The 288358-nt window shown below is 39.4% G+C and overlaps 1 protein-coding gene across 7 annotated transcripts; it reads right to left on the bottom strand.

Moving 5' to 3' along the window:
• Positions 1–144045: 144045 nt before the first annotated feature.
• On the bottom strand, positions 144046–287940 carry CHL1 (cell adhesion molecule L1 like). 7 transcript variants are annotated; one of them, XM_062630357.1, is made up of 27 exons: positions 287778–287940; positions 208291–208480; positions 202269–202374; positions 200456–200646; positions 192200–192322; positions 190922–191092; positions 189092–189139; positions 187074–187194; positions 183904–184088; positions 177579–177710; positions 176825–176962; positions 176043–176154; positions 175173–175339; positions 173444–173609; positions 169909–170033; positions 167048–167149; positions 166695–166892; positions 165776–165846; positions 163046–163268; positions 161718–161833; positions 161348–161552; positions 160997–161119; positions 159591–159770; positions 152760–152921; positions 151946–152077; positions 151040–151112; positions 144046–149170 (listed from the first exon to the last, which is right to left on the bottom strand). In XM_062630357.1, the coding sequence occupies exons 2-27, from the start codon at positions 208379–208381 to the stop codon at positions 148954–148956; spliced, it is 3678 nt and encodes a 1225-aa protein (XP_062486341.1). In that variant the 5' UTR covers positions 208382–208480; positions 287778–287940; the 3' UTR covers positions 144046–148953. The 7 variants fall into 7 exon arrangements, with proteins under 7 accessions (XP_062486341.1, XP_062486340.1, XP_062486343.1 ...); XM_062630356.1 differs by lacking the exon at positions 287778–287940 and adding an exon at positions 287429–287542; XM_062630359.1 differs by lacking the exon at positions 287778–287940 and adding an exon at positions 212914–213060 and having other exon boundaries at positions 144046–148903.
• Positions 287941–288358: the final 418 nt, after the last annotated feature.

Genomic DNA, 288358 nt, shown 5'->3' with positions numbered 1-288358 from the left:
CAAAAACTAACAAACCTAAACAAAAACACTCAACTGAAGCAAAACCTGCAAACTCCATGAAAACCCCAAACTTAACACTATGAAAATACTTGTCTTTTAGAACCTTTCTTAAGCCAAAAGAACAAATTAATTCTAGACGTTTTGAAGCAATGTAGATTATGAAATGTAAGAAGTCCTGTAATTTCTTTATCCATGCGAACTGTCATTGCTTTGATGATTGCTCTTCTAACTGATTTTGGGGTGTTATTAAAGAAGCAGATACTCTTTTGCACATTTCCTGTACCCGTGTAGTTCTCTACTGGTATGTTAACTAAACTAATAATGACACATGCTGTATGATGCAAATATCTACTAAATTGACAGATGGAAGGAAATAATTTGAAGTTCTTAAATTAACTATCCTCTTTTCGACATCAATGCCACAAAGAAAACATTATTCTACAAGAGAATATATTTTCTGTAATTTATAATAACAGAGTAATGATGTGGTAAGGATGCAATTAGATCTAATTTGCTTGTTTAAGTGAGCTGGATGAAAAAAGATCAATATTCAGTCTACACCTAGTGTGAAAAACAATTCGTTTAATTGATAAAAAACCTTCTGCTTCAGCTAATTACATAAAAATGACCTAATACTCATGTAAATTAGGAATATTTATGGTACATGAGTATTTTAATTACATAAATCATCTTTACCTGTTAACTGGTATTCCCTTTGCAAAGTCAGGGATTTCATTTTCAGGAAAATTTAATTTATACTTGTTTTTTAAAAGTTCTGTATTGCTTTTAAATTACAAAGTAAGCCATTTCTCTCAGGGTGTCTATCTAGACTGAGATACTGTGGAAACAAACATCAAAACTTACTGTACTGACTGTTTAACTAACCATTATCCAACAAAGAGGACAAGCAAATCTGATATCAGTGTGATGCTTGGTGGGTACAGACACAAAGGCCAGATGCTACACAGGTAATTTCTCCCTGTTGCCAGAGCAGACAGTGATGGGAAGGGGGGCAGTGCTCCCTTAAAGGCAATTTGGAGCTCAGAAATCAAGTTTCTGTTCTGAATAATCTTTGAAGGAAACTCTTGCTCCATCTTCAGTCAGTGGAAGGGTGACATACTCATTTATGATTTTTATCTATAATTAGGCTGTGCTGTGCTCGCCATAGCACGGTTGAACATAGGGACTGTAGCTTTAAATTATTTTCCAATTTAAAGATAACTGCCACACATTACCTGGCTGCATTGTGTCCTGATGATATGTAGGTACAATCTTGCACCTCCTCAGTGACAGGAGGACAAGTATTCAGGTACTGACATCAAACAAACCTTCCAGTGCAGCTCTTGTTTCATACTAGCTACTTAAAGAGTACTATCCAGGCTGCACACTGGGCTACTGAAACTCATCTACACTCTAAGAGTAGTGCTGTCAAGGGACTGCCCAAGCTGTTGTGGCAGAGGTTACCTAAGCAAGTCTTCCTTCTAGCTCTGCACCGTGCCAGTTTTCTAGTGCAGAGAAAGTCCTCATGCCTTCTGGCAATATAGAGTTCCCTGGAGTCTCCAGTGGTTATCCCGTGGAGGCAGCTGGGTACTGGGGCCCCTGTGTCAAGTAAAGAAACTAATGCATTGATCATAGCAACTTCCAGTGTTGTGAGTGAAGGTTAGGGAAACCTTCAACACAGCGTGTGACTGACTTGTTCCATCCATTTCCTTCCTCAGTCTCCACTTCATGGGGATGAGAAGTAACCAGAGACTGTTGTGCTAAAGGCAGAATAAAGTAATGGCAGCTGGGCTTTGGGGAGCACTGCCTTTGCTATTAGGTAAAAGCTGTTGTTACTCACGCTGTTTTCCCTTGTGTTTTAGTGCTTATGGCACAGTTTAGATTAGGAAGCACTGCAATTCTGTGGGGCAGGATAAGTGATGATTTAACCTTTTATAGGAACCATTCATCAATCCAGTGAGAATTGGAAAAATTAGTGCTGCTCTAAGCCCTTCACAATCCCTACTAAATGTCACTGTTGTGAGCAATGGATGCTGTAAAAACTGTGAAGTTGGGGAGGCAGAAGGAGGAGGAGGAACAGGACTGATTAAATTTCTGTATAGAAATAGTGCTCTCTGTGACCCTTGAAGTTGAGATTTTCCTTGGGATATAAAGGGGTTTGGATTAAACCCCAGCCTGATTCTCACCTTACCTTCCAGTTTCATGGGCACATTCTATACATTTAAGTAATGATGCAAACAGGACAATGCAATCTTTTGGTCTTTATACAGACATACATATGTTTAGTTTCCAGGAAGTGCTCAGATATTGACCCTTACAGATACAGAAGCACAGGGATGTATCTTAAATTTTACAATTCCTAAGCACATGCACTCTATCCTTTGAATGGGGGACTTTATAAAACGTGTTTAACCCTTCCCAAACTACCATTATTCATTGATCCATGCTACTCCACATAGAGTTCAGGACTCAAAACTCTCCCAATCTCGAAATCCAAGATCATACTCTTTTCTTTTTTTTTCAGGTCTGAACGCAATTTAATAACAGAGACCAAAATCCTCTGCAGAACAGTTGGTATTTTCTGGCTTTCAGCACTGTATGGTAATGTAAATGTCAGGACAGCATAAGGTAATAATTATGAAATCATATTTTGCTGCTTAAAAGAACCAAAAGGTTTCTAAAAAGTAAACAAAACTTGTAAGCTCTCTCAGCCAGTGGCTCTATTTTTGTATGTTTATGGACAGTATTTAGTGCTGTCTGAGTGAAAATTATTATAATAATAACAAAAGCTCTTTTCTAATTCTCTTCTTCTAAAATCTTATAGTGTTCACAACATACAGCATTTTAGCTACCTGCAGGATGAGAGAAGAAGCTTTGGGTGTCATGTCATGTCTGGCTCTTCTCTGTAAGAATATGCCAGATTAGTTAAGTCACTCTTGATTACAGCAGAGAGACCAAGCCAGAGAGTTATGCATGCTTCCGTCTTGTAGTGGAGTGAGTGCTGGTTACAACCCTTTAGCCTTTTATTAAGGGCTGGCAGTAGTACTTATGGCTTAGTAGTTCAGAAAGAAAGAGTGGAAAAAAAAATGGTAATTCTCTTCCAATGCAGTATTAGACCATGAAATACAGGTAGAAATGTTAGGTGAAATGTAAGAGGGCACAGAAACCAGGCAAACTTGGTCTTTGAGTCCTGGTTCTTGTATTTTATCTGTTAGAGTACGTTGCCTGCCCATCATTTTCCTTGCCATAACAACGAGCTAACCTTTGAAATTAGAGCTATCCCTGCAGACTTATATAGAGCTTACACTAGAGCAAAAACTAGCATCACCATTCACTTATATTTTTGTGATCATTGATAGGTGAAAGGATCTTTAATTATATTTCTGCTCCGCATTCTTCCTCTTTATCGTGTAAAAATGTTTTACTTAATGCAGTCCTGCTCTTCTGCATAATACATCATTCGTATGCAGTGGAGATTTGAAGCATATTCTCACAAATTATAAGAAGGCTTAAAGCATGAATCTTCACAATGCCCAAATGCATTTTACAACAGCTCCAGTGCCACTGTGAGCTATGTTAAGTTTTTGTTCTGAAGGGGTGCTCCTCAGAGAGGAGGTAGAAAGTTATGGGCTGTCAAAAAGCCTTGATGTGTTTCTAGCCGTAAGTTTCACACTTGGAAAAACAGAGCAAGGTGTTTGTAGAGAATGCTGTCACCTTGGGCTGGGATAGGGCTGTGCATGCATACCAAGAAGGACAGGCACGATGGTAAGACCCTCGGGTTCTTTGGATTACTTGCCATAAGGAGATGAACAAAATAATGCTGAGGAGGTCTCTTATGATTTTTTTACCTGCTGCACTAAATGCTTAGTATATTAATTCCTGCCCAGCAAGCTGTGGTACCATTTCAGACACGCTGTTTAATTTCTTCTCCTATTAATGGTAAATAATTTTCCTACACCTGCCAGTCTCACAAATATTTACATACTTTGGAATAAATCTGAGTGATTCCCTTGTCAGTCGCATGTGGAGTTGTGACCTAGTGTACTACTATGCAGGGCTGTCTCTGGGGAGACTGCATTTGTCTAATGAGTCTAAACAGAGTTGCTCAGCTGCTTTTCAGGCTTCAAACTCTTGAAAACTCACAGCTCTTTTTCCACTGGGACTGTAAAGGTCTTTGTTTCCACTGGATTTGGAGCCATGCAGCATTTTGTGGGTTAAAACTAATGCCCTGTGGATTATGCAAAGCTAAACCCATGCCAGATTGATGGGGTAGAGGCACGTGTCATACCTTTTGAAAGATATCTAATAGGAATTGGAACATTCGTGCCAATATGTGCTCTAAAACCATTACTAACTGCAGGGTTTTCTTATTCTTCAGTGTATGCTTCTCTGAAACATCTTTAATGCCTCACCAAGGGACTCTTGTGTCACTGGATGCTAACCACATTGTACCAGTGGGAAATCAAGGGAAACTCTAAAGTATGTTTTCAAGTTTTGCCTCACTCGTGCTGTGTCTGTACAGTTGTGTTGAATCAGGTGAGGAGTGGGCAGCAGTGGATTGCTAGCTGTTACTTGGATGTGACTAGAGGAGTTGTGTCTTGATCAAGAAGGACCACTGATCACTGGTGATTAAAAATGCCATAAATATTCTCACTAGGACTACCTCCAACAGGTTATCCAAATTCTGAGCCAGGAATATCCTGATTATCTCCCAAGCACTAAATATATTCTCTCAGCAGTTTAAAAAATGCAAAAGTATTCATGTGCCTCATACCCAGAGATGGTTTCTGAAGCGTGGCATTTAGATTCAAGGCTAGGGATGAACCTCTGCAAATGCACTGGATAACGAAGTCTGGTCATTTGAAGCTAATGTAGCTGAAAGTACCTAGTATCCTTTGTAACAGCAGCTGTATGTCACATAGGACTTCGCTAGCTGTGAAGTAAGCTGGGCATTACAGAAAGTAAAGCCTGATGTTAATGGTAACTGTGGAGAATCAGTGTTGTGTACTTCACTGTACTGTGTTTAAAAAACAGTATCGAGTTGCCTACAATTTGTGCCATTTTTCTGGTGACTGATTGAAATACAATCTTTGACTCCCTCAACTTCTGCTTGTTTTTTAATTCCGAGTATAGCTCTTGAGCCTTATTCTTCTATATGCACTTTCAAGTTGTGTAAAGCTGTAATGTAATTGGAAGAACGATTACCCATGTGGTTTGAAACCCCTGAATTAATGATGTACATAAAACCATTTTAAAATATAAAGCACCTGAATTCAAAGGCATAAACAATATCTGCAGTCATTCAGTTGAAAATGTTAACAAAATTTTGGCCAAGAGCAGAAAAAGTATCTCTCCAAACAGATATGAAGGTATTCTTCAAGAAAGTGTGTGTGTGGAGAGAGTTTGTGTGTGTAGGGAGGGGGTGGCCTTTAAATCATTTTTACAGTCTGCAAAGGGTAAATCAAGCATAATGCCACTTCTTCTTGATTGGGAGCTGTTGCTTGCATCTTCTTATGTCTGTAAATAAGAACAGATGTGTTGTTACTCATAACAGTTTTGATCAGGGATCTCCCAAACATAATCTATGTCTGTGGGTATGTTGGTCTTGAGAAAACACAGTATTTTCTGTCAAATCAAGAACTGTCAGATCTGTGTACTTCCTTCCGCATCAGTGAAATGGAAAATACAGATTTCATGTTCACTAACAAAAAAAGACCAAACTAAATTGTTCATAAAACAGTCAAAAAAAAAAAAGCGTGGAGAAATCAGAGTAACTCTTAATTGTTGTTCATCTAAATTTAGCCCAGTATGCTAAAAGAGGGGCTGTATAAGTGAGGGTTCATCATAGCATGAGTGTCTTGACTTGAACAAGTTTCAGTGGCCTCTAAATCAGAAGCCAGCTCTGATTTATTCTTATGACTAGCTGAAATTTCACGGTCCTGCTGGTGAGGTGTTTAAGAACCATGTCTGCAAAGTACTAGTCCAGCAATTTTTATTTCGGGATTTGGGAACTAATAATCTATTTTTATGTCAAGAATTATCTATAAGGAAGAGCAATTATGTACAAGCTATTGTGCCATGAATGTAGGTCCCTGTAATGGTCAAAAAGCCAAAATTTGGCCAGAGTGGGACTGAGATTCTCACACTGAACAGGCAGCCTGAAGTTTTAATAAATATGGTTTAGATGATGACTGAAACAGATAATATTAACTGACATTAAGAAAAAAATATTAACCCAGTTTTCCTGACTCAGCCTTTGGGTCCGATTTAGCCTTTTGGGACTTTGTATAATCTTTTGAGAATAGCTGATACGGTATTATTTAGGTATTAATATGTTAAGTATTAGAAAAAATTAGTAAGAAAAAATATTTCAAAACTTCCTTTTTAATTTTTAAGCTTTTGCTTGGAAAAAGACAAAGTTTAAGATGGAAAATAGTGGAAACTGAAGGATATTATTTCCATGGGTGGACCATCTAAAAAGTACATCTTGCTTTGTAAAGATTGGTTCAAGTATTTTATTCGGTTACCTCCTTAATGCTTTTTAAAATGCTCTTTCCTCCTTCTTTCATTCCCTCCTTTTTCTATGAACATTTGCACTGAAATTAAATTTTGCAGCCTGCACTGAGCTTTCCTTATGTGTGTAAGCATGGAGGTCACAGAGGCCTTTCCACACATTGCATGTAGGGAAGGCAGTCATTAATGAGAATTGCCAAAGTGAGAAAAGAGAATGCAGTTGTAAGCAAATTCCAGAAGCACACTGGTTATAAAAGACTTGGCTCCATTCTATGTATTTGCAGCCTGGTAAATGGTGAATGCAAGCTTGTAAACTTGCTGCACAGATTATTGTTTTACAGTTAGCCTTTTTACTGTACGTAACTTGGACAGCTTTCCATATCATGGCCATATTTATATGGTTCTGCCACTACAGCTGCCTTTGTGCATGCTCAGACTGGTAGCAGGCCTTTGATCAGAGGAGATGATGTTAGCCTTTTACGCTTGGGTTAATTCAGGAGCACCTTGAGAGCGCTTGGACTAACCTCTGAGGACAGTTTACATACACACTGCTCATGTGACTGTATCTCGGGTGCATGCACATCACAGAAAATGTTGAAAGCCTTCCAATAAATGCTATGATGAAAATAAATGGAAAAATCATGGAAAATTGATGCCAGCAGTTCAGTTGGAAACAACAGCAACAACAAAAAAAGCTCAGATTTTTCACTGCCTGTATGTTGTGTTTGTCTTTGATCTAGTGTAAGTTTTGAAAGAGGGTGCAAAGACTGTAAATCTAGTGCTCTTATGAAGAGACATGGGCATTCATTAACTTCCACTTGTAGCTATATTCTAACATGATCCATTAGGCTGATTAAAGTTATGAATATCGGTATTGTATGTTGATGGTATTTTGATATACTTTCTGCTGGCAAGTATGTCTGAAACATTTCATATTAAATGACTAATCTTGGGAAGCAGGTCCTAGATCCACCGTTTTACTATAATTTTACAATGGTAGTCAGTGTTTTCAAAATAGTTTTCAGTCAGTGCTATGTACACGTGTGCAGAGGTAAGTACTTATGTTTTTTTTTCAGAAAAAAAATTTACCCACATTGTTAGCTTAAAGACAACTTCTGTTGGAACTCTTTCCATTCCCTTTCATAATAGTCACCCATAAAAACATCACAGAAACCTTTCTTGAGACCTTTAAATAATAAAAAATATGGTTAATTTTAGGGATGTGTGTTTAGTAAAAATTTCAGAAGAATACATAGATTTACATTTCAGATTTTAATCAGAATGTTTCTTCATGGTAGTGTGTTGGGGTTTTTTTGTAGGTTTGTGGCTTTTTGGTTTTTAAACAAATCCAAATATCCCAATTGTTTTCTTTTCAATCAGTTTTATGTGCAAATTGCTCAAATTCAGTGAGAATTTGAGAAAAAGCTTTTGGAAGCAGTCACCAAATGAAAGGTTTAAATTTGTTTTAAATTGATACTTTTTAATGTGTAGTTACCAGGACATCACACTTTTACCAAAATAGACCAGTTCTTTTGAAATCTACTGGTTGATGTTGCATGGGAACATGACTACAACTCCATCTATCTAGAGAGAATTCTGCTTATACATTGCAGTGTATTTTCAGAGGATTTATATTTTTCCTTAATTTTTATTACTGAACCAATTTGCATGAAAACAGGATCTTTGTTCCATAGGGATTCATTAGATCCAGATGTTTGTTTTCTATGTAAAGTCATAATCTCATTTGTGGCTCTGCATTTGGTTTTGGCAAAATGGTGATGACAAAGAAAGGATTATGACTTTTGCATGGGATAAGCGCCTGTGATTGATAGATTCCAATAAAGCAAATACTTTGTTTCCATACAAATTTATTCTGTAGTATGAAATTTTGTAAAGGATTCGGGATTCTTACCTTGCTATCTATCTCAAGGAGCTTACAAGCAAGACCTTGTTACTCTTCCAGCCACCTGCACTGGGGCAAAGAATTGGAAAAGAGGTGTCAGAGTGGGCTTCTTTAAGAAGGGTTAGTAATCCAGCTTTCACTGGTCATCTTTGTATTTGTAGCTGAAAATCATTTTGGAAACTAAAACTGTACCAAACACACTGAAGCTGTTCATCCTGTAATCTCCATCATCTTGTCCTGGCCACCATCTCTCTTCAGAGAAGGTGATAAAGTTTTAGTGTTTTATCCAAGTCTTTTACAGCCTTATTTTAAAGTAATTTTTCATCTTTATTACTTTTTACTTTTTCTCCCTCAGTATTGTGTTTTGTTTTGTGTTTTTAAATTAGTATCCATTGTCTGGCATGAAACAATACTTTATTTCCTGCTACCCTTTGCAGGAAATTCCTAGTTTAGTTAAGTCCTTTGACCTCTTCATTTTCTGTATGTTCCTTTATAAGAGAAATATCTTTGTTCATGGATTCCTTTCAGGGTTTTTTGTGAGACCCAGTATCCTAGTAAAAAAAAAGATTGTGGATTCTTGAATGATTGCAACCTATTATTTTTTTTTTAATGCTACAAGTTTCCAGAATTAGAACAAAACATGTTTATGCACCTTGAATTAATTTTTAGCCCTAAAATATGTTAGAAATAGCTGCTAGTCCAGACAAGCCCGTGTTCTGAGACTATGTTAAAAGTTTATAAAGGTGGTCTGCTTTAGTGTCATTACGCAGAAGACTTTTCCTGCATGGTATAATTTGTAATACTAGCTATTTCATCTTTATTAGGTTTAAGTTTAATGATATCAAGTATTCTGATTGTTCTAACAAGTTTGGTCAAATGTCAAATCTAGTTAGCATCATTTCTCAATAAAACTTAAATTTGTTGCCTCTGGCTTTGGACCAGCAATTTTGTGTGTGCATGTTTGTGTGTAATAAATACACAAAGATTCATTGGTAGCTGTAAAAGAACAGAGATTAAGGTTTTAAAATGTAAAATAAGAAATCACACTCTACAGAAGGCTTGAGGGAATGTTAGAAACAAGGAGTATTTGTCACTTCCAAGTTAAAACAAAGTGGTTATAAATACATTGTTCACATTAACATCACTCTTTTGGGTAAACTGTGCATAAAGGCTTTAAAATAATTGAAGTGAAGAAAGCAAGTTACCACAAACACTAGAATTACTGATCATAGGTAGAAGGGTAGTGTTTAAGGATTAACTGAAATCTGCTGATTGTCTCTGTAGAAATTTGAAGAAGATCTTACCCAAAGAGTGATCTGATGAGTAATTCAACTGTATGTAGTTTCTATAAGGATGGTGAATAATGAAGTGAATGAAAATGTCATTTTAATTGCATATTTTTCTAAGCATAACAGCCCAGGAGGAGATTTTTTAATTTTTTTTTTTTTTTTTTTTGCCACTTTCTGCTCCATAAAATTTTGGAATAATTATGGGGGAAAAAAAAAAAAGCTGTATAAATGGAATTTAATGTTTGAACAGGAAGACTGGTATAGTAGCAATGCTGGAAAAGTGGGTAACTCCAGAGTGGCTGTTCGCTGGTGGTGACATACATATTTGTGTACTTTGTATTGTTTTTCACCCAAAAAAACCTTGCAGGTATAGTGAGAATAGCCTTTACCTTTTTGCACTGGGAGAAGGTGAGATTACAACAGGTGTTGAGCTTGACAGCTCTGAAAGACTTCAAAGCATATAACACATGTCCTAAAATACACTGTTAGAGGGAGCAAAATGCAAATCAGAGAGTAAAGACTGGCTTCCACAGGCAGTCCTAGTAAATATGTTCTGTACTGCCAACTGCTAGGCTTGGACATGAACAGTGCAGGCAATGCCTAAAAGATCATTTTGCATAATGTTGTGTCCTGTGCTGGGAAATGTGAGTTATGATGTGATTGCATGGACATTCGGCTACTGTCTCTTGCTCCCTGAGTGTTTCAGTATGTCTTTCCTTAAGAGATCAAGAGAGCTGTTCTCTGAGAGAAGGGACTGAAGTGGAAACCACAAATGGGAATGGGGAGGTGGATGGAGAAAGATCTTGCCCCTCTGTGTTCAAATCACCACCACATCCATATTGTCCCTGAAATAATGTGCCTTACAGATAGCTTTACAGTGCTGAATTAACTAAAAAATATATCTGTAAAGGGAGCTAAAGTATCACCCATGATGCAGAAATGTGAAAAAACTGAGGAGTGTGATTAAGGAAGGATCTAGGTATCATTGGAAACTCAGTTTCTGTAGTGGTGTAACAGCATCCATTTAGCTCTTGCACAGAGCCAATCAATTTCAGGGCATCAGCCTTTCACAACTTGCAACACAAAAGTAAGTCTGACTCTCTTAATCCTGAATCAGGTTCAGAATGATTAACATTTATAACGTACCCACTTAATAGCTAGTGGCTGTCCAGTCAAAGGAGATTTATATCTCCTTAAAATAGCTTAATGCTCCCCCAGGGTCCCTTGTCCAGTTGAATGGCCAAAATGGACAGGTTCAGTACTCTCTTACAGCAAACTGTAGACCCAGTGGCTACTTGCACATTTTTATCTGATACATCTTGTCAAGGATAATGCCAAAACTAAGCTGTAACAGCAAATCTTGTAAAGGGTCTTGTCTGCAAGAAACTGTTTTCAGAGAGTGTCCCGAGCTGTCAGAACTGGTGGGTTTGCTGTGCAGGGAATTGTGTGACACTGTGTTAGCACTTGGATGCAAAATGACGCACATCACTGTCAGAAAAAATTTGGCTTAGAGGGATTACTGAACAGCACATTAGCCGTTCTCATTTAGAGTTAGGAAACATTTAGCATTGTGCATATGACTTTCAGGTGTCCTTGTGTGAAGCCCGGATTCAGAGGCACTGAGCATTTGACCTGAAGAATAATACTGGCATTGAGTAAAATGGTTTGTGCAACGGTTTTTATTTTATGCTAAGTATGATTTTACAATATTCTTAAGTACAGACAACCCTACTGAGGTAATAGTTATGCATCACAGCCACATAACATGGCAAATAATGCAGTTAAAATGAGTGTACTTAAAGAAATCAGCTGGAGCCAACATTTTCTTAAAAGTCTACTCTGAAAGGCCACGGTATTTGCTTATTTTTACATTCTTTATGATGAGAGAATAATCCTCATTTATAACAGAAAGGTTCTCCAGTCAAAACGTCTAAATGGGTATGTAGTCCATTCTTCATGGGTATGTAGCTGTTCTGTCATGGAGAAAGATCCAGGAAAAATCCAGAAAAAAATCTAGTAGTAAATTAAAAGTTTGACAAAATGTTGACCCCTGTTTTGTCTATTGTTCAGAAGACAGGAAAGTAATTTGCTATTTACATGTAAAGCAACTACATGAACACTTCATTTTACCTGTTCTCTTTGGCTTGTGCTTTGAGAGTAGGAAAGGTAAATCTAATCCTAGTACAGTCTATGTAAAGGAGCTGTGTAGCATGGGGAATGATTTTTAACTTGTTCTCTTGCCCTAATTCACCTGTCTCAGCAGATAAGGTGATTGCTCTTGCATTCAGATTGTTGTCCAGAAATGCTTATCTGGTCTTTCCATGCACTCCTTCATGAAGTTGCCTAGTAATATGTCTTGCAGGGCTTGCAGAAGTAATCTGGTAAATCGGATCTTGTCTGTAGTCAAGTTTCATCTTGTAGGATCATTCGAATTCCAGGCCTCTTTAATTAGTGCAGTCTAATCAGCAGTACTCCAAGGGCTCCCTGGCTCCCTTTGTGGGACAACAGAGAATTGAATCAAAGACAAATGCTTTGAATTTTGCAGCAGTCAGGGAGAACTGTGGCAGTTTTAGCTGGAACTTTGTTCTGGGAAGTAAACAGGTTCCCAAAAGCATCTACTCCTGTGGTGCCTGTAGCAGAGCTATTTTGATGTGAAACTTAAATGACATAAAATTGTATTAAGAAAAGACAGTAGCTGTACTGATTCCAAATGTAAGTAAACGTGTTGAGCCTCGGTGCTCACGAAGAAAATAGAGTGTACTCTGTGCCCATAATTAGCACGTTTCCAGGAGACTAGCAAATGTTTTATGATGATATTCGCAACCGTAGCACCATCAGGAGCGGTCCTGCATTTCAACTTAATTGAGCCACTGTTATGACATAGCCAAGCTTTTCAAGTGGCAAAATTGTAATTATAGAGAGTGCTTCTCTGGCACTTTCTATTGGATAGCTGCTTTCAAAATACTAAGCCTTCCTAATACATCTGTGAGGAGGATTTTCCTGGGGTAACTTCAGATGCATGGTTCCTTTGCTAAGCTCCTGGCTCCTTAAGAGAGAGAACAGCATGTATCATGTCTTGAAATGGTGCAATCTAATCCCATTTCCTTACATATCTACTGTAGGGACACCTCTTCCCTTTGCAGTAGGGACGGCTGTGCAGCAGGAGCTCAGAGATAATGTGGTACCCGCACTATTTCAAGCACAGGCCCTGTGATTGCTCTAGCTTACCAGGGCAAAGTGGAAAACTTGTGTTCACTTTTCCATCCAATAAATAGGGCCTTGAGCAGGCAGTTATAGAATGTGGTATTTTGCTGAACCTTAATGGTAATAATGCACATATAAGTCTAAAAACTGAGAAGGAACAGCATGGAGCTGGCAGCAATGCTGGAGTTGCAGTTAATTATAGATTTGTGGCAACTCGTAGGAAAGGTGTGTTCAACCAAAGGTCACACTTTAAAGCAGTCAAGAGTTGATTTTGGAGGATCTATACCTCAGATGGAGCTTTCAGAGTGGCTCAATTGTCTGATTGCAGAAATTGATGAAAGGTCTACCATTGCCTTTTGCTGCACTGAGCCAAAAGAGCAGCCTTTAGGTAGCATGCAGGTTGGAAGAGTGTAGAGGTAAAATAATGGAAATAGAGAAAAGGAGCAGCACGTGTAACAAGGGATCTCCTTTTGCTTAATGTGTTCGTGTTGGAGATCAAAACCATTGTGCAAGTTTTGATTTCTGGGGTGCTGTGGAAACCGTGTGAAACGAAACTCATTTTACCCGAGTGCCTCAGAGCATAGACACCATGAAGGCATATATTCAAGCCTACTTCATTCCTCCAACATGACAGAAGCTACTCTCTTGGTTTAAAAAAATACTCCTACTTTTGTTGTTTTGGGCTGGATTTTTATGGTATTTTTTTCCTGTTTACCTTCAGCAGTTGCATGCTATGATGTTCCATTGCTACAAAAAGCTCTGGGACATCACTTTATATGCACTACTCATGGTGCTGTATCAATGCAAATCATTGTTGGCTTTCCTTGCTTTTCATGCTAGACAGTCTGGCATTATAATTGCTTGGTTCTAATATTTCCTGTCCCAGGGCTATCAATTTGTTTTCAATTTCTCCACCTGTTGGGTTGGCTCAGGTATCCCACAGGGTTTTGTCCTAGGCATCCACTGCTTAAGTTAATTTATTATGCTTCCAGCTCTGGAACATAGGCACCCTGAAGCATTTTTACAAACAGGATTGTATTACAGGGTTGGTTTTGTTTTCCAGAGATTTTGGCAGGGATGTAGTCGAGTTTTTTCTTCTTTATTTTCTGCATTCAAGCCTTGTTGTGAATCTAGTTATTATTGCACTGCATAAAGGTAAATTCTCTGACCAATTTTCTGGTCAATAGTGTGTTGTGTCTGTCTGCTGCCACAGTGCATGCTGAGCAAATGGACAGGATGGGGAAGAGCACCTGAATAAAGGTCTTTACAAATGATTGTTTCCACATGATTCATTTGCCTTTCCTGTGGTTAACCTTGAAAATTACTTGTAATATGGTGGAAAGAGGCCAAATTTTGCTTTCTGCAGCACAGATTTCAAAAGGCAGAACTTGGCCCAGGGGGAGGCATTGGAAAATAAGCTGGAATAACATGGCTAAAAAGAAGAGGAGAAGAAACAGTCTGTCCTCTTAACCAAAGCTCATGACCTGTTGCTGCGCTGACTCGGAGACCAGAATAAGAACAGTAGCAAAAGTAGCATTGAATCAGTTCTGCGCTGGGCATTTGAAGCTCTTAGGAATGTATCTGTAAGGCAGTGTCCTGAAGTCTGGTACAACAGGTTGTTGGCTGGAAAAGACCTAGCAACTAGGAATGTATAACATACTAAGGCATGAAAGCCACATGTCTTTCTTACTACTGAGTCCTGTGTGCTGGCTGCGCCATGTTTACCTTTCTATGGGATGTAAGATGTGCTTTGCACAATGTTTACGGGGAGAGGGGTGGAAGCAGTTGCTGTTATTTCTTAACCAGCAGCCAGAACAATTTAAAACAGCTCAAAACTTTCTTCTAAGCCTTCTTTAAGTACTTATTGCTCATATTAGCCATCTAAGGAGAAAGGTTGCTCCTTATGTGTTTAATAACTAGACATAGGTGTGAACTGAAGAGAGGTTGTAGGGCAGCATGGATTAAGCCTTTGACTACCTTGTGGCGAGTGTAAATAAGCACAGGAGAGAGATATCCTTCATGGGCAGGATGGATGAACATACACAGTATCCTTCTTGGTCTCTTCAAGTAAGATTTATGTATAACAAGGAAAATCTGTGTTTACATGAAGAGCAGCGATGAATAAAAAAAAATAAACCCACTCTTTTTCAGGATCTGCTCTGAGATCTCTTGATAAAAATGTTAAGAAAATAATTTTTATATAAGACAAATCTCAGCCACCTTGGTGACAGAGTTGCCACTACAAAATTGTGCTCTGCATAACCTACAATTTTTTACTCTTCCTACTTTGATAGAGTAATACTGAAATATTGAATACTTTGTCTTATCCATCTTCCCTTTCTTCCTAGCAGATACAGAAAGTAAAAACAGCCTGAGCAGTGGGCTTTGTATTTTTGCTGTGGTTTAGTCAATTTATTTTTTGATTTGTGAACCAAAACTGTTGGGGGCAGGAGGTCTAAGTAAGAAGGGGAGTGAAAGCAAACCTTAAATCTCTTAGTAAAATGCTTGTTCTGCTCTTTCTGCTGGAGGATGGGGTGTAGGGGGGTGAAGATAAACAGCAGAGCCATTACAACTTGGCCTGAGTCCAATCCCTTAGTTACATCTAGGCCTTTAACTCTGTCTGAGAAAGTCATTTTAAAGAAATACGGTTATTACATGCATTAGTCCTTGCATCCTGGGAGGTACATCTGTACTCTTCAATCTTTCTGGATTACCTCAAATGTTTCCGGAAGGCTTTTAAATCCAGTGAAGACCAATCTGAGAGAATTCTCCCTGCAATCCTTTTCTTTTTCTGGCCTCACAATCAGAAAAGAAAAGAATTTGCAAGCACCTTGCAAGCTGTGTTTTAAAAAACAGGAAACTAGCGAGAAAATGTAAAATGGTCTGTAAAAACACTGCAGACAGGGAATGTGTCAGAAGCAGAGCTTCCACCTGGAATGAAGGGTGATTAACTTCTCAGATTCTGTTCTCAAATCAGTGTTTTCTGAGAATACAGCCCATTGGCTCAGCTGGTCAAAATTATTGTAGCTTCCCTGATTTCAGTGGATATGTACCAGTTTACTGCTGCTGAAAATGTGACCCAGCAGGATAAGTGTACATAGCCTTCAAAAGGCACTCTAAATCATACACTTGATTCCAATGATACTTTTGATAGCCTTTCACTGATGAAACTGAATGGTTCTGTTCCCAGTTTACATCAATGTGAACTGAAATGGAATCGAGGCCAACATCACTAATCATTTGAATTCTGTCGTTGGGCATAGTTCTGAAATATGATCAGAGATAATTGCCCTCTGTTTAGTGTTCTGAGGTTAAAAATAAGCCAAAACTGAAATCTTAATCAGTAAATGCCTCTATTTGCTTGGAGTCATAACAAGTTCACAATTGCATTCTGTAAAATGATTAATCCAAAAGCCAGTTGTGAGCTAATGCTGCTGGTTCTACTGCTGCCATTTGTAATGCCCATGAAACTGTTCCATGTTTCATCCCCTGCAATGTACCACTGCACATTTGACTTCTGGATGTGGGCCACAACGAATTTGCCATCTGCATAGCCTCTGTGTCTTGGCTTCTCTCTTTGATGTTCTTCTCCAGGAAGAAGCAAATAATGAGCAGGCCTGGTGATGGTCAATTGAGCCTATGGAGAAAGCGGTTAGAACACTGGTTTTCTCACCATGGTATACAGATCTCTGTCCTAATGGTGCCAAGAGCCATCTCCAAATGGCTCATCTGTTGCTGAAAGCAGATGGTTTGCCTCAACTAGCAGAGAAACATGAATTAAAACAGTCCTTGGTGCATTATAAATGGAAAGAATTAGAAGATCCATAAAAATTACTTATTGTGTTAAATATTATGTTTGCTTTTTCTGTGAAATTTTCCCCATGCCAAAACTAGCTGTAAGGGACTTGAACTTATCTTCAGCACAACCACTTTCCAAGAGTTCCTTCTTGACTCCCCTTTCTTTCACTTAACAGTAAATATTCATAGCAGTAAACTGAATCCATATGTTACAGATAATATTTCCTTTGGATGATTACCTTCAAGCCAGTCTTGACCATACCATGAGAAAGATCCTGTGGCAGGATTTTCAGACATTGACATGTATGTAACTCACTGGAACCTCAGTAGAGAGTTTGTAAGTGTTTACATATGGAAACTGTCACAGCACCAGAATCACAGTAGCTGCAGGTTGACTCATCTGTCTGGAATACATAGAGAGGAAAAATTGAGAGCAACAGAAGAGTGATTTGTTTTTAAATTTGTATCAGGGAATTCATGCACAATATTAACTTTTAGTAAGCTTTACAGGCAACTCTTTTTACAGTGTCAGCATGAGGCATTTCCCCTTTTGGTTTAGCTTACATGCAAGCCAAAAAAAACCTGGTTTTTGCTTTCTTATAAATTGTACAATTCAAAGGTCAATAATGGTGTCATGTACCAGAAGTCACTTGCCATGCTACAAAGAACTTAAGGGTACATGTTTTAATGTGATCTGTCAGCACCTTCTTAACAGATTTAGTACGTATTTGTAATATATTAGTAGTTTCATTTTTAGATTTAGCTTTCAACCCAAATAACAGTGGGAAATTGATTGCCAGCTCAGTGGTTTCCGAATGGAACCAGATTGCTGGGCATGAGTTACAGCCACAAAAAATGCAGCAAGATCCTCAATGGGACATGATGAATGGGAGATATTTTGTACATGGACATATCTGCTTTCATTAGAATAGTCTAAAGGATAGTCTGAATTTTTAGACTAAAGAAAAGCTCAGCCGGGTGATTAGATTTCCACTCATTTGCAGTGAAGCACCATGAGCTGAGAGACAGTCACTGTTTGCTTCCCTTTTGTGCTGAGGAAAAAAAGCTCAGGGTACCTTAGAGCTCGAAGCAGTTATTCATTGTGCTAGGAAGTCAGTATCGAAATTCCATTAACTTTATGGAGGCCAGAATGCTGCTTCTCATGCTCACTTTAGTATTTTCTCAAATTACAGAGAAAAGGAGAGATATTTGCCAGTGACCTTGATGTCTCTGCCCACTTTCTGTTGGAAAAGGATGGGTTATTTACTAGTTTCTATCATAGAATCTTAGTTAAAAGGAAAACCTTACTCATATGAGCTAAACAGTGTTGGAACTTACTGGAAAATAATCCCTTAGTGGTAAATAATAAGTGCTATATTCACCTACAACTCATGCTGGTATATGAGTTCTCTGTTATAAATACTGAAGGAATAATGATTACACATCCATGTAACTAACATTAGTCAGTCATATCCCCCCCCAATGATACTGACTTACTGAAACAAAATTATCAAACTGTTAAGTATTTCATTTATTAATTTCCTTTTCTATATCCAGTTTCTCTTAGGGATAACTATTATTTCAGTTCTGACAAATCCCATTTGCTCTCTAAATCAAAACTCAGGTATTCAGTAATAGCACAGAAAATGAAATGTTCCAGGCTATAAAAGACATGCTGTTATATCTGCAGTAATTATTTGACACAACCAAAACAAAGTCATTGTAAAATAACATTGTCAGATCTTTCTCCTAAAATTGTCTCAAAATTGCAATAATTTTACAGACTATAAATAGCTTCAGAATATCTCACCCTTTCCAGTGGGAGCTGATGTCACCCTCATAGAGTTGTTTTTTGTACAGAAGATGTCTGTTTTAACTTACTATTTTTAAATGTTCCCTAGCTATTAAAGCTGTCTTTATATCCTTTTCCAATCTTTGATATTTGCTATTCATATAATTTTCTACCACTTCATTTTCTGAATTTTGCTACACAAAGGAACTGTTAAAAATAAGCATGATAAATTAATTCTTTGTGTGGAACTCGTAACATTATCTAAAATGTGTCTGCAACAATCTTTTTACATTCTTGTCTTGATAGAACCCATTTTTTTTTAAGTTTTGGGGGTTTAATTTCAAAAGTAAAGCCTTGGAGTGGGTTATCTGAGGAACTTTCTAGCGTTTTCAGTGGTGACGTATACAAGTGCTATTAACTGGCTTCTTCACTCAAATGTAGAGTCCTTGAGCTGTTGCTTGGTTTAGCTGTTAACATACTGTTACGAGAAAACAGGGACTTTTGGGGGAACCTTTCTTGTTTACCTGTTATGTAAGACACCATTATCATTCTAACTCGCCTACAGCTCTTCCACAGGGAATGCAGATCTAAGAAAACCCACAAGAATGATGTATTTAAAATTTCTTATTTATCTCAGGTTATCAACTGGGCTAATAGCAGCCCAGCCCTTTGTGGTTACTTCTACTAGCTTTTGCTTGGAATGTTTGCTGTGTTCAGGCAGAGCAGGGTAGAAAGCCTGTGAAAGTGTATAGAAACGTCAGTAAGTTCTCCTTGTAAGTAGAAGGAAAAGTTGCACTCCTATGACACTTAAACATTAAAAATGCTTATATTCATCTCTTGTTTATTAAACAATATTTGTTCACTTCTAGTAAGGCAGATGCATTTCTTGGTAAAAAGGTCTGCTTTCAAATAATTGTTACTGTTTCCACTGGCCAAAAACACCAAACCAACAAACAAACCAACATTATTTTTGCTTCACAGCATTAAAAAAGCTTGCATTTTTATAAATCAACATATAAAATATAAACCCATCTAAAGTAAAACTGGCTGAGATTAATGTTATTTATACTTATTTATGCATTTATGCATTTAGCTTTTCTAACGATTCTAGTGCTTCACAGAGCTGGGTGTGAAGTGCTTCTGGAGTTATAAAATGATTACACAGAAGTTGCAGGAACTGAAATATCTGCTTACAAATTGGCTTTGCATACATTTGCTTCATGCATTGTATGTTAGTTCAAGTTAATTTCTGAGTCTTGTGCCATCAAGAAGGAGGGAGGGGAGGCATCCTGGAAAGCCTTTGGTACAGGATTCTGTAACATGGCAATGATAAAGCCATCTTCTCTACAGCGGCAATACTTTTACCCCAGTGGACAGGCAAATCCATTCCAAAAGCTCAACTGTTTTATTCTTTGACCAGGCACAATTAGAGAAAAATGTGAGGTCACAGTAGTCTGAAACCCCTGTTATATATGTGTGTAGTTGAAGTCAATGAGATTTCCTCCACTGAAAATACCTGGCCTTGGATCTCGTCTTTGGGGCTCACTTGCTCCTATGAAGCAGTATGCAAAACCCCAATATGTGTGTCTCTTAACTCAGGATTGCTTACTGTTTTGTAAGTTGGCAAATCCACCAGTTTTCAAAATAAAATTGGTTTTGTGGAAGCTAGTTATACTGTGAGATTTCTTCCTTTTTTGAGAGAGGCAAAATGATCGTATTACAGAGAAGGAAATAAAGATGTGTTCCCTTTTGCTGAAATTAAAAAGCTTCTGGCTAAGTTTACAAAGAGGAACATATCCTCATGAAAGAGATGCTTGTGCCAAAACCATCCACTGCTGTTTGGCTTCAAGCTCTATTTTATCATTTGTGCTCTCTTTGCTGCTGCTGCAATTCCCTTGTACTGTCAGCTCATCCTCTTTCATGAGCTGACTAAAAGACTCAGAAATCTTGTTAGTAACATAAAATCCTGTATAAATTGTCAGTAGTAAAATGTTATTTGTTTATTTAACCATCAAAGTCCTATAATATAACTAGACCAACAGTAACACACTCGGGCAATTCTTAAACACCAAAGCTCTCTATTGGTTTTAATGGCTGGATCTTTCTTGCTTTTCTTTGACTATATCTTTGACAAGTTAGGAATGAAAGATAAGCAAACACATGTTGACTGCAGATGTTCAGAATTAGTTTCCTAATATTGTGGGGTTTTGCTGCTCTGACTTTGTTTTAAAGAAACCTATCCACTTAGGACTTTGCTATTGAAACAAGCTGCAGATCTGAATCCTGTGGCAAAAATTATTTTAAAACCCAAAAGGTTTTGGTGTGCAGTGACCTTTATTGAAGCATGCCTTGTATTAAGTTCAGGGTGTACAAACTAAGCTACATTCTCAGAGGCCTTGACTTCAGTAGGGGTGAATTGCTCTTTCCCCTCCTATGGCTGAGATGCCCTTATGAAGAACAGCAGCAGTGACAGAACTGGCCCCCAGAACCCTGAACTGTGTGGCTGGTGGCCTCTCCTTGGCTGTCCTGTGGCTGGAACAAGGTGCCAGAACAATCTGTACCAGACCTGCTCTCCTGGGGAAGTCATGGAGGCTCAAGGGCACAGGAAGGGTGCTAGACAGTTCAGCTGGAGCTAGCCTGTGTCTTTATGAAGGCTAATACTGCACTAAGTTAGTGGCCACAGCTTAGAAGTGAGAAATGCTTTGCTGAGTGGACTTGCTATCCAAGTCCCTTCAGTGAGTGACTCAGACTATATGCGTTTTAAAATCTGTCACTAATATCTGATTTGTTTGTTTTGCTTCTGAGACCTTCCAAATCCCAGCACTCTGCAAGGAAATTGGAGAAAACTGGTTTATCTAGAGTGCCATAGGTCATTTATTCTCCCCTGATTAGGTCTATTCAGCAACTTGCAATCCTCAACTATCAATTATTTAAGAGCAGATGTACCAAAACTATTCTCTTGTGTCCTTAGCATAAGAACCATAAGGCACAATACAATAAAAGTCATAAGACAATATAGAGAATCACAAAATATAGGAGTACAGGTAGTTCATAAAAGTACAATGGAATTCATAAATCATATTTAGACAAGTTCCCCCAGTTTGTCACACAGCCAAACTCTGCTAAATGAGATTTTTATATTGGCTGTGGAGACTGAAGTTCATAGCTTCAAAGAAGGTTGCATGTTCTTCTGTCACTGCTGACCTGAATGATTATTAGTAATGAAGTCATTGATGGTTGTGAAGTTACTTTTGCTTTCCTTAGTAGTAAACATTGATTACAACCATATTTCGTGTTTTCCCATGATCGGTAGACGGGGTACAATCTGAATTTGGAAAGGCTATGCTTGTTTGTATTGGAGGTAACTCAGGGTTATACCTGAGAGAAGTAGGAATAGAATATGTGTGTTCAAGCAATGAACGTGTCCAGAAATATTGAAATCTCTCTCTAGAGTAGTAGCCAAGCATTTTGGTGTTTGCGAGAGAAGGTTAGTCCAAAGTTCCAGCAATTTCTTCCTAGTGTAGGCATGCAATGGAGAAAGTACTTGCAAAACAAGTGTGAAGGCATGCCTGAACACCTAAGGTCCACGCAGCAATGGCTCAGCTGCAGCCTCCCCAGTTTGCAGCTGAAAGGTAGAAGGGGTAGAAATATCCAGGGAAAGGGCTTTGCTCAGAGGTGGCTTCAGGTCCCAGTGAAGTGGCTGTTCCAGAACAATGAGTATGCCAGAAACAGCAAAGCCAGGCCGCCCAGCTCTGTGGTTGAGAGGCTGTGCCCTGGCCCCTACCCAGGGAGCTTGTACAAAGAGCGAAGAGCCAGCAGCCAGGCATGGGGATTACCTGCAGCACTGAAGGTAATATGACCTTTCTGTGCAACTGTGGAAGGAAACAGGGCCACTGAAAAGGGAACCAAACAAAAAAAAAACAACAACAACTCTACAACAAACCACCAACCCAAAACCCCCCCAAACAACCAAATAAATTGTGCCTCAAAATAGGAGTGAGCCTGAATCGCAACTTAGATTTTGTTATCCCCTGACAGCAATAGCCCAATGCAAAGTGGAATGAACTGAAAATATGTAGCAGTGTCCTTACCATCCTTTTGGCCAAAGAACTGGAACTGCTACCTGTTGAGGCAGAAAAGGAAGAGTCTGTGTACAGGATGTGGAGAAAATGCAGCTTTGCAGAGCTCTGTAATCGAAGGAAGTAAAAGAAAGGCAGGTATCGTCTTTAGCCAGACTTGCCTCCTTGCACACCTATTCCTTCAGTTAACTTGGAAATCAGTCTCATTGGATGCATTTTGAGATGCTTTTAGAACAGGGAAGGAAGTTGTTGAAGAGCTTTATGCTTAGGTGTTTCACTGGAAAGTTGGCAGTTTCCCTCTGACAGATAGCCCAGGAGAGACTGGACGTGGCTACAAGGAGTGTGCTTTGTTGCAAAGTTTCTTCTCTTTTAGCAGCATTTATCTCTCTTATTCATTACTGTTTCCAGATGTAGTGAGCTTTGATTCAGTGAGTTTTATTGGCACTTGGCTGTGGAATTGTTTTGTTTTCTTCTTTTATTGTAGTTAGACCATTAATGTCTTTAATTATGTCTCCCACAGGAAACAAAGGTCTCATTAATTATGTCTCACATAGGCAACAAGGGGATGCAAGGGCTCTTGGTAATTTCTGACTTGGGAGGCTTTGCAGAACTCACCTGGATTTCCATCAGATGCCCTATGGGTGTTTGCAGTGTAACAGGAGAATGCCACAAACACTAGATTTGGGGGGAGTGTTACAGAAGTAAGGAGTGGATGATCTGGCCTCAAGGGGTCCTCCCGTTACACTAACTAAACGTGTGACTTATAATGTACAACGTATGTAGGGTTGTGATATGTTATCTGTAAGTACTGCTGCTGCAAAAAAAAAAAAGCCTGAAAGGATTTTGGAAACAAATGTAGCAGCATGGCCAAGAGCCTTCTTAAAATGTATGTTTATAGTATTTCTCTCACTGTTTTATTCATCCTGAGCCAAACCTCTAAGCTAAAAGCCAAGTCCTAAACTGGTGTAAATGGACAAGGAGACAAAGCTTAGTTTTTCTAGAGGTTGCTCCTGAATTTCTGAACTAGGTAGACCTATCTTCCCATCATACCATGATTGTACATATACCACAAGCCTTGTCACAGCAGACCTGCTGCTTACGCTTGCCTGTCCATGTGTTTCTGGGTAAAGCTGTGTTTGCCTTGCACAGGTAGAAATGTGCAGACAGGTTCTTCAAAGTTGAAACTGCGGAGCAGGTTCTTGTCTTGTTTCTGTATGGTTTTGTTTTCTGTATTCTTGTTGTACCTGGTCTCTCTCTCTCATCTCCATTACGTGGGTAAAGGGCAATGATTCTGCTGACTCGAGGAGGGTAATCCACCCTGTGGTCTCATCTCCATTATATAATAATGTGGTTTGTAATGATGAGGCGGTTTGTGCAAGGCAATTTGAAAGAGGGAGTCAAATGAAAATCCTGGCTTTAAGTTATGATTCCTTAAAAAGCAATGGGCACCAAAAGTGCAGTTGAGCTGAAGACAAGATACAGATATAATATTGCTTCCCCCCTCATTCCCTCCATAAACCAAAAATTAACTACCAAGTGCCATCATTTTAAGACTATAAGCCAGTGTAACCTGTAAAATGCTTACTGGAAAGCTAACTCTTCTTTTGGATATCTTAGTGAAAGGAATAAATATAAATCTGAAACCAGATGCTTTAGGATTTATGAAGTTGATACATGTTTGTGTTGTTTTTTTTTCCCACTGACTGTTTTAACAGCCTATTAACATCTTCCCCACAGCAAATATGTAACAAAATTGATATTACAGAATTGAGTTGGGATGGGTCCCATGAGTGTACTTAAATACACTGTAAACATCTAGCGCTATTCATCTGTATTATGGACTGTGCATATAAAGTACCTCACTATAAATTCTGCTAAAGGAAACTCTTTCAAGTTCCTCTTGCAGAGTAAAAATTAAAGGTCTGATTCTGTGAAGGGTTGAGTGCTTCTGCTAAATTCCCAGCTCTGGTGTAAAAGGATGGTTCTTGCTCAGTGCTTTCAGGGCTGCTCACAAAAGACTAATTTTCTTCCTTGCAAGTGAAGACAGCTGAAATCAGTTGTCAATGTAGAAAAAGTCTTTACAGATGATTTGTGTCTTGTTAATTTCTTAAGTGTCAAACATGAGTGCGTCTAACTAATTGCAAAAGTGTAAATGCCATTCAGTGTTACTAATAAAAGGAACTTGAGGGCTGTTTTGCCCAACATTGCTTTAGCATTTATCTGTATCCTGCAAGCTCTGTTATATAATATTAGTGTAGGCGTACCGTGGTAGATAAGGTTTTAACTTTGCATGTTTGTTTCATATCTCATCCCTCAAAAAGGAAGAAGTAAACATTTTAGTTAGATAACCCTAAACAGTCTCCTTTTAGTTCTTGCTTGAATTTTTAAGAGTATTGAGCTTGGTGGTAGGGATGGTGTGTTTAAAAATAATGCAAAGATTTTGTTTGCATCAATGGGTGATTCAGCATCCATCTCAGCTGGTCCTCTTTAACTTCTCTGTTTATTCTGTTACATTTTACTCATCTAAAGAGAAAACAATCTGAGAACAGTAAGCTGTTTGGACTAGAAATAGCTGTATTGCGTCCAAAGTGGCATATTTGAGTGTTTATAGAAGAGGATTTGTAGAAAGGATTTAGCTTTGGCTTAGCTAATTTTGTAATTTTAAAAGAGTATATTAATTTCTGTATAATTAAGACAGGAATAATTTTGGACATATATATTATGATGTCTCAGTTCCATTTTATAATTAAAAATAAATTACATGACTGAAGATTATGAGTATGGGACATTGTGAAGTAAAGCAGAAAAACTCCAGGCTCTTCTCTGAAAGTAAATTCTAAATGGGAATCGTTCTCTGTAGGCAAAATAATTTTATTAATTTCTTCAACTCTTTTTCTGTAATATACTGTTTAATCTGGACCTGACCTTCCATTGAACTACTTTCACTTCGTCTCTGATCCACTGAGCATAACAGTGAATTTTGAGACAAGACTAATTTGATTTGACAGAGTAAATTAAAGATCCAGTTGGCACCAAAGTCTATAAAGTACCCAATGAGGTGATTTTTTTTCTGTGTAGATTAAGTGTAACTATTCTTGCAGATTCAAACAGCAAGAGAAAGACACTACTACTTAAACAGCAATTGATTTATTCACTTAGGACCAAGATTGTAGGCTAAAAGCTCTATATTAAAGAACAGAATGAAATTTATTCTGGGTTTTGAAGTGAAAATGCATGATATTTAAAATTTGGTGAGTTTAGGGAAGTGCTTATAACAAATAAGCACAAAAGCAGAATAAGGTATATTGAGAAAGAAAAAAAGCATCTAGTGGGGAAACGAAGGAGTACCACTTTTTCACGTGGTGTCTTTCATCAGTTGTATACTTTTTTGCCTGATACAGTGTGGTGTTTTCTCTTAATGTTCAGTCTATGAAACTATGAAAAGGTCAAGCAAACCAGAGAAACAAACACTTCACTTGCTTTTCATCTCTTTCTTTTTGATTTTTAAGTAATGCCAGCAGTGGTAGGGAAACTTGGCTTTCTTGGTGACAGTCAGACTTGAATGGTATCTCTTCACATCCTTATGAATCTCCTTAAATGAAGACACCTAGAGTGATCAATAAGTAACCAATGTTGGTAAATCAAGGGTACCTTTGAAGTAAGGGCATTCAAGAACACTTTCACAAAATTATCAGCAATCTTCATGGGAGATTTTGTGACTTTAATTAATGCAAAAGGATTATTTGAGTAGGGTTTGGATTAAGTATGGCACTTCGGAAAATTATTACTGTGAAGGATGTTTATGAAAGTACTCAATATGAGATGTCTAGCAAAATAGTCAAAGTATTTCTTAAGGTATTAATGCCACAAGTTTTTGTACCTGCAGTTAATGCTTCAGCTGCACCTGTCCTTTTTTTCTTTTTTTTGCATATGCAAGTATTCATGCCACTGATGAAGTTATGTTGTGTTTCAGTCTATAAAACGTTGTGATGTCTAAGTCTTTGCAGCAGCACAAAATGTCCCAAATTTAAGATGTCAGGAAAATGGAGATATTCAGATTTGACTATTCTTAGTGCTTGAGAATGCCAGTGTAAATGAAAATTCTAAGTGACAGACATTACAAGTGATTAGACTGAATCTCCTCTATTCACAATATTCAGATGTTTTATTTTGGCAATGGTCACATTCATACACCATTGCACTCTGGTTATGATGAGATGCTTAAGTTTCAGGCTACCTGGGGCTCATCCTGGGAAGCAATGGCAGCTGACCTTTGGCAGGAAGGGTGTGTAAACCCAGGTGAGGTCGTTCTGAGTTTTTGACCAATTTGGTAGATGCAGAAGCTCTGGAGAGATCTGGTGAAATTTTTATCCACCGCTCGTGTGCTACAGCAAACATGGAGTCAGCTTCCAAAGCACCTGAGTTTGTCCTTCACTACTTCTTATGGATCATTTCACAAAAGCTTGAGAGATAATTAATTTTGTAATATCAACTTGGACCAAAGTGGCATTAATATCACACTTCAACAGCTTACATTGGTCATTTCACATTTCCCTTTAATAATATTTTTGTAATTTCAGATTACAAGTTGGTAACCAAAAATAGATTGCTCTCAGACAAGCTAATCTATTTGCAACATGTATTGCAATCAATCTACCAGAGAAAGACAAGATGAATTGTAGCAGATGGCTTTGAGTGTGGTCCTCATTTCACCCTGTTTCTGGCTCAGTGCGATTGTGAAACAAGGTTGTGTAACTGCTTCAAGGTCACCAAATGAGTTATTCAGAAAAGGTAATGAAGGATTTGCTCCCTCCATCCTACAACATTTATTTACAGAAACTGATGCTGAACCAGTCCTCAGTGATTTGAGGTTGGAGGGGGAGGCATAGGGGGATTTAAGCTTCAGGAAGGCAAACGTCCAGAGGGATTATTCCTTCATAACCATCATTTCTGTTATCCCTAATCTCTCAGGGCAAGACCTACTGCAGATCTTTGGGGATTTAAGGTAATGCACTGGCTTGTCCTTTTTCCAAAGACCTTGACATCTTCAGTTTCTGCTCTTGGGGCTAATGGGACTTCTGAGAGAAAGTGTTTACTGGCTCACTTTGAAAATACACAGGGGCAAAACTGCTACATAGCTATAGTTGTATTATCAGACATGTAGTGGAAGAAGGACTCAACTGGGAAAAAGAGCAGTTATTTTACTTAAATTTGGAGCAGAAGTAGCCTGACTGATTTCCATCTTACTGGGGGAAAAAAGAACAGCCACACAATTCTTTTTAAATAGATGTCAATGTTCTACCTTGAAATATGCCAATTTTGGTTGAAAACCAGAACTACTCTCTTCCTATTCCAGTTATTCCCAATTTTGTGAACTCTGAGATATCCATTCTTAATTTCATAAAAATACAATAAACCACAATACAGTTATGTTTTCATTCACAGTGTCTTGTTTCTGACCTTTTCAGGTGCCAATACACCTTTTACAGGAGTGTCTTGACCACAGCACAGTCCTTCAATATATTAAATCTTTGCAATAGACAGGTATTATCTTTAGCTTGCAGATAGGCGTCTGTGTTTTCATGGACCTAAGAGATAAACTTTAAAAATAGTCATACATAGCCATACTGCTAAAGATCTGTCAAATTGAAGTTTCAAAGGAGCTTAGGTGCATAACACCTGTCTAAAGCACTGTTATAACATGTTTATTTGCATATGTGGTTGCCTGTGGATCTTTAAGTATTTAGGTTTTATTACCAAATAAAAGCACTGGTGCTAAAGTGAGTTAATTAGGGAGCTGCTTTTGAAAGTAACGTTCTGCATTTTTAGTGCCACGATATCTTGGGAGATTAGGCCCTAGATGATTTCTTGCTTTGAATAAAGGTGACAGAATTAAGCTTGGTGTAGTACGTGGAAGAAATTTGACTTCAGCTTACATGCAGATATGCATCAGAATGCTTGATGTGCTTTATGTTAAAATTACAATGCAGATTTTTTTATTCCAGAGTTCTAAATGGTTTCAGATTAAAAGAATAGCTATACTGAATGGTAAATGGAAAGGTGTATTACTGTGAGAAGATTAAGGGGTTAGTTATTGTTTATCTTGTACAAACATGATTGCTTTAGAAGCACATTCATTGATAAAGCGCATTTCAAAGATATTTTCTTAAATTCCAGTTAAATTCATAGTTGTTAAATTTTATGCTTCTGCAAAAAAATACTTTCCATTATTTCTCTTAAGGTTTACCATTGATTTCATGCAAAAAAAAACCAAAAACAAGCAACCCAAAACCCCAAACACAAACTATCTTCTGCTCTTAATAAGCTCCAATACATTCTTTGAAATTATATCAAGATGAAATGTGCTTAATTTCTTCAAAGTGAATTATAATTCTTTCCATAAGGAATTATAAATCCTTCAAGCATATTACTGATTTTCAGAACAGCTGTATTGAGTCCAAGACAACATGTTAAATCTTTAATCACTGTTTTATATTACTAATAGCTACCTCATTTTATTGCGACTGCTTTGTGAGACTGTTGTTTTGAAGTGTCATAATGCGCTTCATCCTTATCTTGCTTAATAAATTCTGGGAGTTCTGTTCTACATAGATATTTATTACAATGCAACCTGAACTGAGACTCAGAGCAGCACAAAACTTTAGCTTATTTCTCTTTGAAGCACATGCACAAGCTTTATTATCATAATATTATTTCTGAAGTAAAAGGCACTCATCTTATGCATAACTTACAAGTTTTTAGCCAATGTTAAACTGAGTGGCCTGAACAGTAGGAACCGATATCGTTTGTTGATGCTTTTTGATGAAAATAAACTTAGCTGTAAATGTGTCTTTATTTTTATACATCACGATGTAAATGGAGATGGGCCATAACGCTGTGCCCCAAGCTTTCCTAACAAAGATTGCCTGTAGCTTCTACCATCTGTTTGGGTTGCTTCCCCTGCCTATTTGATGAATGTTACCCTTTCCACTGCGGTTTGCTATAGGAGTGTAAGTTAGCGGGTCCTTTGTGACAGGGAGCAGCTGGGACTGGGCAGGCAGTGCTGGGCACTGAGCAGGGTGAATTGTTCCTGCCTTTGCATGTCTTGGAATTCTCTGCTCAGGTGCATGAAGTGCATGCTTTTGTTGTAGTGTTGGTGAGATGGATGTAGAAAAAACATTTGTTGGTCCTAGGGCATCGTTTTGAGGACAGAGACTTAAGGGTAATGGTTGTATGATCAGAAATGGAAACTATATTTGGCCTTACAAATTCAATTAAAGACTGAGGGGGAAGCTTGTGGATGATTTGTACGTATATTTGAGTAGCCAGATAAAACCTGTAATCATTTCAAAGGGTGTTTTCACTTGCAAAAGTAAAAGCTGTAAATGTAGCATGTGATAAGAATTGTGATTTGTCTGCTAAAGTCACAATGATATTCTGCTTGTGTGCTGGGATGGGCTTACTTCATTAACCTCCCATAATCCTTTTGTGTCATTAACCATATTGTCCATCATTTTGTCAGGCACCAGATTTTTCCAAGGAGATAACTGTCCATCATCTTCTTGAGCTATCAGACAGCTTACTCTTTTGAATGACAAAAATTGCTTTGCGCCTGTTTTTTTTCTGTTTTTATAAAACTCCAATTCCATAAAGAGACTTCAGGCAAAATCCATGCCCAGTCTAGACCTCAGATCAACTCTTTCATATTTTGCCATCTCTCAATTGTCTCCTGGTGCTGATATACAAGTATGTTTTTACTATGTCCTTCCTACACACCATGCCTAGGGCTAGGAAGGATATACAGCTCGTCGTAGCAGCCATCAATGCCGTGATCTACCCCTTCAGCTACCCCTTGGCCCAGTTGTAACATCACTGGCTACACTCATGCACCTTGTTTGCTGGTAGAGAGGGCTCTTACTGGAAAGAATCAGTACAAAAGCAAATGCATTGTTATAAATATGCATGGACAGCAACAAGGAGTTTGGTGTTGCTCTCCAGTGTAGACCAATCGGCCAAAGCTCCAGGTAGCAAAAATTAATACAGTTCTGCTTGCAAAATCAGAGCTATTCCAGTTTATGCAAGCTGAGGATGTGGCACATAAAGAATGAAAATTGGTGGATTAAAGTAAATTCTAAAATATCTTTCCACCTTCAATCCTCCAAGAAAAAGTCCTCTGGAAAATTACATGAAAATGCACTAGGCCATTATGTGTTAAAGATTCCCCACCTTTATTCGGAAGGCCTGCAACATTTATATGTAAAACCTGTAATAGCCACTATATTCCCAGTTAATTTATAAAGAACTGCAAGACTGAACACACCTTCTAACATATAAGCCATTTATTTTATTTTATTTTTTTTTTATGAATTAGGCTGTTGATCTAAAAACCAAACCCTGTTGAAACCACATTTTATGTGACTGAAACAAAGAATAGTCATCACTGTTTGCAACATGTAAATAAAGAACAGAATTGATGACAGTGCCTCATGTTGCTGTGGTAGTAATCAGCAAGAATACATACAGTTTTATTACCAATCAGTTGGGTAAATAAAGGCATGAATTCTTCTGACATTTTGCTTTTTAATGTGCATTCAGTTAGGCAGAAAGCAACATGTAAACCCACAGTTAAACGTGAAAGGTGGTAAGTTAACTTTCCATTTCTACTCTGTCATGTACCTGCAGAATGTGTAGGAGTTTGGGATCTTGCCTTGATAACTGTAATCAGAAGCAGATCTGAGGGGAGCTTTAGTAAACAAGTTTTTTTTTCTTTCTTCTGTAGATATTAATTCCTAAGAAGCCATGACTTTCTGCACTTGTTTGTTCCAGATTTACCCAAATCATTCTGAAAGTCATTGTAATGTTGAAGCAATGCATAGCTGCTGAAAGTTCATTTTCTCTGAATTAATAAAATTGATAGCAAATGCCATCAGGGCATGCAGGGTACCCATCCATATTCAGTTGCTGTATGTGGGCCCTCTTTGTACCCAGGGACACCCCCACCTCCCCATTCGGAATGCTGAAACCAGACAAAATCAGCTGCACTTGGAAGGGAGCAACACTGAAGGCAATAGCAAAAAGTACATGGCAGATCAGTTGTGTCATCCCAACAGCAGCTGCTTGTTGTTATCTTTGCTGCAGGACTTCAGTATGATACATCCTTGGAAATAGCTTCTACTATTCTCTCTGATATGTAGGAGTAGTTACCAGGTCATGGGTCTCATTCCGACTCAAAAGAAGAATTTAGTCCGATTTTCTCCCTGATTAGACCCATCTTCTAAATATAGAAATCAGTACTTTAAGTTTGGTGGAAACCTTATCTCTTACCCCAACATTTCAAACAAAACAGCTTAGCAAATGGCATAGCAGCAACATGAATTTACCTTTTTCACCACAGTTTTTATATCTGACTTCTAAAGCCCACGGAATCACAGGGATTCATGGCAGAGTTCCTAGCCAATTATTACTTCCATTTATTTATTCACCAAAACTCAAACCCCACACTTTTGGGTTTTTTTCCTAGCTAAGCCAGAAGGAGTTTAACAAGTAAAATTAAAAAGTTATCTCATGTGTGGTTTGAGTATAGGTAGCTGAATCTCTCCTTGCTGAACAGAACTAATTTAATTTATCTTTTATGTGGTTAAAAAAGTACTCTAGTTCTTTAGGCTGAAATACTTCTTTAGGAAGTGAGTCCCTTTCTACAAACACAAGGATAACAGATCAGTAATCTGCAAAATGCATATGCTGTGGTTCTTATCTCTGCTGTGGGGAATTGGCCAAATAATCACGTGGAAAAAACAATTTCCTCAAATATATCTGGAGAAGTGGGAGCAGCTCTCTCTGAGTATCCATAAAGAAAGGAGACAAGCATTGCTCCTGGAGTGGGTCCAAAGTTCTTCAATTGTTTTATTTAAACCCGATATTAAGGTACTTTCCAGTGAAGAGCTCTCAGCTCCACTGAAAACTCTGTAATTAATTGCTTGCACCTTAGCATATGAGTGTGAAGTTGAGGCACTGGCAAGAAAAGACATTTAGTGGTGTCCTGATTTTGTGGAAAAGGCATATTTCTCAAACAGGCTGCTGCGAACTCCATGTGTTCCTATTTGTGGGACAGAGGGTAGTCAAAGACTCGGATTATCCATTTATCAAATGACAGGACATAGCAGCACATGACTGAACTGGAAGCTCCTTCTGTTAAGGCAGCTAAACTCCCTGTCCAGTGAAACTTCCCAAATTTCAAAACACCCTGGTTTCAGGCTTTTATTCTGTTACAACACATTATTAAATATTATGTTTTTCTCTCCATATTATTATATCTCTGGAAATTTTATCTCAATATAATAGATCTAAATATACTCTGCATTTCATAAGCCTCATATTTAAATGCACTTAAACATCTGTGGGATTTGTCTTTGTCCCCGCTGCCAAACAGTCAAAAAGTTAAGTAACAGACAATGTGTTTACTGGAACAGGAGCTGAAACTGAGATTCTAGTAGGAGATGTAGGTACGTAAGAACCTGTCTGTGATGGCAGGGGAGGGTTCTGTAAAGACACTGAGTTGTTTCAGGCAGAGGTTGCTTGGCCACCAAAATGAGCACAGTGTACACAGTTCTCTGTCCACTCTTTTCTGCTGGGGAATTGTAATCCAATATTAAATATTAATAACAACAATATTTCTGACATGGAACTCAAGCATTCACACAAAAGCATAATTCTGTGCTACATCCACTCCATTTGACGAAGTTACTCAATGTGTGTGTTAGGAGCTTTATACTCCCTGAGAACTTGGAAAAGGAGTCTCCCGAGACAGTGATGGTGGTGTTCTTTGGGTGGCTGTGACCCACACAGTTGCATCCCTGTGAACTGTGGCAGCTGTTTGTGACTTTCTTGATTTCCATTTACTCTGCTGGTAAGCTGGAAACCTGTGGTATGTTCCTCATTGGCTGTGAGTCACCACATATCCAGTATGGCAGTAGGTCCCATTGGGAAGTCTCTGTATTTAGATATCCATGGTGTCTTGTCAGTGAAAAAAAAACAAACAAATAAGCTGAATAAGGTTAATCCTGATCCTTCTTTTGGGCCTAGGCCACAATAACTAGTAGTTGCTATGTTAAAATAATGCTTTCAGGCTCAGAAATATAGTTTGTAAAACCTTTTGTGAAGCTTACAAACTGCTGTATGGTAACTACATGATCAGCATCGTATAAGTGTTAGTCATTAAGAATAATAATCATAATAATGTTTGTCAGTATAATAACAATTAGCCTGTTTTCTGGCTTTCTGAATACTATGCTACCTACAGACAACTCATCTCCAATAAGCTAGAGATGGTACAATGACTGAAGCTTTGTATAAGCACAGAATGATCGATAATGTGAGCAGAAGCAGTCACTTTCATTGACTTGAGCAGGTAATTTGTGTTCATCTTGCAGTGCAGCTGCATATGAACATGGCAAGCACTGAGCAGATAAAAGTGGCAGCACATCAATTGTTGATGGTGTTTGGGGGCAATTACGGGAATTAAAATAACCTTTCTCAGACTGCAGCAAGATAAGCTGTTGACCCTGTTGGCTTAGTACAGTTACTATTACACTTAATATCATCAGTCCCTTTTCATACCTTCACTGGTTATTCCCTGTAATTGAAGACACACACTCTTGTGCATACTTTTTCTGCTGCAGCCAGATTCTGTGGATATGAATTATGCCAAGAGCTTTCTGTTAACAGAGATGGAGGATGCTGGTGCACAAAGCAAAGGGGATTCAGCTCAAGATTTAAAGGATAAAGGAGGAAGGCCCCCATAAGACCACACTCATTGGATAGCTACAGTGAATCTAGGAAGTATAAAAACTTGAATAATCTCTCTATCATATGAGGCCTGATGCATCTCTCTTATTGTATATTATTTTTCTCTGCTAGATATACTTTTTTTTCTCATAGAACCAGTCATTCCATGTTCCATTTGAAGATTCTGTAAGGGGAAAATTGATGCTAATAAGATCACTCTACGACTTCCTGGGGAAGCAGGGTTTCGTTAGCCTGTGTTCAGAATTCTGCTTTGCACCTATTAACTTAAACTGATGTTCTAGAATGAATTAAGCCTCCTAATGACGCCTATATTTTGGAAGTTTTTCCTATATTATCCATTCATTGTTATTCTTAATTTGCAGGAATCTATATATAGTCTAATTGTAGGAAGTATATAGGGCATAGAGTATATATGACTGTATACACAGGGCATATATAACTAATATAGGGCATAGGGTCATAGTATGATTGTCATCAGAGTCACAGGCATAGCCAGAACAATGCTAATCGTTACAAATATCTGAATTGCCATAGTTGACTGACTCAGTGTTATGTTAGTCCATCCTCAGTGAAACTATATGACAATCTCAAATGCCTTTATGTGGAAAACGCATATGTATTTTTATGCCTGACCAGAAAAACTTTATAGTTGAACTAGAGGTGACTAACTTTCCAAATCAGATTTCTGTAACTATTACACAGGAATTATAGGACTATTTGCCTTGTAGATCTTGTTGCATGGAAACTGGGTTAATCCCAAGAGACTGCACTTTAAAGAGTAAAGAGCAGATGTGACCGCTATGAGCATTCTGAAATCCTCTGTGCGCCTTTCTTCACTGAAGTGCAGGTTGCCTTATTTAAATGGCTTTGCATAGTCTGTAACTAGAAGGCAATTTTCAGGCCTCAGGTAGATTTCATAATAATTTATTCTCCTCTGTGCAAAGATGTGGGTAAAAAGCCCCATGGAGCAAACAAGATCAAAAGGGTGCTCAGCTTTTCTAGCAATATTTTTCATAAGTTCATCTCACAACATTTCAGAAAGGAGGTTTTGCTTTTATATAGGTGGAAGATACCGACTGGCTCTATAAATATGTCTTTCCTTAAAAGAAGCTATCTGATATACAAGGCATTGAAATTATTGTTGGGGGGGACACAGTCATAGTTAGACCAAACATCATCTGGATGATCAGTTTCCCCTCAAGAGGGAATGATGCCAAATGGGAGTAGAGCATATGTAGTGGAAATAAGAAACCATGAGCCATGCCTTTGCAGTGACTGTGAAATGACCCACCACTGGGAAATCTGTGACAAGCACCAAATATGCTGGGAGCATGAGCGGGGGCTGAAAACACTTCCCCAAAGGGAGATCCTGTTGAAACAGCATGACATAATATTGCAAGGGGAATGAATTCACTATGCAAACCACCCAGCTTTAGGGAACAACCAGCTACTGTGTCATTAGGCTTGAATGAAATGTCTGGCTTGGGGAATTGGAAGTGGAATGTCACTGACAGGAAATATGAAACGTGGTATTTTTTTTTCCTGCAAGAATACATTTCAGCAAAGAGATATTTTCACAGCAGGAGTGTAAAAGCTTTTTAGGAAAAAAAACAACATTGTTGCAATCGATAACTATTGTTTTTTTTCTAACCTGCGTAGAACTCTCACTGTTTCCTACCCGTTTAAAAAAAATAGTATCTAGTTGAAAATGGAAGTTGTAATTACTTTTAACACAGAGTTGCCATTGTGATGTTTGCAAGAGGGTCATGCACTTGTGAAAATTTATCCTAGAGTGTTATTTCATTAGTTGATTTCTCTGAGAAGAAGAAATTGAGCTGTTGGGGCTATATTAATGTATATCCACTCTCTGAGTCAGGGGCTGCCATTGCAGACCAAGATGTTATGCTATTGTGGACTGTTTGACAGAACAGTTATGAAGGAAAATAAAGAAGATGGACTATTCAGACCAAGTAGATGAGATTAAGAATACAAGGTCAAATTTAATGAAATAAGTCAGGCATAATAAAAATAAAAGGGAACACAGAGCATAAAATGATTTGAAGGGGCAGGATGTTTGAGAGGACTGGATGTGTTCTAAGCAGAAGCCAAATAAACCCAATTACTCTGGTTATTGCTTCCTTCCCTACCTCTACAAAGGTAGTTCAGTTATTCATTAGTCATTCCTTGTGGAATTATAATCTATCATAGCCTCATTTTCTCCTTACTCCCTTGGGAATATAGAAAGGAAAACAAATCTATAAGCTATCCCCTCCCCATGTCCCCCACAGACCATTAGAAAAGCATCTTCATCCTTCAGAAGAACAATCAATATTAAACATCTTTTACTTTGCCAGTGATTGATTCTTCTTCATTTCTCATTACTCATAGAAAAAAAAAAAAAAGGACATTTGGGCTTGATGATTTTTTTTTTATTTTTTATTTGTAAAAGCTGATGGAGGTATGGCTACCTGAAAAATTTATGAAAATGTCGCAGTTGTTCTTTATACAGCTTTGACAGTAACCTTGAGGAACAGGAATGAAAGCTTTTCTTTTAGCTCATCCTCTAAAGGCATGAACACCCAGTGGTAGATAAAGATGTCAGGACCTTAAACCTGTTGAGTAAATGCTTCATTTCTCATATACTGCATAATTTTGAGGTTATTTTACTTGTAGAATTTGGAAATTGGAATCTTAGTTTTAAAGCTCTTGGTAAAAAAAAAAAACCCAAACCTTTCACTTAAAAATGATTAAAGAAACTGGTCTTTTTAATCAGAACATTTTTTAACCCATACTGAAGTATCACTTGATGTAGATTTAAACTGGCAGTCTGGCTGCTGAAATTAGTGGGATTTTCAGATGTTTATGTTGTGAATACCAGTTGCACAAACATACACAATAAGTCCCTCAATTTTGTTAATCTGCTTTTGAAATTCCTATCTACAGGATGGGAGAGGAACATAGACCTGAAAAGACCACCTGTGTTACTGAATGCAGCGCCTGTGTAATTTTAGGAGTTTTGCAACAGCTGTTTATTTCTGAATAAATTCAGAGTCAGCAGACTGCTCCTCAACATTATAGAGCCATTTCAAAACCTTTAGTAAATGCTGAAAAATGCAACCTTAATGTGTCACAGGAAGGGATGATCACTGTAATATCAAAATTTCCTGTACTGGCAAGAGTACAAGTCCTAAGGAATTCTGAGAAGCAAACTATACCTTGCTGGTTAAAGGAAAACAAAGATTTTTGAAATAAAATCCGCTTTTCTGTGGAAATTCTCTTTCCAGCTTAGAATAACAATGCTAAAGGCAATGAAATAGGATAAGCAGTCTTAGCAACACATTTTCTTCTATACTGTTATTTTTTCTGACTAAAATAAAGTTAAATCACAAAGCCTAGAGTATTGTGCTAAGGATGTTCAATTAGTTCCACAGAGAGTCCATGTGGGTTAATACAATTTAAGGAAAGCAGTACTTGAGTGCTCGTGTAAGATTTGTGTTCAGTTTTGTTAATTCAGATAGATCCTAGCAGATGTCTGATTAGTCTGATTTAAAATGAAATGACAAGGAAAAAAGTTTGCATTCATTTAAAATGATTGAAGGAAAAATGAAAACTCCGTATCTCTTTGTTTGCTCAGTGTAAAATGTTTCTGTAATAGACTAGCTTGGCTTCCTTGTGTCCCCTCTTCTTGATTCACAATAAAATGTGCAGACACCAAGAAGTACATTGCCATTGCAAAGACTGCTTTTAAATAAGCAACCATTCAAAGTTAAACATTTGGTGAGCACAGTGCTATTAAATAACCAGAGGAACTGGAAATAAGAAGTCAGAAGTTATTGTGCTTGTTCTCTACAGGCTTGAATTTTAGCTGCCATCCTGGGCTCTGGTTATTCAGCAAAATCAGAAGTCCTAGTCCAAAATTCCTTTCATGTGCATTGAAGGAAATAAAGAACTGTGTTTCCTGTGCTGGATCAAATGATTCTTTCATCTAATTATTTTCTGGAAGACACTTTTATGAATATGGATTGTTTGTGTGTTATTTGCAGTTTGATTCACCTGTAGTGTTGATCAGGCGTGGGTTTACACAAGTTACAGAGGGTATCAAAGTGGGATGTGAAATATGCTTTGAGTGCATCTTCCTGCATTTGCCTGCTTAAACAAGAAAGAAAAGCATAGACAGTAATATTCAAATCAGGGTAGAAATTCTATGTAATTTTAAAAATAACCGAGAGTCAGGGCTTTTTGTTGTTGTTTTAATAGGAATTCACATCAGAAGAAAAATGGTAGGATCCATTTGGTATTTGCAAAAGTTCCTAAGCAATTTATAAAATTAATTGTCTAATTAAGTGCTAATTTCAGAAAACTGGGTTGTAGGAGGCTAAGTATCACAGAAAGTCAAATATTCCTGGTACTGGGTAATGTGGTGAGATTGGAAAGGAAAAGTCATTTGTGGCAAGGTGTGGATCACTCGTGTGGTACTTCAGCAGCAATTGGCATGAGAAGCATTTGGGCTGGAGAAATGTCACCAACCTCATGTGCAGAAATCCTGTGTGTGTGTTAGTGGGAGGGTGAGGTGGTTTAGGTCTCCTAACAGTGTTCTGGACCGTTCACCTTTAGCATTTCAGCTGTCTGACCTGTTTTGTCTCCTGTGAGCAGTATTAGGTGGTGTACAAAGGTGACCACCTGCTTAAGTGAGACCTCAGCCTACTGGCCTTAAAAAAGGCATTTACAAAGGAGTCCCAAGAGCACTGCAGTCCCCAAATTAGAATTGAGAAACATGCCATGATTTCTGAATCATGGGAAAGATAATTCTGTCTTTACACAGCCCCTTAGACACTAGTGAATGTAGGTATCTTGAACCTGTTTAACTTTGGGTACTTTGATATTTGTAGAATGGCAGGCACCAAGGAAACTAAGGGGAATTATTACACCCACCCCCCCACCCCCCCCCAAATTTCCAATTTTTCTGAGAAGGGACTGGAAATCTGTGGAAATTCCTAGCCTGTGCTAGGACCCTTTTGACTTTGCAGATCCTCTTAACTTTGGCTGCTTAACATACCAAAGGGCAGAGGTTCTCTACAGCTGCAACTCGTACTACAGACCTCCTCCACCATATGAGATAAAGGGGAGGTGCTGCCTCATTTAAATGTTTAGGTCCATTGTATATTTTACACCTTTCAAGGAAAATATCTGATATTGTTCTAAACACCCATATTGCAGCTTGGAAGGACTTCTATTTTTAATGTGGTATTTGACTGTCAAGTTTGGACTTAATAAAGCATTAATGACAGCCCATATGTTTTCAGTGTACTACAACTAAAACTTTGAAAGTTCCCTGTAAATGGGCCCAAATCCATTACTGTTAGAGGAAAGGTTGTGAGGGTTTTGCAGAACCTGAATCGTGCCTTGTTAAAATAGCGTGTGTACATCTTTCACTCAACAGTCAAAACTTCTGAACTTTCTACATTTCTTTCTCATAGTTATCTCTGGAACATTCTTTGAGCAGAAGTAAATGATTGCACCATGATCTCAATATATTGCAGGAAATATTAAAGGACTACCTGCAATACCTAAGGCTACAACCATAATGTATGCAATTAAACCTTAGATGATAAGTTTTTAAACTTGCCTTTAATATCAAATGAGTTTAAAATTAAAATGACATTTTATCCAATATAGCGTCATTTAATATATAAAAAAAGTTCTGCATTATTTCTTTACTGTAACAGATGCACATCTCTGCTCTTATTCTATACCAAATGTGCCAGCATGCAATTCTGTGAGAAAGTGGGGAAAAAGTAGGAAAAGTAGACATTTTCTGTGGTTGCTTCCTGCGATGCTGAAGGGATTAGGGATGAACCAGACTCAGTTTGCCATGTTAGTGGCTTCCTGTGCTCCTGTGGAGAAGGGATAATCACATGAAGTGCTGACTCCTTTGAAATGTTATTTGCATTGTCTCTGGTTTGCTACTTGTCTTATCCAGAAAAGGGGAAATAACTGATTACAGTGTCCTAATTCTCCAGCTGTGAAGCTCTGATGGTGACCAGGGTCATTCTTCACAAAGGATCTGAAGAAAATTACCAATGCTGTAGGAAGCACAAATCAATACGGAAGTTGTACTATTCGATATCCATGGCTACCTCTGAGGCTTAAGAGAAATGAAGCTCTATTTGCAAATAACTTCCAAGGGATATGAAAGGTCAGAATTTGTATTTTAAATAAGTTTGTTTCCTTTTGGTTAATTCTGAGCCATGATTCTTCGGGCTGGCCTTGGTAACCTGATTCAGCATGTAAAAGCAAGCTCCTCGTTTCCCATTGTGCAGTCAACAGTGCAGCTCTAATGCCATGGGTTTAGTAGGGCGAGCCTACTTTCTGTAAAATAGAATAATGGAACACTTTAAATCTACTAATACATTTGTTACATTATCAAGCAGAGCATATCATCCTCTGTATGTGGCAACCCATTAGCCTTGGTTAATTTTAGCATGTAATACAGATGGCATTTTCTTGGAAAGATAGAGTTTGCGTATCAACTCTGCAAACTTCTCACGTTGTCCATCAGGTTTATGGAGCCTGGAGGAAAGGAGCTCATGGACAAGGAACAGCTGGCACAGGCTGAATTCAGGAATGATAAACATAGTGTCGTTCAGAAAGGCAAAGTATTTTAAATAATCAGGCAAAACACTAGTGCCCAATCTCTATTCCTCAAGGGCTGTGGAGGCTTCTGATTGCATCAGGTTAGCTAAATGAACTTCTCATCTGCTGCTCTGGGATGAGCTTTACCTCTTCTTTCAGGTGGGGTCTTTTCCACAACGATCCACATATTTGTCATGTTCAGCCTGCATCATTGGCACTTGTGGATTACCAATTTTAATTGTTCTTGTTTTACTGCAGTACCTGGCTCTGTACACAGGGCACAGGCACATGTCTGAGGAGAAATTTAGCTATTCAATCAGCCTTTTCATAATGCTTTGAAGTAATTCTGTATCGCTAGTGTTGAGGGATGTAACACTGATTGGAAATCCCTCCTTGAGCGCGTTGTATGTGAAACGGAATAATAAAACTGATAGGGGAACATAAACAGTGAAATACAGTTAGGTTGCATGGTGTTTTAGAAGGAAACAAGAACACTGCTATGCTCAGTCCTGGGAGACTCTGCAGCTACCTGGTTTAGGGCTCCATGAGCAGACTCCTGCAAGGCCAGCAGTAGGATTTTAAGCTTGAATGGCTAAATGGAAATAGGGGGTAAATATTTCTCTATCCTGCTTTCCCCCTTCTCCCTTCTCTGAAGAAATAAGACATAGAAGCTGAAATGATCCCTCAGGTCCCCAGTAGATATCAGTTGTTAAGCTGTAGGACAAGTCATGACTATAGAATATAGATATATGACAGCAATAATAATTATTTTTAATTTGAATTTCTGTACTCGAGTTATTACATATATAAAACTTCAATTAAAATTTAAAAAAGCTCTTTGGATGTGTTCCTGTGTGCATTGTGAGAGATGAAATATCCATTGCCCAAAACCTGTTACTGGTGCGGAGTGGCTGGTTCTTGCAGCACTGTTTTCTCTCAAGAACGGGCCGTTGACAGGTTTTGGCAACATTAATATTGTGGTGTCAGCTGTTGGTATCATGTATGTTTGCAGAAGAATGAAATGTCACTACCAAAAGGAGGAGGAGGAGGAAGAGATTTCTCTGAAGCAGAGTGTTTACTAGCAAGTTCAGTGTAGGAGATGAATTTGTGATGTGGCTTCAGGAGTGATAAAGTAGTTTCTCTTTTATTTATTCACCAATGTCAATTGTAACCATGTGGACTATTTTTGATATTATAAATACCTTTATCTACTCTTTACCTTAGCTGGGTTTGGATTGTAATTTGAGATAAGTGGGTAACAGTAAGACCGTCTTAAGGCTTAGTGAATCTATACGCAGGTATCACAGCTTTCCAGCACATCCTCCAATATATCTGATGGATATTTGCCAAAAAGAAATAGGGTGCATGGAGGTAAGAATGTGTTCCAGTGATTGTTGTGGCATTAAAGACTGATATTCAGTAAAATAATGGGGTTTGTAATTGAAATGTGTCTGTTACAGGGGGTAATGTCATAAAATCAGAAAACAGTTAGGGTTGGAAAGGACCTTAAGATCATCCAGTTCCAACCCCCCTGTCATGGGCAGGGACACCTCACACTAAACCGTGTCACGCAAGGCTCTGTCCAACCTGGCCTTGAACACTGCCAGGGATGAAGAATTCACAGCTTCCTTGGGCAACCCATTCCAGTGCCTCAGCACCCTAACAGGAAAGAATTTCCTCCTTATATCCAATCTAAACTTCCCCTGTTGAAGTTTTAACCCATTGCCCCTTGTCCTGTCACTACAGTCCCTAATGAAGAGTCCCTCTCCAGCATCCTTGTAGGCCCCCTTCAGATACTGGAAGGCTGCTATGAGGTCTCCACGCAGCCTTCTCTTCTCCAGGCTGAACTGCCCCAACTTTCTCAGCCTGTCTTCATACAGGAGGTGCTCCAGTCCCCTCATCATCCTCGTGGCCCTCCTCTGGACTTGTCAGAAGGTTTATATCTGTTTATACCCTAAAATCTGAAACAGTTTTTTTTTTTTTGTTCTTGTTCTGTATATTCTGCAGTACCTCAGTATACGTAGTGCCATGTGTCATTGATTTCATAAAATTCATGCGGCAGTTTAATCAAAAGAAAACTACCTTGTGAGTGTTTCGATGTTGGTGCAAACTCAACCCAGAATAAGTATCTCATGGAATAAACATAAGGTAATTTAATACAATTAAGATTTTATTAATCATAATTAAGATTTTTTTCATGAGATTTTTTTGTGTAAAGCAAGAATTGAGCTTGATGTTAAAGAAGGTCAAGATATTTCAGATGAGATTGTGAGGAAAAATAACTGAATTTGTAACATTTTGCCTTAAACCAAAGACTGGGAAAAGCCATGAGCAATAGACTGCCAATTTTTCACCTCCAGCATAAAGATGTACAAATTTTGTGCATGAAGTATCAAAAGAAGGAGGAGATGGAAAATAGACTGTCAAAACTGTTTTTCTGTTTTGATTTTAATAAGGTGCATAGAAATTGTTGTAGACAAAGGGCATAATATACTGGAATCTGCACTGTTGTATGCTCAGTGAACCCAGTTCTCCACATTACCAATTTGGTGGCCTTCTATGATGGGGCTACAGAACTGATGGACAGGGGTAGAGCAGTTGATGTCATCTACCTGGGTTTGTGCAAAGCGTTCGACACTGTCCCACACAACATCCTTGTCTCTAAATTGGAGAGACATCAATTTGATGGATGGACCACTCGGTGGATAAAGAACTGCCTGGATGGCCGCACACAAAGAGTTGTGGTCAATGGCTCAATGTCCAACTGGAGACCAGTAACGAGTGGTGTCCCTCAGGAATCGGTGTTGGGACCGGTCTTGTTCAACATCTTTGTCGCTGACATGGACAGTGGGATTGAGTGCGCCCTCAGCAAGCTCACTGATGACACCAAGCTGTGTGGTTTGGTTGATACCCTGGAGAGAAGGAATGCCATCCAGAGGGACCTTGACACACTTGTGAGGTGGGCTGATGCCAACCTCATGAGGTTTAACCATGCCAAGTGCAAGGTCCTACACCTGGGTGGGAGCAATCCCAGGCACAGCTACAGGTTGGGCAGAGAAGAGATTCAGAGCAGCCCTGTGGAGAAGGACTTGGGGGTGTTGGTTGATGAGAAAATGAACATGAGCCGGCTTCAGTGTGAACTTGATGATCTTAAGGTCCTTTCCAACCGTAACTCTTCTATGATTCTGTGATTCTATTAGCAATACAAGAGCACAATCTTGTCCTTTAAAGCCATCACTGCATCAGGATCAGCATCTCTCATCTCTGACTCCAGCCTGACTACATTGCTGTGGGAGAATGGAGTTCGGCTCACTGACGGCGGTGCAAGCCTGTTCATACTGTCAGTCTTTCAGTAGTTTTTTGCAAAGGAAAACTCCACTAATGATATCATTCTTTAATAATTTCTTTGTTGTCTTGAAGCACACATTCCTTTCACTTGCCTCCCATCTCTGCTTTGCAATTAGCATCTCTGCAGGGGAGATGCTGCCAGCAGGTATATGTTCACCTTCCATCTCTGACAGCTTTTGCCATAGCATCCTTTTGGCCACAGAAGCTCCTCAGAGGACTGCATCTCCCTTCCCGCCTTAATTCTGATGATTTTGGAGCTTCAAGAGCTGTTTCAGCTCTTCAGAAGCATGAAGGGAAGAAACAAAATGTGTTTCTGTAACCTTCCCCACACTTGGTTTCCCTTCCAGTAACTTGCAGTCTGGGTAGAAACAGAAAATCTAGTTTGTGTAGATTTTTCTTTGGTCTTGTGCTATATGGCATGGAATATCCAACTGCTTCTCATAATATGTAATAACATTTCTGAATTAGTTTTATATGAAATAGAACTGAAGAACTGTCAAACTACCAAAGCTTAATAAAAGAAACATAAAATTTAAGAATATTGAAAAGAAGAAATATCAAAATGCATTTTTATCTTTGTGTTTAATTACAGTGAAGTTGCAAAAAGATTATACCTCTGACATGAAACTTCATTTTGTTAGTTGACCATTAGAAGTTCCTTTAGTTGTTTAGGTCCTTATCGTCACTGAACTATGGCTGTTCATAACTTAAGCCAGGATTATTATGATTTTTGAGCTGGCCAAGTGATAATGTTCATCTGCAAAAACACAAGCTAACTTAACCAGACACGCAATTGCAAGTTTTCCGTTTAAAAGCATAAATCCCTATTAGTACTAGCAGTGCAAGTTTTTAAATGAGTACCCGCCTTGTAGGTTCAGTTTCTAGGCACAAACATTGCTCAGTGTTCAAATAGTACGGGTTTAGGAGATTCTCTTAGCATACATGATGCCTTCTGAGGATATGACTTGCCCTCCACTGACAGTGGAAATGTAAATTAGCTTATCTTTTTGTTGAAAGTAATTATTGGCAGTATTATGAGATAATTATGCTCTATGCAGGTTGTATTATGCTGTTTGCACTACAAAGCTGGGTGAAGATGGGATCAGTAAGGATAAGCTTAAACTACTGTGTATCTGTCAATGAGATGACCAGCTAACTATTCCAGAGTTTTCCATTTCATAAGTGGAAGCAAAAGAGAGCATATTTCTTAAAGATTTTTTTCAGTTTTATACTAAGCTAGTTCTTGGAGAAGTATATTAATTTAAAATCACTATAAAGACAGGGATAGGCTGAGAAAAAACAAGTGCTTTATACCAGTGAGATACGTAGTAGCTATTCTTATAATGTTATTTTATGAAATTACTTTCTGTTTAATAACGGCATTTCCCTATCAGAAAATGTTTGTATACTTGGAAGTCTGTGGCACATAAGTCCGTGACATAATGAAAACTAACTTGTCTGTGTGTACAAATTTAGGCTTTCTCAGGCATCTGTAAACAATCCCCATATGCCTGGATGGATGTAAACTGTAAATGTGAACAGAACTGCTTAAACCTTTAGCACCCAAATCACAAGCTTGAAAACTGCTTTTTAGTATTTATTGGAATTGTAGCAGATGGAAAACTTTTTCTGGTTGTACTGTTCAAGACATCCCTCTGAAATGTACTTGTTCTTCTGTATCGTGGTGTTTTTTTCCCTACAAATAAACAGCAAAATTGGCTTCTGAGAAACCCAAATCACCAACAGTTTTGTTTATAAATATAAAAGCAAGCCTTAAAGTGAATGCAATCAGGGCTTTCACAGATGTTTTTTCCTGAAGGGCAATAATAATAGTAGACTTTGAGCAACTTTCATATCTGAGAGCTTAAAATATACTTGCAGAAAATCTCAGCTGTGCCACGTATTCTGTAGCACCTCTGCCTCAAGATAAGCATAAAAAGAAAAGATATGAGCACAAAGAAGAAAGAGTCTTTCTCAATGCATGGTGAAATGCGGAATAATATTCCATGTTCTTTCAGGGCCAGATTCAATCCTTGCAGTTTATTCCATCCACCACCAAACTGCTGTATGGGCTGCGCTGATGCAAAGCACAGGGATGGATCCCCTGTTGTATGTTTTCCACAAAATCTTCTTCTCCAGTACTCTAAAAGTTATCCAGATCACCCCCCTCTGCTTAGTTTAATTAAAACCAGTTGAGATTTTTTTAAGGCGAGTGAGATAAGAAGGACTTATTTTATATCTCCTCTGCAGACTTTCTCTCTAAAGGATGCTCCTTCTTCAAATGACCGCAAGGAAAAATAAATGACATAGAGTGCTTTGAATATGCAAGTTAGGGCTGATGCATTTGGCATGTATAATAATCACCTCCTTTCCATTTGCTATAAAAGAGCAAGCCAATAATATCCAGGTTTTTTTCTGGGGGGTAGATTATCCACTGTTGTAGTAATTTCAGAGGCAATCCAATTACTTATAAATATCTCCAACACAAAGCATAGCAATTTTGTGCTGGAGTGACTGCTCTCACCTACCCCCAGGCTGAGCCATGGTGCTCTTCACTCTTCCAAAAGTCAGGTCACTGGCAAGAAAGTTGTTTTTGCTGGAATTAGACAAATGCAGGTGCTAATGGGAGTTAATTATATAGCAGTGTGAATGCTAGATATCCTGAAGGATGTCAAGCATTTTCCACTGATCCTAATCTGTTTGGGAGCAAGTAACACCTCTGAAGAAATATTTCACATGAAAATGGAAGTTTGGAGGAGCTCAGCACATGGTCTCCTCCCAGGATTCCTTTTATGCTGAGTTCGAGCATAAAACGGGGGAGATAACAGCTGGAAAAGGACTACAAAAAATGATACTATAGAGAAAAACAAGCCTATACGTCTGCAGGAAAATAATCTAAAGCACATGAGATCTTGCTTATGGAGAAGATTGCTGTAAATTTCTGCCCATAGGTGAATCTTGCTGTAAAGGGAAACTAAACCCTCCCTGTATGCATGAGGTCCCACTGGAACCATGTGTGCAGTTCTGGGCACTGTATAGTCATACTGGGGAAGTGGCCACACCCTAATAATAAAAGCCACTGGGGGATTAATGACTTCTAGTCATCATTAAAATTGAAATAATTCAATAAAATTTAATTGAATTAATTGAACTGGAGGATTTCCCTCATCACCCCCTTTCCCCCTCCCTGTTTGAATTCATCTTCTGCCTTTTGTTTTCTGCTTAGCTTTCTGTGTTTCTTGTAGCTGGTAAGGTGTAAACCCTGAACGCTATCAGTGCTTCAAGGTAAGGATGTATTTGTAAATGTGTAACTTTGGTAGGCAAGAGCTAAGGTGAACAGAAACCAGGAGTTGGTTTTGGTGCAGATAACTGTAGAGTGTGTGTACCTCTGAAAAATGGAAAGCACTCTGAAGTTTCTAACACTTTGTTAGGAAAATAAAATATTTTCCCAGTCTTGACTATAAAATCCTGTGGTGCTCCTTCCTAAAAGTCAAGTTTACGGTTCTCACCTTTGGCATTCACCTCCTCTGTTTTCTGTTGCGCAGCACCTAGTGTTTTATATTTACCAGGTCTGCCTTGGAAATGACTGTATTTTAAGTATATATAGTGTTCTGGAAAGTCTATTTATTTTAGCAACTGAATCTGCTTGGGTGTCAGCAGAACCCTTTGTAGGCTCGGGTAACACTGGCTGGAGATAGTAGCTGAATCAACCTCCATGTCAACAGCTTTGGGACATTTTGTTTCAGTCCTAGTTCTTCCATCTGCTTACAGGTTTCAAAACTTGCTGCTTATGACAAAAGTGCTTGGAGCTCAATGAGAATTTAAAAATCAAATGAAAGGAATGCAGTGGGATGCTGGATGCTCGGTTCATGCGTAGGACAGAAAGAGCCCGTAGTTTATTGGCTGTAGTGAACGCTGAGTACAGTTGGTAGCTCGTTTCTGTCACCTGGCAACGTAAGGCTGCCTTGTTTTGTGGGGAGGGTTCTGATGTATCTTTCACCAGATAATTGGCTGGTGTCTGCCCTGCCAATACTTAATAATGAGGGAAAAGTTAAATTTGGTTGTTTTGGTTTTTTTTTTCCATGTAAAGGATTGCTTTAATTTCATCGGTCTGCAAGCAAGCAGTCAAGCATGTAAATTAGCTTTTGATTTTAAGAAAAGCAACATTGTGAGGTGCAGACATGTGAGGTGCAGACATGAAAATTCACGAGACCTTTTTAACCCTTTTATTATAGAAATGTGGTTTTTATTTTAATGCACCATTATGCTTAATGACAGTGCAATTAGAGGCTGAAATAATAGCACTGACATCTGGTTTATGGTTCGCATAGTCACAAACAGTAAGATTGGTACTATTATAACAACTACTGCCCTAAACTTTGCTATGCCAACAGCACAATAGTTTATACCTGTTGGTTAAATTGGGATTCATCCTATCATTTAAATTTCAAAGGGTGGGTGCTAATATAACCAAAAGATGAAAGTCAGTGTCATGCAAGAGATCCGAGAAAGGTGGTCATCTTTTCCTGGTTTAGAGCTCGTGATTTTGGAAGATGCCCAAGTTCAGGGGGCTGTTCAGAGGGTGCTTCCATGCAGGCACTAGGCCAGTGCAGAGCAGTTCTTCAGGTGAAGAGAAATTCAAGGGCTAAATGGCATAAATCTTCAGCCTGCAGTGGGTAAAGTGCGCATGTGTCAGTGAAAGTGTAGTATATGTTTCTGCCCAGTGTCAGAAGGAATTAGGAGGTGAAGGTGCTTTATAGTACTGGCTGTCACCTAGAATCTTATTGTAATTGTCAGTGCATTTTGTTTAGTTTTATAAATAGGAAGGCATGCAAAGAGGCTATTGAACCACAAACCAAAGTGGTTATTGAACCACAGGTCTTTGCTAGAGACACAGTCAAGCTTGGGGGTGACTGCTTTTTAAAACATATCCTTGTATTAGCACCTGTTTCTCATGCTGGAAGGAAGATGGGTTACCACCTGAAGGGGAGTGAGAAGGTATATGAGACAATTCTGTCTCCTGTTGGAGACAGATCCTGCTGGATCTGAAGTGTTCAGTGCACAAAAGCTCCCATTGTTTTCTAAAGCATTCTTTTGAATAGCTGTTGAAATCAACTGCTTTTTTTCCTTTTGACATGCTTGGGGTTTGTGTCATCCATCCAGGAGATGGAGCAGGTCCTTAATGCTGTTAAGTTTATTACCATAACTCTGACTGCATTAGAGATTCAGAGCACACAGTAACTCCAGCATGACTACTGCCAGCAAATTAGCTTTTACTTCTTCTACAGTGTCATTTTTTTTTGAAGGGTAGGAAGTAAGGAAAGAGGTGACTGGCACTTAAAAATCACTACCTATTATCAGTCTTATCATACAGGTACATTGCGCTGTATTAAGTTACATTAATGTGAAATGACTCATATATGTATGTGTGTATTTATACAGATACACACAGCAGACTGAACTCATTAAGCCAGGACAAGTAAAACATTCATGAAGAATACAGGACATCACCACCTACTCAAATCACTCAGCATGCAGAAGAGCCACAGAAAATGTCAGTACTTATCAAGAATGAGCACATTTACATTTTCCTGAAAAGTAGAGTTTACTTTTTTATCACAATATGAAATTTGCTTTCTCCTGGAAGCTACTGGAATACTCTTCGTAGCCTGATTAATGCAGTCCCCTGGGAAGCAAACCACTGTGCAGCTTGTTGCAGAGCTCATTTCAGCATGACTCTGGCCTTGCAGGATCATGGCATTTCTCCCAAGTTGATAAGACTTCCATTTCCACCATCAAAGAAATTCCCTAAACTGGTTTTCCCAAAGCTGTTTTATTGTATTACAATGAGGAAAGCTTAATTTATGTGCTGGTGCTTCTAAAAGCCTGAGACTGGGAAATATCCGAATGTATGAATTTAAAATTAGTTTTGCTTCCTAGGGTAAAATAAGTATTGCTCCCCCACTATTTGGGGGTGGTACATTCTGACCCTAAAAGATCACAGATCAAGAAGCGGGGGGATACCCTCCTTATATCTGCACAGCTGAATGGAGTAATAAATATTAAATGATGTTTTTAGCTAGAAGATGATCTGTATTCCACAACTGTATTTCATGTGTTAAAGAAAGAGAAGTGAATTAGCATCCCATGGAGATGTTTTATTTATGCTTTTTTGTTTCCAAACTTGAAAAACACAGAAATAAAACTCAGACAGCAAGAAGTCCTCTTAGTTAATACAGCTTTTTAATCTAATTTTGCTAGAATTTAATAATTTAAAATGAAAATAGAAAAAAAAAACCCTCTCCTTGAAATTATCATAATTTGGGGCTGAAAATATATTTGGTTTTCTCTTTTTTTTTTTTAGCATCCACTAAATACCAGAAAAAAAAAACACGCCAGTAGAATTTTTAAAATTTCATATTGGAGAGAAATAAAGAAAACCTCCATTAGATGTGTATCTTCTCATGTACCTTGGTTTCACTGCAGCCCATCTAATGACCTCAGTGGGCTCAACCCTGCTTTACAGTGTTGCAACTGAGAACAAAATAAAACCCTTTGTGTTGTACAGTTGCATATATGAAGATAACTGGTTTTAGCATTCATTGCTGTATATGGTCATATTTTAAAGGACACCTGTGTACATTATGTTCACATGGATATTACAATATACCTCCCTGGATTTCAGGGAAATCCTGGGGAATGTTGTTCACAATACAGCTGAATCGCAACATCTGGCCTGATCTTCATAGTGATTTGGTGCTTGTGTTCCTGCAAGTAGTTTTAGAATTTTGCTCACCTCTGTGTTGTGGGAGGTGATTTTAGTTTGCTTGTTAGTGATTTGTGAGATGTGGGTGTTGAAGACATCTGCGAGCAAAGGACCACAACAGGACAGAGCTATCACTGGCAGTGGCCACAGTTTAACCTATTCCACTAATTCTATACATTGAGAGATATGAGGAGCACTTAAGGGATTTTTTTTGCTGTCGCTGAAAACTATTCCTTTGTCTAGGAGTGGATTATATCACATGGAAGTTGCTGGAAGAAGGACTAGGAACCCACGAGAGGAATGTTAACATGCGCTGGAGCAGGAAAGGATGGAAAAATAAAACCCTTGAATGGCAGCAGGTACGAGGGAAGGAGTTTCCTGGAGGAATGAAAAGAGCTTTATGCTTTAACATCTTTTCCTCACCAGTTGCGCGCAGATGCTTTTCCTACTTCTTAGGATGCCTGATTCAGAGGTCTGGTACCATCACCTGCAGGGAATTCACAGAACTGTGCAATTCTCTTGCAACAGCAGATGGCCTCTGCATCTTTATGTTGCATGGGGTAGTTTGGAGGATTTCTTTGGCTTCAGAGCAAAGGCATGCCTGTAGCTCAGCTGGCCTCTTAGTATTTGCAGGTTTTCCAGTATATCATATGAATTGGAGACTACACACATCTGCCTGCCTTTTCAGGATAGTGATGTCCTTTAGATTTGTAGCCCAAGGTGAGGATGTGTGCAAGTTGCTGGGAGACCGGCCCAGGACTGATGGCATTGAATTGAGAGTACTTGGAAAATGCTGAACCACTCATCATCTGGAATCCATTTCATTCCTGCCAAGGAAAGGCAGAACAGAGTGCTCCTATTAGCTTGTTCTTGTTTTCAACCATGTCAGTTAATTAGCTGAAGATGGGGAAGGATTTATGACACTTCTTCAGAGGTCCAGGCACTGCATGTTGCCCAGTTTCAGGCGCTTGGTAATAGGAATTTTCCCCCCCCTGTTTTCAGGACACTGATTAAAGGGGAGGAAGGTGGACCCCCAGTTAGGTGCTTATTAGGCTTCAGTTTGCAGCATGCTGGTTGTAACCCCAGTGACTTTGTCTCCTAAGGCTGTCTCTCATAAAAGATCCAGCTATGCTTTGTATCATAAAGGATATGAACTAGGAATGAATTCAGTCCTTCAGGTATCAAGGCATATTTGCCAGAGAATTTGTCTTCCAGGCAGGCATCTGCCCACTGCCTTCTAGATCTCAGAGCCAGAAGGGTAGAAGCCTGACTTGCTGGCTTGCAACCATGAACAGCAGGGCACTGGCGACTGATATGTGTATTGCAGATTGAGACTTGGGTAAGGAGCTGGAATTCTAAGTCTCACATTTCCTATTCCAACACAGTTCCAACCATCTTGGGGAAGAAGTTATCTTGGATTGTGGATACACACAGGTGAGTTCATGTCCTGGACAATGCGTTCATCTCTAGAGCCCCCACCATAAGAAGGACATGACTTATTGGAGCAAGTCCAGAGGAGGCCATGAAGATGCTCAGAGGGCTGCTGAGTAGAGAGGTCAGCTATGGAGACAGGCTGAGAGAGCTGGGGTTGGTCAGCCTGGAGAAGAAAAGGCTCCACGGAGACCTTGGAGCAGCTTTCAGTGACTAAAGGGGGCAACAAGAAAGCTGAAGGGAGGTGTTTTAGGCATGCAGGTATAAGACAAGGGGGAATGGCTTTAGGCGGAAAGAGGGGAGATTTAGATTAGGGAAAAAATCCTCACTATGAGGGTGCTGAGGTGCTGACACAGCTTGCCCAGAGAAGCTGTGACTGCCCCATCCCTGGCAGTGTTCAAGGCCAGGTTGGATGGAGCTTGGAGCAACTTCGCCTAGTGGAAGCTGTCCCTGCCCATGGCAGGGGATTGGAACTGGATAGTCTTTAAGGTCCCTTCCAGCCCAAACCATTTTATGGTCTTGCCTTCTCTCCATAGCAGAGAAACTCATCTGCACATTCTTTCTGCCACCTTTTAAGTTTTTAGAGATCTCTATTTGCTATAAACAGAACTTCTGCCCTGCTTCCCAGATGCTTGTCTTTGCATCCCTTAGCTCAGGCAGTTCCACAGATGCTCACTTCCTTTGACATTTCTTTTATTGCTCTCTTGTGCACTAGCTCATCCTAACACATGTTAGAACAGCGATGTCTTTTTGTAGCACTAGTTTTAATTAGTCTTCGCCTTCCCCTGGGATGACTGTTTGCTCTAAAGCTTTCTGCAGGTACATATTTTGCACTCTGTAACTCATCGCACTACCTGTACGATAGCGCAATTGTCTTTCTTGCCAGGAGCTTGTGGTGATTGTTTGTTGTTTAGGTGACTGACTGTGTTTCCTCCCCAGTGTGCCGAATTCTCTGATCTTGGCTGATGAAAATTACTGGTGGTGTGGAAAGAATATTTTTAATGACAAGAGAAGGGAAAGATGAAGGCGGACACTTTCAAAGCTACTTCTGTTATTTTGCTATTCAGAGCCCACTTTTTTGAAGGGAAATCAGCATCTGATTGCTGATGGCTTTCAAGAAGTCTTTCAAAATGTGTTAATAGCAGAAATGAAGAATGTAGTTTATAAGACAAATAAGCAAGAAAGTTATTTTATCCATGTTTTCGTGTATTTACAATCACAAGGCTAACTAGCAATGAGGTTACATTAGTTGTGCTGTGAAGGCCTGCGGATCTGCTCTCTGAATCTGCCATATTATTATAGTCCTGTGCAGTGTCTTTGATAATTTCACAGTTCCCTGTGTTTAGCTGGTAGGCTTCATAAACCTTGACTAATTATTTTTATATTCTACATCTTCTCATTACAGCATGTTTGCTTGAACCTCTGTGCCATGCTGTTCACAGCAAGTTTTGTGAAACATATCAGATCATCAGCAGTTTTGCTTCTTGAAGCTGAGGAAAATATAAACCCTGGCAATTCTTTCTTAGTTTGCTTTCTAACACCTGGGATCTTGACTTTACTTATGTGAGCTGCATCTTGGCCCATTTAATTAGTCTTCTGTCTGTATGCTGTATCTGATGAATTAGCTGTAATCAAAATGTTTATTATAACTGGCCATTTGCGCTAGTTGTGCATGTGCCCTGCTACAGGGTTTCTGTGTACACAGAAGCTCCCAGTAACCCCTGATTAATGAAGCAGGTTTTGTTTCAGTGGGGAAAAAAAATAAACAAGGCAGTTTTTCAGAGAGACTTCTGCCTGGAACAGAGAGAAAGAAGACACCATCGTTTTTCCTGGTCTTGACAAATCCCATCATGTTCTACACTAATACATACTGAATATTTCAGTAATTAATCTTTGGTTCTCTCATCTAAGTACTTCATCCCCATTAGCTCCTCTTTGTGTTGGAGCAAACAGAAGCTCCTTGTTCTTATTTTCATGACCTCTTCTTACCCAGATATCTCCCTTTCATTACTAGGATGTTGGCTTCATGACTCAGTACCACCAATAGGCATTGCTTATTTCTGAGGCTTATAGTAAAGCTGCTGGGTGCAGGATTCAGCCCTCCCCTCCACTGTGGGAAAAGCTCCCCTCTCTGTGCAGCCCTTCATTACTCCCCTTCAAACGCAAGCTTTTCCTTTGCCTGGCAGTGGGTGAGCAGCATGGACTCCTCTGCTCACCTGGGTATTAGTCTCACTGTCCTTCATCTGAATTAAGGCATAAAGCATCAGCTCTATGAAGACCTAATGCCTGAAAGGGTGAGACACATACAGTGCTGGGGACAAGTACTGGAAAAAAAATATCTGTTCTTCTGTTCATGTACATGTCTTATATACCACATGCAAAAAAAAAGCCTCAGTTTTGACCTCCCATTGTCTGGGCTTTGGCTGTCCCCTTATACTGTCAGGGAAATCCCTACCTCTGCTGCACAGGTCTTTCTTTACTAACTGCCTTCTGTCACATGTGGCTTGATTACTTTTATTCTTTCATTTGCTAACTCAAAGAGCTGGGAAATCGTTCCTGTGGTCTTCATGCAACTAGACAACAAACTGATTCTTTTGTAATTAGTTAATGCATCTATTCATGTGTTAACATGTTACCGTTAATCAATTATCACTGTAGGTATATATTGATATAGTTTAAATTGCTGTTTCTTTCCACTCGGCCATTTATTGTCATGTTAGTCTGACATGCTATACCATGATGATTATGATGTGATAAATTGCAATACTTTCTTATGCCAAATTCACATTATTTCTGCAGGAAATTAGGTGAGGCTATAACTTCTGTTTAAGAATGTCAGCACTGGACCAGTGGGCCGGTAAGTATATGGGGAGATTATAGCTTGAATTGTTCCTAACTGAGCTTGAGTTGTTCCTAAAAGAGAGCAACAATGGGCAATATTGTATGCTCCACTGAATTATTTTCTTCATGAAGATCAATAGTGGTTTAAGGATCTAGGCAATAGTGCAGTTTTGGTTTATTTTAGTTTTAATCCATATTTTACTCTTCCATTCTTTCCTAGTGGTGTTGAACATTCTGCTCTGTTCTCTTGTTATTTCCATGAAGAGCAGATGTGAAACCAAAAACCTGAGATTGTAATTTGACAGTCATCACTGCTATTTCTCTCAGCATTATTCATCACTTATTTTCCTTTCAAGAATGAAGCCTGAAAAGGCGCAGCAGCAGTGATAACAACAGCCAAAAGGCAAAAACACTTGCCTCTAATGCCGGGCAAGGAACAGTGTACAAGATCCTCCCTGCAGGAGGAGAAAACTCAACCACTCACCCAAATGCACAATAAACATATGATGGTCGCACATGGAGCAAACCAGAAAAGCGCTTTGATTTTGCATGCCTTCTTATTTCCTTAGTATTTGTTCTCCTGCATTGCTGTTTATGCCATACATGACCTGTGAACGTGGCTTGAGCTGCTGCCTATGCAAGAGCTGCTTTTCTCTGAGAGACTCAGAGTCAGGAAAATCTGTGCACATACATTTGCTTTTTAAGACACTGTGATTTTTGAACTTCTATTTTTCTGTCAGATTAATAGCTTTGAATATATTAATTACCTTTTCAACTATTGATAAGTTATCAGAAGAAAGAAAATTATTTGAGCTATATTGGGGTCCAGGGAGGTCATAAAATCTGTTATAAAATGAAAGATGCAATTTTTACATCCTAATGTCTGAAACTACATTATGCCAGAAATCCTCTCACTGACTTCAGTGGTTGACTTGCCTGGCTTGCATCAGGGTGGCTTTATTTTAAGCTGCATTGTTTGTGCATTTCAGAAGAGTTTAAAAGAGAAAAGTCTTAAAGAAGACAGACTTAAATGGTTCTGTCATTAAGCCTTCAGCATTTACAAGTAGGGTTTTGGCACAGCTTGACTTCTCAGTGGTAAGTACGTTGTTTGGTTTTGGTCATTTAGTTGCTTATTAAACCTTTCCTAAAGCTTTTTCAATATTCTTCTTTTTGTTAACTGCTGTCACAGAAACTGTATTTAATGTTTTCTTTCTTTTCCCATACTACAGCCCTGCAACATTCAAATTAAGTAAGTGAAAACTGCAGTGATTTAATTATGAATACAGAAAAAAAGTTTGCAGAACTACCTAACATGCACACAGTAATTTTCATGGTGCAAGGTGAGCATGTACTGAATCTACCATTATATTTAGAGGTAACTGAATCTTTTTGTCTTGGGGAACCTTTTCAGCTTAGATCCACTGCCATTTTCTTTAGAGATACTCTATCATTTGAAAACCTTACAAGTGGAAATTAGTACACAATAACCCGCCCACAGTCCAAAACAGCTCTGTGGCTTTTTTAAATATACCAAAGAGGCTCCTGTGTGGAAATAAGCAGGGGTTTTAACTGTTTCTGTGATGAGAATTGATGGGATTATCTTTGTTACAGTGCCACCCACCTTTCTTTTCATTCAAACAATTAAATACCAATTTGCTGGCAAAAAAAGTGTAGCTAAAAGAATTAGCTTGTTTTTCACTTTTTCTTCATTAATAAATGCAGCCCAAATTGGTCTGCAGCAAGACCTGACAGGCACTTCATATAGCAGTAACTATTGCTTTTGCCTTTCCAAGTTAGTTTGAACCGTCATAGGGGGTCTCCAGTTGATGGTGTAACTCTTAGAGTGAGATTTCCAACAAAAAAGCATTACTACATCAGCTTTGCTGTACTGAAGGCCTACAGGTAAGGCAAGATGATCCAGTGGAGCATGTTGTGCCACTGGACTTGGGTCAAGCTGGTGTATTCCTGCTCAGGACTTGGTACTGCACTCAGTCCAGCAGCTTTTGCCTGGCCTGTGGCCCACAGGAGCAGACACGTGGGGGCCATCCATGCCGCAGGCTCAAGCCTTAACACGATGGACCTCACTGGACTCTTGGGTAGGTTTCCCAGACAGTCTCTCCAGGGACATGGGCATGGGGAGGTCATAAGGTGCAGCCATATAGTGAAGTCAGGTACACAGAGCAAAACAAGTTTGCACGTTTTTGTCATTGCTGTACTTTGGCCCTCCTTCACAGCAGGCAATCTGCTTTGAAGCATCCAGTGCTAATGTTGTACCCCTTATGCATTGCTCCCAGGTACCCTCATTCACACACTGCACAGTAAATCAGCTGCAGCAGAGCTTTCAGAACGGTATCAGCTGATGCCCATTAGAAGCTAGCCAGCCACTCAGGTACCATAATGCCCCAGCAGGAGCTACAGGAGCATTATCTCTGGATGTACAACTGACATGATAGCTGCTTTGAAAAAGTCATGACCTAACTGTCTGTGTTAGATCTGAAAGTAATAAGCCCAAAAAATGGTATTGTCTGGTGTTTCTTTTCATAAATGAGATGTGCCTCTAACACGGTCATTAAATCAGCTGTGTGTGAGACAAGCTAATTTTATTTAGGGATGACATATAATTTTATAGTGAGTTTTACTTTGCTGTGTTGCTGCAGCCTATGTCTGTGTTACCTACTTCCAGAGAAGGGATCATGCCCATCAGCAGTAGTACCTTCTGAAGCTCACAGCAGCTGAGCTGATGAACTTCCCTTCCTACAGGAAAGGCAAGGTAATAGCTTTGGAGCATAACCCTGCTAGTTTAACAAAGACATTTTACAGTTTTTATTCTATGATCTGCAGCAAATAGAAAAAACCCATGCACCTAATAAGTATAGAAATATTATATACTAGCTATTTTAATTAAAAGTTTTATTTATGATATTTTAGTCCATTTGAAATGTTGAGAATAGCTCCAGGTTTAATGCAAGAAGGATTTTTTTTATCTACATATTAAAAGGAAAAGGAATATGGCTGTTTTAACATTTTTAACTGCCTTTATGTCAAGTATAAACTGAAATCCTAGTTTTACTTTTTAATGAAACTTAATTCAACCTAGTTAGGAAACCAATAACCATATTTCATAATTCAGTTTATTAAAGTAATAAACACAGCTATTCCAGGAAATGAAAACATTTCTGGATATGAAATACACAGTTCTCTGAAGAAGATACTCAAGTATGGGTACCTGACGTTTAGCAAGTAAGCCTGTATATTTTTGTATACATCAGGGTTCTTTATTTCTAAAGATGCTCAGTATCATCTGGTTTCCTGATGTCTGTGAACATTGCAGATTCTTAGCAACATTCTTCTGGATGTTTTGTTATGTTTAAGGGATATTTAGATGCCTAATTTTAAGCAATGAGATATTTGAGTGGTTGTCTTAGGACCTGATTTTCAAATATGAAGAGAGCATTACCAACTGCATTAAGCCTGAAATGGCAGAACTGGAACTGATGCTTCATAATGCACTAAACTCTTCAGGGGCTACAGTGCCCTAATACTGTAGTACAACATGGTTATTAAGAACAGTCATTAGTCAATGCAGCAGAGTGTTTGTTATTCATTATGATCACTGAATTCCTAGAGTTTTAAAAATGAATGAATTAGAAAATACAAAAATTGGTCTACTGCCATCAAACTGGAGTGGGAATGTTCTTTCTTGGCAGGTGAGGGCTCATGCAGTTTGTGTTGAAGGTTTTGCTTCTTTTTTCTCTTGAGTGACAATCAAGTTTTACCCATGCTGGGATTCTGGGACTTCAAAGGAAAGGGTTAAGAAGTCTGGGGCTGGGCCAGGGGAGCTTTGCAGTCCCAGTTGATGCAGGCTTGCGGAAAAACCTGAAGAAAGTGACCTTTCCCAAATCTCAGGAGTGGTGTCTGAAGGGAGATTCACCTTGTATTGGTTTCTGAAACAGATTCACTCTACAATTCTTTTGTTAAACTAAATAGTATTTAAAGAGGATGTTTGGCTGGAGGTTATCCCAGAGGAAAGAGAAGTACAGCCCTAGACTGTTGGCTTCAGGTAGCACAGCAGGGACTAAAAGGAAGGATGGTCTCAGAGTCACTGCAGACACCTTGCACTAAGTGAGCACTCGAGACCTGAGCCCAGGAGACAGATATGCTCCCTGACACAAATTGAAATTCTCCATTTTCTCTAAAAACTTAGATCCTTAAATTGTAAGAGGGAAGGTTATAACCTTCAACCAGCAAGATGTTTTCCAGCTATCAAAATGTTTGTTTAGAAACATAAGTAGCTTTAACAACCTTTCTTATAAATCAACACACTGATAACAGAGATACATCATACAGCTATAGAGATACAAAGACAGCATTTATGGGTAAGTATAGATTTTTGAGCATTGATCCCAAATTAGGCAATTCTTGATATCTCCACCTTTCTTTAGCCTTTCTGTCTTTCCAGTAATTCAGTCATCCTAGTCAATGAAGTTGCCCTTTCTTCGCTTCATATTATTTTAAAAACGTTAAATTGCAATTAGAAGTGAGCTATATGGAGGTAGATTCCTTCGTTACTGAAAGAGTTTGCATAAGTCTGGGCATTCAGCAGGGGTCACTTTCATTTACTATTCAATATTTTGAGAGAATTACAAATGAGAGAGACATGGCTTTTGCGGGAAACTTCGCATCTGCTGCTCTGGAGCCTTCCCTGGTGGATCCGTTCCAGGCCGCTGATCTTTCACTTCTTGTCTCAAGAACTGGACTGGCCTTGACAACCTCCCATTCCCCAGGACTGGAGGAGCTGCAGCTAATTAATCTTTTCTTTTTTTCAAAGGTAATTCCTCTGATTTGCAATTAAGGGGTTTTCAATTTATATTTTTTCCAAGAAGGGGACATTTCACCCCATGGCTGTGTCACCCATGATTTCACACTAGTGCTTGGCAGAGTCCTGGAGTGTTCACTCACCTCTTGTGATGGAGGTCAGAACTCCCAGGCCCTGGGCACACTCAGGACCCATCACACCCTTCAGTTACTAAGGAAGTTCTGAGCTCCCTGTTTCTTGTCTCAGATAGTCCTATCGCTTTCTCTTATGACTAAGAACATTGGTTGGTTTCCCTTAAAAAAGAGAAGAGGAAAAGGGAGTGAACAGCTCTTGGCAGCCAAATCCGCTCTGCCACTCTGGGTAGCATGAGAAGCCTTTTCCATTTGCACCGAGTAAAAGGTATTCAGCAAAGCTACGGAGAATATGATAAAAGGAGACTATCAGTTATTTCCAGAGTCCTGTTACAAACCAGTATGTCTTCAGTGGCAGTATTTAGAAAATCAGCAACTTTGTCGCCCTCCAGGCAGAGCAGATCAGTTGAGCGTGCTTCAGAGGAGCACTCAGAGTGGAATGAGAGCAGAGGCGCTCATGAGAACCAGGCTCTTGGAGAAATGCTTCTGAGATAGCTCCCGTGAAAAATTATCACTGATCAGCAGCTGCTGAATGGCACAGCGCTGTTGCCAAAGCACCAGCCTGCAGCACCTGCTCTCTGCATATTGCTTTTTTTGGCAGTGGGTTGGGAAGCATTGCACCAGTCCCTGCAGCTCCTCAAAGCAGCAACTCCCTGTATCGAGTCCTTGACACAGGGCAGGGATACGCTGCTCACAGGAGTGGCGTTTTCTCTTTGATTGCATTAGTCACAGAATATCACCTGGATCCATTTTTACGTTGTGTGTGCCAAACTTTGGCTTTTAACCCAGAAACTTTTCAAAACCATGCAGTAAGGTCACCCTGTTGTTTGTATTCCAGCACAGTGCTTACTGCAGTTTATGTTCTAAGAAGCGGCATTAACATGCTGTAATACATTTGAATAAAAGTGTTTTATTTCCTGCTGGAATCTCATGCTGCTTGTGAATTTATGAATTGGATTTCTAAGGAGTAGTACGAAGCTCAAAGCAATTTTCAAAGGGGCAGGCAGAAAGTCATTAGCAACACTTTGAAAATAAATTCTTCCTGTTCTGCGTCAGTGAGATTTGTGATCCCCTTTACATATATTTTATTATGGTCATTCATTGGTTATCTTTTTGGCACTATTAAAGTAATCTGGAAAAATATATTGCATATTATAAGAACCACTTTGATTATACCAGCCTCCTAAGTAGGAACACAGGAACACTGAAAGAGAAATAGAAGTGGGAAAAGATCTCCTGGGTTGGCATATCCTGTATCCCACTGGCACATCTCATCATAATTCCTTTCATAACTATAACTAATATAAAACTCTATGTTTTCTTGAATTTGAAAGGAAAATATCATTCTTGTGTGTCTAAAGATGATTAAAATAAGCCAATAATAAATGTAATTACTTTGAATTGGTACCAATGAAGATTTTTATCCCTAGAGTTGCCTTATTTTGAGATTTTAGGAAGAAGAGTTGGTTTTGTACTCTGTAGCTAACATTTGTTTCTCTGAGTAGGTGTTGTTGAAGAAACTGAAATGACTTGGATGTTTTTCTCTTCCACAGCCTTACACAAAAGCAAGGCTGTAACAACAGGGTGTTGGGTGTCATGCATATATGGAGGAGCAGTTAGATGCTCAAATGCTACTGTAAATCATCCGATGTTATTCTGCACCTCTTAATCAGGACGAGTGCATCTGCACTAGAGGTTTCGTTCAGCACAAGCAGGAGTGTGCTTGTAAAGCACACCTTCTGGGGTTGCCCCCCCCCCCCACTGCACTTTGGTTGCCATCTCAGAGTACCTGCAATGGGTCAATTCTGGAAGATGTGCTTCAGGACAAGCCTATATGGTCCAGCAGTAGGGAGGTGAAGCGTTCAGTGCATGGCCATGGAACGTGTCTAGTGTGATCAGCAGGGACAGGACCAGTTTTCCCTGACGTTCCCTCTTCCTCAGCATGCTTGCCAGCACAGGCACCAGTGTGTCAGACAGTAAGAAGTCACCGTTGCTCCAGTAACATCATCTTCAGTTTACAACTTGCCATACAAATGGAATCCCATTTTCTCATGGTGCTTGAGAAATGGACTTCTTGCTACTGCACAGAGTAAATGCGATTTACTGTTATGTATCTCAAGTATGAGGTATTTTTTAGGCTACAACAAGGATTTAATCTAAAAATATTTTCCAGAAAGCAGAGAGGCGCAGCTGAAAAAAACCCCAAGTTAATTCCTCAGTGCCTCGCCTGCAGCGCTCTCTTTCTTCCAGCAGAACCCAGTGGAATTTAACAGCACAGTGGCTGAAGAGCTCTTTCACATTATGGAGAGAGCAAAATAGCTCCTGTAGTGTTTTTCCTAGCTTGTTTTAGCTGTTTCTCTCTTTCCAGTTGAAACTGCCTGAAGTGAGACTAATCAGCTATTCCTCCAGAGGAGAAAAATAGGCAACAGGAAATAAGAATAATAAATCATGGTATTTTACTATACAGAAACAATATACATCAAAGGAGTGACTTTTACAACCTTATATTGCTATCTTTAGCAATTGCAAGCTAATAGAATAGGCTAATTTGAGTAGGTTGTTTCTAGCAAATTATCACACAAATACTGCATGTCTACATACACATTATGTACTTCAAATTGAAGTTAGAAGTTAGATTTTGAGCAATGAGCTTTATCTTTACTATTTCTTTCCCATTTTCTGAGCCTTCCTGAAATGGGGTTATTTTTCTTATTCAGAAGCACACTACAAGCGATGCAATTTATTAACAAATGGTCATTTTTTGCTATTGCACTTTAAAGATAGTGATTACATTAACTGCAATTTTATTTTGGTGTATACCAAAACCTAGCTTTCTTTCAAGGACATAATTTTCTTTCCTCTCTAAACACAACTCAAGTGATATGATACACAATTCTTGGAATAATTTTCCTTTTTGTTCAGCTACATATGATTTAACTAAGTGGTTTTCATATGATTTACTCCCATGACCTGAATGAGAAGGCCACTGTCTCAAACACCATTGTTTTTCTGGTCACTTGTCTGGAGGTCCTCTCATTTCTTACATGTTCATGGATTTTTGTATCACAGGATGTCATACTGATGTCTAAGAGCAACATGGAGCTAACTAAAGGTTTGAGAAATTTGCAGTGCAAAACAGTGATGTTTGGTACAGAGCACCCACTCATAAAACTGAAAGACTGCTGTGGTGCACAAGTCTGAAAGGCAACCGGAAGGCTAAATTCATTGTATCATCATACAATGTACAACACTATCTTTCAGCTTTTCACAAAGCAGAGAAGTCCTTCACAAACTGTTCTGAAATAGAAACAGCAATTGGATTCAGTGAAGTTTGAATGTCAGCAAGATTTCTTGAATGAATTTCAACATGTTTCTCCTCCAGGAAAATGTTTCTGTAGAAAATGTTTCTACAGCAAATTTTAACTTTCTGCTGCCTATTAAAAATAACTTGCAAACATACATATATATATATTTACGTACAGGTGTAGAAGAATCAATGGGATTTTGTCACATTTTCCCAGAAGAGCTTGCACTTAGAGAAGCTATGTCTGGATGATTCAGATCCAACTGCAGGAATTCAGAAGGTTAAGAGTTACTGAAAATGTGAGTTAGATTAAATTTTTTGGTATATCATTAACTCCAGCTGTTGCCTGCCTTTTTTAAAATAGGTTTCTAAACAGGAAAATGCTCAAACACATATAGAAATACATGAATAATTCTGTTAGTTTCAATAAGGAAACTAATGAATCCAGAATTCAACAAAATGAAACAGTAATGATCATTACTGAATCACCTGAGTTATGAGTAACTGACCAGCCACCCTCCACAAAACATGGAGAGAGACAGGTGTCTTGCCAGGTGGAGATTAGCCCAAAATGAGGGATCCTTTCCTAGACTGCCTCCAGAAACAAGATTTGGTAAGTCATAGTTATTAGGTGTACTTGAGGCCATGAGTGCCTGAAAAAAGCAAACCCAAAGCCTGAAGTTGCAGCTCCGCAGAAGTCAATGGGAAGTCAAATTTCTCTCTTCTCACTTTCCCATGATGTTGGGGTACTCCATCCTGGCACATGAAACGGCCCCCCACACAGAGGATTTCATGGTGGCTCCAATGCAGGAGTTAACATTGCCTCAAAGCAGTCCTTCACAAGGGTTATTCTGCTAGCACTCTTCCTGTATGCTGGCAAGCTTGTAAGTAAAAAATTAATCCTGTGTACTGTATGATTTGTTCAGAGACTTTGTACTACCTGGCTTCAGAATTTGTTAGCACAAAAGCAGCTGTTAATCTTGCAATGCAAATGCATCATTGTTCTTGATTGGGCATTTCTGCTGTTAGAAGCACATTCAGACTCCTAATCTAAAGAAACTCAGGTAAATCAAAGTGGTGGAAGATTGTTAATATATTTAAATAAAATGCAAGATAAATCTCCTTGCTGGAAAAAAAAGAATCAAAAACCTGCCTTTTGATAGCAGTATGAACAATATTTTTAGTTCATTTTCCAGTAGCTACCTTTTAATTGCACACAATTCAACAGGTTTTACACATCAAAACCCTCCTAGAATCTTTGTATGAGATTCTTGAATCGCATACAGTGAGTAAGTGTTGCATTTTTTAATGCTGCAGTTCTAACTTTAACTCTTTTAATCATTTGATTAGTAACCTTAACATGAAAAGTGACAGAGGCCTTGAATGGTTTAATAACTCAGAGATGTCCTGGCTTTTGAATGAAGTTCATAAATGTGGCTTAGAATTGATGTATGTTATCTTCAGGTGAATATGTGCCATATCCTTGAAGGATAAGTAAAAGCAGCTTAAACAGAAAGATTCCCTGCAGAAGTGAGATTTTTCTTAGGATTGTTTATGTTATCATATCCCCAGATGTGTTGCTTATTCCAGTGTGATACTGAATTATTTTGGCATTCCACACTATCAGAGGACACAGGACAAACTTCTGCCATTAGAAAAAAAATGCTTATATCTATGTGTGTGCCTGTGTGTGCACTCAAAACTATAAATAAGGATGAAAGGGCATTTTTCTGAGTATGCATTTATACGGAGCTAAGTTATGCAGATTCTGTATTTCTTTGTTGAGGATGTTACTACAGTTGTTCCCATGGTGCAGGGAGCATGTTCATCGTAGAGTCACTTCATTTTATGTGTCTCTCCCTGCTCTTATGGCACAACTGATTTTGTGCTGCTAACCAAATGCACATACTCTATGCATCTTCTTCTCTTTGTTGTTTTCTCAGTACAATGCTGCTGTTGCATGCCTTTCACTCCAGCTGGTGCCTACACTAAAGTCATGACATTTAGCCCAGTTTGTGTCTTCTCTATAGACCACATAAGTTTTTCAGGGTATAGCTTTATGGGTTGTGTTGTACTGCCATTACACTGATCACATTGTTCTCTCCAGCCTTGTGTTTAAGTTCTTTTTATATCCCATCTTTCAAGGCTCCTGGTGTTAAGCCAGTTGACAGTTGCAGTGTTTGAATAATAAATGGAATTTGTCAGTTCAAATAAAAACCTCCATCTCTATTTTTTCACATTACTGTTCCTTTTCTTGTAAATCTTGACCACTTACTTGGTCTAATGATCTTGATCTCTATAACTTTGTCAACAAATGGAATGGTCAAACAGCCTCTCACCATGCTGCATTTCTGCTCTGAGGAGAGCTGTGCTTTGTGCATATTTGCTTCCCCTTGGTTCAATTTGCTGCAGTGCACTCTGTCTTTTAGAGTTTCAGTGTGATCTCCAGCACCACAACAAGTTGTCCTGCTTCCCTCCCTCTTTTTTAATACATGATGTATCAGAAAACAAATGGTAATGTACATACTGATGTTTCATTTGCTTTTTAACATACTAGAAGGGACCTATTTGTTTTTTCACTCACAACCTAATGTCTTTATCCTTCATTTGCTAAAAGCTTCTGTTCCCTTTTAAAATGTACTGTGTTTGATTCAATCATATTTTCAGTCTTAACCTGTATTTATATATATACACACACACTTACATATACATCTGTTCATATATAAATATATGTTTATGCACAGGGAATTTCACAGCATTATGTTGGTGAGGTAGAAGAACAGAGCAGCAAAGCTGAATAAGGTCAAAGAAGCGAATCTTTCAAGCTGACTCTGCAAAGATACAGATGAAATTGGACCAGTGGACAAAGGAGTTGGTTTGCAGGCTGTCTTTTCAGAAGACCCAGGAAGAGGTAAACTGCTGCAGTGCTGACTAGCTGGGGCTCACTCTCTGACTTCATGGCTTCCTCTCCTGACTTGAAACTGAGTTCCTCCCCAGATCCCAAACTGTTCTGTTTTCAGCTCTTTCTGTGTCTTATACATATCGTCTCTTGCATTGTACACATTTTACACATCCTGTTCCTTAGGGGGTTTACTGCCATAGTCAGCATCAGCAGTCCACACACAAGACAATTTTCCGTCCCTTCAGGCAGGACCATGCAAGGCTTTGCAGCATGACATGTACACAGACTGGGACACCATAATGTCTCACCTCATGATTATCCATGTTGCTTTGTTTATATATTTGCATCAGGTTAGTAAAAAAGAATAAGTTGGTAGTTAAATTATTCTATTTTGCTGTCATTTCACTCTGTTTTATCCCAGCTAAGGGAGCAAAATTGTTATCTCTGATGCTGCTTAATAGAGTGTCGACAGAAAAAGCTGAGGTAGCTAATAGGGGTTTTAGAAAAATGGGAACCTGAGGACAGTAGTGTTTAGTTTCCAGCCCTAAGAAAAGACAAATATATTAATGTATGGGTTGTAAAGGTTGATTAATGCTGGTACTTCACTTTTCCTCTCTGAAGCATGCAGAAAAAGAGCCTGTGGAAGTCAATGGATGTTTTGCCACTGCCTTCCATGATTGGGCTCTAGATAAAAGGTGATTCATGGAGCTACTTACATGGTAAATGTGAAAAACGAAAATGACCTATCCATTAACTTAATCATCATTCCATCCCTTCTCTAAGGCCAATAAAGTGCTAGATGGAGGCAGATGTTGTTGTAATTGAGGTCTTTTTTATTATTTGAAGGGACCAGTTTCTAAAGGTCATTGATGGAACTTGATGGAAATAAGCCTTTAAAAGTGTGAATATTGATGGCTGAGTAAAATGAGTCTTCAGAAGGAAAACTGTGCAAAAAACACAGCTATTTAAAAAAAAAATATGGGTCAAATTCTTCTCTCACTCAGGGCACTATAAATCTGAAGTCATATGAAGAAATCATTGACTTCAGTGTAAATGAGGGCACAGCCTTCCCTCAACTGGAGCGAGCTTAAGTATTTTATCCTCCTAGAGGAGAACAGAACAAATGAAAATTTACTGTGATTTTGCCTCAGCCCTGATAGAAGCAGGGATCATAACTGTCAGACATCCATAGGAAAGTTCCCTTATTTTCTCCTCTTTGGACCTGCCTTGCTCTCACAACCCACCTGTGCTGTACCAGGCAAGATCTTGCTCCCCAGTGTGCCAGCATGGCAGAGCCACCCCTGACTCCTAGCAATTCGCCCTGTGCTCAGGTAAACAGAGGCTGCTGTCCTGCAGTGCCTCCTATAAACAGCCTTACTACATGGAGAGAAAAGGGAGCTCTACAACTCTTCATTCCATTGTATATTAGAAATACCCATACGTAGCCCTTATACTCCTAGAAAATAAGGTAAACAAAGGTGCGAAGCATTTCTATTCTCACAAATGTACTGACTGGAAGGGAGAAACAGGATCTATCACTTTGTTTCAATCACTTTCTAATTCCTGTATCATTCTCTGACTGGGTTTGCTTTAATTCTTTTATTCTCAATCTTATGATATGGTATCAGCAATCTTGCATTTGTTTTCAGGAATGCCTGTAGAGGCGTTCTTCTCTGTGCTTAGTACTTCCTAGAAAGTAGGTATTGCTGTATGGATTGTTTTAAGGTGTTTTCAGAAGTTCAGAAACATACACAGACACAATGCAGAGGTGAGGTTTTGTTTTAGTTTTGAGGATCAATTATATCTACATGTCATTTTTATGCTTTATTAAAAAATGTATGTCCCGAAATAGGCACGCTGTTTGTTATTCAAATAATGTTTTTACATTAGAGTAATCCCCCCATCAAAATAGTAGTAATCTGTAGTTTTAGACATATTGATGATGTGCTTCTATTGTTTCTATTGGGCAGTTAGAATACATCAATGTATTTTCTTTGCGCATTATTCATAATTATTTGTATAAATCACATCTACATTTGTAAACATAAAAAGAATATCCTTAGCAAGAAACTACACAGATTTTTAGAGCAAATGTGTGTGGCTACTAGAAACTTTTGAAGGATGTCCTTTGTACTACTTGTCTGACACAACCTTAGCTGTCATAGCACAAACAGCCCTACTAAAATTCATCTCTCCTTTGGACAGCTGTTAGGGTGTGATACATAGCAGATAAAATAAATCATGGACAAGAACCAGGATAGCCTAGAATACAGGAGTAAGATAAAAAAAAAACATCACAAGTAACAGTCTCTCTCTTAGCCAATAAAAAAAAGAAAGAAAAAAGAGGAGGTCAAATAAGTTCATCCTCCTGAGAATAACATAGAGCTCAAATACGCAGCTCCTCTCCAAGCAGAAGGAAGATAAATTTACCAACATCCTAAGAAAAAGTATGGATCAATGATGAGAATTATGCTGCCTTACAACAAAGTGCAGAATCATCAGAGTAGAGAGAAGAGCCATAGAGCTGTTTTGAGTAGGAAAATCAAGGAGAGGCTGGCGGGAGAAGGGATGGTCACCGTAACAACACGTAGTCACCGTAGTGACAGCTGGGAGGATGCTAGCTGCTGTTTGGCATGCCTGAGAAATGCAGAAACAAAATTAACTAGGGAGGGTGACATATTTAAAAGAACAACATTGCTGAGGAAAAGAAGTTTCGCAGGGATTGAAGAGATTATCCAGGAGGCAAGATAAATGCAGATGAAATTAAAAATAGGTAAAAACTAAAAGGTACCTCTACCCCACAAACTGATGGCTCCGCAGATCAGAACTGGAATAGCTCCTGCGGCTTTGTAAGGCAGAAAAGCTAGAATTAGCTTTAGCCAGTTTATGGGGAACTCCTCAAAGACAAGCATAGGTAGTTGCTGTTTTCAGTAATATTTACTACAGGACTCTGGTTTGTTTCTTGGAGAAACTGCATTCTGCTAGCTTTTGAAACAGTTGTTATAAACAATGCCAAGCCTTTATATAATGCAGCAGTAGCTAGTAAAGATGAGATTTTTATTAGCATTCCACTGTTCCCCCCACCACCATAGCATCTACACTACCCACAGCTACTAATTCTATTTATATTTCTATTACACAAGAAGCTGCTCAATGCAAAATTATTAATTATGTTGGGGTTTTTGCAAGGCAAAATTTGCAAAGTAAACTTTAGTAAACCTAGGAAAAGGTGCCCATGTAACAACTGCTTTGCAGAAATTCACTTTTCATAAACATAAATGCCATTTTGATGTAAATAGCCTTGTGTTGTAATAGGAAAGAGTAAATATTGATTATATAGTTTGCAAAACTAAGTTGTTTTGGGAGACTTTTACATCTTTGTGTGTACCTGCAGGAGGGTGGTGGCATTTTAGTGGTCTGTACTGAATAGACTTTTATCTTTTTCCTCTCGGCCCTGGAAAAGAAAGATTTTGAAAAAACATGTAGTGCCTTGCAGTAGGTTTAATCACTTCTGAATACTTGGCCATCAGTAAATATCAAGGCACATCAACACAATCTGCTAGGCTGAATTGCCATGCTGATTATTTTCAATTCAGGTGAGGTGGGCAGTGCACAGCTTCCACAGGGATTTGAGATCTCTATCTTGCATTTATTTTTTTCTCTGGAGTAATCCCTGAAATCTTTCCCCATAGCTTTGAAAAATCTGTTCAGTCAAGTTTTCCCGAAGCTACATAAGGATCATTCTGTGATGCCCATAAGTTTATATTTTCTCAGTTGGACACTAACCATTTCTATAAAATGGGGACGTTTATTTAGCTATGTCTAAGGTTTTCTTGGTTTCAGTTACCATTTTCAGAATGAATACCTGCTGACAAAACTAACTGGCTTCTGCAAAAAGGTTCATAAAAATCTCCTTTTACTACATTGATCGAATTTTCACACAGAATCTGATCAAAGAGCACTCTTAAAATCCCTGCACTTTCCCAGATTTTAGGAAATTTGTTTTTGATTGCTAAAAGAGGTTTTTTTGCCCATTTGTGTGCAGAAATTATTCTATTTTGTAGTTGGCGATGTGTTTATCAAGCTTGTATGGCAAACGAGAGAGTCAAAACGTAACAGAAAATTAGACTCACAGATAGATTTAGCGGCATCATAATTTTAATCTGGTCATTAAGACTTGCCATTGCTTAGGGGGAGGCAAAAAAAGTAATATTTGAAATACTCTCCCAAATGAGACTCTTTCTTTGGTCATGAATTTGGTATAAAATCACCTAAATTTGTACCGAGTTCACTTAGCATACTGCTAACTCAACAACAAGGAGCAACAGCTGGCAAACACTAGTTCATTTAGTACATTACTAAAACTATTTTCCAGGCACCTGCAAATATTTGCAATACGGTTTTGCTACATTTCTGAATATTTCTATTTAAATTAAGACAACTCATCCCACACACATGGCTTGGGATAAAAGCGCCTGTGCTCCCTCTCAAGTGATATCTGCAGTTTGAACAGACTTTTTATCCCTGAACCCTATGTAGCATGACTTGTCTTGATTGTTATTATCAAGCTTTATTGCCGGACATTTTCCACTGACACATTTCTATAAATGCAAATAGAAAAATGCAAAATGTTTAACCTTCTATTCAAGCCTCGTGGTACAACACTTGGTGTGTGCAAAAATCCAGAGAGCTGTCCATTACATCCTCAACTCTTCCAAATTTCCCTGCCTGTCCTTCACACCTAAACCATCTGTTTGTCATTTCTTGGCACTCCCCATACCTCTTTCACAAACGAACCATCTGCTCAGAGCCTTTAAACTTCTATTTACAATACATACTCTTTTATCTATTTTACAACTCTTTGCATATGTCAAAATTTTAATTACATAGTCACATATTAGGATGTCATCAGCTCAGGGGGCTTTTTCTAACAGCGTCTGCAACAGGCTAGAAGGCTTTTAAAATGTGTTTTATGGCTTGGTGATATATGGTATTTATGAAGAGCGCAACAAATTTTGCAGGGAAGAAGCAGATGATGCATGAAGTCAATAATTGTTCCAAGGCACCTCCAAGTAATTGATGTCTACATAATTCCATAAATGCTACTGCTTTATTAAATATTTATTGAAATACAATAACAATATTAATTTATATGAAAATTCACTTTGGCTAACAGATACTGCACTTAAATGTCATATATTCTAATGCAGTCTTATCTCCTGTTAGGCTGGGGGGGGGGGGGGGAAGAGGTTTCTTTCCAGAAATTTACTAGATACCTCAGATCTCATAAAATATAAGAAGGTATGAATGATTTTATAGATGCTATAAACATGAATAAGATATCCAGCTCGCAAAGAAGGAGGGCAAAACTGAACTTGCTAAACAAAACACAGCTAAGACAATGAAAAAGTATCAGTTATATTGCAAGTACTGTACTGTACTGCACTGCATGTATAATGCACACGTATAAACCAAGCATTTCTTCACTCCCTTCAGAGGGAGTTTCATCCACACAGGTGAGACACTTTTCATACAAATTGCGAACGAATGTTCTCTGTTCTTTCAGGATGTGTTTGCTTAGTTGATACTATTTTAGTACACCACCTATTTTGCATGGTAGTCAAGAGTGGAGGGGAGTTTTAATAAGACAAAGTGTTAAAGAAGGAAGAAACAGCAGGGCTTTCACCACACAGCTCACTGAGCACTAGCACAGTGAGATTTCCTTTTGCTGGAGTTCATGGGCTTTGCCTGAATCTTTCAGCTGTGAGGGTTGTTCATCTTGTCTGTTAAAGGGAGAATATATCAGCAATGAAATCTCACACTATATAGAAAGCACATCAGTAGGGAAGTGTTTGTATCTTTAGCCCTGAGGAAAAAAAAAACACAACGGTCTTGAGAAAGATGCAAACAAGTTCAGTGCTATCAGAGGGAGGACTCCCACTGAAGCACAGAGGAAATGAGTTTGGTTACATCAGAGCTGATCCTGAATCGAAGGCATGACTTGAAAATCACCCTGACTCGGATGCCCTGCCTGCAGTCAGCTTTCTACTGAAGTAGGACATGTTATATAGAAACCTCTGCTTCCCATCTGCTTACAGGGAGGACTAAGTGCTACACAGAAGTCCTATAGAGTAGATCCCAATCAAAACAACATTAAATACAGAAACACTTGCCAGTGTTTAAATGAGAAACCTTTGAAATGGCTTAATTTACTGTAAGTAGAATTCTAGGAAACAATCACTGAAATTCAGCTGCTTAAGGCAACTCCGTCTCAAACTGAGCATAGCATGACTCCAAACCACTTGACAGTAAATTCATCTGTGAATGTATTGCAGGTGGCTGCTCCATGGAAGACATACAGACAGTAATGTCTGAAGACCAACAGAAGACCAGCTGGTGGGAGGCAGGATCGGAAAAATTACTTTTCCACAGATTCCACAGCCACAATGCCAGAAGTAAGCCATTTCCCAAATAAACCTGATTCAGAGCTTGAATAACCCCATCCCTAGGACTCCATGGCTGATGGCTAGACTGGCACGTATAGCTGAAGTGTAGCACCATAGACCGTTTTGTATGTTATTTGCTTCAGGACTGCTAGGAGATGGGGTCCTGGAGAGGGTCAACAGCGCAATTAAATCCCATCAGGGACAGTGCATTTCTTCTCCTTCATTTCCATTTTTTCCCTTGGCACTTTGTTATACTCAAAGACTTTTCATGGTACCATACACTCCAGTATTTCTGAGAGCAGGGGTAGCATTGCTGCAAGGGAGTGAGATAAACCAAGCATTTTGGTACTTCTTCATCTAGTTCTGCTCACAGAGTGATGTGTGTTTTGTGAAATTTTGTTAGCCTGACTAGAGTGAGCAGCTGTCCTAAATGTAAAATTACATAGAGTGTTGGAGCAATTACAAAAGAGTTATTGTAGGCATGAAAATGGATGCGATGATCCCACCTTTTTTTGTAAGTGATTAAGGTAAATAGCTAAAGTCTAGAACAACTTGAAAGGAGCTTCTTCTCTTTTAATTACACCTCTTTTATTAATAATGTAGCTTTTGAAATTGCTGTTAAAACACTGATGGAAATTTTAATATCAATCAATTTTAATATCAGCTATTGTGTACATACCTGCAATGACAGCTTCTTTACTGAAATTAAGGAATCCAAGTTCCTCATAATAGTTAAAAGATTGACTAGCATGATCCCTCAGTTTACCAACTGATCTTGTTACCTAACTAGGGCTGCACAAATTAATAACAGATTTAAGTAATCTCCAGGCATTGTGATTCCTCTTCTCCACCTGTTCAAACACGGGGGATTATACTCATAATGCAGATCAATACTAGCTGATTTAATACCTTATTGTCAGTCGCTTTCGAATCCTCAGATTTAATCATGCAGCCTGTATGAGCAGCTACATTGTTATGCTAAAGATTAATTTCTTTAAAAAGGCATACATTTTGGAAGCGAGTTTAAGAAACAAGGCATCACATTCTTTACATAAAAGCTCTTGTGAATTTTCAGCTGAAATGCTTTAATGTCTCTATAGTTTAAATGATTGACTTGGAACACCTTTTCTGTTCTTCATAAGTTAATAAAGAATAGTACACAACAGAATGAATTTCTTTCAATATGGAATTGTGCAAGCTACAGATGCAAAGACAGGAAAGTCATTAGACAATAACTCTTCCTGTGGTGTCAGCATCACTTACCTCAGTGCTTTTTGTACTGTTTCTGTACTGGCAAAACAATAGTTTAGAATCGATTGATCTATATTTTCTCACCAAAGATGACACAAAAATATGATCTTCTGTGATATATCTGTTTTTTTTTACTGTGTATATACAATGAATTCATACATATTTTATGAAAACCTTTCACCAAAAGCTCTTGCAATCCTATAAAAACACCTGCTTGTTGTGTTTTTTGAGACACAGGAAGATTGATATTTGGAAGAATGATGGACTTCAAAAATTACTTTGGATTCTCTGGACTGCTTCACTAATGCATGCTGCTTTCAAATCAGAGTGGATGGAAAGTGCAATTCACAGAGGACAGAACTTGGGGGCATATCCTGAAGCTTCATTGCACTGATCATGACCTCATAGCCAGACACTCCTGTTGCTAGAGCTGTCTCCTCCTCTACGAACCTGCTAAGCCTGGTAAGGGAATTTATTAGCCCTGTCTGCCTAAGAACAAAGAATAACTCTGTACTTTAAAAGTGTCTGTCTCTTCCTTTCTGACTATTTCTATCATAATTTAATCATTTTCCCACTTTCCAGCACTCTGTAATGAGAGGGAGGCATTTGCACCTTTTGTTATTAATGTTCTTTCTATCCATGCTAGTTGCCACAATAACTTCATCATCAACAGGCTTGAAGTATGAACAATTAGATCATGATTTTCTTTAAACATGTACCAGACATCACGAAAATCCAGCTGTGTGAACAAAGTAGAATCATCTTTGAGAGCAAATGCTGTTTGCAATCTTACAATTTGCAGACTAAAAATTAAATGACTATTTTTATCCTCCCTTTTCTGCCAGACACTAACTGAATTTGTCAAAGTAAGCATGCTTAGGATTAAAGTTTTATTGATTTGTTTTTTTTTAAGGCAAACTTAAAATATGGCACTAGACTGCAGAAGACTTTCTGACCCAGATTCCAACTCCTGCCACCTCCAGTTTGCCTGCTAAGAGCTCCTGAAGCCAGTCACAGTGACAATACTCACTCTATTGTGGCTACCTGGCTCACAGCTTGGTCATGGCAACCAAACATAGGTGCAGAGGCGTTCTTAAGGAAAGGAAAAGCGCACTAGATGGAACCTAACAGAAACATCTGTGGGAAAGAATACCACCCAGTAATGGGCATCACCTACAGGTTAATAGGAATCACTGTCAGCGCAGGAGGTCGCAGTCATGAATGAAAGTTGGTTTATTCAGTGTTCACTGTAAGAGGCTTCTGTTGATTCATTCTCTGCTGCAGTATTGTTTGTATACCAGGTTTGAGAGGCAACTGAAGGCCTTTTTCAGTCTTGAATTTCCATTAGCTTTGTCTTTCATTTCCGTAAGCTGTCTTCCCATCCGTTCTCTAGCATTTACCACATGCAAATCCACAGTTTTGAGATGAGAGGAAAAGCAGAAATAGAATCGTAGAATATTTTGTGAATATTTTAGGAACCATTGGTTTCAGTATTTCCCTTGACAAGCTGCTTTCCAAGGTCATTATCCCCCAGCTTTCCATGACCTTCTAATCCCCTTCTCTTGAATTCAGTAGAGTCCCATGGTCTTCAATTAACTAAACTGAATTTGGCACAAATTTTCATGTTTTTTCAAATAGCTCATTGGTGTTCACTACCTGAAATGTTCATTGAGTTACCAGTAGAGACTAAGATACGTAGGTTTTTAGTGTAAAATTCAAAGTTAATGTAAAATTCAGTATTGCTTTGTAATATTTTCATTTGCTTATATTTACATAGTGAAGGGATAGAATATAAATGGGAACTTTTTACTTGTGTTGCAGGAGAGGTCCTGGAGTCTTGTATTACGTACTTCATTGAGCACAGCTAAGTTCTTGAAAACTTCTCTAAGGTCAGTGAAACTAATTGTGTGGGATCTGTGGCCATAACTGCTGAGAGGTCCAAGAGCAGTTACAGTGAAGGGAAAAATAATCAATTTATGATGTTATTTGATAAAGGCAATTTATTTGATTTTAATGCAATCCTGAGAAATGCACCAATTTGCAACGTCTGCTGAGACATCAGCTCCACCTACAGAAAAGACTGTTGTATAGCTCCTACATAAGCATATTGAGCAGACATCCAAAACATCAGCACTTGCATTGGTTGCTCTAGTTCAGAAAGATTACATACCTAGAAAGAGGTACAAACAAGCAGATTAAAGAGGACTGGAGGGGATTACTGAGTCCTAGACAACTTCCTGTGGATGGATTTGTGACAACAGGAGAAAATAACTACTAGAAGTTACGTTATTATGTAAAGTATAATTTACATAAAACAGAGTTTACATGTCTTTTTCCTGAAGCAATCAGGATTTTTCACATTTCCATTGCTAATTGAAAACAGGATAAAACAATACACATAGCCTGCCCAGCAACATTTCGAGCCTCAAGTAACTTAGTCTCACAAGTGCTGAATATAATCTGTGGTGCTAGCTGTTCTGGGCAGGGTAAGGGGTTTCCCATAAAACGATCCCATATCTCAATTACAAATTCAGCATTTACCCCTTAGTTTATCTAAAACGGAAGAAGGCTGCTCTCTCTTGCAGTCAAAACATGTCATATGCATATTCTCACACAGATAGCAGTAGAGGTTCTATAGCCTATCTGAGAGGGTGTTTGATTTCCTGGCTGCCCTATTTGTTTACAACAATGCTCTTAAAATTGTCTCTACCATCTGTGTGGTTTCAAGTTGTTTGAATGAGAATGAGATATTAAAATGCCATCCAGATGTCTAGATGCATATCAGCATTAACATATTATGCAAATTGTCGCAAGGATAGGGGTTTTTTCTTCTTAAACAAAACAATATTTTTAAATGGAATGGAAAGAAGTAAATTTGTGAGCGATGACAAGCAAAAAGAAATGCTCTGAGCATATTCAGCTGAACTTTTCAATCACTTTTTATGACAGGGTTAGGTACAAAGTGTCCTTAGTTGTTTTTACTGTAAATCTAGAGAAGGACGATTGGATGAAAACATAATCTTAAAACAAAAATATCCACAAAAAGTAACAAAGCACCACTAAGCCTGGAGATCTCCTAGAAGGAATTCAGCAAAGTGAAATATAAAAGTTGTCTCTGTGTATTTATCTCATGAGAACAGGACTTCATGGATAGTAATAACAAATATCTACTGGCTACTGAGCATCTAATTTAAAGAAACTTTTGGCTCTGACTCTATAGATGTTTATACTTGAAGATAAGTATACTTGGAATCAACAATGTAAGGTCATACTTGAGCCTTCCTTGCTCTCAAAAAAATATGAACTGAGATCAGAAAGTTAAGATAAATGTCTTTAACTGAGGTTGATTTTTTTCCTGGGACCTTGATTCTTACAAATATAAACAAACATGGTGTCTCTTGAACATCTCCCTAGTTTGGTGTATTTAAAAAAATCATTAATAATGGAACATTGCACCAAAACCTCTGAAAATTATTTCTGCATCACTTGGTATCAAGAACTAAGGGTAGAAGATAGCCCCAGCTGGTAGGTTCTGCAGGGAAGCTGGGCAGCAATGCAGGGAATGAGCTACAGATTAGAAGAGATTCCTATTCCCTCTCTGATGTCAAGGAGTGCACTTTACAGCCTTCTTCCCACAAAGGGCAGAACTAGAGCTTATGCCATGTAGGTTAGAACCACATTTCACTTATGTGAAGGCATTTCACCTCCCGTACCACCTTTCTCCAGACTACCCAATATCATTTATGTCAGGCTTTTCTCATGCTTCATGTTTTCTATAGTTCTATTTGGCATGCTCTCCTCAGAATTTCCTTTAGTTAATCCATATCTTTTCAGAAATATTGGGACCAAGACAGGTCAGAGTACTCCAGTTGTAGTCTTACTGATGAGTAGCCTTGAATAAGTACTTCACATTTAAAACAAGCTATTCCTGTTCATTTATCCTTATTTGCTGTCTGTTTTTCTTTATTAATGACACTCCTACTGTTTCCCACCACCACAGCTCCTCTCCTGCAGACATCTTTTCTATCCTTCCCTGTCCACCTTATCACCAAAAGGCATTAGGTTGGCTTGATATGATTTTTTTCTCAAAACATCAGTGTTGGCTGTTTTCTTACCATCTTTTATCTTCTGAGTGCTTAAATAGATTGCCCGAGTATTTGGTATCTTTCTGGGCACAGAACAGAATGATTGGTCTGTAATTCTTCAACATTTTTAACTGTATTACCTTATTATTGTTCTTTTTTTCTGCCTGACACCAGTGGCATATAGTCTTCACAAAGAGAGTGTTTATTATGTGTATGCCAAGGGCTTAATCCACAGAAAAACACGGAAGAAAGGGTTGTATTTCAGCTGCTACTGCAGCTACTGCTGAGTGAGGATGACAGTTCCAGTGTTCTGTGGATCAATGAAATCACAAAAATTGATCTGTAATAAATAGGTGGAGAGTTTGAGTAACCTTTAGGAGACATTAAAAGCATATGCACTATGTTATATACATTATAGCAGAATATATGCAAAATCCCATCCTGAGGAGAGGCGAATATATATTTCATAGCTTTCAGTTGGTTGCATTTTCTGTTTTTCTGCTGTAAAAACCCCAGACACTTCTAATGATAATTCTCAATGACAGTCTAGTCACAAGAGAGAAAGAAGAAGGAAATCTAATTCTATAATTTAGTTCCTTCAGTCATTAAAATGGGAAATTCTAGTCTGGTTGAAAAAAATGTTGCTGTTTTGAGGTTTGCTAACTATTAGAGGATAAATCTGTTTGTGGATTATTAATTGCAAAGTAAAAGTTTATTTGCAATGAATGAGCAATAGCTGTGTTTTGTATTGGTGCATTTAGAGTGTTCTGCAGCCAGAGATGTAAACATTTGTAAACAGACCACCCATAGGGCTTCATTTAGAGTTCCTGAGAGTTACAAACTTAACACCAAGAAGATAATAAATGGACTTGACAAAGTTTTTTTAGATCTGATTTTTGCTTGGCATGAGGGAAGTTTTATTAACACTTCTTAAAGCAACAGGGTTTTGTTTTCAGGTCATTAACTACAAAATTGAGAATTCCTATTGGTGAGACCCTCCAGATGCTAAAAGCAGAACCTCATTTACAATGTACATATGCAGGGGTCCAGACTTGCTATGTCCCAGACTTCTGCACCCCAAAGAATTCAGAAGAAAAAGCTCTTGTGTTGTTGGTTTAGAAAGGAAACCATATCAAAAACGTGTTTGGCTTGAACTCTTACAGACTATGCAATCCTCCTTGGTGGCAGCTAATATTTACAGTGCAATTTTAGCCATTTTTACAGTGAAATATTATCCTAAAACAAAAAAATTAAATGTAAGATAGTTCAGGTTCTGTTGCTCAGATGCTATAGAGGATTAATGTGCATTTCGTATGCATGGTTAGAAGCAGAACGAATCTCTCCTGCTGCTGCTCACCCTGAAAAACATTCGTGATCCCAAAGGCCTGACCAACTGGTTTTCAATCATTTGCAAGAATGTTTTAGTTTATGCTCTCACAAGTCTAAAGCACGAATAACTGATAGAATATATTATAGATTTTAGTTGTTGTCATTCTTCTGGCTTTTATACTTGCTCTCACACGTGGTGGTCAGCCTGGATTTCATGTGAGTGTAAGCAGTGGCTGTATTCTTACAAGTTTTCACAAGAGTGTTTTACTGTGAACTATTTTGACATATTACAGGAATGGCTAATTATGCACATTCAGAAGTCTCTTTCAAGGCCTTATCCAAAACATATTGATCCTCCATTGACTCTTGTTGCCTTTAATAGACTGGTGGGCAGTCAGGCTTGCTCTGACTTATGTGATCTCTGCTACTTACCAGAAAAGCAATTTCTTTTCCAGCAGAGATCTGGACACACTTTTCATTTTGTATCTTCCTGCATTACCTCAGTACGTGTTTTTCCTGCTGTTTGAACCTTCTGCACAGAGACCTTCAAAAGAAATAACAGAATAGCATCAAGGGAAATAAAAGATTTGATGTAATCCTGAGACATATTTTAGTTAAACATAGGCAATTTATCTTAGAGCAGTTCAATATCTGGATATAAGTATATGGCCTTTATGTACCTGAGATGATATTGTCGATCCCAGAAAGCTATGACTCTGTTAATTTAAACAGATCAGATGATAGCAAACATTTTACTGGCATATTAAGAAATAATTATTTCTTATTTGAGCTTGAGTCCTTCACAATGTCTTTTGTCAAGCACTTGATCAGTGAGCTTCAGTTGCACAAAGCATTTCTAACACATTAATTCTGGCTATAAATATTTTCTTTGAAGTTATTCCTTAAATGCTTCTCAAACAGTATATGGAGAGGCAATATTAGACTTTCTCAATTTACAGTATTACCCGTTTGTATGTAACTGTCATGTGCAGAGAATATATCTGGTAATTTCCTTTCAAGCACCAATACTTTTTCAGGAGATATACTTCTAAACCTACTCAGGAACATTTCACAGAGTAAAAGTGATGAAATTAGGTTAATACATTATTTATGATGAGTGATTTGCTCAGTCCCATGCAAAACAGAGGAAGATTTTTAACCAGTTAAATCAAAGCTCTGTGAAAAGAGGTGAAAGCATATTATGTTCCTCATTTATCTCAGTTTTGTGGCAGACTGCCTTAATTACTTATTAGGCCTTAGCTTTGCAAATTGTCATGTGGCAGCTGACAGTTAGGAGCTGTGCCTGAAAATATGAGAAACATCTGGGCAGGACAACTGGGAATAGTGGTAGTGCTGTCTGATGATCTTGTCTCCTTTTTTAGCCATAAAGTCTGTGTCCTTCGCTTGAGGTTTTATACAGAAATGTCTTCTTCCTCCTTTAGTTCCATTTATACATAGTTCTAACAAAGCTATTGCAACTAGAGAAGCAATAGAGTGCAGAATGCAAAATGAATTCATATTAATCATGCATGTACACCTCACTGGAAAGTTAACAGCACACTTCCCTGCTTGCGTGTAGGACTTCAGAACTGATTAAGTGGCAGCTTTCACTGCTGTCCCACCATGTAAGAAAGGATGGCAATAAAAGAGGATTCAGCTTCACAGCATCATGTAAGCTTAAATTTCATTGATAGTAACAATGTGAACAAGAAAATGTTCATGTTGGGGAAAATATCTCAGGGAAAAAAAGGATAAGAAAGCAATTCTTCAAACATAAAAATAAAAAAAGGAGAGGAAAAGTGTACCAACAAATGTAACAAATTTCTAAACCTAGGTTGCACTTCAGTCCCACAAGAAGCAATTAGAAGATCCTGTGGAAGTAGTGCATGAAAAGGATGAGTCTCCAAAGGAATGAACTGCTTTTTCCTCATATCTTTTTTTTATTATTGTTCACATGGAATTCATCTAACTGCATATTCTCTCCACAGTGTTTGAATGTTGCCTTTCCCTTTCAGACTGATTATCTGTCCTCTATTGTAAGGAGGTATGAATAAGCAGAAGCTTTCAAGGCTGCTGCAGAGGATGAAGTACTTTTTTATTTCTCTTTGTAGAACAGAAAGCCTGTAGGAGGGAAATTGCAAAATATTGTTCTTCCCTAACATGCATTAGAGAAGTACTTGTTTTATTTACTCATATCCCACCTGAAACAGCCCACAGATTCATTTAAATAAATAAGCTTGCACTACATGGTAGGTTTTTATGTGTGGAGTGGGAGGTAAGGCAAAGAGAGTAAGGGAAATTCTCTCTTGTGTGGAGTGGATTAGTCCATGCTTAGGTTTTTGGTTTTTTGTTTTTTTTTTCTTTTAAGTTTCACTACTTCCTTTTTAAAAAAGTTTGAGCTGAATTTGGGAATCTCATACTCTAGGGCACTTATTTGTTAGCTTTAGGCATTAATCACTTTCTAGATCAGCTCACATGTGGTTTAAAATAAATCTTTCATTGTAATTCTTCAGTCACAGGCACCTGGAATCTGAAAAGACTTTTATACCACTGAATATGTTACCTGACACTGTGCCCATAGTGATTCCTGCTCTTCCCTGGAGGTAACTAGATACCTATTAGAGATCTAAGTTAATAGGTTTTATGATCAAGTAACTCAAAGGCACATACCTGTCCTATTAATAATGCAAATGTGATAGGAGTATTGAGTTATGAGTAGTTTATTGTCGTGGTTTAAACCCAGTCAGGTAACTCGTTCACTCACTCCCCTCCCCTTCTTTCTCTCCCCCTGCTCCCGGAGGGAGGAAGAGGAGAATCAAAAAGAATGCAACTCCCCCGGGTTGAGATAAGAACAGTTTAGTAACTAAGGTATAACACAAATCACTGCTGCTACCACCAATGATAATAATGATAAAGGAAATAACAAGGGAAGAGAGTACATCTTACCACCAGCAAACTGATAACTCCCCCCCCCCCCCCCCCCCCCAGCCTGGCCAAGCACTGACCCATACCTCCTCCAACCCCGCAGTCTCCCAGCCCTTCCGGCTAACTCCCAGTTACATCCTGGCCATGACTTGCTGTGCTATGGAATACCTCTTTGGTCAGTTTGGGTCAGGTGTCCTGTCTCTGCTTCCTCCCAGCTTCTCCTCCTCCCTAGCAGAGCATGAGGCTCACAAAGTCCTTGGCCAAACCAAAACATCATTGTTATCAGCTCTGTTCCCAAGCCGAAAGTCAAAACACTGCACTGCACCAGCTACCAAGGGGAAAAATGACTGCTACTGCTGAACCCAGGACACTTATACACAAATATTAACTACTAGTACATTCATTGAAGCTGAGTAAAGTATTAATTAGCTTTGATCCTGCTGGATTGCAGAGTAACAGTTAGTTTTACCAAGGCCTGCTCGAATTGATTAGTATGATCCCATGCTGTGCACTGTTTCCACAACAGAATTGATCTTTTTCCTAGATGGAGACAAACAGCATTCTAATCCACATTTGGAGATGTTTCTAACTAAGCTCTGTTAGGTAAGTAATAGAAATATCCTGTTGGAAATTTTATCCTATATGGGATCTTATTGTGAAAGTAACCACTTTAAATTGGGTGTAACTATTTTTGGATCCAAAAGCAAAGTAGAGTAAAAGATTCTCCACTTCCGTTGTACACTATAAGGCTATAGGCAGTCTATAGTGGGATTTTTCTCCAGTATTCCTGAAATGCTAATGTGATAATCCTGTTCTGTCAATCTCATTTATCAAGAAACTGTCAGGTTTGACTTTCCTGAACTACAGGTAAAAAAAAAAAAGTAACATAATAATATCTACATAGGCAAATACCTGTAGCTCATGCTTATTACTGAGCTTTAAAAATGCGGCCCTCAGCCTCTATCATCATCCAACTTAACACTGGCAAAAAATGCTTCTCCATAATCAGAAGAAAGACCCAAAGTGCTGAACAGTGCAGTTTGAACACAAATTAAATATAAGTAAATTCAGAAAGCAAAAAGATCACAGCTGGCATGCATATTAGTCAGGCAACCATGCGCTCCTCAAATATGTTCGGATATGAATCATGTATTTTAAAGCCAGTTAAATTACTGTTGCTGAAATAAGGTCATAAAATATTACTGCCAATCACTTGAAAGAGATAGATGTTCATTAATTATGCAACAATTGAAAAATTTTTTTATTACATTGACTTTTTTTGCTCATTTCATCTTGGAGGAACAAAGGCAACAATCATCCATGGCAAATCATTGTTAGACACTGGATTTCTGTGCTGGTGAAAGTAGAATTTAACTGGCCTTCTCAGCATGCTGACTACAACATCAATGAAGGCACTCATTAATGAGGGTGTAAATATTTCTACTTTAAAATTACACAGATATAATAACAGAGCCTTTTTTTTATGTATCTTTTAAAGAGTCTGAGACAAGCCTATGGAAGACCATGAGATGACTTCTAACAATATCATTGTCCTAAATTGACATGGGGTCATTCCACTGCATTTACTGAGGGACTGAAAATTTCTTCAAGGTTTGATCTGAGTGAGCCTTGCACAGTGAAGACTGTTCTGAAGGTTTTGAAAGGGTCTTTCTCAAGAAAAAATTCAGTTTCTTCCCAGTTTTTTCCCTAACTCTAGATGGCTCATTGTCCCTTTAATATTATCTCATTTCTTTGACTTCTGAAAGTGCCTTTTCATTTGTAGCACTTCACTGACAGTGAGTGGCAGTTGTTCATTAGCCATTATCTCTTCTGATTTTCTGTGAACTAATTGTAAGAAGCATAAGAAAAGCTGTTAGAATAGTAGAGCACTGAGGGGTAAGAGAAAAAAAAAGAGCAGGTCAAGATTACATTGGGTCATCACAATTTACAACAATATTTCTTTCAAGAAATGTAGAAGTCTAAAAGTCAATTGTTAAAAAGAAGGCACAAACAGGCCCACTAATATAAATTCAAAAATCAATAGAAATGTCCAGTTCGGTATGAATTTCTACAGCAATTTCTAGGGAAAATACTTACCTTATGACATGACAATCATCTTTATTGCATACGTTAAATGAGCCAGCAAAAGGAAAAATATTGGAACATAACAATGGATCTGAAGAACAGACATAGCCTGAGAAAAAGCTAAGAGAGCCAAGAACAAAAAAAAGCACCATAAAAACCCCTTACTTGAGCTGCTGCTTACAGTCCAATGCTGATATTTGATGAAGGTAACATGCTCACTAATCAAAAGGCATTGTTTATCTGGCTAATGTTTCCCAGAATTTTGAAAGATATAGAAATATCAATATTAAAACTATTGCAAGTTATAAGTAAAGTAAATTTGCTCATGTCCGCATTACCTTGACTAACCAGAGCAAGCAGTTTCTTATAACTTTAGCTGATTAAGTATACAAATCATCAAGTTTGTATACCTATCACTCATGGTTAAAATTCATTTTTGATAGCAACAAGTGAAGGCAATGAAAAATTGTAAATTAAAACATATACTTGAACAATGTCCTGTTGTGTAAATGTGATTTCAATAACTCACAGTAAAAAGGTAGAAAAATGTGAATGACAGTTGTGGGAATAAGATTTTTCATATTTTCCTGTCTTTCAGACTAATAGGTGGCTGTAGCATGAAAAGACAAACAATGATGGAAAAAATAGCTACATTGGTCACATATAACAATCAAGTAAGATATAGGCATCTTTATAAATCAAATCTACAGCTAGAGCACAGACTGATTAACAGGTGGTGAAACAACAGATGACATATACAACACTGATGGTGAAGAAATATGGCCAGGTTGAATAGTTTGGACAAGACTTAATTCAACACAGCACACTTTTGAAAATTGATGGCTTTTAAAATAACTTAGGAGGGTTTTTGCCCTGCTCACAATGTCTGCTGGCCCCTGGGACTAGGAACTAATCCAGCACCATTGTGAGGATAGCAAACAGTAATGCTAAGCAGTTGCTGCTGATCACTTGCACCAATTGGAAATGATTCTTGTGACCAATTACTCAGACTGTGGCTGGCCCCAGTTAGAGTTGTTTTCACGACACCATGCAGTATTTCCACAGCTCTTGATACACCATCAAACCAGATCCGAAAATGCTGGACTAATGTAAGACAAAGGATTCATTGTCCCCCTGTACCTGCGTGGGGACAGGAAGGGTATTTTATGAATTCCTTATGGATAAGGCCAAAAATAAATGTTAGCCTTGGAGCAGATTAAAGACAAGTAAACAGAGCAGCAGATACATCAGTCATAATAACGAAGGTGGAAGTAGATGGCTTTTCCAGATTGGTAACCTTCATCAAACAAATGCAGGATGAGATCATCTGAACACAGACTGGAAGAGTTATGGAATGAAAAGTAAGTTGAGTAAATCAACAATCATGTCAGGTGTTACTCTGCAGCAAAGATGGATGTCTCTTTTCTAATTTACTGAAGGAGCACATTCTGTTTGGTCGTACTGGAAGATCTTAAAGGTCTTTTCTAACCTAAACAATCCTATGATTTTGTGATTCTCACAGGGGTGAAGCTATAAGGACTCATTGCCAAGAAATGCTACTGGATACACACCTCCACCCTCTCAACCAGAAGGCTGTTGCTGTGTTTGCAGGACCAAGATTTCTGAAACAAATTCCTGTGCAAGATACGCAGTGTATGTGTACGTGCACAGTTCAATTACGGGCATAAAAAAGGTACCTTATAAGCAGCATTGATAAAATCAGAAATGCAAGCAATGGAGTAAATGAGACCGAGTGTTCAATCTGTATCCTTTTTATCTTTTAGCTGGTCAGAGTTTTCCTCTGCAACTTTCTTTAGGAAGCTGCTTGCCTGCTCCCTAGGCTGTTAAAAGGAAGGATTGATTCTAGGCTTTAACCTGTGCAGTTTCAGCTGGGACATTCTGGCCAGGCAGGCAGTACATGAATGTTTTTTGAAGATAATAATATTCCATCACTGACAATACCAAGTAATAGTAAGAAAAAGAAAGGTTGTGAATTATATCATATGATGATACCATTGGAAAAGGGGGACATCCAATCAAGCTTTTTCATGTTTCTCCTGGGAACAGCACTGTGTTCCACTCACCTCAAGATTGTGCCCCAAGGTATATTTTGACCAAGAGAAAATAAAACAGTCATGCAGACCGGTGGGTACCTATAATCCTAGTAATGACAGTAGCATGGGCATTCCAGACATGCTTTCAGTCTTTCTAGACTTGTGTATCTATATCTATCTGTCTACCTCACATGCCCCAATTTTGCACCTTGGGCAAGTTTTGGAGCCCATTCTGACTTCCACGCAATTTAAATATTCTATTTAGATATTACTAATGTATTTAAAATTATTGTTTACCTGCTGCCTAAACTCTTAGAGATCTAAGTAAGTCTTCCAAAATACATGTATTGTCTGTCACAATGTAAGAATTCTCATTCTAGTTATCACCCATAAAGGGATGGAGTCACTCACTTGATACGAAATTTGTGCATGGCACCAGTCACTTTTTCACCCAGGATACCACTGAATTTGCCACTGGGGAATGTTGTATAACTAGTGAGTTAAAGGCTGGGTTATACACATAGAGGGCTAAGAAGGGTATAATGGAATCATGTGGCTAGTTTGAAAGGGTGGGTATGAATGAGCTTATGTGAGATAGAGCAAGTATGGGCTTTTAATTGCTGATGGTAAAATGAGGTTGTTTTGGAGCAGAGTGTGGGCATGAGGGAGATGAACATTTATTCCAAAGGATGGATTATACTAAAACTAGATTTACTTGGTCTTTACTTTTGTGCATAAGCTGAGGCACAAAGCAAGATTTAGTGCTCTGTGGTGAGTGTCCCCCTGGTGCCTGTTTTGAGGACATTCATTTAAATGTTTGCATCAAAAAATCACAGTTACAGAGATTGAAATACCCTATTGGGTCTAGCCCATGGCATTTCAATAATATAAAAAGTTACCTTTTTGGTGATGCAAGTAATATATGATAAGAAACAATCCAACAGAAACCGCTGGTAGGGAAATCTGGATAGGTTAATACAGTTATTATCTAAGTCATGCCGCAAGCTAAAAACAAATATTTTCCACAATCCATTCATTGTTAATGAACATCCAAGCTAACAAATTAAAATAAACCCATTTTATCACTCAGAATTAATGATTTCCTGCGGGGCCTTTTTAATGTTCAGAATTTGCCTTTGAAATACTTAGCTCCTCAGAAAATTTGCTGTCAGTCTTTCATTTCTTCCTCACTGAAGGTTATTCTGAAATCTTCACCTTTTCCTTTCAGATCTTTATATTTAAAGAAAGAAAGATGACCACTGCCAGCATGAACAACTTCTACCTCCCCTTGAGCTTGGAGTTCATAATGCTGTTTGAATAGGGTAAACCCTTAAGTATTGAAACAAGGTGAACATTCAGCTCAACTAATTTCAAATCCAGGTGATGTGAACTCGCTGATTAACTGAATGAAATGGGTATTTTAGTAGAGTGCTAGGATGACAGCAAATGTAAATCTGTCCTAAAATATAGTAAAACCTCAGGAAATACAAGATACCTGCTGACAAACCAGCTTTCTTTTTAGCAATAATGTTTAATCTTTTTGACTCTTGCCTAGTTCTTCTGGGTAGAGGGAACACGGGTACAGATTTCACAGTGCTGTCATCACTGTGCTCATATTAATCTAGATTTGCATGGTATGTGACTGTTGGCAGTAAGGACAGTTAACATTCCAATATCACTTTCCCTTCAAGGATAGTGAAGAGCATTGGAAACATTAAGGTTTGAAGTTGGTAATTTACTAATGAGAAAACTGACTAAAAAAAAAAATTAGGACGTTAATCTCTCATCCATTGAAGCCAACAGAAATAATTTTGTGGTTTCCTTGGGCAGACTGCACATGGCTTGTAAAAGGTCGCACGAGAAATCACAGCAAAATTAGACCCGAAGTCCAGTAACTTTTTGCTTGTTCAGTACAAGAATAACTGTCCCTTATTCTATGCCTGAATCCTCTGCATCTGAATCCCTTTTCCTTAATCACTGAATAAGTTAGTTAATCTTAGAATCATAGAATAGTTTGGGTTGGAAAGGACCTTAAGATGATCTAGTTCCAACCCCCCTGCCATGGGCAGGGACACCTCACACTAAACCATCTCACCCAAAGCTCTGTCCAACCTGGCCTTGAACAATGAATGAAATTTAGACATATTCCAGTAAATTTATATTCGCTAGGATTACATTTTCTTATCACAGCTTTGTGCTGCAGCAGAGGAGACTTGTAACAACTAATGGCTTTGAAGCATTACTATTTTTTTTATTCAGGCCCAACATCACGGGAGTCCTATGTGGAACCTGAGGTGGAGCCTTTGCTGGCAGTGGAAGCTGAAGCTCCAAGGAGATTCTGGAAGCAAAGTTCTCTTGGGTGAGTTTCCCTCAGAAGAAACAAAAGCCAGTCCCCATGAGCTAAGAACTAAAGCCTTTGTATCCTATTTGCATGCTCAAAATTGTTTTAAGCACTATAATACGACTGAAAGCCATACCTTATGTTATAGAAATGAAATTTTCGAATTCTCTGAAGTGGTTAAATTTTAACAAAAAGCTGCTCTGTTTGCTGAAACTTTTCATTGAACTAAAGCATCCAGTTTTCAGAGTGACGTGATGACACTGAAGAAATCACAATTAAATTCTTCAAACTTGTTATTTTAGAGGTGTTATTCTCCAAGGACCTGATCCAAACCACTCTGTACTCAGAAGAAACCTTTCCACCTTGGGGCTCCCTTTATGTTTTGCAAGATCCTCTATCTCTGCTAATATTTCAAGCGGTTTATTACAAAATTCCGTAATGTAGTATGCATTGCTTGTGTGGCTAGGAGCCTTTATATCAACAGTCTAGATAAATGCTGGTGCTGCTATCATAATACACTTCAACAGAGGCAAGAAATATAGTGCTGTATTTACAAATTTGATCCATTCAGGGCCTAGGGCTGTAGTAACTTAGATATAGGAGTGTTTATGTACAAAATCACCGGAGCATACATGCAGTTATTTATCAAGATGGTCTGTGTATAGTGTTTGTATTATGCATTAGCACCTACTTGATATAACAGGAATAAACATTTCATGAAAGAACATGAAGGACACTGGAAAAGTATATTATAAGCACAGTATTATAACGAACCCATGGAATATTTATGTCGTACATTCCACATAACATATGTGAGAGCTGGCCAAGTAAAGCCCTCCCAAAACTAGGTGAGCAGGACACTTTTATAACAGTGGTATAACCGAAAGAGCATTCCTAGACTTCAATGAACCTTATGTGTCACTTAAAAGTCATTCCACAGTACAACTGGCTGAATAGATGTATTTTCACAATATACAGAACAGACAAGTTTTTGCATTAGTCTCGTCTTAGTAAAGCCTAGTGTGCAGTGAGTAGCAAATGTATTATTCTACTGTGTCATATAAAGGATTATTTCAGATGGTTGAAATAATGCATATAGTTAAAGGTTATGGTAGAATAATGTTAAAGAAATTCATTGTTTCTGGGCCTGATGGTAATATGAATGATAAAAAGGTGATGACGATTATAGCCTTGAAGCATTACAGTCATTTTGCTATGATAATAGTCCTCAGATTTGGTTATAGCCTTAATATGTTACGTGAAAGTTAAAATCAGATTCTCAGAGCTGTTGGCACATAATGATTACTTTTTTGTGTAGAATGTAAATTCTTAAAGAAAATGAGAGTTAATAGGAGAAATCCTGGTTTCTGTTATCTTCTCCTTCTTTTTTTGCAAAAAGAAAAAGAAAGCTAAATGTGGAGTTTGTATTTCAAAGAGGGAATCAATTTAGAATCATCATTATTAGCTTAAAGTACACAAAGATAAATATTTGTCCTGCTCTATGCTTTCATCACTCTTTGTACCAAACTATTATGAACCATAGGTGGACAATGTTTCTGGTGTTAGAAACAATATACCGAAGCTGTCAAGTGACTGAGAGCTTCAAATCGGACTGAACAGATTGCTTTGGTTTTACTTTTGAGGCACTTTAAACAGGCACATGCAAAGGAACAGTTTGCAGAAAGCTGTCCTGGCTGTTGGGCTTGGCCAGGAGTTACAGAATCTGAAGGACACAAGCTCCAAGATGACTTTTATCAAACCGAGTCCCAGCCTTCCCTACAGATGTATATGGCAAGAGAAAGGAGTCAGGTCATGGTTTTTACTTCTTCCCCAGTGCTCCAGGCAGTCGTGGCAGCTCTGTTACAAACGGTGCCTGTTATCATCATATTAGCTCTTCACAATCCGTAATGCTTGTTTAATCCATCATCTTTAGGACTCTCAAATGAAGGACTCACTGTCCATGATCACTGCCATTCCAAAGTGTAAGATTGTAATCTTAGCTATAACAAGGTCACATAGTAAAGCGCATATCAGAAGAAAGATTAATAACAATTTTCATTGTTTAATAAATATATAATAAAGTTTAGTAGTAGACATTAGAAGAGTTGTGAAAGTCAAAACATTTCTATTTCTCATTCTTCCTCTGCATAGAAACAGACACACAAAGACAAGGAAAATGATGGAAAAGGAAGAGAATAATGTTCCAGCTAAAGCTGAACTGGTTCCAGACAAGCTGAAAAAGAAATGAAATGGTGTCACAATTATGACAACACAGAACAGAAATTCAATATTTGTTCTGTAGTTTGTGCTCCATTTTACTTTAGAAAACTAAGAAATGCTGATTAAAAAGGCTGCAGTTTTCATTCTGCATTCCAGATTTCATTTCTGTTACTTAGGTTAGTCACATACATTTCTTACTCAAGAAGCTGTCTGATGTCTCTGTATTGCTGGAGCTTCACACAGGTGACTGGAAATCAAACATTCAGGGGAGATACTGCAGTTAAGTATTAAACCTGTCTGCTTTTATATGTCTAGCACAATAATTGATTTAATGTTATGGTAACCTTCTCTGCAGGTTAAAGCGGCAAGGATAGTTCCATTTCATAAAGTAGTCACCAGATTATTATGTTTAAGGTTTTAAAAGCATTGAGGCAATTTGCGTTTCTGTTTTTCCCTTTTAAACATACATATAGATGAAGAATACAGCGAACACTTGCACAGGCAAGAGGACAACTTCAACCCTGACATTTCGTCCAAGAAAAAGAAAAAAAAACAAGTAAGATAAAAAGTAAAAATAAGTTAAATTCTTGAAGGGAGTAGTTTTATGTTTATTTTCTTTCTCTTTGTTCTTGTACATTTTATTACCTGTTTGTGGCTTCTTTGTTGGAGTAGAGAGCTGGGGAGTGCTCAATAGTGGCAACAGTCTGAGCAGTTTTTGGCATTTCAGAGTTCAAAGGCAAAGAAGCTAACACTCTTTTAAACAACATGGTGCCAAAAGTACATTGCCATAATGTCTCTGGTGACAAATTCTGGATTCACCAGAAACCTCTCTCTTGATGAGAGAGGTTTCAGAGGAGAACCGTTACTTCTCCAGTGTCCTTGGTAGAAGAGGTTTTTCCTAGGTAATCCTGACTGGAGTAAACAACTTGCTATAATGATCCAAAATGCAAACTAATCTGTTTTCCAAAACACTGCTCTTTTTTTAAGCACATAAGGAGATAAAGGTGGAATTCACAGATTATTGGTGGACATAGGGAAAGTTGCCCAACTTTCCCTTCCAGGTTACATAGCTCTTGCCCTCTGCTTCAGTTTCATCTCAACAAGTCAACTAAGCAATTTAAATGTGAGTTCGTTACTTTGCAGGAAACTCCCTAAACTGAAAATAAGGTGGTCTGTGTTGAACTGCATGCAATCTTCCCAGATACTACTGTTTTGTTTAAATACCTATTACACCTGGAAAAAGGGTGCTGCTTCTGAGGGCAGCTGCTCCAGGCACTTGGTTCACATCCCAATCTCACTCAACAGTCATCTATGTTATGCCAAGTGGCAAACCACTAACTTTAGGATTAATTCACAAGATGATAATGTCTTTTTACCTACTGCTACAAGTAATTGCTGTGACCCAGTGTCTGTGGAAGTAACAGAATTTCTGCTGTGGTAAGGACCAAATCAAGCTGTATATAGTCAGAGACCAGCTCTTTTTCCAAGTAGCTTTCACTGTGTATTTATGGTGAGAAATGAATGTTGCTTTCTCTTTGCACATTAGGACTGCTGAGCTGAAGAAAATGGGTATAACTTTTCTTTTAATTCTATAATCTTATTATCCTAGCTCCAGTAAAAACTGATAATGAAATCTGAGGATATTGAGAAGTTGGATTTTTTCCATTAAGTTTAACTTGATATTTTTTTCAAGCAGTGTGGTACTTACTATAGTCCAACTCTTTTTAAGACTACCCAGGGAAACATAAACCCTTGCAGCGAGGCATTTTCTGTCAAAATTACATCTGACCTGCATATTTTTGCAATTCTCCAATGCATTATACAGTCAGATCAGGTTGTTCCTTGACCAGTTGCTCACCCCCATCAATTGCATTAGCATTTAACCTGTCAGTTTAAATTACAAAGGTAACAAAGGTTTAGGAAGGTTACAATAGATCCAATCTCACATAGAAGTGTGGAAGAATAATCTTAAATCATCCTTCAATATGAGTGTTATTTTTTCTCCTGACATACATATACTCACTTCTAGAAGCATCACAGTTACTGTGGGAGAACTTTTATGGTGAAGACAACATGAGATCAGCAAAGCATGTGACATAAGTACTAGCACTAAGATAAGCATGTATATTTTATTTGAACTTGGATTGCATCTCCTGTATTTTCATTTTCTCTTCTATTCTCTATCTGTTTTCAGGTCTAAATTTCTTCTTTTTCTTTCTCTAGAGATTCAGTTCTTCACTGTGTCTGAATCATAAATTAGGCCATTCTATAGTCATATTAGCACATCGTCGGGGTTGAAGTTGTTTAAATCTTCAATCCTTCAGACTGAAAGATACTGTGTCTGCAAGATGGGCAGCTCAGCCTCTCCTCAAACCATCTGTCATCCTGTGCTGTACACTTACAACCGTACTACAACATGTTGGGGTTTTGGGTGATATATGGATAAAATACTAACCTATGATACCAGCATGCTAACAGAAAAATCTATTCCCTTTTAAACAAATGCATATGCTGGGAAAAATCTAGAAATCCAGTGCATCAGGAAAGTGCCCAGGAAACCACATTTCAGCTGATGTGTCATGATGGTTTCATCATAGTGTGTCTCTGAACAATCTTAGAATCATAGAATGGTTTGGGTCTGAAGGAACCTTAAAGACTGAGTACCACCCCCCTTGCCGTAAGCAGGGACACCTTTCACTAGATCATGTTGCTCCATTCAGCCTGGCCTTGGACACTGCCAGGGATGGGGCACCTTCTTTGGGCAACCTGTTCCAATGTCTCACCACCACTATAATAAAGAGTTTCTTCCTTATGTCTAATCAAAATCTGCCCCCTTTCAGTTTAAAGCCCTTCTCCCTTGTCCTTTCACTACATGCCCTTGTAAAAAGCCCCTCTCCAGATTTCCTGTCAGCCCCTTTAGGGACTAAGCTGCTCTAAGTTGTCCCTGGAGCCTTTTCCAGGCTGAACAACCCCAGCTCTCTCAGCCTGTCTTCATAGGAGAGATGAATAATGGTGAGAGAACATACAAGAGATTGAACAATGCCAGAATTCCAGCTACTCACACCAACCTCTCCGTGCCCCACCCACCACCGGCACAGGCTGCTGAGTAACATGAAAATGCTCCATAGCTTTTTGCCAAGCTAAATCAGCACATGCAGAGCCAAAATTGCCACTGACCAAATGATCAGGAAGAAAAAGGTAATTAAACAAAAACACACACAAAAACAAAACCCTGATTCTATTAACCTGTAAATCCCAATGTATTTCCTACATATTTTCCTCCCTTTTTACTGAAGGTGAAACAAAGGGCTTGTGCCAATAATATTTATACGCACAAAGCTCACATCAAGATTTGCCTGCATGGAAACTGCATCATTAAGAGAGTAAAGAAGTAATATTAAAGGTAAAGCCATATTGTGGCTCTGAGTTCAGGAAGCACAGTTGCATATGTCTTTTAATATATGTAGATATATTTTAAATAGTGTTTTCAATGTGTCCAGAATGCATGTTAAAAAGGCTCTAAAAATAACAATGCCTGCTTGTATATTAAGTTTGAGCAATGGCTAAATGCTAAAAATAATAATATTGGAAAAATAGTTTAGGCATATATCTTTGCATGCTTACACAAATGCCAACTTTACCCCATGCAGCTGTGCCACATTAACTGTGCTGTGATGAATGTTGTTTAATAAGCAGAAGAGTGGAGGCTGGCCTACATTTGGCTCAAGCACTTGCACTGCTGAAATTAGGATGTGCTGGATTCATCTCCCCAGATGTGGAGCAGCTGCTCCACCCTTCATGCAGAAGAGTGCTGCGACAGGGTTTGCTTCCTAGAGTCTGGGCAGGACACTTGATTGCTATAATTATCTAGATACTTGGAGATATTTAAATGCACAACCAATAGAAGATTGTCATGAGAATCCATTGAGTATCCAAATAGGAAATATAAGTCCATACAAATAAGTCAATATGAATTTCCAATGAGTCTTTGGAGCCATACAGATGTCAAAAAAAGAGTCTTTACAGTGACAAGACTAAGTCAGACCTTATTGATGTAACCTACAATGTTACTGCTCTTGAGCAAAGACAGGTAGATTCCTACAGTTGCATGCCAGGTTTTATTAAAGAGTGCATTGGGAATTGTCAAACTTGTGAGACTGCTATACCAGCTGTACACTCAGAAGGCTCTTATGGCCTTTCCCCAGCAACCCATCTTCTGTTTTCAGTACATATAGAATAATGTTAAGGAAAGAAACAAAAGGTGAAGTAATTTTCAGCTTCACTGCAGCATTCAGTATTCTACTCCACCGCTGTGGATTTTGTTATTCTGTACACAGAGACAGAGCTTGGATTCAGATTTTTGGCCCAGTTTGTAATAAGACCTATCATAAACCTATCATCGTAACTGCCCAGCTGAAGCTATTTCTCCAGAAGAGATTCCTCCACCAGACTTACCTTTCACTGATGGGGCAGGGGACGGAAGTCCTACAGCTGAGGTGGAACAAGGTGATAGAACCGGTGAGCTGGTTCCCTCAAGGAGCATGGGGCTATTGGGACAGATTTTCCAGTGAAAAATGCTCCAAGAAAAAAGCAGATTTCGTTTGAGGATTCTGCTTTATGATTCTACCTCCCTTGCAATGATACTGCGGATATATCCACAGTTCAGTGGATACATTTGAGAAGTATCCTAAGTTTTATGGCTCTCTTTTTTTTAACTGAAGAGTAAAACATTAAAACCATATGAAGTAAACTGGCTGCAGACTTATTTAACTTTAGTCCTAAACTTTATATTCCAGAAAAAAAAACAAACAAACAAATAAATAACTGGTGAAAAAACAAATACAAAAGTATTTCAAAGCTGTGTAATCGTATTTTGACTGTGCAGATATTACTTCTTTGAACCAACAGGACCTGCTGTCCTCTGATCAGGGAACTCTTAAAGGACAAAGTACTTCTCTTATCTCAGATAATATCCTGGGTTATTCCAAAGGAAAATAAGCATTTAAATATAGCATAGGCCGTAAAAAAGCATCCCATCAAAACCTGCTTAGTGATGCTACTGGTGCACTGTAATATACTTCAGAACTCCTTGAGTGAGCCAAGCACTAGTGAACAGCAGTCCCTTTCCAGCCTCTGTAAATATCTCCAGCACACACATGTAGAAACACTGTCATAGCTACATTTGTAACTCCAATTTAAACTTCTGTTTGTAATATTATATCTTCTTAAATAAAATCCTAAGTTGTTTAGTTTCTTGTGGCATACACCCAAATGCAGCCCCCAGTCCTACAAAAAAATAAACCTAAACACCATTTGGTATGTTTTTCCCAATGAATATTTATAGCAGTGCAGATGTCAGAGACACTTTTCAGTGAAAAAAAACCTTATTCAGGTTTTATTGATGTAACTCATGATATTACTGCTCTTGTACAATATAAGGTCACGCCAAAGTTATATGTCAGACTTCATTAAAGTGTGTGTTGAGAATCATCAGCTCGTGATGCTTGCTGACCTGAGCACCTTGCGGTTCTTGAACAATAGCAAGGCATTCCCATGCCACACATTTGCAATATGTTTGCACAGTCAGCTAATCAATATTGGTAAGAATCTGAAATTTGAAAACAGATCTTTCTTGACTTATCCAGGAAAATAATCCCATTTGGAGGATGCTAACTGTTAAGCAGAAACCATCCTGGATCAGAGAGCTGGTCTTTAAAACTTCCAGCAAAACTGAGAAATTTCACAGAAAGTTTCTCTTTCAACTCTATCCCCTCCCTTCCATAGAAAGCTTCAGAAAGAAACAAAAGAAAAAAAAACAGAAAGAAATGCTCAGTTTCCTCTATTTCCTATTCTAGAACAATTCTCGATATAAGTGAAATTAGGTCATGTATTCAATATGGCACACATTCACTATTTTTGGCCCGTAATCAAACTGCAACCTGTGAAGTTCAGTGCCACTGTTTATCGTGAAGTCAAACTCTGAGGCTAAATAATATCCTTAAATTTTGTATCCACCATACATTCATGCTTTGGAGAGCTGAAGGCTCCAGTGTAATTTCTTTGGAGTGCTGACCTTCCTTTGAAGTATTACTAGTATTTGTCACTGTTATAGTCATGATAGTAGATGAGATTTACCAGTCCTTGTTGCCTGCGTTATCAAATAGGTTAAGTCAAATATTTAAATGGAAAATGGCTTTTGCATTTTACTGACATACAGAATAATTTGGAGACAGGGACTTTGCAGTACAACAGAGGGAAATACTTATGAAGCTGATGACTCACTGAGATCTCTTGTACAGTCTTGGTGTGTTAATGTGCACCAGGAGAATTGAACCCAGATAGGTACTGCACTGAATCTCTGATTAACAACAAGGAGAGAAAGAGATCATTTTCACTTGCCACCTGCAGAGCTGTAGGGTTGAGGAGCTCCACAGGCCCAAAAGTCCATCTTGCTTTTCTCTAGGTATCTCACATCACATTTTGTTACACACAGGGCATTAACATTTTGCTGTTGTGTTCAGTTTGCCTTTTTTTTTCCTGAGGTGTACGTTCTGCCAGAACTGTAAAGATAAGGAATATAATGAAAATTACATTTAATCACAGTAAGTCTATCAGAATCCAGTAAATAAATGTTCCCCATACTTGCTGCTTAATCCTAAAATTAATGTAATCTGATAATTTTCCTAGTACTACTGGAAATCTGATGTTCCTGTAGTCTTTCGAAAGCCTCCTCATTCTGAAGTTCAGTGGGAGCTAGTAAGCTGATTTCTGTAGATGCCTCTGAAAAGTCCAACTATAAATTAGACAAAAAATATTATTTTAAAAGTGATTTGGGATGTCTCCTTTGACAGGTCACCCAAAAGCTGTTCTTCCCCCCAAAACCTGTGTGCAAAGATTTTGTGTAAAAACATGGACACAATCAAATGTGCTCACTATTAAAAAAATAATCATGTTTCACAGCATTCAGAAAACCACAATTCACATAAGAGATACATTGCTTGTGTATACATAACAAACGATTTTCAAACTGACATACATTTGTATGGCATTAACTAAGTAGGTGAATTTTATACTTATTAAATTAACCAATAAAAAACACCCCTTAATTCAATTCCAAACTGTTTTTATTTGCTATGGGAAATGTACAAGTGGAAACTCAATCAAAAAAAAAAAATACCCCTGCTACTCCAATATATGTCTCCAGCTGATAGCTTTTTACAAACATAAGTAATTGGGGAGGAGGATTCAAATAAATAAAACAAAGGCACTGTCTTTTATATTAACATCTGCCAGAGAAATAAGTATAACACTGGGGACAGAGATCTGATCAATATCCCCCTCAAAGTAAACTACTTACATACACTAATTAAACTTAGAAGTCTGAAGAACAGAGTCTCAATAGTAAAGCAGATGATTGGTACTCACCAGCCTGCTAAGGTGGGATATTTCCATGCACTTTAGTGGGCCTCCATTACAGACTGAAATCTTGGGGTCATGACCAGCACAAATTAGAGGGCTCATCAACTTATCATCTGTCCAGGTATTTGCAAAGCACGAAATTCACGTTCAAGCATCCTTTCCCTTCACCCTCAGGAGCTATAGCTACAATTGACAGCCTCTGGCATGTGTTCCTAATGGTCAAGGACAGGGTAATCCTTATTTCAGTAATGATCTTGCAGTCCTGAAGATCTGCTCTGCTTTGTGTTAAATATAAGGAAGATATAAGCAGCAATCACAGAAATTTATGTGTGTGTGTGCAAGTTTCTGCTTTCCCTTCTTGTTTATCGTTCAGCAGATTCCTATTCATTGCAAGCAATTGCCTGAAGTAAGGACAGCTGCATTCATGTTTATTAGAGGTAACCACAACACTGGCTTGTCACATTCGGTCAAATACTTCTTTTCTCATGTCAAGTTCTGTTTGTGTATTGCCAGTCTAAGAACTGCTCCAGAAATATGGAGACTGGCCTTTGCAGAAACCTCCCTCCAAGAATGGCATTTGGATGAGTGTGCAAGATGTGCTTGGCATGAAGCCTGCTAGCTGGATTTTGGAAACGAATGAGGCAGCTAAGCAGCTACCACACTGAATTCAACTAAATACCAGGCAGCACAGCTTCCAGGTATGAGGCAGGGTTTTAAAATGGGCTGTGGCCACAACACAGAGAATCTCTGTGGGTTGCAGAAGCATGGACATCCCAGAAAGCATCGTGTGTCCAGTCCCAGAAAGCCAAGAGGACATGATGCTGAATAAGACCTGGTGAGTCCCAAAAGCCTGCTGACGGTATATTTTCTTTTTCAGAAAATGCATTTACAATTATTTAAGCATCAGAAATATCATGCCTCATGATCTGCACTAAAAATACCCCTGTTATTTGCATCAGAAGAAAGATGCTTACATTACCAACGACAAAGGTTACAGGAAACCCTTGGATTTCTTGTCAGTGTACAAAGCTTAGAAATACTATTTTGCTGAGCTAAATGTCTTTTATATTTGCTTTTTAAAATAGTAGCTATTTTTTATCTTAACTATGACCTTTCCACCTGTTGGGTCAAGGGTATTGGCTGACCATGGAGTTCAAAGTAAAATAATTCCAAACAGATCCTGCATCTTATTTTTTCTAAAAGACAGCTTTATCTTTTTGCTCCTAGTCAATATTTTGAAGAATTATTATGTTTTATTTTTTGCTAAAGAAAAATTAATAATCATATCTTTTCCCTAAACTGTAAGTCTCTATCCATCCCTTTCTTACAGCAAATACTCAGTCTCACTTATACAAGTGTTCCACACAGTCTAACCTAAATGCAATCACTGTGTTAACACACTTTAGAATAATTACAGTCACAAAGTCTTAAGATGACTTTCCTGTGGAGTATAACACTAATGTAAAAGGGAAACACAGTACCTTAGATTACTCAGTCTATTATTAACACTACTGAGAAATTTAATAGCACTATCAAAATGAGATGCTGATATTTATGTCACAATAATACTGTCATACCTAATGCATGTACCAAATGCAGCTTCTGGAAATGTTTGAGTTAACCTCTACCCCACAAAGTGAGAAAAATCCTGTTGCAACAACTTCAGTGTTTCCTAAATTTTGATGTGCATCTCATTTGTCAGACAGAGCAGACATGATAACAGGTGTCAAGTACTTGGACACTGAGAATTAGGCAACAAATACTGCCAGGGCAGTTTAAGCTATCCTAACTACAAGGCCTGTTTAGACCATGGCATCTTCACTACCATCACTGGCATTACACGAAAGGTGGACAAAAAGCCATCAAAAACGTTCCAGGGCTGATCCTACCCTGGGGCAGAGCACAGCTGAGGTGTCTGAAGTTTCTAGGTACAGCTAGAAAAATGTCTTACACTTCTGAACCACATTTTTGTCCCCAGGTGCATCTGTCCAACAGCCCCTGGCAGACAAGTGAGAGCGAGTATGGCCAGGACCTGGTGTCAACCCCAGCTCAACCATGCAGAAGCAGACGAGGATAGAGAATCCCTGGGTCAAAACCCTCTATGACAAGACCTATTCATGTCATTTACCAATAAGCATATGCAGACTTTTAAAAGGTGTTTAAAGACCTCTAGGCTCTATATGGGTTTTAGAAGTACATGAACACCCGATTGCGTTTACAGAATATTACCCTTACAAATATTCCCCTTAGTCTGGCAGACTTACGGTTCTTCAGTACTTTATGTTTTGTATAACCTTGAGCGCAGATGCTTTGCTCTCTTCTGAAAGATATAATACAAAGAAATTAAGGAAACAATAGGTAAACTTTTGAGAAGAGGCGTAGAAGGTATGGCAGTAACTTCTGTGAAGGTGAAACTGCTCTGCTGAATATAGTTCGCTCAGGCAGAACTGAAACAGATGAAATGCATGTTTGCATCTTGATGCTTAGTTTTTCTTTTCTCCCCTTTTCTTTATCACAAAATGAAGTATTTCCTCTCCCATCTTCAATCTATGCACCAGACCACAGATCAGTAAAGCTGTGTCAAAAAAAGAATAATGTTTCCGAAGCAACAGAAATTCTTGAAGTATCTATGTTAGGTTGATAAATTCTTTCTTCATTTCTATATTCATACAAAGCACACGTATTTTCATGCACCATTGAACAGAGAAATACTCTGCATTTCCATAGAAAGCTGCTATTAGGTTATTTTTCTTTTACTGAAGAAGTTATTTGCTATGGCTTTTCAAACCACAGTATAAAGCCTTGCTACTTTTCTTGCACCCTGTTGAGTGTAAGTGCAAATTAATTTCTTTAAAATGTTATTAATGGAAGATAGTTTCAGATTCTACTTAATATTCATTTTCTCCAAACCAGACTCTTTTCAAACTAACTTGACAGGATCCCGATGTTACAATAATGCATATCTTGAGCAAAGTCATTACTGAATATGGATCAGTATCAGTTTATCACAATAATGTGAGGTTCAGTAGGATTGAGCTAAAAAGGAGATGCTCAGGAAGACCCCAGCAAAGCTAAGCAGAACCAGGGATAGGCTGGCACATGCTAAGGAGGAGCTGAAAGACAATCAGGACCCCGAGCTTGACTCTGGCACAGGGTGATGGATGGAAACCAGCTGCTCTCAAGACAGCAGAAGGCACAAAGCAGAAGACACCTAGAAGGAAGAAAACAGACTGTTTATGCTTCAGTCACCAACATGCTGATTTTTCAATCCCATTTTCCCAAGTTTCCTGTAAGTAGGGTTTAGAGGGTATCAGCACTGCAGCAGCATGGCAAGGAAGTTCCCTCCGAGTGTGGATTGTTTCATTGTCCCACAAGTGTTCAACAGTTTGCAGAGAAATTGTGTATGAGACGGGGTGTAAATCTGTGATCTCACATTTCCACCCACCAACGCCTCCCCTTCTTTTTTTGTCAGGTCAATCAAATTAATTGGTTTCAACTTTTTTAAGTAGAAGTTCATTAAAATTTTGAAGAATTGCCATCACGAGAAAAAGCACAATCTTCTGTTAACAGTGTCAACCCGCTACTGCACTGGCTTCTTTTTCTTCTTAATTGGGTATGTCGAATCAAATTCTGCTTAGCAAACAGTTTTGATTTTGGTAAATCAGCATTTTTTCCAGTGGGAAAAAAATTGTTAAGGAATTCCCAACCATCTCAAGTAATTTCTCAAATGTGGTGGGAGTTTAATAAAGTCGTCGCCTACTTAAAACTGCATTCTTGAATCTTTTAGGTCTTCCTGAAGTATCAAGGGACAATCAGTCACCAGTTATATTCAATAAACTAGGAGATGATACTACAGGAATTGATGCAGCTCTGCAGAGGTTTGAAAGATGGGCATATATTGGAGAAAGTAGTAAATAAAAATAAAGTCTCACTGGAATGTAGGTATCTAATGGGTGAGTTTATACTTGTGTGCGTATATAAATAACTCAGCCAAAGGGAAGAGAAAATTGTAAACTTAGCAAGTATTGACTAATATACAAAAATAAGGCCAATGTCATCAAGTTACACTCTTCTATTTTAATTCTGCATTAATTTACCTAAAGGTCCTTGCTTATTGATGCAGATAATTTCTGATTCTTCAGTCCATGAAGAAAAATCAATTTGGTGATATTATAGACTCAACCAACGTTTTCCCACTATATTAACAGTATTTGTTGCACCTGCCTGCTGCCATTGCTCAAAGAGGTGATTTTGCATTTCCAAAGGTAACAGGAACTGGCAGTATGAAGCTGCAGAAAGCATAAGGAATAATACTGTCTCAATATTGAGTTAATGCTGTTAATGGTAACAACTTTAAAGACTTCTTGGACAACTCACAAGACAATTTAGTCTTCTTGAACAATCAAGCATTCTGAAAATAAACGAGATTATTGTTTTAGCAGCAATAAAGTCAAAGGAATTGCTGGATACAGCAAGATTATTCCACATATAGTTAACACCATGGCTGTTTGTTCAGTAAAGCTCTCATTTAACTACAGGAACTATTACACTAAGTGATGTGTTAAGTGTGATTTGTGTATCAGCTGTAAATATTCAGAAAGAGGCCTCCGTAGTGAAAGCAGGTCTCCTCCAGTCCCCTGGCAGGTCCCTTCAGTATGCCAGTACAAGAGGAGGGCACATTGACAGGACACACAACATTCAGACAGTCTGAATGTGCCTGGTGAGTTACAGGCAGAAAAGAAGGTGGCTTAAGCATTGTGGTCCGACACAGCTCAGCACCTGCCCTGAGTAGCCCCAGGGCTCACAAGTGGGAGCAGTATTTCATATCAGCACCTTACAAGCCAGCAGTTGTCACTGAAGAGACACTCAGTGTTACCTATCAATCAGAAGGATGACTGATGCTTCCTTGCTCTTCAGGAGCATGGCCCTCAGCCACTGGTTGCAGACACAAGCCAAGTGTGTGCTGTGACATGACCTAGGTTAAGTCATCTCACCAAAAAACACTGAGAACTTTGAAATGGTAGAAATCTGTCAGTAAGCCAGCCCTCTTTCTGCATCCAGCAAGACCGCATCCGAAATGATTAATTATGAATCTGTACTGATTTGCACAAGGTTAGGAAAATACCCCCCCCCCAGTCTGAAAAAAAATAAATACTCCTCAGACTTGCAAATAAGTTGGTTTTTACTGGCACAATATTATACACTTGCACATGAAGTGTGCTTACGGATGCCTGCCTGAACTCATTGCACTTGGTCCTCCTCCCTTGGGTTGTCCAAAGGCTGATGGAGACTCCTCACCCCAGAGCTTTTAAAGGGAGAAATATTTAGAGCTGTAATAAGTCATTGCCTCTGTACGAACTGTACCTGTGCTGCGTTAATACCAAAAGAATAGAAAATCACTCTGATTACTTAAATCTTTTCCTCCACGGATCTCAGAGCTTTCAGAAAAAACAGCAGAATGAAGCAGTTTATATTTGAACATCACATATTTTTCAACATCCATTTCTCAGAAAATACTTACTTTATCACAAATTTAAAAAACAGCAAAAACCTCAAACACAGTCAAATGCAAACGTGTCAAGCCTGACAGGAGTTGATGACACTCTTAAAAGGCACAGCTTTCTAAAGAGACATCTTTCTTGTGGAACGCGTTAGCCAATTGATAATACAGGTGGTATTCAGCACTCTACATCTATGCTGAGATATAAAACTGCTGTCAAAGCCGCTGTCTTTATTGACATCACCATGAATACTTTGCTCCTGAGGTAAAGACATTATTGTCAGAAGTAGCTGAAAACATTATAGAAGATATTTCTCAGTTTAACTAGGTAAAAGTCTGTTGTTAGAAACATTTCCAGATTCCTTAACATCAGAAAAAGACTGAAAGAACACCATTCACACTATCACTTCTCACTTAAAGTCTTCAAAGAGCATTTTAACTGGAAAAAAACACTGGTTTGGTGTGGGTGGTCAGTCCAACCATGGGCAAGCCAGCTATGACGGCCCACATCCTGGCACAGAGGTAAGCATGTCCCTGGCATAAGGACATAGAGCCTTGGAGAAATCCAACTGATAAGGAAGCTGCTCAGCAACTGATGTTTGAAAGGCTGAAATAAGAAAGAATTCAGCTACATACGGTCCCTTGCAAAGCTCCAGTTGTATTATCACTGTTGCAGCACACCCAGTTTCTGTGACAATGCTAAGGAGAGACAGACATCCATGAAGGAACAAAGCATAAATCCCACCATGCCCATTAATGCATTCTTCTTCACCACACACTGAAAATAGTACTGTAAATAAAGGAATAAACCATTGCCTCCCTCAGTGCTGGCCTTATTTAAACTTGCTATAATTTGTCAGACAAAACAAGTCACTGAAGACCAAATCTGCAAAAAGATTTCAACAATTTGCTACATGCTGGAATTAAAACCCAGAGACACTTGCTCATGGGCAAGCTCATGCCTTGGTCCTGCTGCAGTCTCAGCCCTTACTAACAACCTCCCTGCCCTATTCAGAGAATCAGAGGTGAGCACATGCCTGCACCGTTTCACCCCATTGCCATCTCCGTGACATTTTATCCCACTCAGCTCTTGCCTCTAATCTAATTTGACTGAGATGGAGAAACCTTGCACTCTCCAGAGATCGATTCCCCTCAAGTGCAGCACATAAATGAATATTTTACAAGTCATATAAATGCAGCCCTTTCCATTTTTCTTTCCCAGTTCTGCTGTACGAAGGCAGGCACTGGTACCAATTTACAGCATTAAACTCACATCTCAGGAGCGGGCAGAGATTCCTGGCCTTCCATCCAAGCCCCTCACCAGCCTCCTCCTTTGGAGGGCTCCAGATATAGCACAGCTTTTTAGCATGTAACTTTAACACTCTTAACTCCTGCTCGGTTGTAACAGTTGATAATTAAAATGTGTGATTGCTCATTTGTGTGAAACCTTCAATAAGAAAACCTGTTCTGCAGAGGGTTACATGCTTCAGCACCTAACAGTCAACAGCTAATGTACCTTGAACGTGGCTATAGGGCATTAACACTTGACATTTTAGGGTCCCACTGGAATAGCCTTATGCTTTGGACTTAAAAGGCAACAAAAGTGTAATGTTGAGATCAAAGCCTTACAGCACAATTACAGTTTCTGAAGTTTTCAAGCCATAGAAATTGGAGGCATTTTAGTTCATTTGCTTTTGTACTTTTATGAACTCCTTAATACTTTAAGTCACTCTTCAGACTTTGGATGCAAACTAGTGTTTTGATGCACAAGGATCTGAAGGTGCCAGGGAATTCCAGATTAATCCATGCTGACAGCAAGGGCTTTCTTTAGCTTTCCATTGATTGTGCATCCAGCACAATCAACAATCAGCAAATTTGGGGTTTTATTTTTGGTTTGGGGTTTTTTGTTTGTTTTTTTTTTTAAAAGAGAAGCTCTGCTACATGGTGCAAACACTGTCTTTTCAGATATGTATATGCAGCAGTCCCTATTTTTTGGATGAGGCATTAAGCATGTAGAAATTTGTTTCTACATTTCACTGCCAGCAGAATACTTTACCTTTTCCTGCTCCTTCCTTCTACACCCTCCAACAGATCAATTAAAATTCTGGGCTCTTTGCACACTGCTGCTCTCTTATTTTAGGTCTCTTTTCTTGCACTTTCACTGTGTAACTAAGTTATGATTGTATGTAACCATCCCCTTTAGTGCCGTCATTGGCTGAGCAACACCTTTCGTTCCACAGTTGCACAGGATACAAGCATAGGTCTAATCTCACTCTTAAAATATTAACCACTGAATACTTCCAGTCCAACTTTCTTTTATAATCAATAGCACAGACACAAAACACTAAGTCAGACACTCAGAAACACACAATTTCCTCATGCACTGTGACAGATGTACAGTTGCCCATTTCCTGGTATGTACATTTCTTAAACTTCCTTGTCCTTTTCTATATTTAAACAATCTTTCCTTCTTGCTCATCTGTTTCCTTTTATCAATATGGGTTATCTTGCTTCCTCTCATGAAAGTTATCCAGATTGCTACCTAACAGATTATTTCACGCAGACAAATTGTGCTTATGAAATTCAGTATTTTTGTGGAAAAGTATTTTTAACTTCTTGCTGGACAGTCATTCGTAACCAAAGTCTCCAAAGCACAATGAATGCACTTTCGCTTTCCCCAGTTCTTGAATAGAACAACAGACTGCTTTAAAGCTTACAAGCACAGGCTAGATTTTACATCCAGTATCTGCATGATTACCATGACAACATATCTATGCTTAATATTCCAAACTAACTATAAAACTTCAGTACTAAACATTTTAATCAGGCCTTGCAATCCACACTATTCAGTGACCCAAGTCACATCTGACACTGCTTTGAGTAAAACTTGGCCAAGTCAAATTGCACTTCAAAAGCAAAACATGGGCAACCGCCACAGGTAGCCAGAGAGCCAGCCCCTCAGAGCCAGTGCACAGGGTAGAGACTCAGTTGGTTTGGAGTTTCTGGAGACTGTGAAACAGAGAAACTGTCAGCGTTCTTTGTGCATGGGTATTCCCAAAAGTTACATTGCATTACATGCTTAAGTGTTCAGCTTGGAAGCTAAATTGTTTATCCTTTATGAGAGATAATCTTTGAATGCAGCAGTGCACCGTGTTAACCCCATTTATCCACAATACTGTCCTGGGCAGGTAAAGTGATTATAAATCTTGGCAATACTCCATACCTGGGGGGCTAAAGTAGTATCCTTTTCTGCACTACAGAGTCCTTGTAAAACAGACTATATACAGCAATAAATCTGTTTATTTTTGTTATATGGTTCTTCCGTCACTCTCTGACTGCTTCTGTTTTCTCTTTGAAAGCACTTGATTGTGCCATTCTCTTGTCTGTTTTCAGCATCGTAAAATGAAATTCACTTCATTGATCAGAAGATGACCTCTATCCAGTGCCTCTTAGATTAGAGATAACAGCAGGCTGCTGTCTCAGTGAGAAACAATTTCTTAAGCTCCTTCAGCTCCCTCTTTATTATGATTGCTTCCTAACGTATCACTTAAAATCTGGAGCAGAAAACAAATGAGAATATCTTATCCCAGTGTTTGTATTTTGACTTACCAACAGGCGAGAGCACATACACACACTCTGCAGCACTCATTGCTTTAGAATAAATCATTTTTCTGTGAAAGAAGAAGAAAATATTTAGCTGTAGATAGATGAGCTGAAGAAAGGGGTAAAAATGGATTGACATAAAGCCTACATTTTGCCTAAAAGACTATACACTTTAAAACAAGAGAAATGGTAGATGTACATTCATATGAAATTTAGACAGCGCATATTCAGAAATGGGTTTTTAAATATCAGCATTAAAGATCACATTAGAATATATTATCACATTCTACACTGTAGCATGTGTTACATATTTATAACAAGGAAAGCATGAAAGACTAATCACATACTATGAATAATGCCATGTTTTTACAGTGAGGGTTGCAAAACGTTATCCCAGACATTCACTTCTGTTGGGGGCAGAAGGAGGCAGTCTTCACCACTTATTACTCAGCCTCTCAGCATCTGCTGCAGAAGGGTCCCACTTCAAAGGTATATGCACAAAGTAGCATTTGTCTGAAAATAAACATAAATACATGTATTATATCAGATATTTCAGGCTTGATTGATTTTGCACATATAATCCTTTAGACATAAACTGTTGACCCAGTCTGGAATGAAGTCTGGATCCAGCCACACCTATCTCCCCTCTGAGAAGGGGGAATGATCTGCAAGAGGATCATTTCCGAGCTTCATGATTCAATGGGAGAATCTCCCTGACAGCTATGTCTAACCCTGTCATCTATGCAATAAATAATCAAGTGCACCTAGGAATTGAATCTTGTTAAACAACTGCCACATTTACTATAAAACTTTGTTAAATCATTATTTTATATCAATAAACATACTATTACTTCTCTCTTTATGAATGAAGTGCATCACTTCATCCATGACAGACTGTATTTTGTTCCCAGGGCCTTGGGTCCTACCACCTTTGGCTAAGCAATGGAGGGCTTGTCAGCGCCTATAAAGCCTCTCAGCTTCAGTCTTATCATCCTTCACTATATTGAAGAATGCACTCTTTAGGAATAAAATGAACTTTCCCCAAACAAAACTTTGAATGCCTCAGATTGGGGTTTTGACAGCTGACCTTCTCTTATCAAGTCATATCTCATCAAAGCAACACAAATCTGATAGTGTATTATACTAGTAAAGATGAAATACTGCAGGGATATGTCATCCAATTAATGCCAGGTTTATGATCTGTTTGCAACACATTGCAGTGCAGAGCCCGCCACTGTTTCAGACAATTTTGTCTTTCCCGTGATTTTCAAATCTACTGAAAGCACACAGGTAGGTTGACAGATACATTCGTATGTAATATTGGCTCTGCAATGCTAATATTGGCTGTTGCCTGACATTTCATATAACAGCATTTATATGGTCAAAATTTACGCAGTTTCTAAGTTACCTGGTGCACCACAAAATTCAAACCCAGCAATTCCATTTTCTTATCAATTTAAAGCTCATGATGAATCAAGTAATATCAGAGAAGATAAATTATGTCACTGTTTATTTACAGTTTACATCCCTGCAGTCGATGTACTTCATGTGGGAATTGACCTGTGGAAGAACTATAGCAGCACATTATTCTTGCAGCAGTAAAATTGATGGAAATTGATGGTGCCTGAAAAACACACAATTACAGCGTCTTGATTAAAAATGGAGCACATTTCAATGAACTTTTTCCCTTCTTCGCATGATTATGATACACAAGTACTAACATTAATGGTATTTTTTTATATAATGAACCATAAAATTACAGTTGGCAGTCAAGAGCACTCTAGCAGATAAGTAAGGCAATTTTCCTCATCATTTTTCCCTTTGTTGTCAATCTTGTTGCATAGCCCATTGCCTTTTCAATGAGCTGTAATGTGAATATTCAAGGTCTTGCTTTTCCCTGGTGTATATATTCCAGTTGAAATAATTCAGTTTCACACCACCCCTTTTAATAAGTTTTATTTAAAAAAAACTTTAATATTTTTAGGTTTTTCACTAGTACTAGAATTTGCCTGCACATTGACAAAAATAATAATGACATTTAAATTGCACAAGTTTCATGCAGATCAGGAAAAGTGCTTATTGAGTTTGCAGTGCAAACATGCTTGAAAGTTTGGTTTTGATTTTGCTCTAATACTGTCTTTCTCTGTACAGGAGGTTTTATGATGTTTAGACACGTTTGAATACTTACCCGTGTAAGTATGACAATCCAATTAACTATCAGTTTTGACTGAACTGAGTTACAAGGAACACACTAGAGCTATTAGCTCTCCTATTAAAGTATTTTAGGAAGAATTTACTTTGTGCTAATTCTAATTGTCTGGTAATTTACAACTCCTGATGTTAGTTACAGTTACTGTAGTATGAGAGATGAGTAAAATGTCACATGGCTTCATCTGTGTCTTACATGGAATACAACTGCAATAAGTATTAAAACATTATGCGGTTTGGAGTTTGAAAAAAAGATGTGAAATGCTCTTGAGGGGAATTATCATTCTCACTTCCCACTACATGTAAACAAACGTCTATCAAATAATCACAGCTTTCTCCTGCTCTAGCAGTAGGATGAGGTCTGGGCTACACTGAAGACAAAAAGCTGGTGAGTGTGACTTCCTCCATGACTTTCCCTGTTGGGTGAGAAGGATTCTTCTCAAGTTTGAAAACATTACTTTTCTGTCCCCTTAGCTGTGGGATTTGTTCAGAGAGCATAGCAGTCAGGGAAGGAGATTATGGAGATAGCTCAGACTTGCTAAAGATCAACACTTTATCATTACAGTAAGCACAGAGGCATGAGAAACTCCTCTTCTGGACATGCCCAAACCTCATGCTACCTGAAAGTCAGTCTGATTTTATACTGTTGTAAACTGCCAATTATTTCCCGATTCTCACTTAAATCTCATTTATCATCTTATCTTCTTGTATTATTTGAGATTTGCCAAGGACAGATGTTCTTTCTTCTTTATTTGAACAAGATGTCAAGAAGTTGGTGAGTTTCTACATAGCATCTAGCAGTCCCTGAGAATAGCAACAGCACAGAAAAAAGCATGTTAACTCTGTCTTCATAAATAAGAACCACAATTACAAAAGGCTACTCTAAAAGTAGCAAGCAGCAACTCCTTTTGTTACAGTTCATTGCTCAACCCCTCTGACAAGCACAAAATTCTGGCTGTGAAAGTTATTCCGGGCTTCAAAATTGTTCACACTAATCCCAACAAAATTTTATGATCTTATAATTTTACTTTTTTTCCCCACAGACTATGAAGAAATAATACTAGTCACTGCCACTCAAGAAAAGCAAAAGCAGCAACTGTAACTTGGGTATTGGGTAATGCTACTGAAATCCCCACATTTGTGGAGTAGTTGTAGCTCGTTTCATGGCATTTGCTTGCAGAAACCTAGGAATTTGCAAGTCTTTGCAGGCAGGAGTGTTGTTAAAAGAATTAAATTAATTTCAAGTGTTTCATCAAAGGCAGCTTGGTTTATTTTTGTAACTTTTAATCAGCAAAAATACTCATTTAAGTCTTGCTACATTTTGTCAGATTAGCATACGCTAAGAGATGAACTCGAAATAGTTTACAAAACAGTAATGCAAGTTAAAGGAGGTGACCCTTGTTTTCATTTTGGATGTCTGCCACGGTATGAAACACAATGCTTATTCCAGGTGAGGGAAAAAAGCCTCCTAAGACCTCCTACGTGGCTGATTTAAATTTCTCGCAATACTCGATTTTAGGGCTACATTCTGTGGTATTTAAACATATTAAATTCTCATTGACTTCAATGGGATTATTATTCTGTTAAAGACTGCATTACTTCAAATACTTTATTGATCTTTACTTAAACAACCATGCATAAGCCCACTAGGTCACAAAGATCTCTACAAACACAGGACAAAAATAAAGCAAGCACTAACTAAGCCAAAAAATTCTATAGAACTGAAAAATAATCTGTAAACTGAAAAATAATCTGTAAACTGAAAATGAGACATCAGGATTTAACAGCATAGATTTAAGTCTTATGCACTATGTTTTCAGTGGCACAGCTGTGATTTACCCATTAAAACTAGAGCACCTGGCAGCTGAGCAGCTGCATGTGGGTTCAGTGAAGAGTAAAGGGTGACAGAACTCCCTTTCCTCCAAGAGCTCCTCTTCATCCAGGAGCTGAGCAGACAGCGCTAACAAACCTCCCTGATGGGATGAGGTTTGCCTCATTTCTCCCACCACTTACAATCAGCACTTTTGTTTTCATGTTCCCTCGTCATCTGATTCCCAAATGCTTTGGGTTTGCATAATCTACCCTCAAAATTCTTTCAAGCGGTAGCATTTTTAAATATTTGTTTCTGCAATAATGCTTTTTTCCCCATGGGCTTCCCACCCGTAATGAAACTGAAAAGGCAACTTTCAGTGGGTCACTCCTTTAAAAGGGACAAGTGCTGTGAGAATTTCCCAGTGGTATTAATTCCCATTAGGGCCAAAGATGAGGCCCAAGAATTGAATGTGCAAAATTTGTTAGAAATTGCTATGAAGAACCAAGGCCAGCTTCCTGGTGACAAGAAGCTGATGAGACCATGCTGGCTACCTCCCTAGGTGGCTTTGAAACAGTGGTTAGTTTTATCCAACTTAAAGTGAACATGGGATCAACTTCCAGCACTCATGGAAGTACTTATACACTTGTATTAGCTGTAAACTTGTAAGACTGGCTCCTCAGATTTCAGCTCCAACAACTACAATTCTTTCCTAAAATGAAGCTTAAATATAGAGTTGACAAAAGCCAGTTTTTAGAAGAAACCACCAGTATACCGAGCACAGACTATTTCTGATCACTAAAGAAGAACTCACTGCTAATTTCAATGGCCTATATTTTAAGCATAGGCCTGTCTGTTGTGTAAAAGCTGCTACTAAGACAGACCAAGTCTATAAAATAAGAGATAAGATGAATAACAAATTTTGTCATGAGCTGTGAATGATGAGCTGTGTGTTTCTGATATGGAATACAAGTTGGTGAATAGGGATCCAATGTGAAAAAAAAATTCACTCTATGATGGCTTTTGATACACATCCATGTAGCTTTCACATAAACAGTGGTAGCTAATCTTAGCTCAGAGGGCTCAGAAAAAAATCTATGGCTGAGAAATGAAGAATGTCAGGTTTGCAATGAGCTAATGTGGCAGAAGGTCAAGGTTGACAAATCAGTGCCAGCCTAATGTCTTGAATATGTCCACTGCAGCCTTAGTCTACAAAAGATAAATGAAGAAACTGTCAGCCAGATCTGAACAATGGAACAATTTAAAGCGGAGGGACTCATAATCTGAAGCAATTTGTCTAAGACTGTGCAATCATGATAAGGAAAATCTCAATTTCTATCAAATTGGGGTGTAAATAGAAGTTTCAACCAAAACTCTTTTCATCAGAATAAAAGTCACATTTCAAGGCATCCTTAAGGATAAGAGCCAAGTTTTAACCTCAGTGGTACAGCACATAGATAAGTAAAAACAATTTTGGCTTGGTTGTGTAGCAGTAAATAAAATGTTGCCAGTTGTGCTGTCCAGTTGGATGTAGACAAAAACAGATAGTTGAAATATGCATTTGTGAGACATGCTTAGCAGCAAGTCAGAAAAGCATTCTGAAAAACAAAACTAATGTGTATCTCCTGACAAGGTAAAGTGCATTTGTAATTTATTTCTAGAAGCATGAGATGCCCATTTAATTCATAAGGGATTCCTCCAAAGCAGAGTACTCTTCTCATTTGCCCTCCAAGTAACATATCAAAAGGAGTACATAAGAACTACTGTTTCTCAAAGATTTACTAATGTTGGATCTTCTATCAAAGACATCATAGGGGTATTCGTCATGAGTTATGCTAATAGAATGGCAGAGGGAAGATCATGCAAAAAGAAACCTGAATAAATAGGTTGTAATGTGTATGTTCACTACATAAAAATGGTGAACAGTATGTGATAAACCCACAAAATGAAAGAAATTGGAACTTAAAATTCTCACTGATCCACTCTGTAACTTCAGTTATAGATTTTTATTTCCACTCTTTCATGAGTCTCTGATCTTATGATTTTCTCTCCCATTTTCCATATTTTAATGAGCCCATCAAGACATTTGTACAGCACTGAAAAGAAGGTTATGCAAAGTCTGAAGTAAATTCAAATTGATTTTGAGTACAAGGCACTTGAGCTTAATATGCATCTCCCTCTACTCAAAATGGCTTGTTACTACCACCTCACACTTCCAACCTCACACTGGTTGTATTTAAATAAAACAGGTTCTTATTATCCTGTGTGGTTGATAACTCAAGGTCAAATCCTGCCAATGCCAATGGGAGCTATTTGCTATTGACTCCAAAGGGAAGGGGTGTGAATGTGGTATGGGCATCATGAAATTCCAATGCCTGTAAGTTTCTGAAAAACCAAATATTTCAGAGAGCTGCTAATTTGCAGAGAACTTGCTATTTGGAGAGTCCAAGAATACACTATACAATTATAATTTGTGTATATAGTTTTCTGAAACAGAATTATTCCTCGTATGATACTGGTGATGCTGAAAACACAATCTGTTGGATACATTGGAGACTTGAATAGCTCATCTGTGGTGATGCTCACATTCAGTGTTCCTGTTGCTTCTTTTGGTCATCCATTTTGGGTCTTTTCCTTCTGCTACTCTAATACTGGTCTGGAATTTACTGTTTACTTTTGGATGGATTCCCTAGTATAGCAGCTAAGCCCCTACAAGTACAGATGGTATAGCTGGTACAGCTGTGGAAGTCATCCCAGTCTTTCATGTCCAGCATAGTTTCACCAGAATGGCTTTCCTTGGAAAAAGGGTTGTTCTGGAGTTCTCTCTGCTGAGTCCTTCCCATCACTGTTCTGGCCAAAATAGCAAACTCAAATGGCAGAGGCAGAGACTGAAGCACCTTCATTCTCCACTGATTTTTCATACTTCCATAAGCTATTACAACCCATTGTCTTAACAGGCACCTTGCAGCTAGATTTTAATCCCTCAGCTCACACTGAGTAGCTCTGTTGACTCTTTACATACAGAAAAGGTTTACTACTTATATTTAAAAATAATAATCCAAACTTTACATAATGGCCTCCTAGGTGCTATTATTTAAAATATAGTTCAAATCTATTATTTAAAATAGAGCCCAAATACTTTAAATAACAGTCTTCATAAAACATATTTTAATACATGATGGGTTTTTTTACTTTTTGGGTACTAAAAAGTTCTGGAGAGGATCAACAATGTTAGCAAGAGCATAAGATTTGAACAACAACAAAATCTGAAGCAACAAATTTACTATTTTTTAGTATTAATTTTGTTTCAACTGCAGGTTGCAGAGTGGCAAAAAATAGACCCTGAACAACCTGTAGGTGATAATCAATGTTTATGGTAAAGTAATATTTGGTAGTACTAATGAAATCTAAGAGATTGCTTGCATGTTTAATGAGACGCATATAATTATACACTTTCTTGGATCAGTGGAGCTCAGTGTGAGGGAGAGAAGCACCACAGGCAATTTTAAAACACTTGTGATCCTAAGACTAAAGGAACTTCCTATCCCCAGCTCACTCATCGTTAGGATCTGACCCTTATAGCCTGACATGATTTCAGGCGCAAAGTCATGCAGATTTTATAATTAATTATGTTTTCCTATAATTCTTCAAGGAAGTTGCATAAAGGGAGAAAAACCTCTAACAAAACCGCAAGACCTGAAGCAACAGAAAAAAGAAAGTAAGATAAAAAGAGGAAGCCAAAGGAGACTGCTCTAAAATTAGTCTGTGTTTTTAAGATGTGTCTCACAAATGATTTTCAGCCTGTAGTGGTGTAAACCAACCAATGTTATTGAGAGAACGATGACAGACAATTGACTCAGGTGGGGAAGGATACAGCCCACGTACATCACATCTCTCTTGCTGGAATTTGAGCCCTCTAAGGTTAGTGAGAATGGATTCTATAAAGCAAAACCTAAAAACTGTATTATTTCTCAGAGGACACAATTGCAACAAGCTTTTCCTGATGGCAAAAATCCAATTATTGTAGTAAAGGTTGTGCTCAGTTATTTCTCACTTCATGTCAAAGCAAATTGTAAAACAAGGTGCATGGGAACTCTGTTACTCTACTTTTACTGATACAAAAGTCTTGTTGTTAGTAAGACAACAGAGGGAGAAACTGAAGGCTAATATCATCAAGTACTGGGCAAGAGTGTGATATATAGATTTGCTTGTATTTCTCAAGAACTGCAAAGAAAAGTTTAGCATAGATTGGATCAAATATATATTTTTCTTTGGTGACAAAGATAAAGTTATCTCTATTGAATTTTCTTCTTCTCAGTAGTGTATGTTAAACTAGTACAAGTGCTTTTCCTATTTGCTTGGCAGATGAAAAGAAAAACTCCTCTCAAAACTGAAAGCTAAAAAAAATTATTCCCAGCTGTATCTTTGTTTTCTGTGAAATGGCAGTACAGCCATGAGGAAAGCTTACTTGCTTTTTTAAGGAAACCAAGCACAGTAAGAAAGAAGACCTTGGTGAATTTTGTGCATTGGCCACTGCAGGTGATTGATGCTGTACTCCTCCTTTTCAGTTCACAACAGCATAACATCAGAGCACACCTCTTTGAACATCTCCTCCATACTTCATCATTAGTATAATACCTATAAAAATGCCTTTTGTAATTATTTTTTATTATTTTCTTTTTAGCTTTCATTTCAGATGTTATGGGTGTATGGAAGAAAGGCACTTCAAACAATGCTCACTTTTTTGAAGGGGGGGCTTGCGCTCCCGCCAGTCTGGTCCTTCCACTGGGATGACCTCCCACACCTGAAATACCCAGTTCTTCTCTCCTCTTTGAATCATGGGCTCATGGCACACGCTTCATTTGCTGCAGCTACTGGACTGAGACATACAGAGCTGGTTCTCTTTCCATAGTAGCTGATTTATCTGTTAAATATCTGCCACACATCTGCAGGATAATGCATGCAGCTGTAGCTACATTCGTTTTTCTGCTCAAGTGTTAAAAAGGTGGACTTATGGCTTCTCTCACATTAATATAATAGGCAAATACAAGTTAAGAAATGATTTGCATACTGCTTTGCACAGATTAGGTCCTGAAGTAGGACCTAAATAGGGAACAGAAGAAAATCTGGGCTGCATCCTTTTGCCATGAATAAGCTAAAACACATCTTAAAATCAGGGATTTTCCCAGGCAGCCCACTTTGACTGACATCACTTGAGATGACTTAATTCAGTTTATGAAATTCTTTTTAGGCATTTGCTAAACAAGACTAAATCAAGCAAACAAACAAAAGAAAGCAGCTACAGATTAAATCTGACCTGGTGAATCCCAGATTCTGTTTAACATTCACAGTTATGAATAAGCTTTCTCTGTCGAATGGGCACTGCCAAGCCACATGCAAAATATAATTAAGCACAAAACACAGCCTTCTTCATGTTGATGGGATAAAGCAACACCCAGTGAGGAAAAGGACAGGAGAATTAGGCCCAATTCAGTTTAAAACAGTTTACATTAAAAAGATGTTTGGAAGACTGACCGAGCAATATGAATGCTGTATTTGAAAAAGGGGTTAGATCTCACAGAGACATACTACCCATCAGCTGGGGAAGTGTTATACCCATATTTGAAAATAATATCTATTGGGCTGAGCAGTTTGAACATATTAACTGGGCATCTGTCTTCAGCTGAGATAGCACCAATTTAGTATTGTTTTGATGAAGATGGCTGCTGACTATGAAGTTAGATAGATGAGTCTTTGATTGCTTATTATTTGCAGACTCCTAACTGTACAGTCTGTATTTAGACAGGAGTTTCTCCAAACAAATACTAGCATGTTGCTTTTAGTGGGGGGTAGGAGAGGGGCAATCTCTTTCCAGCCATACAAGAGATAATTTGACTATTTTAATATTTATGTGGCAGTGACTAAAACCAGTGAGAAGTGCTGTCTTTAGTTGTCCCACTCACCTGTCAGAATTGGTGTTCCGTTTGGGGTTTTCATCTCAAATGGCAAAGACTAAGGTCCCTTTTCTGTTTTGAGCCATGATATTCAGTAAACATCTACATTGCACCTTCAGTAGTAGGGCTTTTTTCATTCAAAACTCTTCCAAATGCAATGAACGAGCCAAATCTCAAAATTCTGCTGGATATAGTTTGCTATAATGCAAACATTAGTAAATGTCCTGGGTTCAGTCTTACTGTCATGGTTTGAGACTAACACATAAAAGGCAACTGAAATGTGATTTGTAGGAGACCAACACTTCTAAGGGTAACTTTACAAAACTGCCCTTTGCTCAACCTGAAAAGCTTTTAATAATGCTGTGACACTCACGACACATTTCCAACAAACTGATATTTATTTATTGACCCCAACTTTGTGATACAGGTCAGGGCTACAAAGGGTTATTTGCCAGACACAAGACAGGGGCTTGCCCACTGGCTACTGTCAGAGTCCTTAAGTCTAGTTCCATTTATCTTGGCAAAAATCTTGCCCAAGTAAAAGCTGCAGGGCCTGGCTCTCAAAGTTTAGAACAGGTTCATTTCTCAAATTAAAATTTTATAGGGCCCTGGCTGTCAGAGCAATTTCCAGGCACACCAGCCATCATCACTTCTGCTGACACCAGACTGCCTACAACCAACCCTATGATCCCTTGCCAGCGCTTAGAGGGTTTGTTCTGCCCTTGGATCTGGGGAAACACCACCAGTAGCTTACACCCCTGTTTGCTTTCTCCTTCACCCCAATGCAACCGTGCTGGCCTTTAATTTTCTATTTCACTCAGTTTACAGGGGTATTTTATGTGGCCAGGTTTATGATTGCCATTCTGCCAAGCCTCAGTCATGATTGTATTTACCCAGCTGACAACAGGTATAAACCATTTTTTAAACACAGTTGTGAATGCATACTTTAAAAAATAATCCTGAGAAGAGTGCATTTTTTGGAGGAAAAGAAAGCCAAAAGGAAATGGACAAGTTTATTTGAACGTAAACTATGATAAATAAAATTATTCATGTGGAATACTCCAATAATCTGGTTTTAATATTTAGACTGCTTTAAATATCATGCAGATTAAGTTTGATATAGATGAAATTGCAGCCTCTATTTATCTGTATCCATACATACAGCAACAACATAAAACCCTCCAGTTTGTGGAGGAGTCTGTAGCAAATTTGCAAATAACCGTATCTACAGCAGTAGTGTATAATGTACCAGAATAATATACTGGAGAAAGTTGTCACTTGTTTGGCAATTAACACTGATATAGGAGGGGAAAGGAATGAGAGGATATTAACAGATTAATCTTGGGTCCTTTAAGACTGCACTGAGTAAAATGACAATTCCGTTTCCTCAACTCCTGTTAGATCAGTGCCCTCTGCTGATCACTGCTTGGATTAAACCACCCCACTCCTGCCGCAAACCAGCTCACAACCGCCTGAAATACACCCAAAGTACACGGCTGTATGTTTGCAGGACAAGACCATGCTTGGATCTAACCCTCAACACCAGCTTTTAAGTGAAGCTACAGACAACAGGGAAATTTAGCAACAACCACCTACACTAACAATATTGCCTAGAAACAAAAGCATCTTCATGTCTCTTAAATCCTGTAATTTAGCCTCAAAACAAAAACTCCTCTGCTTGTTGCATTGCTGCTAAATTTTGTCTTTTTCTCCTTTCTCATCAAGCAAAACGTTTTTAATATGTTCTGAAAGAAAAAAAAAAAGTGATTGACAGTTTCTTATTGCAGCTGTATATTGAGATAATCTGTCTTACTTTGCAACCAGCCCATGCCATGACACTTGGCTACTCAAAGAGTAAAGAAACTCTTAATGTGATTAAAACTGGCACAGCCAAACCCATGGATGCATAAATAAATGATCACTAACTTGCTTGCAGCCTTTCTTATGCTGAATGAAGTAAAATAAAAAATGTCAAGCATCATCTTTCATATCTGTAACTTGTTACACACATATCAGCTTGATATCCTTGTTTAGCTAATAAGGAAAGTGCTAACATGGGGCAAAACCAGCGATTTTTCCATTCAGCTGGTACAGGTGGAAGGGAAATTTCTTCTCATCAACAAATAGTATTAAGTAAGTATGTATTAAGTAAGGATCTTACTTGCAATTGAGCGAGTGTCACAAATGAATAAAGCCACAGAAAAGTATAAAACCTCTATTTTTTAAAAACCTAAAAGCTAGCTACAAGAAAGCAGAACAGTTATGAAAAGAGAAAAAAATATATAAAAATCGGATAGTGGTCTGGGAAATTTGACAGCAGCCTAAGTTTAAAGCTGCCTGGGGGAAGGAACACATTGCTCCATGAAGAATAGACAGAAAGGTGCATAGCAATTTTTGCAGTCTGTTGATACTCTACATTAATTCCTCTTCCTTTTTACATTGAGCTTTCCACTTGTGTGCAACAATAAGATTCAGCCAAACTTGAAAAAAGGATCAATAAGATTTTGTTCTGGGAGCCCATCACTCAGCAAAGTGTTGCAAGCTGCTTTACTGATGTACAACCTCACTTCTAGTGTTTGCTATTGATACTTTTCACAGAAATTAGAATAGAAAAATATTTCTGTAATGGCTCTGCAACCACACATTCCCTGCATGAGTACATGCCTCTGTATTATTTCAATGAGTGGGTGAATCCAGGTGCTGATTTTGTTTCAGATGAGCATATCTTCCCCTGCAATACCTCACTTCATTCAGCAGTTTCAAAAATCTGCTCCTCAGCATCAGCAATATATTACAATGGCCAAAGCAAAGTTCATTACATATTGGCTGCTGAATGTCCCTAGCTATCCCGCCAATCTCAAATGAAGATGGGGAGGGTCAGTGTTCACATTATTCATTAGCATTGCAACTCCCCAGTTCAGCACTTCCACACAGTGGTTTTAGCAGTTTGCCACTGTCCTTTCTGTGCCATGAAAGTGCTTCACATACCACAGTGGTGCTTTTATATTGCCCAGGAAGCGATCAGGAAAAAAAAATAAATCACCACCCATTAGAGTGAGGAGTGGAAATGAATAGACAACTTCTTTATCTATTTAATCATTTTAAATAGAGTGAAAACACATGGAAAGGATGCTGCAGACAAGGACCTTGTCTCAGTGTGATTGTACACCACTCAGCACAGCCCCCAACCCTCCTGGAGCATCTCAGCACAACATCAGCACTATAATGGTAGCTGGCAAAAACACTGCTGACTGGACAAAGGGAACAGTAGGAGATTTTGTACTTCTAGTAGTAACTGGGACACCCATGCTGGGGCTCTGCATGCCCTGGTTTGTTACCAGCAGGTAGGGACCTTGGTGCAGGACCACAGCCCGGAACCAAGCCACTGGTTCCCAAAAAATATATCCAGAACAGATGCTGGGCAATCTCAGGAAAACACGGGAAATAACCTCTTACTGTGCTCTTTTGTAGGGCACACTTTTTTCTGCACTTCTATGCTAATTAAGCTCCTGGAGGTACCACTTCCTCACAAATCCTTCCCTAAGTGAAATGTCGGTATTAGTGCTGATTCAGTGGCACTGAAGTCTACAAACACTGCTTTTGAGAGCTAACATTTAAGCACAATGGTATTGCTGGCAAGGTACTACTTGGCAGAAAGAGAGAGAAAAGTTTGGCAACTATGGGCCAACATGGGTAGCAGATGTTTTTAATGCCAGCTTCTCTCTAATTGTAAAACAGCAGCAACAGCACAGCATGAAAGGAAAATACCATAAATCTCCAATGTGGGGACTAGTCCACAAGAACATAAATTCTGCCACTTGTTAACAGAATTTGCTGACAATCTTCTTGCTCTATTTAAAATTACGTGGCGTGCAATCCCATTTGGCTTCCTAATAATAGTCACAGAGAACTCAGGCTGGGCTTTCAGACACAGGTTGCTGTGATACAGTTCTCTGTGCCATAAAATCACAGGGGCCAATTTGGAGTACATAGATGAATCTTGCATAGAGCAAAGCCTTGGTGCCAGTCATCTTTGCTCAACAGGAGAGGATTAGCACATGTAATCAAAGCTCCTCTGATTCTGAGGATACAGCAGCAGTAACAGGATTTTCCCCTCACCTGTAGAGAAGCACCCATTGCTTCAACAAGCTGTGAGGGTCAAGTGGATGGAAAAGTGTTCACCCTACAAATGTAATTTTGGCTTTGCGCCCTCACTTCAACAGTCATCTGTCTCTTTCCTCTATTGCACTGCAAAACCATGAGTCCAAGTGGGCTGGACCAGCTCCCAGAGGAACAGCAACTTCTGAGTCAGCAGTTACTACTGGCTGCTAAAACTTCTATGATGTACTCTCATGGGGTTTGGAGATGATTTCCTCAGATTTTTCCACAAAAAAAAAAAAAGAATCCCATGTGATCTTATTCCTCATCCTCAAGAATGAGGTATCAGCCATGCACATTTTTTTCCTGGCTAGAGGCATCAGTGATGTGACTTGGGTGGGATCCCAAGAACAGGGATGTCTAGGAACACATTCCTGCTCCTCACTCTATCTCACTGCGCTGCTTTCACTAAATGGTAAGGGTTAAAGCACAAACACAAAACTGCTGTTGGGAACTGACCTGGAAAGCAAAGTTTATAAAACATTTATTCACTGTTCTGACATCTGGAGGGAGATATTTCATTTAGGTCATGATTTTTTTCTGTTTGGATCCAAGCTGATTGCTCATGCTGCCATACTCCACCACTCTGTTTCCCTGAACCCTGTAGCCCGCAACTAATTTTCCAAACAAGGGAAGTTGACCCTTAAGAAGGCTTGGAAAACAGACTCTTTCTTTATTTAAGCAGCAAGAAACAAGAACAATCACAAGAGAAAATGCAAGAAATAAATGTTTGAAGAGGAGCTAATATGAAGGCAAGAAAATATTGTATATTTATGAGTAAAATGAGAATGTGTCCTCTTGAACCTTGCAGTCTGAAGAATCTGAACTGAATTAGTCAATTGCCAGACTATTGATAGAGGAAAAAAAATGACTTGTCAGCAAGCAGCTTGCAAAGGATGTAGATAGAGAGCTAGACATAACAATCAACTATTCTCTAAACAATTAAGGATGGACTCAGCTAATTTAAATCTACATACCAACATCCTAATCAATACAGCTGAGTTTCTCAGGCTAAATATATTGTTTGCTCAACTTTTATTAGCCTTACTTATAAAACTGGAGACTATGGACTCAACATTCAGTGTTCAATGTCATTCCAAGAAGTTTACTCTACCTTCTTTGGTAAGCAACACACTTCTCAGCCTCCATAAATGTTATCATAAAACTGGAAGTGTATTTGCAAAGAAAAGGGTGAAAGAAGTCAAAACCTATATATTTCTCCCTATTATAATACTTCCCAAGGCAGAATCCCCTGAAGGAAGAAACTGTGAAAGTGGGAGCCGTTTCCCTCACTGACAGAGAATGGATTGACAGATTCTGTATTTGTTTAAAAAAATAAATTTGCCTAACTAAGCATCATTAGTCACCCATCATCCATATTTCTGTCCATAAATGAGAGTGCATGAAGCTATAGAGTCTCCGGAGAAGGCAGTTGCAGTATTAATTACAACTAAATGACAACTAGTGGGAGGGGGAGGAAAATTCAGCTAGTTTAAGGAGTTAAGTTCACTTAGATCCTGAAAAAGAAAACTACTTCACAAACACAGAAAACCACCAATTACCAATACAATCTTTAAATGAGTTCCCTGGAAGGCACTACAAAGAGAAACATCCACGCAGGAATGCATTCCAGCAACGAGTGCCAGTCTTCAAGTCTGTCAAGCCTCAAGTTTGAGCATAAAATAGGCCAGACATTTGATCTGGGGGAATCCAGGCACACATGTGCACACAGATCCAGGTAGCTTTACTGGCATCTTTGCACTGAAATTTAAGGAGCTATTCAAGGGCTCCCACCCTACTGTCAGCCATGATATGTCTGATGCAGCTAGGTGCTGTCCAAAGCCTCACTGAAGCCGTAAGTGACTCTTGCCTTTAAGAATTCATGGACTTGGAAATCTTGCTTGGAGGTGACCACAAGAGATCATAATTTACCCACTCAAAGTGGAACTTTTCATGCTAGATCAAGACAACTGTGGCTTTTTTCTAGCTAAATCTTTAATATCTTCCAGGGTGGAGATTGTGCAGCCTCTTGATCAGCCAGTTCTGGTGGTACTGGAGGAAAATTTGGAGAAAAGGCTTCCCATCCTTTCTTAAACTGGACAGCTGAAAGAAATCTTATAACTCACTCCAGCTTTGAAACAGCATAGAAGGCAAAGTCACAGTATGAAAGTCAGTATGCCCCGAAGTGCTCTGGCTGTCTCCTCATCTTTACTCACTGCTGACAAGGTCAGACCCATAACCCTCAAAGCCCAGCTCAAGCATGTCATGTCACCACTTTAACATCAATGGGACCCTTTGCCCTAATTTAGAGCCAAGGCCAAATTCTTCTGATGAAATGGCTTGAAATGACAATATAATGATTGTCTAATTAAGACACTTAATAATGAAAACCAATCATATACCATGAACATTCCCTTTGTAAGTTACTTTCCTTCTTAACAGTCCTATTGGAAACATATCCTCAGCAACACAAAATATTTTAACCCAATTTTATAGCTGCCAAATACACACTGAAATGTGTTCCTGCCAACACCAATGAGATTGATGTGATCTTGTATTCTAACTACACTGGCTAGTTCTTGACTTGGGCTTTGCTTTTATTTTCTTTCTGGCAAAACACTGCCCATTAAAAACTGTAATAATGGTAAAATAGCTTAAAAAAAAAAAACAAAAAAAAAGTGGAAAGGGTTCTTTTGAAAGATTTCAAGGGATTTCCCATTTCAAACTAGCCTCTTAGATCACCAGAAGCCAAGGAAAACACAGTAAAAATACTTCTATTCTAATAAGCTTAGTTAACTTCTAAATATCCACAATTTGTCACAGAACTCATTCTTTCTTCAGAGGACTGCAAACACCTGTGTGCCTTTATCTGATGGGCTAAACAACATCTTGTTGAACAAAATGTGGGACACTATAGTTGATAGTCTTCCAGAGAGACATTATTTTGCGGGAGCTGTGTGATATTTTCTGTTGGCTTGGAAAATAAGTGGAAGTGCTGCTTCGTTCTCTTTGTTATATAATATCACCCCAATAAAGATAAATATAAGGAGCCAAATAGGAGCTGCATCCTATTTCTTGAACTTCTGCTTATGCCTTCAGATCTGACAGATTCGAGTTTCTGACCCCAATTAAGCAGCTTCATCACCATACTTCAACCTAGGAAACAAATAGGTAGAAGGGACTACCATATGTTTTGGTTTTCAGTTCATTAAATCCTTGATTATGCAAAACTTTTTAAGAGATACTACTCCATAAAATTCATAGAAAGCTATATTTTGTGTTTTTTGGAAGACTCTTATTAAACACTTTCTCCAAAGAAATATTCCAACCTTTTGAGAATCAGCATGACACTTAAATGAATTATTCATGCAAGGCTCTGCAAGATGGGCAAGTTTTCTGCCAAGACTTGCACAGTGAGGGGTGTTATAAAACTGAAATTGGAATGTGGGGAGAACTGATGGAAAAGATTTCAAAGACCATCTTTATTGAAAAAAACCCACAACTTCAGACCTTTAAACTTGCTTCTTCACAGTAAAGAACCTTCTAAATGTCCCAGTTTCACATACACTCCCAAATTCTTCAGTTTTCAAACGTGATTGCAGATACATGCTTTTAAATGAAGCCACTGAATGATGTAGGTGCAATTTGTGACAATCACTTGACACATAATTCATTTCAGTGATCCTTAAATGAGGCTTCCTCACTGGAAACTCTGGTATGATTTTCCCTGTCACCTTCACAGGGTGCTACCCACTGATACCATAGAGCTCTTCTTAAATTACCCAGTGCAGGACAAACCAAGAGTTGCCCCATGCATACAGAAGATACTGAAAACCAGTCCAGAGCCTAAGAACAAAATTTGTGAAGCCTAACTCAAAAGTTGACATCTGGCAACAACCAAATAAAAATTAAGTCCAAAAATTAAAGTCTTAATTTTTACCTATATTTGAAGGTTTACATGCTGATGAAAATGAATAAGGCTTACGTCATCCAGCACAAATATGTCACATTGAATAACTAATGAAAGCCACATCTTCTGTAATACAACAGACAAGAAGAGACTGCCATCATTAATGCAAAGCAAATCAGTACCACCTAACATTGTTTTAGTGGTACTTGCATGAGGGGAAAAAAGCCCTGTAAGCATAGAGGGTTGACATGAGTGATTGCTGAGCACATTTTAATAATTAATTCCACAAATAAGTGGAGTCCATTTTAATTTCACCTTAGACAGTATTGCTATCCCAGTGAAGTAAATTGCAAGCACTCTTCTGTTACTATACCCAACACTGACACTTTGGAAACATTGCAAAAGCAGTGGGAATGCAATGAAAAATGTATATAGTGCTGAGACTTCTGAGCTATCCAAAGTGCTCTTTAAGATCCTGCAGATAACCTTTGGGGAATAATACAAACAGCTCTGTTGTATACAGTTACATTAAATGACTGCACATCATGATGTGATTGAAAAGTCATGCCCAAAAATGCTGATCAGTTTGATTGGACATGGATTCAGTTCCAGCTCCTTAAAAGGCTGGTAAAGAACAGCTTAGTAAAGAAAAATGAAATAACTAAAACCAAAGAGGTCACATTTGTGTGTTTTAAATGGAAACATAATAGAATTATTTATCTGTGAAGGAACTGCTAAAAGGACTGGGGGACAAGAGTGTTTGGAAACCTCTCTTTTCTTTACCCAAGATAAAAAGTTTTGTCCTGTATTTTGGTTTCTCAAAAGTTTCTATAAAGCCTTTTTATATCAGTATCACCATAAATAACACCACAACACTGCTTTGCAAAGCCCTAACACACGTACATATTTTGGCCAAGATAAACTTCATGCACACAGAGCAGATAAAGTGGATACTTTTTCTGACAAGTGAATGTTTCTATGCTTCCCCAGCTGCCTCCCCCAAAAAATAAGGGTTTGAAATTCACTCACAATTTCAAAGGACAGGCCCTCTTGTTATTTGTAGGTGGTACAATTTTTTTTTTTAGACTCCTTTTTTTCCAAAAGGAGTAGATTTTGTCTTGGGAAGCTGCATACATCTGGGAGAGCAGCTTCTTCACCTTAATACTTTACCAGAGGAACTCCTGCTTCCAGAGTAGAGGAAATGCAGTTTGGGAAGAAAGTTAAGACTTTTCATCAGTATCAGGTTTCTAATGTATTTCTCTGGTACCTGAAAATTCGTGAGCCTATTCCAGGTTCAAAAGAAAAATCTCTGTGGACACAGCACCAGCGATGTATGTTTTCCTGTACAAGAGAAGCTACATTTCCTTTTAACTTCATTGCAAATGAAATTGAGCAAAAAGGACTTAGAAACAATATAGCCTGAGCATCAGGTACATATTTTATTCCTGCTGCTCTGGAATGTTGCAATTTAAAATTATACTCAGATTGTACTGTGGACACACACTTTTTCTGAGATAAGACCTCTGGGATTTTTTCAAGATCAACTCATGTAAGAGGTTATAAACACATGTTACAGAGTTTTCCCAGACTAAAATATATCCTGCAAATACATCTTAAGGTTCTGTAAATAAGGTTACTACACAGAATCCCACAGGTGCCAGTATTATATGTACATAATATAGCTTAAGATCTTATTCAATTTTCAGTTATTTTATGAGGAAAGATACTGCCACATTCTCAAGGGCCAAACATTTCATTCAATGGCAAGGAGATATTATCATATTTTGAATAGATATAGTAGTTAGTTTGTACAGCATCTCATAAAAGTGTAATTTGCAGACTTGAGGAGAAAAGGAAATGCTTTAAGGAACACAGGGAATATTTATGTAGCTACACAAATTACTTGGTTGAGTGGGGTTGCTTTTTCAGAATTATTCTTGAAACTGAAATTACTCCTTACAATATAACTTTTGCCATTATTATCTCTTGCACTTAAAGATATTAAATCCTTGCTTTGAAATTTGGCTCATGAACAAGCAATTATGATTAAAGCACTTCATCTTCTTGGCCTGTTAACTCATCACAGTAACTAGCCAAATTCCACTGCACATGAAGTCTAGAATAAATGAAGCTGGTCCAGGCAAACCCAGCGACAGCATCACCTCTGCTTAAATACACATTTTTGGATCTCAAGTAATACCTAGGCGATGAGTTGGGTTTTTTGCTATCTGGAAAATGAAGTGATTTCCACATTTTTATATTATTGTCAAAATATAAACTTAAGAGATTACTAATGTGAAAGAAAGATGTTTTCTCATGCTCAGCCAAAAATGCTCAGGCAATTAGTATCATTCTTTCTTTGCTCTGTGTTTCCCTGAATGAGCCGTCAGAAGAGCATGAAACTTATTATACTGAAGATCATATTGTTGGAAAACTTAAATTATATATCATTAAACTAGAAGATTCAAATGCTGAGCACGCAGATATGCAGAAGGGCTCTAGGACTTCAGTGTTAATATGCTTCCATTAAAAATACAGTTAATGAAAACCATTGCTTCAGACAAGAAGATATGCCTATCACAGTTTATCTTATCTATCTTTAATACATTTAGTCAATATACAATGATGCTGAACATATCTGCGTAAACATACCTAATTTTTTACCCTGAAAGTTAATCAATAATATTTCTGTTAGCATACTTCAGCTTAACTATTGGAAACAAGTGGCTAGAAACAAGGAACTGGTATTTTCTTCTTGTTTATATTTGTGGGCACTAAATCCATATTAAGATGACTGCTGAGCCTTGTAGTGACACCTCTCTGTAATGCAAAAAATCCCCAAGAGTTAGTCTGCACTAGATATTTTATAAGACTGAGGATAACTCAAAAGGATTTTGATCAGCTTCAAGCATTTCATGACCCAGAAGACGAGACTGAAGGATCAGCCCAACCACATTCATGCACAAGCAGCAAAAAGAACCCCCCCACACCTCAGCCTGACTGGTCAGACAAGAGCAAGGTCTCCAAAAAATGCCCTTCCTTTTCATGGAAGCAAGGAGCGAGAGTCTGCCCCCATGTCCTGGGTTGTAAAGTCTCTCTAACATGCAGGTGTAGCAAATCTATGCACAACAAAATACCAGGATGTATTGTTATTTTATCTGTACAACTGTAGTCATGAAATGCTTAAGAGCACACTACAGATAAGTCACGGTGCAATAGACAAAACCTAAACACATGCCTACATACAATACCTCTCATTGCAGTTACGTTGGCCATAAATATGTATTGTACAACAGACACATCCCAACTGGATAAGCACGAAATGGTCACATCAATTAGTAATTACCAAAGCACAAATATAAAATAATTACCACCTTCAAGGGGAAATTGAGAATAATAATAAAAAGAAACCAAAACAACAAACAACTAGTAAAGAATAAGATATAAGGAATACATTAATGCATAAACAGGGGACATGGCTAGACCCATTGTCTGGGTCAGAATCCAGGGCTAGGACTCTTTTCTCTCTCTACTAATGCCAGGTTTCTTTCTTAGCTTGAAGAACACCACAAGTTTCATCACTTTAGCACAAGAAATGAGGCCCCTAGATAATCCTAGCAAGCACCAGAGATTTTAATTTCCAAATGAAATTACAGCTCCATAAAATTCATAGTCATTTGACAATTAATGTATTTTAGAACTAACACCAATGAAAGACAGCCTGACAACACTTAAAATATGTACATATTACAATAATGAAGATTTCATTAAAAACCCTATAAAAAGTGACTTCCATGTTTCACAAAAATTAGATGTTAGCTGCTCATTGATTACGTTTTTGCTCAATGAAGGAAAATACATTTGCAACAATAATAGTTAAAGATTATATTTTATCTTTTCTAGGACTAAGAAACAGCGGAAAATATATCAGCTGATCAGAGAACCAACTTTTGCTCACCATCTTGAATCAACTCATATTTGACAAAATTCTGTCAATCAATAATATTTTGAACATTGCAGGTCTCACTGGACAATACTGCAGTTGCAAAGACACTGTCTTGTCAGTAGTTTCTTTAGTGGTAAAAACAAAGAAGCACTCTATGAAAAAACAAACCAACAAACCAACATTGGTGGAGATTTAAAAGAATACATATTTTCTTATTTTTAACACCAAAGATATATAGAGAACATTAAGAAATCTAAGATCTGTAGAACATTGAGTACTCAGAGAAAAAAAGGTATATGTTAATAGGTTTGGATTGAAAGTGATGTTATCCTACTAGTTATATTCCATTGAGTTGGATTCTGTTGATTGAGGTTAACTTATGAACTGACATGGTTCCACCCAAATCGATACAATTTCATTTACTTGCTGGAGGAACATTGATCATCAGGCTCATCAAGTTCAAAAGGAGCAGAAATTGATTTAGCAGTCACAAGGAAGAGCCAATTCAGACTCCCAAATCCATCCTAACTCTGCTAGCCCTCATAGACTTTTTGCACATGAAGGTATCCGTAAATATTTTAATAATTTCACAAATATTATAAATAAAGAGAGAAAGCCTCAAAGGCTTACCTCCCTAAAGAAAGAGGAGATAAACTGGAATTGTGAGGAAAAGGAAAGAGAAAGCCAAAGGAGAGTCTGCGCAAGTGAATTTCTGGAAACAAATATATTCTAGAGGCTGCAGAAAAATGTAACTTCAGCACAGCAGGTGTGAGACAAATGGGTTGTCAAAGCTGTTATGAGCCATTCATACTTTCAGAACAGTCATGTACCAATATGATTGTCTGTTGCACCAAGGGACTTCAGCCTCCTGAAGTGTTTTTTACTAGTAGCTAGGTCTAGGAAACAAATATTGCTCTGTTTTGTGAGAAATATCAATATGAAATTTTACCAGACTAGGAATTAAATGAAAGGTAAAAAACTTAACCTGGGGAAGAATGGTAAAATGGAGAGGGGAAGTGTATTGCAAAAATAGAAACTGGGAATTTTCCCCTAGTGAGTGATTTGATGGACTTCACTTAGGTTTAACCTTCCAAAATATAGGATGTTGTCACAACATCATTTAAACCCTCAAAAGCAATTTTTCACTTAAAGCCAAAACCAAACAATATTTATTTTTTTTTTTTACTGTGGAAATTTGTCAAAAGCATCTTTATTCCCAAACCACCATTTTTATTTCCATGTCTCCTTTACACCTTTCCTCTGTGTCTTAGACTGGATTGCAAAATCTTTAATCATTCTGGTGAATTTTCCCTTAGCTCCTTCTGAATTTCCAAGCAGCTTTATGAACTGTGGACACCAAAACAGGATAGCAGCGTGGAGCTACCCCATGATGGAGAGAAAGATTCTCCCCAGACCTGAATCATGTTCAGCTATCGTACACCACTTCTCAGGATAAAATCTCCTATCTGGAAAGTATCAGCTACATTCATTATTCTTAGAGAGATGACCTTACATTTGGTGGTATGAAACTTGTATTGATTGAACGCTCATCTGACAGGCTTGTAATTACTAAGGTCATCCCATTTACCCTTTTAAAATAATGGCAGAACATGAGCTTTCTTCCAGCCTATTGAAACTTCCCTTGTGATCCAGGACTTATTAAAAATAAACATTAATGATCCAAAGAGTAGCTCAGCTGGCTCTTAAAAATTTTAGGTGCCAGTTACCCAGACTTACTGATTTAACAGAGCCAGATAATAGTAGCTGCCATTTAACTGCCTCTTAATCACTGCTGGGATATAAATTCCCTCTGTGAGGGAGCAGCAGCATCACCCCTCTCCCTGTCGGGGAGAAGACATACGCACTGACAGCACTGCTTCCATCTGCAAACTGACTGGTGCAACTGCTAAACTTCTTTTCACTCCTGTCATATTTAAAGGACATTATGAAATAGGCTTAAACTTGCTGGCCATACATTTTCTCATGCTCTTTTACTTGTCAATCTTACCATGCTCAACTCATTTATATTCTCTGCTATGTGCTCCTAATCACTCACCATTTGTTACAGAGTATTTTGCCAGGTGTAGGGATGAGGAGGGAGGAACAATTAGTGGACTTCTATTGTTTTAGTCTTTGTGAAATTGGATCTTTCAAAGAACAGTAAATAAATTAAGATTTTTTTTCTTCCCAATTAGCACATACTAAACACAATCAAACCATGCTTCCCTGAACCAAGCAACCACTAACTTTTTATTTGGTGATCTTGCCATGGAGATAGGATCTAATATAAAGCTCCCTTCTGTTGGATGCAACACATCCTGAATTAGGGAAATAACAACAGTTTATAAGAAACACCAAGGACAATCTCATACTGACCACTTGAGACCTTCTGCATCCATTTCTCAGATGAAAAGATGCAACAATGCTGAAGTTCACCTCCTGCTTCTCCCATGAGCCCACCACCTCTCTACCCTGCAAAACAGAGTGAAACACATCCTGTTTGATTTGTTTTCCTAGCAGACATGACCAAGTGCCCCATCTTGTATTTTAGCTATTAGAAAACTGAACTCAAACACTGATGGCTCATTTGTATTAATTGCCTGTGACCGACAGGGGTAATGCACTCTGGTCTAAGTGCCATTTCCCTATACATTCTGCCTACTTGCTTCTTCCAAAAGAACAGAAAGAGCCACTAATTGTTGCATTCAATACTCTCTATTTCCTGCAAGCAATATCAATTGAATTAAATTTACATGGTTATAAGTGACCAGCTACAACTCCTCTCATCTATTTATACAGCAACTAGAATTGATAAATCTCCATTTCATTGCTGACATTTTCATTTGAAGTGCTCCCTCAGTCCCCTACTGACTTTTGTTTTTTTTAAAGCTGTTTTCTACCCTTCCTGTTCAGCTATTCACAGGATCATAGCTGAGGCTGGTTGAAATAGAGATCTTCTTCCAGAGGAGGCAGGAGAGCAATCCGTAAACTGCAAAACCCACGCGAGATATCACCGCCAAGGTATTTCCCTTCATGCCTAGAGCATGAAGGTTCTTTAAGAAGAAGATCTGAATATTTTTCTTTCATCCATTTAAATCCCCTAGAGCCATTCACAGGTGAAACCAGAGGCTGCAATGCCATGACCTTTAAGAGATCATCATCACCCACCACTGTGGTGGGTATCTGAGGACTCCTGAGACAGGCATTACAAGTGATGCTACATCACAGCAAAGGCACTGCAGTGTTCTCTAAAGTGCAAGCCATCCTGCTACTTTAAACCCAAAACCAAATTGACCTATGGACACCTTCTCCTCTCCATTTCACTGAGAGTCCTCCGGCTCTGCTCCTCCAGCACCTGTATGCCATCACCTAGATTAAAGCTCACCCCATTCCCACGTACTTTTCCCAGGCAACCAGGGCCAATCTTCCATTGCAATTCAGAAACCTGAAAATCTGAATAAAGCAGCTTAAGAACCACTCCTGTTCTTTGGCTTCTCAGTAGCTCTCTCTCAAGTTAACTCAGCTCTATGACCAAGCCCAGAGGAAATGCTCAAATGCTTTGCCCTTGTCCCAATCTCCAATTCCCTTCTGAACCTGTCTTTTCTGTGGGTCAGGCAGGAAAGCTCCTACAGCCCTCACATCCTCCACTCAGTGCTCAAAATGGGGTTAATCTAATGCAGGTGAGGTTACTGCTTCTAGTTGAAATCACTTCAAAGCAGTAGAGGTTGCCTTTGAAGGTCTGGAAGGAATAAAAATGAAACACAGTTTTCAACTGCATGAGAATGAAGGAGGGAGGAAGGAACAAGCTGCTGGGGCTGAGCATCACAGGTTCATCCTCAGGGCCTGTGCTCAGAAATCAGTCAGTGTTCACTATGTTGCCCGACAGCCCCAGTGCAGACACCAGGCGGTAAGAGAGCAGCTTGGCCACTCTGAAAAAGTGGAGAACTGCCTTGAAGTTCACATAAACTAAGGAGGCTCATCACACTGTTCCTTCCCATTACACTGTGCACTGCCTTTGGTGCACAACACTCCCTGGGAAGAAAAGCAACCACCAATGGGGACCTCAGCAACTGGTTCTCTTGCAATTAATGGGGAAAAAAAAAGTCATGTTGTTTTAATGTATTTTTCATAAGATTGTGTTTTAATTTTTTTTTCTGGAATGATGGAGAAAAATAATAGCAGCAGCAGTTCCTATAAATCACTTACCTGTATGTTTCAAAGCAATTTGCAAAGCTTACAAAAAAAAAGAAGGTTTATGTACAAGTGAAGTAGGCAGTAACTGCAAAACACCACCAGCTTTGGGTCTCAACTCCAGTGACCGTATCAACACCAGCTCTATCTGCAGATAGTAGAGTGGCATGCTGGGGACAAGAAGCCATGTAGAAACAAAACCATCTTTCCCATCTCATCTGACAATCTCCTCTAGTAAGAACTCATACCATAAAATTCACTTGGTCATGGAAACGCATGCAACATCATCCATACAAAAATTCTGCTTGATGCATCGTGCCACATTTCTGAGTATGGTAGTTAAGGAAACAAAATGGAAACTTCAGAATGTGGAAATTTATTGACTATGAATGCAGTCTGACTGGACTTCTATCTTTGCGGGGGAGAGGTGTAAAGAGAGGAGAAAAATCTTTTCAGAAGGAACAATAGTAAACTTACTGAAAAAACCCACAACAAATCCATGAGCTGAGATATAGACAGGCTGACAATGAAAGTGCAGCTCAAATTAAGTGTATTGTAGGCATCCCTTTACAGTTTGTGCCATGTCTAATTCACCTTGGAATTGAAGTCATCATATTTCATGAGAAACATAAGAAAAATAAAGGAAGCTTGGCTCCTTATGAAAATAAAGTAAATCTTTAACACAATGGTGAATCATTTCTGAGTCATTGCAAGAGACTCAAAATATAAATGACATGGAGCTGTCAAGTAAAATTCATCTAAACAGCTCTAAAAATCTCACAGGGAAACTTCCTTCTTCTGCAAAATATGGTTACAATGAAGTAGGTCAGCTGTATAAATATAAAAGTAAATTCCTCAGTATACCATGACTAAATGAAACCACAATAAGATCTCTGTTTAAAAACTTGATTTGTCTTTAACACAGACAGTATAATTGGAAGATTTGCACTAGAAGCAAATAGCTTCAGTATATGAACTTCTTAACAACAAGCAAGGGCCTGATTTCAGACTCCACGACAAGAATCTGACATCCTTATATCTACATTGACCGTAACTTTAGACCAGTGGAAGACTGAGGCTCTTTGACTAAATGTGATTTAAATCCTCAGTGCTCAGTCCTCCTGCATCCTTAACGAGGGATGAGGGCCCGAAGTATGGCTGCAACTCAAATCCCAGCTGAAGGAAGCTATATATTTTATCTCCTCCTTTTAATTGCCTTTGTCTTGTGGCAGCTCTGTGTATGCCTGACCCCTGCTAAAGCAGCCTTCAGGCTATCCTGACTGCTACCTGCTATGGCTGCCACAGGAGAAATGCAAAGGTAAACCACTGAAGGGTCTCCGGCCACTTTCTTCTCATCAGACAGTACCTGTAGCGGAGAGATTGTCTTCAGAGTCCTCCATTAACTGGGAAGATGCATTTGATATGGAGTTGAAGCTGAGCAGACTGATTATACCACTGTTGCCATGTGTGTTAAGGCAGACTGAGCTCAAAGCAGCCAAAAGGCAAATCTGGCCCAGTTTCTCCTCTTTCCCTCTGGGGAGAATTCAATCAAGAATTGATTAATGCTTGAATTCTCATCAAGAATTAATAAGTTCCTGATGTGGTGAAAATGAATAGTCTCAGAGAAGCAGCTAAGCTTGTTGTTTTGTACAGGGCAAAAGAAGAAAATTACATATTTGGCAACTCTGATTGTGATGGCTAAGTTACAGAGAAGGGGAATTCTGTATTCCCTGACTGTTCATGCTTTTTTAATAGCCTAATGAATGAATTGACAGAAGGCCAGTTCTCAGAGATGACTTGAATTGCTTCCACCACTGTTTCCTCAAGCTTTGGTATGATGCTTAGACTCCTTATAAGCAATTGTGAGATCCAGGCACATCCCTTCCCAGCCTTGGTAGGAGGCAGGTCCCAGTAAACAGGGAACAGAGAAGCTCAAGATGCCTTTCAAATGTCTTAAATATTGTGTCCCCCTTCTGAAGCTTTTGCATTTTGCCACTAGTAACAGCAGCAACTATTTCTGAAATAAGACTAAGTGATGTTTTTCTGCTGTGGGATCGATGTATTAGTTTAAAGCACCCCACTTTTACAGCACACCTTCCCTGGTTGGATCATGCTTTTGGAAAGGGATCCTCCAGCCCATGTTGGTCTATGTCACACCTCACAGGGTCCTCACTCACAGGGTGCCCCACCAGAGGCCCAGTCCCACCAGTGCAGGTGTGCTGAAGGAGAATACATACCAACATCCATCTGTCTAAGTATCCAGTTAGGTCTCCCCTGGTCACACCAGCAGAAATGAAAGCATTTTCCACTGGAAATCCTTCCCCCAGCTCATACACTAGGTGCTTTGTATCATTACAAACAACTTCGGGGTACGCAAACCCAGGAAAGGAGCTACAAGCAGGTGGTAAAATTTAGTACTAAAATACAGCTGTACCTACATACACCATCTTATGGTCAAGCACTTGCAGGTTAGACAACTAAGCACTGGACTCAGGTGTGTTTGCTGTTCTGAAGTTCTCGAATTTTCCAGCAGCAAAAGTTCCAGAATAAAAAAATAGATGCTGAAATACAGCTAAAGCTCAAGAACTGGAGGCAAGAGAGTTTGAGCACATGTTATGGAGGTGCAAGGAAGGCTGTCATTCGGTCCAGGAGGGAGAAGACACAGGAAAATAACAATCTCAGGTGATTTGTTACAATCACTATGTCCTCAAATCCTTCCAGAGGATGCAGCCAAGGAGGTTATAAAAGTCATTATCTGAAGAGATGCAGGAACAAGCAATATCCCTGGCACAATCACTACTTGTAATTATCTTGAAGCATTTCCTGGAAGAGTCATCATGCATGTTGCAGCATCTGCCTATTTCCCCAGTGTAATCACAGCAACACTTGCTTCTCTGCTCGGCGTGGCAAAGAGCAGAGATTTGGATTTGGGATAATAGGAGGGAGCTGAAACACCAGGTGAATACTGCAGAAGATGAAATTCCAGACTGCTTTTGTTTATATTTAGCTCTTATGAAAAGAGTTATCCAGTAGTGATCATCTGGATTTAAAAAGCCAAGTGTGACTTTCATTTGCATCCCCAGCAGAGGTTTTGGTCTACAGAAGGCAGCTGCATTGAAGAAAGCTGCGCTGCACCGCTATCATTACCAGCCAGGAGGGATGTGGATTGTAAAATGTAATTTAGTGATGCCCTACAACCATGATTAAAATTAAGGTGGAGCTGAATAAAATATCATTGTAAAGAAAATTTAAAAGAGAATTTAAAAATCTAGATCGTGTATCTCTTACACACAGGGGAAGGGTTTTTTAATTTTATTTTACTGCTCATCCTGGAGTGGAAAGAAGAAAACAGGTTTCTCTTGTTTCATTAAATTTCTTCCATTGCTGCATGAACATTTATGTACAAAAACTTATGGGACATGCTGAATTTCCATGGGGAAAATGTGTAAGGGTGGGAAAAAAAACAAAACATGTGCACATGTGGGGAAAAGGATCTTGGGGGAGGAAGAAAAGAACGAGTTTAAGACCAGTGGAGTATTTTTTTTCTCCTCCTCGCTTTGTGACAAGACTGTGTCCAAAACTGATTTAATTCCACCTCAAATCTCATTGCCCTTTCAGCTACTTAGCAGGCATGGCTTTGTCCAAAATGCACCTTTACATGTACAACTTAAAGTCAGTAATTAATTCAGCTGGAAGGTCTCAGCTGGACTTGCATGGTGTTTGCATAGACACTTGGATAGAAGTTTTATTCTCCTTATTCTTCTCCCAGCTCAAACTAAGCATTATCACAGAAAACAGCATGCTCCCTGGTCAGGGATTCAATAAAGGATTTTAATTCATTTTTATAAAGGAAAAAAAAAGGCACCTAAAAATTACAAGAGAGTAAAAATACACTTATTTTTTATCCCTTGTTGACTTGCAGTCTTTGATTTACATGAGTAAAATCAGGCCAGAAACTATTGTTTAAATGCATGGTACTACTCTTGTTTTATACAAAACAAGGAACAAAAAGCTGCATACATTTCCCCATCTCCACATGGCTATGGATGTCAGGAAAACAATATTTCTTCTCTTCCATTCTCCTCAACCAAGCCCATTTTGTGTGGAAAGCCTCGCTTATAAAAACAATCTTGGAAAACACATATTCTTTTCTCTGCCTTCCTCATATTTGAAAGTGTGGGTACAACAGAGTCTGTGGGACCTATACCTGATTCCTTTGTTTTCTTTTCCTTGGAAGGAAATCAAAGACTGCCCAGAGCAATGCCCCAGCTCCAACTGAAACAGCTCAGCTGGGGAGTGCTGAGGCTGTAACAGCCCAACCACACTACTCAGAAATAGCCAATGTGACCTCTTCTGTCAGAGAATAGCTATGGGCTACACCACAGCAGTAAAGCCCACATCCTTGTCCAAGAAAAGTGTCACTAAAGGTTGAAACTCAGAAAAAGCACAATGCCAGTCAATACTTTCTTATAAAAAACCTCACCGATATATCCATACATACCAGTTAAAATGAGACACAGCAAGCACTGATAGAAAGCGATAAAGCTAAAGAAAGTACCAAAAGTGTTGCTAAATACTTCTTGAGTGGCTGGACAACTAAAATAACTTAAAAAAATACCTTTAAAGAAAAGAAAGAGACATGATGCTTTAAGACTAATTGCACCAATAATCAAAGGCTGTCTCCAATTCCTGGACTAGGAGGTCAATTACTGAAATAAATTTGACAGCAGATAGATGTTAACAGTATGCAATTACCATTTAAAGACTGTATAATTATGGCAAGAATTAGTCTGCATTTTCAACTGCAGCAAAATCCATCAATTTTTAGTAGTTATTATCTTGATTATAAGGGGAAACTGATTCAGCTACATCTTGTCAAACTGACAGAAACCTGAAAATACAATGGGTGCTGATAACAGGCTCATGAAATAGCCCAGTTGAGTTTGAAGCGTCCTTTCCTTAATTGGAAACTTAAATTGCAGATGTGAGAAAAATTTAATGTTCAGAGTATTCGTCAAGGGGAGATGTAGGCAAGTTTAAACTCGCAGATAATAGGACTTAGAAATGCATATTTTTATGAGGTTTGCCAAAATTAGTCAAAATATGGGCTTCTCTCAGAGACATTTAAACTCACAATTTAGAGTCAGCTACAGAGTCACAATCCTGTTTATTTAAAAAATTAGTGTGCTCTTCTTCCGTCAGTCACTATGGCTTCATGAACATTTCGGTTAATGGGTTCACATTTTCAAGGTTCCACAAGGTTGGTGAGTAGGGGGGGTTTGGTAACCATTTCTTCAAAAAATCTCTGAAAAGTAAAATTCCCAATAAATCACAGACTGAGCTTGATGAGCTCTCTTTCTTGAAGCAGACTGTTTCAATGAGGAAAAATATATAAACGTAATCTGAAAACAAAACAATTCTCCTACAGTTACTAGTAGTAATTACAATTACTAGTAATTCTGCAGTCCTGAAAGGCCAGGAGTCAAGAGATTCAGAAAAGTCATACCTGGGTGAAAGCAGAGACCCTGCTGCCCTGGGAGGAAGAAGACCTGCACAGGAGAGCAGCAGCACTGCTGAGCCTAACCACACACACCACTAACTACATGAAGAGCCAGAAAAATGCATAAAACATGGCAGTTAAAAGGCATTGTGAAAGCAACCAGGACACCACTAAGAATTAGAGGACCTGCACACTGGGAGTTGCTAAAAAAATTGCAGTCATAGAAAAAGTAAACAGATGTTGGTTGTGGGTGGTTTGGGGGTTTATTTTTTTTTCCTAAGTAAAAGTTTTTCAAGAAACACATCAAGAAAACTTAAAATCCTCAACAACCGATTGATTCTAGGAAACAAAACAAAGCAAACATTTTTCAGCCTATGATTTCCTCCCAAAAAATCACTTATGACAAAAAACAGTTGAGTTACTCCTGATGAAGAAACAGTGAAAACAAGCGGCTTCAATAGCTACCGTGATGCTCCCCCCCTCGACAAGCTTGCAACGCCATTCAAAAACCTGTGTTTCAGAGCTATTCCCCCTCCACTTGTCATTGCTACTTTCAGATGTCTTTGCTGACACCACTCTTTGCAACAAAGATTTTTCCTACAGAACTTTTTAGTAAGTTTTTTTACATTAGGGGAATTAGTGTGACAAATGATCTGATTTTGCTGCACTTTACACAAATTTATTTACTTAGTGGCCTCTCAGTTCCATGTTGAGTTTGGAAAAAATATATGCTTCTTTTAATTATAAATAATTGACCAGACCTCCTGCTCCACTGGAGGTTGCTATTCCACTGTCAATCTAAATAACCCAGTAATTTTTTTTTGTATACATGTTTTGCATAAATTGCCACTTGGAGGACAAGAAATGCTCAGAAAAGTGACTGCCTGAAGTCATAAAGGACAACATCTCTCTTACATGGTAGGCTTATTTTCATTAGAAACTGCGTTATGCATTGAATTATTAATTATTAAATAATTATTAAAGAACTCCCTTAAAAATATAAACCATCTCCATTACCATGAGCCCAGGCACCTGCAGACATGCAGCATGACAGAAGGGCAAAGGAAAGAGCAATGCAAGTCATTCCCAGGTTGAATCCTGCACCGGCTCAGGAAGGTGTCCACACCAGCAACACAGTGGTGAGGACCTGGGTACCTGCAGAGTCTTCACATCACCCCGCAGAGCACATAGCAGCCGTGTGGGGCAAACCTGTGTCTTCAGCTGAATACTCAGCACCACCCCCCTGCCCACTGCTTTCCAGTAAGAAAACAGGTCATCCTCCGTTTTCACTCTCCAGAAATGAATGTTTATTACAGAGAGTCTTAAAACCTGCAGATTAATCTCACACTTTTATTCCTTTATTCTTTTAATAGAAAAAAAAAAGTTTTCAAGATTATTTTTAAACTTAAAAAAAAAAGGGGGGGAAGAAAACAACAAAAGCCACCATGAACAGTTCAGATACCTTGACCCACAGCAATCTCAAAATCTCATGTGAATCTGAGGTGGGGAACACATCTTCCACCCTGAATGGATCAGGGAGATTACAGGCAATAAAAAGAAAAACATGATAAGGAAGAAGCACAAATAAAGACAGCATTGATGCAAAGAGGCTGGAAATTTTCCAAGCCCAGGGATGGGGGAAGTCAAGAGATCAATATAGACAAATCTTAAGAGTCAAGAGGAAAACAAAGTCAAAGTTTTTACAGAGAGGCAACCCTGCTGCCTCAAAGACAACAAACTTGTTCCATCAGAAACACAGAGGACCAAACACATCATCTATCCAGGAGAAAGGGAAGAAACTCAGAGCACACACTGTAAATCAGCCACGGTGGGGCCCTTTGGTAGCTATCACAGCTCTGTAAATCTCCCCAGCAAGGCCTCCTGACCATCACAAGTTGCTTTTCCAGGTAAAGGCAATGACAAATCCATCTTCACATTACTGGTATGCTCTTACCTGAGTGTGTGGGTCATCTTCCCAAAGCCATTGGGCTTACTGCTGCTCCAGCCCAGCGGAATGTGATCTCACCTCCAAGTCCTGCTCTCATGTAACAAGCTATAACATCCCTGCTATGCTCTCTTATCCATCAAGAGGAAAACACTTTGTAACTATAAAGATAACGGCATCCCAGATTGGAAGGAAAGGCTACTGATTTGTTACCATAACTAGTGAAGTACCACCCATATGTCCTTTTCTTCAAGAGGAGCAGCAGAGAATGAGCCACAGCTGTCATTGCTTCACACCCTCCCTCTCCTCATCATACCCATTGCTTCTCCCCTCTGCCCCAGGTGAAAAGCAGCTGTCTAAGCTAACTGGTTTTAGAGGTTTCAGTCAATAGAAGCATTGAAAGCATGTTGAAAAAAAGCACAGCAACACAAAGCCATGGAACTCCAAAACAAGACCAGGTTGTCAAAGCAAAAAAAAACCCCAAATAAAATGTACTGCTGCCTGTATTCTGTGTTGGAGAGGACCATGCTGCAACACTCAGGCTGGATTGCATTTGCAGCATATAAATAAGAACTCTACTCTCCCTTTTTACATTCAAAGGTTCCTGCGGCAGTCACGAATGTCTCCTGCACCTGCAGAGATGCTCTGCAAAAGGGGAAGCATAGTGGCACAGGGTGCATTTTACAGAAATACCCATTTCTCCAGGCAGCAGCATGGTGGGACAGCTCTTTTGTGCAGGTTTAGCCACATCAGATGTGGGGATGTGGCCTCAGTGAGGCCAGCAATGATGCAAGCATGGCAAAAACACCACACACATCTCGTTAAATAAGGCTTATAAACCTGCAGAACTTACACACATCCAACGACTGAGACTACTGGCATTTCCCACTGGGTGACTGACTGACTTCTCTGCATTTCAAGCTTATTAACAGATGGTGAAAGTCCAGAAGTGATGACATTTTATTGTAACACTGAAGAACAGAGTGAAATATCTGAAATTAAAAGTAACACTTTGCCCCCAAAATAGTGCCAATAATGCCAATGTGGTATTAAAAGCAAAATATGAAATAAAGGCATATTGCTTCCATGCTCCTTAAACTTCTTCTTGAGGGTTTGTCAGCTGGGTGTCAGCAGATGTTGTGGGATGTGGCAAACTGGGTTCTGCAGCCTGTGCACCTGACAGTGGCAGCAGCATCTTTATTCTCACTCCAGTGAAGCACATGATTGTTAGACCATTATGTTACTGAGAAAAGTGTAAATCTCATTATTCCACAATACGAGTAATAATAAAAAACTTGGCATGCCCTTGATGCCTTCCTGTAAGGTGAACGCTACTTAGCACAGTCCTACTTGTTTCTGCATTTGCAGTGAATGTATTTAAGGGTGTCTTTTCAGGTGAAGGATGCATTAAAAAAGTCCTGCTGAAGCGAAGTAGCTAAAAACATGAGGGGAAAAAAAATGTACAAGAGCATTTCTTTCATTGAGTGAAATACACACAGAAATGATGCCAGGGTTGGGAGCCAGGGATTATTTTATCTGCGAGCACTGCCTAGATCTTCCAAATTTCTGTTAAATACCTGTTTTTAGACAAAACCCCAAACAACTGATTTTGCAGTATCAGCTGCCATGGGTTTGTCTGTTGACTTTTAGTGAGTCCTCGGTAGTGGCAGTTTTGCTGTTTCAGGTATCAAATGTGTGCACCTGTGTTCACCGTATAGGTCCTGCCTGGCTAACCTTTCTCTACCCACAGGCAGAGTTATTTAATTAAAGAGATCAGGTAGCAGTGAATATTGGGGGTGGGAGGGAGGATGACAGGATGACCATTTTAATAGTAATAAAAGAACTCAGGTATTTTGCTCTTTTCCTACCTGCATTGGCAAACAAAGAACACTTGTTATATTCCTATATAATGAGTGTATATAGATTTCAGACTTTTAGCATAACTTTTCCAAACTAAGGGATAAGAAAAAGATGATGAGTATTACTGGGTTTCTAGATGGCTGGATATTTATAAGATCACCATTATTCTGGTGGTCTTTAACGAAGAGGAGCAGAAATTCACCCTGCTGATCCTTATAGCTGTCTTCTGGATCAGCTTCTTTCACATCTGTTCATGCCTGGAATGTTGAGCTTTTGTGTTCCTTTTCATGGCTAAGTGTATTTTAATACTGGATAATGTTATTTTTGCAGGAATTTCATGTGGCAATTTCAAGCTCTGTGTGCTTGGGAGGTTATGTGATGTTAACCGACACAGAGTATATAAAGCATGTTATAGATGTTAACATTATATAGTATAGCATCATCATTTGATCCAGGAGATGATCGTACCATGAAACAAATGACGCATTTGAATTCAAGGTGTTCATAGTTCAGGTTCATCCTTACTTTGGTGTAGATCATATCTAGATAGCTTGTGGTGGCCAACAGTCCCAGTGAAAGCCAAGGGCAGCTCAACCTTGGTGCGAAGGCAAGAAATCCCACTAGAGACCACAAGCTAGAGAGGACTATGAATAACAATCAAAACGGATTCCCAGCAAAGAAATGGTATTCAGGAGAAAAAACCCGCAACAAACAGAAACAAAAGAGAAACTTGCTGATTACAGCTAAGGCTTTTGAAGATTACATCAAGTCAAACTTTTATTAGCAAAGTTGTATTTCATGTAAAATGAAAATATCCTTTAAAACCATACGTGCACATATGCATGATACAAACAGCAACTACAGTACAACACTCTTCTCTAAACTTTAATAAATGCACACTAACATTTAGCTCAAAAAGTAACATTGTAACAGTGACACCACATTTGCTTTGATCTTTTCTCATGAAATTACAAAGTATCTTATTTAAAGTAGTAGTAATAATAACAACAAAAAACCGAAACAGACAGTGTGCTTTGGCTCAAACCCACCTACTGGCTCCTGCCTGAAAACAGAATAAATCAGTGCAGACCACTTGAGACTTTTACATGAAAGATACAGAGCTGCAATATACATGTGCTGGTATTGCAACACAGTTTATAGGCCTTATTTTGAAGTATTAAACATTAACAGAGATGCAGCTGAGGGCTTGATCCATTGTTAGATAAAGAAAATTCTCTTGCCACCAAGAGTTCCCTTTCATCATATCTATTCTTACGGTATGTAAAATAATCTAGATTTACCACTCGTCTGCAAAATGACAGCTATAAAAAATTATGATAAGATTTCCTTTCAGAAGAACACAAGCATCAGTGAATTATTCTAACTTCAGTTTACAAACTGAAAGTGAAATTACTGCTAAAAACCCCTATCTTTTTATATAGAAACATTGTGCTAGTATTTGTTTTTATCTCAAAAATTGTAACTTTCATTAAAGCCTCTCGTGCATTGGATCTGACTCATTCAGTCAATGGAAGTAGTTACCAGAAAAAGAGCTACTCATTCAAATTTGTGTAATAAGAACGCAACAGAACAAATACCATAGAATCACCATAAAACAATAAATGATATGCTAATTAGATACAATTAAAACTTGAGTTACAAAGTTTTTTAATTTAGAATGCATACACACATTTGATCCAGAGGGGAAAGTCATTTTCTGATTTGGTTCCTCATTTTGCTCTTCCTAAACATCCAGCCCCAGAAGGGCTTCGATACCCAGTCCTGTACCATTATCCTTGCTGCAGAGCAGAGTCAAGCAGAAGTGAGGATTTCTTGAGTCCCCAGATTTCGGTCCCCAAATTTTGCCAGAGACTGAAGCTGGGGCCATTCCTACAAGTTCTTGGTTGTGGTATTTAACTATATGTATATATTTTATAAGCAAATGTTGTCTGAGATTACAATCCATACCAAACCAATGGTACTCTGCTCTGTGATTGCAAACGGCTCACTGGCATAGGAGCTAGCACACTGGGCTTTTCTTTTTTTCCCATTAGTGGGGAAGACCTGATTTTCTTTGCTTAATCTTATGCACACTGAAAATTACACAACTTTTTAAGAAACATCCAGCCCTCTCTTGTTCCAGGGAAGGCAGCTGAAATCCACAAGCCAGGATTCCTGGGGCCAGGGAAATGCCTCCCCCTTGCGGGGTGAAATTGCATCCTGGGTGGACTAAGATATCAAATCTGAAAGTGGCATTTCCCCTCTCACAGTGTACTGCCAGCAAAATGTAATGGCACTTTGTAACCAAACATAACCAAACTAATAGCCATGGCACTGTGTAATTAATAGTTCCCTATCCAGCACGGTCTGCATGTTCACATACTGGCCATTTCTGACTCCCTCCTCTCAGCAGGCAGTCTGAAATCCCCTGCTAAGCAGTAATCAATGAAATCACCACATATTTCCATCAACTAATTTTAATAAACACTCATGGCCAGAGTAAATAAAAATAAAACACATCAATGGATTTAATGTACTACTTTAGAACCACAGCACAGTTGGTGATACTTTTTGTTCAGCCTGCATGGCCACACTTCCTCTCACCTGTAACAGACCGTCCTAGAAAAAAATGAAGCCCATCTCCTGGCAAGGACAAAAGACTGCTCAGGAAAATTTAAGCTTGCTCTGTTAGTTTAATTTTAAAAGAAAATTGCTGATAAAACTATGAGTGTCCTGCACTGTCCGGGGTACACTGCATGAGTGGCACCCTTACAATAGAAAATAAAACCCCATTGAGGAAAAAAAGAAGGCAAAGAAATGATTTAGAAAGAGGAAAAAGCTCAGGTGAGTGAGATTCCCCAGGAGGTTTAGCCATTTGTTTAATATTCATTGGGCATATTCCTCAAAATTCAGTGCACACTATACAAATTCCGTTGAACATTTTTTTGTCACTGTATCATTTTTAGGCCCTGAGGCGTCACAAAACACCAACATTGAGATTTAAGGATCTGAATTAAAATTTTAATAGAAAAAGCACTCATACTGGCACAGATGAGTAGCACATCCCAGGAATGTCATAAACATCTCTTAGCAGCAACAGATCAAGTGATAGCACAGGGGATTTATATTCATTATTTGATAATTTGACACTTACTAATATGATCTGAAGTTTGTGTCTGTTTAATGTAGGCATTTTCTGGGACAAGGAGTTTAGTGGATCTGCAGCAACACAAGAAATAGATGACTGGAGCTGTGGGTGGGTAGCATCCAGCCTCACCATAGACATCTGCCCTGGTTAGTGACCCTGCGGCTGGGAGAGCTCTGCCCTTCCCTCTGAACAGGTTAGCGAGGCTTCACGGGAGATAATCCCAATTTTGTTCCCTCATTTTTTGTTCCTATTTCAAAGACCCTTGGTCATGCATTAGTGCATATGATTCCTAAAGGAAATCATGAAAACAGCCTGAAGCTTGCAATAAAGGCTGTCACAAGCCTAATCAGCTCTTAGACTTTATCTGGTTTGGGCTGCAGCCCACAGGAGTCAGCAGATAAAGATCATGGTGGGAAATGTCTCTGTTGATGAGATCCCAATTTTCACATTTCTCCAATTACCCAATCATTCTCTTTTAAAATAAGCATTTTTTATTTTGTTTTGGTTTGCTTTTTTTTTTGTAAATAAATATTACTTTGGACATTTTCAGCATTTGGATTAAGTGAAATACAGATTCACTCAATACAGATTGCAGTGATTTTTGAATGAGGGCAGATTTCTACTCCTCCTTTTATACTCATACACATGGCATCACTGGTGGTTTCAAGCTGTCTGTTTGGGGTTTGCTTTTTCCAAACAGAGGCTATATGAAAGGCCCTTACAAGCTAAATTAAAAAAAAATAAAATTAACAATTAAAATAAAGAGGAACAGATATGCAGAAGCATCAAGGACCAGAGGCCACTTACTGCTTTCAGAAATGGATGAATACTGGGGAGGAACCCCTGCTAAGGTGATTTGTGTATGCACACCATGGCCTTTCTGATGATAACAACCTGCATTTCTGCGGGCAACTAACATGCCTTAATTGTAGCCTTTACTGGAACTCATAACCATGCAAGTAATTCTTGCTTCCTTTCTTCCTTCCATTGAAGTAATGGAGACCGTGAAGGAGCCATTGGGGATATTTGCCTAATTAGTATCATGATGCAAAATGGCTTTTAGGATCTATTCCTCCTGTAGTAACTATTTAAAAAATATCGTAATTGAAGTGGCAGTCATTTGTAAGTGCAAGAAGAAATGAAGCCATATTGATAGTCTATTCAAATAAACATATTAAAAAATACATACTTTTAAAGAAATTCAAGAGATTCCAATACAAAAAGACCAAAAAAATGTGCTGTACAGCTTGCTGAGTTAGTGTTGGAGAGGCAAAGAAAAGAGCCAGGTTTAAACCAGCATCCAATAAACAAAATATAAAAGAAATTATACCATAATATTTTCTCTTTGCATTTGCTTTTGCTTATTTAACAATGAATATCTTGAAAACAAATTATAAGAGTCAGGTAGGTCTATTTTATATGATACTAGAAAGATGTGAGATTTATATGACTGGTATACACACAACTCCTTCTGAAAACTATTTTGCTGGTCCAAACTCATATTGAGAAGCAATTCTATTTATTCCTACACAGACTCATGCTAGCAACATATCTCATTTCAAAATAAAACAAGGCTGATTTTTACTTGTGTCAATATTAATATCATATGTACAACATCTCTATGAAATGTATGCTAGTGCACAAATATACAGATATGAGACAGACAACAAGCATTTTGCTTAGAAATGCAGCTCGCAGAGACTTGGGAAAAGAAACTAAAATACTTTCTAATGATGGTGGATGGGAACCCTGTTTTACCTTGCCACAGGAAAGATACTGCAGCTTAACTTACTTAAGGAAATAGTGCCAGCTACTGGGCAGAAGATTCATCTACAAGGCCAGAGCTTTGTCTTTTAAGAGCAATTTTTCTGTGGATAGTTGCATGTCTAAGAATTGGATATTGCAGTCAGCTGTAGCCACTAAAATAATTTTAGAATATCAGAAGCAAAGGAGTTTATTTCTTTTATGAAAAATCACACAATATATAGAATATATTTCTCCAGTATTTTAAATCATCATTTTTCTCAGTAGGATGCATGGTGTCACTTTGCAGAGCAACCCGTTGTTTTTGTTCAATTTTTCTTGGTGTGTTATAACCTCTACAATGCTGAGGCCGTGGTATTTGAGGAAATACTATGTATACACATATGTACAAAGTGACAGCAGCCATACAGGAAAAAAAATTACTATACAGAGAAAGATATTCCAAACCTAAGACGCACATGGAGTAGCAGTTAAGTATACAGACGTAACACTGAGAAATTCTGTTTTGGTAAGACTAAGACATTTTCTATAGTAAAGAATGATTTATTTTGTTTTAATTAGAAGAAAACACCTAGAAATTAGAATGGAAAATCATTTTTTAGTGGCAGTGACTTATTTTTGTATTACCTGCATGTCAGGTTCCTGACTGGCTCAATTGGCAACCTGCTTCCAATCACATGTGGTAACTGTGGAGTACTAATCGAGATAAATATCACAATTAAACATAAATCATTCTTGCTATTATTTTAGGCGTGGAGAGGAAAAGTTGCCGTAGAACTCCCAGTGCTTTCCACTGACCCTTTTTCCTTAGATCCAGAATAAGCTCCAATAAATGAACCATCTTCATTGAACATCCCATGCTCCCCTTCTCCATAATCTACCAGACTATCAGCACTTTCAGTGGCTTTAATGTCCCCGTTAATTGACTGGAGGCTGCCTTTCAGCGGCTTTTCATCGCTGTCACTACAAAACAAAGAAATGCCTTTCCAAAAATCTAGCCTTTAATTGCAAGCATGGAAACTACTCTTTTATTGTGAAAGACAGCAGCAGGAGGGAAGAGCAAGGGACACATTTCTTCGTGGGTTGTACATTGGGAATGATCAGATCCTGTGAGTCCTACTTGGTCTGGTGCATCTCACATAAGGTCATGCACACCGACCTGAATTCCCCACATACATGATTTTGTGATTATTTTAACAATGGAATTGGTCAAAAAGTAAAACATCAATGAAAAGTACATGTGTGCTTTTATTTTTTTTCCTTTTTTGCCTTGGACAGACAGAAGAATGGACAGAAAGCGAAAGGGGAAAGGAAAGGGAATGCTGGAAAGGATCTGAAGGATCCATTGCAGCAATCACTGTGATGTCAAGTTTTCAGCATCTTACAGAAAGAGATATTCAGGGCCTGTTTATTTCATTTTTCGAGCTGGGTGTGGGAACTGATGTATATGTGTAGGGTGAGGCATCAGCTGTAGGTTATAACTCTGTACTTTGTGAGCCTTTGCTTGATATGAGTAACAAAGGGGCTTTTTCCCCTTTTTTCATTTATTCTGCTGTTATCTTACTATAACTGAAGAGTTTCTCTCTGCTAAAGGGGAGGAATAGGGAAAAACAAAAGCAGAATCAAGTGTATGTATCTGCTCATATGTGATCCATGTTCAATAGCAATTTTGTAAAAAAGAACAGACCCTCCACAAAAAATTCAGGAAAAAAGGTAAAAAGTCCATTCTCCCTATGGCACTGGAGAAGAGCCAAAGCAGCCTTTGGGGGGGATTTGAACATAGATTAAAAGATTATTAAAAAAAAACCAAACAAACTATGCCTCTGAACTAGGCACATAATTACTCAATTACAGTCCTTGCTGATGCCAACTCAGTGTCAAAGCTTTGGTAACGTTACCTAAGGAAGGACAGAAAAACACACCTGAAATTTACCTCTTCAGCTTATAATCAACAATGTGTATAATCAATACAGGAAAAAAATTTGCTGCTTTTCTGCATGTGGCATTTCTACTTATTAAAAAAAAGATAAGTTTGGAGTTGGGGGGGAAAAGAGGGGGTTCAAGGTTATTAACCTCAGGACTTTCTTACCTTTCTAAATATTTGTCCCATTAGAAAGCATTAAAAATTAAATAAAGATGAAATTATGCAGAAATAAAACCCTATTCCAGTACAAATAATGTAGTATATATAAGAAGGATCTAATCAAAAATTTTACGCCTTTAAGGCCAGAGACATCAGTTTTCCAGCATGGTTCTTATAATGATGCATTTTCCTTCATACCATGGTTATGCAATATTATAAGCTTTAGTTATTTTAAAGCAGCCAAAGTGATTGTTTCAGTTCTCCTACAGAAACTTCTGTAGTGAGGTTTGTTTGGGTTTTTGCCATCTATTATTGTATTTCAAGCTTTTGCTTTCTTCCACAAAATGAACATTCCCCATATTGCACGATTTGGGCCTGACCAGGTTTCAGAAACCCATTGAAGACATAAAAGTCTTTCTCTTGGCTTCAATGGACATTACAGCAGAAACCCAAATTATCATATATATTTACATTATTCATACAATGATAATTAAAAGAAAAAAAGAGAACCAAACCAAGTGAAAAATAAACACTGGCACATCAACATTTACTTATATCCATCTCAGATGGATTTAAGTGTACTGGATATACCTTTATATTCCTACTTTTATCCACTCCTATGAGGTTTGCTTTGAAAATGAAAAACAGCGTTAACTGCATGCTATAAAAATGTCCTAAATAACAATGACATCTGAAAACAAACAAAACCCCAAGAAACACAAACGCTTTTTAAAGCAGGTCCTATTTACCTATATTCCCCAAAGATTTCATCTTTTATTGATTGAGCTTCGGGATCTGGATGCAAATCTTCTTTTTCTTTCACTGTACAAATAAAATAAAGTACAGATCTGTATGCCATGTTCTGCTGTGTTTCTTTTAGCTGGTGCAATGGGAAAAGCACCTGTCATCACATACAGCTTAAGCTGGAGGGCAGCAGCTCTAACTGTGCATGGACACAACTGGCATTCTTCTGCAAAGAGTATGGAGATATCCCCTAATTTTTTAAGAAATCTATAAAGTGTTTATAGAGTTGTAGAATGGTTTGGGTTGGAAGGGACCTTAAAGCTCATCCACTTCCAACCCCCTGCCATGGGCAGGGACACATTCCACTAGACCAGGTTGCCCCAAGCCCCATCCAACCTGGCCTTGAACACTGCCAGGGATGGGGCAGCTTCTCTGGGCAACCAGATTTATACTTAAATATTTACACCGAAAACCTTACTCATTGTTTTGAAAATTACAGATTTACTTTCAGCAAATCATTCTATTGTTAGGCAGTTTGGCTACCTATGGAAGTTAGGCCAGTATGTCAAGGAATTGTTACTAGTTGGAAAGTGAGCAGGTAGCCCTACCAGCGGAGGCTCAGAGGTGCAACCAATGAAGAACCTTGACTTTACAGCTGGTTTAAATGTTGAAGGATTCAGCAAGCACTATCAAGGGCCTTAGCAAAATCTCTGACCAGCACATAGCACTATTCCACCCAGACAGCACAGCTTCACTCATATTCATTAGAATCCATTCTGCGGATACGTATCAAAAGCTACAAATCCTAATTGGATGTTTCTGCTTGCGGCTTTGCAGCCTCCAGAGAAAAAAGTCTGAAAGATGCTTGTTATTATGTGTGAACACAGTGAAAGGACAATAAATCCATTTACCTGAATATTTTCCTCCTTTATTTCTTCTGACAAAGCAAATAGTTAGCAGCAGTAGGGTGAGCAAAGCAATGGCACACATCAGTCCAATAAACCACCCCTGGGTGGAAATTCCATCGTAAATACCAGCATAGGCTTTGTGGAATAGAAAAGGAGTAAAAAAAAAAAAAAAAGAAGAAAATTAATCAGAGGAAAAGGGCATCACCCTATTATAACATGAACACATAACATGTTCTTCACTGGATCCTAATTATGTCAGTCTATCACTATTATTTTGTTCAACTTAAAGAAATGCAAGACAGAAATATATCCAGAGCATGACATTTTTAGATTTAACAGGAATGTGCAGTCTAGAAGGCACAACACAGGCATTTTGTAAAGGTAATTCTGAGAGAGTAGTTGACTCAAAGAATTAATGCCAAATAGGAAAGCTGAACAGAGAATTGTTAAGCCTCTCATGCAAAAGCAGTTTGTGCAAAAGAAATAGATTTAAAAGTGCACCTGATATATGCAAACCACTGGACTTAAAATGGGTTATATCACAGCACTACCCTTTCAAAATCGCATAGGAGAGAAAACTGTTTTGTAAAGGTTTGTAATTGTTCCAGGCTATTGTGCATCAAGTAAAGCACAGGACTCACTCGTCCGAGAACCACAGATGCTTTTATACTCCCATGGGATTCAACTGCAAGGGTCAAAAACCACAGAACAAAATGATGATTTTGGTACACTTTCACTGCACAATGCAAGATGTAACCTCAACATTTATTTACATTCAAAATAAATCTTTATCACCTCGAAAGGTTGCATGTCTCACCTCTCCCCCTTGTCTCAATTACATCTTCAAAAATGCTATTGTTATCAACCCAATTCTTAGTCACTAGACGAACTGTATATTCAGTTCCAGGCTCAAGTGCCTCAATGGGGTGGAACTTTTGTGTGGGCTTTACTGCTTCTGAAATCTTGCCGATCCCTTTACCTATGGAATGTACATATTCAAGTCATATTGATTTAATGGTATTCATTGAACAAAAGGCCTGCAAAATGCACAATTACAGATAAGGTAAATAACAGACATATGACACACAAGGATTTTTAACATTTCTCATCAGATACTCTGTTTTTCAAAAGCAGGCAGTGAAATAAAATTTGTAAAAATTCCCCAATTTGATTTTTAATATGCAATCACATAAAACAAACAGCAGACTGAAGTAATCCTGATGTTTATGAAGGGGTTTGTACATTTCCCAGGAGGAAAGTTAATATTGATGGGGAATTATGGATCTGCTTTAACTAATGCTTGCTTAAAAATTTACAGCTTGAAAATGGGCTTGCTTTGTATAGATAATCTTGGGTTTGATGCTTCTCCCATTGAACTGAACTCAGCAGGGAAGCACAGACAGCTTGTTATCTAGAAATGGATTCTTATATGTCTCATGGAAAAAAAATAACATTGGGATTTGTACTCATTTCTCTCCTGACAGCGATTTTCCATGTCCTTTTAAATTCCACAATGCCTGCACAAAGCAGTTTTAGATATAGCTGAAGTTTGCTTTTAAACAGATGTTTAGGCATTTAGGTATTCCTGAGTTTAATATTTGATTAAGAGGTAGAAAGGATATTCCAGTACCCCTAGTTTCAGAGCCTTCTTACTTGCAAAACACCTACTGTGATTTCTGTCTGCATTAAGACTGCAGGGAATTGAATAAGCTTTTTTAAAATATCATTTGTGCTTAACAGAAAAAAGGACATGTACAGAGGTTAGCAATCACTGCCTGAACGTGAACAGCCTGTTCATACAAGAAGATTCAGAACTCTCTGTGGACCTCTGGAGGATCTCTTTAGTCAACCAACAGGTACAACACAGGAGGGTGCCTGCCCTTGGTGGCAGCAAAGAGATTTGTCGGCTTTGTACTTAGTAATATAACATTTTAATTGTGTTCAGTTGCCTAATTTGCCTGCTTTATTCAAAGTCTTCTAAATTAAGGACTGAGCACAAAGTATAATTTGAAAACTACTTGACCAATTAGCACTGACAGTAAAACGATGCTCATTAATATTTCAACTAGTAAACAAGCAAAGCAAGAAGTTTTCAGAGATTAAGGCTTAGCTGACAGCTGAAGGAAAAAAAAAGATTAAAATGAATCCAAGCACAATCAAAGCAACAGTTGAAGATAAGTTTTCCAAGGCAACTATCCATGTATTATCATAAGCAGTTAAATTAGTAGACCATTGGGACAGAGAGAGCACACATACAACTGAAATACTGCTGATACTGAAGCACAGATTATTACCATAAATTAATCCATCTATCGGTAATTTTTGCTAAATGAAGTACATGAAACTGAGCTATAATTTTTAATCAAACTGCAAATTAAGCAACAGGATACCACAAGTATATTTTAATTACATGTCCTAAAATCAAGACATCAGAAAAACATAGCAAAGGAAACGTTATCCATAAAGTAACAAGAATGAATATGAACCTTCAACCTATTGTGTATTAAATACCGTATAACACTTATGCACGACAGGATAACTACATGGTCCAATTTATACACAACACAGCTCCCTTAGGAAGGATTTCTCCTAGTAAGCATATTGCTCAAACCCTGAGCTCAGTGGTGGCCAGCAGCTGTGGTTTTGTTCTGCATTTTCTTAAACCAATTTAACCAATCCCCATCTATCACACATTTATTTCCAGCTAGTGCCAGCCTCTTCTTTTTGAATGGTCAGCTCTTTACAGAAGCAGAAAGGGGTAACTGATGTGGCTGAAGAAAGAACCATTTGAGCCAGGTTACTGCTCAGCTGTACCAGTGCCTCCAGCTGTGCCGCAGCCCTGGCACACCAAGTAGGGCTAGGATGTATGTGCTGGAATGAAGGTTTGAGAACAACCTGACCTGTGACTGGGGATCTACCATTGGCTCTCCAGGCTGTTTAACATCATCTATCCCAAATTACTAAACACATTTTTTTCTTTAAAACTCAGCTCAGGTATCCAGTGATGGGTGATTATAAGGTTTCTATCCATGTGATTTCTTTCTGGTCTGTGTTACACACTCAATATAGTGTCTACAGAGGAGAAAGCATTGTTAATTGGGGCAGGTTTGGTGGTGGGAATAGAAAAAGCAGTGTAGAATCCTGAAAAATAAAAGCAAAGACAGACAGATAAGGAAAATCTCAACATACTGAAAGGTCAGTGAGCTACAGAAATTAGCTTCAGAAAATTGAAAGCAGTTGGGCTAGGTTTTTAATCTCCAGTAAGGGAGAAGAAGCATTAGTAATAAAGGCATATCACCAGCACTTCTCACCTTCCCCTACTGTTTATCAGCCATACCATGGGAATCACATGAACATTAAACACTGAACAGCAATTTTACAATATTCCTACTGGGCTTCAAGATTTATGAGAACAACAGAACACACATTTTTTATGGAAGCTTATAGTATAAAGCAAAAAACAAAGAAACTGCCCCCAAAGACTTACCAGAGTGCTAGCTCTCCAAAAGTTAGAACATCTGTTATAAAACATACTTGTATAAAAAAGCTGGCATTCTAATAGTGAAATACTAATTGTGGGCAACATCTTAATTTATAACCATACCTGTCTAAAAACATCTGCTGTGATAAATGGAAAGATGAACTGTTATTATCCCCTACTGACTGGCTATTGAAAGTGTATAAATGCACATCACAAGTATCCTTCCTCTTTTTTAGTGCAGGAGGGTATTCATGGTAAATTTGGAATATTTTAAGATATAAAGATTAGTAAACCTGTTGCATGTAAAGACTATTGTGAAGAATTTATAGGTGAGTTAGTGACCATCTATTTGTACTGATTGTATTTGCAGAAGAAACCTGAGCTCACACAAGACAACAGGTTATAGATTGTTCATCTCTTGCTGCTTCTCTTTAGCTCTCAGCGTTGGCTACACTGGGGCAGGCTGATAGAAGAAGAAAAAGGAAAAAAGAAATACACCAAAGACAAATAATCACAGATTTGCTTCAATTTTGTGAATAATAACATGAAGTACTCCAAGACTGATATATTTAATATATTACGCTTAACATGGCTATTTGTCTTGCTCAGGATGATAGGGGTGTGAAACAGTGATATACCAGATGTTCTTTTTCCTGGTACAGCCTACATGCAGCACCTGGGCAGGTGGGACTGTTTGTTGCTGCGATGAGCAACAGGGTTTGATGGGCTGCAGGTCCCCCGGCCAAAGAAGAGGCAGTAGAGTGGAGTGGCATAAATGATAGAAAAAAGAAACTTCTCATCAAGATTTCATCAGGTTCTCTTGATTGTGAGCAAGTAGAGTATATTTTGGGGGTTTGCTGGTAACAATATCAGTGGTTACATATGGCTAAGGCAGTTGTATTTTTCCTTTCTCACTGTGCCTGCGGCAAAAGAGAACTAAAACCATATGTTTTTTTACAAATGGTTACTGTCCTCATCTTATGGTGTGTAATGAAGATTAGTACCCTCTGGGTAAGATTTTCAAAAAGCCTTAGGAGTTACATGCCAAGTGCCGCTGAAATATAATGAAACTGGTGAGCTTCTATTTTCTGGCTTCTCTGAAAAATAAAACTACAACGGTATGGCTTCCTCTGGATGAATTTTTCATTAAGGCTTGAATTTCTAGACACACAGTAGTAATTCTCAACACGTAACACATGTTTGATAATCCTCAAGAAACAGTGGTAACTAGATGAGAAGAAGCTTTGTGTTCGTAAGGACTGTTAAATTAAATTAATTTTTTTCACTTATATAAGAACATTATTTTGTGCTGTTTCTCAGGGCTAATGATCATTAGGAAATCGACATTTTCAAGGGGAAAACTAATTAGGTTGTAGGTCATTTAAGAAATACTGCCTGAAAATTAAAAGTTCGAGATAAAACTAATTTTCTAAAGACTGCATACGCTCTTCTGTGGGATGAAACTGAGATGTAGTAAAAAAATTGAACTATTATGTATTTTGTGGTACAACACGAGTATCCTTTTGCCCAGGTACTTCATGTCCACAGTATTTTATCAACAAATGATAAAAATCTGTGGTTGTCTATCAGCATTTTGTATCTGAGATTTTTTGGGTATGTTTAACATCTTTCATAAGAAAAAGGCCTTTTATTTCATTGACAGTATAAGCTGTCAATGTCAGCAGTCTTGGGTCCCTCCTGATGGAGGCAACTGCAGAGCAGAGGGTTTGATCATGACTGCCAGAGAAGCACAGACTGCAGCACTGCTCCACCGAAGAGTGAAGAAATAGAGATGTGAGCATAAGACAGTATTTACTCATTGACCTTTTGCTAAAGTGTTGCTAACTGGAAGCAATGTGTTACTCCTGACAAAAATCTGAATGGGTCATTCACAGAGGAAGGTACTGCAGTTGTAGATAAAAACGATGATCCACCCATTTATCTATACAGGGAGTTATATTTATTTAATTGAGAAAAACCTTTTTTTACTATATACAGTCATTCACGCCACTGCAATCTCATCATCAGGAAATGGCTTGCACATAAATTACAGGCTGGCAAAATTATCATTTAGAGCACAACAATTTTCCCTACACAGACTCGGTTTTAGTGCTGATACATGCATACTTGCATATGTACATATTAAGAGAAAAGATTGGGCTTTTCTTTCTGATTCCAGACCATAGTAGCAGGGATAACTGCAAATAAATGGAAAGCAATAGCAGTGATGCAGATCAAGTATCAGTGATAAAATTTGAATGAATCCATAGTTTCCACCTCAACATCTCCACTTCCCTGGCAGAATGCTTTGTAAAATTCTGAAATACCCATGGCACAGCCTGCAAAGGCTTTATTACAGCAGTGGAAGCTATTCAAAGTCTTAAAATGAACAATGAGAGCTTTATGTTTTTATTACTAAAACCAGAATAGAGTGGATATAGAATCACTGAATCAAAAACCAAAGAAACTTGAAGCGCTCTATCACGGAGTTTCATTTCAGAGGGCACCACATTTTACATCTGTCATTTATGTGGGTCATTTTAAATTATAAACTTTGACTTTTGCAGTCACTCCCTTTCTTCAGAAAGAGTGATTGTTTTAATTCTGAGCAATCGCCTTGCTCCCCATACCACAATTTAAAACCCCAAGAAGGTCACTGAATAGAGTGATTATTTTTTTTCAGCTTACCATGTTTAGTTGAAACATATCTGAACAATTTAGCCAGCAAATAATGACGCAAAACTAATGGCGTCTCAGTGACAGATGCAGTGCCCTAATTTAAGGTGGCTTGAGAACTGGCAAGGGGCACATATTAATCACAGAACTGGACCCTTGCAGCATATATCAATTATACTACTCTATGCTACACGCATTTCACAAGAATCAGCTGCTGCCACTGCTGAAAGAGTCTTAGGAAAGAAGAGAATGAGAACAAAATGAATGGCAACATTATCACCCTTTTAAGCATATCAGGCAGGGGTGCATTTCATAAAACCTGACAAGGTTATTCAGAGGAGCTATAGATTTTACAGTGGCTAAAACACATTATTCTGGCTGACCAGTGAAGGCCAGAAGAGGCAACTAATAAGGTGAAATTTTGTATTTTTAGCTTGGGAAACAAATAAGATTTTTTACTTTCCTTAATGAAAAATACATTTTAAATTATACTGATAGATTAATAGTTACAACTGTGTGAGTATCTGTATTCTACAGTGAGACTGAAGGCTACAAGACAGTTGAGAAGTTTCACTACTTGAGAAAATGGGTGATAGTTCATGACTGGATCCTGAACTGGGACATGATGAGTTTAAAGTTCACTTTATATATTTTACCAGTAGCTGAAGAGATTCTGTAACTTAGAAGTCCAATAAGATGTGGTGCAACAATGACTATTTTTCTGTTTTATATCAATATTGTTCCAGACTATTGTCATTGCTTAAAGATGATGAGGCCAGGACTCTTGCTTATCACAATCTCTTTCTCCTTCCCTGCATTAAGTGCAGAGCAATGGTTTCTGATTAACAGCAAGGGCTTGTTCCTCGGTACTGTAGACTTTTCAGACTTCCTGAGCACAGTACATTTTATTTCATTTCAGCTGAATGTGAAAGATGAGCTATCATATAGTGCTTGAGATTTTCCTTTAAATCACCGATCACTGGTGTTTTAGGACAGGGTATAAGTGGCACACAAATGCTCACTTACAGTGTCAGATAAAATAATATTAAAATAATATATCAAATGCACTGCAGTCAACTTTATGTTCATCTGGATTTCCCACATTAAACGCCTGGCCCTAATGCTGCTGCTGGCAGTCCCCCATCTTCACAAAAGGGCAGAATTTGTTTTCATAATATAACTGAGAACAGATAATCTACATCTTCAATTTGCCGTTTGTGACTAAACGCAATTCACTTATTCTAGTACGGCTTAAAGAGTTGATCGGTGACAATAGAGACAGCGTTTTACAGCAAAATGAAACAGATAAGCTCTACTTTCCTGAAGAACAGCACTGCTACATTAAAAAGTTCATTGATTGCTCTCATAGAAAGAGAAACAAATTTATTCCCTCTAATTACCATGGAAATGTCAAGCCTGGAATATTCTCAATAGATTTTTCCATTATTGTTAGAGCTTCTCCACATAAAAACATATTGCCTATTAACTTACTCCCTTGAGCCATCGTTAGTCCTTCTTCTGTGACCGGCTTCCCACAGCCTTTGACTGTACAAGCCTTTACATAGAATTTGTACTTGGTACTGGAGCTGAGACCTGAAAGCTTCCAGCTGAGTGTGGAGCGGTTTGTTACGCTGACGTCGCTCAGGGGTCCGATTTCGTGTGTTTCGTTTACTGAAAGGGAAAAGGCAGTTGAGTCACATCCAGCAGCTAAAGGCTATGAACATGAAACGTGTCCTGGAAGGGAGGCACTCTGCAGTAAGTAGGAAGGATGCAGCCTGAATAAGCCTGAATAAGCATATCTCACCTTCCTGCCAAGTACTTAAATGGGATTTATCTCATCCATGTCAATCTCCCGACTACTCAGTGAGCTATTGCTGTTCTTAAAAAGCTCTCTGATTCTAGATACGCACATACTGAGTGGGAGGAAAAAAATTACTGTCTACTAGATCATTAAATATATATAAACTGCTTCTTGCTTTGCTTCCAAACATCTGCAAACTTTTGCAAGCAAGTTAATGGCTGTTCTGCTTTGCTCCACTCTGCCTTGGCACAGTTGGCAATTGAAGGAGGGGTTTTCCCTCCCAAACTGCCTAAATAGACAGATCCACTCTCAGACCATAGTCGTCAAAAACAAAGGGAAGATCCAGCCTCCAGTCCCTGCTTGCAAAGGCAACTGGGCAGTTCTGTTATCAGCAGAGGTAAGTGCTGATGTTTGGTTACATGTTTGGGGTTTTTAAAACTAGGGCACAGTCTAATCCTCTTCAATCCTAAAACCCCACGCAAAATACCCTGAATTGTCACCACACCTCACAGCTGTGGCAGTCTGTCTCTCCCCAGCCACTCAGTTCTTTCTTCAGGAAAGAAAGAAATACCCTTGGTATTTAGTTGTTTCTCAGTGTGATTGCTCGATAACACAGCTCAGATAGTAGTGATCTGCATTTCTGCTGAGGCATTCTGCAGGGAGGAGGTACTCACTGACACAAGGTTAAGATCTGATGTGGCTAAAGCGCTCTCATTATTTTGCACTGAATGATTTTCACTTCATAACTTCTATGTTAGGCATAACTTGCAAATGTGAAATAATTAAATTTGTCTATAAGTGCAGAATAGGGCATGGTAGCAATGTGAGCTAACACAAGAGAAGTGCATAGAAAACTCTTTGCTCTGGAAGATGACTTTAGCTTGCCCTCTAGCAGGCTGTGTGTGCATCGCAGTTCAAAACGCTGCTCTCATGCTCCGGCTGTGGTAGTGATTCAGCCCTTCACACCAGCCTGTTTTATGTAACTGTGCACATACAATGTGCAACCACCGTCCCTCCTCCACCCTTTTTTTTTTGTCTTGTTTTTCTTTAACTAATAACGTGTAATCTCTAAAATCAAAGTAAAACAAGCACATACTCATCTGGTATTGCAAAATGTAGCCAGTAAGGTGGCCGTTGGCTTTCTTGGGAAGTCCCCATAACAGAGTGACAGAGTCCTTGTCAAAGTTCAGGATCCTGAGAAAACGTGGTTGTTCTGGGACTGGAAGATACAGGGATTAGCTTTCAGAGAAGACTGAACTGGTCTGTTTCTCCACCTACTTGTTAAATGAGGATACACTTTAGCTGAACATCTACAATTCCCATTTCTTGGGAAGGGTTTTATGAATATTAGAGATTTTACAATCCTTAAATAAGGAAATCAACTTGCCTTGTTACATGGACAATTTCTATTTATGTCCCTCTGCCTCATACTCTCATTTTGTCTTACCTCCTTCTGGAGTTTCAAACACAACAGGGGAGCTTTCTGGGCCATCTCCTTTGGAGTTGTAAGCCAAAACAGTTAAGCGGAATTCACTGAAGGGCTCTAGACCAGGAATCATCCCATAGTTTCTGTCTCCTACAAATGTTAGGAAGTGTTTCTCTGGGTGATGCCTTCTTCCATCCAGCATGCTCTTTGTTTTCCACCAACTGACCTGCATTGAGATTGGCATATCTATAACAATTTATGTTGTATGGGGTTGAAAACTATATTGATTTATCTTGTCTTCCCAGAAATGAAAAATTGCAATCTATCTTTGAGCTGAGATTCATTTAGTAGTTTTCAACTATATACAAACATTTAAAGAGAAATTTGTAACCTTATAGCCTCTTAAATGTCCACGAACTCTGTCCCTTGGTATCCCAAACCAGAAGACTTTGACCAGTGTGCTGTTCACAATATCCACCGACACGCCGGAAGGAGCAGCATCTGGAACTGTAAAACCAAAAGTGCTACATATTAAAGACACATGCAAGAGTTCAGTTTCACACTGATCACAGCTACAGGGCTTCACTTTCCAGCTCATGTAGTCCTACTGCAGGCAAGAAAAAAGCATCCAGTGGGTGAAAGGGGCTAGGAAACATTATTTTGCATTATCAGGGCTTTCTGCTGAAGGCTGGAATATGGGTGCACTGGGACATATGAATTTCTAAACCAGTATTTATGATTTCCTGTTTCAAGTAATGCTTACAGCAGTGAGAAGAATAAAAAAAATGATTAACATAGCACTCAAGAAGGCAATCATGAAGTTTTTTTATAATCAATTTCATTTTACAACTAAGCTCATTAAACAGTAGGATTTTAATCACTACGCAACACAGAGAGCTATTACAATGCCTGAAAAAAAGAGGCCTTGATCCATGGATGACTGAATTGCAAGAAAGATTTTCCATTGATAGATACAAAAATTAAATGTATCACACAAAGGAAATAAACACGCTTTGTGTTTTCCTCCTCTCAGTTCTCACTATTCACCCACCTCTTCATCCATACACCACACAGGGGAGAGAAGAGACACCACCAAACCTTCCTGCTGCAGGAGTAGATCCAAGGCTAAGTCTTATTACAGTGGGGAAGAATTCTCCAGAGAGAGGAAGGCCTGAGAGGGGGCTGTGCCACCCAGGAGCCATGGAAAGCCACTGGACAGAAACCCAGGCTGAAGAGGACCTGTCCTTCAAGGAATCAATGGACAAGGTAACACCCAGCGTATATGGGGATGTGGCACTATCAATAAATTCACTTACAGTGTGCACTGCCTGAGTGTTTGCACTTAATTGCCAGCGTATGCAACTTCTGACAGTATTAAACTGTTGAATCAGGCCCCAGACAAACTAAAGGCTCTTTTTCCCCACCACAACACAACGACTGCTACACTTCATAGGCTTCTTATGGACCGTGGCTTTCAAACAAGTATCTGGATTAAGCCAGAAACAGAGATTAATGAAAGTACAAGTGACCTTTCCAAAAAAAACCCCTCAAATTCCAGCATCAGCTGTGGCTGTGTCTCATCTAGCCCATCACCCTGAGCACTGGCATTTAAGCAGTTTTTGCCATGGGCTGCCTAATCCATCACTCCATGTCTGGTCATCTTGCACTGCAAGAATCCCCCACGCAGCATGTTTTCGCATGAGCGTTTCTGCTACTTACCATCCTCTCCTGAATATCCGATGGTAATGTTTGGTTCAGGACCAGATCCTAAATTATTTACTGCTTGGACTTTGATCTCATAAGGCACAAAGGTGGGAGTGTTTCGCAGGGTCAGGGAATGCTTCTTCACCATCTCCTCATTCCAATCCGCCTCGACTCCCTGCTGTCGCCAGCTGACTTTATACTCCAACCCCGGCCCATTTCTCTCCAGGGGTTTCAATGGCTGCAGAAGAAGTTAAAAGAGATCTTGTCTGCCTTTGTTGTAGCAATCATGAAACAGTAGCTGAGGGGAGGGGGGGAATAATTTTGGAGACCATGTTACAACGTTGGCAGAGAAAAAGGAAAACAGAAAGCTTTAACTTTTCACTGTTGTGTTAATTTTAGGATGACTGGAAGAAAAATTTCATGACTTCAAGAGAAAGGTGGGTGAAAGAGAAACAGTTGAATTAAAAACAGATTAATTCCTAGTAGACGTATTTCTGCATACTACATACATCAGTTTTTGTTTTGCCACAGGTTTTCTTTGTTTTCTTATGTGATATAACTGCATGCCTTTCAGCACATCTAAAATGCAGATTTTGGCATAAGGCTGTGTGTGCCTTTTAGTACAGCTAAAATCTGCAGTTTATCTGAGAATTTTATGTAGCGCAGCAAGATGGGTCATTAAAATTTAGATTTGTTCTAAATATGCACCAAATCCTTGAAACTACGCATGGACATTTAATGTGCAACTGCTGTGCTACTCTTTTTTACCAGACAGCTGAAGAATTCATCACAGCACAGTTCCCATCTATTTAAGATTAACTTATAAAATATTAGAAGACACATAGCAATGGCTTGTCATGAGACATTCTCCAGTTAATTTATTTATTTGAATACATACTTCTTTAATTAATAAAGTTAACTGGTCAGCTGGACTACCAAAAAAAGATGAGGGTTATTTCAGTCCACTGAACCAGCTGTGGGTGTTTCCCACCACTTGGCTTACTTTTAATAATATTTTAATTACATATTGTACATATTAAATATATGAGAACTGATACGTATCCAAGTTGCACACACAGGTCTGGAATGAAACAGCATTGACCTGCAAGTACCAGCAGAAAGCAGTGCTCCATTAATGCTCCTTATGTGTATGGGGACTTAGGTCTGAAATTCCCCCTTCTTGGCTCTGAGAGTATGAGGACCTTTGGGATGAGTGTGATGAAGGAGCTGGTAGACTGGGCAGCTTTCCAACAGGCACTGCTGGGAGAATCACCTCCATGGCAAGATCCCAGAGGATGGAATTTGCAATAGAAGCTGAAGAAGTAAAAAATTGCTACCAAAAAATAACTTCTCTTTTAGAGTTATTTTGCAGCACTGCTTGACTCTTATTTTGATCTTCCTTAGTGCTGCAAATCTTTGGCTGAAAAGCTACTCTCTAATATTCATCTGGTCTCTTAATCCAAAGTAGGCAGATTAGCATCATTTTGCAGCTTTTGTCTGCCAGAAATAGCATGTTCAGTGCCTATCATTTCCTCTGAAAAGCATTCAGAAAACACCATAAATAAATGAATATCCTGTTTACCACAGTTAAATGATTCAACAATATTTAACAAAGCCTGACCATCTCATTCTCTCCCTTCAATCTCAATTTTCACTTCTACTTTTACCTAGCCTGAGTAGTGGATTACAGGCTTCCCGGCGAGCAACGTTTTTTCTCTGTTAAATGAAACACTGGTAATAGCAGCATTTCCCAGCCATGCTGGTTACTACAACTCTGCATTTCTTCTGAGAGGCAGAATTTTCTTCCCTGACCCTGGGCTATGTTGTACAGCAAAAATCCCCATTTGAATCCCAGTCAATATGTCTGGAGGGCCATCTCCTTTTGTAATTATAGTCTAAGCCATGAGTTCATACTGGGGGAATATTTATTGTTCTTTGCTGTGAACAGCAGATTGAGAAGTAAAACTCATGTAAATTGTGTTGAATTCCAGCCACAAAAAATATGCTTCCTTCCACAATTGTGGATATTTGTGCTAAATGAAGGAATATATATCTCTTAAAACTGTTGGCACAGACAGCTTAAAAGCTAGGGAATTTGAAGACCGGAAACCATTCTCAAGAGTTTTACACAATTCTTTTGACACACATGTGTAAAAGAATTTTATCTACACTACTTCTTGATGTAAAAATTCAAGCTCACGTTCTCTTGGCCAAGTGATCTGTGTCATTTTCAAACCTCAAGGCTGGAAGGGCAGAAACTATGTGCAAATCATACCCTCCATGGGCCTGGCTGCTTCATCTGCAGAGCAGGGGAAGACCACAATTATTTTAAGCACTTTCTTGTATGCAAGATTCACAAAAGAAGAGCATACTCTGGGGAATTCTCACTGTGCTTTGTAAGATTTTCATACTTCTTAATAACCTACAAAGTTAGATGTAAGAAATTGTCTTTTGAAACAAAAATGAAACCAGGGGAGGAAATCCAGAACACATTCAAGTCAATAAGAACTTTACCTTTGACTTCAGGAGCATGAAGGATGCTACCTATGGAATTTGCTAGTATTACCTAAAAAACAGGGATAGGGGAAGGGAGATAAAGCCAAGCAATCCATTATTTCTTTTATTTCTTTTTTTAATGTAATCATATTAAAACAACTTCCTGATAAATTTAGAATCTTTAGAAACTGCTGCTTGAAGGGAGAACCTGTTTCCAGTATTGTAGCACTGACAGATGCATTTCCTTACCTCCCATTTCATCACCATCTCATTTGGCTCTGAAGCTTCAACTCGGATGTTTTCTGGGTTCTTGTCTGGAGCTGGAACCACACAGATGATAAGGTTAGTTTGCATATCCTGGGTTTTAATAGCATTTATAATTTAAATGCAAAAAAAAAAAAGAGATGGGAAAAACTTTTCTTATTTCCACATTACTGACAGTGAAAGACACCTTAACAAAAAATGTTCAGGAGACTAGTTACTTGGATCAGCAAAGCTGCTATGACCAAAACACATTGTTTATGCAGTCTTGATTCCTAAGTGCCCTTGTTGGTTGGAGCCACCAGCTAACATGAAAATGTGACTTATGGATTTCAAAGCACCAGATGTAAGGGGATTATGAGGAAAAGATTTTTCTCCCTCTGGGAATAGGAAACAGAAGGTGTATCATTAGTGGGACACACACAGCTGAGGAAGGACCTGAAATTGAAGTAAACAGGAAAAAAAAAGCCGAGAGAAAAATGCCAAGGAATGTAAATGCTGTTCTGAACAGTTGGCCTCCAAAATGACTTTCAGGGACACAACATTTCACTGTGATTTTCTGTCACGGTAAGAAACACACTGTGAATGGAGATTTTTGACAAGCTTAGCACTGCTGAAGGCTTCCATAAACCCTCACCTATGACAACTTCTTGTCCATAAAGGGCTGCAATGGCCTTTAAAGGTGCAAAATCAGGAAAGCAGGATGCTAGGGGTGCCCTGGCAGGAAACACCCTGCTAACCACAGCAGTGCAGAGTCCTCCTTTGGCATCCCTGGACTGCTACTAAGCAGAGAAAGCAGCATGAGTGGCTCTGACTCCTACCCCTCTCTGAAGCACAGGAGGGCACTGTTACTCCCGGCAAAACACTAAAACCAATAATATTCTGAAAACTAGATGGCAGTGTTTACCAGCCGGAGGTGTTGCATAGCGCAGGGATGGTTTACTGGGCTGGCTCCTTCCCACAGCATTCACAGATAGGACACGAAACTGGTAATTCATATACGGGGCCAGTGACAAAAGGGCTGTAGTATCATTCCCCAGGACTCGGGTTAGCTCCTGCCACCTCCCTGGCTCCCACCGGTTCTCTTCAAACTCTATAATTGACTCTGGGAAGGAAAAGAAACAAAACAAAAGGAAAAAGACAAAGCTTGTATAAGCAGCTTATAAACAGCAAGGTTGGAATTGAATTTACAGCAAATTAATTGTCATAGTAAAACAAAGTGTGACTGTGAGCACAGTTTGCCACTAAAATCCTTCATACCATTAACAGGGCTGTTATGGCTTGCCCCAGCTTTCCAGGATAGTCGAACGCTTCGGTTTTGATTTTGTGAGAGCTGAAGATCTTCTGGTGGATCAGGAACATCTGAAAAATAATGAAGTGTCAGGAGCGTGGCAAGCTACTTCTGTCTGGATTGGCATTTTCCAAAGGACAGGAACAGCAAGGTCAGGGAGGATGGTGGTAAAATACCTTTTGGTTACAAAATGGATAAAATTAGGAAAGTGAGAATTGCTTTTAAAGATCCTTTTTATTACAGAAAATCCGGCTGAATTTTCTGGTCCTGCTTTCTCTCTTATAAAGGCAATATCCCTTCTCGAGTTCATTTCCATCTGCTCTCATTACTGTGCTTGCAGAAACAGACTTTTCTTTTCAAATCAACATTAAGATCTATTTAATTGTTAATAGATATTGACACTGCTCTTAGCAGAAAGTTATATTAGCATCACTTGGATTTACTCTGGTGCAAACCAGAGTGGTAGAAGGTGACTCAACTCTAACAGTTATTGAACTTAGCCTTTTAGAGAACAAGTGAAAGGATAACATTCATTATCCCAGCTATGGGGATCTATATTAAAAGCAAGCAAGAAAATTCATTACCTGCCAGTTCAACTAATGCTGTCCAGAGAATATGTCAAGGGTTGGTGGTGGTTGTTATAATTGCACTGCACTATACAAGACCAAGTACAGGACTATCCTGTTGCTGTCAGAGCTCACTTTTCAGGGATGTGGTACTAATCAGGGTTGAGGTCAGCAGCATCGCTGAAACAGGCTGCTCCCCCTCACCGTCCTGGGAGATTGCATGGGGGGGACATGACCTGGCTTCTCAACAGCATCAGATGCAGAAGAGGTGATCTGAAATGAGGTGATCATTTGCCCAGTTGTCTGCAACTGAGTGAATACTGTTAAATGTAGTGTTTTCAGACTCAAAGATCTTCCTTATGGCTTGCTTTGACAGTTTGCAGTCTGACTGTATTAGATTAGTTTGGTAACTGCAATGTAAAAAGCCTGATATAAGAGTAATTTCTCACTGCAGGGGAGCAATCCCTTGTCCTGATTTCATCCTTCCAAAGTCACGCAGACACACTCCCCCTCCTCAAACATAAAGCTGGTGTTTCAAAATCTAGACAAATTACAGACCGATGAAATGAGATTGCACAACTTTCAGGCCTTTGACCTCCTCCTGCCCCAACATTCCATGCTTTGGCTGACAATGCATTTCTTACAGGAAACCCAGCTACCTCAGCCACCAAGACTGCCTCTGTCATTGTGAAACAAATTAATCGTGCTTGTACTGAGATTTAAAAATAACAATATTGAGTCTTCTTTTTTATCTCAGGGTACATCTAAAGGTTAAAAAGGTTATATTTGGGTTGGGTTTTTTTTTTAGATTTCTTTGCATTTCTTTTCCCTATTTCTGTATTACTTGGTAAAATCACAAAAAATCGGTTTAATCTATAGGTATTTTGATGCTCCATTCTTGGACCATACCTAGTGTTAAAATTCATTATATTGATATACTTTAATTTAAAGGCAGTGATGGCACATCCTAAAGATACTCACCACTCTATCTGTTCATTAGTCATAGAACAGACACTTAGAAGTATTCTAAATGAACATTTCTTTTGTTTTTAGCTGCCCATATTCTGATATCTCCATCTGTGCCATATTTAGTTCTTTAGATATTTCACAGGTCTTCCATTGCAAAAGCAGACTGAAGTTTTAATTCAGAAAATAACAGATATTGTTAATCCACCAAGACCTTTCTTATATACAATAAACAAAGGGAAAAAAGCAGAAGACTGTGTCGCCTCTTCTGCAAATCACCTTTTTAAAATGGAATAAAGTGCTTCATGAAATTTTCAAAAGTAATGTACAAATAGTCTACGAACATTTGGAATTATACAGCACTAAAGAGCTCAAAACCATAAATAACGTGCACAGCATCATCTTCATTTCCTATGTACTGAAAAAATGCCATTAATTTAAAGTGAGAAAACATACTGAAGTTCAGATTATCTTAGTTCTTGTTTCAGTCACTGCCAGAAATATATAAGAATGCAAAATGAAGAAAACTTAATGAAATCAAGTGATGCAAATCTATCCATGTAATTCCAAAAATATCCACAGAATTGTAGCTATTGGCTGATGCCCTTACATACATGTACAAAGGACTGCACATCACTCCACAAGTCCACTCCCTTAATTTCAAGTGGCCCTTCAGGAAAGGAGGCGAGTTGTATGGATGATCACAAAAAGTCAAGCATCAGACTCTTTGGGTCAAGGCTTATCTCAGCTGTGTACTTGTTCTTTGCACTGGACAATAATTTATGTCCAGATTCTCAGAGATAATTAATCCTTTTAGGTGCTCAACTTCCACTGATCTTCAGAGGAGCTGGAGGTCTAAATACTGGCCTTATGTCCTTCTTCTTCAAAAAATAGTCCAAGTGGTAATTTCTGTGCAATTCTTTAGAAAAGTGAGGTGAAGGACTGATCAAGGGCTTCAAAGCAGAAGCAGAGACATTCTTAATATGCTGTTACACCTTCCAGCTTGGGCAACCTCCTACAACCACTGTGGATGACTCCTGAACTGAGAAAAAAGGCTGCCTCATATTAGGTATAACAAAGATTAAATATAAATGAAAAGCTTGCATCAGCATCCTCATTCCAGGAGATACAAGGATAACATAACTGAGGTTAACGAGGGAGAGGTACATTGCACCTCTGTGAAACTGGGTTATCAAGGCTCTGTAACTGAACTGGACAAAAAAGCAAATAAGCAAAACTGCTGCAATGGCATTATGTGCTGCATGGAGCTCTTGGCACACTGGGAAATATCATCTTACCAAGAACAATTAACCATGATTCAGCTGTGACACTGTCCAGAGAAGTCCTGGCCACACACATGTAAACTCCTTGATCCTCCTGTGTCACGCTTGATATGAATAGTGTATCTCTGTCCAGAATTATCCTACGGGGCAAAGGAAAAAAGGAACATACAAATAAGGAAGAGAATAATCTGCAAGATAAGCATATGACAGACAGACACCACTGATCTCCAAGAGACTGTTCATAAAAAAACTTTGTAACATGACATTTTGAATAACAGAATTGCACATTGGGCCAACTACTATAAAACATAGAATAGAATCATAGAATAATTAAGGTTGGAAAGGACCTGAAGATCACCTAGTTCCAACCCCCTTGCCGTGGCCAGGGACACCTTACGCTAAATCATGTCACCCAAGGCCTCGTACAACCTGGTCTTGAACACTGCCAGGGATGGAGTATTCATAACCTCCCTGGGCAACCTATTCCAGTGCCTCACCATCCTAACAGGAAAGAATTTCCTTCTTATATCCAATCCAGACTTTCCCTGTTTAAGTTTTAACCCGTTACCCCTTGTCCTGTCACTACAGTCCCTAATGAAGAGTCCCTCTGCAGCATCCCTATAGGCCCCCTTCAGACACTGGAAGGCTGCTATGAGGTCTCCATGCAGCCTTCTCTTCTCCAGGCTGAACAGCCCCAACTTCCTCAGCCTGTCTTCATACAGGAGGTGCTCCAGTCCCCTGATCATCCTTGTGGCCTCCTCTGGACTTGTTCCAACAGTTCCATGTCCTTTTTATATTGAGGACACCAGAACTGCACACAATACTCCAGGTGAGGTCTCACGGGAGCAGAGCAGAGGGGCAGGATCACCTCCTTCGACCTGCTGGTCACGCTCCTTTTGATGCAGCTCAGGATACGGTTGGCTTTCTGAGCTGCAAGAGCACACTGAAGCCAGCTCATGTTCATTTTCTCATCAACCAACACCCCCAAGTCCTTCTCCACAGGGCTGCTCTGAATCTCTTCTCTGCCCAACCTGTAGCTGTGCCTGGGATTGCTCCCACCCAGGTGTAGGACCTTGCACTTGTCATGGTTAAACCTCATGAGGTTGGCATCAGCCCACCTCACAAGCGTGTCAAGGTCCCTCTGGATGGCATTCCTTTCCTCCAGTGTATCAACCGAACCACACAGCTTGGTATCATAGCAAACTTGCTGAGGGCGCACTCAATCCCACTGTCCATGTCAGCGACAAAGATGTTGAACAAGACCGGTCCCAACACTGATCCCTGAGGGACACCACTCGTTATTGGTCTCCAGCTGGACATTGAGCCATTGACCACAACTCTTGCGGCCATCCAGCCAGTTCTTCATCCACCGAGTGGTCCATCCATCAAATTGATGTCTCTCCAATTTAGAGACAAGGATGTCGTGTGGGACAGTGTCGAACGCTTTGCACAAGTCCAGGTAGATGACATCAACTGCTTTACCCCTGTCCATCAGTTCCGTGGCCCCATCATAAAAGGCCACTAAATTGGTCAGGCAGGATTTCCCCTTAGTGAAGCCATGCTGGCTGTCACCAAGCACCTTGTTGTTTTTCATGTGCCTTAGCATGCCTTCCAGGAGAATCTGCTCCAAGATTTTGCCAGGCACAGAGGTCAGACTGACTGGTTTGTAATTCCCCGGGTCATCCATTTTCTCCTTCTTGAAAATGGGGGTTATATTTCCCTTTTTCCAGTCATCAGGAACTTCACCTGACTGCCATGATTTTTCAAACATGATGGCCAGTGGCTTTGCAACTTCATTCGCCAGCTCCTTCAGGACCCGCAGATAGACTTCATCAGGTCCCATGGACTTGTGCACGTTCAGATTTTTAAGATGGTCTTGAACCAGATCCTCTCCTACAGTGGACGCAAGGTCTTCATTCTCACAGTCCCCGCATCTGCCTTCCAAGACTTGGGTGGTGCAGTCAGAGCCTTTGGCAATGAAGACCGAGGCAAAGAAGTCATTCAGAACCTCAGCCTTCTCCAAATCCTCTGTAGCCAGTTCTCACAAGAGCTTCCTGAGGGGTCCTACATTCTCCCTAGTCTGATTTTTATTTGCTATGTACCTGTAGAATCCCTTCCTGTTGTCTTTAATACTCGTAGCCAAGTTTAATTCCAACTGGGCCTTAGCTTTCCTAACCTGGTCCCTAGCTTCCCGGACAACATCCCTGTACTCTTCCCATGTCATCTGTCCTTGCTTCCATTTATTATAAGCCTCTTTTTTCATCTGAATTTTCCTCAGGAGCTCCTTATCCATCCAAGGAGGTCTCCTGGCCCTCCTGCTGCGCTTCCTTCTGGTTGGGATGCAACACTCCTGAGCTTGCAGCAGGTGATCCTTGAATATCAACCAACAGCCTTGGGCCCCTCTGACCTCTAGGGCTGTATCCCATGGAACCTTCCAAAGCAGGTTCCTGAAGAGGCCAAAGTCTGCTCTTTTGAAGTCCAGGGCAGTGAGCTTGCTGCACGCTCTTCTCACTGTCCCGAGGATCTCAACAACATAATTGTAGTTGTATTATGCACTGTGCTGTAGACTATTATTTGTATTTTGTAGCGATTTAGCCTCCATGGCTGGAAGCTGGCATGTCTCTCTTGGTCTGAAAAGAGCCACATTGACATGCATCAGCTGAGTGTCTGGAACATAGAATTTTGGCACATCATTAATGAGGCAAATTCATGGGCTTTATATTGAATTTTTGAAAGGGTTCAGTAAAACTAAGCATTCTCAACCCACTTGTGCAATGTCCAACACACCAGGGGAAGTTGGCATTAAAATAGGCACATGGGCTCTCTTGCAGACATTGCATTTGCTTGGCGCTATCTCCCCATGCTATGTGGTCTCAGCAGGATCTTCAGTCTCTCTAGTACTGAAGTATTTAGGAAAACATCTCTCTTCTGGGGTAATTAATAAAGACATCTGATTACCCACTGTGGGACTCTTCATATGAAATAAAGGCTTAGCTCCATCCCCTTGGGGTCAGTGGAAACACAAAAGTAGGCAAAATACGGCCTGGACTTGCAAATATGCATGTATATGCAAGAAAAACTCATTGCTTTTAATGTGTACAATTTCAGGCAGAATCCCAGATAGCTATTAACCATCGACTTCAACATTACAAGGCCTCTGCTTTGGCCAAATAGGTGCAAACCAAAGGAAAAGACTAGTTCCTCTGCAGAGGAGAAAAAAACCCACCCAGATGACTGCAGTAGAGCTAGGGTTGTATTTTTGGGTTGAACCAACATATATGCAACATTCTGATGGGATAGCGAGAGAGTTAATAAAACACAAAATCATTTGCCTGCCACAGCTCAAAACTCATATATATACATATATTTATATGTATATGTACATGTATATAAAAAATGCAGACCTATTCATATTTTGTATGAAGAATTCTTGCCGACATAAATTTGCATTTCAAGCTATTAAATCTCATGTTTATTGAAACTCCTGCTCCAGCACCATCCAGCTTTATTCAGCTGAGATCAAGAAAACTCTTGTTTCTTCCCTGCTTACCTGCCACCTTCTGTGCTGTTGACTGGCAGCTCATCTCCATCTTTCCTCCAGGATAATTTAAAACTGTGTTTCAAGTGTGAATCATATTCAGCCTGACATTTCAATAAAATTGAATGTGATTTCAACACTCGGGGGTTCTTCGGAGTAACAACAAGTTTTGTAGCATCTGATTGATCACAGAAAAACACTTTGATTAGAAGAGAGAGACTATTACATCAAATTTCACCACACAATTCATATACCAAAATCAACCTTAGGAAAAAGGATCAGGTCTTTTCTGTTATATGTACAAACATTTCAAGAGAAGGATGGTTGGTTTCGAAATAGGTATTTGCCAGGATTTAATTTTTTATCTTGAAAAATATCTTTTTAGTTCATGCCAAAACAATGAGTTCCACAAAAAGAAACAAACAACAAAACCACCAAAAAAAAGTAACAGGTGAAAATCCTTGTTAGCAGACTCATGAAATGGATGAGTTAAAAAAAATGGCTTGAATATGACTTTTATGTCCAATTGCCATTTGAAATAAGCTTTGGCAATGCTCCAAGAAAAATTACAAGCTTATTAAAGTCAAGTGAGAAAAAAATATTGCAATCAAGTTTGTTCTTTTAATTGACTCTAATCTGAATACAGAAATAGATGAATAAGTGAGAAGAAAGCACTTGGCTGAATTTGTTTCTACAGTGAAACGTGGCTCTGTGAGAATTTCATCGTACATTTCATGTTTATTATCACTGTAAATTTACAAAGCAAAGGGAGTGGGTATAAACAGAACACAGAAAGAGTCGGGTTTTTTCCTCAAGTTTGTCACAGCCAACCTGTAACTGAGAGTCCTTTTGAGGACTTTGCTAATTGAGCATTTAAGGTTTGTTTTTATTGGCAAGCCCTAAATCCTAAGTAAATTTGTAAGCAATGTACTAAATTTAATCTGTGTGCTCAACAGAAGCTGTGCTCTGCCATCACACTCTCCAGGGGAAACCCCCTCCTGCCCAGCCAACCACATAAATCCCTTGAAAACAGAATTGAAGCACAAGGTAAGTATCTGATATTTATAAGTAAACACACTTCTGTAATTATTTCCCCCTATTTACAAATATTTGCCAAGTTAATAATCAGGCAAAAGCCCAACACAGAGCCCTTAAGCCAGCAGCATCCCCTAACTCATCCTGCTGCAATGTGCTTGGTATTTGTTGTAGAGGTTAATTCAGTTTGGGATGTACCTTCTGATCAACAGATGGGATGTAACTTTAGGAAGAAAGAAGCCCACATCTGTGAGACCCTGTCTGGCTCAGCAAGGACCCCATCAAGCCCACGAGCACGGGAGGCTTCTAGGTTCTCCAGGGTCAGCCGAGAACCTACTCCAAGTGTAACAGGGCTGATAGCAAGAGGGAAGGAAAATCCTTTCATGGAAATAAAGTTAATGGATCTGGAAAGTAAACTAAAAGTTTTTGGGGGCTTATGTAGTTTTTGCAAATGTTCAGGAGAAAGTAAACATCCTGTATGAGCATGGAGAAATCACACACGATGAAAAATGGAGACAGTACTGACTGTTACATATATATGAGATCTGTGGCAATTTCAGGTCTTAGTATGCAGAGAATTTATAGCCTCACAGAATGAATCTGTATCTTGGTGTGAATGTTTACTGATTACTTATTTACTGGAATCTTTTAAATAATGAAACTTGGCAGATGTGAAAGGTCTTTCTACTGATAAGTGGGACATTACCTCTTATATCCAGATTGGCAGTGATTGCTCTTTTTCCAACAGAGTTTGCAGCCCAGCAAGCATACGATCCTGAGTCTTCTTTCTTTGTTTCTTTGATCTCTAGTGTGCCATTCTTATTTAACTCATAGCGTAATGTTGAAAGTGGCTCTATGCTGTCATCCTTAGTCCTAAAGGTGATAACAACAGTTATGGTTTATTTCTAAGGTTGCAGAAACTGTTATATCATGGTTAGCAGATATTGCTGGGGGGGGGGGGGGGGGCAGGGGTTCTGGGAGCTGGTCTCAGCTCTGCCACTGAGGAATCAATTCAAGATTAGCAGGTCCCTTTACCTACATGCAGCAAATCATAAAGGGGCATAAGCTCCTGCAAGCCAAAAATGCCCTGACAGCCTCTAGCTAAGTCTTTAAACTAGTCTAGCTGAGTTCTTAATCTATAGCTGTCATCTGCAACTTTATTGCACCTGTCAAGGGTTATGACAATCCTGTGATTTCCAACTGTGTGGAACCATTTCCAGGTAAATATGCTTTGTAAGTCATTGCGTTTCCACCTCAGTAATGTGTCCAAACTTAGAAAGTAGCCAATATCAAACTAAGACCAATGAAGCTGTAGCAGGATTTGGCTATATACAGCATGGCTTGGTTTAATGAATATCACAGCACTTGTCTCACACAGGTATTGACTTTAATTAACATATAATAATAGGTAAGAATTCTTAACACAGAATACTTATATATAGTTGTGTTACGAAGTTTTAATTTTAACTCCATAGAAATAGTGACTAGCTTTTTGTGTGTGTGTGTGTGTGTGTGTGTGTGTAAGTAGGATATATGAACTTGTTTCACATTAAAACATCAGTTCTCAGTGACTTACCATCTAATACCTGCTGCAGGCGAGGCAAAAATTTCACAGTGCAGGAAAGCACTGTAACCCACGACTGCAGCATAGTTTTCACCATCTGATGTCAGTATTAAGGGAGCAATATCTGCAGAAGAGAATGCAAAATGAGCAGCACTTCATTTCAGAACTGGCACTATAAATACCGTCCCTGCATCATCTCCTTTTCCAGCAAAGGTCAAAGACTTAGCCACTTAATGGGCATTTCACCGCCTTTTGGAACCAGTTGCACAGAGCAATTGAGCTCTTATAAGCTCCACTGATAAAGACAGCAGTGGTTGACTGCTGGACATGTCAGAACATGAAGCATCAACATGATCCAGGAGAGAAAACAGACCTGGTTCTGCTTCCTCTAGAGACTTCCTTTATTAAATAAATGCCCATCATTCTCTTTCTTCACAGCTGAGCATTGCAGCTGAAATTCAAGATTAACAATACACTTAACAATACACTTCAAAACCAGAGTTGTGGTCACAATTCACACCCCAGTGGTTTCAGTATATTTGAATTCAAAAGGTTTTGAACCCAATCACAACCATATTTTTAAAAAAAAAGTATATATCAAAGCTCATAAGCAATTATATCAAGGATATAACATTGTCCACGATAAGGCTTGTTGCATTAGTTTGGACAATATGGCAGCAATGCAAAGGAACAATGGTTACAAACCCCAAGCTGTTCTGAAGATTCAGTCAGCAGAATGGGACACTTCAGTTAGATCTTTTCTCATGCACATGAAAGGCTGGGAGGGTACTCACTGAGGACATTCACATTGGCGCTGGCAAGGATGGTGCCATGCTTGTTGCTGGCCTCACATTGGTACACAGCACTGTCCTGAAGCTGAAGGTTGGTAAGGCTGATCTCTCTGGCAGAGATTCTCCCTCTGAATGTCCTACCTGGAAAGACCCAGACTGTGTCAGGAGCTGGAGAAAACATCGTGGCTGTGGAGTTCACTGTATCTCCTCATTACTTGAAGGTCAAAGGCAAGGCACATCTTCAGAAGCAAACCTGAACCTTGCTCAACAGCCAAAGGGCAAGTTGCAGAGCACTACCTTTGCCAGCAGCCGCATGGCCTAAAGGAAGTGCTCTAGCACACCAATTTTCGGTAATATCCCCACACAGACTTTTTAAAAAGTAGCAATAATACAGCTATATCAGGGAGCAGGCCCACGCTCTGCTCCATGAAGTCACTCGTGCTTATTCAAAAGCACAAACAAAGATCAGGAGCCCTCAGTGAACACAAGCTATCTGTGGTCCCCAAAAGATGAGAGCATTACAGGGTGAAGCAGTAATTTATAGGTACCACTCCACACCCTTCAGCTCTCATCCTTACTCTCTTCAAGATCATATTTAAATATCAGCTTTATTAAGTAAGTGGTAATTCACATCTAAATAGATGCCAAACTAGACATCATTTAGTGTTAGCATTTGGGTGTTCCCTCTAACTGGGTGCAACCCAAGCACATCCCACCCAGCCACCACCTAAAGAAGAACATTGGACCTTGCACTTACCATCAATGGGCATCCCGTTAAGTTTCCACTGAATGGTTGGCTCTGGGTTACCAATAGCTTCACACAGCAGCACAAGATTTCTTCCCACGCTGTAAACACCACCTTCGGGTTTCTTTATCCACTGAGGAGGCTCTGTAAAGAGGGGACATAGCAGGTCTCAGGTGCCACAGAAATGTCTAACCCTGCTATTCTCCTGGTCCTCCAGGAGATGGCAAACGCTGCCAACAGTTCCCAGCCAGCTTCTAGCAGCCTACCGTGCTGCTGCATCGTATTTTTTGCAAACTGATGTTACAAAAGGTAAAATTATCATCAGCATGCATCAGTTTCTGTCCTTTGTGAAATGTGAGTGTCAGGGAGAGAGTATTGGAAACGGGCAGTGTTTATCCAGGTGGAAAACATATGCAAATGGAGGTGAGATGCTGGGGAAGGAGGTAAATGTGAATGGGTCGGTGTTTTCACAAGGACCCTCAGTCGCGAGATTGTGGTCTGTGAAATGAGGTGAGACTATTTCAGCAACTCGAACAAGATGCAAATATCCATCCAGGTCAGCTCAAAACCACCTCACTAGCTACTAACAAGGGCCCAGGATCAGATAGACTACAGCAATACCGCAGAGCTCCACAAAGGACGTAGCAGCTCTATCTGCTCCTCTAGATGTGCTGAGGAAATGCACTGTGATTTTTGATATTCTGTTTTTCCATGGGGTATTCAGATGAGAGGCTGACCCTTAACCTATTTAGGAATGATGGAACATTTTCTCATCACTGAGGAGGGAGGAGAGAACCACCATCCTGAGCAGCAGCCCAGAAAGTTTGCCCACAGGGTGGTGGTAGAGGAGCAGCAGCGTGCTGCTGCATTCCCCGCGCTTTCCTCTTTCCCAGCACTGCCAGCTCTGGGGAAACCTGCTCTCTAGAGCGGCCCCAGAGCAGCAGGTACCCAAATTTCGTTGGAAAAAAAACAACCATAAGGGAGGGAAAGGAACTGAGGGTAGAAAAAAACTCCAACCAACAACAAAACCAAAACATTAATTTGTTCTTTACAGACTGAATGCAGGTCCCTGAGCCTTCCTACACTTCATTGGGCAGCCTCAATGCAAAACACAGCCTTAAATTCATCATTATCTCTCCCTGAGAAGCAACAAACTTCCAAATTTTAATTCCAGACCTGATATTACCTCTTCTGTACGTGCTGGGCAGATCCCTGAGCCTCTTTCCCTATTTGAAAAAGATGAGCTCATGGATGGGAAACATGAGGATTCATTAGTTAATGCTCATAAAACGCTTTGAAGATTAACAGAGCTGTTGCCTGGTAATACATCTCCAGATGTTATCAACGTGATATGATAAAACAAATCAACGTTGTTCACCCTAACAGGAAAGAATTTCCTCCTTATATCCAATCTAAACTTCCCCTGTTTAAGTTTGAACCCGTTACCCCTTGTCCTATCACTACAGTCCCTAATGAAGAGTCCCTCCCCAGTATCCCTATAGGCCCCCTTCAGATACTGGAAGGCTGCTATGAGGTCTCCACGCAGTCTTCTCTTCTCCAGGCTGAACAGCCCCAACTTCCTCAGCCTGTCTTCATACAGGAGGTGCTCCAGTCCCCTGATCATCCTCGTGGCCTCCTCTGGACTTGTTACAACAGTTCCATGTTCTTTTTACATTGAGGACACCAGAACTGCACACAATACTCCAGGTGAGGTCTCACAAGAGCAGAGTAGAGGGGCAGGATCACCTCCTTGGACCTGCTGGTCACGCTCCTTTTGATGCAGCCCAGGATACTGTTGGCTTTCTGGGCTGCGAGCGCACACTGCCAGCTCATGTTCATTTTCTCATCGACCAACACCAAGTATGAAACATTATGGTTTTGCATATCTTTTTCTTTCTCGCTCTCTCTCATATACATTATGCTTTCATTAGGAAAAGACAGGTCAAAGGCATGGTGGTGAGAAGGTTTGTAACAGTCCTGATTACTTTGCTTTGTTTTTCCTTTCCTTTGCTACAAACACAGCACTTGAGACAGGATATTTCCTTGTTTTGGAAGAGGTGAGACACCAAGCACAGCCTGAATACAAAACACTTGCTAAATCCCTTTTTATTTTCACCTGCATACACTCTGGAAGCTGCAGATATATTACGTCACAGCTTTCCCTTCTCAGCATGGAAATTGCTGTGGTTTTCCCAGGAAAGTGATGTAGATGCAAAGCCATAGGCAATGAGATTTTGCCAAGTATGAAACATAATTTCACAGAAAGGCTGAAGAACCTGTTTTCTGTGTGGCAGATATGCTATATTACTTATAAGTATATAAAATATAAAAATAATAAAATAGACATGCATTTCCTAATACATGTCTACAAAAAAAAAATAAAAAAATCCCAGTGGTTGGATAATTGATGAATTAATCTGTCTAAGCAATATGGTATGGTAAATATTTCACTGCATAGTATATTCTTCTTGGTGAGAATTATGAATGTGGGGGTTTTGATTAAGACATTTATGTCTTTGTGGGAATATAATGACAGATCCAAGAGTTGAAGGGATCTAAAATGGGCATCTAGTCCATCCTTCTGCAACAGAGCAGGACCATCTACACCTAAAGCACACCCAAAGGGTGCAAACCTTCACCACAGCCTCCCCCATGGTGTCTATGGCAGCACTATGCTTTTCCCCACAACTAGAACAAATTTTTAATGTCTAACCAATTTTTGCTTTGCTGCAATTGAAGTCTCTTGTATCTTACATTATCCCTGGGGAGCTTTGTAAAGACACTTCAGTTCATCTGCAGGCTGTTATGCATTCCCCAGATCCATTCTTTCCTAAATTAAATATATCTAAATTTTTTTTTCTCCAATGGCACATTTTTGAGCTCTGACTCTCATTGATGCTTTCTCGTGACTTGTCTGAGTTAACCCCATCTTTGATGAAGTCCACGATGTACAGCTGTTTATGGTACATGAGGCCTTATCAGTACTCAGTAGTCTTACAACAACATTTTTCTTTACACTTTCCAGGATGATTTTTGTTTTTTCTGCAAGGCATATTTCTAAGTGATGTTCAGCCTGTGATCCAGTATATCTTCCAGACCAGTCTAAGCAGACACTTTCCATCCTGTGCTTATGAAGCCAACTAGTGTTACCTGATGAGAACTGCTTTGCACTTGTGCTTACTGAAGCCCATCCTTTTTATTCCCGATCATTTTCCTAATTTGTCAAGATAATTTCTAATTCTCTGACATCTTCCCAAAGGCTGGCAACCCACCCCACTTCAGAGGCATCATTGCTAGCTTCAGCTGCGGTTACCATCTTGGGGTCTGCATCCCTATTGAACAGTTTTCCACTGAAATACAGAACTACAATTTGAGCTACAACCAGCCATGGTTCTGCCTCATGTTAGTTTTATCTATTTTATTTTTCTCTAGCTGAGTAATGAAAGTATTATGAGGCATAACTTCAAAGGTCCTTAGCTATATATCATCACTTTAATTAATCATTATATTGTAATAATTATTTCTATTAAACAGAGTCTAGGAGCCTCAATCAAGATCAAGCTACCATTAGATCAGATGCTGTGATTGTGACAAGACCTTGAGGCTATATGTACATTTTGTATTGGACTTGGAGGATTATATGCAATAACCAAATAAATAAACGTTTAAAGTCAAGACTTGTGGACTTGCTCTGCTTTTTATTTATTAATTTATTTATTTTCTTAGTAGTTCTCTCTCATTCTAATAACAATGGGGATTTTGTGCCTGCTCCAATGTTCCAGTCTACATCTTTCCTTGCAAAGAGAGATTAAAATGTTCAAACAGCCAAGCAATTTCCTAGCTGAATACTTTCATATGCTTGGTAATAATTGCCTGAATCTTTGCCCTCAGACTCCTGTAGGATTAGTAAGTGCAAAATGCAAATATCATTAAGACTGTTATTTAGAAGGCTGGGGTATCAGTCTGAGATTCTCAAATACCAGAAAGAAGAAGAGAAAATGTGACACAGTGCAGAAATGAAATCAGAATCCTGATTTGCACACCAGCACTCAATTGGGAATGGTTGGCAGTTATTAACTGAGATGTTTTTTCTTCCCTGTTTAATTTTCTCCTCCCTGCATGCATCCTTTGAGAAGAGGCTGTCAGGTGCGAGGAAGCCCTATGTCAGCATAACCTCCCTGAAGCTACTGAAATTAATGCTCGCTTCCTCCAACTCAAGATCTGCCCTTGAGTGCGCACACAGGAGCTGCTGCAAGAATGATGAACGTTTCCATCTCTGATTAATGATAGCGACATTTTCTGGTTAGAAATTCTAGAAAGAGACTGCTTGGGCTCAATTTTACCTTGGTAGCCTGCATGTGAGGTGAGTCTGAATAGAAGGAATTCCTGCTACTGACAGTAGGCATCATTATTTACACACATGGAAAATGAATTTAATAGCAAGAGCATTTTTTTAGGCTATACTGGCATTATCTTCCTTTTTTTTTTTTTTAAGTACTTGTTTGTTGATGAGCAAGAACAATTTGCCAGGAAGTTTTTCTCCCTCTAGAGACTGGGGGAAGAAGGGAGTCAATATCCTCAACTGCTAAATTAATGTTATTTCTCTGGTATTTTAGGTTTTGCAGCTCCTGCAATTTCTTTGAAGAATTCAATTTTTACAGCTGAGAAAATGATAGCCAGATTGTTAAAATATTCAGCTACAGCGGAGATGCTCCAAACCATCTGGAATGATTTTTAGGAGTCAGCACTTCCCCTCCATTATAGCTGAAAACTTGCCATGCCCTGGTATCCCCCTCTGCCAAACTTCCAGGAAGGGAAAGAAGACTGTAAGACACAAGGTTGTGGCAAGTGAATGGGGATGATTCATTACGTACTGGGAGAAAAGGCTTTTCCTGAGCTGAGGAGTAAATACAGAGCAGGTATTTGGAAGTCCCTTTCCTCCTGTCAGGACTCCTTGTGCCCATGGAGTGAGAAGCAGCACAGATTAAAATGAAGCAGTTGGCAGACTCTGGCAGTTTAATACTGCCTGTGATTCTGGTTTTTTTTTCACTCTGCAGAGCAGAGTCTGGAGCATTTTTCATTGGTAAAGAGAAAATGTTTTCAGCAGTGCTTCAGGATTCTCATTTTGTAGCTATTTATGGGCAACATTGCTGAAAGAGTTGCAGTGGGAATGATACTTCCACAAGCCTAGCTTGTCTCTGCTAAGTCTCACTGGAGCTCTGCTTTGCTCCTGGGAAAGAGCATCTGCACCCACCTGGTGTGAAGGGCTCACACCTTCACAGGGTTTGGGGAGTAGGAAAAGGAAGACAAGAGAACGAAGGCAGAGAAGGCACCGCACGCCTCTGTCTGCACTCTGCAAGATGCCCTTTATGAAGGTATCTGGGTTGGCTTAATCTGCCTTCTAGCAGTAACATAAATAAATAACAACCAAATGGATGCACAACCATACCAGGTTCTCTGTTTTGCTAGTCCAGCACACGCACAGCCCACTCAGCCACCAGACGTGTGTGCATCCTCACACACAAGGATGCACCACCCTACACACGTGTATGATACACACAAGTGTAAACATAAGATTGTTTATGAATGCTGTTAATATAGCATTGGTCGTGCTACCAAGCATGCAGGCTAGTGTGAGGTGAGAACGGGCCTTGGATACTCGGTGGGGTGACAAAAAGGAATATATTTTTTTTTTTTTTAAAAAGCAACTTCTTTAAAATTACTAGAAAGTAATTTTTTTTTTTTTTTAACTTTGTTTCACAAGTTTTCGTGATATTTCTCCGGAGCTACAGAAACTACTCTTAGCTCAGGTTGTCCCTATACAAAATTAGGGGTCAAAATAGGAGAGAGGTGGCACCATGTTCGCTCAGTGCATTTTTACAATCCTCTCTATGCATTCACTTTTGGTGGGAAAAAAAGAAAGGAAACTGAGCTAAATGTACCTCTGTTCTGGCCCAAAGTAGCTATTTATACACTCTTGAAGATCAAGATCTTTTTATCTGACATTCAGATTAATGCAAGATGTTTTATCAATATCTCGGCTTTTCTAACATCCTTAGAGTATTGGACATACTCATATATTTGTACTCCTGTCCACCACTTTGTAGAGCCCCCATGGTTCAAAAAATAAATGCATTATTTCCTTTCACTTTTTTTAAAGGTGCTACTTTCTGCAAGCTTCTGAAAACCATAAGCTGGGTCCTTGGCTAATATAAATAGATAAGTGTAGGTTGAATTTATGCATGATACTGAGTGATATTAGGAAAGGCTCTTACTCATTTCCCTTTGACTACCTCTTTGTTCAAAATCAATAAGCTTAGTAAAGTGTACTCAGCACCTTCCACATGAACGTGGAACTCATGCTTTGCTCTCCCCATGGGGTTGCTTGCTGTGCACTGGTATGTTCCTTCATCAGCTGTAGTCACTTGGTCTATCTTCAGTATCTTCCCAAAATTCTCTGTTTCTGGTTCATCCTTGGGCAAGTTGCCAGTGATCTTGACCCAGCTTAGATGAGGAGTTGGGCTAATAGCAAAGAAATAAAAGAAAAATATATATATTGAGTTGAACAGTAGGCCGCTGCAATGCTTCATATTGGCAGAGCTGCTGGACTTCATGCATATATGGTCTGCAGGGTGAAGTTTTCAGAGATTTTTGAGCCTTTTTAAAACACTGGGGCTATCCTAAGTATTATACTATAGACTACAACTAGTCTATACTGCTTCTTGAGTTGAAGGTCCTCTATAAGTAGGTTCTGCACAGCCAACACCAGGCCATGGTGTGAGGCTGCATTCCTTATATGCATATTGACATGGGCTGCAGGAGAGGGAACCCAGCTCATTTCATCCTGCTCCAGAAGGGCACTTGAGGACAGAGAAGGAGGTAAAGACTTCATTACAGTGACTTCACTCAGTGCCCTGCCTGGTTAGAAAGGTGGCCAACCATCGGAGATGGCTGAAAACTCTCTTTACGTTTTTAGAAAGCAAATGGCAGTGACACAGAAATTTGGGACAGACTGCTGTCTGCACATTCCCAGCTGGACTTCACGACCCCGACACCATACACAACGCACATACACAGTGTCATATCTGCTTACTCTTGTGTCCATCTGTTATTGTGGCAAAATGCCCAGGCACAAGCTACTCAAAGCCCCAGGTACCAAGAAATTATGGGTTTCCACGAGCAGTGAGCACAACTGTGCAAATACCCAATTACTTCCTGCAAGAGTCCTTGCCCTGCTCTTGTACTTGAAGTCAGTCACTGTGTTGCCTTGGTGTTGTAGTGAGGCAATGCCCCCCGACACTATCATTGCTCAGAATATAAGTCTTCAAAAATGACAGATTGGAAATGTACTTAATTCCTTATTTTGCAGTTGGCTGCCCCTGATCTTAGTTACTTGAAATCTGGCTCAGTCTATCCGCTTCCGTGGTTTGTGGACATTTGGTGGGATGGATTGGCAGAGATATAGGCAAAGCTGATCATTTTTCTGCTGAAAATGGGAATTTTAGCAAATAAAAATATCATTTTATTTTGGTCTAAATGCATTTTAAAGGGTTTCAATGAAAAAATGCTTGGTGAACAAAGTAATTTGTCTTCTTTCAAAAGTGAGTACTTTAAAATGCACCTTTTTGATTGAAAAATAATTTATAAAAATATTTCCTGGAAAATTTTGAGTGAAACAAAAACATGTATTTGTTTCCTTTTTTTTTATTTGTGGTTTTATTTTTATCTTTTTTCCCAAAGAAAGAGAAAGCTCTTTCTCTTCTTGTACATGACATTAATTCTCATGAAAAGTCACATTTGCATATTTCAAAGGGGATTTACCTATAAAGGTCTTTGAAAACACTATAAACTTATAGCTGTGGACTTGTGGAGGTTTGTGGGCCTCCAAATTAGCTTGATGGGTAGTGAATTAGACAAGGAAGTGTTGCAATAGGGAACTAGAAATCACCGCAGATACCTGGAGTGAATCCAATAGAGACAAGCAATTCACCTTATCTCAGAAATGGCAACCAACTGCAGAGGCATAATCTTGCCAGCTTGAATGAGCAATACCCTTTCATGCCCACATAGAAAAACAAAATACCCTAAACATGTTTGTTCAGGCAGACAAATACCCTGATTTTGGAATTTTATAGAGAGGATATAATTTCTAACCACTGTCTGCACTCACAGACCTGCAGCTTCACCATACAGCATGACAAGATGATGATTTAAGCCTCTATTCAACAACAAGCCCTATCACAAATAAACCAGAAGCAACTGTGCTTTCATTGCGGGTTTAGCGGTTGGAGAGATTTTCGCTTTACCTCTTTCTCTGGTGGCAGCTCTTCCGGGGTAGACTATTACATCTACAAGCACACAGTAAAAATTGGAAAGCTGGATTGAGGGCAAAGTGGAGCTTTTGTCTGCCTGAGTTATAGCAGCAAGAGCAAGGGCTCAGAGAGTTATTCACAGCTTCATTGTGAAGGCTGCACTTAACATCTATTTAGCCATTCCCTTTCCCTATTTGCCCTTATTTTGTTGTGCGTTATTACAATAAGGAACAAAATTGTCCTGATTTCTATCACATACCATCTACTTTAACCCTTTCCTATATTTTTACACCAAACACTGAGATATTCTGCCATACTTAGTGCAGCCAGATCCACAATTAGAGCTTAATAGTGCCCTAATATAAATACTGATCACAATAATAAGCTTGACATATCCCTGCAGCACAAAGTACAAGAGGCATTCATAGGCATGGGCCCACGCACAAAACACAGGAGTGGAACTATATTTGGAGGTAGCTTATTACTGTTAGTTCTAGCAGGATCAAATCAGTATGGCTAACTCCAGTTCACTATATTTTTACATAGCTGTGGACTTTGTTCTTCAACATGCTGCTGTCTGTGAGAACATCATGGAAAGAATATCCTTTTCATGGATATTCTGGATGCTGGTGAACAGCCCACAGAAAGTGTCCATGTTCAGAGCCACTCCTAAACCAACAACTTCCTCTGCAATTGGGGAACTCAAAGAACTCAAGAAGTTTGCTTTTAAAATCCTGAGTCTGACACCTGGAAAAATGGTGAATAATTTTTCAACCAAAACAGAATTGGCAAACCTAGACAAGAAACAGGTTGTGAGCCAAAGCACAGAAGCTGAATTCTGATATTTATTTTCTCAACATATCAAATGTTGCACTACTCAAAAAAGTTCAATAATAGTGTTGTTTTTTTTTTAAATAAAATAGCCCCCCCCCCAAAAAAAGATACTACTTACCAGGGTATTATTTTAATTACTTATTTATAAGCTATATCAATAAAAAATACACAAATGTTGCATGCTAGCTCTCTGCTCTTTTACAAGGAGGATGCATACTTCAGGAAAACTCTGCATAGAGGCCCAATTTAAAACTGTACAGGCAGGCAGGTATATTCATTTGTAGTTGTATAATTCTTAATATAGCTTTTCCTTTGCTTAATACTGTTTCAAAAGGTTTGTGCAGTATTGCACATTACTCACAGCCCTTCAGCAATACATTCCAGTAGCAGGACACCTCCCTTGATGACAGTGACTGATGAGCTACTGCCAGCAGATTCAGGAGGGATCAGCAGTCTGGGTTTTCTTTCCTTGATAAAATTTGCTAAAAAATGAAATAAAATAAAAGTTAGGTATGAAATCTTGGAGCCTTTGTTTATCCTTCAATATGCCACAAGCAGTACTTCTGTCAAGAGGTTTTGGACATCGATTTGTCAATTTTCTGGCTTTACTTATACGTTTTGAGAATAATCCAAGATTTGCCTGTTTCTCCTGTTAACAGTCAGTAGATAGCTACAGTAACAATAACAGGCAGCAGTACTGGTGAAGCCCCTTTTCCTAGAGTTTCATGTCCTGCTTCCCAAGCACTGGCCCTTCCTATCCTACACCTCAAGCCAGACTTGGTAAACTGGTCTTCTTAATTGCTGATCTTCTAGTGCACACCACCTTTCCTAGCAGCTTTCTTCTGCATTGACTCTATCACATTATTATATAAGATGAAACCCCATCTTTTCTGACTTGAATAGCCCATAGAATTGTCCTTCTTGCTATGATTATTAAATTTACAGTAATGGAAATACAATTTGTAAAGAAGACTGTTAAAATAATAAAACAAGATTGACCTGCATTTGATTTCAATGCACCATTTGTTCCAGCCTGCCAAACAATGGTTTCATGATGAAATATGCAGAGAGTTAAATGGCTATCTAGTTATCACTATAATAACAATTAGCACAGTAATGAATAAGTCCCCAAATGGTACTACTTCTTCAAAAAATAGTCAGTTACGGATGGATGGGTAAAAGATCACATGTATCTCTCTGAACCATTTTCTAATGTGGGGTTTTTTTCCTTCCCTTGCTTTGTATCTCTACAAATCTGTGTCACAAGTGCTCTGAGCTGCAGGAAAACACTTTGGTGCCTCTGGATACGCTCACACGTTTTCCATCTGCCCTCCACCTTTCACTGCCAAAGGCAGGCAGTGCCCCTTCCCCACCAGCAACAGAAGTTCAGATATCTCTCCAAGGGAAAAAAAAAAAGGATTTTTGAGTATCTGTCACTCTGCACCAGCCCTGCTTGTTCTGCTCACAAGGCTTAGCCTCAATTGGTCTGTTCTGTGCTTTGTTACCCATCAAGAAACACAGAAGGAGAGCCCCTTTTCAAAAACTTCAGTGCTTGTCCAGCAAAATGAGGTCTTTCAGGAGTTTCAAATTGGGAAATTCAAAACACAGAGATGCTCAAAAGCAATGTAACCAAATAAATCAGAGGCCATAGCTACATACAAAAGCCAGAACTAACTCTCATTTTTACCTATCTGAAACAAAATTAGCTCAGTGGAGAATTGCAGGAAGAGCTGATAGCTGCCTACTGACTTGTCCACATTGCCTGTATGAGCAGGCAGAATACATTCAGGATATTGTTCCACAAAGAGGGGAACACAAAGCGAGGGAAGATGTGACTCCCCGGGACAAGAAGTGCTGTGGTGAGTACCAGACAGGGCAATGCATGGCCAAGCGAACCGCCTCTCACATAACCCCAGGTAGAGCTATAGATGGGGACGATTAACACAGAGCACCTAAAGCTCTGTAAATCCACACCTTAAGCTCACCCTGAAGTAATGCAGACCCAGAGTGACCTTTTAGACATGAATTCATGGTTTCAAACTGTGGGTACCCAACACCAGAGTCTTCTTAACTGCTCCTGCTCTGAACTGATACCACGAGAAACGCAGGATATCAGACTCCTTACTTACAGCACATTATGAAATGTGAATGTTCTTTTCTCAAGTAAGAAAGGTACCTCTTTGTTAAAAGCTCTTCAGATTTCTGTCACAAAATACAAGATGAGCAAATTGTACTCCATGGACCATTTAAATCCATCCCCATCACAATAAAGAGGCTTTTGTGATTTTCTTTTTCCCTTTTCCTGAGCAGCAGCTCACATTTAATCTCAGATGGTAGATTCTCTGTTTAAAGGCTAAATAACAGATGTATTTAACTCACCCTTAGTAACTGCAGCGTTAGGTGAGCCTGAGTCATTAGCATGCTTAACTGAAATAAATAAAAGTGACAACCAAACACAAACATGCATAGTTGATATAGAAATAAAAGAAACAATAAATCAACCAAAACAAAACCATGCCCCCCTATTTCTGCCATAAAAGAAAGAAACAAAGGAAAACATAAAGTAAAGCAACAGATGAACAACAATTTATGAAAATACAAAGAAAATTCTTCAAATATATGTATTATTCTGCAAAATACTTAATGGATGATATAATTATCATTTCATCCTAGCTACCTATTATGATAATAAATAAAAGCACTAATCCCTAAGTAACCACTATTAAGAAATTTTAGATCTTTATATATCTCTTTATTCTTACTGCTCAGCTTTTTTCTATGTATTTTCTTAAATCCAGTCCCTCGCCTGGGATTTGTCACAGAGTGGCGTGGGCAGTCTCAAGCTGAATTTAAAAACCATTTAGGTGTGTGGATGTGTGTGGGACTGGACCCATTAGAAAATCCACAGAGAGCAACATTTCATTCTGATATTTTTGTCACAATTACTACCCCAAGATATAGCTTAAGCAAGTATTAAGAGATACAAAGCCGCATTAATTCTTTATCTTTTTATCCCAACAAGAAAACTCTCAAAATCATATATTAAATATTAGGCTTTCATTCATGAAGAAAAATCTCCTTGGCTTTCTGGGCTGCATAAGCCCAAAAGGTCAGAAGTATTAGTGAAACTGAAGACTGATATTAAGGGCACAGGCAGACTCAGCAAGTAGTAGAAGTGATACCAGAAACTATTACAGCCAGAAGAGATTCGAGCAAAGGAGGATGGACCTCCAGCTGGTATAAGCTGCCTTAGTTCCACCAGCTTCTGTTGGGCTTTGCTGATTTTGCAGCTGGGAGTTTGCCCTAAAAGGCTGCTTTTGTTGTTTTTTTTTTCCCTTGGATATTTTCATTCTTTTCCTCTGTTTCCAACACTGATGGCTGTACAGCTTATACATTCAGTGGCTTTAAGCAGCTTGAATTAGCAGTTTGATGCCATAGCAGGTGGGTATACACCGAATAAATGCATGCGTATGACAGTGAAACAGAAAACCCCATATGCCCCAGTAAGACTCAGGGGCACCACCTGAAACCATCTTTTGTACAAGACCCTTGGAGACTGCAGGAATAAAAAGATGTTAAGATAAATAAACAAATACAATTAGAATCATAGAATAGTTAGGGTTGGAAAGGACCTTAAGATCATCTAGTTCCAGCCCCCTTGCCATGGGCAGGGACACCTCACACTAAGCCATGTCACTCAGATACAATTCAAATACAAATACAATTCAGTGTTCCCTACACTACATTTCATTAAGGAAATGGAAAATGCCTTGTGTGTCACTACTGATGCTCAAGGAAGCTTGCAAACACCTGGCAAGCACTGTCCCTCCCAACCACATTACTGCACCCAGACCGACCCAGGCTGGCACCCAAGGAGGATATGGCCACAGAAAGTCCTCAAGACTCAGTGAAGCCCATCCACTGGTGACTGCAAGAGAAGCAGTTTTCCCTAGTGCATCACCAGCTTTCATTGGAGGGAGAATAGGAATAAAAATGTGGCCCTTTGGGCCCAAACAGCTTGCAAACAGCATTTATTGGTTGAATTTAGCCCTTAGAGTAAGGTTTATAACGCAAGAATAAGCACAGTAACACATGCATTTTCTTCAGGGAATCGCATCATAGACACAGGGCACACATCTGCATTTGCTGATGCCTGGGGAGTTAGAAAAAAACAACAGAAAAGAAGAAACTACTCATCCACAGACTTACAACGGGAAACCTTCAGCGTCATTGGCATTTTCTGTACAATCGTCCTCAGTCTTGGAAATGCTGCAAAGCAACAATAATCACTCCGACTGTCATTTTCTTCCACGTTTGCAAAGTAGAGATCTCCCTTAAGGCTCATGGAGACCCTTTCATCTTGTGGAATGTGCTGCAAATCTAACAAGAAAAAATAATTGTGATATGGTAATGGTGCTGCTATGTTTCACCAATACGACTACTAATGCTCTCGTCTTACGCTTGCTTCCACGCACAGAATGTAACTGATGCAAAAGAGGCAGAAGACCCAGCATAACAAACAGGTTATTTACCAAGATTCAGCATACAACTGATAATAGACTACAAATATTTTATATAAAATATGTATTTTATATAATATATGAAAAAAAATTTATAATGAAATTTGGTGATTGAAAAATACTCAGTACAAAATTCCTGCTTAGGTGAAGGGAAATATCCTGTACCTTTCCCCAATATAAACGCCTATAATAATTATATGGACACCACCATTTACAGATGTCCCCCATGGTCAGTCTCCCAAACACTTTGCCCTTCTGTATCTACAGATTACAGCAGGGAAGTAAGTGTTAGTGTGAGCTAAGGTTGTTGCATTGTCTCATTGTCGGTCCAGCCAAATACAGGTCTGTGCTAAATATGCATGTCAGGAGTAGAGAGGCTGCCTTATAAGATCAGAGGTTTAATCTGGCACCCTGTCTCTGCAAATACTTGGTCAGCATCAGAAACAAACTCTTCATGTCATGGTGGCAATCAGAGTTACTTTGCTTCCCAAGAGCCAGAATTTGCCACAGAACACAAATGCCGAAAAATAATGGGACAGAAACCCACAAGGAACTAATTATACATACCTGGGAGTTGGTTTTTTTTTCTTAGAATCATAAATCAAGCATTAGTTTATGAAAAGAATAAAATAGTAATGATAGAAATAATAAATTGACACATTTTATCATCTCTACCGTAAATTCAGCAGTCCTCATTACTGGTAAACTCATTTATCGATGTGTAAGATTTCTGATGTCTCATATTTAATAATATGTTGTGTCAATGTACCCTACAATTTAGCTTCGTGTTATGTAAAAACATATCCCCATTCTCCATTTTTCAATTTTGTTTTTCAGTATCCAGATCTTTTCCCTAAGCACTTGCACAATTACCATTCCCATAAATTATGAATCTGTAATGAAACTGCTCTGGAAGACAAATGTTTTAAACCTCCTCATATGAATCATGTTAAAATTGTTTACTTACCAATATTCATCCAATAGATATGCAAAGGTGGGATGCCTTTTGGGGGGTTACAGTGCAAAATCACAGAATCACCATGCTCCACATCAAGAGGTTCAATTTTTTCTTTTGGGAATTTTGGTACACCTGCACAGAAACAAAGAAGTTCCTCTTTATTGTTACCTTTTGAAATTTTGCCCTTTGCTTCCCCCTTAATATAGTTCTTAATAATATATTTACCTTAGCATCACCCTTTGTCTTTAGTTACTACTATTGTTTACAAGGTGATACAGAGTAACAATGCATTTACTAAAAGTAAGAAATATCTGCTGCATCTCCATTCATAAAGTGCAGAGATTGCAGTGTTGAAAGCCAGGCAACTGAACTGTGAGGTTGTTAACACTTGTCTATGATCCCCATGGGTTTTGCTTAAGCTTTATTTTAATTAATTTATTTTCAAATGCTTTCTATAGCTCCTTTTTGTGCACTGTCTGGAAGGGACAACTAAAAGCAAACAGAATTGCAGCCTGAGGTTAAAACTGGCATAGAGAACTATGCACTGATAGGTCCTGGGCTGCTCCCAGGGGATCAGAAATCAGTCTGAGAGTGCTGTATGCTCTGGGGAGTCTTGGTTAAAAAGTGGTTCCAAAGAAACAACCACAAGTCAATGCAGATGAGGACAGACATTAGGCAGCTATTCAGCCTTGTGCCTGGAGTGGTCCCAGTTATCCACCTCTAGTATCAGATGAAGCAGAAGACTGGTCTAAAGACTGTATGGCCTCATCTTCTCAGGTGTAAAACCTGTGCTGTGCAGAGGCAGACTTTCTCAGCAAGCTTGTCCTTTGGGATGCAGAGACAGGCTTTGCATGAAAGAACACACAGGGTGCACAAGGGCTCCACTATTTGGGCTCAACTATATGTCGAGTAATCATTCAAGGAATTGTTCAAACACCCAGAACATCAGCACCGATGCCAGCAGGCTGTCCAAAGCCTGAACCATGCTTGGCAAACCAGGGCAACCTGGCCACTCTTGCCAGCCCAAAATGCTACCGGAGCGCATCAAAGAAGAGGGGAAACAGAGCTGAGCTGGAAAGGACTGGGAAGCTGCAGCTCAGAGATTATTGCAACAAAATCAGTTTGTGAAAAGTAACCACTCCTTAAACAAATTCAGCTAAGACAGTTTCAGGGCAGACATCTTCTGCTTTCATTTTAGGCAAGTTGAAACCAGCAAAAGTTTCAGTTCAGGCAACCCCATTAAACAGCAAAATTAACAGCGATTAAACAGCAAAGGAATGAAAGCACCCCAGCTGTGAGGAGTCAATCTGGCACAGAAAATATTGCCATCCTCGTGTTCAAGTCATGACAGGGAACTCTGATAGCGAATAAACAATTTGAAACATCAGTGGTCCAGCAGCTCTGCAGGATATCTGCAGTGTCACATTGCAGGAGTCACACTGAAGGAGAAAGGTGAGAAATGCAGGGCCAGGACTCTCTCTGAGGAGACTATACATTGTAGGATTAGTAAACATAAAAGAAGCAGTCACTCTAATACTGATTGCCTGAATGCAGATTGTGCATAGATTTTATCTCAAGGAGGATTATTAATGTGTTATGAATTCTTAGGAGAGGCAAAATGAAGCTAATGAGCATTACTCACTCCGTAGGTGAAGTTTCAGATAACAAAGAGATTGTATGTTCAAATCCCAAATGTCCTCCACCTCGAAAAAGTACTCAAACCACGGGTGCTCAGGCCTTCTGGGTTATTCCATGCTGTTTTGCTTCATTTAGTTCATTGTGAAAAGCATTGAAAAACTTTGATTTTTCCTCTCAATGCATAACTTTGGTTTGAACCCTTTAAGTTTTGCAAGAGAGGAAAACTCAACTTTCATGATAAGTTGCTGGGCCAGACCTTCTGTAAAGCATGTTTTCATCCTGGGGTGCAACAGTGTCAAAGACTAAGAAAATAACTGCTTCTGAGTTCGTCATGAGGAGATTTATTAAAATGAAGAAGCTACTCTCACATTAGACTTTGGCTCTTGCACATTAGTTTTCAGCATGTATATGTATTTTTTTTCAGTGTTCCTCTGTTTTAATTAGTGGACATTCCAGAATCAATCAGTACTGATTTGTAGCTGATTGCAGAAACTATCACATCTGAAATAAGTTCGAAAGTATCATACAAGATTAATTGTGTCATGAAAGTGTTTAATACTGTATGGAGTTATCAATGCAGCACATGGACACTGTAACATTTACAGCTAATTGATCTCTTTGCAGCGATACCATTAAAACTGTCATGTCAATCTTTTATGCAATTCCCCACACACAGATATAATGAGAAGGGACAGAGAATCCAGGATAGCTCCAAGTGTTACCTCTCAAATATCCATAACACAGGGGAGAGCAACACTATTTAATGACTCTGAGAAAGGCTTGCTGAAGTGCCAGCAGGACACTTGTCTCACAACACAAGCAATCAAGTGGCATGTATGAAACAGCCTTAGGGAAGATAAGAAACTGCACACTTGGCTTCTGTTATGGAAACATCTTCTAAAGGCCCACCGTGACATATAAAGCTCTCAAAACAGTCTTGGGAAAGGCTTTGATGCCCAAGTGCCATTTCTTGACAAGGCTGTACAGCGCTCAAAAAACACAATTACAGTGTTTTGAAAGTGTGTAAACCATGGAAATGGAAGATTATCAGTGTCCAGAGCCATTTGTGCAAGGAACCAGGCTCTGTTTAATCCCTGGGGTGACTCAAAGTTTAATGACTGAACTGTACTTGAGATTAGGCTGAAATACCACTGGCAAATTAGGCTGGCTAAGAGAAATATCAGAAAGGAGGCTGGGTCACTCTCTCCTACTTCTGATCTGTTTGGAATATGCAGTATCTCAACAAAAAGCAAACAGGAGTGAGACCAATACAATATAAAAATCTAAATTGAAATTAGCATTATGAATTCAGAAATGTGGCAACCACAGTTGCAGTACTCCAGTCCCCAGCAGGACGGCTTCAGGTTTACTCAGGTACCTATTAGCACACTTTTGTTCTACGGCTTAGCTTTTGTCTTGCTGCTGACTACAATGACTTCACACAACTTATAACAGTCTTGATTATGGCAAAAATAGAGCTCATTCAATCTGGTATTTTATGTGTTTCTGTGCAAAATGTTAAGAAACTGAACTGAAGGAAAAGGGTTTCTCCATGTAACTGCAGAAGTTCTTGAGGCCCCGATGTCTGTTTTCTACCAGTACCTAATGTAAAATGGGAGTTAAGCCATTGTGGCAAATCAGCAATTAGCAAATTAGCTAACGTATACTGGGTCTTTTTTTTATACCCTTGTCTGTGGGGGCTGCTGGAGAAGTGTCCTGAGCTAGATGGAGGTTTAGCTTCTCCCATCATGGATGTTCTTAAATTATTCCATACAGATAAATACTTAAAGGAGGTAAGAATGAAGGAAAAAGGAAACAGTCAAGATATTTCAATATCCTGGAAATTCCCAGCTCCTCAGACACTTTAATTAGTAGCTGACGGTTTGCTGTACAGATCTATATCTTGTCCAGTGAATAGCCCACCGCCTCAAAGAATCTTAAACATGATTTACAGTCACTGATTGCATATGTACTGAATATTACTGAATACAACTTCGGCAGCTTCCAGTACTCATCTCAATGTATTAATTGGTATTCTGATGCATGTAGTATAAGCAGTAGTTAAAACTGTAATTTTCATTGCAGCCTTTGAACTGTTTATGAGATATGATCCTGCTTATTTATGGACTTTTTAATTGCTGCATTAAATTGAAAAAGTTAGGAAAATCTGGCTGTCAGGAAGACCAAATGGCCATCAGTCCATTTGCTCTCAAAGAAGCTTTTGTGATAGCCTTTTTTTCTGTGTAAATCTCTATCACTCTTTCCAAAGTTATGGTCACTGGCAAAAATCAGAGTGATACCAATGATTTAGATGGCCAAAAAGTTGTCAAAAGCATACGACACTGATTTAGGAGGCAAAAGGTTTCAATTTTATTTCCATCATCTCCATATTCTCAGAGAGTTACTCTCTTTTGTTTTGTTTTCCATATATGCTATACTTGAAAACCTTCACAAAACTTCCTATTTTAGAATCAGCTCAATATCTTTTAATGATTTCACAATATTCACATCTGGTTTTTTTTGTTGGTTTGTTTTGGTTTTTGTTTTTTTTATATTAACACAGGTTTTGCTTTCTCTGGGAATTCTAGAACTAACACCATTGGCATACTACGGCCTGTCGCTGCACAATTTTATGTTTAGGCTATGTTTCCATTCTCGGATCTTTGGTCTTTTGCAGCAGTAGCTTTAGAAATACTGAGCATAAATCTTGATGAAGTCTACCATGAAAAGTCTTTTACACTGCAGTTAATTAAAGAAGTTTAAACTGTACTTCTCCTTCCTCTGGCATTGAGCCTACTCAGTAATTCAAGCAACAGATTCCCTAAATACAGAAGGAGGGTAGCTGAAGTCTGTGTTCTCACCATTTAAATTCATTTTCATGCTGCATGTATCTTGTAACAATCTGGACTTTGTAAATGATACAAACGTACAGAGATCCTCAGACCCCATTCTTCCCCACGCTCCTTAATGTCAACATATATAGGGGAGGTGTGGTGTTTTCATTATGTAGGTAAGATTTAATGATCATTTCTACTGACATTTCTATTGCTTTCCTGGAATGACTACTGTGAGTAAACAGTCTTTTGTTCTCCTTTCCAGCAGCAACCTTACAGACCCAGTATTCTACTTCTCCAGTGTAAATGTAATTTATGAGAAAAACCTGGCCTAATCTGACTTGCTGTTTTCTTCACTTCATTGGCATAGTGACTTGCCAAGTAGCTTACATTTTACTTGAATACAGCTGGCAAAGCACAGCCACCTTTGCATCATTACCATGAATGCATGTAGTGATCTCACATGTACCAGTCTGTGCTTCAAAACTTGTGGGTGAATAGAGGTAATTTATCTCAAACCCTTCTGTGTCAGTGATTGCCTAATTTACAGTAGATCTATGCATCAGCAGCTCTCTTTCACTTGAGCACAGTTATAGACTATCCAGCACTTTAAAAAATCAAAGGTGTCTTCTATTACCCTGTGAATTCCGAATTAATTTGCAGCATCTACATTGCACCATTAAATGAAAGATTTCATGGCAGGAGAGTATGAATAAAAGTAAATGTGTCTTAAAAGCTGTGGAAGTTGGGTAAATGCCTCTAATATTTTATCTGTACCATGTATGTACTTTCTGGATTTAGGACTTTGCATGCACTGGCACTAAAATTCCTCTCTCATTTGATAACAACCATGCTTATACTTTCTCAGTTAATTTGTTACTAACTACCCCCAGTATATTTAATATCTACTCAAGCTAGTATAGACAATATTTCATCAAAAGCAAAAATTATCTGCTCTGAGTATAGACACAGTAGTCTCAGATACAGACATCAACTTGTTCTTGTTTTCCAATTTTAAGGATCTTTTTCAGTTCAGCAGCAAAGAGGTCCACATCATTCTGCTGCTGGAAGTGACATACCTTCACTGAAACATTACACTGATGTCTTGCACTGCTCTGAATATTAATGAGTCTGAGAACCTTGTTTAAAAAAAGTTTCATTAACTCCATTGCCCTGGTCAGAATACAAAGGGAATAATTCTGTCCTGTCTAAAGCCCTGAGTAAGTGCATCACTCTCCTGTTCCTGCACAAAACTCCAGCTGACATCAGCTGCACTGTCCTACCTTTGCAGCCAACTTCTAGCATTAGTTCAATAAACTTCATCTTACTGTCTTAAAACTTTATGCAATCCCCTACTCCAGAATGCTATTCCCTTTAAGCAACCGCAAGTTGGTAGAGACTATATAGCAAGACATGTAATCTCGTTAATTCCTCCCCAAACACCAAGCTATTGCATTAGGGAATACTATGCAATGCAGTGCAATATGAAATAAATTTCCCAGAGAAAAAAAAAATCCGTAAAATCATCTGGAAGGAAAATAAATTATGTCTTTCAAGAGGAGCACTCATAAAGATACATTTACATGGCATCCTTAGCAGGGCCCCTCTCTCAGGAGCTCTCCCAGCCCCTGAGATGTGCCTTATTTTCAAAATGACCACAGTGCCATGACTCTCCCACCCCCAGCTACCATGCCTAGAATGCTTCTTAGGGATATTTTCTATAAAAAATACACGACAAAAATGTTTATGCATGTTTCTCATAGCCCATTTCATCTGCACTGACATGCTAGAAGCATTTTTTGTAGCTAGGTAGACCTTTCCTGTCACTTCAACGGCTCAGAAGGCTGTAGAGACATCCCCTGCCATGTGAACACAGCAATTCCACGTGTGCGCAGTGCTTTCAGGTGACTTGGCGACAAAACACTGCAGGAACCTGGAAATGCAGGATCTAATCTGAAAACCCCACTGCACTGCTGATTCTCTTCTTTCTCCATGCCACCCAGCTCCATCATAAAGTCTGATCCATGTTCCACCCTACTCCATTGTGGAGCCAGGGAAGTTTCTTGTCCTTTCTACTTCCATTAGGAAGGTTCTGCTTCAAATTTTCCTCTTTTTATTCATGTATTTCAACCCTGAATGTAAGAGCAATTTTGTGTTCATCTTCCTATTTCATTTCCAGACCTCAAGTGCTTAAACATATTGGTACAAACCTAGTTGCATCAATGTCGTCCTTATCAGAACCTTGAGCTGCATATCAGTAAATTTCATGCTACTTCTATAAACCTGGTCGTTAAAATCACCCATTCCCTCCACTGCCCTCCCTCTGTGCTAAGGATGGAAGGACAAGTTTCCAGGATTGGTAATTTTCCCTACTATATTTTTGAGCTCATTTTCCCTTCAGTTTAGGTCTTTAATATTCTCCCCATAAGTATTTATATCAAACTCTGAGTGGTACTGACATCAGACTCATGAACTCACAGTTGATTGGATGACATCCCTTTGAGCTTTCAAACATTTGTATCAGTTGCTATTTTTCAGGAATAAACTGCTATTTCTCCCACCCTTTCCCCCAGCTTCTGTTTCCATGTTCCTTGCTCTGAGGTAGAGACCATATGGTCCTCCCAGCTTCTGGGCACTCCGTCATGGTTGCCAAGCTGAAATACTCCGGTCTTATGACTCTTCACGACATTTGCTTCCCAATAAATGTTTGAAAAGTGAAAGCATCACATAATTCCTAACTCTTTATCAAATACATTCCTCCAGTATTAGTGAGAACACTTCAAATTTAACTCAGGAGTTTCCCCAAACTTACAGTGCCTTTTACAAAATTTCCCCAAAGTGATCTGAATGAAAGCAATTTTCTTTTCCATGACAATGACTTCCTATTCCTTTATTGCCCACTACATTTTTAGTCTTTAATATATTTCTATTTCATGATGTTTGTCATTATCCCTATCTTTCATGAACAGCTAATATCTTTCAATAGCCGTACTGCAGTTAAGAGAGCTACTCTGATGGTTTTCCTGCTATTTATCTCTCAAAATATTTTAATTACTTTATTTTCATGATGGGCTGGCATCAGCTCACAAATTATCTCTGCCTAAATTAGATTCAGAATTTACCAGGCTATGACTCTTGTCAATATTTATGCTTTCTTCTTTGCAGAAAGAGAAAAGTATTAGAAGAGGAAACATCACAAGAGCAAATAGTGGCTTTTAAGCAAATACAAATCAGAAAACAATTCTAATGGAGGTTAAGGCAAAGGCAAACCGAGTACTTTATAAAAGTATTTGAATACTCAAGTCAAAGTCATTTCCTGTCATTGAACGTTCACCTCTCCTGAGATGGTTATTAAAAGGTTTATACCAATTTGTCTATCAACCCATTCTCTACAGGCAAAGTGGGACAGACAGGACTCCGAAAGTAAATAATAAATGTTTTCCAAATGAATATATCAGGGAAAATATATACATAACCTACCCAATGCATTTGAATTTATAAAAGTTGGTAAGGAGCATCAGCATCAGCATGTAGAAACCTGTAAGGAGTTGATAGTCCAGAGGTATTCTCTGAAATCCTGCATTCAGATTTGGGTTCTGTCCTCAAAACCAGGAATGAAATTAAATCATTCCAGGGGGCACACAGAGCTTTTTCTTTCAATGTTCACTGAGTAACAAGCAGTGCATGTTTCACCATATACTACCTTAACAATTCGTGCTTTCCTCATTAATTTGAGGAAACACAGTTTTAATCTTCAAAATCCCCAGACCAAAAGCCAAGTAAAAGCCCTTACTTGGAACAATTAGCTCAATTTCTTCTGACATGGCAGTTCCCAGCACATTGGATGCAAAGCAACGATATTTCCCTTGAAAATTGGTGATGATTCCACGATTTTGAATCACAAATGTTCCAGAGTTGTTAGTTGCAACTATCCTTGGGTCAGATAACAAATCAAATGGTTTTCCATCCTTAGTCCAGTTAAAGCTGAAAAACAAGACCAGTGTTACACGAGACAGGCCACAGAACAGGGAGCACTATGGTACAAAACCAGTGGTAAATAGGGGTCCAAAAGTGTACTATTAAAATAAAAGAAAAAACTTGATGTAGGAGAGAGTTAAATGGCAAAATAACCACTGTGCTGCCATAAGCTGTGGTAGCTATTGGGCATTTTTCTCCTATCAGACACTTTACTTTTGGATAACTGACTGTGACATGAAATAAACACAAAGCTTAAGGCAAAGACAATAAATGAGAGAGGCCATCTGTGAAAGCAAGAGCACAGAGTGAAAAGAACTATATGTCTACAAAAAAAGGCTGTGTCTGCGTCTGTAGAAGAGGTGGTACTTTTGACTGGCAAAGATTGACAGGAGCTTTTCTCACTATCTACAGGAGATACCATGGTCGAAACAAGGAGAAACTGAGATGACTCAACTGAGTTTCTCCTGGTCTTGACACAGAATCAGTTGTAGTTTTGATGATACTAATGTGTGACTTTGATTAATGCTGAAGGCTTGGTCATAGTTTATGCATCTGAAAGTCTTAGATGGATTGAAATAAGGCTGCAGTGATTAAAAATCAGAGACAGTTGGAAATTAGACTATTACATGCATCTATGGAAGATGTACATTTTTCAATATTTTGTCATGTTTTAAGAGAAAACAAATGTATGTTTTGGTACTTCATTAATACTGGTAAAACTGCCTTGCTACAGTATGGAAGGGAATAGGGGTTCCTACTGCCTAACCAGCACTAACACATACATTTAAATATACTGGAAAACCTTCATTAATCCACCGATAAACAGTGAAGCAAAGGAAATTTGTTATCATGCTACAAATCTCCATTCAGAGTTCAAGTAAGCATGATTAAATCAACTTGATATAAAATAACAATTGTCTTTCTAAAGCAAGTTTAAATTGTGTTGCAGGTAAAGAAGGGAAAGATCAGAGTAAAACTGACATGCAAACCAGCTATTAATTTAGCCCATGCACCATCCAATTGTGAAAGCCTCAGGAGAAGCTTCTACTGTATTATTACATTTTTGCTAATCACATTTTCATTAAAAATTTTTCCTTTTCGCACTGGCATAAAATACATAAAGCTTACCTTTGGATATTTATTTGAATAACTCCTTATGTGTATATTTGTAACATCACTATGGCCGCAATGATGCTAGGTGCAGACAAGGTATCAGATAAAATGCAAATGTGATCTTTGAATACACAATTTAATGTGCTTGGTATTTTTAGGGTTGCTGTGGAAAAGCCAGAACAGCTGGGACCCTTTGATTACCATTACACATCTCCTATCTTTTGCAGCACAGCCCAGACAAGCTATTTTAAATCAGACGGTGAACTCAGCACATGCACGGAACATCTCCCAACAAGAAAAAGACATGTTGATATCTATTCAACATGAGTGAAGTGATGGAGCAATAAAAGCTGAATGGCCTAAATGGAAACCCAAACCTTAACCTTGTCTTACAGTGATGAGCAGGTTACTGTACATCAGCTATTCCTCCCCTCCTCAAAACCATAGTGATGTTTGGCAAAGGCTACAAGCAAATTCAATTTCTGCTTGCTTCTCTGGGTGAAAGCAATACTCACATGGGCTGTGGGTTTCCTCTAGCTTCACATTTAATTGTAAAGTCCTCATCAAAGGGGTAAGCAACCTGGGTGTGGGATTGCTCCGTGATTGTTGGAAGCTGTGCAACTGAACACAAAGAAGTAGCAGGTTAAAACACCATCCAAGCAAAGCTATGCTCCGCTCAGGTCATTTCTTAGAAAGATTCAACATCAGGATTGCCTTACACCTGCAAAGAGTGAGGAATTGCCAACACTCTCTGCTCCCCAAACTGAACACTGTTAATGCCCCAATAGCCAGAAGAAAGCTTGATGGCACTGACTACACCCAGCCAGCCATTCACAGGTATCACCTGCACACACTTCCATGTAGCACCAACCCATCCAGTGCAGAGGACAGCTATGGCCATGCTAAGCTAAAGTCAAAGCATGGGTGTGTGGAATGGTAAATTTATTCAGTGGTGAAGTCAGTAACTGGCTTTTTAATCCAGACAGATACACACACATGAAGTAGCAAATTGCTATGTCCATCCTGGATAAAATTGCCAGGAAATCTATGGACTGAAAAGACGACTTAATGCCCCCTCTAGGGTACAGCAGTTATCAGTGACACGGTAACACAATGATGTTTCACTAACTTCTTTTTTTTTTTCTAGAGGAAGAAGTGTTGTGAATGTCTGTGTAACAGAGCCATAAGAGGGAGGATGCTCCCTACAGCGGAGCTGGGGATAATAGGATCATCACATTGCTATAAACAGCCAGGAAGAAAATTAACACGCTCTTTGTTTTCTCTTTTAAGTCCAGGAAGCTCAAAGCTGGAGCAAAACGTGGTGCCTTGCCATGCCATGTGGTCTCAAAGCTGAACAATTCCAAGCCCACCAGCTTCACGGATCAGACATAAATCCTTTTTATTAAAATATAAAACGCTTCATTAAAGCAAATTAAGGGCTAGGTGGTTCCCCTGTGTAGGTACATAAAAGCAGTGGATGCCCAGACAGTTTGTCCTGCACTTTACAGTCACAGCTCCACTTTTACTTTATTTAAACGCAAAGAGCCACTGCTGTACTTTCCTCCAAAAACACCTTCTACTTCCAAGTGCTGATAACCAAATTTGGATAGCTTTAAAAAATATCTGTCCTGGGTTCAGCAGTAGCAGTCATTTTTCCCCTTCTTGGTAGCTGGTGCAGTGCTGTGTTTTGACTTTCAGCTCGGGAACAGAGCTGATAACAAGCGATGTTTTGGTTTGGCCAAGGACTTTGTGAGCCTCATGCTCTGCCAGGGAGGAGGGGAAGCCGGGAGGAAGCAGAGACAGGACACCTGACCCAAACTGACCAAAGAGGTATTCCATACCACAGCACGTCATGCCCAGGATGTAACTGGGAGTTAGCCGGAAGGGCTGGGGGACTGCAGGGTTGGAGGAGGTATCGGTCAGAGCTTGGTCGGGCTTGGGGGGCGAGTTATCGGTCGGCTGGTGGTGAGATGATGTATTCTCTTCCCTTGTTATTTCCTTTATCAGTATTATCATTGGTGGTAGCAGCAGTGATTTGTGTTATACCTTAGTTACTAAACTGTTCTTATCTCAACCCGTGGGAGTTGCATTCTTTTCGATTCTCCTCTCCGTCCCTCCGAGAGCAGGGGGAGGGCAAGAAAAGGGGGGGAAGTGAGCGAACGAGTTGCCTGACTGGGTTTAAACCACGACAGTTCTTTTTGGCGCCCAACGTGGGGCACGAAGGGTTGAGATAACGACAGATTTGACTGGATTAATGGTCACTCGTCACAATGCTGATTTATTGGCTCTCAGAGTTGTTTCGCTTGATCTCACAGCTTCAGAATGTTGTAACTTACGTAGAGCCGGTATTTGCTGTGATAGTGTTTATCAAGTATGGGGCCTGGGCTAAGGTTCTTGTCTCACTGTGCTTTATGGCAATGGCTTGTAATACGGGCGGGCTCCAGCAGCAGGGCGGGACGGACGTGGCCGTGGACTTGTACCTGGCCGTCCGGCTGCTCTTCACCGTCCTGGCCCTCACCCTACTCTCCATCTTCGTGAGGCTGCGGGGAGCCGAGGGGGAGCGGCCCCGGGAGCCGGCGGCTGCTGAACCGGCCCGGGAGAGCGGCCCCGGGGACCAAGCAGCGGCGGGAGCGGGGCCGGAGGCCGCGAGGGGACGGGTGCCGGTGGAGGAGGTCGGGGCGGTCGAGGAGCGGAAGGAGGCAGCTGCCGAGCAGCGGGAAAAGGCGGCGGAGGAGCCGAGCCCCGCGGCGGAGCCGAGCCCCGCGGAAGAGCCGAGCACCGCGGCGGAGCCGAGCCCTGCGGCCGAGCCCAGCCCCGCGACGGCAGATGGCATTTCCCGGAAGCCGCCCGCCGAGCCCCAGGAGGATGCAGGAGACCACGCAGCATTTCCCAGCAAGGCAGAGGAGGAAGAGCTGGACTCAGGAAAAGAGAAGCTGGCGGTGGGAGAGCCGGCAAGCACAGCAGCTGCACCAGCCCCAGTGACAAGTACAGCAGCATCGTGTGAGAGTTCTGAAGGTTTTGAATGGCCTTTGGGTATCCTTGGGACCTGCCTGCTGATTGTGATGGGGATCAGCATGTTGGCACACACACAGACTGTGTTCTACCCACCACCATTTTGTCTGATCTCAAAAGTTAAGCAGAGTCAGGTTTGGGTCTTGTCTGGGGTTAGACGACAATATAGGGGGACCAAGAGGTTTTCCCCAAGGCTGGACAGTCATGAGTGGCAGGGTGTGTGGGACAGTATGGGCAAGTATCTAGTCCACTGGGCCCCTCCAGTGCTTTGGAAGCGTCGGAGATGGAAGGCAGCTGTGTGGAGTCCCCAGCAACAAGCTGCAGAAACTGCTTAAGGGGACAGTGAATTATTTTGAGCCTGGTGGGCCCAATGCACTTCAGGCCATCAGAGCAGAGATGCAACACAGAGATGGACTCATGATCGAGGGGTGGACTTAGCAATGGACACTATTGCCCAGGTTATTCACGAGTGTGAACACTGCACACAGTCTCTCCTGCTCTGGAAGACTATTACAAGAGATGGAGCCTGACATCATGGACCAGATGGACTCAGCAGCTTTATAGGGACTGGTCTATGCACTAAGATAAGAGTATATTGAAAATATGGGATCTGAGCATGACGTGAATGGTATGGAATAAGGGGTGGATAATGTCCTGGGTTCAGCAGTAGCAGTCATTTTTCCCCTTCTTGGTAGCTGGTGCAGTGCTGTGTTTTGACTTTCAGCTCGGGAACAGAGCTGATAACAAGCGATGTTTTGGTTTGGCCAAGGACTTTGTGAGCCTCATGCTCTGCCAGGGAGGAGGGGAAGCCGGGAGGAAGCAGAGACAGGACACCTGACCCAAACTGACCAAAGAGGTATTCCATACCACAGCACGTCATGCCCAGGATGTAACTGGGAGTTAGCCGGAAGGGCTGGGGGACTGCAGGGTTGGAGGAGGTATCGGTCAGAGCTTGGTCGGGCTTGGGGGGGCGAGTTATTGGTCGGCTGGTGGTGAGATGATGTATTCTCTTCCCTTGTTATTTCCTTTATCAGTATTATCATTGGTGGTAGCAGCAGTGATTTGTGTTATACCTTAGTTACTAAACTGTTCTTATCTCAACCCGTGGGAGTTGCATTCTTTTCGATTCTCCTCTCCGTCCCTCCGAGAGCAGGGGGAGGGCAAGAAAAGGGGGGAAGTGAGCGAACGAGTTGCCTGACTGGGTTTAAACCACGACAATATCCTATAACCCTACTTGATTGATTCCCCTTTGCAGCCAGGGCCATTGGCAGACTCCGGAGTGCTAACAGCTCACAGCAGGTTCACATGATGCCCTGCAACTGGCCTGTGTCCTATTCTGAGGCTACAGTGCCCAAAACACTGCAAAGAGCCTACATGTCATTTTCCTTAGGTTTATTTATTTATTTCCCCCCACTGTAATTCATAAAATCAATAGAGTTTTACTTTGTTGGGTTTCTCCCCCATCCCCTAAAAATATCAGACTGTAGCTTGCAATCCTCCTGGTCCACTTATGTTTGAAAAATGCAAAGCTTGGGAGGTCTGGGCTGTACTCCAGGCAGTGGGGTCCACTGGTGTTCATTGTATTGCCCCTTATGAGCCTCATCCCATATTTTACATGTGTGCTAAAACCACACCAACCGTGTAAAACAGGCAGTTTGAATGCATTCACAGCCAGAGGGGGATAAAGGAGGTGCTCCCCAGGGTGGTATGTAGGCGTAGGAAATACTTGTCTAGGGACTAACATACGCCTTCAGACGTACACCTGCTCCTTTTTCAGACTTAAACAGCAGGTTGGTATAGGTACCTCACAGAAGCTTCAGGGAGATTCAGAGCCAAAATGAGGAATTTATGTGAAGGATAAAACCAAATCCTCAGAGCTAAGGGCTGCATTGGACCACAAACACCAAATATATGATAGTAGGCAAGTTTACTGCTACATTTACAGAACCATAGAATCATGGAATTTATGATTTTATGATTTTTATTCATTCATAGAATCATGTTTGGATTGGAAGAAACCTTAAAGCTCATCCACTTCCAACCCCCTGTCATGGGCAGGGACACATTCCACTAGACCAGGTTGCCCCAAGCCCCATCCAACCTGGCCTTGAACACTGCCAGGGATGGGGCAGACACAGCTTTTCTGAGCACCCTGTGCCAGTGCCTCAGCACCCTCACAGGGAAGAATTTCTTCCTAATGTCCGATCCAAATCTACCCTCTGTCAGCTTGAAGCCAATCCCCCTTGTGGGTAGACACCTTAGACCTAGGTCATCACTTCTCATGCAGGCTTGTAGGCATAACCTAATCTAATCTATTTCTATTCTATTCTAGTCTAATGTAGTCCATTCAGTTCCATTCCTTTCTGTTGCAATCCTTTCTGTTCTGTTTTATTCCACTGCATTCCATTCCATTGCATTCTATTCCATTCCACTCCATTCCATTCCCCTCCATTCCATTCCTTATGCTCACCCTAAGTTGAATAACAATGAGACTGTTCTTTCCCTGTCCAAAAACACTTTCAAGGACACAAATCACAAACCACACAATCTGAAACAGGATTTTATTTTATGATTCCATTTTATTTTGGTTGTTACTTTTATGTTATGTTATTTTATGTTTTTTTTTGTTTGCTTTGGGCTGTGTTTTTTACTCTGTTTCAAAGCTGATGCTCATGAGCACATGTGCAACCAGGGGAAGACTAATGCATTCTTCATCTTAGCTTGAAGAAACAACCCTTCCAGTCTGTGAAAGGAAAGCCAAGCACCGTGGAAAGCAGCAGCAGGAAGACAGGCCAAGTGGTCCCTGTCTCCTGAAGAATGAGAACAGTAACCACGAGCATCAAGATCAAGCACACACAAATGTTCAAGAATACCATGAGGTATTTCCCAAAGCATGACACCTACTGATGACAAGCACACGACTTCCAACACTTGTTCAGGGGCTGCACTTCCTAGCCAGGAGTAAATGAAAATTGCTCTCATGCCTGCCCGGTGGTGGTGTTGCACGCAGGGAGAGCTGGAAAGTGGCAGCTGCTGATGGGGCAGCAAGTCTGAAGCCCTTCCAAGCACAGGCTGCTTTGTGCAAGCAAGAACGCTGAGGGAAATGGAGCCAAGGGAAGAGCAGATCTTGCTTTCACTCTGAGCTTGCACTGAGCTATGGAGCCAGAGAGCACCAGTGACTGCTGTATTGCTGGGTGGTGACATGGAACAGAGAAGCATAGAATAGAATGGAAAGAGAATGGAATGCAATGCAATACAATGAAATACGAATCACTGGGTATGCCGGGCTCTTATTGAACAGGATATTTAAACAAAGAGTATGTCCACGTAAACAGGTCCAAAAAAAGTAGCTTACATTTTTATCACATCTGAATTTCCCAAAGGCCATCTTCTGGCAGAATTAAATTAAAAATGGAACAACTGAAAAGCAGGATTTAATATTTTTTTTCTTCAGGAAAAGGTTAAAAAAAAAAAAAGAATACCAAAACAAACATCAGAGTGTTCAGTAAAATAGCTACAACTCACCTGATAGTGGTATTTCAATAGCTGCTGCCAAACTCAATAGAAAGAAAAACAGGCATATGGTGATCCCTTTTGTGCCTAATAGCATCTTCATCACTCTTCTGTAAACAAGGAGTCCAAACAGAATGAGAGATAACTTATGCTTCCTCTCACCGTCACTTCAAATCAGATGTAAGGATGTGAAATAGAAAGTCTAGTGAGGGGAAGAAAGAACCACATTAGCTTGCAATATTAACTTGCTTCTAACAGGGTTACCAACTTAAATCAATGCTTCAGGATTTGCAGCTAAATTGCAAAACTGCACTGAGTGGTACAATTTCCTCTTCTCTCTCTCCACCCCACAAAAGTAAAATTCATTATACCACCGAAGTATAATTATTTTGTGTTTTGCAATTAGAAGTAGAGATGGTTTTAAAGATGGCCTATTTGTAATCATTCCACTTCATAAATTTTTCTAATGACAGCTGTGTAAGTTGGAAAGTAATGTAACACATCTAATGAGAGAAATTTGGTATACTAACGACCTTGTTCATAAATCTCATATGTCTTTCATCTTTCATTTATGTTTAAAAAAGGACACAATTTAGTTCATTAGTAAGGACCAGAACATGAAACCTTTGCTTTTCCTTATAATCTCAGAACTGCTATACATAGATTTTACACAATCCATTATACATCCTTAGATTCTACATTGCCAGGAAAAATGTCAGGTGCCTGCCAAAACCAGACATATTCAGCTCTAATGAGCATTTCAGTGTAATTCACAGAGGAGAAAAGGAGAGAGAACTTCACAGATGTGGGTGTATGGAGGATTTCAGTCATCAGCATCATTCACAGTATCTCAGCAAAATATTAACCAGTATAAGATATGCTTCGTACCTGTGCGTCTTCTAACAAATAATGCTTAAGGGACATCAGTCTCAAGAGAATTTAGACCTCAGTTGTCAAGCTTATTTTGCAAGAAAAAATTTCAGGGCATAGCTACTCTGCTGGAGATAAAGACCAACCCACATGGCACAGCAAACTTTGATCCAAGCCACCAAGCAAAGCTGAATGACCACGGCAATGTATTTCCAGACTAAGCCTGGCTCGCACACAGCGCTTGTATCTTTGCACATACCACTCGGTTAATCCCTGGATCAGAAAAGCAATCCCCAGATCACTGAGAGCAGTTGGCATGCAGGAACAGGCAGGAGGTGTGACCTGGGCAGCGCACTGGGGACACCCGCCCTTGCCCTGCACAGCTGGCTGCAGCTGGAGCAGAGACAGCACCGAGCCATGAAGCCCACACACTCTGGTCTGTGATGTTTTGCTCCTGATGGCTGGTTTGCTGGACCTCTACAAAACACAGGCACAAAGCAGAGATTTCCCTTTTGCCCTTCATGCTCCCTCTTGCATCGGCTCTCAGAGAAGAGCAACAGGTTGTGCTGTGGCCCTCTCTGCAGAGGATTAGCAGGATAATTTCTGTTCACATGGTCACCGGTTCATGAAAGCTTCCTGGAAGTTAACGTAAACCAAAATCCTTGGGTGAAGATTGAAATTGGCCAACGAGGGGACAAGAGACAGACACCATAATCACATAAGCCTCATTTGTTTAGAAATGAGGCTAAAAAACAGATGTCTTATAAGTAACTCAGGCAGCGAGTATTCGCTGATGGAAGAAGCTGACTAATCTGCTTAGTGCCTCACTCTGCAGAGGGGGGTGGCACAGAGGGGCACTGGAGGGGACACGGACCCACTGGCTGAGCTGCCAGCTCAGGCATCTGGGGGGTCTGGGTGCAAATCAGGCAACATCATTAAGTTGCTTTGTGGTAGAGATTTCCCTCAGTTTGATTTCCCCTAGCTCTAACTTGCAAGCAATAGAGGTTTCCAAACCTCAGTCCAATAAAATCCAGGCTGTGTCACAGCATGGGGAGTAACACAACCCACAGCAGCCCCAGGCAGCAGCTACCTGGTGGCTGCACAACTTCTGTCACTGCACACTGGGCTCTCCTCCCCTGCCTTACCTGGTGCTGGCAGACGCTTAGCTCCAAATCTGTCTGTGCCACCAATGGTAAAACAGATGCTCCAACAGCAAAGCCTCCGGCCACACAACTGCAATTTAGGCTCATAAAAATCTGACCACTGTTGCTGCTTGCAGACAGTGCACTAGTGGCAGTGAAGCCCTCTTCTCCCCTGTCTGCTGACAGCTCTGGGTAGCAGAGCGACCCGTGTCAGGATTCCAACCAGAGGAAGGGGAGGTAAGATTACAGGTGTGCAGCTAAGGCTGCAGACTGACTAGTGGGAAGCTTCTTTATGTATGAATGTTACAAAGCACTGTATAGATTCAGATTAAATTCAAGGAAGAAACAGGACAACAGCTTGATTCCTTAACCAAACCCATTAGCTCACACTTTTTTTCTTTTTTTTTTTTTAATAAAGCGGCAGGGAGCAAAGAAATGTACCAAATAAAAGGATATCTTTTATCATGTTGTACGGCACGACTTGCCTTTGCAGGCTGCTGTAATTAGTTGGTCTGTCTAGCGCCTTGCTCTTTTTCCCTGTGTTGAATACTAATGCAGGGGGCCGACAGTACCAGCATTTGGAAGCAGCGAGCACTTGGGGCCCAGTGGTGCTAGACTTGTGCACAGCAATCAGATACTTCCAAAGGCCACTTGGAAATCTCCCTGCAGCTGCATTTAACCTCTGCTGTTTTATTCTGTGGCAGTTTCCACAAGGTACAGTCTCAGGGTGACCTGAATTGAGCAATGGTATCTTTGCAGAGGTGTTTACCTAGTGATAACTGTCCAGCAAGATAAGCCTCCTGTTCATATGTTATATATATCACTCCTAAGGGAGTAGCAGAGGTGTTATCCTGCTGTGCTGGTTGCAACAGCAGTTATTATGGAAGTCTAACACCTAACACACATCACCCTGTACGTGCCCAACTCAGCCAGCTGCTCTTCTATGCCCTGTTCTGGACAGCGATGGTCCTCACCAGACAGACAGGTAAGACATACCATCCCCACATGGAGACCTGTGTCAAACGATTAACCTTATTTAAGGTGATGTACAGACAGGTTTGCCATGCATTAGCGTTTAGTATGGCTGTCATGTGTTTGGGTGTCCTACCAAGCCTCAGGCCCACGGCTCAGCTGAAACTGCAGAGTCCCTGATTAAATCACCAGCCTTCCCTCTCATCTTCCCCCTCATCAACCCTGAACCCCTTCCTAAATGAGTAATATCAGACATCCTCCAGACACCTCATCCATCCCAGCCTTAAACGCAGCCGTGTACCCAGACTTCAGGCAACATGATCTTTCTCTCCTAAGATGCTTAAACTCCAAACCAAAAGTTCTCATCTTGTGCCAGTTCCTAGCAAATGAACAATTCAGCTGCTTAATTTGGAGAAGTGAATGAGGTAGCTGTGCAAGCACTTGGCAGCTACAGGCAGGTTTCGGTCTCGCTGGTGCCAAAATACAATGCTCTCCTAGTGTCTAGTAAGTGCCAGTAAGCAACATGCAAAATCTTGACCTTGGTAAGAGCATCAGCCCTGCCCTCTGAGCCAGTGTGCTGGATGAGGCCCAGAGCTTGCTGTGGACCCCCACTTTTTCCCAGGAATTCTATATCTTCCTTTGTTCTCACAAGGCGTTGGCTGCAGCATCCCTTGCACCAGGGAGGGGGGGGCAAAAGATTACCAAAGAAAAACCTTTCCTCAGCACAATGAACGAACATGTATTGCTAAAGCACATTACATTTGCAATCCCTCCTCTTCCTTTTTCTTTTCCCCCTCCTTCCTCTATTTCTATCTTTATGTTCCCTTTTCTCCGCCTCAGGCTTAAGCCAAGTAATTTGAATTCACTGCAAATACTTATCTGTAGTTCCTTACCTGCAATTCATTATTTACTGTGCTGTTCACTTAATAGTAAATACTGATTGCTCTAAAGGACAGCTCATTTGTTTGTTTAATGAGCTGCCTTTAACTTACAGTGAACAAATCTTTCAAAATATCACTATTTTTAAGAAGCAATGCAGTTCCAGATTCTTTTATTGTATACCCTTGCTTCCAGAAGTATGTAATAAAAATATTGGACAACTAAACAAGAAAAAAACATTAGATTTCCATTTATCTCATCAACCTAGAGAACAATTTTCCCTACATGTAATTACTACATTAAAATTGCTCATAAATAGTAGCAGGATGACAGCCAAAATTCCCAGATTACTGGTCTACTGCTTCCAAGAGAAATTATGTTGCACTACTAAACATGGCATCAACCACGTCTATTTGTTTCCCTTGTAAAATATGTAAGATTTGGTCCTTGTATAAGTCCTGTACAGCACAAATGTTCATGAAAATACTGGATTCCCACTGTTTAATACTGGTACATTGCTGGGCTGACCTTTTCATTAGCTAGAATCAGATTTAATTTTTCAGTGACATATATGTGACAGGATTGTTAAATAAAAGCCATTGGTAATTAGAAATCACAGCCTTCGGTGTAGCCCCAGTTAGAGTATAACAGAAAAAAACTCTGGAAAAAAATCACTCCCTGGCATGAGAAATAAAAATTGGGTTATTTAATTACACCTTACATTGCAAGTTAAGTAGCTATATGGGACAGGTGCTTAATTAAGTACTCTCACTTTTTCTGTATTACAATCACAGAAGAAAAAAATCCTAAACACAGTCAAAACCACCATCCCTACACTGTTTGTAACTGAAGGTCAGCCTGGACCCAGCTCAGGAGGTGCCTCTTACCCACATATTCTTCCAAAGATGAGCTTCTTGAAGCTCCATCACCTTTGAAGGCCTCTTTGGTGAGGCTGTTGAGAAGATGAGACTCAATCAAAGATTATAGTGAGCAAACCTGGCTGATGAGGAATTTGAGTGTGAAAAACACCAGGGATGCTCCACCTGCCTCTTCCTGCCCTTGCTACTCCCTGGTTCAGGGCACATTGCAGATGACACCTATAATGACATGAACTTTACTCAGAAAGTGTTAATCTCCACCCCAATGAGCCTCTATGCCCATTTCTCTCTTCCCCTCCAGAGCCTTTCACAAAATGGGTGACAAAAAGCTCATGAGGCAAGGAAATGTGTCCAGTGTTGGGCAAATTGGCCCCACAGCAGCTCCCAGCAGAGGTGCCATGGTGCCTAGGGGTAAAGGCAGAGCACCAGGGAGCACATAGAATCAGTCACCTCTGTGCTTTTCCATGCCATAGGCAGGAACACCTCCCTAATTTGCTAATTAGCTAAGAAAGGTTAAAATTTATGCTAGTGAAACCTTAAATATAATGATACAGCAATAGTATTTATGCAGTTATAGTTCTTTTATTTTAACCTGAACCGTCCCCTCCCTCTCCCCACATGCAGAGTCACTCATGTGTTTGGAAAAGATCAGAAGGAGCATTTATAAGGACCATCATTTTACTTCAGGTGTCAAAGTTATACATAGCTTTTCCCTAAAAGCTTTTTGACATCTCAGTTTTAGTACCAGGGAGAAGATAACCTTCACTTGACTCTATCCCTATCACCTATTTTTGGATGTTGTAAGTTCCCAGAAAAGCAGCCCAGATGCATATGCTGGAGGTGATTAAAATAATCATCCAAATTAGAAAGATGTTCTTCCTTCCATGGTAAAGTATTTCCAAATAGACTGTAGCACATTAGCATGAAGATTTTATTTTTAGATGCAATTCCACTCTCAGGAGATTTAGTTAGAGGAGTCTATGCATTAAGTATCTTGCCAAGGACTTTAGAAATGTTATTGGACAACACATGTAAAGTAAATTTTTCAGTGCAGTAAAACAACTTCAACATTATTTCACAAAATTTGTGTTTCAAACCTGATTGCAACTATTATGCCTTCCCAATTCTGTAATCCATCAGTCTTTCAGTTCCTCAAACCACAAAAAAAACCTCTAAAAATGTGATAGAATGAATATAAATAATAAAGAAATATATACACAGGGCTGTGGAATGTTCTACTGTAGCACAAGCAGTAGTAAAACATTCAATTCAATGAACAGTGCCAGTATTAGAATTAATTTCCCTGGGAGAAGACTTTAAGAAGTAAGTAGAGATTATGGGAGCCCAGCTTGTCAGGTCCTGGGTTTCTGGAAGAAAAGTCAGCTTTTGAATGGTCAGGGCACCTTCCCTGCCGGGCAGACACAGCAGAGTGATGGTTGTTGCCTGCCCCTGAGCCAGTGGTCTGCTCTCCCCCAGCTGTCACTGACGTCTCAGTTTCATGTTTGCATGGAAGCTCATCCGATGCTGTTTCTGCCTAAGATCTACTCTGAGCTGAAGCTGAAAAGGTGTACAAGCATCTTCCGTTCCGTGTGCCCGGCCATGGAAGAATGCATCTGGCATCAGCTGTCTGTTTTTTGTAAATGCTCCCTATCTACTCCCAGTCGTTCCTAACAAAATCCTAAAATGAAATCCCCCTTAAACCTCAGTAGATCACATCCTGTGCTCTCAAGTCATTCAAAACCTGACTATAAATGGTTAATGATTTCTCTTGGTCATCCCTCTGGCCATATAATGGCAGAGCACCTAACAGATTTGATTTGTTTCATACATCTAGCAGCTGAAGCACTTGACTATTACATCACAAACCAATTTCTTAAAGCCTTGCATGTCTTTTGCACATACACAATGACTGAAAACTAAAGAAATGTGGTTTCTAATCAATGCAAATTATCTGCTTGCTGGCAACTGTCTGTTGACATTTGCCAATGTGAATGTTCTCCCCAGGATCTAGAGGTGCTGCTGCCAAAGAATGTGAGGTCTTCAGGTTTTCCTGAGAAAATAAGTAAAATAGATTCCCTATTGTCATTTCACCAATACAAGTCACACAAACTAGATTATCTCAATACTCTTTTGCCTTGTTTTCCTTATATCTTCTAACATGCGCCATTGGGTGGCTCCTTTCAAGACAGCAAGAGCTTGGTTTTTAAATAGTGTGGAACTGAGCAATGTTTCTGGCAACACATGACATTTGAACTTAATAATTTGTCAGTATCCATTTTGGCCTAATGTCAACTACACTTGACTTAGAGCAAAGGATCGTTTGTAAACTTTGAGTCAAGCAAACTTAAATGAAACTTCCCACTTTTTTATTTGCTTCCTGCGAAAACCTGTGTGAGCAAGAATATTTGACAAAGCCACCAACTTAATACAAATTACACTACTGCTGAAAACAAAGTTCACTTTTGCAGCTGTGGGTATTCATAATGGAAACCTACTCAAATATCAGCACTGCAAAGTCATCCAGGAGACCAGGTTTGCCAGCTCCGTCAGATCAGCTCTGCTGTGAGCAAAAAAATGCCTCTGAGCAGTTCTTGTAATAAAGACTCAAAAGAAAATCCAGTGTAGAAATCAATACCTGGTTTAGGTTTTTCATAACCAAAAAAAAAATGTTAACTGTGAACGGTACATTGTTTATGATGAATATGTCATTGAACTTTAGTTATAACATTATTGACATGGCACTTAAAAGTAAATTGAGATAACCATTGATGTGGTTACTCCTACTATTAGGAGCACATAAACCTGGATGCCCAGCAGCCAAATTCCACCTTAATGGATGTTCTTAAACATGTGAAGAAATACAAACAACTGTATTGATTTAAAGAGAACAACAGCACTCAACAACAGCAGGACACCCAGTCACCCCAAAGTCACTCTGGCTTATCCCTCCTGACTGGGCAAGCACAGGTAAGCAGCAGGAGTGCAGGAGAATCCTCTCCTGGTACATATATCCTCCCCACTTCCTATAACTGCTTGGGGGCTTTCTGAGCCACATGCTGCATTTAACCTTTGGTCTGTAGCAGCTACCAATGGGCCTTTATTCCACAAATCTAAGTACCTTTTTCTTTTTTCTTAATCGATTATATACTTTGACCTCCACCACCAGAGATAACAAGTCCTTAAATACATACAGTGTTAAACTTGCTGATTAATAATCTCACTGGTTCTCCCTAGCTCTCTACAGGCACTCTTTGCATCAGTTGTGATTGTGCAATTCCTTGTATCCCCTCTTTGGAATCCTGTTGCCAAACTGACCTCCCAGAGCACCAGGGCATGTGCATGTGGTGGCGTAACTTAGCTGCCCAGGTTGGTCTCAGGTCCTTCTTCTCTGGTTACCCTCACTGTATGTAAAATTATTCTTTCCCCAGTTCATTTTTGGACTGGGTTAACTGGGCAAAACTCTGAGCAGTAAGAACACTGGGCAGCAACTCCTTTAACAGATGAGTTTAGATCTACAGAAACAAAATTAGTCTTTCCTTGAGTGGGAACCAATATGTATCTTTACATTCACCTTCTAGCCTTCTTCCAGTTCTACCGTGGGAGTAACCCCTCTTTCAGGGAAAAAGCTGAATTTAAGGTAGTGTATTTGAGATGTATACACCACCCCTGCAGTATAAATTGTTTGTGTAAATGTTTTGCAGACTTCTGAAAAACCTACAATTATTTAGTTTCTAAGGTATTTAAAGTAAAAGATGAATTAGAAAAAGAAACATCATGAATTTTCAGATCATATTTCTTCATTACACTATAAAGTGTACTTTGCGTAACAATTGTACAAGTCACCATAAAATAAGGTTCCTGGTTTATATATACTCACATCTACAGATGTAAGAGCAGTCTAATCCCCACATGTGTATCTGTTTTATCTCCTTTACCTCAAGGTATGTCCATACATTCATTTTTTTTTTTTTTTGTTAACCAGTGAAATCAGAGAAATTATTCCAGCACAAGGACATAACACTCTAGTAGAGGAATGTTGTGAGCATGGCTTTTTCACAGACCTGCAAATATGCAGTGACTGTTACTCCCCATTGCTGGTAACAAAACAGCACAGATTTGATCTTTGCAGACACATCTGAAATCAGACAAGCTGGTTAAAAATTAAACTATTGTCTGAGGCTCTTGCCATTATGCATCTCCTTGAGATCATGCATCTCTAAATGAGCTTACCACATTTCTGGCTGAAACTAGTTTTATTTTAATTGAAATTTTTATCGGCGATTAGCATTTCAGCTCATAGGTCAAGCATGAAGCATAAAACAAAGTACAGTAGCAACTGGGCGGGATGACTGGGAATGACAGCGTGTCAGCCATGCACAAAGGAAATAAAAACAGGTTGCAGTTTGTTTTCAGATGAGACTGCTAATGTCAGCCTCCTCCAATGGAGGCAATGCAAATTCTTCTGCTTTTCAAAATAAATTTGAGGCAAAGGTACTTTCTTCTTTTGTATGTTCATTCTCTCTCAGAGCACAAAATAATAGCAAAATCATGAGCTTTCTTGTGCTAAGAAAAACAAACGTGAACTATAGTAAAGCAACACTTCCGAGGAGAAATCCTGCCTCACCCTGAAAGCCTCTCCTGAAACCCAGCTCATGCCACAGTTAGTTTTAGCCATTCTCGCTCCTGCTCACAGCACATCCTTCAAAAGACACAAAGCCAGGCAGAGCCGTATTGAATTGGAAATGTGGGCAGGGGATCTGCCAGGCAGAGCTCCTTGCAAGCCTGGAACCTAATGAGATTGTTCATTCAGCATAAAGCTCAGTGAAAACAGCATATCACCCTCCCAAACACACACACACACGGATTTATCTAAAGTATGCCACTGGAGAAATTCTGCGCTCTGTCAGGCAGTAAAGGAGGGGGAAGAATTTACAGCACCCAGCACCCATTGGGCTCCATTCAAGTGCATGGTGTGCTCGTGGTACGGGAGCAATCCCTATGCCACAAAAATCATCCAACAACGACAGAATCCACTGCAGAGTAATGAAGGTTCGACTTGGCACTAGTGATTTTCACTAACTCACAGCAAGGGTTGTGTTTACTTGAGAGCTCCCTGTGCTAGTAACAAGGTGACAACATGAACAGAGAGAAAAGAAAAAGGTATTTAATTGCAAATGCATTACCTCTATAAACAGCAGAAACAGCTATTATTCCCACTTGGCCCATTAGAGACCATTTTTTCCTGATGCATCCCAGATACACGAACTCATTCACAAGGTAGGACACTGTGAATACTGTCAAATATCAAAAATCCTAAATCTGAACCCACTGCTTCACATACATCATGTGAGAGCATGCTTACAGCACTCACAGACTTGGGAAGTCTCAGTGTGTTCCCAAGATCCCAAGAGAAAATCCTGGCAAGCTTCACACAAGAAATCTTAAAACCAAAGGAAAACTAACATCAAAACTGAAGCAAATCTCCTTCTATATCAATGTTATTCTTGTATCTCAGTATAATAGCACTACATGACAGTGAAAGTCATTGGGACATTGTTTGTTTCTAATTTAAATTGCAGTCAGTGCTTCATGACAATGGAGAGTTTCATGGCAAGTGATCTTATGTACTTCCTGCCTTCCTCTGATTTTTCCTTCTGTGCAATAAGAGAGATTAGCTCAGCCAGCTTTGTGGAGGATCTCACAATACTTGCTTTTCATGCTAAGTCAAATCCATTAAGCCTCCATGTTACTAAAGATACAAGGAATTACTTAAAAACTCAAGTGAAATGTATTGATTTAACCACAGACACAGCATGAAAGCATTTAAGGATACAAGTTAAACACCATCCACATCACTGCAGGTCAGACTCTGAAATCCCAGCATGTCCTCCCTGGACAGGGAGCACCTCCTCTAGCTTTGGGTATCTTGGTCTGCCTCGACAGGACAATACACACCTATCAGTTGGATTTGCAGTTTACCAAGGAAGAAGTACCAGAGGAATTTACTTAGGTCACTAAGTGCAGGATTTGGCCCAGTTTATGCATTAGGAAGTCTAAGCACTACAGCAAACATGACAGCATAAAAGAGAAATCAATATTATATCCTGATTCTGCATTTCCTGCTTCACTTGTGTTTACCTTAGATGCTGGTGTCTGCATTTTCCTACACGATCCCCTTTTCCTAGGACCAACTTTACAGCTCAAACCCCCAGTCAGATTAAAGAAAAATACACAAGCAAAAGCCTAGTCCATATATGCAAGGTGTTCTTATTTCACTGCTCCATCCCTGACAGTGTTCAAGACCAGGCTGGACGAGGCCTTGGGTGACGTGGTTTAGTGTGAGGTGTCACTGCCCACGGCAGGGGGGTTGGAACTAGATCTTAAGGTCCTTTCCAACCCTAACTATTCTATGATTATATGATATTCTTTAGGAACTGATATGACCCCAGCAGAGGCATATGAGGAATTGTTAGGACAAATTTTTTGCTAGGATCTCTAGGGAGTTTATAATCTTAATGGAAGTGGCTGAGGATATTCTTTTAAGTAGCATAATGCTACAATTTCTCTGGTCATCATTTTGTTTCAATAGCTTCTGTTAATGGAAATATTTTGTACCAAGGCTTTCCAGGGAATGGAGTTGTTAATAAGGTGAAGATTATTTCTGAGCATGGGCAGCAGTTTTCTCACTTGCCTATGTAGTTTTACCATTGTAAGAGAAAAGTGTTCAAAACACTCCTGATCCCAGTGATTTTCTATCTTAACAGTTGTTTCTCTCCATTAACACCCTTTTTCACGGCACTGAATCAGAACGTCCGTCAACTGCACTGAAGACAGCTGACAACATACTGAATGTATCTCGTGTACCCGTGAAAGAAGGAAGAGACTTCACAATCATGTTCTCTCTCCTGGATCCATGTTCATCACCCCTTTCACTACTGGCAAGATGCAGAAAAGCAGTTGTCAGTGACTGAATTATTTTCTGGTGATCACATAGAAGATATTTCATTAGGGAGGTCACATGCAAATGGTATGTTTTAAGGCACAGTTGATCCCTAGAGACACAATTTGACTCCAACTAAGTAACTGAGCAGGGAACAACGAGGAAGCAACACGTGCAGAAAAACACACTATCAAAACAGTCTAGAAGTCTTGTGAAACATAAGATTACTCACCTACTTACTAAATACCTGGTGAAAAATATACTGGGTAAAACTAAGTCTGTTCCCCCAGATAGCTGATAGGAGCTTGGTAAAGTATCTTCCAAGACCAGACAAATAGGTTTAGAACACTTAGAAACAATCTGGAGGTAGTACCCACTAATTACATAAGTGTAATTTCATCATTATTTTTCCTTTCTCTTCACTTTTGGCATTTTGCTTTCCATGGCAACCATAAAACACATGCGCCTAAAATGTACTGCCAAATATTAAGTCCTTGTTCCAAAAGCTGGAGCATCATGATGGTTCATCACTATAACATGAACTATGAACACTGAGCACAAACCTACCATCTTTTCCCTTATCCCAGTTTTGGAAAAAAAATAACTCTACCTTGCTGGAAATCAAAGTAAAAGAAATTAAACTGGAAGTACAACAAATATTCATCAGGAGGGGAACATTCTGCTTGAATGATTAAATCTGTTCAAGTTACATAAAACTGTAAGGAGAATCTTAATGTTGAATGTCACACCTGCAGAACCATAGTCATCATTACCCATTCTGTCCATAACATGATGTTGTTCAGAACAAGTGTGACTTTTGCTTGCCAGCCTGTCTGCAGATGTATTGTACTAATCAATTTACATGCACATTGGGGAAAAGCGCTCTCCATGTCACACACGTGCAAACTGTATTATATACTTTGTGTGGAGCTTCTATAGCATTACACATGTTGTTTTACTTTTTTCTTAAACAGAAGAAAAAAAAGAGAAATCATAAATACTGTCTGTCATATTGTTTATCTCCTTTGTATTGCATCATGCCCATAGGTCCACTTCATTGCCCTCTATAATTGATTATGCACCTTAGGAAGACTAACCAGAAAATGACACAGAACACCACAGAGAGGAATCAGTTATAAAAAAGACAAAACCTGCACAAAAGCTTTCATACACTTGAGTTTCAAATATTTTTGACTTAATTTCTGCCTCTTCACGCTTCCCTGTAGCCAGCTGTGAGCCTACAAAGGTCCCTAAAGCACAGGGAAGACTAGCTGCATGGCTTCACTCCTTACAGATCTTAAGCATTTCACATAGCTCTCCCCAACACATACAAATGCATGGACACCCCATATTCTTCTTGCTTCTCCAGCCCAATTGGTGTGTACATTCAATTCATCCTCCTTGGGATAAACAGCATCATTTAATATAGAGCTGAACTGCATCTGGAAGCCTAATGGACACTCTTAGGTGCCACCTGAAAAATGTGACTATATTATTGTAAATAATATTTCATGTTAAATAAGTAGCATAAATACTTTAGAGGTCCAGGTCACACCATGACAGATAAAGAAAGCACAAAGAGAACTCACCAAGAGCCTGATATGAAATGCAGAAAACTGCCCAAAAGCACAAAGCTAAACCTGATGCAGTGGGATATGCTTATCTATAATTTAGCCAATGAATACTTGAAAAGAACTAATCTTGTACTATACCTACCAAATTCTGTTTTATTCTGAATGGCAGAAAAGCCAATGGGAACCTTCCTCATTCCTTGTACATCTAAACTACAGGTAACCGGAGCTGACAGGTGATGTATTTATTGACTTTCTTGACACTCCCCTCTCTACTTCTTGCAACACTAGAGCCTGAATTATTGTGGTTTCCCAAACAGACAGCGAAAGAGCTAATGGCTGCTAAAGACATTGCATTGTAAAAATGAAAAACACTCCTGCAATTACAGCACATGCCCTTTGAGCTTTTCCCTTCACTCTCCTTTTTCTCCTTTTATTTATCTGAAGTTATTTAAAGGACAGATCTGTTTAAGCAGCTGCTGCCACAACTAGTTGGCCCAAACAGCTCTTTTAATTAAATATTTGCTGCTGTGCGAGTTTTCTCTCCCCTCCCTGCTACCCTTGTGGACAACATTTGTTCTTGCAAAGATAACAGGTCTGCTGAGCAGCCTCTGCCTTTGCCTGCAAGGCCTCCTGCACTCCAAGCCCCTATAATGATGTGAAGTCTCCACAAAAATTAATCTTATGATAGGCACCATGATATCTGCTATCAAGGAGAACCATCAACAATAAGGAAAAGAAACAAACCTTGCCGGGGTTTAATAATCATTATTACATTTTCATTTATATAATTAGACTTTAGTAATAACTACAGCATATCTCTTATGGCATGGTAAATTCACAGAGCACATCACAAAGTGATTTTCTTTTCCCTTTTCTCCCACCAATAATTGAAAAGTAGATTGGGTAACTGATATCAAAACACACACTATGCAGATTTGCATAGAGGATGGAAATGGAGATAAGTATCACAATGCAAATAAGAGAACTCTTGAGAAACATGGATTTTAAGCAGGTTTATTAGAAATTTCTTTCTCTTAGATTTTCTTCCTAGTCAGTGGCCAGGTACAGCAATGCCTCTGTGAACTTTATGGTATTTTCCACTCATGATCAGCAAGGCATTGGGTTTACTCTATGTATTAACTGAATTGTCCACTGTGCTTCTCACAGTAGGTAACCCAGGGAATAGCATTAAAGGCAACTGGGTTGACCAAATACCAGTAACAGCTTGCCTTCCTCAGGGAAAAGCCGCTGTCCTACTGACATCTCACAAAGCAGGTATGTGAATTGACTGATCTTTACCTGGTCTAACCATGACTCCAAGATTCTCACCTGTTTCTATACTGGAAAAAACAAAGCCAACTTAGTGTGAAAAAAAGCCCTTATCTGTTAGACCAGTTTGACATTGGATGTAGAAAAGGTAAAGGAAAAAAAAGTAAATGTTTTGCAAGCCAAGATGTTTCAGTAGCGGACATGGACACTAGTGGTACCCCTCCATGAGAAAACAACAAGGGATGAGGCTGAGCAAGCAAAGTGCTGTGAAGCTGCACAGAGGATCACAGGACCCTGAGTGTGAAACTAAGATGGAGAGATAAATGCATCAGGAAAAAAGAGGCAGCAAGAGGAGTACATGAGGAAATTAGATCAGACACCAACAAGCCTGGTACAGCTATGCAGGGCCTCAAAGCAGCTGCCGTTAGATGTAGATGAGTGAGTGAAGAGATCCAAGGAGAGAGCTGATACTGTCAAAATAGCGGGGAATGCAGATGAGTGAGGGATCAGTGCTGTGTAGAGACAGGCAGAGGAGGGGCTCAGGAGAACTGCTGGGGCTAGAGCAATAACACTGTGGAGGGAATGAAAGAGAGTCTGGGTCTCAAAGCACCGAGCAGGGAACTGGAGATCCCACAATGGCAACAGCAGTTTATGAGGATCTTAAGGAAAAGCAGCTCACCGAGGCATTGAGAGCATAGCAGCAAATGTTTCGTTCCACAAAGTATTCCAAACCTGTCTGACCTCACACAGCTGAGAGACACAGTGGGAATTTGTTTTGAAAAGAAAGAGTAATAACATCAAGCAAATTTTATTTTATCTATAAATGACCTATATCAAGACAGACAAACTAGTACAAGCCATTCAGCTACATCTGCACAAGAGAACCCAGTTCCCACTTACTCTGATCCACACCAGAGATCAGACAAAAAGGGCGGATAGAGGCAGACCTCCTTTGAGGTCCAGATAGATGCTCCTGACTGGCATCACCTTCACTGTCAAAAAACAGTTCTGATCTTCTGTTCCTATGGGAAACCTATCAAATTCCAGTCACGCACCAGATCTCTTCTATGCTTTTCTAGCCAAAAGAAAAAACTAATAAAGCAAAGCAAGGCTGGGGTTAGGGCCACTCTCTGTTACCTACCTCAGGAAAACCCGTCTTGGGTGAATTTATTGATATGATTTATATGGTTTATAAACATAATCAAATAAGTGAAATTCAGTGTGTTTCCTGAGAGAAACACAAAAGGGCAGTATGTCAAGTCACTCTGCTTTCCTCAGAACCATTCACCAGTAAAGCCCAAGCTCATTAGCCCTCTCCCAGGCACCAGTCAGGTCAATGCAGACTGGCAACATACATAGGTCCTTCAAATCAGTGGAGAAATTGGGATGAGTCTGTGAGCTATTATAAACTGCCTGTCACATTTAGGAGTAGCCAGAAAATGAAAAACATAAAGAACAAAACCTCCAGGTAGACTCCCACCTCTAACAGACTTCACCAAAATCTGAGCACTATCAGACTGGAAGCGCTGACGTAAAGCCAAATAAGTATCTTCGTTCAGAGGTAACGCCTTTGGCAGCTGCTAATCCATCTGAACATTAAGTTTCTGTTTCCTAATTTTGTCTGCTTTGCTTTTGTAACAGCGTTTCTCATTTTGCAACTTTTGCTTTATTAGAGTGAAATTTGGTTTCATTCTCAACTTGTCTAATGTTTAAATGGGCTTATGTGAACTTGCTGGGCATGAGGAGCACCGCTTTCACACTCAAAGGAATCAGTGTTTTCAACTTTATAATCCAGGACAAGTTCAGGCATCTCAAGCGTTTGGGAGTGGCTCTCACTAGCTACAAAATCATCTCTAGGGCTGCTAACATCAAGCTGCAGGCCAGGAGGAATCATCCCAGGAACTGGTTGTTACCCCTAGCACAGCTTCTCCCTCTTGAGAGGAAAATCCAGGACTCCTGAAAACATCCAGACTGGCACGCAGACTGTGGCTCATCTGTTTCTGAGACCTAACAGGCTGCTGTATAGACAGACCCAGGGTTGCAGAACACGTTCCAGTGTTAAGCAGGCTGAGTCTAACCCATTGTCTGCTTAACATGACAGGTATACAGTCTGTAAAACAGCTGAAGGTGAAGCATACACCCTGAAATATTCAGCTTAAACACATGCCTTTACCCTGCCAGCATAACTAAAAAGTCTCTCAGCAGCAATTTAGCAATGAATAGTCAGGAGGTGGCTTTAAGTTTCATCAGAAAGCTGGCACTACCTTTGCTCTAAGCTTCATAGAGATCAAGGGCTGAAATGTAACCTGCAGGGAGTGATGACACCAACCTTGTCCCAAAGTCATCTCCATTCCCCTACAGGTAACGAAGCCTCCCGCGGGTGCCAAGATCCCCGTGTGGCTGCCAGCCCACATATTACCCACTCAAACAGGTTTGCCTGTAAATGTTTCACTAATCCTGAACCACAAAAAGGCTTAAAATATCTGTCAATCACACTGCCTCCCCGCTGTCCTCTCCACAGCCCTCACAGCCTTGCTGGGAGGATTGCTACTGAGATCGGCCAGTGCTGCCACTGTACTGCGGAAAATTAAACCCCAGCCATAGAAACAATAGCTATTACAAAGCATGTAATCAGCAGGAGATGGGATAAATGTTTGTAATTTCAAGCTGTATAAAAGGATTTTTAAATGCCTTTAGTCTCATTCATACAACTTTAATATTTTGCTGCCTAATAGTTGCATTTTATAGCTAGGCCATAATCATATTGAGGTACAAACTTTTACAGTATAATGTCAAGCTATGTGTTAGAGTCAAGCAAACATTTGTAGCAATTATATGCCCAGGAGATTTCATAACATCATAGAATTAACAAGCAGCTCAGTAAATTATATATCACTTGATCTGCATTGGTTCCGTCTCCAGCAAAGAACTCTGTTTCTTCTACAGGAACTCTGACACGACATGTCAGTGCATGGTGCAAACCTGTCAGGCAGTTATTGTGCACTAATGTTAGTTACCACCTTATCTCGTAATGTTTTTTTCCAAAGAATTATAGTACAGTTTTCTCGCACTTTCTTTTAAAGAGAAAACCCAATCCCAACTAGCAAGAGAGTTTTCTCTCACCTTATGACTGGCGCTAGAAACCATTTCCACTTTTCCCTCACTACAGAGCAACCATCTAAAGAGATGAACTCAATATAAAGGTGATGGTAAGCCTAATTCAAAATGGGTGTCTTGAAACATTTAAATACTACATGGATAAGCTAAGCAGGGAGATGCAGCCTGCCTGCTGAGGAGCATCATGCCCAGTCACTGGGAGCAAGGTTCTTGCTGGAGACATATGTTACTAAAGTGGTCTGATCTGGCACAAAGCTCATTAAATGCACTGACAATCATTCTGATAAAGCCTAAACCAAAAGCTACTGCCTCTCCTGCTGAAAACTTTAGGAACGAGAATGGTTCAAAAGATTTCCAATAAAGAAAAAGCAGATTTTTTTTATATCTATCTCTTTACAGACTACTCCAGCAATGCCAAGGTTACCAGTCAAAGCAATTACAATCGACCTGATTAGGTATGTGAGCACAACAATGAATTGCCAAAGCAGCTGCTTCATTTCAGCTCAGAGACGAGTGCCCTTCAGTGTTTGCTAAAGTGATTTCCTACAAAACCTGTATCACTTGTCAGGCCACTACCTGAGAAGTGTACCACCCTTAAAGAACTCACAGATTCATCACCAGCTAATTCTGTTTTCTGAACAGCACAGAAAAAGGAGACAATGCTCAGGCATCAACTCCTGTCCTATTTTACATCAGTTTTAAGGCAGACATTTACTGTCTTACATATGTCCGAGTGAGGCAGCCTGAGCTGCCTGGACCATGGGGCTCCATTCAGGAGATGTTTCTCCACTCCAATCCTTCCAGGGGTGAGCGGGGCCACAGCCTTGGCTTTGCACCATCCAACTTCTAACAAGACAGGAGCAAAAAGATGGGACACAGCTGGGGACATGGATGACCTGTAACAATAGGGAGCTAATTTCTGACATGGGAATTTATCTATTCATTTACTTAATTTTGCTGGCAAATTTGATCCTGCTTCTAATCCTTTTGGTTGCAGGAGCAAAGCACTGGAATTGCATCTCAAAACAGGACTGACCTCACCCCTTGTGTATTGTTTCTTTTACTAAATGACTAATTTATACTGTGCAGACTCTAATACCACAGCCATCTGCCAAAAGGTGTACAAGCCATCTATATTGCAACAGTCTATTAATATGTATTAAAAGTCACTTTACAGTTGACATGAGCTATTTCTGAACATGAATATGAAAAAATATGATTATTATACCTAAAACTTTCAACTAATCATGCATCACTGATTTTCTCACTCTGAGTTTATAATTTAAACCTTTAAATATTTCAGAGCAGCCTCATCAAACCAAGATTTCTGGTGGCTGGAGAGCTGAGACAGCCATTACAGTAACAGGAAAAAGAAAACAGAAAGTAAATAGGAACTTGTTCTTGGGGGAGCAGGAAAGGAAAACACGAAAGAGTAAAAAAGAAATTATTTTTACATAAAAATGAGATAAAACCAAAAATTTAAGAAATAATGTACACCGTTTTCCTTCATTATTTCATATTATATTGGTCATAGTGCAAGTATAATGTATAACATAAACCTGTCCAAAAGGACATCAATGCCCAGCAGACAGAGCAGCTTAGACAGACGATATACACAGAACAGACAGATCAGAGGTGACTGAGAGCCTGTGTCCATAACAGGACCAGTGCTGGCAAAAGCTGTCTAGACATCAGATCCAATCCAGTTCACTGGTACAGCTTTGCCTTCTGCAGAGTGAGGGAAACATTCCCTAATTTGTATTTCACTCACAGTTTCAGGGCTTTTACTCAGCACAGCTCATTTAAAACCTTGGGACTCAACAGCCTGAAACCTCTGAGATGTGGAAGCCTAGAGCAGGAGCACAAACTCCCAGCTCTCTGCAGAAACCATTCCCTCCAGGACATCAAGTCCTCCAGGCATGTGACATGATTGAGACCAACATTTCAAGGGACTTGGATACTCTGCTCACATTAACACCATAAGCAATCTGGTGCCCGATCTCCAAGGGCAATTTGAAAATCCCAGAGTGGGTTTTTGGTTTCTTTTTGGTTTCTGCATCCTCCTCAAGCACTGAGGAAGCAAATCCGCTTATGAAAGCATTTATTAGACTTGCTGAGCTGTCTTTTTCCCATCCCCGAGTTACTTTGTGTGAATGTTAATCACAGTCATTATACATTTTATCTTCTGTTAAATGCTTACCTTCATTCCCACACACACCCCCACCAAAAAATAAAACAGGTCAGGATTGAAAACGAAGAACACAAAACCCAAAACTGGAAGCCATTTAATAAAGACTTATTTCCAGAGATTCAGTTCCCTTCCCCACTGGCCACTCTCCTCATTTCCACACTATTCCAACCACCTCTTCATATAATTGTCTTCAAAAGCAATGCTGAGAGAGAGAGAGCAGGGTTCTCCCCCGTTAGGAAGATGGAAAGCTGAGAGACAGAGCAGATACTTTTGCAAGCAAACACGCAGCTCAATAAGGTTATAAGGGTTTCAGGTAGGCGCAATATTTCAAGTCATTCAGTATTCTTCCCAGCGTGTGTGCAGGGTCTTGGAGCTCTTCACTGCATCAAATATGAATACACATAAGTATATATGCATGAATGTATCTAGGTATGTATATATGCATGAACATGGAAAAAGAGACTGAGGTGGTCAGCAACAAACTCCTTTGCTTTCACTTATTCTTATCAGAAAGATTTGTTTTCAGATGTAAAGCTCAGTGAGGCAAGAGCACTGCTGTTCATTGCTGCCTGGCCTCCATCCGCTCACTACCAGCAGCTCTGCTAAGGTATGGTAACAACACCTAAACCAAGGATCAGGGTACTTTAAGCTAGAAGAGCTGCCGTAAGCACCTCTCGATTCATAGCGTGCTCCAACAGGAACACAACTCTCACACAAATTACACCTTTTCTTTCATCATCCCTCTCTAAAGGCAGATTTCCTAGAAAAGTGGTGTGTTGGTGAGTTTCTACTGTCTGTCTTCTTGCCTCTTCCAGGCCTTTCTGTGATTAACAATGGCCTTTGCAGCACAAGCACAGACATTTTAAACTGCTTGTCCTGCTAAGAGAATATTCCACTGATCTCAGCATATCTGTGGAATGTCAGGGATTTTGGTAAAGCTAGAAAGAATCAAACACATTTCTGTGAAGATCATAATATATTAAAAAAGAGAGAGAAAAAAAGGCATACACACAAATGAACAGGGAATGTTTCTTAAAGTAATTCTGTATTGATCTGACACACAGAAACCCTCTGTATGTAATAGTGAGCTCTGAAGAAGAAAAATCATTCAAGTGCTTTTCCACCTGGTGTGTGCTGGCAAGAGACACGGGCTGACTGTGTCTCCCCTCATCCCTCCCCAGCCAGATCCAGTGAGGGCTGGAATACAAATCTAAGTGACCCCTGTTCAAAATGCACTGTTAAAAAGACTTCCACATTTGAATTTTGAAGCATGCACAAAAATAGCCTGTGGAGCCTGAAACTGCTCTCCATCCAAGCATCTTACATGCAGGAGAGCAAAACACCTCAACCTCAAAGGAAACATTCTTTGTTTCTCTCTTTTTTGTAATGTTGGCTGTGATAAATATGTCTCCTATTTTAATTATCTCAACAAGATCTTCTAGGAGGACCTGCTTGCTGGTTTAGAGATGCTTCAAAATTTAATGTAGATAATTAAGTAAATGGTACAAGTAATTTAAAGATTCTATTAATCTAACTTCCATTTAAGTCTTATTTTTCAGATGACATCTCCAAATCTTGGTATCTTATTCTATTCAACAAGTATTTCTAGCATGTAAACCCATAACAAATTAAAGATATAAAAAAACATTTGCCTTTGTCTGATGTACGTACATGTGTAAGTCTGTCATTTTGGAAAAAATCGACTTGAATGACAGTCACACTACTGCATCATGAGCAATCTTCTGCTCACAGGGTTTACTCCTCCCTGGACTTGAACTTTCTCCTAACGCTACCCTGATGTGAAGATAACCTTACCTCCAGATGATGGAGCTTTAGAGGTCAGAACACTTAAAGATATAGTGACCCTGCATTTTGGAAACAACACACAGTCGTGACATCAGTTGTAGCAAACAATGTACCTGTTACAGGACCAAACTATAGCAAAACTCCATGACATGAAACACAAGAAGTCTGGTGCCTCGAAGCAGAAGAATTTTAATGAAAGCAAAAACCTGTGAGGAAGCTCTAGATGCTCTCACGAGTCCAAATTTTGATCCTGGCCTTTCTTTCAGAGTCATTGAATTAAAAAAAACCAGCTATTGGTATCTAAAATGCTTCTAATAAATTATTGCATTTATTGATGAAAGATGAACTGAGAAAGGGGATGAGGACAACACAAATGAGGACCCAGAGAACTGCCATGTTTCAAGACTGATATATACTAATTGTTATGAATCTCTGAGTTTAAAATTACCTGGAAAAATAATGCATGCATAGAAGTCCAGACTATGAAATAAAGAAGCTTCCTTCTTTATTCCAAAATAATCTTGTGTAATTTGTACCCTGCCTCCTTTGTTGGCCTAGTACCTACTAAATTTTCCAAGGCGGTTCACAGCCCTTAACAAAAAATACAGTCAAGTAAGAAATCCCAACATTCTATTAGTGCAACCAGGATTTACAAACAAAATACATGACAAAATTGCAATCATCCATCTTAGTTGAAGCAATTTATAGGACTGAAATACTGCAAGGAACTCATTTAAAATGGACATGCGCTGAAGAACCTTTGGAGAAATAGCTGAAGTAATCAAGAGACGTCACATTATAAATTCAGCATAAGCACTCTCCCTTTAAAGTATTCAGTTCATACACCTGAAGGAGCTCTTTTATGTAGACTTGCTTTTCTTTCATTTAAGACTTCAGATGTCACAGCCAGTCTTGGTAACCATGACACTAATGACATATCAGCTGCAAAAATCACCCACCTGCTGCCATGGACCAGAATTGCACGGGGGGCACTTGACATTCTACTTGACACTGGGGCACAAGTCACACACCTCAACATCACCCGTGCTCACCACCGCGGCCAGGTTATGCTGTTGCTTTGTCACATGAAGCAACAGTAGCAAAGCAACACCCTCTGAATTCTCAAAAGCCCCAAACCAAAACCCAATTCCTTTTGAATGTATTTCATGGCAGACATTGATGTTCTTTTCTCTGAATGCTTGTAAAAATATAGATGATGTATGGGAAATATGTCCCTTTTTTCAATCACAGAACATAAGCTAATGTTGAAGTGGGTTACAAAAGTATGCTATATCAAGAGGTAGAATTTATCCCCAGAATGCTTCCAGATAGACAGGTGTCCTGGGCTCAGCAGTAGCAGCCATTTTTCTCCTTCTTAGTAGCTGGTGCAGTGCTGTGTTTTTGACTTTCAGCCTGGGAACAGTGCTGACAGCACCGATGATTTTAGTTGTTGTTAAGTAATGTTTAGTCTGACCAAGGACTTTCTGAGTCTCATGCTCTGCCAGGGAGGAGGGGAAGCCGGGCCAAACCAGAGACAGGACACCTGACCCAAACTAGCCAAAGAGGTATTCCATACCACAGCAAGGCATGCCCAGGATGTAGAACTGGGTGCAGTTACCCGGAAGGGCTAGATCACTGCCGGGGTCAGGCTGGGTATCAGTTGGCGGGTGGTGAGCAGTTGTACTCTCTTCCCTTGTTATTTCTCTTATCATTATTATTATTGGTGGTAGCAACAGTGATTTGTGTTATACCTTAGTTACTGGACTGTTCCTATCTCAACCCACAGGAGTTACATTCTTAAACCATGCTTAAACCGTGACAACAGGTTATGTTGTGATTAATTTTAATCTATCAGAATAATGCTTAAATATTAACAGCATTCATCCCCTGATTCATTTAAGTTATTAACACTTAATTAGCTGTTAATTGATTGTATTATTTTTTCATCAAGTGCTGGAGTTCCTTTCTAGGAATATTGCTATTCCAGCTCCTTCCTCCAATGCTGAAATCACCCATGGCCCTGCTCTTGGTAGTATACGCAACACCCAGTAGTGAGAAATCAGCATTTGTATCTTATATGTGTCAGAAATTCAGACTTCCGAAGAAGTTTGTTTCCACGAAAAGAAAATATCTTTTATTCTAAGGTTGCATCACCAGTGACAACTTAATTTTACTGCTCAGCGTACTATTGCATACAGACAAAAAGCTGTCCATCGGAGAAGAGCAATCACCTGACCTGTTAAGCGTCTGCTCTACTGCTGATCTGTCGTTGTACAAACTTAACAGTTAGTTTGCTTTTCTTTGTAGCAAAATATTTAATCATACAAAATGTGCATCTTCTTTCAGGGGAAATCCTGTATTCGGTAGAGAATTCTCTTTAACCTGGATGTGAGGAATTTATTACTTGAAAATGCCCAGATGCAATAAGCATAAAACCATAACATCACACTGTATGTGCCATTATAGTTGCAGTGCAATGAACTGCATTTAGATTATTCTAATGAAACAATTATTTTCCCAGGATCTTGTGATGATTGCATTCAGTAATCCAAGAGATGAAGTAAAAAGGGCAATAGGGAATTTCATGATGCTAAGGATAGTGATGGCTGGGGAGCATCCTGCTCACTCAGCACCAAGGACTGTGCTGATCCAAGCAGAGGCCAGCACCCCTAAGCAGGACCTAATTTTAGGACAGCAAAGGTGCCACTGTGCTCCAGCAATTGCATGTTAAGTCCCCAGATCCACAGGATGTATGATAAGAGGCTTGAATTACAGACCTACTTAAACCATTATTCATAATTACTGGTTATTCACAATAAATAAAATCAACTTTTTTACCTTTTGCCACATTTCAAAACACCCTGTTTTCAACACTGATTTTCATATTGCTGCTTATCTTCATCAACAGAACTAAAACCAGGGACATAGAATGACTTACACAACTAATGATTATGGTATTTTGGTGTTGACTAACAGGGTTTGGTTATGACTGGGTTCTGAGTAAGACTAGGATACAAAGAAGACTTCTTATGTGTGTTTGCAGATTATGCACTTGTTCTCTGGAAATACGCCACAAAAATGCATACGGCATTCAAATGCATTTTTTATGTAAAATACTTGGTATTAAAGGACAATGGATAGTCAATGTTTTCAACACACTCACTTAGAAACAAATATGAACCCATGGTATCAGAACAAAAGCTAATCTGATGGGGAGAATTTAGGATAGAATGTTGCTGTAAAGCTGGCTTGGAAGGATAAAGGAATAAGATAACTATCCAGAGAAGGAGAGAGGCTGTGAAGGTGAAAGAGAGGACACATACAGCTTTAAGAAAGAAATTTCTAAGGCAGTCTCTCTCACTTCAGCTACTGTTGTTATATTATGAACATGGCATCCCCCTTGCAGCTCCCTGGCCAGCACAATACCATACAGCGTATCCCTCTGGCACACTATGTGCATATGGATTGCCCAATGCTTCCTCATCTAACATGGCCATTCTTTTATACATTGCATGTTTGAAACATACTGAAAAAGCAGGTTTTGGGGACTGGTCCAGCTTTAGGAAGAGCTTAGCCCAAAGCCAAAGTGCATAGCAAAAGTCAGATAACGTTCACAATGCATATGAGCAGCCATCCATCAGGACACATGGTGACATGTCATACAGCCGGGAGCTGCTGAGGAATGAAATGGGCCAGAAGCAACACCCATATGACCTTTACACTCATAAATTAAAACAGCACAAGTAGAGAGTGACAAGAAGACTTCTTGAGTTACAGCATATTAAAGGCTTACTGACACTGAAGTAATAAGAAATAATGAATATTTAACTTCCAGTTCATATTAAAAAAATTGCTAATGTTTTATTTTGTCATCCATAATGAAACAAGAAATTAGGCTAGTGATTCCTAATGATGTGTATGGCGATCTTGCAATATTGCTGGACCTAAACAAAGGCTCTCCTCAAGTGAGGGCAGGCAGGAGCAGGAGCTGAGGTCCACATCAGTCTCTGTTTTGACTGCCCAGCTTAATTCACAAACCAGCACTTTGCACTTGAAATGTTTGTAAGGGCAGAATGTGAGTTCAGAAAAGGCTGATGTGGATTACAGATCTCAAATCTGACTTTGTCACTGCAGTCCTTTGCTTTCCCAAATAAGTGGTGGATGGGCTTGGACTGGAGGCAGAAATTCAGATCCTGGCTCTGGTGGACTTTACATGTACTCTTACTGAACCTTTCCATGTCTAGCCATGATGTACCTCCTTCTTCCATCTTTCGGACACCTCCTCTGTTCATACCGTGAATTTCTCAGGAATGGGAGCTGTGTGAAGCAAGTAGGCTCCCTGGATTTCCCATGCTATACACAGTTCTATTTTAATAACAATATCATGGCCTGAAAGCACTATTTAAGACTTACTTCTAAAGGAAATTCAGGCTTTTAATTACAAACAAAAGAATGCTTAAGTCAGCCCTGTACCAGCTTGTAAATGTTACACAGCAGTTTAATAGAAGAATTGAGAATGCCTGTGATCCTATAAAAATGATGAATTAAAGATCACAAAATCCAAGTATTATGAGTAAGTAACCAGGATACTCAGTAAGGGGAAATTATTGGAATTCAACATTCTATAAGAGCAGAGTGGGGAACACTGCCTGCTCCTGTATATCACTGTGGGCATGCAGCTTCCATGCTCAATGTGCTGTCCATTGCAGGTGATATGACTCCAGGAAATCAGGATATAAGTAGAAGTGACGCCATTGGGTTTCCTGACACTGCTGCTATATAAAACAGGGAACTGAAGGAACTTGAGACATACAGGGAAGCTCCAGTCATGGCCCTGGTCTGGAGGTGACTGGCAGGAGCTGCAAGGCATGTGCCGTAAAACACAGGAATCAGTGACAATGTCAAAAGAAACACAAGTTCTCCAGTAATTCCTTTCTCCTACTTCCCCACACAGTCTGACAGACATGGTAAGATCACACTGACAGCACCGATACCTGACCCAGTGCACACTTCCACCTTCATGACATATCTCTTTACCTCCTCACAGGTTTCATTGAGTTCACCCTGCCAAAGGGAGCAAAAATGCTCACTATTTCTTAACTCCTTTGGTGCTTTTCCCTTTTCTCCTTCCACCAGGACCCAGGCAACAAAACTGACACTTCACTGGAGAATGATCCTAACTTGCTGCAAATCCAGGTCAAGCCTGGGGAGCATGCTCACATTTCAGATTATAACAATTTTACTAATTTGGGTTCAGCCAATAGATGTTTTTAGTGCAGCACACTTCCCTGTTATACTTCAATCATTTATTACATGACAGGACCTAAAAGTGCAGATCTACTTTGCATATATTATTACTTATCAAGAGCATTTAGTAATAAACCCCTCTGGAGAGCACATTATGGACTAATATGACCAAAGATGTCCCTGGAGAATACTGGTGCTTCAGTGCAGAAGGCATACATGACTGCTGCTATAGCCAAAGATAAGAGTCAAGGAAGTCCAGTGAAAAGGTTGAAGCTTTCTGCTTTGGATTTTATACGGACTAAACTGGTCCCTAATAATTTAATTTACCTTCATCAACATACTAGTGAGTCAATACTTGCTTTAGCCTATTGCACAAATAGTTTGAAATGTTTCTTCTGAACCTGGTTCAATTTCATTTCTTAATGCTAAACCACCTTTATTTCATAATAGACCAGTAGCCTAATTAATGTTTCATGCTTATTACTTAGGCTCAGTCTCACAGTAATAAAATCCCAAAACCAACTTCCACAGGACTCCAGTTAGAGTGCTTATGTTTTCTTTTGATACATATAGTGCATCTCTGGTTTGCAATGCATTTACATCAAACTGATTTGTTTCTATTATCATGGACCTTTATTGTAAACTGAAAAAGAAAAATAAGTGTATCATTGTCTCTACAAATAGGGTGTTTATTTCCTCTCCATCTTCTCAAGTTTTTCCTCTGTGCTTTTTGCCTATAAGGCATAATGTACAGAGCAATTTTCAAACACAAAGTTTCTGATTTCATCCTAAATGAAACCCTATGTCCAATTTGAGAACAAATCACTGGAATGTAAGTATCCACGCTCAGTAAATACTGCACGATTGTAATTACATACCTAAAAATCATAACGTGGTATCGTTAACAGATGCTTCCCAACAGATTTTTCTACCATTCTATACATAGAATACATCTGATCACATCTATATGTGATTGCTCTGTTCAGCCTTAGGCTAGAAATTAAAGGCCAATCTTTCAAACTATTACTTCCCATTATGAATGTTTCTACTGGGAAAATTGAACACTTCCTTTCTCATTTGAAGATCTTTGTATTTGAGCCATAGAGCTAATAAACATGTCTCAAATTCACTTATTTTCTGGAAATACTAACTCAGATTGCACTGCAACAGACATCACCCCGAATGGCTGGTGACTTCAAGACATTTAGTTGCTAAACTTCAAAGGACTCTTCTACAGCAAGAATCCTCAAAAAAGGCAGATTTTTACTAGTCCTTTTCCATAGCCTTTCTAACTGCAACTGAGGAAGAAAACTACGGTTGGAAATGTGCCATTCATATTTCCAGCACTCTTATATCACTGGATAAAATTAAAATGTTTTGATTTGTTTCCAAGTCTAAGATCAAATAAAATCACCTTTCTGGAGTGCAGGAACAACCTTCAAACCTCCCTTTTTGGGAAAGAGTTGCCATCAGCACATCCTCATTTTACAGTAATCAACTCTGAATATTACATTAAGCTTTCCATGTTGCCAGAACAAAGCTGGGACATCTTTTCCGCTAGGATAAACTCACAGAGCCTGAGAAAGCCAACGAGGCCTATGCACACCCATGGGGAGCCCAAAACCCTCTGAGAGCATGTGGCGAGGAGCAGCAGCACAGCGAGTGGGCCAGCCACCCAGGCTGCTTCAAAGGCAGAACTGCAGTGAGGGGCTTGGGAACCCTGTACCACTGATGATTAACATCCAGCTCTCCTCTAAAGCAGAAGGATCCCTCCTGACTTTACCACCAAAAGATACAGTATTTTTAATATTAAACGGACACAAGGGGAAAAAAGAGGAAGAGGGAGGAAAAAAATTCCAAACTGATAAATTCCTAAGTTTCTGTGCCTAAAGAGGATCAATTTCAGTCTAAAATTACCCCAGTTTGGACATGTTATGAACAGAGCTTGGGTGTCTGCTCGGAGACAGCCAAGCTGAATATACACAGATTCCTCACCTAACACATCATTGCCTTTTCTTTAGCAAGGCAGCCAGCATCTCTGCTGGCATACTGTGGAAAAAATTGAGAAGATCTCACCTAACCATAGCTTTATCTGCATAACTACATATTTAATTGACTCTGTGCACAGTTTACAGTGAGGGGGTGAGAAGCCTGTGGTTTCAGTCACTGCTTTCATCAAATATGATTTCTTTGCAAATGCAAAAGTCTGCAGAAGAAAGCTTAAAGCTTGCTTTCTGGAAGCAGAAATGCAAAAAAATCCTCATCACGCCAATGCTCTTGGAAAATAAGGTGAATTCTTTTAGAAAAATTAAATTCTTAGTCACTAAAATTCTTCCTCCCCCATCTTTGATGTTATTTGCTTAGCAATAGGCCAGACCTGGCCTGCCACAGATAAATAGGAAAAAAAAAAATCATTGATTTAAAGGCACAAATATGTCAGTGTGCAACATTCTGAAGATAGTTTTATCCTACTGAATCTTGTTCTCCGAATGGAGAAATGTCAGCAGTATATTAAGCAGGCAGGAAAGCTGGAAGACTCATTAAGCACATTTAAACTATGACAACATGCAAAATCGAATATTTTCCAGGATCATTAAAATAAAACTTAATTACAGAATTCAGGTTTATCTGTGTCATCCAATGTCACAATACTTCAAGGCAGATGAAGAGGGGAAAAGGCAAAAAAATTCCCTACAACTGCATTCGGCATCACAGCAGCATCTGCATTATTCATCACCAGTTGTGCAATGACAGATCCAAAATAATTAATATTACTCATGTTAGGTTATGCAATTCCCCCACCTAAAGAAGAGCCATAAAGAAATACAAACTAATTATAAGCTGGTCACATGCTCTGCTGCTGATGCACAGCCACTTCAGACCGATGCTGCCATGGTGCCATCCTGGTGCCTGTGCTGGCTGGAAAGCCACAGTAGACCAAACCTCCAGCTTTGAGTAAGGAGGAAGACCAAACTTTCTCAATACCATATAGTGGCACAAAATGCAGTATCAAAACAGAAAAGTAAATGAATTAAAGGTTCAGGTGTGTCCCTTACAGCTTAGGCAAACCTCTGACTAAGAAATCAAATCTCAATATCACACCATCTACCTTAGAATAAGGCAAGTCACCACCATAAATGTCTCTTTTCCTTCTGAAGACAACCAATGCATATCCATTCCCACGAGTTAATGTATACATCCAGCACAGCAGAATGAACAGCACTGGACATGTGGGAGTCCTGCATGGCTGCAGGGAAATCCCAGGACAGGCAAAAGCTCTCACTAAGCACCTAGATCATCCAGTGTCGTTCCACACTGCCGTGTTCCAACCCCCGAGGAAGAAGGACAACCTTTGCTATAACCCTATCTGTTCATCAAGGCTGAAAGGAGATAGAGAAAGAAATCCAATACAGGTATGGGAGGTTTATCCAGCAGGCAAATAGAAAAAGGCTCAAGATGGGTCTGCGAGAGCTGCAGTTTACAAGAGACAGAAATTCATGCTAAGAGCTAAGAAAAAGTACATTTATTCTGTGGATTTGATTGCTTTCCCTCCACCTTAGAGAGTACAATTCTTTTTCCTGCTAAATTTCCTTCAACTGCCATAAACATGAAAATTTACTCATATCTTATCAGCAAGATAGGTATCTGTTTCTTCTTGAGCTACAAGCCCTGAAGCATTATTGAATATATTTTCCTCAAGAAGGAATTTACCTGAGGCAAAATTGCTGTGCTTAGACTTCGTAAAGAAACATACTGGTTTACCACTGCAAAACACACACCTGTAGAACATACACAGACATGCTCCACATAAAGTCCTGCATTTCAAGGTGGAGAGAGACTAGAATACAAAACACACAAGCAAAGACAACATAATCAATGCCTAAAATTAAAATTGAATCTGTGATTGGTGAACAGAATATTCCCCTTCTTTCCCAACTCAGGGCAAACAAGACCATTATACAACCTTTGTAAAGTAAACCACAACTTTCATTCAACTCAATCACACCTAACAGCAGATAGGACTATTTTCCACAGTGAAGTGAGAACTTTATTTGCACTTGGTACCACAGAACATGCTAGAGAAGAACAGAGTTGATCCAGATTTATTGTGATTTAGATGATGGTATGTCAACCTGACATCCTGTTTAGACATTTATGAGAAAACAACTCCTTTTTTCTTTTCAGGGTCATTTCTCTGCCCCCACCTCCCCAAACACACACACACACACACACACACACACACACACCCCAGTTTCAACCACTGTTAAGAAATACATTAGTTTCTTTCCTCATCCTTCCTTCCTTCTCCTCTCAACCTGTCCTACATAAACTTAACATGAAATTTTTCCGGTAATAGGAATAAAACATACATTTTATTTAAGTTCCCTTATTTTGACCTTTCATGACAACAACCGAGGACAGAGTCCCCTTATCTCTACAAGCTCCTCTGTCTGAAAAGTTAATTGAAATTTTTCTTACTGTCTATATAAAGCCAAAGGTAGAATAACCACTAAGGTAACATGAAAGTTAGCAAGAGATTCACATTGACTTCAGCAGAGTTTGGATCCTTCCTCCATAAGGAATTACAAGAGACAACAGCACAATTTTGTTGAATCCTCAAAATCTAGACGCACATGTAAGTAGATTCTGGCAGTCTTATTTTTCTCTCAAGGTTCAAATAAGAAAAATAACTAATTGAACACAGGAAACAAAAATGTACCTGTGCACCCAGAGAAATCTGGTAAAGGTTCCTCAAATACAGATCAGACACCATGAGAAATAACCACAGAAGACACTGCCTTGATGCACAGCTCTATTTATTGCAAAGACAGAAAAAAGCTGCTTCCACTCAAATGGAAGCAAAAAGAAGCTGTCAGTTAAAACCTGGCACACACAGCAGCAGCTAAACATGGAGCTCATTAAGCATGAGCACCTGCACATTGCTGGTGGCTTTACCTACTCGTGCCAGCTGAGACTATTCAAGGTTGAAAATGGCTGTGGCAGAATACTCTAAAAATCTGATCAATGCTTAAGAGCATTCATCTGCTTTTCAGGAGATGAAGTTAGTTGAAAGACACATTTCTACAGAGAACTGGGATTTAGGTTCTTCAAAACCCTGTATCAGTAGTATATTTTGTAAAGAAAATCTGGAGTATTTAGTAAGCAAACAACTGGCAAAAATCAAAACCCTCTATGACCAAGAAGAAAGAAATTGTTCATGGAATTGTTCAAGTAAAGGTTGTTTTGTGCATGTTTTAACAAGCAAAAAAAGTTGCTAAACACAGAGGTCTCAGCTTTGCATTAGCTCAACATTTGTCATTACAACTCTGCCCCATCAACATGTTGAACTATGAAGGGATGTCAGGCATAGCTGCACCTTAGGAGTTCACTGATTGCAGTGAGAGATGGAGAAAGCAGGTTTTATTGAGAGAAAGAAAAAAAAAACAAACAAACAAAAACCTAAACCAAACTGAAACCAACACAAAACATCTGGGCTTCAGAATTCTGGAATTCAGAAATACTGACATAGTAGAAAAAAGTCCTGATCTTACACCAACATGTGCAGTAAACAAGGCTCTATGATACAAAACAGTGAAGAGATGAAAAGAACATGGGGAGACAGACATGGATATGAAATACTGCCTACAGTCCATATATAAACAGGTTGCAAACATTTCACCAAAATGGTCTGATCTATCACTGCGAAGCCCAAGCCCTGCTCACACCGCATAAACAGGACACTGGGACAAGAAAATAATACTTCACATATGCTCTTTTCTGGTGTCTCCAATCATTAACCACCAATTTGACACCCAAACGCTGCCTCAGATCAGCTTTCAATGAGCTTGGAAATTTCAAACCTTGTTAGGGGCAGCTTCGGTGCTCCTCTTCTTCTCCTCACTGCTCAGGATGGCTGTAGGTGCCTTTCTTAGACCCCTGTCCTTCTTCCAGCTCGATGCCACCTCCCTTTCTCCCACCTCACTAGGACCTCAGCAATGGGCTGCAGCACTGACTCTGCAGCACAGAGGAGCTCCTACAAGAAACCATACCTATTTCAGAGAATTTCACCTGAAATGCTCTGCAGAAGAAATGAATGGCCATTTAAGAGATGAGTCATCTTTTCTCAGATCCTTTTAAGGAACGTAGCTGGCACATCTTCAAGGCATATTTCTTAATACTTAGTTTTGCAATTTGCAGGGCGATACATCCCAGAGTTGGAAATAGGGATCATACGGCAGCAGATCTGCATTATTCAAGGGCAAAGCATTTTGCACTATATTTTTCTCTATGGGGAACATGCAGAGCCTGATCTTAAAATATCTGGGTTGGTCCTTCTGCCCTTTATTCAATGAACATTTCTTTTAAAAAAAGTCAGCTGAACTTGACCAAGAAAGATTTAAAATTTTATCTTCCCTTACAGCTGAGCAAATTATATTTTATATATTTTTAAAATGCATTCCCAAACTCAGCTCATTTCTGTCTTTGACCATCATAGCAATCTCAAGCTTTTCTGATGATTTTATTTTTCACAGTTAACAGCATCCTATCACCTACATCTGCACTCACTTTCCAGAGGCTTTCTGCTAAGATCAGCTTCAAACTGGGACAGATTGAACCTACCCATAAATTTTATACAGCCAAACTACTGAATGTACCATGAGGCCCCATGTAGTCTGTAGATAGCTAAAACTACTCAACTGTGATCGCTTCCAACAGGTATGTACTAGGCTATTAGGTCCTCTAACAGAATTTCTCTTAAATCAATATGAAATCTCCTTTTACATGGGCATTCTTCTACACTGAATGTATCCAGGCTGCAAATCCATATTACAGAGGCAACTAGGTTTCTTTCAGGGAGATCTCAGGATTCACCAGAAGACCCTCTACCAATTCGTGTATCTAGATTTTCAATCAGGAAATTATTTCTGATTATTCCAAATTCTCTAGCGGATGTCAGCGTGCACCTGCCTTTGATACGTCAACAAACTGCAGTGTCTCTGCCACTGACTGCTGAGATAATGCCTGGTAGTATTTTTAGCCCTCTTTTCAAATAGGCAATGGGCTGCAGATGTGTGAAAGTGGCAGACTTAAAGACAGACACTGAGTCAGAAAAGTCCAATAATTCATCTAAACCCAAGGATTTTATTACTGGAAATGGAAAGAAAAGATATTTGGTCTCATGTCCTGCTCTAAAACAAGTAAACTACACTATTCAGTGCATCCAGATCATTCATTTGGACAACTCAGAAGGGAACTGAACAACCACCTAACACAGAAACAGTCAAAAAATAAAAATTCATAATCACATGTTGAACTATATACTTACAGAAGTAACAACTTCTGTTGTAACTTACAGTAGTTACAACTACTTCTTAATGAAATGTAACTTACAGTAGTTACAACTACTTCTTAATGAAATGAGGCATGATGATTAGTCCTGGAAGTCTGAAGAGATAAATACCAAAATAATATTCCTATATACACACACAGTAATGATGCAGGGATTAACACCTCGTTAGTCCATAAGGAGCAGGATGCTGTCCTGTGCTTTGGATGTTAAACCTCCCTTTCTGGTAGTACAGAATTCAAAAGTTATTCTTTCTGTGTACAAATATACATAGATGATCTTTAAAGGATACTTAACACACGTCAAGAAGATGAATCAATGACAGGTATTTTATGACTGAAAAGCTCTATTCTTTGCAGGTCTACCAGTCGACAGCAAAACCCTCCCTTACCCTTTCACACATACACAGCAAAAAAACTCAAATAGATCCAATTCCTTTAACATTTTATTGAAAATATTTATCTCTGCTTCTTAATATTTTCATGGAAACATGTTCCCTTTTTTGATATATTTCTCACTAAGTGATGGCACAACATCCATTTGCTGCCTTGTGGCACAATCATCATCTAACCACCAGTATCTGGACCACGGGTGTTAACTCCTGTGGGATCCAGTGGAGCACTCTTCCGTCAGACACAACATGAAATGACAGATCACTTGTTTTGCCAGTGTGAGGATGACTTTGAACAGCAAATAGAGTGAAGAGAAACTGAAGCTTAAGTTAATCCTAATACCAAGCAACCTTTTCTCACTGATTTTTAATACTTACAACAAGAAGGAAAAGTAAAGTTTCAGGTCTGGGCATTGCCAGGAAACCACAGGGAGTCCAAAGGCTGCAGCTCACGATGGGAACTTCAAAAAATACGTCAAAAGCATTAGCAGTTCAGAACAAGACAAATGACTGTGTTTGTATTCAAGCCCATTTGCTAAAGAAAGCATTTAATAATGAGTGGCATCAAGAGCTGGCCCCGTTTTTTTTTCAGTTGCAAACAGACAACAATCAAGAAGTTTTGCAAGTGCTTTGTTAATATCACTGTTTCAGTGCTTCCACTGTCAGTGCCTTGACAACACTAAAAACTTGAAATGTTTGATAAAGCCACTGCTTCCCAAAATGCTGTTTTAAAAACTAAAAATGCCTCAGTTATCACCTTGAGAACATCAGAGTGAATTTATCATTTATTCAATGGACACCAGGCTGGGCTTTCAGAGTTTTACTGAAAAATGCTCAACTCTCCAAACTGCCCCCAACAGCCCCCAGCTCCTCCCAAGGAAGGGGCATTGCCCCCCATCAGTAGGGGCTACCAGCCCTGGGGACAGGACAGGAGCATTCTAGGGACATAGTGGGGACCCTGGGTACATTCCCCTACCCCCTCGCTGGGTATTCATCATCACACTTGCATATAAAACTCAAACATAAGCCCTTGGGAAAGAAATTAAGATCCTGTGTAATCAGCACATCTTTGGCAAAAACCGTGCATCTTTATTTGGGGATAAAGGTTATAATCTTGAAATAAATTGGTTTGATGAGAACATTTTCTTGGCAAAGGAAAAACAAAATGCTATTTTCTAGGACAGCTGGTTGAGGAAATGAGGCTTTTTACACTGTGTAGCCTCTCCCATCTATCCAAACCCCTCAATTGCTGGTGAACAGGGAAGGTTCAAAGGAGAGAAACTCAAACTAGTGCCTCTACTGAGAAAAAGGACACTGTAAATTCTGTTTGAGAGCAGCTAACTGGCAACTCTTGATATATTTACTCGTAAGCCAGTCAGCCTGTACATAACACAGGCTATGAGTAACCCAGTATTATCTCCTGCCTGCTGGGGAAGACAGAAAATGCACGAGCACTGCCCCGTGCTGAGCAATTGCGAATGCAAGTCAGTAGGAAACCTAGTCAGGCTTTTAGGTTCACAGGTTACAAAATATCTTGTTTTGTAAGAAAGTCTCAATTTTTAATTACCTGGAGAGAATTATTTTCCCTATTATTTTGTGCTGTATGGGTATTATTAACTTTCTACATAAATCTGAATTGCAGTAATGGAGACCAAAGTTGGTTAATGAAAACAACCACCCTGTAGAGACACAGCAGTTCAAAAAGAACTTTTGCATCATTAATCTGTATGATTTCATGATACTGCCTTTGAAAGAATTAAGAAAAATAAGTATTTCTCTAATGTTGGCATGAAGCAGCCTTCAAAATGTCTATCCCTTCCCCAAAACTACTTTGCCCAGAACCATTGCACAGCAACAAAGACTTACTCAAATTTGAAGCTAAGTCATTAACCAGAAGGCACTTGCCCAGTAGAAGAGGTTTCATAGCCATCACGTCTGTAGCCTGCTATTTGTTCATTAGTTTTCAAATGAGGGATTATGAGCATGGACAGTGTCCCTTTGTCTTCTAGCGTGGATATAATGCTGAGTCCCTTATTAGTGGGTGTCCTGCTCACCCCTTGCTCAGAGACAGAACTTCTCCTGTGATGACAGAAACCACGCAGTGACCTCCAGCCAACGCAAGCTGACGGGTAAACAGCTAACAAAAAACGTGTATTTCACAGCAGCCTCTTCCAAGTTCTCAGTATGTGCAAATCTGCTGTGTAGCATCCCTGCACCCTCACACCTCAGGCCTTTCCAACAGCCCTACTTCTACATTTATCAAAGCTCCAGCCCTCCTCAGATGCAGAAATCTACTGAGCATCTGTCAGGTGTCAGCACGCTATGCAGCAGATTACAGGAAAGCAACCCTTTGGAAAAAGCATGCCTATTAAATCTGGAAGAATGATAACAGTATCCAAGTTCTTGAATTTAATGAGGCAACATCACTTAGGGCTGACTAGTACTAAAGGTATATACAGAAATAATTCCCTTGTAATGAACTCATGCAGCAACTGGCATTGCCCTTACTGCATACTAATGATAATAAATTCCATCCAAATTATTTCAGTCACTGAATAGCTGGTATACTGTACTTACCCTTAGCCCTGTATGCAAGGACAAAACAGCAACTATGCTAAAGGGGAGAAGGTGCATTAGGCCACTTAGTAATGGTTTTTTTTTCCTCTTTTGCCATATTCAGCATCAGCAATTTCTTTTTGGCAGGATATAAAATGCAAAGCTTGGCAGGGAAGTGTTTAAACACAAATGACTTTTTTCAAAGGTAGTAGTGAGGAAATATGCAAAGCAAGATATCTCCAAGAGATATCTGCCTGCTTGGTAATCCTACTTCTACACAGCCAAGAAGATGGCACAGCCAAATAAACAGATTACTAAGCGTGGGCTGTCAGTACAATTGAACGACAATCTATCATCGGAATAGAGAATAGAAGGAATAACTTCTACTGCAATAATTTTTAATCTAGAGTGACTGGATGGGTTTTGAGGAAATATGTCAATAACATACCAGCATTTCAAGAAAATCCTCAAATAATTTGTCACATCTCTGTCAAGCCAGATTCAGCCATGCAAGTCATTCTGTAACGACACATCAGCTTTCAGAAACTGGAGCTGCCATGACTTTCAAGGCCTAAGTTTTTAGCACATGGTTGATTTGGTTTGCCAGGGTATAATTTTTAAGTCTCCTCAGTGTACATGCATGGGTAGTATGGAAAACAAGAATCCATATGGGCACATACCATGCATCCATAATGTGTGATAAAGTGACTGAGAAGAAAGCAGCAGTCCTTTCAGGCAAACATCAACTTCTGCAAACATTTCCCTGTTACTACCCCAAGCACTTGTCATACATGGGAGACACAAGCACTTTGCAAAGCATATGTGGCTTGGGAAGAGAAATGGAGGGCTGATATTAATGAGAGCTGGCACGTCGCCATAGCTCGGAATGACAGAGAGGGAATATGAGAACACTGCTTCTGTCGATGCATCACTGGATGGATGCCGTGTGTTTTGTTTGTTCTTTTCTGGAAAAATGTCATTTCAGTTAATCCAATCAAGGATGGATCGCAGCGTCAGAATCAGTTTTCAGACTGTCAGAAAATAAAGCAATTCCTCAGCACTTAAAGGCTCAGTTACTGTTGCCTCGAGATAAAGTATTGGTAATATTCATAACTTGGATCACAAATCATATCTGTTTATGCAATCACTTTGTTTTTCAAAATCTTCCTAGTTACCACAAACTACATTCAGAAGAAAATTGCCATTCCAATTTTTAGTCTGATCACCTTCATAATTTTTATTAATTTTTTATTTTGCCTCATAAGAAAAAAATCAGCATAGTTTCTTTGCAGTTTTTTTTCCCCTTTTCTTCTTCAGCTGATTCTTTTGTTTTTTTTTCCCATTGACTTCATTAGAGCCCTTGCACATTAGGAGTGAGATTTCTGTGAACTGGCCTCAAGACTTTTCCAAAATAGATGCCAGTGGTAAATTAATTCTTTAATCCTCTTTATGCCACAGGATGAAAAACTGTACACATTATTCTTGTTTATCTACTTTTTGCTATTAATTCTCACATTTTTAATCACTTTCCATTCTCTATCATTTACTTGCACTATTCTGTCAAAGAATGAATTTAGAAAAAGAATTCATTAGCTCAGTCACCTTCACAAAATTAATTTATCTTAATTTCATGCAGGGTATGGTGTTGTTTTTTGTTTTATAATTTCCTTTATTCAAAAGTACAGAAGTGCAGGAACCCTGTTATCAAATCACCCTCAGAAATACCTAACTGGAAAGTGGCATTGCAGAAAAAGGGGAGTATTCTTCATAGCAGAATGAAATACATCAATGTTGCAGTGTATGGGAGCAGGACTTGGAAAGAGAATGAACTACTAAAACATTAAAAAAAATAGTCTGTACTTTTTCACGATAATCTTATATATCTTATAATGCACACTTTATCACACCTTTTAATATATATTTACCATATATTTATTATTCCAATGCTTTCTATTATTCTGTGTTACAGTGGACATCAAAGGACAACACTATAGAATCATACAATAGTTACATCCTAATCCATAACTAATATGTCACTAATGCATTAATGTATTGCACCCATATTTATAGACAGTGTTGTGGTAAAGCCTCAAGATCGGAAATGTTTTTTCCTACCTGTAAAAAAAAACCCCAAACCTCACAAAACAAGCCGTGCATTTTAAGAACTCATTTTGGTAACACTTTTTGTTAACCTGTCAAAGGTTGGCCCAAACCTAGTTTTCAATATCTCATCAAACCAGAGTGCTGGAAAGGATTTCAAGAAGTCATCTAGTCTGTTGGCAGATTCAACCATAGCTCTGTCATTCCTGGATGTATCTACCAAGGGACTGCTCCTTCCCAGCAGCTGGAACCTCAGCAGCAGCTTCAGGCAGGGCTTGCTGGCTCAGTCACTGCCTACTGCCTCTCCAATGCTCATCCTCATTCATTCATGCCACAGTTTTGGCCTTACTCCCTGTTCACAATGGGAATTGCCCTTTACATTTGTCTTTTCTACACCTGAGGACTTGCTCCTCCACACACACACTTCTCTTTTTTTTTATTTTCTTTTTAAACAGTGAACTGTCTCTCAAAGGTTTGTTTCTGAACGCGTATTCTTCTCATTCATATAATCTAAAATGGTTCTGCGTTTTCCCAAGGTGAAGACTAGCAAAAATATACTGGTTTCTTGTACACATATTACAAATCCTTAAACTCTTCCTGAAAGCACTTTGCCTTCTGTCCCCTCCAAATTCAGCACTGGATGCCATCTGCTTTGAGGACATGCCCTTTGAAGAAACATCACAGTGTTATTGAGCTAAAATCCAGTGCACACCAATTTAACAGATACTTCATAGTTTAACACTCCCCACCCCTCAAGCCTCCATGTTTGCTCAGCCTGCCAAAAGAGCAACTTCTCATCCATTTCAGTCCTACCACTGTTAGCCCAGAGATGCTTCACATCTAAGAGTGACTAACCATGACCTAACTCAGGCTGCTGGAGTGGGACATTGCTGCAGTGCTCTTGCCAGAGCAAGGATCAGACACCAGTACTGCAAAAGCTGCTGAAAATACAGCCGGGAAGGAAATGCAATGGGAGAACGTAACCACAACGGTGATGCACTTACAGAAGCAATATTAATACTGTACACTTTACATAGTTTTGGTGAGTAGTGCAAAAATACATATCTGCAAGTCTGCCAGTTCAACTAATGAAGACTAATTGAGCAATAAGAGATACTTCATATAAATCTTAATGAGTTTTTCTAACCCTTCAGTAGTTAAATTAACTATAATTAATAAAAAAAAATAAAGATGGTCAATTACTAGAGAACCTTTTACTTTTGATGATAAGATCCACTCTTCCTGCCTCGCCTGCAAAATGAGATTTAAAAGATGAAGGGAAGCATTAGCCCATTACCTAATAGGGAAAGAATAGAAAAATCACACTCCACATATAAAAGGTTGGTATATTCAATGCCTTTTTTTTTTCCTTATGTCTTCACAAAAAGATGTTTCACAGTGACCAGACTCTTAATATAACTCATTTCAAATAGAAGCTTGGAACACATGCTAAGCAGCGAGCTGAATACTGTGTGGGTAAGATAGAGCAAAGTAAGTCATTAAGGACTAAATTTCTTTTTAAATACTTCAGGAATCAACTGAAGTTCTCTTTAAACTATTAGTAATTCCTTTTTAGTACTCTCAGGAAACAGCTGAGGTCTCAGAGGGTAAGAGGTGGTCAAACAGAGCAGCTATTTTTAGAAATGGGAAAAAGACTACACAGTCTAGACTGAGTACACTGAAAGACCCAGGAACCACTGATTAACAATGAAATTTTAAGCACCCAGAGGAATAAAGTGAGAAGAAACTGCAAAATGCATTTGTGAAGAACTAATCATGTCAACCCAGTCTTTTTCAACCCAGTCTTTTTTTTTTTCCCCTAATCAGGATAATTGCCCTATCATAAGAAGGAATTAGATGTGATACATTTTGAATAGACAAACATATTTCTCTATCAGCGTCAGGTAGATCTAGCAACTTATTTCAGACCAACAATAAACATACTCAAAGACAGTTTTCAACTATCCACTTTCAACCTGAGGGAACCCACCAGTGTATCTCCACAGGTGTTTGGACTTGGTCCCATATTTTCAGGAGTGACCTATGTTGCACAAGGTGTGAAAGACCTGCAAGCACTCTGGAAGACAGCACTAGCATACCAAATTATCCTCACATTTGGGGAAAAAAAAAACCTGAAATAATGAAGCTAATTTAATAAAAGGATATGCAAAGTCCTACCTATCTTGGAAATGATGAAGTACAAACTTTAAAATGTGTTTTATCAGGCAGGCAGCAATACAGACAGAAGAGAGAGGTTAGAAAGGATAAAACCTAAACATGAGTCAGCAATGCGAGTCTGCTGCTACAGACAAGTGGTGTTTGGGGAAATATTAACAGATGTTAACCACAGGACACAGGAGGTAACTATTCATAAGAGATTTAGAAAACATGACCTAGAAAGAAGGATATTTGTCACTCTATTAAGAGAGAGGGCCAAAAAGTAGACAGCAGCAATACTTCAATACAGAACTGGCTTTAAGTAAGAAAATTGCAATCAGTTGTACTTTGTGAGCATGAGTAGTGACTGCCTTAATTCACAGAAAGGAAAACTAAGTACAGATATCATGAAAAATTTTCTAAGCTATATAGATAATTCATCTCGACCTTTCACTGGAAGCTTCTCAAAAGCTCTTGACACAAACATTTCTCCTGGAGGCTGTGCAGTGTGGTCCAGCAGGCTGAAATGGATGACCCCTTAAGATCCTGTCCTACATTTGCATTCTAACACTTCTAGTGTCAAAAACCAATTAACAACACCTTACAGAATGACTACCTCTTCTGGAAGAAAATAAGGGTAAAAGAATTATGTAGTTTGGCACTACTGTGCCCAGTACAGCACAAGCTTCATATTATCTTTCTTCTAAAATTCATATTTTGTATTTGCAAGTCAGATTAAATATGTACAATTAGCTATCCATACTTGAGGGTTTGCAAAGAATCTGTCCACAAAAGGAGCCTCAGTTTTCAGAGTTTTCTGCTGCCAGTTTTTGATTTTACTGAGAAACAAAATCAAATAAAACCAAGATAGAAAAAGCTACCTCATTATGCTTCTGTTTAACACTCCTGTATGCATTGTTTTCTTAACATGGTATACTCTATATTATCTTTGAGGAAAAGGGTGGTATATAATATACTTCCTTCATTGTGATGGTTTGCATTATACGTTCTTACTCATTTTCCCTAATTTATTATGCATTTGGTAGTCCCATATGGTATTTTGCAGGAAAGCTTATTTGAGCATCAAAGCAGAATTTTATATTTCAATTTACTGAAGTAATACACAAGGTTTGCTGATGCTGAATTTATTTTTACATTGTATTCTTATGTGACTTTATTAAGTCATTTGTATAAACCTGTGTTATAGTCCACTTCCAATCTATTTTCTCTGTGTCTACAAGTATATAGTAATATAGCAGATATATTTGAAATAATAGGAATAACAAAAGTAGTATTATGTACAATTATAGCTAGTAGCACCCAAAATCAGACACTGTTAATAATAAATGACAATATTATATAAAAGAAATACCATCTGAAAACTGATTTTACACGGCATATTAAAGACTTGATGGCTCAGGAGATGGGTAATAGAATAAAAAGCCTTTCATCTCAAGGTCATCAATTCAAATACAAGTCAGACTGATAGCAACTGAAAGCCATTGAAGAGAGCTCTAATGAACCTAGACTCATTACTAAAGATTTAAGAACAGCCTTAGCATTTTGCCCTTTCTCCTGCCTTCAACAACAGTCAATACAGAAATCTTACAGAGTATGGAGGAGCAGATCCAGTTTGGCAGGTAGAGTTGTACTTCCCTTGTTGTACACTACCAGCCCCAGGCTATTGTTATTTTAGCGGCTTCCTAGCAGGTACCTGTTTGTTCTGTTCCAAAGTTCAACATCCTCAGTGCTGCTGTGTCTTTTTATTGCTTGGAGGGTTGAAAAACAGAATTGAGCTTTCAGCTTCCTGAGTGACCGCTTCAGGTGATGCACAAGCAACACTCTGGCTATTTGAACCATAACAATTCAGTATATTAATGTGTTACCTTTATCTGATATCTTACCATTTTTCTAGTATATACCAAATAATGTACCAACCTAAACCAGTGAATGCATTGGGAAAGAGAAGAATCCTCATGCAAACTAGAGCAACTGTTTAGCCAGCCTCACATTAGCCAGCAAAGAAAGTAAACGACATATTGCATGACTTGATAAGCAAACTCAAAATCTTCTCAAATAAAATCTTTGGTATAATTTCCTTTGTTCCAGCACAATGCCTTCATAATTTACTGTATGCATGTACTGTTAATCCTACAGTAATAATGTGATGCAAAGCACTGATAAGAAATCCCTTGATGTTGTCTTTTTGCTTGTTTTTTCATGCCAAATAAGATTATTTAAAGAAAACAGATGAATTTTCAGTGATTCTCAAAAAAAACCATCCCAGAAGCAATTTTGCTTTCATATCTTTCATAGGCAAAGCTTAGCTATTTGCACATGCAAACTAACTCCTACAAATACCTGTTTGCAGATATAAATGGGGACACACAGAAGAATCAGTGTGACATACAGCAAAAGGACAAGTGTCCCCCATAGTCTCTGTTTGGGGCCCATAGATTCTTTTTTGAACTGAGGCATGCAGACAACCTCCCCAGGCCCCTTCCAGCCTCAATTATTTTAAGATTCTAAAAATTAACGACCTCACAACTCATGTAAACTTCACCTCTGTTAGGGGAGCCATTTGGGTTTTCCAAAGTGACTAATAGATTCATTGTAAAGGTACCAAGACCCCTAGAGGTGCAGTTTACAACCACCATGGGTTTATGATGTCTGATAATCAATTCCCTTCATGCAATTTTTCCCAGCATAGCACAAGTGCCTAACAACCGTTATAAAACCAACCCTTACCTAGGGGAGACAGCAGAAATCCCCAAACTCTCACTTTTCTGCTTCATCTAAAGATATGCCTCAGCACCTACACTTTCATTTCTAAAACCCTACGATGCCTGTATTGCAGATCTAAACTTCATAATTTATCCCTAAATCCTGGTAATCTCCTTATATTCATATACCACATCTCAGTGGGATTTTCAGGTACAATGCTATTTCAAGTTATCTCACATTTAGTACCTAAGTAGGCACTTTCAGAACATTCCCCATTCTCCCAGCTCAGCCCTTTCAGAAGCAGATGGGAAGATGCCCAAACAAGCTGTGTTTGGACCATGTAACCTCCCCACAGAGCACGGGAATGGCCCTGTCACACCACTTAGCAGCAGTTTGATGAGAGTTCATCTGTTTTTTTCAGAGAGAATTTGCTGGGGATATATACAAATGTGAGTTTCACCCAAAGGTTTTGGCATTATGAGAGCTTTTCATGTGAAGAAGACTCAATACGTGTTTGAACCCCATCAACCCAAGAGGTGCATGCCCCTTTTGTCCCTGTACAGCCTGCAGCCTCGGAGTGCTAACCTGCCTTTCTCTTGCAAGGGGTCAGGATTTAAACAACTCTGATTATCTGAGGTTAAAACTAAAGATCGTTTTGTTTCAGCAAAGAGCAATCCTCTGGCTTGCAACCCCAAATGGTTGTACTTCTTGTCTGTCCAGAAGACTAACTGTCAAAAGTACAGAAATATGGATTTAAGTGGATTTTAGAGTGTGGAAAAAACCCAAATCCATCAGTTAAGGTCATTAGTTCATGTGACACACCTCACTGAAGTCAATTTTCAAGGATAAGCGTGTGACAATCTGACTGGAGGAATTCTCCTTTAATGCATTATTAATTCATTTATTATTGCAGTTATTATAATCTTTATGCAGGGCACTGAAGCTCAATTTGTTCTATATCAGCTAATGTTTTTAATGAGCCCTTTCTTCTCCTCAGGATGGAAGCTTTCTTAACCAGTTATCTGGCTTTTAAGCAAGTAGAAAATGACATGATGGTGTACCCTTTTCATAAATGCAGCTTCACATATCATGGCCTGAATTTTAAATGAAAACTAATGAGTACTAACTTTCACATTGCCAAATATCTTTTAAAAGGCAATAGACTAACAAACTCTAAATACAGGAACTTTATCACACAGTTAAATGCAATGAAATCTTAATTACAACTTCTCTCTCTGACAAAGAAGATAAATACATTTAAATAAAAAAGATCCTGGGTAAATGCAGTTATTTGTAGGAGAGCCACTGGAGCACATATTAAATCTGTAGCCCCATCTGTATGGCTTTGGGTTCATTCTCTGGTCACGCAGGGCAAAGGGGTCACAAGGCTGATCCCTGCTCTGAGAAACTGGTTCAGTTGGAGAGGAAACAGCATATTAACTAGAAAAGTGGGTGTACTTGAAGTTGTGAACCAAAGGGAAGAAAATAGCACATTTCCAAACATACACATTGCTGACGCACCAAAAGCCAAGCATCCAGCTGGTTATAAAGGCTGAATCACTTTGCAACCTTTCTTGCTAAGGGACAAGGTCAGGGTACTTAAAAGACATGTAGACATGGAACTTAGGGACATGGTTTAGTGATCAGTTTGTCAGTGTTAGGTTTATGGTTGGGCTTAATGGTCTTAAGGGTCTTTTCCAATCTAAATGATTCTATGATCTACATAGAAATTTGCTCAAGCCTACACTCAGAATGCCATGCCTACATTCCCTGTATTTCTCTTGAAAAGGAATAGTTCAGCCCATAGGATGCTCTTCCAGAGAATATAGAATAAGTTTTTTTGGTGAAAAAAATCCCCACAAACAACAACATAACAATAAATAAACAAAAAAGGAGAAGAAAGTTTATGCATTTTTTTAGTAAGAAGAAACAAGACAGATTGTCCCACAAGAAAAACACATTAAATTTTTATTCCCTTTGCTCATGCATACCTGAAAAACAGGCAGCCTTCACTTCACATGGTGACCTTTCCAACAGCTGGTCTTGAAAGAGGGCAAGTTTATAAGCCAACTTGCAAACTGACAAGGGAATTTTTCAGTTCAAAGCTGCTCCCACAAAGAGGTAAATCAAAATATAACCAGATTTTATGGAGATCTACATTCACACGGCATCTGAATCCCAATGCCTGATTAGTCAGGGTTTATCAGAAATCAGTAAATTATTTTCTGCTTGAAACATCACTGGTTGTAAGGAAAAAAATCAGTTGGTATAAAAAAAGAACAAAAAAAATATTGAAAAAGTTAAAGCAATATTCAGACATTTTATTAATAACTTTGTCATTGTGACTTCTACAGGCTAGAAAAGTACCCAAAATTAAACTCAATAGCAGATACATGAGTGGTATACTCAGCCCTGCTCTGTGCTGTAGTCAAGGGCTGTGAGCAGAATGCAAAAAAATCCTAATAAACGGTATCGTAAAACAAAGCTGTGGTATAAATAATTCTCATTATTCACAAAGCTTTAGCCTTAAAGCTCTGATTAATAAAAGTTAATGGGAAATGCATATTTAAGTTCCACATACTGGTAGCACAGACTCCCTTTTCACCAGTCACAGACGGGAAACAGAACGCAAAATTATAGAGTTCTTTCATTATAGGATTAACAAAAAAAAAAGGGGATAGAAATCCCTTGCCAGTGTGATTATTTCTTCTAAGCACATCTCGCTACAGGAAGGGTCCACAGACAGTAGAATTCCCTGGATTCCCTGGTAACAAGCTACACTAGAGAAGCCCAAGACATAAATAACTCCATGGCTCAAAGACCTTTTTTTCACTGATGAACAGTTGTTGGCCATGCCATCACTGAGGCCCTGCTCTTCCGCTATTCCTTTTTAACAGTGTCGTGGGGTACTTTAAGGAAACACAAGGTCCATCCACCACTTGGACCTCAAGTGTTTGGGGTAACTCACTGACCCATGATCACTGTCACCAGCTGCTGGGAAGCAAAGTGGAAGACTTGCTTTGAAACAATAAGAACAGACCAAAAACGACACCTTTTCCTACAGGTTGAAGGACTGAACAGATCTGAGTTGTTTTTTGGGTTTGTTTGTTTGTTTGTGTTTTTCCTAATGTAAAATCACAAGCTCCTCACCAAGCAGATGCTACAATAGGATAAAGCCTAGCTTAGGGCTCAGCTACACATATAATAATGAATGACTGTTTCTATGACTTGCAAAAAAAAGAAGACAAAAAAGGGAAGACAAACAAGTTCCATCTGACATTAGAGAGCTTTCAGACTTTGAAAGCATGTCCACATTAATTAATATTGCATGAAATTATTCCAGAACACACATACATGCACAAATAAATATACACACACATTTATGCTTTAACAGAAAGCATATTAAAGACAGGAATGGTATCAAATGGGTCTAAAATGTTTCTGATTACTTTAACTGCTATGATTCAGAAATAAAGGCAAATAAGATTTGCATCCAAATCACAAATACTTAAAGAAAAAAAAAAAATCCAAAAAGGCATTTCTTACCTGTAGTTCTTTCTTCATCAACACATGGTTAATTTGCAGTTTAAAATCTGAATCATTCTACTCAATTTATTGCATCTAGAGAGAAAGACAAACGTGTGATTTGAGTAATAGTATGTCATAAATTGAATTTATCTAAACATATTATCATTATATGTACAATTCCTTTGTTTTCTTTCTTTTTTTTTTTCTGTATCACTGAGTTTATGTCAGATCTCATTCTTTTTGCCCTCCATTTAGCTGGAAAAGGATAGGTTTTTCCATACTTGAATAACAGCAGCAACATACCCCATGGAATAGAAAAAAAATGGGCTGAGGTGAGATCTGATTCTTATTCTAAATCTGGCTTGCGACCTTGGAATGAGTGATTTCTCTGCACCTCTATTTCCCCTCTCTTTCTTTGACTTTCTTGTCTACTTGAATTACAAGCTTTCTAAAGCCTGTAAAGTGTTTATATAGTACCAAACAGATAAGATGCAGATTTCATTGCAATCACTAGATAACACAAAATGAGAAACAATAAATCTTATCAATCACCACTTACATTACTGCTCTTATAGTCCATTAATATGAAACATGATTTCAAAATTTTCAACAGATATTTTTGTTTAAAATTAAAAAAAAAATAAAAATTGTACCATGAAGGAAAAATGTATCCAAGAGGAAACAGATCCCTAACTGCTTCTTTCCAGTAACATTCTCCCACTTTAAACACATTGTCCAAGAGTTTCATTTCCATATTGATCTCTTATATACACAGACATGACACACCTCTGCCATTGAACTAATACTTCTTTATTCCCCCTTGCTTGAGCCACGTCACACCACCAGCTCCGGCCTCTGTTCAGCATCCTGCTTTGTACCTACATGGTGCTCTGCTATGTGCTGGGAGCAGCCGAGGCAACAGCCAAGGAAGACTTTGGAGCTTTAAGACCACTTTTCTTGCTGTCCCAAGACAGAGTGTACATACACAGTGTAAACGTCAGGCCATATCCCTGCACCACCAGGGAGCAAAAGAGCTACACAAGCAAAAATTTTTCCTTTTTTCCTTTGTGGGTCACTTTTAAAACTGATTTTCTTTCCAGACTCTCTGTATGAATGACAAGATATTCAGTGAAACGTCTTCAGGGAAAAGAAATGATAAAGAGAATTCAGCTAACCTATTTTCTTTCTTGTCACTACTTGATAATCTCTTTATCTGGTCTCATTCCACCAGTTGCAGACAGACTTAGTTCCCAACAGACAGACCAAATCCTTCTTCCAAAGTGCACACATGCACATGCACCTCCTTTCCCACAGTATTTCGAATTAATATTATAATGTCTCTGCTATTTTGGTCTATACTTAGCCAAATTCAGCATACATGCACCCATACTAGACGCACATGCTTATGGCCACACACATCTCTAGTCTTTAACAGTGCTGCTATGGATATCGGCACATGCACAATGTTTATACAAACCTTCCCATCAAAAGAAGTATGCAATTTCACTGAAACACAAGTCACTAGCACATATATTCTAAAGTTCAGCCCCTTTGTCAATAAATTATGGGTTCTGATGTGAAGAGAAAACACATTTTCTAAAGCTCTACAGTGATTTAGGAACCTCAATTCTACTTTCAGCTGCACCTTAATCCTTCTTGACTTCTACTGAGGCTTTAGCTTAGAAATGTTTGCTCTCCTGCTGGCAAGACTCTTAGCCTTTTATGGTGTCTTTACCTTCAGAAATGTAGCTTCAATTTGTAATGCCAAATGCAAATTGCCTGATCTACAGCTTGTGCCAGCTGGGTATAACCCAACAAAGCTGTGGCAGCCTGGTCTAAGGATTGCAAGACATGCCTCAGCTAACTCAGTCCCAGTCCCACACACAGTCACCAGGGCTTGCAAAGAGAAGTAGAAAATATCTATGCCCTGAATCAGTGTAAAACAGAGGCTATTTTTAGGATTCCAGTTTATCACAGGACTGGATTTAGAGAGTTCAAGACCAGAGACGCTGCTATTACATCAGGTCCAGACTTCCTGCTATTACATTTCCCCCAGTTATCTCTAAGCCAATTCACTTGTAATTGATTAAAACATCTACTCCAAGTAAAATAAAAAAAAATCCACTCTTTATTTAGAGTCATGAAAAAAAAAGAGAAATTCAACATTATTTTAATCAGAGATTCTGAGGGAGAGAATTATGATTTGTATGTCTCCCTCCCTTATTTTCTAATCTAACTCAGAAATCACAGCAGAGAACAGTAACACAAATGCTTTATAGCTGAATTCTTTTTAATCAGCTGTCTCCTATCTTTACCAGCTCCTTGTCTGCTTCTCCCATTTATGCTGTGCATCTTGGACTTATCGATCAAGTAAGCTTTAAATTACAGCTATCCATAAAAAAAAAAGAAAAAGCAGAGGCAAGGCATAGCAGGGAAGTACAGACCTGATAAAGGATTTCTGAAGGGCTACTCACTTTTGCTAGAAGAAAATCTTAATAGGATTTCCTGGAGAGAAGGTCTGTAGGTCTGAAGTTATCAGTGTACTGTGCAGACAGAGGAAGAGTAAATAAAGCTCAGGGACTGAAGAAGAGGATTTATGTCAAAAATAGTTCTAGTGAAAAGGATGGGAAAACTTGGGGGGGGACGGGGAACGGGGGGGGACGGGACCAAACAAAACCCAAAAAACACAAGATATGGTATGAGTAACCTAGTCTGTATCACTGGGTGTTTTTATTGGCTTACTTATAGCCAGCCAATTTATAGCAGTTCTAGTTGTTTCAGGTGTAATAGAGACAGTAGAACTCACCACTCCCCAAAAGCATTAAATTCTTTAACATTAAAAAGACAGAATAGAAGAGCTGATTTCAGTGCTCAAGTGAGCCTACTGCAGCTTCAGCTCAAAGACTGCTAAGGGGGTATCACTTAGGCTTTCACCACTGAGCTATCAGGACTGTCTAACAGAAAGAACTACGCTGACCATAAATCTCCACAATCCTCCTCCACCTCAAATACAATATTCCATTCAATGATACTGCAATTCCCCAGGTGACCTAAGGGAAGGCGATCTAAGCTCCTGGCAACATGCATCACCTAGTGAAGGTTATCCATCATTTTACCCAAGTCATTTCTGTGACTTGTGGAAAGAATTACAACTCATTGGTCTATGTCCCAGGTGTTCCCATCCAGGGTGATGCTGTCAGTAGGAAACTGTCAATACTCCCATGTAACAGTTACCCAATAGGCAAAGATGGCTCTTGCTTCCCTGACTCCAAAGTAGTCCAAAACAAGCTACTTAAATTTAAAAATCGACCACAAGGCTTATTTCACAGAGAGGTAAGATGATGACCTGTGGCACTGTGGGCTATATGTTGTTATCACCACTGTGCACAGAAGTACCCACATGGCCATTTCTAGGCTGCAGAAAATATGCCCCTGTAAAAAAGGTCTAAAAGATTGCACCTAACATGACACTGGAAAAGAAAGAATTACCGAAACAACATAAGTCTTAATGAGAAAACCTGTCTCCCAATTTACACTGAAAACTTAACCTGCTGTTTGTTTTTTCATGCCCTGCATACTAGAAAGAAACAATCTGCAACCTTACAAACTGGATTTATGATGACTGACCTAAAGACCTTGTGGCCAGAATCCAAGTCATTATGTGCCCTGGCCTTGTAAATCTGTTGGGATTTTTAAAGATGAGAAATAAAAGTGTAATCTTTTCCCTCTGTGGGTATAGACAAAGTGTCTGCATGTCTGGATTCCCAGTGCTGCTTCCTGTTTCACAATGGCATTTTATTGCTATGACGTTCTACAAGTACAGTCACTTTAGTCTTTCAATCTTCCAAAAGGTTACAGGGACCTGACAGATTTCTGAGTAAGGGAATGCAGTTCACACTTTTATTTACCCAGCTGGTCACTCAGTGAATTTGACACTATATTTCAGCTAAGTTACACATGGTGTGAAGGGGAGAAACGGCAGGGCACAAAGATGGCTTTAAGACATCTCTGATCCCTGTGTCAAGCTACCCGGGGGTTGCTTGGTCTCTGAGCAGAACTGTGAGCAAGTGCTGCAGCCAGGATAAGGGCTGCCTCTGGCCATGCCACAGATGGCACGGGTGGCTTCCCGGGCTGCTCCATCTACTGACTGCAGAGGAAGAACAGACGGGAGCAGGGACAATTGGTCCCTGCTGCAATGTGACCTTCATGTTTCTCTGTAAAAGATGCATGAATCAATCAAGTACAAGCCTCAGAGTCAGGCTCAGATAATGTTCTGAAAACGAGAAACTAAATATTTAAACATTACTTGAATGGTGCTGGTGCAGATCCCCACAACACTGAGGAAAATAATTAACAGGTTTGGCCTAAAGGACTTGACAAAGCAGAACGGTGTCAGAAAACGGGAGTGCTGGCCAGGATGAAGCTCTGATGCTGCTCTGGCCACTCTCTGCAGCAAAGCCCTTCTGAAGAGCTGGGCTCTGCACAGCAAATCTGCTGAGACCCAGTTCTGCCTTGCAGTGCAGACCATGAAGGCTTATACCATTGCAGAGTGCACTGTATTACATCTGGATGGCAAAGGAATGAATGGTCCAAAAATCCCAGCAGCCAGGCCTGGGCAGCATTCTTATCAGCTCCAGCACCAGTGTGAATGAGGAATAAACTTCGCTCATGCATATTAATAGCAGAAGGTTTTTAAAGGAGAAAGTTTTGTCAAACAATAAAAAAGATGCATTAACAAGCTCGGAAAATAGCAAAGGGTGAAACGGATAAACTGTAGTTACAGCAAAAGGTTGCTGTCCTTACAGATCCCATATAAGTACAAATGTTCTAAAGGGAGTACTTGCAATGACATCTTCAGACTAATACCAAGTATGTTGAGAAAAAAAGATCTTTTAATTATTAAAGAAAAAAACCCAACAACAACATTTTTACACATAATTTTACCCTTGTGCATTATGAATACAACCTAACAAAGATGCTGGGTGGCTGAGAGAAGTCAGTACAACAGTTTTTCTACTGCTTAAATGATATGATTATTTTCTTTTTAGCAACAGTAGGAAAGCATGAATTTTACAGGAATACAATTCAATTGTCCAGTTTAGTAAAAATGAATAAAAAATGTGGTTTGGTCAGTCTCACATATAGAATAAAATAATTCATATTTACTGAAAGTACAATGTTGCAAGTTGCTCAAATATCTGTTTATCTATTACTGAAAGGACTATCAGAATATGAAAAGAGCCTTGAAATACTAATCATAGCTGTCGAAGAGCATCCCATTACGTCAGCCAACAATTTCTGTGATTTACTGTACCAATAAAAGAAGGTAACCATGAACATGTTTTTTGTAAATCAAGTACATTGGGCCAGAGTCTAGTACACAATTAATCAGACATAAGAAAACTTATGGTGCTTTGCTGGTGCGTAATTCAAGCCTGTAGTGAACTTGGCAGTATGGATGTATAGCATTTAAAGCTGTTATCACTGCTACCAGAGGAAAATCACCTTGTCTTGTCTGTAAGAAACATACAAAGGCTAATGCATACACATGCACACACATACTCACTCACTCAGGGTTGTCACTAGCCAGGCACAGCACAGGTATTTTTTGTCTAAAGAAAATGTCACAGCCTGTGGCAAAAGCACTGCCACAAGATCACAATAGGTTAATGCTCAGCAGCTAAACTCCATGCCATGACACACATGCATGCATTGAGTTCAAATTTACAGTGAACACCAGGTGTTACTGGCCCTTAAGGGGAATCGTGACTGGTAGAGGATCACCTCTGTCAGTATTTCCCTCCTGGGTCAATAAATCCTGATAGTCAATAAAAGTCAGCGAGCAAAACCGACACCACCACAGGAGCCTATGAGTACCTTGGGGTAAAATTTGGCACACTTAGTATCTACTTATTAGTTAGAATGATTTTACGTTTAATGTCCCTAAGGTATAGAGCGCACTTTCAACCTGATTTCAATAACCTTCTAGCACACAACACGACTGCGTTACAACCTCTCCCTGAGCTCTTCAACACAGAGCACGTGTAAACTGAATGGCACATGGGCTGACAAAAGGATGTTTCATATACTTGTAAGGTAGCATCCTGAGTATCTACATACCAAATAATATATATCCACAATTTTTCACAAGAGCCATGCATTCTTATTGCAATACTGAGGTTTCAGGAAGGAATCCAGCCAGAAAACTTAGTTACTTTTTTCTTACTTCTGTTTTGCAAACACAAATTAGATTTCAACTGCTCACACCCATGTGCCAACACACACAAGTCATTCTCAGATACCCTGGAGCAAATCTTCAACCATCTAAATCAGCACAATTTTTTTAAAGCTATTTTTATTTTCACCACCTGACAAATTATTTCCCTAATGTTTCCTTGCTAAAAAATTATGCATGGAGTATGCAAATTTAACTGAAGAAGCTTTTTTCATTCTACAACATAAAAGTCAATCATATGCCATATGCCATGATACGCGAATTCAGAAAGATCAGAAGGAGCTAACCCATGACACCAAGTGCAAGTAATGGAGAAAGGTTTTTGAAACATTTTTTTAAATAATCAATTTTGCTGCTGCCCTGTTCACAAGAGATTTAGAGTACAGTTTTAATGAAGGAATATATTTTTCCTGTTGTAAAGGTTGCTCACTCTTAATCTGTCATTTTCAGGGACTCTTTTTCCTGGAAATGCCTTTTAAATGCACTTGTAAAATGTTCAACACGGAAATAGAAAACTTAACCTCATAATATGCAATTCCATGTTCAGATTGCTAATGATCATACAAACTAATAAGTAACTTATTTGGCATCTAAAATGATAAACAAAACCACGAAACAAGCAAACTTAGATTTCTAAACCCAACTGGCAAATTATTTAGAGATTTAAAATTTCTCTAGAGATTGACTTACAAAACTTAATGACTTTCAAATAGAAAGAAAACATGAAGTCAACAGACTGAAGTTGTTCATTATAATTCATTTGTTCAATTCTAATCTTGATTTGGTCATCAGCCCTCCACTTGCTCATTAAGATGGTTAAGCCAAGCAAACAAAGTGATACTTGTGCACATAACAATACTGAACCCTTATATAGCACTTTTCATCATCAAATCTCAAAGCATTTGCTTCTCAAAGCAAAGAAGGAGATCTTTGTTATGCACAATTCAGATAGGAAAATTGCAGTACTAGGATAATTGCAGAGCCAGAAATAACATTTCCTAGTCCCTGGCTAATGGCTGAAGTAACAGCACAGGGCATTTTATTAACACAGAAGATGACTGAGGTCAAGATGGGTGATTTCAGTATTGCAACTTTTGAACTGCTGAAAGCCCAAAGAGAAAAGTGCAACTGAAAAAAATACATCAATTCAGTGAGTGCTTTACACTGGCCCTTAAAAGTTGAAGCATGATATTAACTCCTTCTTGCATCAAATATGCAAAAAGACTTTATACAAACAATCCCCATTAAGAAAGGGTATTAAGCATATGCTTATACGGTACCCCAAATGTTTAGAGTCCAATAAGGTTTCAAAATACTTTTTTGTCTATCAGAAAAAATCTGTTTCTGCTGGAAAAGGCACTGTATAGGATTAAAAACTTAAAATGTATGCTCAGAAACCATGAGAGACTAATCAACCAGAATTATTTCTCAAGACTTTCATGTGTGGAGCCGTGAAACAGGTGATCAGTTTGTTGCAAGCTGATGTTCATGCGTTAGAAGCAGGGAGGCCAACAAGGAGGACACTGCTGTGGGTGTTTAATACCCATCACCTGACCAGGAACTGCTGTGGATGTTTGCTGCCCACCACCCAGTCAAGAACTGGAAGTGGATAAAGCTTTATTCAGCCTTCACAATCAAAGGCCCTGGTCGTCCTGGAGGACTTTAAGCACCTTGATTATCTGCTAAGCTGGCAACTGGTGGTGCACAAGCAACTGAGATTTCATGAGCACATCAAAGATGATATTGACACTAAACTTTGGGGTAGCAGTTTGGCTTGCTCAGAGAACTAGCAGGTGTAATGCCATGGATGACTGCCCTTGGGTGCAGAAGGATATGGAGGAGCTACTTGTTCTTCAAGGAAAACCTTCTCAAAGCACGAGAACAATCCACCCTGATGAGTGGAAAGTGGAGCAGACGTGGCAGAAAGCCAACTTGGCTGTATGCAGAATCCCTGACTGAGCTCAAACACAAAAAGCAGTTGAACAGAAGGTGGAACTGGGGATGGGCTACCCAGGAGGACTGCAGAAACCTTGCCCAAACTGTAGCAACAAAATAAGGAAAGCCAAAGCCCAGGTGCAGTTGAAATAGTCAAGGGATGGTGCAGCCAATAAGGCTCCTCCATAGTCACACCTGCAGCAAAAGACCAAGATAAAATGCTGGTCACTCCTGAGATTGTCAATAAAAGTATTGACAAAGGATTAAGAGGAAGGATGAGGCATTCAATTACTTTTTTTGCCTCAGTCTTTACTGTAAAGGCCTATCCTCAGGTTCCCCAAGTCCATGTTGCTAACGTCTTTGTCTGGAGCAGGGAAGTCCTATCTAAGGTAGAGGATGATTTTGTTAGAGACTAGTTAATCAAACTGGACCTACACAGGTCTATGAATGGCAGGCTGACATCATTCTGAGGCTGCTCTTTGCATCTTCGAAATATTGTGGCAATTGGGAGATCCTTTTGGTGGCTGCAAAAGGCTACCGTCACAACCACCTTCAAGAAGAGGAAGAAGGAACAAAAAACACCAATATGCAACTGCCTGGTGACCCTCACCTCAGTCCTAGAGAAGATTACAGAACAAATCTTCCTGAAGGCAATGTTTAACCATGTAATCTCTTTGTTAACAACTTAGATAATGAGAGGGAATGCAGCAAGTTTCCAAATGACACCAGACCTGGGGAGCAGCTGACATGCTAGAGAGTGGGACTGCTGTTCACTGTCATCTCAACGGGGTGGAGAAGTGAGCTAACAGACAGCTTACAACATCAGCCAAAGCAGGCACGAAGCTCTGCAAATGGAAACCCACGCTGCAGAAAGCAGCTCCATAGAAGACAGCCTGGGGTTGAACAGGAGTCATCAGCGACAGTGATGAGCACCAACCACAGCGCTGGGTTGCATTTGCAGGACCACAGCCAGCAGGTCAAGAAAAGCAATTATTCCTCTCTATTCAGCACTTGTGACACTGCATCTGGAACAGAGTGTCCAGTTTGGGTTTTCCTGTTACAAAACAGACACTGACAAACTGGCAAAAAATCAGCAGAGAGGACTAAGATGATGAGGGGACTGCAGCACATCATTTACTAGAAAAGGTTGGGAGAACTGTGTTTGTCTAGCCTGAATGGCTAATTACATTTTCAACTGGACAAGGCTCTGAGCAACCTGATCTAACTTCAAAGTCATGCCTATACCTCAGCAGGAGGTTGGACTCAATGACCTGCAAAGGTCCCTTCCTACAATTGTAATAGTTTCTCCTTCAGTTGATTTATCATAGGGCATTCATTTGTATACTATCATTTGGAAATAATTATTCTTTGTGCAACATTCTCAAATGCAATAAAAAATTCCATACGTATCTGAGAAGCATCCAACTGTAGGTAAAGAATATCATGGCCTAAAAGCCAGTCAGCCAGAGCCAATTAAACCACAATCAACCTCCCATGACAGCAAAACGCCTAATTGAACTTCTATCCTCTGCAATATGAGGATTTTTGCCTTCTCCACAGAAGCCCAAACTGAGGGGTTCACTGCTCTGTCTCTGTAAATCAAGATCATTATGAAAACATAACAATCAAAACAGGGGATGCCTGAATTGATTAAAATAATGGTATTCCATCCACTAAGAAGAACGAATACTTCCCTTGCAAAGAGATGACCTCAGATGTTTAGTCACAGACACCCATTTTTACCCTTCTGGCAGAATTAAACTTCAAAAGCAAAGCGGATCATTACTGTAATGTGAGAAAAACTAAGACATGTTCACATGGACAGCTATGATCCAATAAAACCTGAGCTTGGTTTTAAAAAAACAAAGAGAAAAACTAAACTGTATATTGACTAAAATATATAAACTTACAATGAAAATCATTTGGTATTTATAAATACTGAATAATTCACTTTTTACTATTCATTCTCATTACTGTTCATTTTGCAACCGTCACAAAAAGTATGGTGAGTGACTGACAGCTTTTAAAATATTTTTAGATCTAAAGAACCAAAATAGCTGAATGAGATCTGCAATTCTGAATTTAAAAACTGCCAATAGTAATCCAATCTTCTCTCAATTCCTTTTTTCAAGTTCAAATCCCACCAGTCTTTCAGTTAATTTGAATAACAGTTTTGCTTTTCTTTTTGGTTTTGGTTCATTTTCTTTAATTTTTTGGTGGGGGAGGGGGAAATCATGTTTCATTCCTATTTGGCTTTACTAAGCCATGAGAATCTCTGTATCTCAGAAAGAGTACAAGCAACATTTTCCCCTAATTAGTCCATAAAAATGCTAATTTTTCTAATGAATCAGATTGAAATATCACAGGAGTAGGTAATAGCACAAATTCAGAGTTTGCTTATGGGTTAGGCTTTCAGATTCATTTTGCTAATCACTACCACAGTACTGGGCAACTTAAAAAGCCAATATTATAATGAGGATGCATGGTAAAAACATGCTTATTTTAATTTTTGTGCAAAATAAAGACAGTTACGTGCATATCCATTCATTTATATATGTGAAGAAAACCAGACCCACAGCTCCTCAGCTGCAGCAAGCCCTTTTATTCCCATTACAAGCAGAGATCCTTTGCTTGTTTACTCAAGCTGTGGATGTGACCATAAATCTTTATTCTGTCCAATTTCACTGTTACTATAATCCATTTCTGAAACCAATAAAATAATACTTTCTTTTTTTCATGGCCCAGTAGCTAATAATGTCACCAGTTGGAACTGTACAAGAGAGAGACTGAAATCATTGTCTGTCTGCCCCACAGCATCTTTCTCTATTTTTTTTTTCTCCTGCACTTACACTTTTGCCTTCTGTGCTGGCACATACTAAGGCACTTGTATCCAAGCTGCAGATCTAGGAAGGAGTGGTCTTTTTTCAAGTCAAAACTCTAGCAGAATCAATGAGCTCTTAGAGAAAATCTCTTAGGGCTTGACCTTCAGGGTGGCCTTTTACTCTTTAAACCACATGTAAAACAGTGATTCTGCCAGTCAATCCTTAGTAAAAGATTTAAAGAAAGGGACTGTTGCCTATTGGTAGCACCAGAAATCTAAGCAGGAATTAAGCAGCTTGAAAAAGCCTTTAAATTCAACTTATCATTCTCTCAGAGATCTCCATATATTCTTTATGGCCCTGTGTTCCCTTACCCCTTTGATCATTTTATATTGAAGTAGTCTCTTGTTTAATACGTAGCTAAAATGATGGAGCGATAACATCAAAACAGAATGGAACATAAAGAACATGAAAGAATATGAAGTCAATAGCTTCACCAACCACAATACATAAACAGCCCTAGTTAAAAGCCACAGCATTACAGCACCGCCTTTATGCTCTCACAAAGCTGCATGCAGTGTTAAGACCAACTACAAGCTGAAACTAATGATTAAAACTACATTGGGCTTGCTTTCTTCTGCTTTAACTGTTCACTTTGCTCAAAGGGTATAGCTCTGCAAAGCCAGCACCTAACCTTTGTGCTTCATCCCAGAAGCCCACCGCACCAGCTGGTCTATCCATCTTTCTGTTAGAATCAGGGTTTCCAAACCAGGGTTTCCTTGACACATGGAAGCTGCATCCATAAAACATGGACATGTGCAGCTTGTACCATCATCCTTTCACCAGAGCTCCAAACATGCTCTAACTGGTTCCAGAGGTATTTGTGATGAGAAGAAAAAGCGAGCAGAGGTTTCATTGAAATCTCCTTCATGCTCTTTTAAGAGCATTAACCCAATTCAACAAAGAAAGAAGCCAAGTTTAGTTACATGACTTCGTCTTCTTGATCCCCAACATCTTCCTCTTTTACTGTTTACATAAAACCACATGGTATGTTTCAACGGCCAGACAGATGGGAAAGTGGATGTCTACTGTCTAGAGCTCATCTCACACTCGGTTTTCATACCATATTTCTTGGCTGCCTACACTCATGCTAATCTGCTAAAATCACTTTACCTACTTGGAAGGCAACAGATCACTTGTACTCAGTTCTATTATTCATCAGACAACCATGATGGCAGCTCCATGAGTGACTGCTAATTAGCCTTTCCCACTGGATGTCAGAGACAGTTGGATTTTCAGCAGCAATTTATTCTTCCTCCCATGGAGTCATGAGGTGGAAGCTGAGGCATATTGAAGTCAGTGACAAAAGCCCCATTGACTTCAATTGTGCTGGGAATTCATCTTTTAATGGAAAGAAACCTGCTTAAGCGTTATTTAGTATATTATGTCAACACCTTAAGATAACAACTGACACAAGAATAACATGCACATTCCCAGCGGTGCCAGGATAGGGCACAGCACTCAAAGGTTCCGCATGCTGTCAAACCCCTGTCATAGGACCAGACAGGATGGTGACACATTCACACTTCAGGTTCCTACTGAGCAGCCTCATGTCTCATCAAGCCCAATACACATGGTCTTGTAATACCTGGGAACAACAGTACTTTGCCAGTGTGATGGAGGCATCTCATTTGCTTGGTGGGCTGGGTGCATACCACAGCCTATAGGCTTGCATTTTCATATCTAGTATCTAACAGGGACAATCCCTGTCTACAGAAGCAGTCTGGAATAGCTACAGCATTATAAATTCAGCGTACGCTGCACCTTAACTTCAACAGAAGCAAGGGCAAAAAAGACAATGAATGAGAAGGCAAAGGAATGCCACACTTCACTGGCTTCCTTCCTATTTCCCCCTCCTAGACATGCTGTCAAGAAGGATAGAAGCACTGTCCAAAATGCTCACTATTTGCAGGAAAAGTCATTGTTTCCACCTGGAAAATGCTTCACGTATTTAAGTGAGAAATGAAAGACAAAATCCAAACATTGACAAACACACACTTTCTGAGTTACAAGAGGCTGTGATGATAATTTTGCTGGTTCATTTCACTCCCTTCTCCCCTCCCAGATAAGCTACCCTGACTTCTCCTCTCTCTCAGCTACTGCCTTACTCTTCTCCATTACTTAAATTAATCAAAGTGTTCCACATTTGTGTCCTTTCACTCCTAGCTGGAGGAGTCCCTTTGCCTGAACTTCCAAATGGGATGATGGGGATCTGCTCCTCTTCCTACATTGCTTGCAGACTGTGCAGAAAGCTCTTTCAGCTACTCATTTTACAGTAGCTGAGAACATAGTCACCAATTTCTTCAGCCACTGTGCTGATCACAGGTGAATAGCCACAGTTTCAGCAGAGATGTTCATATTTTACAATGGCCTTTGCTGAACAAAGCCATTCCCATTCCTCAGGGTAAAAATACCAGCAAGCTGACAGAACACAACCATGTCCAAAGGTGAAGAACCAGCAGAATCCCATCATCTTTTCCCCTCCCGCAGAAGCCTGAGCAGGTAAGGGGAGTCATCTCCTGAGGGCAGCAGCAATGACAAGTCAAGCTGAAAGGTAGTTTTTAGCAGTTGGTGGAGACCAGCAGATGCTTTAGCATCCATCTTGCCCAAAACAAGCTGAAGAATATTCTGCATATCTCCACCTTTCTCATGCAGCTAAGCAATACAGATAGTAACAGAAGTCCTCTGTTAGTGTGCAAATTATATTTAAAGAACTCCACTTTGAAAAAGAAACCTCCAAATGCATTTAAAATCCTGTTCAAACCAAATTTCCAGCACAGCCTGTAAGATTTTCTTCAACTACATCTTCTATGCTCCTCTATCAACTGTCTGCAACTTGCTGGTCCTTTGTTCTGTGTAAGGCTCATCTTCTCTTTGCTATTCCTGTATCACACAAACCAGCAAGCTCACCTCTGACGACAGGGGAAATCCATTCTCCTCATTCAGGATTGGTCTCTGGAGCACCTAAACCACAGAAGTCTTATATAACCTAAATACATTTTTCTGATGCATGCTTTTACTCCTGTTGTTTAAAAACACTTTATGCAAAAGCATATTGCTTAAATTAACAGCAATTGTTACGCATGGAAGAACAAAGCAGAATGATAAAAATAAGACATAATTCCTATGCAATATGTGCTATGACAAAGCACAAGTAAAGATGGATTGTAAAGCTAGAAGGATCTTAAAATATGAAGCCAAACCCACAAGAGCAACACATCAGACTGAAAATAAATAAACGCATTAAAAAGAAGCGAAAATAAAAACCTCAACGTGCACAGGTCTGGTTGCTTGCAAAATTAGACAATTAATTCTGTGTAAACTAACCTATCAGGAAACCACACTGTGGGGATTCTGATAGCTGTTATTGCAGTACACTATATTAAGAAAAGAATGCTTTAATGAGATCCCCAGAGAGTCTCCATAGACTTGGATCTTCCTCTTGAAAAGACCATTTTTACCCCATTTAACTGCCAGTATGTTGCATCTCTGCTATATGCATGAATTTAATAAAATATATAAAAAATAATATAAAAAAAGCGCTATTAACACAATTATCAGTCCCAATAAGCATTGTGTTTTTCAGGATCAAAAAAAAAAAAAAGACATTATGCCACTTTCAATATATAAGAACCATCAGAAATAACATCTATATATTAAACCTCACTGAACTTAAAACCACTTACAACCAGAATAGCAGCAGCACAGAGAAAGCTTTTACAAAGAGCAGCATAAAACCCCACAATAATAATAAAAATATTTAAAAAAAACCCATGTATTGCTTACCAGAACAATCTGTAATCTGGCTTTCCTTAATATTTTTCTAAAAGTGAAGACCTTGTGTAGAGCTTGTCAAATTCAATAAATGCCCCAGTTTAACATTTGACTTCTCAAGTAAGTATTAGGGAAAACCACCTTCAGTACCAAGTTCAAAATGGCTGTATTTCAAAATGATTGCTTGCTGTAAAGTAACAGCTGTAAAACAGCAAGGCAGAATATTTTGATCAGAAGCTTAGTAACAAAGTTAGAAGACATTCTTCTATTTGCAGGTTCTCTGTAAAAACATGTGTGACCACATTTATGTTTTAAATCTGAGGAATCAATATCCTCAGGTTTCAAAATGCTTTTCCATTGAAGCCTGTGGATTTTTCTTGTCTAAGCTGTTTAACAGAAATGGCTCTGATAAAGTGATGCCTTAAAGGGGAAATTTTATTAATTGCACTCAACATGAAGTGCAACTAAATAAACATGTCAACAAAGAAACCCTTAACACATTGAAACCACCCTGCAAATTTAGATGAATTAATGCATTTCTAATTCAACTGTGCTATTATACCGTACGTAAGTACAAACTCTGTACGTCACTAGTGTAACAGAGTGGGCATTACTAATATAATGGACCAGGCTGTGACACCACTGTTGATCTGCAATATTTTCACACTTCAGCAAGTTAGTAGGTTAAAGAGTTAATGGGTTAAGGAGTTCGGAGGAATACTCAGAGCTTAAGCAGCTGATGAATGCAAAATAACACGCTAGTATATGATGAACTGTTATTGTGCCACTGCCATTTTACCTGGGCCAATTTATGTGACACCCTCTGCCATCATGGAAATAGGCTTCTACCTGGACCATCCAAGACACACCAAAAGCAAAGCTGGATGAAGCCAGCCTGCAGGAGATCACCTACGGGCAGCCACAGCTGAAGTCAGCTCTCCAGAGGGAAGCATATTCCACCACATCTTAAGCACCCCTAATTGATTTTACAATGCTAGAAAACTGAAAAAAAGAGTTCCAATCCAATCTTTGAGTCCTAATATTTACACAGGCAAACATTTGTTTATCTGCCAGCAGTGTAATCTCATGGCCTCTGTAGAGCTTGGGACAGCTTCTTAAGTAGCTTTCTCCAGTTTTGATTAGCTGACTCCATAGCCAACCTTATAAATATTCTTAACATTTGGACCCAATGGACCAAGTATTTTGTTGAGCAGACTAATTGGTTCACAACCCCTGCTAAGTATCAGCCATATCATCCCTGACTGCCATAGGCTACTATCATCATTAGCCAAGTGACAATCTCCTAGAGAATTTTGGCTCTTTAATCTCCATTTTCCCTGAGGACATCAGAATTATTATGGGTTAAAGCTATTAGAGTTTGCTCTCATTCCTTCCCTATGCTGTATTCTCAGCACAGAAGGGAAAACCTTGTGGACATGGTGGTACAAAAGAAGCTCATGTCCACATCTCCCTAAAAGGATCATAAGATGTTATGGACCTTGGGGCTAGCACAGCCAAAGCAGAGGAACAGATCCTACCTGCATAAGAATTTCCTCTATTACACTGATTTCCAAGAGAAGTGTAAATTAACAGATCCCAGTTGAAGTCACACTTTGATGAAAGCAGTTCTTGATCAGCATAATTCCTTTCACTGACACTGTGCTAACACCGGAACGCCATGGTTGGGATTGTGCCAGAGGCTGCAGAAACATCCCAAGTGACAAGTATGCCTGCCCTGAGACCCAGCAATGGTGAGGTGAGGAGAACTAGAGGAAGAAGCAGAGAAAGAGATGAAACACAGGTCAAACGGTGGAACAAAAGGTGAAAAAGGGAATAAAGGTGGGAAGAATGAAAGACAAACTGTAAAGACGTAATATCCTTGGAAACCAAGAACCCACGCAAAGAGTACCAACTTGAAACAGTGCAAATCTGACCTTCATTATGAGTGTGCCATAAATCTGGAGATTTAGGCAAAAAAGGGGGTGTTTCTCTTTGCTCTGTTTCATTATGAAGAAAAAGTTCCTCTCTTAAACTCAGGAAAAACTTTCATATATTGGAGATTCGGAGTATTAAGGTCTCTTACTTCAAAAACACACAGATACCAATAGCTCAAGGGATGATATTTGGAACTCTAGATGTTCCCTCCATTAATTTTCCTGAAATAGTTTTAAAAACAAAACCAAAAAAAATCACCAGAATAAACAAAACACCACAATTACGAAGGGATTCCTCTCCTCATCACACCTCTCGCCATTCACAAGGAGAAAAGCAATCATCTTAGTACAGACAAAAAGCCCTTTTCAGCCCTCTGGCAGACTTTGGCAGGAAGTATCCTCTGGATTGACTGCTTTCAGACCAAATTGTTTGCCCTTTTAAATATCTTCTGCTCACTGATGCTGGAGATTCACACGGCCATTTAAAACAAGTAGGGGAAATGAGACTTTAAACCACCAGTCACCATCCCAGTCTACCTGGAAGCAGCAGGGAAAAAAACAGCTCTGTGGTGTTGGCCTTTATGTAGTTTATAGAGCAAAATGGTTATTAAAGGAACAGCGTCAAAGCAGCTCACTCATGGGCACTGCCTCTCCTGTGTCCAAATTTGTAACAAAGCAATAAGCTATGGATTTCAGCACCAGAGCTATACCGAGCATCCTCCCACCACAGCAAGCAATCAGCATGCACAACACTTTATTTCTTTGAGTCACGCTGAGAAATCTCTGCAATTTGTAGCTTTGGAAAGCCTCCACATTCACATTTAATTTGAAATGATATCCTCCCTGTCAAAACATGCCTGGGGGCAAGTCACTTATGAAAAAACAAAAATCTGAATCTTCCTGTCTGCTCTGAGTCATAACATCTGCCACAGCTAGTGTCTGCAGCCAAACACAAGAAGATGTTCTACAGAGAAGAGCACCCAAATAAAAGCAATACCCCAAAATAGAAGGAATCTGAATCACTTCTCCATAGCTGAGGTAAGACCTAACTGTTAAATATTAGGAACCAAGAACATTTATTAGCATACAAGCCTTCCAGCACTCCTTATGGTCTGCACAAGTCAAGGATCTGATTGAAATACACATATGCTTATAAATAGAAGGTATATATGCACTTGTATGTGCATATGCAAACACATACATTGTAGGTGTGTAATTTCAAGTGTCAAAATTCATGTCTGTGGAATAAACCTAAAATTTTTATATGCTCCATATTGAGCTGCTTCACTTCTGCTTGTTTCCCTTTCAGTCACATCAGATGTTGCTGGTTTTCTGGCTACTTTCAGGGATGATAAAGTAATATCAGGTTCAAAAGCCCAAGGCAAAACCTATTGCCCATTGCACAAAATGGTTTAAGGAAAAAAAGAAAAAAATGCAACCTTTATTTCCCAAGTGATATTTTTCCATGAACTGCCATGATGGTTAAACAATTCTGTGCAAAAACATACCTCTGTAACAAGCATTTTAACTAATTGTATGTATATATATATATACATTTTATACGTATTATATATTGTATATATTATAGTGTATATTCTTAACACTTTATCCACTCAAACTACGATCTCTTAAGAAATGTCCAGGAAACTCAGTTCAAAGGAAACAGTGAAAAACCCTGCAGGAGACAGTTACAGAATAATCTACCCAGGGAGACATTAATTTCCGATCCCTATATTTAGAAATGGCCTATGATCTAAAACATGAGACTTTCTCAAAGGGTCATAATAGATTTGTTTCATTTTATTTAACTGAAGTTAAATTCACCAAATAGCCCCTGGCCTTCAGGAGGCTGAAAGAGAATAGTGTTTCTATTGGATTGCTTGCTTTCTACAAAAAAGAAAAATCACTCCAATAGAAAGTATCTGCTCGGCAGGCCAAGGTGGTCAAGATGCAGCTGAGATAGGAGGCTCTGTACAGAATGCATTAGAATGGACTAAAAATAATTATGGTGCAAGATTAGCAATTTAGATGTGTTGTTAATATATTCTTACCTTTGACACTAAGTATAGCTGCATTCAAAGGGCATTCAGAAATTACAGACATTGGACCAAATGGGCCAAAAATACAGAAAATATTAAAGGTCCCTTTAAGAAAGGAATGAAAAGAATTATTGCTATTTCATGTACAGATGAAGAGTTTCAAGGAATGAACATGACAGATATGAGTATTTATGAAAACAGGTGAAACAAGGTCAAATAGTCATTTTAATGATCACACTGGAGTTAAGAGACAGCAAATTCAAAACAGGAAAGAAAATCACAATAATTAAGTTCGTGAACTCTCTGACACAAAAATGTTATTGATAAAAGGGCATGATGATTAGGAGAATGATTAGATGTTTAAAGTGCTAATAATAATACTTTCCACGTCAGGGTAAGAATTTATAAGGGCTATTGATCGCATGTTTCAGGATGAAAGCTAAGCAGCAAGCGCTTGGTAAGGAGAGGAAAAAAAAATAAAAGGAAATCTTTCAGGGATACTTTGTTCCTTAATTGTGATAATGAGAGAACAAGGGAGGAGGGAGGAAGGTTTGGGGCTGGTTTTTGTGGTGGTTTGGGGTTTTTTCCCAGGGTGTTAAGTCATCTAGTATTAGTTACTAACAGAGGCAGGATTGTAAGTTAATTGGATCTTTAATCGGATTGAATAGGATAATTCCTACCTCTCTGCGTTCCTAATGGATGCCACAATGTCATGAGTTAAATGCTGAAGTGCTGCTCTGATTTGAGAACAGCTTCTAGGGAATCCTTAGGCAAAGACAATTATTCAGATGTCCATTGAGAGAGAAAATTATCATCAAGGTCTATGTACTTCCAACAGTATTTTGGAATAATTACTGCCCAGTTAGTCAATTATTACAGGTAATGTGGACATTCTTGAATTCCCCCTTTCTCCTCCCCACCAAGAAAACAGTTTACTACAATTCATCAGTCTTCCTAGTTCCAAGGGGGATATTACCTTGGAATAAGGAGTAATAAGGTAATACCTGTAAGCCCTGAAAATATCCACACTCTGGCCCAGAAGTCTGAAAACTGCTATTTGGTGTTGCTGGAATTTTAAATGTCTATGGCCATATGAGACAGAAATAGCTGGCCCATGTTGACATGCAGGTAACTGGGTGCTTTAATTGATCACAGAGTTTATGTTTCTGTTAAACAGTCCAAATGAAACATGCTGCAAATTTCCATTGTAAAGATCCTGAAATAAATTCTCACTTGAAATCCAAAAAAAGCAATACAGGAAATGTTGCTAAACAAGGCAATTGCTTTGTGACGGAGCTGTAAAAAATAACACATGTGAATTATTTCTGTCCACATAACAATTACCGCAGGATTCTCTACTGTGGGCATAAGACAGCACTTTCAACATTTTTTCTGGAAAAGAGATTTCCAGTCCTGGCTAAAGAGCTTCCACAATATCAAAGTGACCTGCAGTCCTTAGGGCATTTGTTTCACTTTCATTATAACTGGAGATCACAAAACAAAAAACAAACCCAGCAGCAAATTCACCTGCCCCATGATCTTGACTGAACCATTGCACTTCCTCACAGAAGAAAAACAATTTCATTTAAATTAACGATTAGGTGGTTATTAGGCACTGTGAGCATTCGAAATACAGAATGTTTCTTCTTTTATCAAAGATGACATTCACTGATCTGGTGAAACTATTTCAACAGGACAAAAATATACACAGACAATGCTCATCAAAAACAGACAAGGCCACATAGGTTTCCCTGCTGAATTTCCCAAAAGCTGGTTTTTAATGATATAAACGTTCATCATTTCTTTTAAAACTTGTATGTGTAACACTGATGTTAATAAAGTGAAGGGCACACAAGGGATGACAGCGACAGCTCGTTGCTGAAAAGGTAAATCATGCCATTGCCCAGACAAGACGTGATTTGCCCCTTGCTCTGGGGAGCAGGGCATGGCTCTCCTGGTAGGATACAGCCCTCAGTTCCATCATGTCCAAGCAAAGTTGATTGCACAGTCTTCTCTCACAGCAGGGAGCCAATGGTGCCAAAAGCCCAAACCACAAATAGGAGGTTTCTTCATCATCATTAACAAAGCATTGAATCCAAAATTGCTGTTTTGACTACAGAACAGATGACTTCAGCACTGCCAGCACTCAAGGTGTTTCTAATGCCAAAACTCACTTTGCTGAGACATATGCTCCTACACTTTGAAACAGAAGCTCCTTCTCCAGATTAAATTCCTTTCTTTGCCCTTTTGGTGCTTCTATTTCTCCTTTTTGTGCTTCCAATGTATGTTCCTGCTTTTTCTTATCTTCTTCCTTTGTTTGTCCTTTCAATGCTCACAGATTTCAAGGCCTTTGCACTCTTCTATACGTCACCAGCTGCTGTACTTTTCCCTACTGCCTGCAACTCATATCCAGTATCTTGTGTTTAACTGATCATATCCACAAGGTATCCAATCTCGATTTGAACACATCATTGTTCATTCCAGTGGTTAATCACAGACAGAAAAATTGTGTTTAATGTCTAATTTAACTTGTCTGGCTCAAGCTTCTAGTTATTGGATCTTATTTTTCTTTTCTCCTTTTGATTAAAAAGCTGGATATGCTTTCCCCATGAAAATACTTGTCCCTGTAATCAAGTCCCCTCTCAATCCTCTTTTTGATGAGCTAAGCAGATTGAGCTCTCTAAATCTCTCACTGCAGGGAATTTTCCTACACTCTTCAAATCAATATTGTGGTTATTTTCTTGACTTTTCAATTTTGTAAACTCTTTTTTTCCCAGCTGTTGACACCAGAACTGACCATAGCGTTCCAGTGTTCTCATGCATTCAGATGAAAACCCTGTGTCAAAGGATTCCACTATTCACTAAACCATAGCATCCTACTGTGGAGACATCTTCCTTTCTTTGTTGCTGGGAAGTCCTTTATCAGCTGTGACCCTGCCATATCCTTTCACCCTCTTCTTAAGGCTGCCCTCTTCCAGTGCATTGATTAAATCATGGATTGTTGGGAGGACAGAAGAGGCAATACCTTGCCAGACACAGTCAGTCGACTCCATATAACATTATTTCCACACTACAGATATTGCCTCGTCCACAGCTTTGGCAGTAGTCATTTAATTTCTGTGTCCAGATTATTAATAGAGATGTTAAGCAGTTTCAGGACTAGTTCTCACTCTTGTGAAACCGTGCTAAACCTCCACATCTTTCAATGAATAATCCCCATGGACAAGCACCTTTCCAGCTCTATTAGCTAATTCTTAATCCATTAAACAACACCGCTACTAGTTCTACATGCTAACTTTGTTGGATTGGTTTGTTTCTAATTGAGATTTCATGAAATAACAAATCTAACAGTCTGCCACAATTCATATCTATCAAACCCAGGATAACCCTACCAGGAATGGGCTCCCTTTTCAGAAAGCCATGGTGACTGGCCTTAATTATCTATTTGTTAACTCTATATGAAGTCACTTCTCTATCAATTTATCCATTATTTTTCTGGATTGGTGGCAAGCTCTCCAGACAACCAAACAATCATCCCCTACCTCCTTCTGCTTTCCCTCTGCGCACATGGGCTCCTCCAGTATTTCCGCAGGACACCAAGAGACATAGATATCAAAAATACTGTTTCATCCTTGTATGATACATCACCCTATCTTTTCCAAAGACACTAAATAAGACCTTTTCCAACAGACATTTTATCCCTTTCACCAGTCTTGCCTCTCCCTCCCACCACCATTTCTGTCCACACATCCCAGCTTACCTGTCGCTCAGGTACAGAGAAGCCAAATCCAGCTACTAAGAACAATACAGACCACAAAGGCTATCACCACAGTCTGCTCATGAATGCTGTTTCAGAGACTTCATTGTTAGGTTTCAGCTGTAAAGTTTGATTTTTAGGAGAATTCAGCTTTGGCTTATCTATATGATATTACCTCTGTAAGAAGGGTTTTTTTATCAGGGATACCTGCTTCATCACCTCTCAGCATCCTTTGGAGTCACTGTCTGAGAAGCCCATTTAGCACCATACATTAATTGAACTTTCAAATGCCAGCCCAGCACTCAGTGATCCTAAGTGGACTGGACACCATCTCCTCTCAAAGGTGCACTGCAAATTGCCAGATTAGCACCACACAACCCTAACGCAGTCAAGCATTTGGAATATAAAATGTCTTACATTATTTACCTGTAGCAAAGTTACAGTTCAATTACTGAAGTAATCTCTCATTCAGGCAGAACAAAGGAAGAAAGTATGCAAATGAGTGAATTTAAATTCACTTAATTTGAAGGCCTAAAATTTTTTAAGGGCACATTCCCTCTCTGGGGACATTAGGGTTTGGGAATTATAAAATACAAAGAGCAATAAATGGTTAAATGGATTGCCATTGCCCAAGCTTCAGAAGTTTGCATACGTTATTCTTTTCAGTGAATACATTATATAATCAACACTGCAAACATATAGTTCTCTTTCCTATATCCTATCCTATATAAGGATAAAAAATCTGGTATAACCACCACCCACTACAAGGAGCTTTGTGCACAGACAAGCTTAGCATTCATTTTGGAGGATGACAGTGGAAAAGGTTTGCATAAAGAATGCTTCTTGTCTGCTGAATACAAAGATGATTTTTTGGTGATACACACGATAAGGTCTGTGAATAGCCCTTCATGTTTGTTGCCTGTTGGGCTCTTTTATGGGATTCTGGGTTTTTTAATGCACACTCAGGCATGTTTCTTATACACCAAAGATGAAATTTTCACCTTGCTATGCAGCTGGAATTATGTGAGCTTTCACTGCACAGTGATGTCTGACAGGGGGAATGGCTGACAGTGAAAATTTGCTGCGCTGGCAGGATAATTAGGTACAATGCTCTGAAAGGTAGGATCCTGCACATGTGTAAGTAAATGGGAAAAACTTCCTTTTCTTTAGAGGCTGCATAACCAGACCGGCTGTATTACTTTCTAGTGCCACCACACTTACTGCACTTTACCTTTAATAAAGCTTCGTGTTATTATACAACTCAAACAGATCTCAATTTTCAGCAGTTTCTCGGGAAATGTGAAGGTAAAGAGAGTGCAAGCGGTTCCCAGCAGGTAGGCACCGTCTGGGCAGGTATAAGCTGAAAAGAGGGGTGGGCAAAATCACCAGTTGAGTGCTGCACAGACACAGACAGCAGGGATGCTGCAATTCAACACAATAAGCAGAGATAATAAAAATCCCAGATTTAGATGAAAGCCTAAGTCACACCTCATAGAATCAATAATAGAAAGGTGTATTTGTCATGCAGGTAGTAAACCCTGAGCAATTACTGTGGATTTCAGTAAATTTAATAAAGTAGGTATGCCTTTGCTTTGTACAGCTGGCAAAGTCCTTTAATCACTGTTACTCCACAGCTTACAGTATGACATTCGTAATTTGTATGACTCAGAAAACAGGAATATTCATTACTGTTTCCTGGTTCTTTGTTTCCAATCAGAATGCGAGACAAGAATATGCCACTCGATAGGAAACACCACTATAAAGCTCATAACACGCCTGTTTCCAGCGAGCCTGTGCACACAGCCTGTTACAGCATGCTTGGCAATGGACAGGGTGAGCCCGTGTGGAGGTTGGACACAATCCTCCAGAAGCCCAGATGGTGTAAGTCAGTGCAACTCAATCATCCTCAGCTGAACCACAGTAATTTGTTTCAGTCAAGGACCTGAGCCATTATGCCTATTTCTCAAACTGGTTAGGTTGTAAATTAGATTTTCATCACTCTTGGGACAAAAACCTGACTCTGAGGAGGTCGGTGGAAGTTTGACCATCTATTTCAGTGGCGCCATGACTTCACCAGTGGTTTTCATGTGCAATATTAATCCTGAGAGTCACCACAGTGTACCTGGTTTATTACTTACAAAAATATATTAAATAAAATCTTCCATTAGGAAGCGCAAACACCAACAGTTCACTTCTGTGTTATTTTCTTCTGTTCAAAGGTAACAAAAGGAATATTTATCCCAAAGGATTTGGGATTTTAATTACCAAAATAGCTACAGTTTTAATTGGTGCTTCAGCAGAAATTATACAAAGTACTGAATACAGTTTATTCAGCTGTCTCATGACCAAGAAGATCAGATAGGACCTTCTCCGAACTAATACCAGATTAGAATAAAAATCTTCTAAAATTTATTCCCTACAATGAAATGTAACTAGAACAAAGTCATTGGAGGAGTAGTATGAAAGGATAACCTGTGAAAAATAAACCACAGGACCCTTATCCAGTTAAATACTCAAGAAGTAACCCCAGTTTTAGTTAATAAGTTTACTGAAATCTGCAGACATACTGTGGCTTGGAGTATTTTGCCTATGAATAAGTAAAATTGGGCAACAGGCATGTGTAGAAGCATGCACAAAGACCTGTATCAACTAACACAAAAAAACCCAGTACCACAGAGGGAAATATTCTAGTGATATGACAGGCAGACCACATTGGGCTGAGATCACTCTTGGGGAAAAAGATGTGAATGCTTTAAAGCCTACAGACAATCTTTTATTATTTACAATTCTCTGGTTTCAGTATACTGCAAAAAAATGGTGTATTCTGTATGTCCAAAAAACCAAAGCAAGACATTGGGTTAATGACTACTGTTAGCTGAAAGCGTTGTTGTGGTATTTTCTAACACAAAAAAAAACCTACCCTTGGAATAATAATTTTACTTTTGCTATAAACAGAACAATCTTTCAGCAAGACTAATTCTATTTCAAGCACTGGGGATTCAACAATGGCACCAGCCATTTTTTACTGAAACATTGTTCCAAGTTTCCATCGGTTTTAATACTGCAATATACATGACATAACTGAAGGGTGCATTTTTCAAATATACTTTAAAGCTGTGGGAATACACCCCTTAAAGGCAGTCCTCGCTTCCCTTCAAGTGCCATATAAGCACAGCAGGCAGCATTCAAAGCCACCTCTTCTGTGTCAGCCAGCAGGAAAGGCTGACAGAGAATTAGCTGTGTCACACTTGAAAAGTCACCAAAGGAGACACAGACTGAAAGGTGGATGGGCCCAATTCTGCAGTTATTTTTCCCTGCTCCTCTTAGGGGATTACTGCCTATCCAATTAATTTCAGCCAGGAGGCTGTCCTGAATAACGACCGCCAACCCTTCAGAGTTGTCTCCAGGGTCTCCCAAAAAATGGATACACTTGAAATGAGATTTTTTCAAAGCACTAAAGTGATCTGATTAAACTATATTGAAAGGTAGGAGGACTTTGGCTTACTGAAATGTTCAGATACGCTTCCTTGGAACTGGAGTCCTGCACTTTCATTGCTTGGCTTGTTTATAGTTAAACATTCTATGCATGAGGGCACTAACACTTCCCGGCAATCACAGATCCCTTCATGCAGGTCCATCCCACCTTTGAAGTTATAGCCCTGAACATCTCTAAAAAAATCCAGCAGCCACAAGCACTTATGTACTCACAACCCACATGCTGCCTTCCACACTCCCATGAACGGGAGGAGAAGGAGGAGGCAGCAGCAAGTGCAGCAGGAGCACCACTGGGCAGGTGGGACCAGCAGTGGCAGGGTCCAGGTTGCAGACCAAGAGCGTTCACAATGAAGGTCACTGGTGAACTTTTTGCTGCTGCACTGGGGCAGCCCAGGGAGAAAAGATCCATAGCAGGTACATAAGGTTCATTTTTCCACATTCCTTGAGTACAAAGGTGGGGAGGATGAAACAGGGACTTTAGGATAATCACCAGTTTTGCCACAGAGAAAGCAGTTGTTTGGAGGTTACCTGTTGGGAGCTTGGCATGAGCTGTCCCCGAGGCAGCACAGCCTGGCTGACAGACCAGCTATTACAGACAGACAAGGAACCATTTGTTAAAACTGTCCTCGAAAGCTGCACTCTCACAGAACAACCCTGCCCAGGCTCCACTATTGGCTCCTTCTCCCCCAGCTGCTCAGGCCTGGATCCAGACAACTCTGTTTCTTCTGTGCAGCCTTATTCCTGCTCTCCCAATCTCCCCTTCACCTTCTCTGAGTCTTGTCCCTATCACACCTCTACTTTAACTTCACCCTGTTGCTGACTCAGCAAAAGGAGAAAACTACCTGAAAAGACAAATTGGCCATTTTTTTGCTTAATGGAGAAAAGAGAGGGCTAGTGAGGGTCAAAATAAATTATAAAGAAAGATTTAAAATTTCTAATGAAGAAAGCAACATAAATCTTGTCCATTTTACATGAAGCAGGATCTGCATGTGGAGGTCACAATCAAAACAACAAACACTAGTTCGGCTGTAACAATAAACACTAATTTTAATGATAAACTGTTTTCCATCTGCATTGTTTTGAGTTTTATACATTCAGGTGTAATGAAGGAAGAAGGAAACATCTGGAAGGGAATGCTGCAACTTCAGAAAACAACGCATCTTAACAGCAGTCATAGCTTCACATATAGCCTTTATGTGGGTGCCTGGATGCTTGGAGGAAAAACCCAAAACACCAAATATTACCATGTACCTTCATCTATTTATAATGCAGGGGCAATCACTACAATGGCCAGCACTAATCAGCATTTTGGTATGCAAATGCATTTACAGAAATCAATGCATAGAATAGATACAAGGAGAATAGCTGGGGATAAGAAAAAAAAAAAAACACATAAAAACCCTACAGACAACAATATTGAGGTCTGGGCATTGTCTTTATTACCTAGAAAGAAGAGGAAAAAAAACCCACAACAAAAATCAAACGTGCTCACCTGTACCTAAATCTTTACCTGAATCTATCTAAGCCTAGAAAGGCAATTACAAGTACACATCCAGTGAACTATAATCTTAGCCTAGGAATATTGACAATGGTTGAGATTTGGTTCACTGTGGTCCAAATATATTAGCAGTTATTATGGGCGCTGCTACAACATCCCCTTCCAGTCCAACACACCAGTAAAGTATGCAATACCCAAGCTTTTTTGTCTAGAAAACAGAGAAATACCTGGATTCCTTCTTCTCACTAAAGGGGAGGAAGAAACCTTGCAGAATACCAACACCTGTCTAAGCAAAATAATGCCATGATAGCCTGCAGTTCTCCTAGCCCTAGTATGCTTTCTCTTAGTTACAGTTTTAGAAGGAAAAAAATATGTCTATATTAGCAAGTAGAAGGGCTCAAAAGGATGTAGATAAGCAGAGCAAAACAGTGCTGGGAATCCCAAATCCACCTACACACATTGCAAAGACTTCACCTCAGCTCTAGGCAGGAGGCCACAGATGAAAAGCCCATTAGCAGCTGAAGCGCACAAAGTAAATGCCTGAAACAGATATTCTGGCTTAGATTCACCCAAAAATTAATCCAGTTTGTGGGGTGTCCCCATAGCACAAACCAAAGCACAGTAAGTGACGATGGGACAACTGCAAGATTCCCTTCCAAGGTGCACTCCAGAACTAATATTCCAGCATATGTGGACCCAAGAGTACCAATAAAGTCTTTACTGACATAAAAAAATAATTCAGCATGTAGCACTGTGCACAAGATGCCACAACCTGGTTAAAGCCAATATTGGTGCTTTGGGTATGTATAACTACAGTATCATTTATTTTCCTTCTGCCTTGTGAGTTCTAAATCTGTTATTTCTTTACACAAAATAGATCCATTAGAAACCAGTGTCTTCTCCGTGGACAGCCTAGAAGTCTCCAGCCCTATGGGTGACAGAATGGGATAGACTGCCCTGACATAATTCATAATACGCAGTTTGATGTCCATGTTGTATTTCATTTACTCCTAATGGAGCATGGGGCAACAACACAAGACCTTGCAGGATCTCACAGCTCGAGAGAGCATGAGGGAAACTGTTACCAGTTTGCATTTGGTAGATGACTGTCTTTGTTAAGATTTACTTGTCTCACTAATGGTTTTGGGTTTTGAACAGAAGTCTAACTGAGAAAAGACAAATGAAACTTGTTACAAAACACTGAGCACATCACCACCAGAATACAGCTTACAAGTAAGATTCCTGCTCTTATTTTTATACCCATGCTGCTCCCCAGGTTCCGCACTGAAGCATCAATTGTAATTGTACATAATGAAATGCTGTTATAAGGTGGGCTTTGTGCTAGAAGAAAAAGATATTTAACAAAACAGAATTGCGACTTTACTGGACAAATACACCAAAAGAAATTGTGGCATCTTGGGAGGTTGCTAAGCAACAGAGAGCTCCAGTGTCACTTGTTTGTGATCAATTCAAGTCATTCATCAGGCTCTGAAGCACCAGCTCAGGAATTCCAACAAATCTGCGCCTTGGGAAAGCCACGGGGACTTCCTGCCACACAGCAATACTTTCTTTCCTCCAAGATAAACTTTGTAGATCACACTTTGATCTGTGTGATATGTTAATTCATTACTCTTAACATACGGCTAATAGGAAAAGCTATAATTAACTGAGTACAGCATTGTAACACATGCAAGATAAACTGAACTAATTAGTAGTGTTTAAAGTAGACCCTGTCCCCTCCACTGGGGAAAGGAACACATTCTTCATATCACAGAAGCAACTGTCCACAACATCGTTGTATGTAATGCATAGATACCTTTTTTCTTCATTTTTCATGCCAAACGTAAGTGATAAAGAATATCTTTATTGGCAAACAAGATGGCTACAATCCAAGCAGCTCAACATACATGTTGTGAATAATGTAATCTTTCATTCAAAAGAGGGGTTATCTGCCAGGTGTCTTGGAATAAAGAAGTGGACTGTTATATTTTCATTCATTGGGTTCAGTTACTTAACACATACTAAATATATATGACACATATACATAATAACCACATTCACTCACACTGAGAGTTAGATGTAATCAAAATGTTAGCTAAAGTACAGTCTCTTTATGTCACCACAACAGCCTCACTTTCAGAATTCACTCTATTCCTACTTTCTTAAATATTAACAAGAGCTTAGAGAATGAGCTGGTTTGAAAGCTGCATGTTGCATGCAGCAAAACTTCTACCACTCTTGGACCGCTGACAGCTTGGTGTTTTTACTAGATATTTAATGATAATTATGTATACTGTGCAATACTCCTGCAGAAACTCTATTGCCTCCTGCAAACCTTGGTTCTTATCTTTTTCATCTTACTTTAGTAAAATATAGTCCTGTTTTGTAGTTCTTCTGTAAGCCATACTCCACTGACACAGGTGAGTGGCCTAAGTTAGGACCACAGAAACTGGCTAACGAGAATTTTCCAGGTTTTTAATGAGCCAGTGGGAGAGGTGGGGGTTGGTTTCGTCTTATTTTTTAGAAAGACAAAGAAAACTCATTACTTTTAAGCAACAGAAAAGTGTTCACACCTCTGTAATCATGCTCTCTGATACTTCACATCAGTAAGAGCCAAGCAGAGGATCATGGGAACCAATGGGCGAAGGATCACATGCACACATCCAGCAAGACTACATTGCACCTGTGCTCACAAATGGGCAGACTGCATATTCATTTTAAGGGTCAGGGTATTCCTCATCTCCTTTCCTCAGACCTGCAACTAACCTCATAATATTTATTATTTATTCCTAATGGAACGGTATTTGGGAGAGCTACATAACAGGTATTTAACTCAGCCATATCAAATAAACCCTTGACAATCAAACAAAAATACCACCTGTTAAGTCTCTGGTGAAATTTTCCAAAACGTATTTCAAGAATAAACTACTCCTATGTAACACTGAGATTGCTTTCCATCTGCTGAGTTATGGCTGAATACCTGTATGTTAACCAACATACCACAGCTTACCTCCCTTCTATCCCAGAATACGAAGCAGGTTAACATTAATCATAGAAGTGATAGATGAAAAGTCTATTTCCTGTGTCCGACCACCAGAAAACAGAATTTACTTGCATTATGAAAACCTAACCTGAGACTGCCGACGCTCTGATCGTGCCACACGCGTTAACAGCACACAGCGCAAGACACGAAGGTTTAAAGGTTCTTAACAGCTCTCCTGGAGCGCAGCACATCACACATCGCTCCCCCAGAAAAACACCGGGGAGTTTTGTCGTTATTTAGTTATTGCAGGGTAAAATAACACGCTCCAAAGCCGTTAGGAAGGAGAGAAGGAACAAGTGTTTGCCACAGATGCGCGGCACCCCTGCTTGCGAACTTGAGCCCACCTAAACCAGCGCGAGACTGAGTGGCCGGGCCGCAGCCGAGCCCGCCTCCGCAGCGCTGCCTTTACCTCCGGACCCCCCCGAGCTCCGCACCCTCCTGAGAACTTTCTCCGGGCAGCGGCTGCTCCGCCCGCAGCGCCGGGACCCGCTCCCGACCCTGGGGTAGCCCCTAGGGCGCCGGGGACAGCGCCGGGGAGACTGGGATGGGTACACAGGGACTGCGCCCCGGGGCCCCCCCGGGGTTCTCCCGGCTCCTCGGGCATCTCCTCGCCCCTCCGCTAGGCTGAGTTCAGCCCGGCTCCCTCACTGCTTCTCAGGGCGCAGCCCAGGGCTTGCGGTGCGGGACCAGGTGCGGCATGGGGAAAAGAGATTTGAAAAACAGTCATTGAAGAGGCTTTAGGTAGCGCGGCACAGCGAGCGGATGCAGCGGCTGGACCCCCCCCGGCTGAACACACAGCGCCCCGCAACACCCGGCAGCCCCAGCGGGGACGGGACCGACCCCGGTCCCCAACCCGGCACCCCCGGCGTTACCTTGAGCCCGGCGCGGACGGAGGCAGCCGGACCTGCAGGTCGCGGCGGCAGCAGCGCCGTGTCCGCAGCGCCGTCCCAGCTCACCAAATTAATCGCTCCACCCCGAAAAAAAAAAAAAAAAAACAAACAAGGAAAAAAACCCACTGAACCACCCAAACCCAGCCCCGCTGCACACCCACGAGGAGGAAGAGAGGTCCCTCCGTGACTGGCATCGCTATCTCCTCCGGCAGAGCTTGCAGGGAGCCATGGCAACGAGCCCCGCACCTCCCCAAACCGCTGCCCGCCTTCCCCCAGGGGCCGAGCTCCCCCCAGCCCCAGACATGCCCTGGTCCCGCTCGGTGGTTCTCACCTGCCCGGTCCGATAACACCTCGGCGAGAGCCGGGAGCCAGCGGCGCCTCCGCCCCGCCGCGCTCCTCCTGGCGGCACCTGGGGAGGGAGCGAGGGAGGGACCGAGGAAGGAGGGAGAAGAGCCCCGGCCCGGCTTGGCTTTGCCTGTCCCGCCTACCGCCCTGCCACGGGTACGACGGAGCCCGGTCACGGCTGGGCGGGGGACACGGGGAGCTCCGGCCAGCCCGGAGGGAGGCAGCGCAGGGGATGCAGAAATGGCTGAACCCGGGGGGACGTCCCAGCTGCAAGAACCCCCGCAGCTATCACAGCCGCGGGACCGCCAAAAACAGGTCAGGGATGGGACCGCGCAGCATCCCGCGGCCCCATTTCACCCACCTCTCGGAGTACAGAACTGCTATTCCTTTTCAGAGAAGTTGAAGAGTCAGAAAACCTGATGCAGACGGTCCTCCCCGCCCCGTTCACCTCTGCGCTCCCTGTGCTAAAACCCCCTTTCATTCGTCATCCCAACGGAGTGTTCATACATCCAAACCACTGAAAATCCCTTTTCCTTATTTTTGCAATTGGCCCTCTCCTGAATTTTC

Source organism: Pezoporus occidentalis, unplaced genomic scaffold (genome assembly GCF_034315485.1).
Source record: "Pezoporus occidentalis ecotype Australia unplaced genomic scaffold, CSIRO_AGI_Poc_V1 ctg35, whole genome shotgun sequence".
NCBI lineage: Eukaryota > Metazoa > Chordata > Aves > Psittaciformes > Psittacidae > Pezoporus > Pezoporus occidentalis.
This window is presented reverse-complemented; position numbering and strand designations above follow the sequence as displayed.

What these genes read in the sequence shown, in the direction of transcription:
- CHL1 (XM_062630357.1), bottom strand. Translation starts at nt 208,381, where the DNA reads ATGAAGATGCTATTAGGCACAAAAGGGATCACCATATGCCTGTTTTTC. An exon ending in GACATTTAAGAGGCTATAAG is followed by an intron (nt 161,553 to 161,717) that starts GTTACAAATTTC and finishes ATCTCAATGCAG; the next exon opens with GTCAGTTGGTGGAAAACAAA. An exon ending in TAAAGGAGGAAAATATTCAG is followed by an intron (nt 151,113 to 151,945) that starts GTAAATGGATTT and finishes TTATTTGTACAG; the next exon opens with TGAAAGAAAAAGAAGATTTG.